General features: G+C 48.6%; 4 protein-coding genes and 1 long non-coding RNA gene across 7 annotated transcripts; 3 read left to right on the top strand and 2 right to left on the bottom strand.

The window, feature by feature from the left end:
* Window positions 1-46,349: 46,349 nt before the first annotated feature.
* SKA1 (spindle and kinetochore associated complex subunit 1) lies at window positions 46,350-63,423 on the bottom strand. The gene is made up of 7 exons (XM_039733352.1): window positions 63,118-63,423; window positions 62,237-62,340; window positions 61,513-61,637; window positions 60,549-60,640; window positions 56,987-57,124; window positions 52,127-52,296; window positions 46,350-48,599 (listed from the first exon to the last, which is right to left on the bottom strand). Exons 2-7 carry the CDS (start codon window positions 62,334-62,336, stop codon window positions 48,451-48,453), a joined length of 774 nt encoding a protein of 257 aa, XP_039589286.1. The 5' UTR covers window positions 62,337-62,340; window positions 63,118-63,423; the 3' UTR covers window positions 46,350-48,450.
* Window positions 63,424-63,437: 14 nt separating this feature from the next.
* Window positions 63,438-69,672, top strand: LOC120513703. The gene is made up of 3 exons (XR_005630331.1): window positions 63,438-63,613; window positions 68,649-68,801; window positions 69,494-69,672. It is a non-coding gene; the product is annotated as an uncharacterized LOC120513703 (long non-coding RNA).
* Window positions 65,712-86,171, bottom strand: LOC120513702 (tetraspanin-36-like). Its single transcript, XM_039733353.1, has 7 exons — window positions 86,015-86,171; window positions 71,330-71,521; window positions 70,252-70,326; window positions 69,682-69,777; window positions 68,940-69,092; window positions 67,828-67,911; window positions 65,712-66,994 (listed from the first exon to the last, which is right to left on the bottom strand). Exons 1-7 carry the CDS (start codon window positions 86,072-86,074, stop codon window positions 66,908-66,910), a joined length of 747 nt encoding a protein of 248 aa, XP_039589287.1. The 5' UTR covers window positions 86,075-86,171; the 3' UTR covers window positions 65,712-66,907.
* Window positions 86,172-95,498: 9,327 nt separating this feature from the next.
* On the top strand, window positions 95,499-111,783 carry CFAP53 (cilia and flagella associated protein 53). Its single transcript, XM_039733351.1, has 8 exons — window positions 95,499-95,597; window positions 96,526-96,755; window positions 98,913-99,089; window positions 104,734-105,037; window positions 107,797-108,015; window positions 109,083-109,299; window positions 109,740-109,842; window positions 111,250-111,783. The coding sequence occupies exons 1-8, from the start codon at window positions 95,499-95,501 to the stop codon at window positions 111,470-111,472; spliced, it is 1,572 nt and encodes a 523-aa protein (XP_039589285.1). The 3' UTR covers window positions 111,473-111,783.
* A 5,099-nt stretch (window positions 111,784-116,882) lies between these two features.
* Window positions 116,883-266,041, top strand: MYO5B (myosin VB). Of its 3 annotated transcripts, XM_039733357.1 has the most exons (41): window positions 116,883-117,065; window positions 144,068-144,178; window positions 148,242-148,413; window positions 150,895-151,039; window positions 166,005-166,161; window positions 168,098-168,241; window positions 169,706-169,787; window positions 173,745-173,852; window positions 176,129-176,238; window positions 177,739-178,004; window positions 182,817-182,898; window positions 185,089-185,229; window positions 193,318-193,440; window positions 194,779-194,862; window positions 199,952-200,101; window positions 201,204-201,301; window positions 205,898-205,984; window positions 214,349-214,460; window positions 216,031-216,242; window positions 217,965-218,121; window positions 221,056-221,211; window positions 221,326-221,409; window positions 226,106-226,345; window positions 231,244-231,328; window positions 232,726-232,874; window positions 233,620-233,739; window positions 234,796-234,933; window positions 236,484-236,546; window positions 242,395-242,634; window positions 243,607-243,704; window positions 249,545-249,622; window positions 251,812-252,010; window positions 252,703-252,796; window positions 253,803-253,946; window positions 255,050-255,201; window positions 255,551-255,640; window positions 257,700-257,850; window positions 258,585-258,864; window positions 259,420-259,594; window positions 260,593-260,673; window positions 261,479-266,041. In XM_039733357.1, the coding sequence occupies exons 1-41, from the start codon at window positions 117,039-117,041 to the stop codon at window positions 261,629-261,631; spliced, it is 5,538 nt and encodes a 1,845-aa protein (XP_039589291.1). In that variant the 5' UTR covers window positions 116,883-117,038; the 3' UTR covers window positions 261,632-266,041. The 3 variants fall into 3 exon arrangements, with proteins under 3 accessions (XP_039589291.1, XP_039589293.1, XP_039589292.1); XM_039733359.1 differs by lacking the exon at window positions 249,545-249,622; XM_039733358.1 differs by lacking the exon at window positions 249,545-249,622 and having other exon boundaries at window positions 242,395-242,646.
* The last annotated feature ends 523 nt before the right edge of the window (window positions 266,042-266,564 follow it).

Here is a 266,564-nt window from a genome sequence, read left to right as displayed (position 1 = left end):
GCAGCCAGGGGGCTGCAGCAGCAGAGGGGCTTTCCCCTTTTCTCCAGGAGAGAGCCTGACGAGGAGAAGAAAACAAACAAAAGTAACCAAAACTCATAAAAGTAACCGAAATCTCCTGCTGGCCAAGGGAACTCTGTGCAATAGGGCTGGGATAGGCGTGCTTTAACATGATGCCATGGTGGCTGTGAGACGCATCTCAGCACCTCAGAGAGAGACAACCCCCATTCCCAGACTCCATCCCCATTCCCAGAATCCATCCCCAGCATCCAGCCCTAGTTCCAGCATGCTGCTCAGCCTCTGCCACTCATAGCTCTGGGACTGGATGGTCCCTGAGGACCCTCCACACCAAACTCTGCTGCTCAGCTCTCTGCCACTGTGGGTTTGTTGGGACTGGATGGTCCTTGAGGGCCTTTCCACCAAACCCTGCTGCTCAGCTCTCTGCCATTCCAGGATCTGGGACTGGATGGTCCCTGAGGGCCTTTCCACCAAACCCTGCTGCTCAGCTCTCTGCCACTCATGGCTCTGGGACTGGATGGTCCCTGAGGGCCTTTCCACCAAACCCTGCTGCTCAGCCTCTGCCATTCCAGGCTCTGGGACTGGATGGTCACTGAGGGCCTTTCCACCAAACCCTGCTGCTCAGCTCTCTGCCACTCATAGCTCTGGGACTGGATGGTCCCTGAGGGCCTTTCCACCAAACCCTGCTGCTCAGCTCTCACCACTCACGGCTCTGTGGGACTGGATGGTCCCTGAGGGCCCTCCACACCAAACCCTCTGCTCAGCCTCTGCCATTCCAGGCTCTGTGGGACTGGATGGTCCCTGAGGGCCTTTCCACCAAACCCTCTGCTCAGCTCTCACCACTCATGGCTCTGTGGGACTGGATGGTCCCTGAGGGCCATTTCCACCAAACCCTGCTGCTCAGCCTCTGCCATTCCAGGCTCTGTGGGACTGGATGGTCCCTGAGGGCCATTTCCACCAAACCCTGCTGCTCAGCTATCTGCCATTGTGGGCTCTGGGACTGGATGGTCCCTGAGGGCCCTCCACACCAAACCCTGCTGCTCAGCTCTCGGCCACTCATGGCTCTGGGACTGGATGGTTCTTGAGGGCCTTTCCACCAAACCCTGCTGCTCAGCCTCTGCCATTCCAGGCTCTGGGACTGGATGGTCCCTGAGGGCCTTTCCACCAAACCCTGCTGCTCAGCCTCTGCCATTCCAGGCTCTGGGACTGGATGGTCCCTGAGGGCCTTTCCACCAAACCCTGCTGCTCAGCCTCTGCCATTCCAGGCTCTGGGACTGGATGGTCCCTGAGGGCCTTTCCACCAAACCCTGCTGCTCAGCCTCTGCCATTCCAGGCTCTGTGGGACTGGATGGTCCCTGAGGGTCATTTCCCACCAAACCCTCTGCTCAGCCACTGTGGGTTCTGTTGGACTGGATGGTCCCTTAGGGTCCTCCATTCCAAACCCTGCTGCAGTTTTGGCAGCAGAACCCCAGGGGCTGCTGAGCCCAGGCAGCGCTGGCGGGACCCCGAGCGAGCTCCCACGCCGAGCTCCTTGGCTTACTCCAGACGCAGTGGAAAGAAACCAAGTTCTGCCTCGTCAGCCTAATTATTAATAATTAGTAGAGCTCTAGAAGCACTGAAAGGGAAAACGCAACATATGAGGGGAAAAAAGGGGAAGAAAGAGCCCTGTTTTTTCTGACAAAGAGGACGAGGGCCTTTGTGGTGTCTCACCCCCAGGCTGAGCCAGGGTCCTGCTGCAGCTTCTGCAACCAGAGGAACCCAGGCAGAATGGCTCTGAAGGATGGCCCTGGAGCCCAGCAAGTCACACCTCTGTCCTCTTGTGGAACACTGAACATCCAGGGAAAAGCTGAGCTGGAACTGCAGCCCAGAGCCCAGCAGTTTTCAGGCTGGTCGGGCCAGGCTCTGATATCCATCCTGGGAGCTTCAGGAGAGCTGCAGCAGGCACAGCCAGCAGTGAGGCAGCAGTAACAGAGTCTGTGGGAGCGCCAAAGCAGTGTGTAGGGAACAAACCCGACCTGCCCACACGCAGAGGCCCCAGCCTGCTCTCTGTGCCCGACAGAGGCCAGCAAAACAAAGGGACACCCGTTCCAAGTGGTCTCAGGGAGTGACAACTTCATTCCTTCCCCAGTTACTGTCAGTCCCAGCTCGAAGAGAGGAAAGTTCTGGGCACCCCCAGGAGGCACACAGCAACGGTGCAGACCACGGATCCCCTAATTTAATGAGTATCTGTCATGGCCATCACCCAATCCTGCCCCAGGGCCCGGGGGAGCAGGAGCCCTGTGGTGCCACCAGCCTGCCCTGCAGCCACTGGGCACAGATGGACACGGGGAGGGACCAGGAAAGGATGGGGGAGCTCATACAGAGAGCCAAACCACCCAGCTGAAAAACAAACCACTCTGCATTCAAGAATAATGCAGGAAACATAGAGATATCCCCCCCGCCAATGAGCACTGAGTGTATTTCTCAGACTCAATTCAGCTCTCACTCCCTTCATCACCAGGGGCAGCGCCAGCAGCTGCCTCTGCCCAGGTGCACAGATTTTATAATTTTTGAATTTTATAATGCCATAAAATGCAAAGATGGGGGAAGAATTTAGAGGTTTCCTTTCATTCTTCCATCCTTCCTTTCTCTCTCCCACTCTCCTCCGTGCAAGGGCAGCGTTTGCCCTGACGATGCTGCTGGGATTTGGGCTGACCTTTTTGCTGCCTTCCTCCTCTGAGGGCTTGGGGTGCCCTCACAAGCCTTGGGGGGACTCTGAGCGCCCTCGTGGTGGCTCTGGGCACCCTCACAGGGACTCTGGGTGCCCTCATGGGGGCTCTGAGTGCCCTCACAGGGCTCTGGGTGCCCTCAGAGTCACTCTGGGTGCCCTCACAGGACTCTGGGTGCCCTCATGGGGGCTCTGAGTGCCCTCACAGGGCTCTGGGTGCCCTCAGAGTCACTCTGGGTGCCCTCACAGGACTCTGGGTGCCCTCAGAGTCACTCTGGGTGCCCTCACAGGGCTTGGGGGCGTCTCTGGGTGTCCTCACAGTGGCTCTCTGCTGTCACACCCCAGTGAGCTCCCAGCTCAAGCCCAAGGGTGACACTTGAGAGAGCTTTTCCTTGTCCCCAGCCCCATCTGAGAGCAGTGTTCTCCCTAGCCGGGTGAATCCATCACAGCTGGAGCCTGAGCAGCCTGTCTGTCACTAGGAGGGCACCACAGGTGCTGATCAGGGCGGGGTGGCAGTGATCACTCCTGGGAAAGGGCTGGACCCCACAGGCCATCACACCTCGTGTGTATCTTGGGTGCCCCTGGCAGCAGCCCAAGGTTCATTTTCTCCTTACTTCTCTTCACCCCAGCATTCCTCCCCCCTCAGCCAAAGCCTTCCAGCCTTCCAGGGGACAAGGACAAGGCTCCTGCTGCTCTTTGCTCCCACGCCAGCGGCTGCTCCAAGGCTGAAATTCAATTATGGCAGCCCATCAATAAACAGGGCTGCTGGTGCTCTGCATGTGAAATACCAAGCTGTGCTTGGTGTCAGAGACACACAGGCAACGTGTGTGCCTGTGATTGTGGTATAAAGACAATTCTAATAAATAACTGAGGGAGTAAAGCATGGAAGGAGGCCTTGGAACCCATCCCCTGTAAGCCCCAACTATCGGCGTGCAGTTGGAGGGAAAACTTCCCCCACTGTACCCAGCGCTGTGTTGCTCATACTTTACCATATTAATTAATAAATTGAATATTGGCCTCGTCAAGCTTCTCGTTTATAACATGCAGAGCATCCCACAAGAGCCCCGGGCACGGTGGCTCCTTGGGGACGAGCGGAGGTGGGAACAAAGCCCTGCTCTCCTCCTCTCCTGCCCCCCTGCACACACCACAGCTCCTGGCTCCCTGCCTTGTGCCCTCCTGGTGCCCAGGAGCACCAGGGCTCTGCCACCGGGCTGGGGGGCCCTGTGCCCCTGTAATAAATGTATCCAATTCGTGCTCAAATAAATGTAGTAAATACATTCATACTTAGGAATATGTATATATATATCGAATCTCATTTTAGAATATATTACGAAAAGCACCCAGGTTTGTAGAAATCTCACACAAGGGTTGGGAAACGGGTTACCTCACTAGATTGTAGCACCCACAGGTGTTCTCAGAATAAGAGTCCACATTAGCAAGTGGAAGGAGTAGCTCCTATGGAAATTCTGAGCAAATCTCAGAGCATTCAAGCCATAATCGGCCTATAACAACTGAGGACAGCTCTGGACCAGCAAGTGAATGCCCGGTTCCCTAACTCGACTAGCAAGTGAATGCCAAGTTCCCTAACTTGTATTTTACATGTATCATTTCCCAAACATGGAATTGTTTGCCCCAAGGCAGCTTTGTCTGAGCAGGAGATGTGATTCCTCCAACCCCTGAAGGGGGACAGCGGACTACATGAATATTGGAATCCTTCCCCTGTTCTGTATACTCGAAGATAGAATTCTGCTAAGACCTGACAGGGGATGAGGACTGCATGAATATTCGGAGAAAGAGAAATAAACAAAGGAAACCTAGCTCTGGGCAATAAAAACAGTATATAGCTGCTGCTCACCAGACAGACTTTGTGAACTCCACAGGTCTGATGTGAGACAGGGTCAGACCTGTGTTCACCCAGTGTCAGTCCCAGGCTCGATGCTGTCCCTTTGATTGTGGCTGGCAGAGATTGTATTTCGATTAGCGAAATAAAATCTATTCCCTTTTTATTTTAGTCTGGCTCTCTCAAATTACTGGTTTGGCCCGGTCTGGTTGCTGCCTGTAACACCCCCTCCCCGTGACCCCAGCCCGACACCGAGGGGCTGTGCCGTGGGGAGCACGGCAGGACACCAGACATGGCACAGGACATCCCAGGGACAGCACAGGGAGAGAACCCGCCCAGCAAAACCAGCCTGGCCGCAGCAGCACACGCTGCTCAGAGAATCACCGAGGCCAGAAAAGGATCACCTGGTCCAATCACTACCCTAGTGCCACCACGCCACGGCCCCAAATGCCACATCCACAGCGCTGTTAGCACTTCCACGGTCCCCAAACCCCGTGGCAAACGCAGCCATGAGCCCTGAAGGATGCTGAGGAACAAGGGGTGCTCCTGAGCTGCGTGTCCCCTGTGCCGGGGTCCCCAGCAGGGACACCCCACCCTGGCCCCCAGGGAGCTCTGGGAGCTGTGTGAGAGCCAGCTGCAGTCACAGGGGGCTCTGAGTGAGTGAGTGAGGCTCTGGCTGGTCTCCCGTGGCACGAGGCCCCCCAGCAGAATCAGACCCTCTCAGCCAGAGCTGGTTACAGCAGAGGCAGAGACAGGCACTCGACCCAACACCCCTGGGTTTGTCAGGGTGGATCTCACCCTCGCAGCCTCACGGCACACACCAGGAGATCTGAGCAGCCTGCTCTCCCAAAATCTGCTCTCATGGGTGTCCTGCTCTCTCTGGCAGCCCAGCTGTGCCCAGCAACAGCCACGCAGGCTGCTCAGAGGGGTCATGCTCCTGTTCCCCTGAAAACACGGCTTTCCAAAATGTCTTTGGTACCAAGAGCCAGCAGGAACTCATCAGCAAGGTGAGCAGATGTGCTGCCAGCTAAAAGCAGCACTGCCACAGGAGGGTGTGCCACAGGAGGGTAAAACCCTCATGAGCCTGTGGGAGAAGCCAGGGGGAAAGGCAAACCAAAGGGAAACAGCACAAAACGACCCCAAATCCTGGCGTGACCAGCAGTAAAGCAGACAGTTTTGTTTTCCCATGCACTGTGAACAAGCAGAGCAGCATCACCCAGCTCTGCAGAGCCAGCTCTGCTGCCCAAACCTGACTCAGGGAAACAGGAATTCTCCTCCTTAACAGCTAGGGCAATTGTGGACAGGCCAAAATACACTGAGAGAAAAAAAAATAAAAGGAGAAAGAAAAATCAGACAACGCTCATTAGCTCGCAGAAAGAACAGAAAACAAAGAAGAACTTGCTGACACTCACAGGGGCTTTAGGCAGTGTGGGAAAGCCACCCATGTGTCCCTGAGCAGGCAGCGAGCCCTGGCCAGTCAGCCGTGGAGGGGCTGAGCAGAGCCCAGCATGGGGACAGGCCTCGTTCCCCGGTGGGACCAGCACGTGAAACAGCTCTGGGCTCGGCTGTCTCAGCCAGACAGCCACCAGACAGTGCCTGAGCAAACACGGCTGGGCCCGTGTGCATGGGGCTGCCTGCCACCTGCCCCTGCACGGCCCCGCGCCATGGGGACACCCCCCTGTGCCACCCACACACAGCTGCACGGCCCAGCAGCTGGCTGGCCCTGTGGATCAGCCCCTGGCCAGTCCCTGGTCAGTCCCAGTCCCTGTCCCTGGTCAGCCCCTGTGCCTGGTCAGTCCCAGTCCCAGTGTCTGGTAATTCCCTGTCCCTGGTCAGTCCATGTTCCTGGTCAGTCCCTGTCCCTGGTCAGTCCCAGTCCCTGTCCCTGTTCAGCCCCAGTCCCTGGTCAGTCCCAGTCCCTGTCTCTGGTCAGTCCCAATCCCTGGTCAGTCCAGCCCCAGCCCCTGGTCACTCCCTGTCCCTGGTCAGTCCCTGGTCAGTCCCAGACCCTGTCCCTGTTCAGCCCCTGTGCCTGGTCAATCCCAGTCCCAGTGGTCCCTGGTCAGTCCCAGTCCCTGTCTCTGGTCAGTCCCTGGTCAGCCCCTGTCCCTGGTCACTCCCTGTCCCTGGTCAGTCCCTGTTCAGCCCCAGTCCCTGTCCCTGTTCAGCCCCTGTCCCTGGTCAGTCCCTGTCCCTGTTCAGCCCCTGTCCCTGGTCAGCCCCTGTCCCTGTTCAGCCCCTGTCCCTGGTCAGCCCCTGTCCCTGTTCAGCCCCTGTCCCTGTTCAGCCCCTGTCCCTGGTCAGCCCCTGTCCCTGTTCAGCCCCAGCCGTGGTTCCCATCCCGCACTTTTGCTGACTGACAACACATTGATTTAAAACCAGCAGAATTATCTCCGTTACCAAAATAAAGCAGTTCCTGGAACGGATGACTCAGAAGCCTCTCCCCTCGCCATAAATCAGAGCAGAAACATGATACCTCATTGGGGCAAATCACTTTGCCCTTTTGGTTTGGCACCTACAGCCTTTTCTTCCAGAAAAAAAAAGAGATTAGAAATCCACAATCTGAGCCGGCACTTTGTCAGAGAGCTGAGCCTTTCCTCCCCGGGACGCCTTGGTCAGGGCTTTGCCTGTGTTATCACTGGAGGGGCTGGACGAAGATAAGCAAAAGCAGGATGGATATTAAAAAAATAACTTTTTGAAAAACATACAGAAACAGCCCCAGAGGGTTTTGTTACTGTCTCTGGGAAGCCTGCGCGAGGAATTTGCCCCAAAGGAGGTATGTGCAGCATGTGCCAGCAAGGCAGAGCCATGGCAGAGCAGCTCCTCCAACCCTCCATGGGCCCCAGAGATAGGTATCTCTGCAGAGAGAGCCCTGTCCTCTCCAAACGCTGCTCTGGGATCTCACAGAAGTGCCTGCACAGCCGGGCTGTGCCTCCCCTTTAATCCTTCTGCTCGCTGACAAATCTCACCAGCTCGCTCTGGGGCAGATCTGCAGGCTCAGCGTGGGCAAAGAGCGAGGACGGGCTTTATGGGGAGGGGAAAAACCCCCATCTGTCTGCACAAACCGTGGGGAAAAGGGCTCCACCCTGGCTGCTCACACTGCTGTGCCCCCCAGCAGCAGGGCCATGGAAAGGGAGCTGGGCGTCCTGCTGTGGCCAGCTGGATCTGAGCCAGCAGTGTCCCTGAGCCCGGGGGGACAGCCCTGGGCTGGGGACAGCAGGGACACGGTGCCACTGGGGCTGCCACAACGTGAGGAGGGTCTGAAGCTGTCAGAGAGTGTCCAAGGAGGGACCAGGGATGGGGAAGGGTCTGGAGGGGCCGCGTGAGGAGTGGCTGAGGGCACCTGGACAATTTGGGTGGAAGACAGTGAGGGGAGAGCTCGATGCAGTCACAGCTTCCTCTTGAGGGGAACAGCAGGGGCAGACACTGATCTTCTGCCAGGGGTGACAGGGACAGCACCCAGAGCATGGCTGGAGCTGTGCCAGGGAGGTTTAGGTTAGATAGCAGAGACTGGGGCTGCCACAACGTGAGGAGGGTCTGAAGCTGTCAGAGAGTGTCCAAGGAGGGACACAGGGATGGGGAAGGGTCTGGAGGGGCCGCGTGAGGAGTGGCTGAGGGCACCTGGACAATTTGGGTGGAAGACAGTGAGGGGAGAGCTCGATGCAGTCACAGCTTCCTCTTGAGGGGAACAGCAGGGGCAGACACTGATCTTCTGCCAGGGGTGACAGGGACAGCACCCAGAGCATGGCTGCGGCTGTGCCAGGGAGGTTTAGGTTAGCAGAGAAAGGTTCTTCCCCAGAGGGTGCTGGCACTGCCCAGGCTCCCCAGGGAATGGGCACAGCCCCGAGGCTGCCAGAGCTCCAGGAGCCTCTGGACACCCTGCCAGGGATGCCCAGGGTGGGATTGCTGGGGGGCTGTGCAGGGCAGGAGCTGGGCTGGGAGATCCTTGGGGTCACTGCCAGCTCAGGGTACTCTGTGATTTGATGACGATGGGACAGGGCCACTGAGCAGAGCCAGAACCCCGAGGCTGCGAACCAGCAGAGCCAGAACCCAGCATAGACAGAACCCAGCACAGCCAGAGCCCAGCACAGCCAGAGCCCAGCACTGCCAGAACCCAGCATAGACAGAGCCCAGCAGAGCCAGAACCCAGCACAGCCAGAGCCCAGCAGAGCCAGAGTCCAGCACGGCCAGCACCCAGCAGAGCCAGAACCCAGCACCGCCAGAACCCAGCAGGGCCAGAACCAGCACAGCCAGAACCAGCACAGCCAGAACCCAGCACAGCCAGAACCCAGCACTGCCAGAACCCAGCACTGCCAGAACCCAGCACAGACAGAACCAGCATAGCCAGAACCCAGCAGAGCCAGAACCCAGCAGAGCCAGAACCAGCAGAGCCAGAACCCAGCAGAGCCAGAACCCAGCAGAGCCAGAACCCAGCAGAGCCAGAGCCCAGCACTGCCAGAACCAGCACAGCCAGAACCCAGCACTGCCAGAACCAGCAGAGCCAGAGCCCAGCAGAGCCAGAACCAGCACAGCCAGAACCCAGCACTGCCAGAACCAGCAGAGCCAGAACCCAGCAGAGCCAGAACCCAGCACAGCCAGAGCCCAGCAGAGCCAGAGTCCAGCACGGCCAGCACCGAGCACACGCAGCCCCATACCCCACGCTGCCCAGCCAAGGCTGCCCAGCCCTTGGGCAGGACCAGCAAGACCCTCAGCAGAGTGTCCAGATGCAGTGGGGCACAGGAAGCACAGCAGCACCTGGCCGCTTCAGCCAGTCCTTGACCCAGCTCACGGGGGCTCACAGAGCCTCTCCTGGGACCTGCCTCTCCCAGGGCGGGCTGGAGCCCCCTTCCCAGCCCAAACTGCCCTGCTGCTCCTCTCTCAGCCAGCTTTCCGTGTGCCACACGTCCAGCCTGCCTGGTGAAGCTGGGCAGGTCCTCCCAGCGCGGGGAGGCATCACTCAGCACCCCAAAATCCGCCTTTTCCTTGGGCTGGCTCCCTAGAGAGAGGGGCTGTCCTACAGCAGGAATCCCACATGACATGTGGCAAAGCTCATCTGCTCTGCTGTATGAAACCATCTCTGCTGCTTTAATGCTGCCCGGTAATTTTGGGAGACCCTGCTGCACAGCCATGGGGTGCCAGCGGCCAGCAAAGCTGAGGGACAGGGGCAAAAACGCCCTGGCATCGTCACAAACAATGCAGGACATTTTTTCCTAGGGAATTAAAGCAAAAATATTGGAAGTCCTGCCCCTAAAATACACTGACCAAACCCAAAATGTGCTCCCAGCGACTTTTGGCCGCCCACATAACAGACAGGGAATAAAAGGCTTTGCTGGACCTCTGCTAGAGCTTGCTGTCAGTATAATCACCTACCACTATAATGAGATTACATGGATTAGCTGCATTTTAAGGAAACATCAATGAGCTGGACAGCCTTTCTAGGCAGGTTCTCAGGGCTGCACAGGATAACACCGGAAGAACCGGGAGGCTATTTTTAGAAATCATTTCCCCAAATAACCTGGGAAGGGGGGGATCGCAAGGCAGCAGAGGTGTGTTAATGCGGGCAGGAGCTGAATGGATGAACGCTGCAGAGGGAAACAGATCCACCCCTGGTCTCCCCTGCAGGAGAAATTACTGGAGCCAGACCCAGGCCTGCGTTCCTCCCGTGTGGGATGGGCTCGGGGGCTGCAGGGGAGCACAGTCCTGGTCGGTCCTTGCTCGCTGTGCTGAGCCAGGGAGGCTGAGGAGGCCGGGCTGACCCGGGATAAACACGCTGCTGTTTGTGCCAGGTCCCCCCAGGGCACTTGCACTCTCACAGGGCTGACAAGCCCCAAGCCCTCTCTCTGCCTGCACACAGGGGAGCTCACAGGAAAACGGCCCCAAAACCAGGAAAACGGCCCCAAAAGCAAGTCTGAAATTAGACTTCCCGGCCACCAGGGCACCATCGCCTGGTGGGACCTGCGGCTCCGTCCCACGCGTTCACCTGGAGGAACAGGGCTGCTTTGCAGGCATCACATTCCCACCCAGGAAATCCCACACCCTCGCACCCACCCTCACTCTCTCCCAGCAGCCCTCAGGATTTAAGAGGAACTCTCAGGCAATCTGGTTTTTTATTGCTTTTTGTCCTCGGAGCTTACCCCTACAAAACACCCTTCAACCATCCAAAACAAACCGTGCACTTCATTTCCAAAGCCCTTTACTCTTCCTCTCCAGGATGGATCCAGCCTGGAAGCCTTGAGGACCTGCAGCCTGGATATTCTGCACCCCATGTTCCATCCAGGCATAACCCTGCACCTTCTCCCTCTCGTTGGGACTCAGCCAGGGCTCGTGAATAAAACCCAATTAGGGATTAAACATCAGAGCAGCACAGCCAAGGGATGGCCGCTACCCCAGGCAGCTCACAGCCTGGGATCTTCAGCTCCCACCATGGTGAAGCGACAAAAATAACCCATTAAAAAGTCACTTTAATTGCCTTGCCAGCGGTTTGCACAAACTCCAGCTAAAGCTGGAGGTAAAAATGAATTAAAAGACTTAAACAGAAAATTCTCTTTCATTACTCCTACTTTTACCCTAAAATTTTAATGGGGAGGAAGCACATCTGGCCAGTCCAGCTCCCCTGCAACAAGGACGGGCTGGGGTCTGCTGGGATTGCTCCACCACGGGCTCCTGTGCAGGCACCCGGGCTGTCCCAGGACAGACACCCGGGCTGTGCTGGGACAGACACCCAGGCTGTGCTGGGACAGACAGCCAGGCTGTGCTGGGACAGACACCCAGGCTGCTCTGGGACAGACACCCAGGCTGTGCAGGGACAGACACCCAGGCTGTCCCAGGACAGACACCCAGGCTGTGCTGGGACAGACAGCCAGGCTGTGCTGGGACAGACACCCAGGCTGCTCTGGGACAGACACCCAGGCTGTGCAGGGACAGACACCCAGGCTGTCCCAGGACAGACACCCAGGCTGTGCTGGGACAGACAGCCAGGCTGTGCTGGGACAGACACCCAGGCTGCTCTGGGACAGACACCCAGGCTGTGCAGGGACAGACACCCAGGCTGTCCCAGGACAGACACCCAGGCTGTGCTGGGACAGACAGCCAGGCTGTGCTGGGACAGACACCCAGGCTGCTCTGGGACAGACACCCAGGCTGTGCAGGGACAGACACCCAGGCTGTCCCAGGACAGACACCCAGGCTGTGCTGGGACAGACAGCCAGGCTGTGCTGGGACAGACACCCAGGCTGCTCTGGGACAGACACCCAGGCTGTGCAGGGACAGACACCCAGGCTGTCCCAGGACAGACACCCAGGCTGTGCTGGGACAGACAGCCAGGCTGTGCTGGGACAGACACCCAGGCTGCTCTGGGACAGACACCCAGGCTGTGCAGGGACAGACACCCAGGCTGTCCCAGGACAGACACCCAGGCTGTGCTGGGACAGACAGCCAGGCTGTGCTGGGACAGACACCCAGGCTGCTCTGGGACAGACACCCAGGCTGTGCAGGGACAGACACCCAGGCTGTCCCAGGACAGACACCCAGGCTGTGCTGGGACAGACAGCCAGGCTGTGCTGGGACAGACACCCAGGCTGCTCTGGGACAGACACCCAGGCTGTGCAGGGACAGACACCCAGGCTGTCCCAGGACAGACACCCAGGCTGTGCTGGGACAGACAGCCAGGCTGTGCTGGGACAGACACCCAGGCTGCTCTGGGACAGACACCCAGGCTGTGCAGGGACAGACACCCAGGCTGTCCCAGGACAGACACCCAGGCTGTGCTGGGACAGACAGCCAGGCTGTGCTGGGACAGACACCCAGGCTGCTCTGGGACAGACACCCAGGCTGTGCAGGGACAGACACCCAGGCTGTCCCAGGACAGACACCCAGGCTGTGCTGGGACAGACAGCCAGGCTGTGCTGGGACAGACACCCAGGCTGCTCTGGGACAGACACCCAGGCTGTGCAGGGACAGACACCCAGGCTGTCCCAGGACAGACACCCAGGCTGTGCTGGGACAGACAGCCAGGCTGTGCTGGGACAGACACCCAGGCTGCTCTGGGACAGACACCCAGGCTGTGCAGGGACAGACACCCAGGCTGTCCCAGGACAGACACCCAGGCTGTGCTGGGACAGACAGCCAGGCTGTGCTGGGACAGACACCCAGGCTGCTCTGGGACAGACACCCAGGCTGTGCAGGGACAGACACCCAGGCTGTCCCAGGACAGACACCCAGGCTGTGCTGGGACAGACAGCCAGGCTGTGCTGGGACAGACACCCAGGCTGCTCTGGGACAGACACCCAGGCTGTGCAGGGACAGACACCCAGGCTGTCCCAGGACAGACACCCAGGCTGTGCTGGGACAGACAGCCAGGCTGTGCTGGGACAGACACCCAGGCTGCTCTGGGACAGACACCCAGGCTGTGCAGGGACAGACACCCAGGCTGTCCCAGGACAGACACCCAGGCTGTGCTGGGACAGACAGCCAGGCTGTGCTGGGACAGACACCCAGGCTGCTCTGGGACAGACACCCAGGCTGTGCAGGGACAGACACCCAGGCTGTCCCAGGACAGACACCCAGGCTGTGCTGGGACAGACAGCCAGGCTGTGCTGGGACAGACACCCAGGCTGCTCTGGGACAGACACCCAGGCTGTGCAGGGACAGACACCCAGGCTGTCCCAGGACAGACACCCAGGCTGTGCTGGGACAGACAGCCAGGCTGTGCTGGGACAGACACCCAGGCTGCTCTGGGACAGACACCCAGGCTGTGCAGGGACAGACACCCAGGCTGTCCCAGGACAGACACCCAGGCTGTGCTGGGACAGACAGCCAGGCTGTGCTGGGACAGACACCCAGGCTGCTCTGGGACAGACACCCAGGCTGTGCAGGGACAGACACCCAGGCTGTCCCACCAGGCTGTGCTGGACAGACACTCAGGGTGCTGCCAGGCACAGCTCAGGCAGCTCTCAGGCTCACATTCCTCAGGCCAAGGCAGCCTTAACCAGGACAACAAAATTTTGAGGGTGAACCCTGCTCCTGAGTCCCCCGGATCCCTGAAGTTCTGTCCCACATGTGGTTTGTGCTCCTCAGCCACTGCCCAGGCAGAATCCCAGAAGGTGAGGGGCTAATGTGCATGTCCCAAACACCAATAGCTGCATGGTGTGGAGCCAGCCGAGGGTTTTTGGGAATAACAAACAAGGACTGTCAGTAAAAAAACACCACAGAAAGACCAGGATGTGGCTGGAGAAGGGGCCACATGAGGCAGGGCAGCATTTCTGGGACAAACCTCCTGGCTGTGGCTCCTGCAGAAAAGCACAGCCCAGCCTGGTACAGGTGCAGGGATGGGGCTGAGAAGGGCCAGGCACTGCAGGGGAACACGAGCCCATCCAAGACCCCAAAGCCTCCAACCCATTTCCAGAAAGGTCTGAAGGAACCACTGGGAATGAGAACTGACTTGCACAAGAGGTGGGAAGCTTGTCCCAGGGAGTGGAATGTTTCAATGTGCCCCACAAAGCCCAGGCACCCAGGACACCCCTCCACCTGGATCCACACTGGAGCCAGGACTCGTGAGCTCTCTCTTCTCCTATCTCTCTTTTCTTCTTTAATCCATCTCTTTCTCTCTCTCCTCCCTTTCATCTTAGCCCTTCATCCAAACTCCTCTGCTGTGTGGAGGACCAAGCACTAACACACCAATTCCCATGCCGAGGGTGCAATCTACCAAAAATCTCTGCCAGCTTTCGTTGTCCCTTTCAGCCTGGCAGTCCTGGGTGTTCCCCCATCCCTCGGGGTGGGACATCACACGCAGCTCCTCGTGCCCAAGCTCAGGAGGAGAAGCGTTCCAGCAGCTCCCTTTTGGTGAAGAGAAGGCTCAGGCAGGAGGAGGGCAGAGGTCTCGGAGCCCAGAGATCCCTCAGGGGATCAGAGCCCAGCGCTGCCTGGCTCACCTGAGCTGGTGTGACCCCGCTCCCCACCCAGGCTGGAGCCCAGAAGGGAGCAGGGAGCGGGGCAGCAGCTCACAGCACAGCTGGGAGCTGGGTTTGGGGTGGTCTGCTCTGCTCCCAAACCTGCTGGTTTAAATGCAGGCTTAGGGCACGGCCTGGCTGAGAGCAACACAATCAAACTCAGGCTCCAGACCCCCAGTGCCCAGCATTTATTTAGCTAAATATTGCTCTGAAACGTCCCCTCTGCTCTGCCCAGGACTGTGAAAGAGCCATCAGGATGGAACAGTTTCAGCTTTGATCCCTTCCTTCACCTTTGGCTCCAGTGGGCAGCAGCAAGACCATTTTGCAGCAGGAATCGTGCCAAGGAAACCTGGCTGAGGGGCTTGGTTTCTAACTCCCAGAGACTCACTTTTCCCCCTCCCCTTTCAATCTCTGTTGCTCAAAAATTCTCCTGTTTCCGAAGCATTTTGCAGCTCTTACAGCACTTTGCTGGGATGAGGAAGAGCTGACACACATATCACGGCGGCAAAGATTATTTTTGCTGCCTGAGTAGTAGCAGGCACGTGAGATTTACTCAGATAAAGGAGGTCAGAGTGGGAAATGAGCTTGGATTCCAGGCTGTGAGCCCAAACCGTTGGAGATTTGGGTCTCCAGGCGGCCAGGCACTGGCCTGGCAGGGAGTGTCCTGTGTCACCCCGCAGCCTCCCCAGGGCTGCAGGGTGAGGGAAAGGTGAGGTGAGCACAAGCACCAACCCGGGCTGCTCCACAGGGAGAAATGAGCTTCCCAAACTTTGCTGAGGCGTTCTCCTCCCTGTCTGCTCAGCCACGACACGAATCCTGCCATGGATGTGCAGGAACAGACAGCATTCCCATGCCCTGAAAAGATCCTGCGAGTGTTATTACAGTCAGGATTTCCTCCCAGCTGCTTCCCTTCTTCCACAACACACCCTGTGCTTGAGGCAGACAGCAATTAATTTCCAGCTCAGAGATATGTGGGGTTTTTTAGCCTTAGACCCATCTTCAACAGAAGAGATTGAGGGGCGCTCTGAATGACTCAAAGCATGGATTTTGGGAGCACATTTGGCCAGCAGGGATTTGGGAGCACATTTGGCCAGCAGGGATTTTGGGAGCAGGTGAGGCCAGCAGGGATTTTGGGAGCACATTTGGCCAGCAGGGATTTTTGGATCGCGTTTGTCCAGCAGGGATTTTGGGAGCAGGGATGTTACCACCTCTTCACCCTCAGCAGTTTTGTGTTCTTTCAAACAGGCGGGACAAGTCCCTGCCTAACGAGGCTCGGAATGTGAGGCAAGCCCTCAGTCAGGAATATCAGAAATGGCATTTTCTGGCAAGTATGAAGCCTGTCAAGATGCCCTTTGTGACTTCCCTGCCCCTTGCTCAAGCAGAAGGGGATGACCCAGAGATGGCACCGTGCACATCCCAGTCCCTTCACAGCCACCACCGACCACTCCAACTTCACTTTCCTAAAGGAATCTCACCAAACTTCACATTTCCTTGACTCTCCTGCCAAAGCACCCAAAGCTGACATCAGCTGTAGAGTGAGCCTGGGGGGAAAAAGGAGAAACGACAATTTTGCACTGAAATGTAGCTCACTGAAGGATTTGGTGGCACAGTCTGAGGGAGAGAGGAACACACACCCAACCCCAGAGCTGCAGCGTCCCTTTCAGCCCAGCAGTGACTCCAGGAGCTACAAGCCCCTCTTCATCCCACAGGCATTCCTGCTTCCCAAGAGTTCCCTTTCTGGCTCCCCCGGGAGCAGCTCCCTGGCTCCCAGCCCTCCCGAGCACGAGGACAGCCCTTGCCTGCTCACTGCCTCACTGAGAACGAGTCATTATTTCTAATTTACGGCGTTTCTGCACTTGGCCATGCTCAGCCTGGAGGTCGTGTGGAAGGGAACTAAGCCTGGCCTGCTCTTGGCAAGCTCTGCATAAAGCCTTTCTCAACTTGATGCAACCTCATATTGCAAAAAAAATTTAAAACAAACAAACAAAAAGCCACGGAGGAAGGAGAATTCCCAGAGAGCAAAGGAACTGCAGTTCTTAAATAATCTGAAATAGTCTCCTGGGTACAGGTGCCTGAACACAGGCCAGATCCTCTGCTTGTAAGAGAAACACAAACCAGTGACAGAATTCCAGAATGGCTTAGGGTGGAATAGACCTCATCCAGTGCCACCCCCTGCCATGGCAGGGACATCTCCCACTGTCCCAGGCTGCTCCAAACCCTGGCCTTGGGCACTGCCAGGGATGCAGGGGCAGCCACAGCTGCTCTGGGCACCCTGGGCCAGGGCCTGCCCACCCTCCCAGCCACCAATTCCTGCCCAACATCCCAAAATGTGTGCCTGCCCTGTGGCAGTGCAGCCATGGCCTGTGTGCTGTCCCTGCAGGCCTTGTCCCCAGTCCCTGGGCAGCTCTCCTGGAGCCCCTGCAGGCCCTGGCAGGGGCTCTCAGGTGTCCCTGCAGCCTTCTCTTGTGCAGGGGAGCAGCCCCAGCTCTCCAGCCATCCTCTGACCAGGATTTCCCCTGGTTCAAGCCTGAGGAGCTCCAGCAGATCCGTGACCTGGTGAATTTCCCTGGCCCGGGGGCCCGGCTCTGGTCCAGGAGCACAGCTCTGACCCCCAGAGGGTGCAGCCCCTTCCTCACCCACCCATCCCAGCACCTCTCCTGGTATGCAGAGTGGGAATTACAGCCACAGCCACAAAACCAGAAGCAAACCAACCTTCCTGGGCACCCCTGGCGAGTGGGGAGAGGAGCCCAGCACCGAACCCAGCCCAAGGCTGCACGCTGCAGCCCTGACAGAAATGCACAGATAACTGCCTCTTTTTTCCCTCGTCCCATTCTCCTTGATCTCATTTCAACTGGAAGCGGTCCCAGATGGATCCGATGCCGAGAAGCCCAGCACCTACCCGCTGTCCTTGAAGTCACTGTTAGCCAGGAGCTATTTCCACACCGGCGTTCCCAGCCCTGCCCCTGGCAGAGGGTTTAATTTGCCTTTCGCCAAGGGCTCTTTGCGATGGTCAGACCTGGTGTCCAGAGCTTTCCTGGACACAGTGTGGGGCAGGGCACTCGATGGAGCTGGACAGGGGGGTTTCCAGCCTGGCTGCAATCCTGGCACTGCCTCCAGAGCTGCCGGAGCACCCCGTTCCTGGGGCTGGGAACACCCGTGGCTCCTGCCAGGATCAGAGAGCCAGAGGTGGGCAAGGGCAGCAGCCTTGCTCCCAAAGCTCAGCCTCCCTGCTCAGCCCCACCTCATTTCACAGAGGAACGAGCCTCGCTGGGGGCTGGAGATGACCTGCAGAGCTTCCTCTGGGGAGGGATTTCAGAAGGGCTTTGGAAGCCTCCAGCTGGAAGCAGCCTGCGCTCCAAGCCATGAAATTTGATTGGCCTTTTATCTTGGTTTACACAGCTAATTGTTGCAGGTGTATCAGTTGCCATGAAATTAATCCTGTTGTAAAACCAGGTGTAGCCAAGAATTAAATTGTGCAAACAATGCAGACGGCTGGGACAGATGGACACCAACAGCACTCAGCTGGGAGGGCTGTTTGCTGCTCCCCAGATTCTGAGGGGCTGTAACGTGACCCTGAGACATGGCTAGACCACTTCCCAGGAGACCACAGGGACCCGAGCCAGGCTGGGGGCTCACAGGGGGATGCTCACCCTGCAGGTGAGGCTGGGGGCTCACAGGGGCAGGGTGAGGGTGGCCGGTGTCCCGGGAGGGGACAGCCCTGCCCGGGGAGCGGGGGGCACACACCCAGCGCCCCGCAGAGCCCCGTGCCCAGCCCCTGCTCCTTGCCTGCCCGCCGGGAATGCCCCGAGGGGCCGGGAAGAGCCGGCGGCTCCGGGCTGCGGCAGCGGCGTGGGCTGGCCGGCTTCCCAGGGAGACGAGCGCCGTGTGTGATATAGAAACCGAGCCGCCTGTTCCAAGCACGACCACGCCGGCTGCTTTTTAAAGACAGGCTCGGCTCGCGTGGAAAGCGCTGCAGGAGCGAGCGGCGTTAATTCCCCCGCAGCCCCCCAGCTCCAGGGGGAGCTTTCAGTGGGGAGATTTGGGAGCTGGTCCCGCTCCTGACCCAGCCCCGGGGACAGGGAGCGATGGCAAGGTCACCCTGGCACCTTTCAGCCGGGCTGAAATCGGCTCCTGTAAATCCTGCAGCCGGGCAATCCTGCCTGGACGGCGCTGGAAGCAGCTCAGTGTTTAATCTCGGCTGGGCAGGGGCAGCGCTCGCTGTCCTCCCGCAGCCCAGCCCGGCTGCACCCGGCCCGGGAGAGCAGCAGGAGGACACCGAGGCACAGACGAAGAGCTCAGAGCGCCAAAATAATTCCACCGCGCGGCGTCCGCGATTTCCCTCCTCGGCGGTGTCACACGGCCAAACACGAATGTCACTCCTCTCTACCTGCCCGGGGACATCTTGCCGCCCTCCATCACATCCGCACACCCAGGGGGGCACATAAAAATGCACTCGTGGGTGTCCGCCACCAGACCCAGGGAGCTCACAGATCTTTGGGAAGAGGAGTCGCTGCTGGCACAGGGAGCGGGTCACGTTCCAGCGTTAATCGTCCGTGCAGCGGCAGCAGGTCTGCCTGAACTGCCATGTCTAATGCAAGTCTTCTTCTGTTATAGTTTCTCTCTGCTTCTCTGCTGCTCACAGGCACGGCGAGCCCAAAATAACGGCAGCAGCGTATGACTTTAAAAGGGCAAATTTTAAAAAAGCCCAGAGCAGTCGCTGGCATCAGTGAAAGCAAGGAACCCGCTTAAAGCTTCTACCAAAGACCCCAAAAGTCACAAACCTGGGAAAGCAGCGGGATTTAAATAATGAGAAAGCCATTCTGGCAAAAAATGAGACGTGGGAAATGCATGGGAACGTGATCTTTCCAGGCACAGGAAAGGAGAGGGAAACGGCGCTGGAAAAGAAATGCCCAGTGCCGGTGACTGATGGGGACCTCTAAAGGAATCCATTAAATCTGTACAGCTAACAGAATTAATTGAAAAATAAGGCACTTTTAAAGCATGCCAGGAATGGAGAATTAGAAATCTGCCAGATTCACTGTTAGGTACCATCAGTAAAACTGATGAAACAGCTGCCAAAGAGGATGAGGGGAGCCCTCAGACCAACCACCCTGTGCACCCCAGCGTGCCAAAGCAGGGCTTGTCCCACCCAGCCCCTGTGCAACCTGCTCCAAAGCCCCTTAATCACCCCTTGAGGCCCCTTGGCGACAGAAATGTCAGTACTGCCAGACATCTGCCAAAATAAAGCATTTCCAGACCAGCCGGTGGAACTCGGGAACTTTGAGTATTTGGGTAAAAGGCAGGAGCAGCAGGCAACCCGGGGCCAGCTCCAGCTAGAGCAGCAGGACTGAAATTTCAGGTAAATACACGAACTGGAGACTAAAAATACAATTCCAACCAGCCAGCTGAGTTTCCTGGAATTAGATCTATTTAGGAGACTTATTGTCTATCCAAAGACGCTATTGCTGCCTCGACACAGCGTTTGCCCACATTCCCCCAGAGCACAGAGGGTGGATCTCAGGCAGGTGTGGCCAACAGGTGCGGCTGTGCCTGTGCAGAAACAGCATCCGAGCACCTTCCTCGGGGACTGCCCGGCCCCATCCCTGACTCCTTCCCTGGATTACACCAAATCTCGAACACGAACAGCCGCGGCGGCTCACGGAGGGTCGGTCGGTGGCCCAAATCGCCCCGAAGAGGCCACAGTTTGTGGTGCAGGGAGATGCTCGGGGCCGGGGCAGAGCCAGGGCCAGGGGAGGTTTGGGATGAGCACGGAGCACCTCCCGCCTGAGGCATCAGCGCAAAGCGGGAGCGGGGGGCCCTGGGGGGGCAGCGGGAGCACGTCCGCAGGGAGTCAAAAACGCCAAAAAAGCCAGCTCACACCCTGGCTGCGCCCAGACGGGCCCCTGGGCAGCACGGCCACGTCCCGAGGGTGCCCCAAAAAGCAGGCGGGGAGCAGCAGTGAGGGGGACAGCACTGGAGGTGACCCCGGCACTGCGGGCACGGAGCGGGGAGTGACCTCCGCGACAAGGACACGGCCACATCCTCCCCCCGCCGCAAGTCAAAACTAGATAAGTCCAACCTTGAAATGAGATAGCATCTCTCCAGAGTGAGAGCAATTAAATGTTGGCACACGGTAGGGAGGGAGGGGGTGGAGGCGGGGGGCTCGCCATTGCTCAGAGCCATTAACACAAAATTAAAAAAAAATAAAAATTGCTGCCTGTTTAACCCGGGCTTTGCGTCGGCAAGGGGGATGAGCTGCAAGCGCTTCCCTGCAGTTGCATTTCTGCAACACCTCCCACCTGGGGGGGGGTGGAAAGTTTCAGAAGCATTTTCTGTGCTTGGGAAGAGTCCTGAGTGGTAGGAGAACAGCAGGGTCATGCTAAAAAAAGGAAAGATCAAGGCGGAAAGTCTGAAAACCAAGGTTTGCAAGCACTCGCTTAAATTTAGACCTCTCAAGCTCAGCTATCCAAATCAGAACCAGCAACCCTGAGAGGCGTTTGCCTGGCCTGCAAATGAGGCTTTCCCAAGAGGGAAACAAGCCTCACTTGGAGGTGCCTGTCCCCCTTGTTTGGTGGGGGGCAGCTCGGAACAGACCCTTTTAGGGCTCTGAGGGAGGGGGAACAAACAGCATCCCCTAAGGCAGCTCCAGCTGCCATCGAGCTGGCTCACACAGGCTGCAAATCTGAGGGGTAATTCCAGCTTTTTCCTGGCAGCCCAGCACCCAGGGGGCAGGAGCAGGGCGAGGAGCTAACCCAGCTCCCTCACCACTCTGTCCTAGGCGCGCAGAAGAGACAAACACGACCTTCTGCGTGGAGGACTCGAGGCTGGCCGAGATGTTCCCAGACCAATGCCGTTCTTTCCAAACACGCAGCATTTGACTGGGGTTTTTCAGGTTTTATCAGTCCCTGCTAACGGGCTGTGCACAGGCGCAGGAGGGAAAGGACTGCGATGAAGCACAGACTCGTTTAGGTTGGAGAAGCCCTCCAAGATCACCAACCATTAACCCTGAAGTGATAAACCCACCCCCGGCTCACATCCCATATAAGTGAGTCTGACTCTGCTCTGCTTTGGCTCCAAGGCCAGGGATGGCTCTCCCACTGATGGCTCTCCCAAGCACAAGGGCATCAGTGGAACAGGGATTATCGTGTCCCTTTCCCCCCTCCTCTTTTGTAGGGATGGGGAATGCTGATGCTCACCTGCTGGCTGTGAGGTTTATCCTCACAAGTCCAGCTCTGGCCCTCATTCCTGCAATATCCCTTACCTTCCCTGCAATCCTTCACCCACAAACCTGCACGGGGCTCGTCACCTTCCACCTGTCCAGCCTCGGCAAGGTCAGTGCACTGCAGGTCTGAGGTGCCACCCCAGCCACATCCAAGGGGCCCAAAAAGACGTCCCTGTCCCCAGGCCTCCTTCTGCAGGAGGCTGGGATCCCGCTCACACCGGGAGAGGGAAAAGCACTCTGGTTTGCTGGGAAGTTCCCAGCGCCAGATAGGATTAGTCGTGTCTGATTAGCTGCGAGGAGCCAGCAACACAGAGCTGACACTGAGACCCCCTCCTCGGCAGCAGCCAGGCTCTGTGTGTCCACTGCCCAGGACAAGAGAAACCCTGGACACTGCACACCCCTCCTGGGGCCACCGTGTGCCCGGGCAGGCACAGGCACCCCAACTCCCCTGACACCCTGCAAAGCTGAGCTCTGGGCGCACACCGCAGCCTGGGGACCCTCTGGGGACCTCGGGGTGCAGGGCAGCCCAGCAGAGCCACTGCCACGCCAGGGCAGCCCAGCAGAGCCACTGCCACGCCAGGTTTTGCCTCCCCCTTCCTGGTCCTCACACCACAGCAGCCCGGGATGGATTTGCCCAGCCAAACCCACCTTCCCCACATGCCAGGCGTGTCCGATGCCATTGAAGCCTGAACTGTCACCTCCTGCCACCGCCCCCGAGGGTCTGGCTCAGGGGAGAGGAAATAAAGAATTTTCTCTCTCAGGGCACAGGGAAGAGCTCCAGGGACCTGCCAGGCTCTGGGTTTGCCTGAGTGAACCCACGAGTCTGCACGGAGGGACACAGATGGCACCTGTGGGACACACACAGCAGCTGCACGGCCATGGGGCACGGGTGGCACACAGGAACAGCCATGGGGCACGGGTGGCACACAGGGACAGCCATGGGGCACGAGTGGGGCACAGGGACAGCCATGGGGCACGGGTGGCACACACAGGGACAGCCATGGGGCACGGGTGGAGCACAGGGACAGCCATGGGGCACGGGTGGCACACAGCCCCCCTTCCAGGGGACGTGTGGGCACACAGGGCGGGTCCAGCCCATCGCGGCAGCTCTGCATAGATGGGTGCAGCTCTTGCAGACACCCCGGGGCACGATCGGGCTCGCAGGGCGGGTACAGAGCCACGGGGACCATGGGCACACACGGCACCGAGGGACCACGAGGGCAAACGGGGCACGTACAGACACACACCGCCCGGACAGACAGACAGGGCACATACAGGCACACACTGCCCAGACAGACAGATAGACAGGGCACACACTGCCCGGACAGACAGACAGGACACACACAGACACACACAGCCCGGACAGACAGACAGACAAGGCACACACAGACACTCGGGCACGGACAGGCAGACAGACAGGGCACACACAGACGCTTGGGCACGGACAGACAGGGCACACGCAGCCCGGACAGACAGATGGAAAGGACACACACAGACACTCGGGCACGGACAGACAGACAGACAGGGCACACACATCCCGGACAGACAGACAGGGCATACACAGGGCACACACAGACGCTCAAGGGGCCGCCGCCAGCCCCCCGGCACCGGCAGGCACCGCCGGGGCTCCGGGCAGCCCTGCCGTGCCCGCCGGAAGGGGTCCGAGCCCCCCGCGCCATCCGCGGCAGGAGCCGCACCGGGGTCCCCTCCTCGCTCGCCGCCCCCGGGAAAAGCCGCCCCCGGCATCGCCTCCCCCCTGCCCGTTCCCGGGGGTCCGGTCACCCCTCGCCAGTCTCAGGGAAAGCCGCCCGGAGGGGTGCGAGCCCCTCTCGCCATCCTCCGGGAGGAACGACAGACAGACACACACAGCACCCACACACACACACACACACACACACACACACACACACACGCCCGAAGGAGCCCCCCGGGCACACAAAGACGCGCCGAGCCCGTGCGGAACGCCATCCTCCGGGAGGAACCAGCGAGGGGTCCGTCCTGTCACCCCTCGCCATCCCCGGGAAAAGCCTCCCCGGGGGTCGGGACCCTCTGCTCCTCCCTCGGCATTCCCGGGAAAAGCCTCCCCAGGGGTCCCGACCCCCCTCGCCATCCCCGGGAAAAGCAGCCCCAGGGGTCGGGACCCCCCGCTCCCCCCCGGCCATTCCCGGGAAAAGCAGCCCCAGGGGTCGAGGCCCCCCTCGGTATTCCCGGGGCGGGGGAGGCACGGAGAGGTCCGGTCCCCCTCGCCAGCTCCGGGAGGAGCCCGGTGAGCCCGGCCATCCCTCGCCATTCCCTGGAGGAGCCCCCCTCTGCTCCTCCCTCGGCATTCCCGGGAAAAGCCTCCCCAGGGGTCCCGACCCCCCTCGCCATCCCCGGGAAAAGCAGCCCCAGGGGTCGGGACCCCCCGCTCCCCCCCGGCCATTCCCGGGAAAAGCAGCCCCAGGGGTCGGGACCCCCCGCTCCCCCCCGGCCATTCCCGGGAAAAGCAGCCCCAGGGGTCGGGACCCCCCGCTCCCCCCCGGCCATTCCCGGGAAAAGCAGCCCCAGGGGTCGGGACCCCCCGCTCCCCCCCGGCCATTCCCGGGAAAAGCAGCCCCAGGGGTCGGGACCCCCCGCTCCCCCCCGGCCATTCCCGGGAAAAGCAGCCCCAGGGGTCGGGACCCCCCGCTCCCCCCCGGCCATTCCCGGGAAAAGCAGCCCCAGGGGTCGAGGCCCCCCTCGGTATTCCCGGGGCGGGGGAGGCACGGAGAGGTCCGGTCCCCCTCGCCAGCTCCGGGAGGAGCCCGGTGAGCCCGGCCATCCCTCGCCATTCCCTGGAGGAGCCCGGTGAGCCCGGCCATCCCTCGCCATTCCCGGCAGGAGCCGCCCAGGGGATCCGCTCCCCGCTCCCTGGAGGTGCCGGATCTGGTTCCCCCCTCCTGCCCCAGCCCCTGCGAGGAGCCGAGGGAGGGGGATCCCGCCTGGCCCCCACCTCGGGGCACCCCTCGCAGAGGGTGCTGAGCAGCCAGACCCTCCCGGCTGGGCTTCCTGCCCTTTCCCCGGCCAGCACTCGCCGATCAGCTTTGACCTGCGGGTTTGCGGGTCGGCACCGAGCCGTCCTCCCCCGGCACCGTGCTGGGGCCCGCCTTGGCCCCCGGGGCGCGGCAGCCTCCTCGTGTCCCCGCTCCCAGCAGATGGGTCACAGGTGAGGCAGCTGGCTCTTCCTGCCCGCGGGTGCCTTCACCCACGGAGCAGCCTCAAAGGAAAAAAAATTTTTAAAAAATCACGGTACGCTGTATTTACAGTGTGAAAGAGCAATTAAAGGAAGCTGCTTCAACAGTCTAAGTGGAGGAAGCGTGATAGCTCAATAGTTATTGATCCCTCCAGACAGGCATGCTGCTTTGTTGGAGCTGAAGGAACCCTGCCTGATGCGAGGGAAGTGGTGAGAAAAAATAAAAAATGGTCCCGTAAATTAAAACTCCCAGGGAATTACATGGGAGGAAACGAAGGTGTATAAGCAATTTCTGGTGGCATAGTAATCTGTAACTCTACTGTTTTGCTGTCTAGGATTAAAATGGATGTTCCCATCTGGTTACTTCGTGAGCAGGAAGGTATTTGATAGAAGCTTGTGCCTGTGGAAGGGTGGAAGCAGCAGAAAGAGGAATAGGAGCATGAGCAGTAATTGCTAAAACCTCACAGGGAAACTGCCCCCGTGTGCTCTCTGTGCAGAGAGGGGGGGTTTTCCCCATGGCTCTTTGTCCCCAGGTGACAAACACGCAGCCAGGGACATTGAGGGCACCCTGGGCAAAGCCCAGTGCTGAAATTCGGGGCTGTTAGGGCAAAAGTGTTCTCAGACGGGGCCGTGGTGTGGCTCCAAGATGTCACTGCAGCCAAACACGCGGTGACATGCCCGGCTCCTGTGTGACCCTCAGCACAGGGGCTCCTGGAGTGGCCAGCAAAGGGCAAAGTGGACACAGAGCTCAGCTGTCCGTGCCAGCCCCAGGCTGAGGCCCAAGTGCACAAACCCCAGCTCCTGCCCTGCCCTGCCTGGGAATGAGGCAGGATCTGAGGCTGCCCCTCCACTGCTCCTGCTGCTGGCACGGCCACGGGCCCGTCTCTCGGGTCACCTGGGCCAGTGAGCTCCAGAGCCAGGCCACCAAGATAGTCAGAGGGCTGGAGCACTCCTGCCACGAGGAAAGGCTGAGACAGCTGGGAATGCTCAGCCCGGAGAGGAGAAGATTTGGGGTGGCCTGATTGTGGCCCTGCAGGACCCAAAGGGGCTGGCAAGGAAGATGGAGAGAGACCATTTACAAAGGATGGAGCGACAGGACAAGGGCAATGGGAGCAAACTGAAAGTGGGCAGGGACAGATGGGATATTGGGAAGGCATTCCTGTCTGTGAGGACGGGCAGGCCCTGGCACAGGGTGCCCAGATCCAGTCCCTGGATCCTTGGAATCTCCAAGGCTGGGCTGGACGGAGCAGCCTGGGACAGTGGAAGGCGTCCCTGGCCATGGCAAGAGCTGGAAGCAGATGGTTTTCAAGGTGCATTCCCTCTTGCACTCAGCAGTAATAACAGTGAAACACATAAATATTTTCTTTTCGGGGATAAAACCACATAAATATTTTCTCTTCAGGGGTAGGCATTGGTCTGGTTGGTAGGAGCTTGCTTTGGGTGAAGAGACGGGATATTTGGGTGTTAGTCACCAGCGCCGCAGGAAACCAGGGCAGCACCTCGCAGGGCCTTGGCAGCTGTCCCCAGCACGGCGACAACAAGCCCTGGCAGCGCCCCGGGCTCTCACAGCGCCCTGGCAGCAGCGAGGCTCGGCGGGGCCGGCGCCGGCACAAAGGGGCTCTGTGCGAGCGGGATTAACCCGCATCCCCGCCGAGCACCCCGGTGTGCCCGCTGCTCTGGGGCAGGCGGCAGCGCTGCTCCCGGCCCGCCGAGGCTGCCAGGGCGCGTTCCCAGCCGGGATGGAGAGCGCCAGCACCGCAGCACGGTGAACAGCTTAATTAAACACCGCGCAGCCTGACGAGGTAATCACGGCGTCCTCAAGCACGAGGGGCTGTGTCTCTTCTCGAGCCGGGGAAGGGAAGCTCTCAGAGAGCTGCCGGAGTGTTTACATGGATTTCCTGGCCATTGGCGAGGGAGGACCCGGCTCGATCCAGCGCCTGGGATGCGTGCCGGCGGCGGGAGCTCCACCACCTCTTTTTGGCACCCCGGCGCTGTGGTTTTCAGCCCAGGCTCTCTCTCTCCCCGCGGTGTGAGACAGGTAAGGCGTGGCTTTAGTCCTGCCTGTCGGAGGCTGCCTTCAGGGAGAGGGTGCTTGTCTCCGCCACCTCCATTTCCAGCACAGGGAGCATTTTTGTCACCCAGTCGCACCCCCTGCAGCCTGAGATTCACCCCGCTCACAGGTGGAGAGGCCACAAGGCACAGGGGGACGCTCAGGATGTTCTGGGGGGGTTTGTGCCCTGTCCAGGGCTGGATTTCACCCTGCGTGTCTAAAAAGGCTGCCACGCTCACGGCAAAATTGCCCTGCGCAATATCCCATCGCAGGATGCATTCAGCCTCCTTCGGGGGTTAAACCGCTGGCTGCTAAAATAAAAGGGACTCGAGTGTCTCGTCGGGAGCGAGTTTCAGACATGCCCTGCCGGATCCGGGCGTGCTGGCCGCGCTGAAGTGACACCAGTCAGGCTGGCACTGTCGCTCAGCGCATCCCCCGCGGCGCCGCCTTTTCCAGACGCATCCCTGGTGCTCCACCGGCCCTTGGAACACCGGGCAGAGCTGGTCCAGCCTGCACCAGCACACCCGGGGATGAATCTTCAGCGCCTTCACAGGCCCAGACACAGCAGGCAGAGAGCAAAGACTGTTTTTTTCATAACAAATACCCAAAAAATGAAGAACTGGTGTAAAACTGGCCGCGTTTCCCGAGGTGCTAAAGCCTGAATGCTGGACAGCATCTCAGTGCTCTTGGGGATAAAAACACATTAAAAATCAACACTGAGTGGGCTCCTTCTCTCTTCGTGGATGGGGAATCCTCAGGAATTGCTCTCCCCTATCAGTTTCCTCCCAGGCTTCTCCAGTGGAGTGCTGACCATCTCCAGGCAGGGAAATCGTAGGGCAGGGTAGGGGGAAGGGGATGTAAGAGCCAGGATTTGTGTGCGAGGCAGCTAAAAAAGCAAACAGTGTTTCTGGCCTCGGCAGCCTCCTCTGCCAGCTGCAGGCTGCCTACCCCACATCCACACACTAGGTTTTAGCTTTGCTCAGCACTTCCAGCTCGCAGCCCAATTTCGTTCTGTCAGCTGTATTATTAATCAGCAGGCTGCAAATTATGTTGCTGTAACCCACGTACTTTTTATGTTTTAAACTGAAAATGAAATGAATTGGTGCATAGTAAACAAATCCCAGCTTTCTGGGAAGCAGCAGGCGGCTGGGCAAGGGGAGCTGTGGGGAATCTGGGGCCAGGACGGATGGGAGCCCATGGAGAGCCACCCCATCCAGGCTGGAGCGTGTCCAGGGCAGGGAACGGGGCTGGGAAGGGGCTGGAGCCCCAGGAGAGGCTGAGGGAGCTGGGAAGGGGCTGAGCCTGGAGCAAAGGAGGCTCAGGGGGGACCTTGTGGCTCTGCACAGCTCCTGCCAGGAGGGGACAGCCGGGGGGTCGGGCTGTGCTCCAGGGAACAGGGACAGGAGGAGAGGGAACGGCCTCAGGCTGGGCCAGGGCAGGTTTAGATTAAATATTGGGAGAAATTCCTTCATGGAAAGGGCTGTCCATACCTGGCACAGCTCCCCTGGGCACTGGTGGAGTCCCCATCCCTGGAGGGATTTAAAAGCAGTGTGGATGTGGCACTTGAGGACATGGGTCATGGTGGCCTTGGCAGTGCTGGATGGGACCCCATGGTCTTGGAGGGATTTTCCACCCTAAAGATTTCTGTGATCCTTTGATTTCAGCCCAGCTGCCACACAGAGAGCTGGGTTCAGCGCTTGCCTGAGTCACTGCCTCAAACTGCTCTGGCTGAACACTCTCTAAACAGGGAAAAAAGGACAATATGAAACATTTAAAAAGCTCTTTTGACTTCCTAACCTTCCGTGCAGAAAAAGGACGTGCAGGAGTACCGAAGGAGAGGCTGATTGATGGTCGGACCAGAGCGAGCCTCCCTGCCCGTGTTTCACATTCAAGCCCTCATAAAGGTCAGTTTATATTTCCAGCACACAGAACAAAAATGCCATTTAATAATGCATGTGCCTTTTTTGCCCTACTGCTACTCAGAGGTGCCTGGCACACTCGGTGGTGGTTTGCACGTTGGTGTAAAGCTCCGCTTGAGTGGTCCTGCTGCCCTAGCCCTGGGGTGGTCACACCTCTGGAACTGCTCTGCCTTTGCACTGCTGCCACCAGGAGAAGACAAATCCTCCAGGGAAATGCGTGACAGCAACGTGCGATCAGCTGCCCCAGAGTGGTATTAACATAGAAGAATAAAGTGGAAATTAAAAACAGCAGGACAGAAAAATGCTGTGAGTGTCAATCTGGGGAAATAAAACTGCTGCCACTCGCCGTGTGCTCTGTTCAACCCTTCTACGCACTCTGATTTCTCCCCTGAGTGTTATAAATCAGATTGATATTAAATATCGCTGCCTAGGAAGCAGCTGCAGGTGGGGAGATGTGCATGGAGCAAAGCAGCCCCACCCTGCACCCATCGGGTCACGGTGCTGCAGCTGGGAAAGGGAAAGGGAAAAGGAAAAGGAAAAGGAAAAGGAAAAGGAAAAGGAAAAGGAAAAGGAAAAGGAAAAGGAAAAGGAAAAGGGAAAATGGAACAGAAGGAAAAGGAAAAGGAAAAGGAAAAGGAAAAGGAAAAGGAAAAGGAAAAGGAAAAGGAAAAGGAAAAGGAAAAGGAAAAAAGGGAAAAGGACACTTTCAAGGAAGTTGATGCTGATTTGCTGGGAAATCAACAGCTTGGCTCTTGACGTGTTTAGTGAGGTGGAAGGAGCAGGCTGGGAGGGGTCTGGGGTCCCACTGGGACTGGGGACACCACCACGAGCACCAGCCTTGGGGCAGCACGCCCTGCTCTGTGTCCTTGCCTTTGGGGCAGCTCGGGGTGGGTCTGTGCCTCCCAGGGGGAGCAGGCCTGGCTGGCTGGGTGCTGGGGGAGCACAGCTGGCAGCGTGAGGGCCCCTGTGCCCGCAGCTCTGGGCTCAGAGCTCTGCTGGACAGAGCCAAGGCACTCCCGGGGTGTCCTCTGGGCACAGCTCCCAGCAAAGCCTGCCTCTTGGAAAGGGGAGTGCTTCCGAGGAGGAAACGTCAGCACAGGGAGCAGGGCTGGAGATGCCCCGGAGCAGCCCTGGATCCAGCTGGTGCTGTGCCAGAGGAGGGCACAGGGCAGCGGCGTGAGGAGTGGTGGAGTGTGAGCAGAGCTGGGTCTGTGTGGAGAAGGCGATGTCACAGCACAACCACCAACCCATCTGCTCCTTGCTTATTGCAGGTCCTTGTTCACACTCTGTGCTGCACAGCCTGTCCCTGCTGCCCTCCTCCCTGCCCCACAGCTGCACCCAGGCCCCCTGGCACCCCAAAATAACAGTTTATTCACTTTTCCCCCCATTTTCTCACGTCACATTTGATTTACTGCTGGTATGGGGGCACCCACCCACCACCAAGGCAGCGCTGCCACTCACCAGCTGCCAGGCACCCAGCCTGCTCCTTCCACCTCACTGGCAGCAGGACTAGTCAAGAGCCAAGCTTTTCATTTCCCAAACTGCCATCAGTTTAGCATCAGCTTCCTTGAAGGTTTCCTTTTCCTCCTGTTCCATTAAACTGACCTAAAACTGCCAAGGCGATGAAAAAAAATGAAATTTTTCTCTCGTCGTAGGCAGCCACCTTTGTAAATCCTTGGGAACGGGCTTGTCACAACTTCCTGGCACTGGGGGATGCTGCTGGAGCAGCTCTGCTCTGCCCACCCACACCCAGCACCTCTCACCTCCTGCTGTTATTTTTTGGGAGCTCTGTGAGCAGGTTTTACTCACCCAGAGCACGCTGGAGCGGAGGCAGGACACCCCTGAGGTGACAGCTCCAGTGCTGGGGCTCCAGGGATGGCCACAGCCCCTGTCCCAGCCCAGACAGTGCCAGGAACATTCTGAGCTGAGCAGGAGCAGCTCCCTCACACCACAGCTCCCCCTGCCTCGCCCGGCATCCTCCCCCCTTGCCACACAAGCCATTAATCCTGGCACTTTGCTCGTTAATGAAGGCTCTGACTGAGAGCACTGAGCTGAGCAGGAGCAGCTCCCTCACACCACAGCTCCCCCTGCCTCGCCCGGCATCCTTCCCCCTTGCCACACAAGCCATTAATCCCGGCACTTTGCTCGTTAATGAAGGCTCTAATTGAGAGCGCAGCCTCTGCCTGCTCGCAGCCCCCACAGCCCCTGGGTTAGCCCTGGAAGCCACAGCGGGCTGGGAGAGCCCAGGCACAGCAGGAAGGCCCCGCAGAGACTGTGGGGTGCAGGTTTGCAGTTCTGGGTGCCTGACATGTCAGGAATGCCTGGGTACAGGCATTCCTGACCGTACCCACAGCAGGAACCCAGCCTCAAGAGGGAAAATGGATGGCATTGTTTCAGAAGGTGTTTTTTTCTCTCTGGAAGCAGAAAGAAGCCTTTCTTGTGCCATGGCTGTCCCCAGCGTGTCAGAGGCAGATGATGCCCAGGTCAGACAGCACCACCTCAAATCTCCTACTCCCCCACCCTTTGGAGTGAATCCCTTCCAATCCCTGGATGCCAGCTGAGCTTTAACAAAGGAGCTGTCCCAGGAGCACCTCACCTGCTCACCTGGGTGCTCACGTGCTCTGCCAGCTCCCAGCTCTTGCATTCCTGGTGGTGTGCAGGACTGAGCCTGCAGGGAACCAGCAGCCAGGCTGTCCACTGCATGGGCTTTCACCAGGCATTGCTCCAAATTGTCTGGGAGAAGCATGGGAAGCAGAAGAGAAATAAAAATGGGAGTTAGTCATGGTCTTCCTATTTATCCACGGATTATTTTACCAGTTAATTAAAACAGAGCCTGCTTCAGAGGGGGAGCTGCCTCCCTGAGGTGCCAATTAGGCAGGATGGCTGTGCAGCAGCCCTGCTGGCTGTCTGAGGGCTGGGCTGGGCACAGGGGCTGGCGATGGCACTGCTGAGGGAGCTGTCTGAAGCGTGTGGGCCAGCAGGGCTCTCCAGTGGCCTCCAGCAGCCCCTCCTGTGTGCCAGGAGCTGCTGTCTCCTGCAGGAGCAGCCCAGAAGAGGCATCCTGCAGCCCTTTGTGCCCTGGGGGTGCTCCAGCCTCAGAAACCACCACGCCAGGTGCACAGCAAGATAACTTTTTATTTTAAACTCCCCCAAGACTGGCTGTTTTCCTGCACTGCTGTTCTCACTGCAGGCAGTGGTCTGAAGTCCTTTCCCTTTCAAGAACCTGTTTTGGAGGCGATGAAGCTGCCCAGCCTCTCTGATCCCCAGACACACTAAACCTGAGCAGTGCCCACCTGCACTGGCCTTTCGAGAGGGGGGAATTCACAGCTGAGCCCCAAACACTCCAGAGCTGGGAGAGCAAAGGGCTCCAGGAGCTGGCACCGACCTCCCTGCAGAGAAACCTCCCAGCCCAGCACTGCCAGCAGCATCTGGGAGTCTCATGGGGAGAACGCTTGAGATAATGCCCAAGGCAGATTTTAATTAGCACTGCTGTGCCTTTTCCAGAGGTTCTTAGCTGAGGGTTCACAAGGGCAAGGCAGAGCTGCTCTCTTCCACCCCAAGCTGAGCACATGGGAATTCCCTACACCCAGCCCTATCCCTTTATCCAGGCCACACTGCTGTGTGCTCGCTCTGGGACTAGCAACAATTCCCATGCCAAGTGTGTGATTTACTAATAAAACTTCAGGAGTTCTTGTGGGCTTCCTGATTTTGCAATTCCTCTCAACCACGAGCATTCGCAAACCTTGGGCGCTCCCTTGCAGCAGCTCGCCCCTCCAGGAGCTCCAGCAGCCCGAGGATGGGGTGCAGGCAGCAGGGATGTGGATTGCTGGCACCTGTGGCAGCCAGCAGCACAGGAAAGTTTGGCTGCTGCTGAGATGCTAGTGATGGCAGAGCTGAGAGCCTGCCCTTCCCCACCAGCCAGGCCTGGCACGCCCTGGCCATCACTGGGGGGCTCCAGCCCCAAAATCAGGCATGGCACAGGGGGCAGGGCTGGGCTGGGGGTCCCCAGCTGTCCCAGCCACCTCCTCAGAGCCCCCTGGAGCCGGGCTGTGCTGGAGGAGTTGTCCAAAAGGCAGGTGGAGGCAACTGCTCACACCCCCTGGCTGTCTCCTCCTGGTGCCTCCAGGCACTGCTTTGGTGCCTGGAGCAAGCCAGAAAGCCTCGTGTGTCCCTGCTGGTCCTGGCAGGGGTGCTCCTGCTGCGTGGGACAGGAGGGCTGCTCCTCCCAGCTCTGCTTTCCTGGGTGTCTGCAGGGAAAGTGTCACTGTCCTGGGGCTGGGCTGGCGTGGGGCTGTGTCCCCATCCTGGGGCAGCTCACGTGGGGCTGTGTCCCCAGCCTTGGCTCCCACATCCTGGGGCTCAGCTGATGCTGCTCCCCTCATCCTGCGTCTCCCCAGGCCGTGCTTTCCCTCTCAGTGCCCCCCAGGAACAGGCAAGCACTGCCCAGTTTCCCCAGGACGTGGTTCATCCCCGGGAAAGGCTGGACCGGCTGCTTTTGTGGGAGCTGAGGGCAGCACCAGCCCCGGCTCACACGGGCTCACAGAGCCCTGCACGCTTTTGCAGCGCTGGTTTCACCTCCCTGGTCCTCCCAGGCTTCCGAGACACTGAAGAACAAACCAGAATTTCCAGCTGGGTGGAAATTCCACGGGGCCAGGCAGAGCCTTTGGTGTGGAGGAGGCTCCAGGTGCCAGAGCCACCCTTGGACAGCCAGGGCAGCCGATGGAAGAGGCAGCACAGCCTGAGGAGACCCCGAGCCCCTCAGCGTGGCTCCCACTGGAGATCACAGTGACAAGGCTGAGGAGCAGGAAGGCACTCCAGGGTTTTTTCACGTGTGACAGATTGATCTGCAACTTGATGTTTTCAGTTCTTCCTCATCTGGGGAGCTCTATTTGTGTATTCTCTGTGTGCTTGCGGGCTGCTGCTTCCCCAGCTGAGGCTGAAGCTTGGCTTCAGCAGAGGGGAATAAGAGGCTGGAAACGCTGCCATGAAAAGCACGAGCAGGCTGAGGAGCTTTGTGTCTGGGTGCTGCCATTAATCAAGCTAATTCACATAAGTGAGCCATTCAAGTGATATTAGGCCCAGCAAGAGCAGACAGAGAAAATTAATTAAGGCTTTGGGAGAATAAAGAAGACTCCTGAAAACACAGATCAGATTGCTGATGGTTTCTGAGGGCGCATGAAGGAAAACCAGGGGGACTGAGGGCCCAGAAGCCCAGGGTGCACCTGGGGGTCAGAGCACAGGGGATTTGGGGTCCACACCAAGCAGGAAGGACCCTCCAGTGGCTGGATCTGGGTGCAGTTTGGTGCATTTTTTGAATGGAGTGGTTCAGCTGGAGACTTCTAAGCACCCTTTTGGGGTCAGAGGTAGGAATAAATTAGAATTCACCATCTTTGCAAGAACCCTTCCTGCAGCCACCACTGCCCAGCTCCCCTCCCAGGCATCATCCCCCAGATGTGGGCACAGAGAGGAGCCAGAGATTCAATCCCTTTCCTCGCTGCTTTTGGGGTGAGAAGACGTTTGGTAGACTTTCTGCATCACCCCACACCAGGGTTAGGTGGTAGGGAATCAAACCAGGGGAAGGCAAAGGATGAAAGGTGAAGATAAAGGATGGCTGCTCGGCCATCTCATCATCCCTTTGTCACCTCCCTCTGTGCTCTTTGTGCCTTGCAGTGTCATTCTGTGAGGTGTAAAGAACAGGAATTGTCTTCCCCAGCCAGCAAGGCAAGAATTCCCTGCCTGGGCTCCCCATCCTTCACGGGAGGCAGCCCGGCTTCTTCCCATGCTGCAAAAAAGGCAGGACCTCAGCTCTGACTGGGTGAAAACATCCCTGCTGAAGGCAGATGAGTGGAAACACCAAATCCAGCATCAAAACAGCTCACAGCAGCGGGCTGAGCTGAGCAAAGCCCTCCAAAGCTTGTGCCTTAAGCCTGATCTGCTCCAAGAGCTGGCTCTACAAAGCTCTGCAGGACTGCCTCCCATCCCCACCTCTGCACTGCTGCTCCCTGCTCTCAGAAGAAAGGTTTGCTGTTTTCTGATGCTTCTGATAACGTTCTGTGCAGCTCTGTCCCAAGGCTTGCAAAAATCCAACCATGGGGCTGGAAAGCAGCATCCAAGGGCGCAGATCTGGAGCTCAGGTGGGAGCGGCAGAGAGGCACAGGGCTGCACATGGGGAGCAGCTCCTGCAGCAGCTCCTGCGTGGGACTTGGAGGCAAGGAGACCCAGAGATGGTGGAATTTCCCATTTTTCATTTCTTCCCCACTTCTGGGCACAGACACCTGAAAGCCACAATCAAGAAGAGCAAGAGGAACTGTGCAAACACAGAGAAAACCCCCAAATCACAGAAGATGCACGTCCTGCGCGCTCAGACCCAAACTAAAAGTTGCAAACCGTTAGTGATGGAACGATGCTGGTGGAAAATTCACCCCTTTCAGCTTGTGTAGATGTGTGTCCCCTGTCACAGAGTGACAAAACTGTCCTTTGTCCCCCTAAAAAGGAAAGAAGCCCAGAAGCTTCTCTCACCAATTAGGTGAAAAGCCACCTCACAGGACCCAGGGGACTTCTCCTCAGACTTAAGGATAGCTAAGTGGACAGAAGCCAAAAAAGTCCCACCTGGACAATTTAAAAAGAAGAGAACAAAGAAACGAATTGCTTTTGTGAGGTGTTTTACCAGGAGCAAGGTCTCTTGCACCTGGCTCGGTTTTTCTGTTTGTTACTTTGCCTTTTATTAAACCTTTTTCTTTCCTACACTGCAGCAGAAGCCATCCTGCTGATTTTTATGCCTCCAAGTGTAGCTGAGCTGTCTTGGGTGTGTTATGGACCCCCGAGAGCTTATTAGACCTGGCTGGAGGAAGATATTACAACAAGCCTGGTGCCTGTGGCCCCACGAGTGGGGTTTGCAGTGCCTGGCCCCACAAATGGTGGCACCGAATTCCACCCAGTTCCAGATTCCTGCCAATTCCTGCCTGGGGAGACACCAGGACAAGGAGGGAGAGGAGGTCTGGCTTAGAGGAGAGGGAGAGGTGCAGGGTCAGAGCTCGCACAAAGCAGCTGCTAACTCCAGGCACAAGGATGAGAGGTTTTCCTCAGCCGTGGCTGGATTTAAGCTGAATATTGGGAGAGGTTTTTTCCTGTTAAGGCAGAAGCATCAGGGCTTCCCGAGCTGAAGGGGCAAAGGTGCAGTCGAGTGGTTTCAACGTGGAGCGTGTCAAGTTCGTGAGGAAAAATCACCGCTCCTCAGGCAGGGATTTGCAAGGCTGGAGCTCGGGGGAACGTGGGGAGGTGGCAGCCAGGGACAAAAGACTGCGTGCAGCCTTGACCACCCGCTCGTGGTGTGGCCTTGGGAACCACTTAAATGCCTTAACAACCCATCTTCTTTTGTACAACAGGGATAGCACGTCCAATCCCCGCCTAGAAATCACCTGGGACATCGAGGCATGGTCACAGGAGACAGAGCCACTCGGACCGAGACAAATAATTTGCGGGAGTTTGGGGCCGGGACCTGCTGAGCGTCTGGCAGAGGCGCTGGAAGAGAGCTCAGCTCGCACCCAGCCAGCAGAATCCCCCGAGCCCATCCCGGCAGGCGATGGAGCCGCCGGGAGCAGCTCCAGCAGGGAGGGAGGAGCGGCCGCGGGGCAGCCCGGACAGCCCTTCAGCCCTCCTCAGTGTCCCCCGTGTGAAAAATGGGTATTTGTGATTGGCTTTTCGCAAGCATTAAAGTGAATATTGCATGTGTGTGTTGGAAAGTTGTGCTGTATTAATTTTCGTAAATGTAGTTTTAGGTTATAACGTAACGTTAAAATAGAAAGGATGCTATGCAAGATATTTGTTTAAGAAAGGACTCGCACCAGATAGGAGCCACAGGACACCTGAATCTTTCAGAGAAAGGGAATTTATTGCTCCCTTATCAGCAGAAAACTAACTTCTTCCCACCTCGCTCAGACAGGAAGACGGCATGAGGATTCAGAGGAAGAATTTGACAGTGACCAGACAGAATCCTGTGTTTGAATGGAATTTATGCATCATGTATGAGGTGTATGAATATGCAACAGGCGATTGTTTTTAAGGGTTAATCCTCTGTTAACACGTGTCCTTTTTCGGGCTTGTGTTGCCTTGAAAAAGGTACCCGGACGTCCGTACCTCTTTGTTTTTATTGTCTCATATTGTCCTAACCTCAAATGTTCAAATTTTATTATTTTAATTACATTACTATTTTTATAACCATTTTATTACTATTAAATTTTTAAAATTTCAAAACCAAGTGATTGGCGTTTTTCACACCCCACAAACTGGGCTCCCGCCCCGCGGGCTGGCTCCTGGCATCCGAGGCTGCTTAAATTTTAATTTTCGTGCGCGTCAGTCGGGTACCCGAGCATCTCCCGCCCGCGGTGTTGCCATGGCACCTGCGGGCTCTGCGGGGTAACCCGGGCTCGCAGCGCTCGTGGAGCCTCCTCTCTAATTGCCCTCCTCATTACCAGCAGGGCAAAGCCAGGCTGGAACCCCAGCGCTCCCAAATTTCCCGGCTGGCCGGGCTGGCCGGCCGGAGAGCGCCGGCGCTGCGCTGGGATGGATCCACGGCAGGACCCGCCGGGAATTCACCCAGGGACAGCACCGGCCCAGCTGCTCAAATGAGCATTTCCATCTCCCACCCTCGGCCAGCGGGCAGCTCCCGGGGCTGTTTCCCAGCGGGAAGAAATTCCCGAGCCTCTCCCTCCTCAAGCGACAAGCAGAAGGAAACGCTGCTGCGAAGAATAAACACAAAACCCCAAGTACTTCCAGCTTGTAACAGTCGGCATGTTATTTAATTAAAAACCTCTCTTAAGATCAGTGTGATTTCCCAGAGGGAAAGCACATCTAAGTTATTTCAGCAGCTGGTGCTGGCTGCTGTTACTGTGAGGCAGGGAGGCAGCTCTGCCCCAGACACCTCTGCACCAAGGAGTGATGAGAGGAGGAATATTTTTGATGCCATTTCTTTGTGCAGTCAGGTTACAGAGCCACCTGCGTGCTCGTGAGTCTTCCCAAGCGGCAGCACAGGCTGAGAATTCACAGCCCATTTATTCAGACATGCTTAAACAAGTAACCTCAACCCAAGGGGTTTTTTTGGGCTTAGAAGGATATTGCAGGAATACATTACTGAGCATTGCTAAAGAGCTAGAAAATGTAATTTTGATTTAAGCTCATCTGAAGGCAGGCAGCTGCAGCACCTAGAAGAGCAGTTTTCCTTACAAGCCTTCCTGAAGCTCTGACCAGGCAGGACACACCATCCCAAATTATTTTAATTAAACAAACCTGCTTTATCCACCATAAAAGATGTGGGTCTTGAGCAAGGTCTTACACAGAAACGAGAAACTCTTATGGCAGTGGGAGGGAATCGAAGGGTCCCATTAATCCATTAATTTCATTTATTTCCTTCCTCTTTAGCAGGGGTGCAGAAGGGGCTCGTTAGACCTTCGATCCAGGCTGCCAAGACAACCACGCTCTTCCCAGATGGAAGCAGACAAGAGACTAGCAACAAACCTGCTCTTAATTAAACATTTGTCTTGCAATTACATACTTCTGTGTAATTATCGCCATCAAGACAAACACCAACTGGATTGCAGCAAGAAAAGACAGACAGTAAAGGTTAATGGGCCTTTTTCTCCCTCTGCAATTATTCCCCAGGTCTGGCAGAGGGAAGGGCAGGACGTCCGGAATGCCGCTGCCACTGCAAGGGAGGAACAAGCCCGTTCCAGGAACAATTAGCCTGAACTAGCAGACTCTGAAATTACATGTCTGAGAGGATGGATGATGAATTCTTTGAGGTCTTGCTGGTGTAGCTCAGAGCGTGGCCAGCTGCAGAGCTCCTGCATCACTCCTCTGCACTCCCACCCTCCCGTGTTCCATTACCCTCCAGCACCCACCACGGAGGGTTCTGCACCTTCTCTGCACTGAGGAAACCCAATTCCTTGCTTTTCACTTTCATCCCTTCCTAGCCATCACTTCCATCTCTCAGCTTCTCCTGAATTTCTCCTGCCAGGAGCCGGGAGCTCACAGAGAGAGTCCAAGCCCAGTCCTCACTGTAATTAGGAGGCTGACTGACTGCTTTCCCTTTCTAGCAGTTTGGTAGATCAGATCCTATCTGTATTTACTGACTGTATTTACTGACTGTATTTACTGTATTTACTGACTGTGTTTACTGTATTTACTGACTGTATTTTCTGTATTTACTGACTGTGTTTACTGTATTTACTGACTGTATTTTCTGTATTTACTGACTGTATTTTCTGTATTTACTGGCTCACTCTGCCATAGCCACACTGATGGAGTCCAGCTTTAATCTGTGGTCTGCTGTGGCCACCAGGTCTCCTCTGACCTACCCTGCTGGCCAGCTCATTCCCAGCCTCTGAAGTGACTCATTCCCAGCCTGCAAAGCTTCTCTTTCCCACGGGTTTCTCTGCCTGCCATCATCCCAGGACGTGGCACCAGGAGAAGCGGAGGCAGCATCAGATGCATGAGGTAGGGAAGCAGGAATTTCTGGGTACTTGATTTTAACAAATTTCACCTTGAACACACCTTGAACTGTATTTACTGACTGTGTTTACTGTATTTACTGACTGTATTTTCTGTATTTACTGACTGTATTTTCTGTATTTACTGGCTCACTCTGCCATAGCCACACTGATGGAGTCCAGCTTTAATCTGTGGTCTGCTGTGGCCACCAGGTCTCCTCTGACCTACCCTGCTGGCCAGCTCATTCCCAGCCTCTGAAGTGACTCATTCCCAGCCTGCAAAGCTTCTCTTTCCCACGGGTTTCTCTGCCTGCCATCATCCCAGGACGTGGCACCAGGAGAAGCGGAGGCAGCATCAGATGCATGAGGTAGGGAAGCAGGAATTTCTGGGTACTTGATTTTAACAAATTTCACCAACACAGCACCTTGAACATCTGGATAATTCATTGCACCTGTAACTGAGGACAAGAGGATGCCCAGATAAAGCCCATGAGTAGCTAGATTGGGATTTAGCACTCTGATGCTCCCACAGCAACTCCTGTAGCAACTCTCAGCCTTCCTGACATCCCTGAGCACCTGTGACACAGCTGAAAGCACCACAGAAAACCAAACTACTAAAACAACTAGCACAACGTGGGTGATTAAACCAGACATCTGAATGGTCTGGATAAATCTCAGACTTGCACAACAACTGAGTCTCATTTAGTTGGGGCTGTTGCTGTGAGATGAACCCCCAGATGGACGGTGCAGGTCTCTCCCTGCTCAGAAAGAAGGATTTTGCTGCTGTAAAAACGTAGCAGCAGCAGCCCTGGTGTGTTCCCAAAGGTTAACCCGAGGTGCTGAGCCACGGCTGAATTATTTATGGGCAGGGGGGCAGTTCCTGCTGAGGAAGGAGCACACAGGCAGCGACCACCAGGCAGCAAATCCTGCTCACATCTACCAGGCAGCTCGTCCAGCTCCTGCTCGGGCCACAGGGAAATTTAATTATTTAGGTTTCTCAGCTGCTGCATAAATATCAAACATAAGGCATGAGCTCATAGCTGAAGTGCTGCTGCTCAGCACAGGGCAGGAGCAGCTGCATCAGCAGGGATGAGCGAGCTGAGGCTGGCCAGCACAAAAGAGGAGCTGGGAACAGGAGCTGGGCTTCTCTCGGGAAGGAATTTCCCTGAAATCTGGGAAAAAGGGAAATAAAAAGGGGAGGGAGAGCGCAAACCTTGGAACTGGATCAATCCACAAGGCTTTTACCAAGAATGAAACAACCTTAAAGTAATGCCAGGAGAGTCCAAGCAGCCTTGGTTGAGGAAGTGATGAAAAGGCCTGGACTCCTCATCACTCACCAGTCTCACATCAATTAAACAAGACACACTGCTCAGCTGAAACAGACAAAAATTGTGCTGCTGTTCAGCACTATGACACTACACCGATTTTTCTGCATTCAGTAAATTAATGAAGAGTAGAGGAAGTGGGAAAACCAATTTTCCTAGTGCAATTCTCCATCGGTGGAAACCAAGACTACCACCTGATACACCAAAATACAAATGCACGTAATTGGTTTCGATCCCAGCTTTTATTCAGCTTTGAAAGCAACACATACAGAAATAAACTTCTTACATGTTTCTGTCTGTACTGTTTTTGTTTGTCAGAGTAACTCTGCCTGTACATAAGCCCCAGTGTGTTTAAAAATGTTTTGTTTAAACAAGTTTGCCTGCATTTTAACTGCATCCCAATTCCCAGGAAATTCTGTGTGACACAAAAGTTAGATTAAAAAAAAAAAAGAAAGAAAAAGAAAAAGAAGCCACTTAATAAGGAAGCACCATTTTAACGTGGAAAATAATTAGCCTAATTATGAGATATTGAGCTTTGAAAGTGATTAACTGTATATTATCCTGGTTGTGGCACACATAGATCCAAAATTCGTCATGCAGAGGAAGGCAAACAGATCTTTGATGGCAATCACTGTGGTTTGTCTGGATTATTCAGTCCCACGAGGCACAGCATGCACCATGCTGGACAAAAGGTTTCATACTTCTTAATTTATTGTATTTTTTTTTAATTAAGAGAAAAAATTGATAAAACCTTGCATGGGGGAGATACCTTTTCCAGCTCAGAGACTGCTCTGTGATATTCCAGCATCCACCAGCTTCTTTACCCAGTTTTCTCTTGCCAGCTCTGTTCAGTCTCAGCTCCCTACAAGCAGAGATCCATGAGTGACATGAAATGCTCCTTTTCTCTTCCTCCTCACGGGCTCAGTGAAAGGGAACATGTGCTCTCACAGATGGAAATCACTGCCTCCTGAAACAACACGCAGCACTAAATACTCAGGGGTACGAGCTGCTCCCACCATTGATTTCTACAGATAATTATTTCCATTAGTGCCTCCTCAGAAGAGGAGTTAGAGGAGAACAAAAAGATTATTTTTTTTTTAAACCGACAAAACAACAAAGCAGCAGGAGCAAAGAGCATTTTAAAAGCCAGCCTGGTTTTGTCTCAACTTTTTGGAGGCGCGCATGGGGGGAAAAGCCAATCTTAACCCATGGAGCCAATTACCAACTTTATATGAAGAATCCCAAGTCACAGAAAGCAAAGTAGAGTAATAATGAATTAATCACTGGCTGAAAAGTGGAGTTTTAGGGGTTTTATTACAGGGGGTCTAGGAGGCATGATGGAGGGACATGGGCATTGTCCCATGCTTCTTCCTTCCCAGCCTCCATCTTCTTGGTGATGGTGGCACATTTAGACTGGCCTAAAGTAGAAATAGACAGTCTAACATAGGTGATAGGTATTGGAAAATAATGATAAATAAAGTACATGTAACTTGTTGTATAAAATGAAGACAACAGCCCGAGGGCGGGCAGTGTGCCCTTGACAGACCTGATGGACAGAGCTCTGTGGGTCTGAGAGGAAGTATTTTAGATAATAGATAATAAAAAACCTTGCGAGCTGAAGAATCCCAAATCTTTCTTCGGCTGGGAAAAAGGGACTCTGGGGTCATCCCAAAAGCAGAAAACCCGTGCGGGGGAGTCCAGCAGACACTCCTTTCATCTCTGCCCAGACACCCACCCCATCAGGCGGCCACCAGCACTGCCCTGCTTGTCCAGGAGGGCACTTCGCTCCCCAGATACCTGTTCATCACCCCCTCTGCTCTGCACAGCTCCTGCTGGCCGGGGCACAGAGCCACGGGGTGAAATCAGGAGCTGAGGAGCAGAGGCTGAGGCTGTGGGAAGGTTACAGCTCCCTCCCCATTTGTGCACCAGGCAATTAAATCCGTGTTGCCTCTGCTCTGTTCCCTCGTTTTCGGCAGCTGTGAGTGAGCGCCGGGGGGCTGCACACGGGCTGTGTTTTCAGGGGTTTTAAATTAAACCATCTGGCGGGGCTGGGAGCCAGGGCTGCGGCCTCCCTGTGAAAAATGAGTGTTTTATGATTGGCTTTTCGCAAATATTAAAATGAATATTATATGTGTTGTGTTAGAAAGTTGTGCTGTATTAATTTTCTTAAGTAGTGTGTTAAATATAGTATTAGGTTACAACGTAATGTTAAAATAGAAACTATATTATTTAGGATACTTTTTTTAAAAGGAAAGGACTCACACTGAGATAGCAGCCACAGAACACCTAAATCTTTCAGAGAAAGAGAATGTATTGCCCCATTATCAGAAGAAACTAACTTCTTCTTGCCTCCATCAGCCCTGAAGATGCAGTTAGGATTAAGAAGTTGTTGATGATGGCCAGACAGAATCCTTTGTTTGGATGGAATTTATGCATCACGTATGAGGTGTATGAATATGCAACAGGATATTGTTTTTAAGGGTTAATCATCTGTTAACGTGGGTCCTTTTTTGGGCTTATTTTGCCCAGAAAAAGGTCCTCAGACTGTCCATAACATTTTGTTTTTATTATCTCGTATTGTCCTAATCCTAATTGTCCAAATTATATTGCTATTTTTATAATATTTTTGTAGCTATTAAACTTTAAATATTTAATAAAAACAAGTGATTGGCATTTTTCACCCTCTGTCTGCTGGTGAGTGATTCAGGGAGCACTGGACAGTCAGAAATCAGTGCACACCCTGCATAAAATCGCCGTTTTTTGAGGCAGCAACCGGAGGCGAATATTTTGTCCCCAAAATGCCTTGGACACACCAAAAAGCTCATCCAAGACAGGAGACAGGTGCTCACTGAGCCCCTGGGACACCAGGGAATTGCTCTTCTCCAGCTCCCTGGCCAGCGTGAGCTTTTGGAGGAGGAAAAGCGGAATGGATGAGTAGGTGAAAACACTCCACGGGCAGAGCTCCTTGGGAGAAAGAAAACAAAGCAGAGATCCATGAGTGACATGAAATGCTCCTTTTCTCTTCCTCCTCACGGGCTCAGTGAAAGGGAACATGTGCTCTCACAGATGGAAATCACTGCCTCCTGAAACAACACGCAGCACTAAATACTCAGGGGTACGAGCTGCTCCCACCATTGATTTCTACAGATAATTATTTCCATTAGTGCCTCCTCAGAAGAGGAGTTAGAGGAGAACAAAAAAATTATTTTTTTTTTTTAAACCGACAAAACAACAAAGCAGCAGGAACAAAGAGCATTTTAAAAGCCAGCTTGGTTTTGTCTCAACTTTTTGGAGGCGTGCATGGGGGGAAAAGCCAATCTTAACCCATGGAGCCAATTACCAACTTTATATGAAGAATCACAAGTCACAGAAAGCTAAGTAGAGTAATAATGAATTAATCACTGGCTGAAAAGGGGAGTTTTGGGGGTTTTATTACAGGGGGTCTAGGAGGCATGATGGAGGGACATGGGCATTGTCCCATGCTTCTTCCTTCCCAGCCTCCATCTTCTTGGTGATGGTGGCACATTTAGACTGGCCTAAAGTAGAAATAGACAGTCTAACATAGGTGATAGGTATTGGAAAATAATGATAAATAAAGTACATGTAACTTGTTGTATAAAATGAAGACAACAGCCCGAGGGCGGGCAGTGTGCCCTTGACAGACCTGATGGACAGAGCTCTGTGGGTCTGAGAGGAAGTATTTTAGATAATAGATAATAAAAAACCTTGCGAGCTGAAGAATCCCAAATCTTTCTTCGGCTGGGAAAAAGGGACTCTGGGGTCATCCCAAAAGCAGAAAACCCGTGCGGGGGAGTCCAGCAGACACTCCTTTCATCTCTGCCCAGACACCCACCCCATCAGGCGGCCACCAGCACTGCCCTGCTTGTCCAGGAGGGCACTTCGCTCCCCAGATACCTGTTCATCACCCCCTCTGCTCTGCACAGCTCCTGCTGGCCGGGGCACAGAGCCACGGGGTGAAATCAGGAGCTGAGGAGCAGAGGCTGTGGGAAGGTTACAGCTCCCTCCCCATTTGTGCACCAGGCAATTAAATCCGTGTTGCCTCTGCTCTGTTCCCTCGTTTTCGGCAGCTGTGAGTGAGCGCCGGGGGGCTGCACACGGGCTGTGTTTTCAGGGGTTTTAAATTAAACCATCTGGCGGGGCTGGGAGCCAGGGCTGCGGCCTCCCTGTGAAAAATGAGTGTTTTATGATTGGCTTTTCACAAATATTAAAATGAATATTATATGTGTTGTGTTAGAAAGTTGTGCTGTATTAATTTTCTTAAGTAGTGTGTTAAATATAGTATTAGGTTACAACGTAATGTTAAAATAGAAACTGTATTATTTAGGATACTTTTTTTTTAAAGGAAAGGACTCACACTGAGATAGCAGCCACAGGACACCTAAATCTTTCAGAGAAAGAGAATGTATTGCCCCATTATCAGAAGAAACAAACTTCTTCTTGCCTCCATCAGCCCTGAAGATGCAGTTAGGATTAAGAAGTTGTTGATGATGGCCAGACAGAATCCTTTGTTTGGATGGAATTTATGCATCACGTATGAGGTGTATGAATATGCAACAGGATATTGTTTTTAAGGGTTAATCATCTGTTAACGTGGGTCCTTTTTTGGGCTTATTTTGCCCAGAAAAAGGTCCTCAGACTGTCCATAACATTTTGTTTTTATTATCTCGTATTGTCCTAATCCTAATTGTCCAAATTATATTGCTATTTTTATAATATTTTTGTAGCTATTAAACTTTAAATATTTAATAAAAACAAGTGATTGGCATTTTTCACCCTCTGTCTGCTGGTGAGTGATTCAGGGAGCACTGGACAGTCAGAAATCAGTGCACACCCTGCATAAAATCGCCGTTTTTTGAGGCAGCAACCGGAGGCGAATATTTTGTCCCCAAAATGCCTTGGACACACCAAAAAGCTCATCCAAGACAGGAGACAGGTGCTCACTGAGCCCCTGGGACACCAGGGAATTGCTCTTCTCCAGCTCCCTGGCCAGCGTGAGCTTTTGGAGGAGGAAAAGTGGAATGGCACAGTAGGTGACCACAATCCACGGGCAGAGCTCCTTGGGAGAAAGAAAACAGTGTTAGGACAGGGAATTAAAATAATGAGCACATTTGTGAGAATCTGCCCTAGGGAAAATAGTTTAGAAAATTAAAAACTCCATAGTAACAGACCGAAAGCTGTTAACCAACGTCTAATTAAGCAAAAACTGCAATCCCCTCAACAAAACAAGAAAAGAAGGGGGAAAAAAATTCATGCAGCAACCAAGCTTGCCCAGACCAAAACAAATACTAAGAAAATAAAAATAAAAAAACCTGTTCAGTGACATCTGAAGAGAAAAAACCTGACAGGACTTTACAGTGAGTAGGCAAAACCAGAATAATGTTGTAAACTATCAGGTCTTGCTTTTTGATACCCATCAGAAGCCAAGGACAATGTCTAGGGTCCTCAAATATATTCCAGTAAAATGCAGAGTAGAGACCCCACCACACACACACACACACACACACACAGAGAGAGAGGAACACACACAGAGGGAATCTGGAAACTCAGCAGAACCTCTTTATTGACAAAGTTCAAAGATCATTTGGGGTATTTTGCACATTAAATTTCATGTTAATGATGATAGAGTACAAGAGGAGGCGTTTCAGATGAGATGTTAGGATAACAGCAGATATAGGCTCATTAAAGAAAAAGAATACAGCTTTTCTTACCAAAACAGTGTTTATTACTTGCAGAGTTTATATTTATCACAATAGATCTACTCTGAACCTTACTATGCTAATACATAATTTGAAAACAACCTTCTATAACAAAAGCTGTAATAAAGACTTTTGCAATAAAAGCAGGACAAGTTTGACCTGAATTTTCATTATTAATGTGAATATTTTCACTTCAAACCCCTACTGTTTCAGGCCAGTCTGAGTATCTGAGGGAAGAATTTGGAGGAAAAGCACAGGACTAGCAGAATTACCAGTCCAGAAGTCTTTGGACCACCTCAGATCTTCCTGGTCAACTGATGTAGAAAACTCCAAAATGTACAATTAGTATAAGAAGAAAGATTAAGAAAAGGAAATCTGGAAATTGGTTTGAGGCATTGGGGGGAAAAAAAAAAAGAATCAGAGGTTTCCTTTGAGTAGCTATGGAATCTTAAACAAAGACTCCAACTCATTGTATTGGTTTAAGAGACAGGTGTTGATGCCTTGAGAGGCTGCCTGGAACAGAGGCTAGACAATGTTAAAAGAATAAAGTAGGAATTTATTAAAGGGCCTTCAAAGGATACACCTCTGTATCCTGTACAAGAGCCTGGCTGAGGCTACGCCCAAGATGGATGGCATGTCATGAATTTTCACTTTTATAAGCTTTGGTTCATTTCCAAATTGCGGTTAATTGTCCAATTACAGCTCCAGGTGATGCAGTCCCACCCTCCCAGATTGCTCTCCTCACTTTGCTGTTGTTTGCAACTTTTGGGCCCAAAGCTGCAACGGTGTCCTTGGTTCTGGGGCTGGAAAAGGATTGTTTTGTCTGACTGAACCGTGAGAACTTGAGAAGGCTTTATGTGAAGTTCATAGTTACATACTAATGCAGTATGAATCTGGAAAATGTGAAAAGTAAAACTTAAGGCATCAGTGTCTGCCAAGGAAGTTGGGAAATATGACCCCCTTCCCTCCAAAATATTACAATTTTGGAATTATGGGGCTTTGAGGCAAAGAAATGGCTGGAAGAACATACATATAAACATAAATCTGTGTTTTCTAGAAGGTGTACAGGCAGGCAAACCAGCAGCAAGGACACAATCAGCAGAGATGGCACCCAGGGATGGTGAACAGAGTGCAGCAGTGACCCCAGAGCCTGCCAGGAGCCACAGGGTCCAGGCACTCGCTGGGTATCAGGTCAGGTTGAAGCAGAGCAAAAAGCCAGAAGCAGCAGCGGAGAGCAGTGGGGTTTGGCAGCGCCAGCCGGGCTCCTGTGAGCAGCCAGCAGACACATCTCTCCCTTCAGAGGGGGTCAGGATCCTGGGTTTCCCCTGTGGCACTGGAGCAGATGGGAAGGGTCTCTGCTGGTGAGGCTGGGTGTTGGGAAGGTGCCAGCTCAATGGCTGCTCTCACAAGCAAAGGCTCACGCGCGCTAAGGAGAAGCAGTTCAGAACAGAACTCCACAGCAGCAGCAGCCCGGCCCCAAAACCTCCCCTGTCTCCCCTCCAGTCCTGAGAGCACGTGAGGGCCAAGCCCAGCCCCTGGCCTCCAGCCCAGGCTCATGGTGTCTCTGCATTTACCAAAAGAAAAACCCCCAGCTAAGGGACAGTAGCAAACTGCACCCCTTTTCCCCCCCATCCCATAGTCACCCCCTCTCCTGCCACATCTTGTCTCACTTAAATATCCATTATTCCCATCTCTTAAGCAACAAATGGGAGAAAAATTCTCTGAGAGAAAGATTAAAACAGGAAAAAAAAAACCCACTCAGAAACACAATAGGACCAAAGGAGCATGGTGAGAATACAGAAAACTTTGTATTTTTTTATCTTACTGACCAGAAAATGTGCCCAGCTGACTTTCTGGTTTGGGTTTGTAGTGCCCCATGACTTTGTAAAGCAAAATTAAAATGCTTATAAACCACTCTTTTTTTGGGGTAGATGCTTCAAAACGCCTCCCTGTCCCTCCTTGCTGCTGCCTGGAGCCCAGGCAGGGCTGGCAGGCTCTGGGCACGGGGAGCTGTCAGCACAGGACGTAGCGGATGAGCCCCGAGCCGCGAATCTCTCTCACTCTCTGGCAGTGCCTCAGGATGCTGAGGATGCTGTGGAAGCGCTTATCCAATTTCAGCTGAGTGAACGCCTTGATGTCCTCCTCCACAATGAAAAATGCTCCTGGAAAACAAGTAACGGTTTTGTTACAGAAATGACTCTGCTGCAGGATGCACTCAGCATTCCGCAAGCGATGGCGCAGCCTCTTCTCCGTAATCCCACAATCTACAATTCACAGTTCTACAGTCAGTAGGATGGCTTCACACTGAATTGGGAGCCTTGCTCTACTTTTAAAACCTGTCACCAGAAAGAGAACTGCCAGCCTTCCCCTGAAGTTCAGACACTGCATCATCCAAAAGCCCCGCTCCATCAGCTCTGTCTCCCAGCAGGCACTCAGGTTCTGGAATTAGATCTTTTGCCATTCTGCATGCATCAGAGCTATGTAGCCCACTGTTCCCTTGACTTATATCAGATTTGGAAAAGAAAAAACTATCATTACTTAAGAAAATTACAGGAAAAGACTAATTACTTGCAATAGTATCGTCCCTATGTCTCCAAGAACATGGCACAGGGAAGTCCTGCATCAAAGCTGAGAGCTCCCCCCTTCTTGTAGTTGATTAACTACTTCTATAAGCAAATTGTCATTAAAATTCAGGCTGCCAGGGCAGTGGTGGAGTTACCATCCCTGGAATTGTTCAAAAAACTGTGTGAATGTGCACCTGGATGACATGGTATAGTGGTGAACATGGTGCTCGGTTGACAGTTGGAATTTTTGATCTTAGAGGTGTTTTCCAACCTAAATGATTCCTGAATTATGTGTATTATCACTCTTCCAAGTCTGATGGGAAGGAGGACACAATGGTAGGGGTGTTTCAGCTTAGAAAAAGAAGATAGCATTCTCCCTCCTTGTTTTATCCTTAACACTGAGGCAGTGACATCTTAGAAAAAATGGAACATCTCTTCCTTCTATTAAGTCCTTCCAGTTTCACTGGGATATAGCTGATCCAAGCTGGAAAGCCAAAGCTGCCAGAGAAGAGCTAAAGTCCAAGAATTATGTTTCTAAGTGCGGTGTCCCCCAAAATCTTGCTTAGACAGAGCTGAGAAATAACAGCTCATGTTTTCTCGCAGCCTGGGTCTCTCAGGAGAGTTGGTGACACACGTGTCTCACAGGGAGTAGAATCTTCCAGAGACAATAACTGTCAAAATCTAGAGATATTTCCCCAGAGGAACTCTGCTGGAATCTCAGAGCTTGTAATGCCTCCAAATCCACATACAGATGAGAAGTAGGAAGTTTGTTTACTAGGAAAAGAAAGAAAAACTGCATTACTGCTCAAAATAGAAAATGTCTCAAATAGAGACCATTTACAACTTCCAGGGACACCAACACACCCAAAGAGTGCTGGGAAGCCAGGCATAACCTGCCTGCTGCCTTCACAGTCTGTTACATCTGGGGGGGCATCAGAACGCCCTGAATTTTGATAAAACAAGATTCCTTCTTATATTTGCTCGCAATCCAGAGTGGCAATATTCAGCAGAACAGGATTTTTTTTTGGTGAAGAAATCAGAGGTGGGAGAAGGGCAGTAGTTTGGTCCACGTGCTAAGCAACCAGCTAAATTCACTGAACCACCTGAGTAGGCTGGAAGTGACCCTGATAAACCAGGCAGCATCTTCTCTCATCTTGAAATCAGAGAAGAGGTCAGCTGGCAGTCGGCCCAGGCTGAGACCCAGTGGGAATCCTAAGCAGAGAGACACTCACAGGAGAGATTTAAACAAACAAATCAATGAATGCGGAACGTCATCCTGAAAAATGCAATGGATAAAGACATTTAATCATTTTGTGCTGGCCAGATAAGAACCATCTGACAGCCTGCCAGGACTTTTCTCTAGACTTTCTAAATGATTAATCACAAAAAAACCTAAACAAAACTATCTACCACACAACAACACACGCTCTATCAGATGCTGAATGTCCTAGTTTCCTAGCTGAACTTCCCAAGATAAGCAAGAAATACAAACCATCTCTCAGGTGGTTAAAGAAATTAAGCACTTCAGTTTTTCAGACTTAAGCCCCCCAGCTGACAGAAAATTCTCTGACTAGCTGCAGCTTTCCCAAGTTGCTAGAATGGCTTCTTCACTGCAGCCAAGATTACTGTGGATCACAGTGCAGACTGAGCATCACCCCAGGCCCAGGAGGGCCCTTCCAATGCTCAGCCTCTCTTCTACAGCTGTGGGCTCAAACTCTTTACTACTGCCCTAAGGATAGGAACAGTGACACCAAAAATGTGCTGTCAATTAAACTGATGAAGCCAGTACTTTAAGAAATCCAGATTAATATACGCTGCTGTTCAACTGAGGCACAACATGCTTAGAAAGAACCCAAACCATCACAGCCCAAACCAGAAGGCAAGTCACATGAATTTATCCAGCTGCACTTGCTTGCAGTGCTTTTAATAAAGCCCTTTACAACAATGACCTTTGTATGGCAACTGAGACCTCATCTGGAGTCCTGTGTCCAACCCTGTGGCTGTCCCTGCATCCCTGGCAGTGCCCAAGGCCAGGCTGGACAGGGCTTGGATCAGCCTGGGACAGTGGAAGGTGTCCCTGTCCATGGCAGGGGATGGAAGTCGCTAATATTGAAGGCCACTTCCAACCCAAACCATTCTGTGATTCTGTGTTTATCTTACAGGTCTCAAAATAAAGTGCCAGCATGTCCATCAGATCAGAATTCCCTCCCTACAGAAAAGCTGCATTTAGAACCCAGAAGTCACTGATGTTATCGTCATACTATAATATCCAGCGTCTTGAAGAGCAACAAAATGGAAGGAAGGAAGGAAGGGAGGAAGGGAGGAAGAAAAGTTGCAGTTTATGTTCAGGGCACTCCTGAGTACCCAGTGAATGCCCGGGGCAGAAGTTCTAGCATTCTGTACAGGGGTAAACAGAAGGTGGGTGCCATGGTGTTGTCAGAGACAGCTCTTTTTATGTGAGACAGAAGACAATTTGCTCCACTCTTTATGCCTGAACTTGGAAACATGAGGGCATTCTAAGGACATCACCAGGCTTGACATGTGCAGTATGCCCCTCCAGTAATAATTACATACGTGTTCTCAGGAGGAGAGGCGTGCCAAAAAGGAGATTTTAATATCAGAGTTTTACTGTGCCACATGTTTTTGGAAAAACTAGCCTGTTATTACAACTTATTTGTCAATTGAAAGAAAGGTATTTTGGTTTTCACTCCTTCTATGCTTTTAAGAGGAGAAAACTTCTTAAGATTATCAGATGGACTTACCTCTTCCACAAAGCCACTGCAGCACAATTATTTAGCCAGATTTCCCAACTTCAGAACAAATTTTTAATAGTGTGTGTCCAACCAAGTTTAAGACCTGAGAACACATTTCTATGGTTTGGTTATCAAACTAAGTTGCCAGACCTTGTAGTAATTCCAAACTAAATCTTTGTGTATCACAGTTTCTGCCATGACACACCATCGAAGGGACATATTTTTCAAGGAAAACATTCAAAAAGTGAGCCAATCACTAGGGGAAACTCTTCAGTCAGAAATACTGAAAAAAGACCAGTATTTTTATACTTCTGCTGCAACATCCAAGTGTTACGAGTTTGGTACTAACAAGGGAAAAAAAAAACCCCAAACCTTTTGTATCCATGGTTTCTTCTTCGATGAATCTGTGGTAGAGGTTTCTGACTGGTGCACTCATAGACTTCAAAGGCTGATACAAGATCTTGTACTTGCCCACCACAGCCTTGTTAATCTCTTGAACAACTGTATTAATCTGGTCGTATGTTATACGGCCTTTCAAATACCTACAAATAAGAATAAGAATCAGTAACCAGAAAGTCACAAAGTTCTGTGTTTATTCTTCTCTTTCATCTGCTTTAACTGAAGAAGCCATTCCTAGTTAGAGGCGGTTTCTCCTGTTTTGTATTAATGAAAACATGTAGTAGTTAATTCTGTTCATTTCCTTGATTGCTTAACAATCCTGAAGGTAAAATGCCATGACAGAACCTAAACCAGAAATATAAAATATTAGAAAGCTCAATTAAGCAGAATGCATTCAGTGCTTAAGCTGTAAAAAGCTTTTTAAAATGGAATAAAGGTTGCTTTTATAGCATACCACCTAAACACAGAGAAATAAAGTAGAAAACAGCATGAAATGAAATGTTTGCCTAGGAGCACAACTTGGCTCATATTATCACCACAAATAAGCTGTGTTTGATGTTACAGCCATTTATTGTTTGGCCAGGGCACTGAACGTTCTGGCAGTGGGCGTGGAGTGGAGCTGGAGTGCAGCAGCCCCATGCCCACCATGGGTACTTTTTAAAATTTGTTTGTTAATGTTTGTTTGGTTGGTTTTTGTTTTGTTTATGGTTTTTTGTGTGTGGCACCTGGTGCCATGGTTTAGTTGGGGTGTTAGGGCATGGGTTGAACTTGATTATCTTTAAGGTCTCCTCCAAACTAGTGATTCTGTGATTTTTTGGGGTTTTTGGAAGAGCTACTAGTTTTGTGTTGCCTTCTGTATTTGACTGTGCAGCCTACTGAGCTATGAATATAAGGTTGTGCACCACCAGCATCCATTTCTGAACTCTCAGAACATTTCATAATACTAGTACTAGAAGAATAAGGTCTGTTGATAACAGCCTAGAGGTACAGGAAGCACAGAAGATAAAGAACAAAGTGATGTGGAAATACTAGAACACTGGAAGATTTGCAAGTAAGGCTATTCAGTATTTATGGATGTAAAGCCATGCCTTCAAGGAAAAGGAACAGTGCTGCGCACTGAGAAGCCATTATACAGAAATGAAATCTGAAACTCAAATGACAAGCAGTACGCTAAATACAACACAACATCCCTCCCCCAAAATGGCAGTAAAGGCTGGGCCAGCATTGTCCTGTGGCCTTCATTCATTGCTACAACAAACCAAACCTGGCTGTTTGTGTTTCGCTCAGTATTGGTTTGCAGATGTGAGGAATTACACAAGTGTTTCAATTCATTTTAAGAATGAATGCTCCGGGTCAGTACAGCAGGTGGCTAAAAGCTGTGGGACAGCAAGACTGAAAAGATCAATGAACAGCAAGTTCCTCCCTTGTTTTAATCTGAACAGACAGGCTCAATCTTTGGAGAACACACAAAGAATTCAAAGCAGAAGTAGGTAATAAATTACAAGTTCCATATTCCAAACCACAATTCAGACAGGCATTCTGCAATTGCCAACTCAAAATAAGTGCTGTAGATTTCAACAGCAGCCAGTCCCTGCCAGGCAGAGAGGCCTGCGAGGTGTGTAAAACTGAATTCAAAGCAGTTACTCTGCCTCCAAACCGAGTTTGAAACTCACTAGCCCTAAGTTACTTGCAACCAGCTTTCAACTTTGTTGATACCTCGATTAATTCAGCGTTGGAGGTGCAGCCATCCCGTAGCTATAAAAACTATAAAAATGCTCTATTTTGCACAGTAATAAAAGCAGCACTACCCCCCCTGAAATGCAGCCACAGCATGAACACAGCCTGTAACCACAGCAGGGCTTCGCCTGTGTGCATTAACTGCTGTTTATTGCTCTCTCTGTGCCACAGGGGAGCGTGCAGAGCGAGGCAGGCTCTGCCCAGAGGTATAAAATACCTTTATTTAAGTTCCTGTGCTCCCACTGTCAACACACAGACAGAGAAAACACTTAATAAAGCCAAGGGAGCACCTCAGCTCATCCTGAAGCTGAAACTGGACTGGGTCACCTAAACCTAAAAACAAACGTTCTTTGAGAAGCCCTCAGGCATCCAAGATGCTTTAATCTGAAATTAAACCCTGTCAAAACCAAATGGAATTTTTATTCTGTGCATAACTAAGGATCATAAAAACTCCAGCTGTCCCACAGCTCTCTCCTGTTTCTACCCAACCATGGCTGGCAAACCCGTTAATGCTGACATTTATTTCAGCCCATACGCACACCAATATAAAAATACAAAGTTGACAAGTTCCAAATTCAGCAATTTAATTTAGATTTAAAATAACTTTAAAATCTGCTTCACTATTCCAAATGCAATAAAAATGAAAACTCTTCTAAAAAAGATCCAGGCAGTTTCTTTTTTTAATCCACAGAAGCTCTTTTTCAAAGCATTTTTTCTCTTGGTATGAAAACCACACCACAGTGCTGTGTTCCTCAGAGGAAAGAATAACATCATTATATCATATATATACCACTCTAAAAGAGATAAAGCTTGTAATGGCCACCCCCTGCCCTCTCAAAAATGGTTGGGCTAAAATAGCCATGTATTCTCCCAAGTCACCATCTTTTGAGACTTGAGAATTATAATGAATGCACAGAACCTAAAATGCTTTCAGCAGAAAGATTTTTAGAAAAGAGTAAGAATTCTAGACACAGAATAAAGCAAACATTTTCCTTTGCCTCAAAGTCAAAAGTTAACAAAAACAGGTACTGTGAAATGTCCTTTATCTTCCTCCAAAAAGAACCTTCCTGCAACAGATTTGAAGGGTAAGATAATTTGCAGGTTTTTTATTGTGCAAAGTGTTCTGTTTGATCAGGGTGCTCCGTGTCTGCCCCTTAACACAGCGTGTACCTTTGCTAAATGCCAGCTGCCCACTCCTAGGACTCTGAAGTCACTGAAGCCTGTGTGTCCCTTTCAGTGGCCTGATGGTGTTAGGAATAGATTTTCCTTCATGTTCAGCACAAAGTAAGTGAAAACAGCCTCAATTTTTCAGTGACCACCCCCCACCTCCAGTGCTCACCTGAAGAAATGGGCCCTGAAACAAATTCTCATTCTTCCAAGAGAATACATTCAGTGTAAGAGAATTTGTATTACAAGTATTTGTTGCTTAGATTTGGTCAATCAGTATGTGAAATTGCAGGTACTCCCTCAATCTTGTACTACAACATTGCCAGGCAACAGAAATACGGGTGGATTAATAGATCTATGTAAATTCATGTAAATTTTCCTCCACAGAACAAACATGCTTCTCCCATCTGAATAAAATTAAATTATTTCTAGAGCTCTACCAGCACAGTCTAAGCTGCAACCTTTCCATAATGGGTACCTTCCAACACAGCTGCAACATTTCCACAAGAGGTACCTTCCAACTCTGCTTATTCTGTGGTTTTGTGAATCTGTAATGCATAGGAAGAGGACCTGTCTGGCCTCTGCCCCCATCCTCCACGCCCGTGAACAGCAGAGGAAAACCTTCCACTTTCAAAGGTTATGATAAACTCCTTTATGTGGGAAAGGCCCTCTGAGAGCAGAGTCCAACCTTTCCCCCAGCATGGCCAAGGCCACACTAAACCATGCCCCCAGGTGTCCTTCCACCTGTCTTGTGATGTGGAAGATCATAGCCTTAACTGAAAGTTAAAACAATATTTGTCTGGAATGGTCTGTGTCTATTTTTTCTTGCCACAGCAGAGATAAAGACAAAAAATTCCCAGGCTCCAGCTTTATCCTCCCATAATTTTTTCAGGAAAGAACTACCTCAGGGAGTAAATCCACAAAGTACCTAAGGTGTTCTGCAGAATAAAAATACCAGGTGCCTGCTCTTCTAAGAAGTCCTTTATCATTAGCTCAACATTCAGGATAAGGAAGAAGATGGGCATTACTCATCTGAAAATTTTGAAGGCTATAGAAAAAAAATTATTGGAAAGCCTTAAGTAAAGTAGACTCAAAACTATATTTCTTACTGAAACAGGTATTGTCAGGGAACACAGTAAATCTACAGTCTCAATAACAATTTAGCCTTAGGCATCAAGAGAAATTTCTTCTTGCAGCAACATTTACCCATGCCACCCAAATGCCACTTAAGAAGTTATTTCTATATGTCAGACTCCAGAGAAGGATATCCATTAATCAGGTCCTGATGTTAGGGGAAAACACCCACAGCTTTCTATTCCAGAAATTTGGGAATTTCAGTGCAAAGTGGGGTTTTTTTTTTTTTTTTTTTTTTTTTTTTTTTTTAATTGTTGTTGTTGTTTTTAACAAGTCTCATTGCTTTTCCTGTCTCAAAACAGATTGGTAAGTCAAGACTTGAAGCTTCCAGAAACCAATATTTGTGTCAAACAAAAACAGCATTTATCACTGTTTTTCTTTCTACATATATAAAAATACTCCATGTTATGTGATGATGATTCTTTTTTTTTAATGTCAGTTCTCAAAACAAGATGAGGATTCTCCTGTTAGCTAATAAATCTCTGTTCATACAGTTAGAGTGAGGTAAAGGGTTTGGGTTTTAACTGATCAGTTTTCATCTTCTCAATACCAGCATAAAGAGGAGCCCAAGTAACCAATTAATTTGATTTTCACGTTTGCTAATGGTTTTAAACCATTTAAACCATTGCTAAATGGTTTAAAATGCATTTAAACCATTTGAAGCTATTGTCATGTTTCACCCCATGAAATATTTAATCTCTGTCAGTCCCAGCTCTGCAAGAGGTCACTCTCCCAAACCTATGTGTGTCACCCAAACTGATATGCCAGGGTACAAGGGAAGCCACTCTTACTTACGCAGGAACACTTTCAAACTCCTCTGTGGTTATTAAGGCTACTTCTTTAATGGCTTTTTTCTGTTTTGCAGGTTTCTTCTCATTTTTGAGTTCTACAGCCTTTGTTTCTCCTTTGTGATTCACAGTTGGCACCGTGTTGCTGTAAAATGAAGGAATATTCAGTGCATAAACAGCAGGTAAGTAGGAAGGAGAATTCCACTACACTGCTTAGTCCCAGACTAAATTCCAGCCTATCTGTTAGGCTGGATGAACACAGTTAATGATACTTCACAAAAGAAACACCAGTAAAGCAAGCCTACTCTGTTTCAAATTGTATCCTTCAGCTGACTTCAGCACAGCTCTTGGTTTCTCTGCTACAGAGGCTGCTAGCAGGTGAGCTGGAAGCAGTCCAAGTGCAGCATGGCACAGCTCAGAATTCAATGTACCATTACATTTCACACAATGCAAGCCTGGCTTTTTATCAGATGAAACACAGCCCAGAGCTGCAGCCTTAACGGGCAGATTTGAAATACTTCATAGCTTTTTAAAACAGGTTCAAATCTTGGGAAGCCTGACTCATCCATTAAACTTCTGAAGCAAAGAAATTCTACATCACCTAGCAGACACTTTTAAAAATCTTTTAGGCAAGATTCAAAAGGTGAAAGAATTTTTTTTTCCTGATTATTAGATCATTATTTTTATAAATTCACCCTTCCTCTAAACCCTCAGCTTACAGCCTCGAACCCCAAGGGATTTGCCAGCCACCCACCCAGCTTCTCCTCAGCAGGAGAGCAAAGGTGGTGCATATGGGCAAACCCACTGTCATCAGAACACATGGGCATTACTGGGGTGAGCAGCAGAATTACGTAAAGCAGTACAGAGCTGACCTGGACAAGGAAATAATCCTGTGCTTGGATGTGACCGTCCCACAAGAGATCACTGCTGCACGCGGGGTCCCACGGCAGCGAAGGGCACAGCAGTGCCCCATCTGCCCAGCCCAGGGCCAGGACTTCAGGCGTCACTTGATGTGCTCCCGAGGAAGAGCAGTGCCATGGAGAGGACAGTGAGTGCCACCTGCTGGGCTCGCACACTGCCTGCTCGCTGACACAGGCACGGCAGCAGCTCTGTGACACAGCACAGAGCCCTTCGGAAACCCAGGACATCTGCAGCCAAACTTACGCAGATGTCATCATCTGGAGAGCATCTGTTTGCATCTGAACAGCAACAAAATCCTGGGAGGGTGAATCCTGGCACCCAGCAGCTAGCAGGGAATGTCAGCAAACAGGAGGGGAAGGGGAGGGGGGTGCATTTCGGGTGGTGGTGGAGGAGGGGTTTGGAATGAAAGGATAAACACAAGAACCAAGGGAAGCAAGTTCACATCTTGAAACTTCATTCCTCCCACGCTCCAGTCTCCTGCTGTCTATCCCACTGCAACAAACCTTTTCTAGATGATTCCCCTTATCATACAGCCTTCCTTTGTGTTTCCACCCAGGAAAAAACTTATGCTTTTTTTAAAATCTGGCTCTGGTGGAAAGAGAAACTGAATCTCAGCAAACACAGGGGATACAAAGAGCTTGAGAGATAGTGAATTTGCTTTTTATTTCAGTGAGATTCCTCTGGTAAACAAGATTAAAAAACCCAAGGATGCAGGAGAGAAACAATAGCTAAAGCCATGAATCGCTGAGTTTCTCTGTGTGGGTGTTTTCATTTACCCAGGGACTTCAAGGCTTGTCTCACCAGCATTCAAGTGCTCCTCTGCTTTCTGCATGATCTCACAAAAATCACTTCACATTAATATTCACAGCCCCACACATCTGGGAACAGAAAGGGAGGAGGTCAGGAAAGGAAGGTTTGGGGAAGAGGCTTGAAAACATATTTACACTGATACAGTGGGTTTTGAACAATTATGTCCCCTCTTACACTTCCTTGACCCTCCACTGCACAACACAGTGAATACCAAGAACTGACAAAATGGGGAAAAAAGAAGAAAGTGTGTTTTGACAAATGGCATCATCACACAATGTATTATTACTCAAGAAAAACCAGCAACAAACTGACACTGACAGAACAGCAGCTGTGAGCTGGCTGAGCACAATGTGTAGAAAATTGTCAGAAAAGCTTGGCTGGTTTTACATATTGTGGTTCTCTCTAGAAAGGGAAGAACTGGCTAAAGTCATATCACAATTAACTTCCTAATCACAAGCAGGATAAGATTGTAAGGGAAACCAACATCCTAAAGAATCTTTTGCCATCGGAAGTGGCACAATCACTGAACAAGCCTCATTAAAATCTAAGCAATTTCCAGGATCTAACACAAAGTTAAGACAAAGGATTTCCTACAACAAGAAAGGAAGTTATGTTGGAAAGGCAGAACCAAAGCAGCAATTTCTGAAAAACTTCAATTCTTACACACATCTAAATTGAAAAGGAACACATCATCCCTAGAGACATTTTGAAAGGCTGTTTCCTAAACGGAGGGGTTCATCTCTAAAGGGTGAGAATAAGTAAAAAGCTTCTGCACAAGTCATCCCTTCACCAGCTAAGAACAGTTTCAATAAAATACCTACACCAATGATCACATTGCTACACACCAACAAAAATTACCACTCATTTTTCTCTTCTAGAACCCTCTTTCCACACATTTAACCTTTCACTTTGCTGGAACATGTCTGTCATGTTTTGAGACTGAGGCTTCTCTGGCATGAGGAACCAGACCAAGTAAAGCTGGTTGATTCAGGCACATACTGGAAGCACTGAGTTCACACTAATGCATTGCCTTCTGACAAGCTACGAGGAGGGAAAGAAACTCTGGGATCTCCAAGATTTAAGGGTTACTCTGCAAATGACCCCACCTGCACAAGACACACTAACAACACTCCATTAAAAAAAAGCAGCTCCAACAGGATGGAGAAAGAGATGAGAAACTCGGAGCTGAAATGTCTTAGAAGCTTTCCAAGTAACAGCTCTTGATTCACATACTTGTCATTTCCACACACTTGAGCTACTTGATTCTGAAAAGCTTCTTACCACAGCCCTCACCAAGGCAAGGGGGTGTCATAGCTAGCTGAAATAAATGCAGGATTGCTGTAGGGAATAGAGAACAAGACTACCACAAACACAGTTCAAAGTCACACAGAAAGACAACTGAGTTGGAGGATTTTTGGTTTTTAATTGTATTTGGAAGGGCAGTGGTGAACTCCAGTTCTAATGACCCAGCATTCTGGTCACTAACCCTTTAATGAGTAGGCACTGCAGTTACAAACCCTTTAATTATTGGGCAATGCAGTATGTTTGTGATTCTAAAGGAAGGGATGCTCAGACTCAGAAAAGCACTTGCTTTCTACTACCTCACACCTACCCCTGGAAGCTCCCATGGGAACAACTTGGGATTTTATAGACTTGACCTGACAGATTTGTTGGGGTGCTGGCATAAGCCTGGACAAGAGAAAACTCCAGAATCAACAGACACAACTTTGGCTCCCAGTTTCCTGGTGAGTGTGGAGTGAAAGGAGCATAGCTGTACAGTGCCAGGAGCTGGACAGTGCCAGGAGCAGCCCAATCCTCTGGGCTCAGGTAGCACATACCAGCTCTGGGGTGGCTTGGGCAGATAGCGTGGAATGTGTTCCAGGAGGTGCTGTGCTTCCTTCTGATCTCTCTCAGCAGCCTTCTGCATCTCCTGAAATTAATATCAGACTGTATCAGAAATCTCATCCTACTAACATCAAGCAAGTGAAATTGGGGCAATACTAAATTAATTTTCAGCTTTTTTTAAGAGGTGTCTGTTTTCTCCCCATCATCTCACCTCCTTATCTCATAATTTCCCCAGGAAAACTAATAAAGAGACAAAGAAAAGAGTATCTGTCCTTGCCCTCAGAATGTCAGAGAAATTTGAGCAGGCAAAAGGAACTTTAGCAATGTACCCTGAGCAAGGTCTGGTTGGGGAATGGTGGTGGTGGAGATGAGATACTATGGTAAACTCACCTCTATTCCCCAGAAAACATTTCCACAAAAAGCATAACAAAGGCACTGAAAACACACCGTAGAGTAACAGACAAATATTCTAATTGAACACTTTGTGCAGCTATTGCAAAGATGTGTAAGTAGAACTGCTCTTTAGATCACTGTATCTATTATGATAACGACATTTTTTTGAGGCCAGTGACAAAGACATGATTTTAATGTCCTTAGGATAAAGGAAGATAGACTTAGATTAGATATTAAGAATGAATTCTTCCCTGGGAGGGTGGGCAGGCCCTGGCCCAGGGTGCCCAGAGCAGCTGTGGCTGCCCCTGGATCCCTGGGAATATCCCAGGCCAGGCTGGATGGGGCTTGGAGCAGCCTGGGACAGTGGAAGGTGTCCCTGCCCATGGCAGGGGGTGGGACTGGATGAGTTTTAAGGTCCCTTCCAATTCAAACCATTCTACAATTCTATGATTCTATGTACAATCCTTGAAAAATACAATTTTTAATGTTCATTGTTTGTTGAAATCAAAGATTGCTTTGACTCTTTCAGTATTTTATGAACAGGAAAAAAAAAACCAACATTACTTTGAGCGAATCTTTCAGTTTTTCTTGCTGTTTAACTTCATTTTCCATTTCATTCAGGAGATCATGTACAAGGATCACCTCCTTCTGTATTTTACGGAGCACAGGCTTGCGGGAATTATCCTCACCTGTAAAAGAGAGAACATGAAGCTACAAAGTCTCCCAAGAACAAAAACAAAATCCAATATTCCTGCCCTTCACAAGCAGTGATTATCTAACTCCCTGCTCCTCAGCCACCACATCCCTCCAGGAGAAGCAGCAAGCCAAACTGTCAGCCCTGTACTCCACACAGCCAACGGAGTTCATGGAATCACTTAAAAGTTTGGAAAAGCCCTCTAAGAGCAGGTCCAGCTATTTCTCCAGAGCACTGTCAAGGCCACCACTAACCTGTGTCCCAAGTGTCACAGCCACATGGCTTCTAAATCCCTTCAGGGATGGGGACTCCACCACCTCCCTGGGCAGTTCCAGTTCCTGAGCACCCTTTCCAGGGAGAAATTCCTCCTGGTGTCCAACCTGAGCCTGCCCTGAGGCCGTTCCCTCTGCTCCTGTCCCTGTTCCCTGGAGCACAGCCCGACCCCCCGGCTGTCCCCTCCTGGCAGGAGCTGTGCAGAGCCACAAGGCCCCCCCTGAGCCTCCTTTGCTCCAGGCTCAGCCCCTTCCCAGCTCCAGCCCCCCAGTCTTTCCTCGAGTGAAGTGCAAACCAAACCTCACTGTTGCTCTTGTTTACCTATGTTTCTCAATAGGAGACACATCTTAATATTTGAAATCTTCATATTGATGTGGAGGCATAAATCTTCCAGGCTTGAGGATGCCATATCCTTCATCATCACACTGAGGGGGGAACAAAAATGAAGGCAGGAATTTAACAAAGACCCGAGTTGCAAACATTGCCTACAAAAGCAAAATTTTTAGAAGGACCTTGATCTATCAAAGAAGCAAAAGGAACATAAATGAAACAGTAAATGGAGTGATTCTCTTTTATCATACTAAACCAAAGGCAGGAAGGGATGCATAAAGTGGCACTAGACAAGGCAATAAGTTTCCCAGAACTTTGGAGATAAATGCAGTGTGATATCAGTGCAACGAGACTGGGAGCATCCTTACTACACTGAAGTGCGCAGTAAAAAAGGAGTTGGAATTTTCTGCAAAAGCCAAGAAATACCTAGCTTATATAAGGCAGTTTTAGAAGACTTAGCAAGACTACATCAGATGACTGATTGATGTTTAAAGAGATGTATTTTTTTTAATGTAATTAAGAAAAAAAAATTGTTAGCGATTATTAGTGAAGTCTGGAGGCAGCAAAAAGAGCATTATATATCAGTTACCATATAATAATATATGTATATATTATATGTGTATAATAATACACAATATGCGTATAATAATAGAGTTATTAACCCTATTATAGACAGGAATTGATTAAAATAAAAAGTTATACCATGTGACTGACACTGTGGCCCGGCACTGAGCGCTCACACAGCTCCCTCCGGCGGCTCACACTTAGAAACTCCTAAAAAGCCTTTATTTCGCTTTTGGCTTAAAATACTACCAACTACCGCGCTTATTAAACCGTTCTTAGACACCTGCGGCCTTGCCCACCCTCCGTACCTGCCTGGAACCAGGACACCCTGAGGGGGATCGAGGCCACCCCAGCGCCCGGCGGCAGCGCCCGCTTCTCCTCACGTTTCACCAGGCCCAGCGCCGCTGCTTCCCGGCCTTCGTCACGGTCCCACTCTCTCAGGAGGAGGAAGATGTTCGGCTGGGGGAGGAGGGGGCTCGGGCGCGGCTGCCCCGGCCCGGTTTCAGCCCGGTTCCAGCCCGGGTTCCCGGCCCGGTTCCAGCCCCGGTTTGAATCCGCCGCGCTCGGGCGGGCGTTGTGAGGGCGGGGAGGGCGCATGCGCGCTGAGGGGAGCGCCCGGGGCGGGCGGAAAGGGCGGAGCGGGCGCGGCGCTGAGGGAGGAGGCGGCGGCGCTGAGGGGAGCGAGGGGCGGAATGCCGGGCACGAAAAGGAGGTTGTGGGACAGCTGAGGGTCGGTATCTGCTGCCAGGCAGCCAGTGATAGGAGAACGGGGTATGGTCTCAAGCTGCGCCATGGGAGGCTCAGGTTGGCTTCGGGAGGAATTGATTCGTGGAAAGGGTGTTGTGGCATTAGAAGGAGCTGCCCAGGGAGGTTTGGAGTTCTCATCCCTGTAGGTGTTAAGGCACTCAGTGCTGTGGTCTGGGTGACAAAAGGTTGGGCACGATCTCGGAGTTACCTTTGACTGTAATTCTGTGGGTCTGGAAGGGACTAGGAGGAACGGCGTGAGGCGGCAGCTCTGAGGGGAGCGGCAGCGTGTTGTTGATTTTAGGAGCTCTGTGAACAGAGTTCACCTTAGAAACAAGGCATTGTTTACACAGCGCAGCGTGCGAGGAGGAGATTCCCGCAAATCAGCTTGCCAAGGGGTAAAAAGTTACATCTGTTATAGAGTAAAATTCACATGAACACGCCCTCTTACTGCATATCCTCCGCCCACCTAAGACACATTTATTTGGGTGATGTAATCTTAACGTACGATTTGAAATAGATTCTTTCCTTCACTAGGCAAATTCCTCTCGTACAAGTAATTTCACATTAGTTACGTTTACAAAAGGCGAGAAGAAACCTGGAAGTCATACAGGACAGCGGGAGGGGGACGAGAGGGAAGGCGGGAATGCTGACAGGGAAGGGAAGGGAAGGGAAGGGAAGGGAAGGGAAGGGAAGGGAAGGGAAGGGAAGGGAAGGGAAGGTGGGGGATTCTGAGGGAAGCAGGGTAGGAAAGCCAGGAGCGGGGATGGGAGGCGGCATCACTGAGTGGAGCTGCAAGGAAGGCGGGATTGCTGAGGAGAACGGGAAGGAGGGGCGGGAGGCGGGATTGCTGAGAATGGGAAGGACGGTGAAAGGTGGGATTGCTGAGGGGAGCGGGGAGGAAGGTGGAAGGCGGGATTGCTGAGGAGAACGGGAAGGAAGGGCGGGAGGCGGGATTGCTGAGGAGAACGGGAAGGAAGGGCGGGAGGCGGGATTGCTGAGGAGAACGGGAAGGAAGGGCGGGAGGCGGGATTGCTGAGGAGAACGGGAAGGAAGGGCGGGAGGCGGGATTGCTGAGGAGAACGGGAAGGAAGGGCGGGAGGCGGGATTGCTGAGGAGAACGGGAAGGAAGGGCGGGAGGCGGGATTGCTGAGGAGAACGGGAAGGAAGGGCGGGAGGCGGGATTGCTGAGGAGAACGGGAAGGAAGGGCGGGAGGCGGGATTGCTGAGGGGAACGGGAAGGAAGGACGGTGGAAGGCGGGATTGCTGAGGGGAACGAGAAGAGGGGAAGGGGAAGGGAGGTGGAAGGCGGGATTGCTGAGGGGAAGGGGAAGGAAGGGCGGAAGGTGGGATTGCTGAGAGGAGCGGGGAGGAAGGTGGAAGACGGGATTGCTGAGGGGAACGGGAAGGAAGGTGGAAGGTGGGATTGCTGAGAGGAACGGGAAGGGAGGGCGGGAGGCGGGATTGCTGAGGGGAGCGGGAAGGAAGGTGGAAGGCGGGATTGCTGAGGGGAACGGGAAGGACGGTGGAAGGCGGGATTGCTGAGGGGAACGAGAAAGAAAGGGCGGGAGGCGGGATTGCTGAGGAGAACGGGAAGGGAGGGCGGGAGGCGGGATTGCTGAGGGGAGCGGGAAGGAAGGTGGAAGGCGGGATTGCTGAGGGGAACGGGAAGGAAGGACGGTGGAAGGCGGGATTGCTGAGGGGAACGAGAAAGAAAGGGCGGGAGGCGGGATTGCTGAGGAGAACGGGAAGGAAGGGCGGGAGGCGGGATTGCTGAGGGGAAGGGGAAGGAAGGCGGGATTGCTGAGCGGATGGGTCAGGGAACCGGCGGGAAGGGAATTGCGGGATCCCTGAGGGATCGCAGCGCCCGGGTCGCTGAGGAGAGCCGGGCGCCAAGGGAGGCGGGATCGCTGAGGGGAACGGGAGGAAAGGGGGAATTGCTGAGTGGAGCCGGCTGAGAAGGAGCCGGGATCGCTGAACGCAGCGGGAAGGGAAGGCAGGACCGCTGAGGGGAGCGGGAAGGAAAGGCGGAAGGTGGAATTGCGGGATCGCTCTGAGGCAGCGCCCTCAGTACCCCCCGGCTCCGGTTCCGCCCCTGAGGACTTTACTCCCTCCAGGGAATTGTGATAGCATCGACCAACAACCGCCTCACTATTTATTACTTGGTTGTATAAATTCAGTTTATTTCAACATTTAACAGAAAACAAAGCCCTCAATAAAAACTCAGTTTTCGACATGCTCACGCTGGTGTGTCTCCTATAGACATTGTCACCCATCACTTTTTTTCTCTTGGGGTCGGGATGGAGATAATTAAACAGTTTACACTGATCCCAAGCTATTTTTTTTTCTTATTAGCTACACATATAAAGGTTTATTTTATTAAGGACAGGCTGCTTATCTCTCCAAGGAAGGAATCAGCAGAATCTCTGTTGCTTTTCCGCAATTCCCTGATACATAAAAGCTCACAGTTCCCTCTGTTCTCTATCCCCAAAATCCTGAAGAGCTTATAAACAGATTAACATACAAACTATGAAGAAGGACTGTATAAAAGCAGGAAGGCAATCCAATCTGTGTCCAGCAGGATCGAGGAGAACAGAGAATGTGCAAAAGCAGTGCTACAGCATATTACTGAAATTGCTTAGTACAGGAATGTATCTTTTTAATATTTTAGCAGAGTAGCATGGTCAGGGCGGAAACGTGGCACTAATTCCCCCAGGCAAACCATAGAAAAAGGAGGAAGAAAATGTTCAAAAGCCCTGCTTCATAAGGAATTTTTAATGTCAATAATTAAGTGATTAAAAACAAACCAAAGAGAGTTCTGAGCCCAAAAGCTCAAAACCTGTTGTTTTTTTTTTTTCATGTTTGCTAGCTGCTCCAAACAACCACACAAATACTTGTTCTAGACTTTAAGCGTGGGGTTGTCTTGCACTAACAACCTCTGCAGTAAACAGAATTACAACATGTGACATAAGAAAGGGGGGAAATCCTGAAACTGCACAATCAGATACAGAAAAAAACATACTACAGATCCCCGTGCCTACGAAGAGCATTTAAACCTGGCATTCAGAATTTCTTTTGTTGTTCAAACCACGTCATGGGAACGATTTGAGCTTTGTGCAGGCAACTGAAACCCGTCCTGTGGTCTCCACCAGTTTATTGATTAAAATATAAAGTTTCTGCTGCATGTTGTCGGGGCAGAGGAAGGAAGGCCAGGAGAAAGTTTCTTTCTGGAGCCTACTACACCACCCAGTGCTAGCTGTGGCCACAGGTCCAAACTTAGCGTAAGGTTTCAGAAAGCTGTGGTATGATCACACGTCAGTTTCATCATCAGGAAGCAAGACTCTTCTCAGTTTATTAAGCAAACACCCCTGAGTAAAGAGGCTGATACCCACTTTCTTCTTTCTTGCAGGTAAGCACGCAGATGCTCAGCATGGCGAAGAACTGGAAAAGAGGGAGTGCACAAGGGACTTAGTCCTGCTGTGCTTCTGTTTCAGTTGTCAGACTGAACACTACACAGCGGATGACTTCATCATATGAAAAAAAAACTCGTTTAAAAATACGTCTGCACAAAGCATTATTTTTGCATACCAATTCCCAGCAACCGTTCTGGCTGGAGTGTTTCCTCTCTGGTTTGTAACATGCATTAATACATTCACATTAATTCCTAGTTATCTTTCCATGGGGAAAATTTCAGTGAAAGGCTGGGATTGTTGGGGGATAAAATGAGTTATCCAAGTTATTTAAACACACCTTTGGACAAGGAGTGACTGGAATGGCTTCCCACCAGGAAGAGCAGGGATGGATGGGATCTTGGGCAGGAATTGCTGGCTGGAAGGGTGGGCAGGCTGTGGCATGGGGTGCCCAGAGCAGCTGTGGCTGCCCCTGGATCCCTGGCAGTGCCCAAGGCCAGGCTGGACGGGGCTTGGAGCAGCCTGGAACAGTGGAAGGTGTCCCTGCCATGGTAGGCAGTGGAAGGAGATGGGATTTATAAGGTCCCTTAACACCCAAACCATCCTGGGATTCTGTGACTGTGATAAAATGGATTCCACACTGAATTTCCATCCCAAATCCCCTACTATCTTTTGAATCCCTCTCATCATTGTGAGGCAGATGAAACAGAGACAATTGGAAAAACGCAAGTGAGGAACAGAGGACTGAGTCTACTCCAGAGGCAGAAGAAAGCTGTAGGCTGTTAGGACAGTGAAGATGAAGCAGACCCAAGATCCAAGGGCAAACAGTATATTTTCCATGAGGGAAGAGAGAGGAGTGTTTACCTTTACAATAGCAAACCCCAGGATTACAAGCATGGCATAGCTGATAACGCTCTGCAGCCCAGACTCCAGCTCCTGTGCACAGCCCTGCCATGAAAGAGAGAGGTAAAAACATGTTAAAATGATCATCCAGCTGGAAGTTTTCATTATTTCCCCCCCAGCCCTCCCAAGGAAGCAGGGCCTGCTAAGGCCTGTCTTTTCAGTGCTGCAGGTTTAAGGAAATTGGACAAGAAATGCCTTCTTATTTTCCAGACCTGATGGCTTATTTCTTCCTGCATGAGGAGAGGCACTGACAAACTGCAATTTACTGACACTTGCTGCATCTGAATTTCCTCTAGCACGGGTCATTTAAACAATAGCCCAAAACTCAGAGCCAGAATGGCCATCAATAGCATCTATGAAAGTCAGCTCAGGGGCTTATGCCCCAGGCTGGAGAACCTGGTGTGGAGTTAATGGAATCATAGAATGGTTTGGGTTGGAAGAGACCTTAAAGTTCATGTCAGGATTCCACCCCCTGCCATGGGCAGGGACACCTTCCACTGTCCCAGGCTGCTCCAAGCCCCGTCCAGCCTGGCCTTGGGCACTGCCAGGGATCCAGGGGCAGCCACAGCTGCTCTGGGCAACCTGGGCCAGGGCCTGCCCACCCTCATATCTCGGGCACTGCCAGGGATCCAGGGGCAGCCACAGCTGCTCTGGGCACCCTGGGCCAGGCCCTGCCCACCCTCATATCTGATCTACACTGATCCTCTTCTAGCTCAAACCCATTACCCCTTGTCCTGTTGCAACAAGCCCAGTTAAAATGTTTGACCTCATCTTCCTTACAGGCAACCTTTGGGCCCTGGCAGGGGCTCTCAGGTGTCCCTGCAGCCTTCTCTTGTGCAGGGGAGCAGCCCCAGCTGTGCCAGGCTGGCTCCAGAGCAGAGGGCTCCAGCCCCTAGAGCATCATCATCCTCCAGATTCAGTGTGATCAGTCCCAGGTGAGTCTGTTCCCCTGCCCCAGATCTGTTTAAACAACTACACCTACATCCCTAAACTCTGCCTGGAGTGCTTCCCTCCACGGTTCCACCTAGCTGAAAATGGACATGGCCCAGCTGTGAACAGCCCCTGATCCTCACCCGGGTGTTGAGTTCCTGAGGCTGGTCCAGGTGCCCGGTGCAGTTCTTGGCCTCTTGCTGGCAGCAGCTCTGAGGAACACTGTTGTTCCCAGTGGAATTAAACCACTGGGTGGTCGTCCAGTCGCTGTAGTTCTTAACCCCACAGCATTGAAGCTACCAAACACAGGACAGTGACACAGCAGTTATACATGACGTTATACATATGCATTACTAGTTACATTATATATATATATATAAAAGATATGTTCATACATATCAATGCTTGTGGTGAGTTAAACCCCTCTTAGGCATAGCCAGAGATGCCAGTAGTTCGCAGCAGATTTACAAGCAGCAGTGCTTCAGGAAAACAAACAGATGTAATAAATCAATCTCCTTCACACATTATTACATCCCTCTTGGTTTATTCTTTGTGAGAGCTCCAACAGGAAGGTGACAGGGTAGAGTCCTCCATCATGTGGCTATTTCATGGTGTGGTGTTCTCAGCAGCAGTTATTCATTGCACTCATTTGCTGTGATGCAAAGGTCACTCACATCAACCACATCCCTCCCTACAGGAGCATCACGCCTGCAGCCTGGACACACCAGCTCTGCAAGTGAGGAGCACCCTCAGCTGCCTTGGAGAGTTGGATGCTAAACACAGAGCCAAGCTCCAGGACACTGCCCCACTCATCCTTTCCCAGCCTAAATTCCTTGTTTAGGACCCAGCTGTTCTTTTCCAAACAATGCTTAAATATTTTCTTACCTTTTCTTGCAAGTAATCCACAACTGCAGACTCTGAGTTTTTGCCATCGTACTTCTCAAAGACGGAGCGCATTGTACCTTGCACATCAGTTTTTACCTGTTTAGACAGAGAAAAACAATGCAGATGTGAGAGCTGAGAGAGAGGTTTTAATGTGAGAGCGGAAAATTTTATCTGGTGGAAACTGCAAAATATCTGTATCCCAAATAAGTTGGGGGGAAAATTAGAAGTAAGAAAACTCAAGCAGTGTTTTAGACAAAATTCAGGTGGCACTTAGCCGGAATCATGTGCTTGGGTAGAAGCTTGTCACCCTTGATGGCAGAGCCCTCCTTTGGGAGCCTCAACAACTGTTCAATCCAACTCAGAGATTGTTGTGATATCTTCCAGGTACTTTATATATTCACTGTGTTCCCAGCAAAGACATCCCCATTCCCGTTTGCTCTGCAGGTTGCAGGACAGGGGATGAAGTAAAAAAAAACAAAACCAACACAGATAAATTGGAATGATCAAACAATGTGAGATCTATTCTTTACTTTTATGTTGGGACAGAGGTGCTAAAAATACTTAACTTACCTTTTCCCTGTAAACAAATCCCAAGACAAAAGCGGACACTTCTGCAATGAAGATAACCAGGATAATGGCCAAGAACTGAAAATAAAAAAGAGAGACAGTAAGAGAAAATCCCACAACACTTGAATTCAACTGCCCAACACACTTCACATTAATTTACAGCAGTAGGTGATCATTACCTCTTATTGCCTCTCCTCACGAAATAGTTCCCAAAAGATAATCTAGAATAGAAGAAGCTGTGGCTGCCTCACCCCTGGGATTGTTCAAGGCCAGGTTGGACAGGGTTTGGAGCAACCTGATTGTATTGGTTGATCTAGTGTAAGCTGTCCCTGCCCATGGAAAAGGGGCTGGAACTGGATGAGCTTTAAGGTCCCAAACGTTTCAGGGATTGTTGTGCGTGGCTGGGACAATGACTGTGGCTCCACGGGCTCGGTGCCTGATCCTGAGCACTGCCATGGCTGAAGAGCCTGTGGAACACTGCACAGGGTGGGTGTCAAAGGGGAGAGTGCACAGATAAACCAGCAGCTGGGTCAGGTACGTTGTGCACTGCTTGTTGGGCTCACATTGCCTCCAGGGCACGACCTCTAAGCGAACCTTTCTGGATTACTTTTTAAAAGTAATTCTGTGAGCAGCCGAGGCATGAGGACTAAAGTCAGCAGAAAAACTGATACACATCTGGTTTGCTTGCTTAGAAACTTGTATTTCCTCCTGCTCCTTCACCACCTCTCTCCTCAAAACTTGCTGCTCCCACACTCATCTTCCCTGAGCCCGCTGAGGCGGATCGGAGCATCCCAGCTGCAGGTGACTGGCACAAACAAGCAGCGCTTCAGCAGTGCTGTGACCACGACCTTTCCCTTTGTCCACCTCCCGAGGTCCAGGCGAGCGCCTGAATAAACTCAACTGAAGACCAAAAGCAAGAGTCCAGACTCCTTCTTCGAGAGCGCAGCCAGACTCCTTCTTCGAGAACCACCTTTTCCCGTGCTGGGGCAGAGACAAGTGACAGCCGAGCCCGGCACCTGCCCTGCCAGCGGGAGGCAGGTGACACCCAGGAATGTGGCAGCGACCCCGCGGTGACACTCACCAGCCCCAGGCCGACGCGGGACTCGCGGAAGGTGGCGCAGCAGCCGATCAGCCCGATGATGAACATCACCACGGCCACGCAAATTATGATCACGGCTGGCAGCAGGGCGTACTTGTCCTGCAGAAAGTTGTCGTAGCTCTTGTAGGTGTTGATGACGTACGCCCCAACATAGCTGAGGCCCGCAGCTGCCGCCTGAAATGCAGGAAGGAAAAGTGATCAGCAGCTGTTTATTAAGCCTCTGACCTGGAAGCTGATCATGGATTGTTTTCTAACAGTGATTATAGAAATAATGGCTACAGTGTGCAAAGAACTGGATGGAAAAAACACTGAATCTGAAACTACTACCTAATCTAGGCATTCAAACTTGAACACAGAGAAGACAAAATTCACCATATTGCTCCCTTGCTAATAAGGCACCATGGGAGCTGAGCTGAAAGGCTGGTGTCTGTAGACCTGCATCAGTGTCTTTGCAGAATGCCAAGCTCACACTACATCCCACTCAAAGATGCATTAGGAGGAATCAGATCACCACAGGGTTGTTTGTTTGTTGTTTTTTTGGGTTTTTTCCCTGAGAAAAAACTCATCCTTTGCATTCTCATTAACCACCAAGGCAGGCACGAATGTACCTAGTCTCAGCAAAACAGTCCCTCCTTTTCCTGGAGGAAGCAGATTTCTGCAACCTCTAAAATAGTTGCTCTCCCAGAAGGATGTTTTGCTGATTGAGGCCAAGGTAGAGTGCACCAGTGGCAGCTGCCCTGGTGACCAAAGACTTTTACCCACTGCACTGGGTACAGCCCTGGAAACAGCACCAAAAGACTCAGCCATGCCCTTACTGATGGCACACAAAAATTCTCTCAAGAGTCAGGATGGCTCATCCACCCTCTGTAATCCTGCAGCACAAGGAGAAGGAAGCACCCCCTGTATTCACATTCTGGAAACTTGAGGGAAACCAGCTGGTCTGTTTTCTACAGGTCACAGCAGTTTTTCATCACGCAGCCTTGGAGCAGTTTGTTACCTCCCCAGCACTGTACGTTTTAATTAATCAAACACTCCTCGTGCTGGAGCTAGGACTTGCTAATTCCTTGTCCTTGTTTGGCTCTTTTCCCTCCAGCCAGGTCTGCTGCCTGCCCTTCAATTACAGGAAGATCCTTTGTTTCAGACAGCTCCCATCCCATAATCTCACATTCCTGGATGCTGTCCGTACCCCAGAATTACTGGGATCAGATGCACCAAGTGGTGAAGCCAGACATTTAGCACAGGACCTGCAAGATCCTGCTGCACTGGGGCTCAGGTACAGCAGGTCCTCTGCAAAGTGGAATATCAGGAAAAGGAACAGGATCACCAATTCTCAACATGTTGTTTGTTTTTCTTCTCCACATGCACTGTGTTTTCAGATACGCTAATGACTGAAGTGGTTGCTAAAGCTTCCTTTCATTTTTCCTCTCTTTGAGGGAAATCTCTTTCCTATATCCCAGTCTACAGGTGTATGGTGACCATGGCTTTTTCTTGTGACCCCTTTTTAGGGATGCAGGGAAAGGATGAGACCACTTTATCTCAAAAGGCACCACTGCCCTCTCACTTCACCACAGGAATGAGGAGTTGAGGAGGAGCAACAACACTCTGTTCCTGAACTGAAAGTGGGACAGGAATGGCAGCAGCAGTAAAGTGTCACAGCAATGGGCCCCTCGCCAGGTAATAATCAACACAGACTCCATGTATTCACAGAAAGCTGATAATTTAACTTATTAAGAAACCCATTGCTTTTTTATACCCTAGTTTGCTACAGGTGCAATTGATTGGTCCTCCAATCCAAACACCGTGACCATTGGCTAATTAAGAAGCCACCCTTTGGTAAACAAATCTCCATAACACATTCCACATGTTCACAACACCAGGTGCAGCAACTGAAGATAAGAATTGTTTCTCATTCTTTTCTCTGATCTTCTCACAGCCTTTCCCAGGCATCATTCTGGGAAAGTTGTCTTTTCTCTCTGTGGCCACAGAGCTGCTGCCACAGAAAAGGTGGAGGTGGGGACTCCTCACCTCCATCCTCCTCTGCCTTCGGCTGCACAAAAAGGATGAAGGTGCATGACTCAAAAAGTGTATCCTGTATTTCTGGCCTGGAAGGCTGGATGCACGTGTCTGTCCACCTACTCTCTGCTCTGAAACAGCATCATCTGGGCAAGGACAGTCACAGGGGGGCAAGCAAAGTTGTGCCAGGGCCTCACCACCACAGGGAATGATTCCTTCTCAATATCCCATCTCACCCTGCCCTCTGGCAGTGGGAAACCATTTCCCTTGTCCTGTCAATCCACTCTCTTTTCCAAAGCCCCTCTCCACCACGGTGGAGAAACATTCTTCATTTTTCATCCATACTTCATTTTCCATCCATTTCCAGTGTGCTCAACAGGCAATACAAAGGAAGCAGCACAGGACATGCTAAAGAACAACCACCTGTGGGGAGCTAAGAAAGACCTTGCTGCAAGTAAAAGGCTGCCACAAATTAAGAAAACAAATAAATAAATTATGAAGCCAGTTCACAAAAGACCCCTAAATCCAGGACCAGCAAAGCTCTGTGACTGCAAGACAAAACCAGAAGGTCTAGTGTTAAGTTCAAGGGCCTCAGATGTAAAGCACTTTTACAGTGGGTTTTATTGCAATACTCAGGCTTGTTTCTGGTCAGAGACAAAGCACAACCAGCAAGAAGTTTACTGAAATTTCCAAACTTCTGCTTCCAAGTAGAAGAAGGAAGTGTAATGAGGCAAAACCAGAAGTCTTTGGGAAAAGACTTAAAGGATGATGACCACAGATACTGCCACAACTTCACCCAACTTTTCACCCATGCTTTTTAATTCAGTGGGAAGAATCCTGAAGCCTTGAAGAGCAGGGTCACTTAGGAATGGAAGGCATCACAGCTAACAACCTCTTACCTGATTTTTGCAGGTGAGTCCCAGAGACAGTTTTGAAAGCAAAGATGAAAAATACTTCAGAGCTTAAATCAGAACTCTTCCCTTAAGCCTTTCCAGAATTTAAGGCAAATCCAAAATCCGGTGGAGGGATTTTTTTTCACCTCAACATCACAAAGCCTACAGCCCATTCCTAGATCTAAGATGAAGAATACTAAGTCATGTATATGTTGAGTATATGGTTTAGTACAAGGACAAGCCTTTTGCATTGCAAAAGATGGATCTCAAAGTATCTGATTAGGTTTCTGTTGGATCTCAAGAAATAAACAATCCCCCAAACACAAAAGCCAGTCTGAGCAATTACTTTTGAGGAGGAATAGATCAAATATCTCCTTTTCCATGATTAGTCAACCACCTGCTCAAACCATCTAAAATGACACACAAGGATGCAAGGATAATGACAAGAAATACACCTTTTGTCACACTTTTTTTTGCTCTCCTGCTTGCCAGCGTGCTTGCATCCAGGCCCAGTGCCCAGAAGGCTCCCACAATGTGGGCACAAACCCCTGGGCAGCCCAGGGTGGCTGGAGGTGGATGTGGGAGAAGCACCTCCCTGGGCCACCCTCAGCCAGCACAACACCCACCGCTGGCCCTGCCCTGCCCACGCAGCCCCTGCTGACTCACCAGCCTCCAGGAAGCTGCTGCTCTTCCTTTACAGTGCTGGGGACTTCCTTAAGACAAGATGACGAGATGAGGCAAAAGGAAATTTTGCAAGAAAACCCCCTTTCACAGCTGGGCAACAGAGCTGCAGCCTCTGCTGCCTCACCCCCATGGCTTGCACCCTTCAAGGACCTAGCACCATTCAATTTTTCATACCCCACGCCCTTGACAGAAAGTTTCACAGCTGGGCAACAGAGCTGCAGCCTCTGCTGCCTCACCCCCATGGCTTGCACCCTTCAAGGACCTAGCACCAGAATCATTCAATTTTTCATACCCCACGACCTTGACAGAAAACAGAAAAACTATTTGAGCGTGAAAAAGTGAACTCCTTGGGGCTGAGTGAGAAGAAAGCCAAGCTGTGACAGTCAGCAGATTTTCCCTGAGGTTTGGGCAGGCCCTGGGCTCACCAAGCCCTTCCACGCTTAGCTGAGGCAGGGGAGCAGGTGCACAGAGGACAAACACAACATGGGGGGACTCTCAGTCACACAATCACACAGAACACCGTGAAGATTCACTCCTCAGTCACACGCACACAGAGCACTGTGAATGTTCACTCCTCAGTCACACGCACACAGAGCACTGTGAATGTTCACTCCTCAGTCACACGCACACAGAGCACTGTGAATGTTCACTCCTCAGTCACACGCACACAGAGCACTGTGAATGTTCACTCCTCAGTCACACGCACACAGAGCACTGTGAATGTTCACTCCTCAGTCACACGCACACAGAGCACTGTGAATGTTCACTCCTCAGTCACACGCACACAGAGCACTGTGAATGTTCACTCCTCAGTCACACGCACACAGAGCACTGTGAATGTTCACTCCTCAGTCACACGCACACAGAGCACTGTGAATGTTCACTCCTCAGTCACACGCACACAGAGCACTGTGAATGTTCACTCCTCAGTCACACGCACACAGAGCACTGTGAATGTTCACTCCTCAGTCACACGCACACAGAGCACTGTGAATGTTCACTCCTCAGTCACACGCACACAGAGCACTGTGAATGTTCACTCCTCAGTCACACGCACACAGAGCACTGTGAATGTTCACTCCTCAGTCACACGCACACAGAGCACTGTGAATGTTCACTCCTCAGTCACACGCACACAGAGCACTGTGAATGTTCACTCCTCAGTCACACGCACACAGAGCACTGTGAATGTTCACTCCTCAGTCACACGCACACAGAGCACTGTGAATGTTCACTCCTCAGTCACACGCACACAGAGCACTGTGAATGTTCACTCCTCAGTCACACGCACACAGAGCACTGTGAATGTTCACTCCTCAGTCACACGCACACAGAGCACTGTGAATGTTCACTCCTCAGTCACACGCACACAGAGCACTGTGAATGTTCACTCCTCAGTCACACGCACACAGAGCACTGTGAATGTTCACTCCTCAGTCACACGCACACAGAGCACTGTGAATGTTCACTCCTCAGTCACACGCACACAGAGCACTGTGAATGTTCACTCCTCAGTCACACGCACACAGAGCACTGTGAATGTTCACTCCTCAGTCACACGCACACAGAGCACTGTGAATGTTCACTCCTCAGTCACACGCACACAGAGCACTGTGAATGTTCACTCCTCAGTCACACGCACACAGAGCACTGTGAATGTTCACTCCTCAGTCACACGCACACAGAGCACTGTGAATGTTCACTCCTCAGTCACACGCACACAGAGCACTGTGAATGTTCACTCCTCAGTCACACGCACACAGAGCACTGTGAATGTTCACTCCTCAGTCACATAACACACACAGCATGGTGAATATTCATTCCTCACTGACATAACACACACAGAACACCGTGAATATTCACTCCTCAGTCACACACACACAGAGCACCGGGAATATTCACTCCTCAGTCACACACACACAGAGCACGGTGAATATTCACTCCTCAATCACACACACACAGAGCACCGTGAATATTCACTCCTTAGTCACACACACACAGAGCACCGGGAATATTCACTCCTCAGTCACACACACACAGAGCACGGTGAATATTCACTCCTCAATCACACACACACAGAGCACCGTGAATATTCACTCCTTAGTCACACACACACAGAGCACCGGGAATATTCACTCCTCAGTCACACACACACAGAGCACGGTGAATATTCACTCCTCAATCACACACACACAGAGCACCGTGAATATTCACTCCTTAGTCACACACACACAGAGCACCGGGAATATTCACTCCTCAGTCACACACACACAGAGCACGGTGAATATTCACTCCTCAATCACACACACACAGAGCACCGTGAATATTCACTCCTTAGTCACACACACACAGAGCACCGGGAATATTCACTCCTCAGTCACACACACACAGAGCACGGTGAATATTCACTCCTCAATCACACACACACAGAGCACCGTGAATATTCACTCCTTAGTCACACACACACAGAGCACCGGGAATATTCACTCCTCAGTCACACACACACAGAGCACGGTGAATATTCACTCCTCAATCACACACACACAGAGCACCGTGAATATTCACTCCTTAGTCACACACACACAGAGCACCGGGAATATTCACTCCTCAGTCACACACACACAGAGCACGGTGAATATTCACTCCTCAATCACACACACACAGAGCACCGTGAATATTCACTCCTTAGTCACACACACACAGAGCACCGGGAATATTCACTCCTCAGTCACACACACACAGAGCACGGTGAATATTCACTCCTCAATCACACACACACAGAGCACCGTGAATATTCACTCCTTAGTCACACACACACAGAGCACCGGGAATATTCACTCCTCAGTCACACACACACAGAGCACGGTGAATATTCACTCCTCAATCACACACACACAGAGCACCGTGAATATTCACTCCTTAGTCACACACACACAGAGCACCGGGAATATTCACTCCTCAGTCACACACACACAGAGCACGGTGAATATTCACTCCTCAATCACACACACACAGAGCACCGTGAATATTCACTCCTTAGTCACACACACACAGAGCACCGGGAATATTCACTCCTCAGTCACACACACACAGAGCACGGTGAATATTCACTCCTCAATCACACACACACAGAGCACCGTGAATATTCACTCCTTAGTCACACACACACAGAGCACCGGGAATATTCACTCCTCAGTCACACACACACAGAGCACGGTGAATATTCACTCCTCAATCACACACACACAGAGCACCGTGAATATTCACTCCTTAGTCACACACACACAGAGCACCGGGAATATTCACTCCTCAGTCACACACACACAGAGCACGGTGAATATTCACTCCTCAATCACACACACACAGAGCACCGTGAATATTCACTCCTTAGTCACACACACACAGAGCACCGGGAATATTCACTCCTCAGTCACACACACACAGAGCACGGTGAATATTCACTCCTCAATCACACACACACAGAGCACCGTGAATATTCACTCCTTCCCATGAAACAGAACCCTGGACTGTTTCACTGATGCAGAACAGGGCAGCTGATGGAAATAACTAATTTTATGTATTTTTAAAATGCCACAAGCCTCTTTGTGTTCCTCTGTTTTTATATGCTGATGACCAAGAGCCCCTACCCTTTTCAGGAGGCTTGTAGCCATGCAAATACTTCATGCCACTTAATCACAGAAATAGAAGGGGCTGCTTAAAGCTTCCTCTATACCACTGCTCTGAAATACATGCAAATATTTTATATATATATATCTTTCTTCTTCTATCAGTGAGGCAGAACAGGTGCTTTTCCACCTTTACTTCTCTGTTTTCATAAGCCAACCTTCCGTGATGGCTGAGAACAGAGGTTAGTGTTCGTTCACAGTTATCAGCACAGGCTTCTTTGTCCCCTGCCAAGCCCAGATAAGGTACAGCAAAGGAGCCAAACTACCAACAGGATGTTAAAAGGCAGTGTCTGCTGCTTGGAGGATTTGGGGTACTTTTTAAAAAGTTTTCTCCCACCATCCTCCCATTTCAGACTGTTGATTCTATGACTCGATCTGCTACTGCAAACTGGTATAAGACTTTATTTTGAAAAGGCTGGAAAATTAAGAATACAGAGTAACAAAGCTGTAGTGTTAAAAGGAGAAGCTGAAGAACAGGGTGAATTCTGCATTCACCCCATGTGTCCAGCAAGATGCAGCCTCTATACAGGAAAAAATGGAGGCTGTGAGACATACAGACATTTCTCCTTTGTCCTATGGGACATTCCCAGGGCCAGGACTAACATCCACCACATCATAAAACTCAGGCTGGCTGGATTTCCCCTGTATCATAAACTTTCTATGGTCAAAGACAGATAAGAGAAATAATACCATTTTTCATGACACAGTAAGAGCAGCTGTCTTCTACAGCAAACTACTGCAAATACAAACTGGAAGAACTATGAATATCCACACAAACCCTTTCCGAACCACTGCCACCTAACTCATCATTAGATAGTCAGCTCACAGAGCTGCCTGAGTTAATTTTAAGGCTCAAATCCCACTTTTTTCACCAGTATCTTTGCATAATCAGGTGGAAATTATGATGTCAATTATTCTTCAATTATTACTTTGCCAATTACAGTTATTACTGCTGTGCTGACCCCATGTCTCTCAAATCTAGCATCAGCCCCCAGCAACAGTGGTCTCAGTTACAACTGCCCATCCTCTCCTTAACACAGAAGGCACTCCATGTCTTTGTTTTTTGGCTTTTTTTCTGTGTACAAGAAGTGGTTTTGATTTACCTTGACAGATAAATCTTCTGCTCGAAAGATTTTGCACATTTCCTCCATAAATAATGTATTTTATTACCCAACAGCCAGCTTGCATGACAAAGGGAATCACTATCCGGCTCCCTTGCTGATTTATTGTACTACAAGATTTATTCTTCCACTGCCACAGTTTCAAGTCCTCCCTGCCCGCTGCACTACTCCATTTTCAGGGAGGCAACAGGTTTTTTAAGGACTTAGGGGAAAAGAAAGGCATTGAGCACTTTTGAGAAAGCTTTCTTCACTTTATCCTCATTTTAACCAGTTTAAAACTCCCCTCAGTCCACATGGACCAGGCGCTTCCCAGAACTGAGAGTCTCGGTTGGCCTGAGGCAAAGCACAGAGAGTGACCCCAGCTCAGCACCTCCAATCTCACAGGCACACCTTTCTCTCCCTTTTCCATCCTGGATTTAGAACTCTGCCAGCTGGAAGGGACCTCCTGGCTCCAGTACTCTTTCCTACCCTGCTTACGGTGTTCATTTCTCTAAGTGACAAATCAGGTACTGCCACATTTGTGTTCTGTGGCTTCACCCAGGACAGTGTGTGAGTGCTTGGTCGCTGTGAAAAAGGTTTCTGATGTTCAGAGGGACCAGGCTGTGCTTCAGCTTGTGCTCACTGGGTACTGACAGCATCATCTGAGCAAGGACAGGCACAGAGGAGCAGAGCTGCTGCTCTGGGCACTGTGTGCCAGGGTCAGGAATTCCTGCCCAACATCCCAAAATGTGTGCCTGCCCTGTGGCAGTGCAGCCATGGCCTGTGTGCTGTCCCTGCAGGCCTTGTCCCCAGTGCCTGGGCAGCTCTCCTGGAGCCCCTGCAGGCCCTGGCAGGGGCTCTCAGGTGTCCCTGCAGCCTTCTCTTGTGCAGGGGAGCAGCCCCAGCTGTGCCAGGCTGGCTCCAGAGCAGAGGGGCTCCAGCCCTGGCAGCATCTCCGTGCCTCCTCTGCACTGGCTGCAGCAGCTCCACGTCCTTGTGCTGCTGGAGCCAGGGCTGGGGCAGATGGGGTCTCCTGTTGGTACACAAACTTGCTCTTCCCTCAGATCCTCACGTTGTGAAAACACCGATTTGCAAAATAATAAAAAACACTGAACTCAGCATGTTGGCTTTGGATTGGAGCAAAAAGCACCAAAGCTGTGAGCTCCTACCAGGCTGCCCTCAATTCCAGCAGCACCAGCAGCCTCAGGAGAGAATTCCTGCCAATCTCATGCCAGTCATTACCCTCAAACTAAAACCTTCAAATCAGTTTCCTCACATGTAGCTTACAGAGGTGGGGCAGAGCCCAGACAACTGCTCTGAGCCAGCTTACACCAAGCCACAGCAGACTCACCAAGGTCTGTTACACCTAAATATTCAGCTGGGATGTGCAACTGGGGACACGTTTCAGCCTGCCTTCAAAACACACCTCAGGGCTGCTTGCTGGGTATGGTGGGAAGCACTTGCTTTTTCCTTTTCTTGCTCAAATGAAAACAATGAGCAGCTGCCAAAAGACTCTGAGAATCTATGTCTCTCTTTCAGGAGAAAAAATCCCCAAACCTAAACCAACATTTTCTTGCAGTTTACATGCTGCAAAACCACACACTCAGAGGGGATTCTGGGTGTAGTGGGCTTGTTTTCAAGCTATATTAAGTGAATATCCACCTTAAGAGTTGCTTCAGTATGCTGCTTTCTGTTCCCCAAGCCTAATTCCGAGGTTATTTTCCCATCCCTAAAAGCCAGCACATACCTACAAAGCACAAATGGTGGGATGTCCTCAGAGACATTGTACAGCAGTGCAAAGCAAGGAATCCTGCCCCAATTCCTACGACTTCTAATGCTTAAACCCCTGCCTTGGGGTGAAGATGCTGCTGTTAATCACAGTCACAGAGGCAACAGGACCCGGAGGAGGAGAAACCCATTTTCACTTGTCAGAACCCCAATTTCCACTTGCCAGAACCCCCATTTCCACTTGTTTTCTCCCCAAATGCACAGACTGCAGGGCATGAGCTTGCAGGGAGTGTAACTTCAGCTGAGCACGGATTGATTTATCAGCCAGTGCCAGGCTGTTTTGGATCTGAGCAGCCTGTTTGGACACAAAAACACCCTGTAGTTCAATATTTGCCTTCAGAACCACCCCAATTTCTCAATCAGCTGTTCCAGGCTCAGGCACCAGACGCTGCAACTAAACCAAGGTGCACCTAAATCACAGCAGAGCTAATCCTAAATCTTGTTAAGAGGTATACCAAAACGGGACCTCTTGAGCTCTTGTAATTACCACATGCACTTCCACAACATGGAACCACGGAATCCCAGAAGGGTTTGGGTTGGAAGGACCTGTAAAGCTCATCCAGCTCCACCTCCTGCCATGGGCAGGGACACCTTCCACTGTCCCAGGCTGCTCCAAACCCTGTCCAGCCTGTCAGGAACACTTCGGCTTCTCTGGGCAACCTATGCCAGTGCCTCACCACCCTCACAGGAGCAATTCCTTCCAAACACCTTCCCTGAATTTCCCCTCTTTTCAGCGTGAAGCCATTCTCCCATCACTACAGCTCCTGATGAAGAATCCCTCTTTGGTTTCCTGCAGCCCCTGTCAGACACTGGAAGGGTGATTTCCACATGGTCTCCACACAACTTCCTCATCTCCAGGCTGACCACCCCCACCTTCTCAGCCTGTCACACTCTGGTTTTGGTGACCTGCAGACTGGGAGACCTTTGAAGAGGTCTTTAGGGATGGACACACAGCCTGGCCATCCCCTCCACAGCCACAGGGCTCCTCCAGCTGGGGTTGTTCCTCCAAATCTGCATCACTGTCCCAACACCTCCCCTGTGCTGACCACACAGCACCAGCACCTTCATTTTAATTTACTCTGTGAGGCCCCTACACAATACAGCAAAGCCCATTTTCCTGAAGGCCAGTTCAGTTAGGCTTCCTGATTTTGGGCAGAACAATTTCAAACAAGGAGCAGCTTTACCCTTTCTAGGCATGCTCAAAAGGATCACACCAAAGTGCCCAGGCATCAGCCCCATCCTGTGACCACTCTGCATCATGTGGCTGCTCTGATCTCACCATTCAGAAATGAGCTAGAAATTGCAGAACGGCTGGGGTGAAAAGGGACCTTAAAAATCACCGTGGCTCCACCTGCCAAGGAAACCACCACCTTCCCCTTCCCTTCATCAATGTAACCTTGGCTATTCAATACATTGTTCATTAAAAGCATCCAAGACATTGTTCATTAAAAGTATCCAATACATTGTTCGTTAGAAGTATCCAGATTTCTCTCTGACTGAGGCTCTGGAGTGAGCATTCCCAAAGCACTCATTACTGGTATGAGAGATTTCAAGCCATTTACACATGCAGGAATTCTTCTTGTGGGTAAGTTTATACCTCCAAATCACTAAAAATTATTTAAAGTGAACCACAGCAATATAGTGATTCTTTGAGCAACCTGGTCTAGTGGAAGGTGTTCCTGCCCATGGCAGGGGGCTGCACTTTTTGCCAGCAGATCAAATGCTGCTCTCTCAAATCCCCTGGTCCTACTAAAGCCCCCTGGGCAGGAACTTGTGCCTCTCCCTGCAGTTGGACAAGTCAAGCAAGGAAGCTGGACAAGTGCCCACTTCTGCTCAAAAGCGAATGGGAAATCTGGGGAAGCAGGATTTTCACTGCAGGACCACCTAAGGCAGCCCTCTGGTGATGAATCAGAATATGCTGCATTGGAGGGGACCCACAAGGATGGTGGAAGTCCAGCTCCTGGTCCCCAGGACCACCAGTGGATGCCAAACCCCCTCTGAAGGCAAGACCTGCTTAGCAACTGCAGGTGAGCAGGGGCAAGGTGCTGCATGCTTTGAGGTTAAAAGTGACCTGGAAGGTGTTTACTGCATGTTATACAGACATACTGGAGCATGAAGCTTCCATTTAGTTTTAACAGTCTCAGTTTCTTCCCTCGGACCAGGAAGTGAATCCCAGCATTTCACCTCTCTCCTTTGAAAAGAGCACCGTCACATCCCACCCAGCCCAGCCCCCTCAAAAGACATTGCCAAGAACATCATGGTCTGCTCTGACCTTTCCTCTCCCTCCTTTAGGACCCAGGAGATAAAACCTGCATCCCCAGCCTTAACCTGGAGCAGGCCAGCACCCACTCACTTGCACGTAATTGGTAGGTGCTAAAGAGCAGAAGAGGAGGTGGGAAGGACTCCCACAGCCTGAAGCACCACCCGTGGTAACCTTGTAATTAAATCATCTTTAATCACTGAGTTTTTGGGGGAGTTATGCATGGATCCCTCACCCGCAGCATGGCCTGCACGTACAATGCTGAGCCTGGTGCTTAAGAGAAAAGCTGCTTTTTCACCTCATTTAGGAAGCCCGAGTTGTCATTGTGGAAGATCTGACTTCCTTCACTCTGCATGGTAACGATGAGAAATCCAAAAGAGGATTTTTGCCTTTTTAGGATATTCTTAAGTAATAACTTCTGTCAAAGAACCACATCTGCACCATCTGCTGACTACGCAGGTGGTGAATTATTTTCCATAATCACTTCTGAGCAGGGAAAGACCTGCAGCATGCAATGTCTGGACATGAATTACTCCTTGGAGAAGGGCTCTGATGTTCTTTGCAAATCCTGTTTTCACAATCATCTGGAGCCTTGTGCTTACAGAGCCCGGACTGTCAGAAACGTTCTGCAGGAACATAAGAGAATCAGTCCCTCCATCTCCACCCTCCTAAACCAGAATTCCAGGTTCTGCAGTTCTGCTGCTGGAATGTGATTACCACACATAATGGTGGCAGCAGCATCTAAATGCCGCAGGTACTGGGCTGCACTGCTCTTACTGGGATGAAAACAACCCAAAGGGCTGCTCTGGGTCACCCCAAATTCAGAGGCCAGAGATATGCACAAAGATCATTACTGACAGTCCATGGAAGCAGATGACCAATCGCAACTGGAGAGTGCTCCTACAGCAGAAGGAAAAGCACCAGAGACATTTCTAGGAGGATATAAGCCTGTTCCATTTTCAAAAAGCCAAGCAGTGATGCTAACCCGAGGTACACCTGTTCTGAGGCCCGGGGGCTTTCCACTTACAAACAGAGGGATGCTGCAATGTTTCTCTGTGGCACTTCAAAAACCAAAAACAAAAGGAAATCGCCACAAACCAAGCAGACACGGTGATCTCCTGTCAGCTGGTGTGCAGCAGTGACTCGGCCTGCAGCTCCATTTGTGCCAGTGGCTCAGGAGCTACACGGAGCACATGCGGCAATAAACTGTGCTGGGCCTCCACAAAGGAGGCACAGGATGGAGGGGACGAGCTCCCCACCACAGCCAGCAGCAAGCCATGTTTTTACAGAACGGAACCACACCCCACGGGGCCCCAGGGATTAATTCGAGCAGGATTCCTTCTTCTGCTTTATTTTTTTGTCTCCTCATGTAGCGTCTCCCTTTGGAAAACTCCGGTTGTTCTCTTCAGGAAGAGTCCCTGCTACACCCAGAGCAGCTCTAGGCCCTGGCTGCTGCCAGCAGGCTAAGACATCCCTGGAAAAGCCCCGTCTGGAAAAGACCCAGGTGCTACAGAGCAGCCGTGAACCCCCAGCCCACGGCCCCACACACCTGAGGTGTGACACAGCCCTTCCCTACAGCAGCACACAGGTCCCAGGGCGGTCCATGGTGATGGTTTTCCAAACATCCCCATCCAGGGGGAGTGCCCCAGCCGGGTTACCAGAACAATCCCCAGCTCTTCTGCACAGCCACGAGCCCCCAGCCCCACTGTCACTGCCACGAGGCAGCCGTGCCAGGACGACACCCCCAAACCAACGCGGGTCAGGCTCCAAAGTGTACAAACCACCCTCATTTTCTCACTTGCTTGTAAATAATTATCGCAGAAGCGATCTGGAAAGCCGTAACTGTGCCAAGGACATAGCTGGAACAAAGTTCTCAGCAGTTTTCCTCCCCAAAAGTCTCCTCGCCCCAAACATGGAGCAGAGCCCTTCTGCAACGCCCTCGCCATGCAGCTCCAAGCACAAAACGTGGCTGTAGACTGCTTTAACTAAAAACACTACTAAAAAACCGGGTACATTAAAAACACGCCACGAAGACAACAACGAGCAAAAAGAGCCACAAGTTCCGACTTTTTTTTTTTCCCCCCCTTAGAAACTTAAACCCCTAAATCTCCTTGTTCTTTAAAACCCCGTACTTCGGCGTTGCTACAGAAATGCAGCAGAGCTCAGTGCCCGCTGAGTGCGGGGTCGCGGGCGCGTCCCCCTGCCTGACCCCGTCCCCCCGGCCCGGGACAGCCCCGCGGTACCCAGAAGGCGAGGCTCAGCAGCAGCAGCACGGTCTTGGAGGTGATGACTCCGCAGTCCATGTCGGCGCAGCTCTGGGGCTCTGCCGCTGCCGCCGCTCCAGCCCCGGCTCCCCGCGGGGCCGCCCCCGGCCCGCCCCGGCACGGCACGGCCCGGCCCGGCCCGGCCCGGCCCTCCCACGGGACGCGTTCCCCGTGGCCGAGCCGGCAGATTTCCAAGCAGGGGGTGGGAAGTGCCGGGAACAAATGTCAAAGCGTATTACTTTTGACTTCAGCGTGGTTTGGGGGGGTTTTTTTTGGTGCGTTTTTTCTTTTTTTTCTTTTTTTTTTTTCCCAAAACTTCTGCAACTTTCCAGCGAAGTTACACTAAGCCCTGTGGAAAGCTCTCACTGCAGCACAAAGGATTACATCAGATTTGCCTTCCAGGGCTGCTAACCCACGGCTATCTCCCTTTCATCCAGCCTGTCTGGGTCTATCTGAAGCCAATCTTCTCCACCACGTGCTCCACGAACAGCAGGAATGTGTGGATCAGTGGTGGGAATAGGCAGATCCGTGCTGGGTTAACAACTGGACTCGGTGCCCTGGGCTGATCCCAGCGTGGGCAGGAGGGCAGGGGGGATCCTGCCCCTGTGCCCTGGGCTCAGGTGAGACCCCACCTGCAGAGCTGCCCCAGCCCTGGCTCCAGCAGCACAAGGACGTGGAGCTGCTGCAGCCAGTGCAGAGCAGGCACGGAGATGCTGCCAGGGCTGGAGCCCCTCTGCTCTGGAGCCAGCCTGGCAGAGCTGGGGCTGCTCCCCTGCACAAGAGAAGGCTGCAGGGACACCTGAGAGCCCCTGCCAGGGCCTGCAGGGGCTCCAGGAGAGCTGCCCAGGCACTGGGGACAAGGCCTGCAGGGACAGCACACAGGCCATGGCTGCACTGCCACAGGGCAGGCACACATTTTGGGATGTTGGGCAGGAATTGGTGGCTGGGAGGGTGGGCAGGCCCTGGCCCAGGGTGCCCAGAGCAGCTGTGGCTGCCCCTGGATCCCTGGCAGTGCCCAAGGCCAGGCTGGACAGGGCTTGGAGCAGCCTGGGACAGTGGAAGGTGTCCCTGCCCATGGCAGGGGGATAGAACCAGATAGTGTTTAAGATTGCTTTCAACCTAAACCATTCTGTGACTCCACAACACTCAGAATTGGACACTCAGAATACATTCCGAATGCTGGAATATGAGGCTGAGCAGGTATAAGGAGAGACATTGGAATTCAGTGGCTGCAGAGAGCTGTAAATGTCACTTTATTCCCATGATCCAAGCCTTGTGCGTTTACAAACCAGCTGGAGGTGCAGGACTGGCAGCCAGGGCTTTGTTTTTCAGGGCAGACCTTTGGCAGCCCGAGCTGAGCTGATCCCACCCCTCGGCAGGGCTGCAGGATGCAGCAGTATCGAGTTTCCTGCCATTGCCCCTTCCTGGCAAAAATCGCTGTGGTGCAGCGTCTTCTGGGGAGATGGATTTTGGAGGGGATGTGCTGAACCAGCTCTCCAGCAGGAAAGGGAGATTATGGACAGCCTCTGCTCACAGCCCATGAATTTAAGCTGCAGCTGCTTTGAAGGGCAGCAGACATTCTGTGCCGGCCGCTGAAAAGAGAAATCTCCCTGCAGAAAGTGGGGAGAAGCTGATATCCCAAATTAAATTCCTTGGAGAGCAAAGATCAGCACAGAGTCAGAACCTGAGGACTGCTCACAGAGGTCCTCCTACCAGCAAGGCTCTCTTTGCCATCATAGTTTCTATTACAGCACTAAATATTAACAAAGTGTGTTATTGTGGAGTATTTTTAAATTTAAAAAAATCAGCATTTTCACTTTTCCTTGTAGTGTGGCAGGCGGACAAAGAAAAAAAAAACCAAACCAAACCACACAAAAAAAAAACAAACCCAAAAACAAAACAAAACAAACAAAAAACCCACAAAAAACCCAAAACAAAACAAAATAAAAAAACCCCAAAAAACAAACAAACAAAAAGTCACCTGGAAATCATTTCTCCTACTTTTATAGGAATGACTGATAATCTGGGGGAAATAGTGTGAAGAAAAATGGAAGGGCAAAGTCTGGTGTGTGATTTAAAATGAAACATAAAGAATGAAAAAAACAAAACCAAAAGGAACCAAAATGCCAACCAAACCCCACCTTTCTTTAATATCCAGATTTTGTTACCAATTCTGTCACTTGTTAGCTCACTAAAACTTTTTAATTAGAAATATAAGAATAGTAGTTTCACAGTGAGGAGAAAATGGGACCCTTAACAAAAGTGTTACCACCTGTGTGCTGTTTGTTTCAGAACAAAGTGTTATTTAAAATCAACAGTGGCTAGTTTTTTATTAAAGGTGATCTAGAAAGTAGCTTGCCAGAAGAAAATGTGCCCTTAGAGATCTATCCCCAACATTACAAGAAGCCCTGGCTGTGATATTCTGCACCATTTCCTAACAAATTATTATTAAAATCAAGAGATTCCTGTTGAACATGAGATTTTAAAACAGCAGTAAGTTGGAATTTTCACAGCCAGCTTTGGAAGGGAGTTGGGGGAAAAAGGAAGTTAAAACTACCTAACCTGATAAAGCCCCAAAGGAGGCTGTGTTTCCAGAGCTGCTGCCTGCCATAGAGCTCTTGCCCTGGGTAAATTGTTTGGGTTTGCTGAATTTCAGTCTGAGTCAGTTTAGGAAACATAGTGGTAAAACAACAGGTTTCCCACTGGTTTGTTTGTTGCATGTTCATCAGCGTGGCTCAGTGGTTGGTACTGGAAGCTGTAACATGTGATAGGAAAAGGACCTTCTCATTTCCCCATATCCACCAGACAACCACAATGTAAAGATAAAATTCCTTTCTGCGCAATGAGAACATGTAGCTGAAGATATGTCTATTTTGTTTTCCTCCTGCTAGACTAAACTTCTCAGCTCTGATACTTTCCAGAACTCCTTCTCTCCCACTAACTTTGTTTCTCTTGAAATGCCTGGAAACCCAGCATGTTCCCCAAGGGTGGTAAAGAAGAGGTGACCAGAGCTCTCTGCCTTCTGCTGCAGCGCCCTGGCCTTGCTGACTCACTCCCAGCCTGTGATCATCTGTTTCTGCCCAAGGAACTGCTTCCAAGTCAGCTGCTCCCCATCCACTTCTCCTGACTGCTCTTGTCCAGGTGGGCGATCCTGCTGGTGTCACAGAATCCAAGAATCCCAGGATGGTTTGGCTGGGTCTTAAAGCCCATCCAGTGCCACCCCCTGCCATGGCAGGGACACCTTCCACTGTCCCAGGCTGCTCCAAGCCCCATCCAGCCTGGCCTTGGGCACTGCCAGGGATCCAGGGGCAGCCACCGCTGCTCTGGGAAACCTGGGCCAGGGCCTGCCCACCCTCCCAGCCACCAATTCCTGCCCAACATCCCAAAATGTGTGCCTGCCCTGTGGCAGTGCAGCCATGGCCTGTGTGCTGTCCTTCCATGCCTTGTCCCTCCTGTGCTACATCTGACTTTTCAGCCCTCTCCTCCAAATCCTCATTATCTCTTGGAACCTCTGTTTCTATTGCAGTCCTTGTCCTTAACACTTCCATGTGCTCCCCAGATAAAAAATACTCTGTTTCTTCTCTAGGTTATTACTGAGATTTAAACCCACAGGAGGTGGGACAGTAACCCAGGTGACACCAAGCCACAGGGGGGGACCCAGGGGCTGCTCCAGACAGACCACGGGGATGAAGGTGCTGTGGGGCACAGGGAGGTGTTAGAGCCTTATCATATTAAATATACTGCTTCTTTCCCCACAAGACCTGTTACCCATCAAATAAGGAAATGCAATTAGCATGAAACTGTTTGTCCTTCATATATCTATGTTGCCTGCCATTTGTCGCTCTATTTTCTTCTTGCCTGCAAATCATTTCCCAGTTACTTGTTCCATAGTCTCTTTGATGTTGTTAATCAGGAACTGAAGTTAACTGGCTTGTGATTTCCAAGTGGTTTTTTTTTCCCTCAGTCTGCCAGCACCTCACCTCTCTTCCAAAAGCCCCACTCCAAACAGTTCTTAAATGGCAGGACTCACTTTCCAAGTCTTCTGGGAAAAAGCCCATAGCAACAAATTCATTTGAGAGCCATCAGTTGATAAACCTCTGTGTAACCTGTCCTTTTCTCATTCTCCCACTGACTTTAGCCCTTTTCCCCTACTTTTGCTGTGCCAGCTGCTGATTGTGCTGGACATTTTGGTACTGTCACTGCAATGAGGACAGAAAATCAGTCTCTTCTGTGTAACCTGTCCTTTTCTCATTCTCCCACTGACTTTAGCCCTTTTCCCCTACTTTTGCTGTGCCAGCTGCTGATTGTGCTGGACATTTTGGGCCCCCACTGCAATGAGGAAAGAAAATCAGTCTCCCATGATTGGCATGTGAGGATGACGCAGAAACATCTTCATAGTACATGACCTTATTTCTTGGAATCATTTGGGTCTGTTGAAAAGACTCATGTAAAAATAACAGGAAGGGAAATTTACAGTCAGCAGAGATTGCTTTCTAGCTAAAAAGAATAAAATAATATTTTATTGACATCATAAAATTAGCAGGTAGCCAAGTTTGAAAAACTCAACTCAAATACTTTCACTTCCTCTTTAAACACTCCAGCTGGGTTACACAGTCAGTTCTTGTCTCAGGCGTGAAAAAAGTGTGATTCCCACACAAAATTCATGTTTTTGCAGTAGGGAAATTGTTCCTGCCTAGAGTTGGATTAGGAAGGGAAAGACTGTGCATGGCTGTCCATCCCATGCCAGCAGAGAGGTTAGCAGGGCAGCATTTCCCTGGAGTGTTCGTGTGCAGGGATCCATGTCACTAACTTGGAATTCTGATTTCTGCCACACCTCAGCACTGTGCCCCAGGCAGCACTGCCCCAGCCCCGAAGCTGTGCCTGCAGGGAGCTGCAGCCTGATGCTCTGCTCTGCTTCAGGGACTCTGATTTGCTGGGAGGGGAATTTTGACCTTGCTGCTGATCTCACCCACTTTGTGAGCTGTGACTGAGAGCAGCCAGGAAGGATGTAGGTGGTGAAACTCCAAACGATGCCTGGTGAGCTGCTCTGTGATATCCCTTCTAATTACAAACTACAGATAAAGCAACTTGGAGAGGTACAGTCTCCCTGGTGAAACCTGGAGCACACAGGGAGAGTAAGGAGATGTTTTCTGAGATGGATCAGCTCTTGGGGCAGGGAGGTAGGGAAGTACCACAGGCAGCTTTATAAAAATAAAACTGTAAATCCACTAGTAGGCTTTGGTCTGTCCTAATCATGCTGGAATTATTCACCCCCCTCTCACACCATGTTCCCTTTATGTAATTACCCTTTGCTCTTTCAAGGCTGAGAGAAAGGAAGGAGAAAAATATCTTTTCTGCTTGCCTGTGGCTGTGGAGAGAGGGAAGCAGCTGATCCTCCACCCTCCCACCCCCTTCCACCGTGGGGATTTGGGGTAAAAAGGAGCGTTTGTCAGATGGCGCCTGGCCCAGACGTGGTTGGGGAAGAACTCTGATCTTTGCACTTCCACATCGGCACCACAGTGACCAAACAGGACTCATGCACGCAGCTGACACCGCCCGCCATGGCCAAAGGCAGACCTGTCCCATCAGCTGCCTCCCTCATTCACTCAGAAAGATCACAGAGCTCTTTTCAGCCTCTGACTCAAAACTCTCAGTCCTCCCCTGAAGCTTGGAGTCAAAGAAATGTTAAGGACTACCTGAATTTTATTGCCAGTGCTGGAAACCTGCATCTTGCTGCTGTTAAATTCCATGGGGAGATACATGGATGCAAAGGAAACACGTGCTGTGTCACAGGTGAATGAGGAGTTAATGGTGCTTAAAGCTCCACCATGAAACATCTGTGGGACTCCCAGCCTGCAGCACTTAGAGCCAGCATGAGTTTAAATTAATCACAATGGTGAGAGAGGAGAGCCAAGACGTGAGGCTGCTGTCTCAGGGGAAACTGCACAAGAGACACAAAAAATGTCTGTGTATGCTGGGGGCTCCAGGCATGCCATGGCATGAGTGACACTGGATGGGCTTTAAGCTCCCTTCCAGCCCCAGCCATTCCAGGGTTCTGTGATTCCTGCCACAGCCAGGCCTGTGTGGCTCTGCACCATGACACGTGGTGCTGGCTGGCAGGTGCTGCCTGTGACAGCGACGTAAGGGAAAGATTTATATTTAACTTACATTTTTAAAATACATTATTAGAAGTTCTGAGCTCTGCTACTGATGCAAAGCGTGTCACTGTGACATGGTTTTATATTTATGTGACTCTCCTGTTCCTGACTCAGCCAGTCATGTGGATCTGAGCAAACAGGAAATCCCTCACCAAAAAAAAAAAAAAATCCCTCAGAAAAAATGCACCCAAAAGACACAAAAAGCCAAGAGTCATGGTTTCCCTAAGCAAGTACTTTGAGGACTGCCTGGAGGAAGAGTCACAAGAAAGCCTGGCTGGAGGAACCCGAGATGGTGAGGAGTGTGACCAGTGAGGAAACCCCAGGGGGATTCAGAACCAGAGAGGAACTGGCAGCTTCTGAAAGCCCCGTCCTGGGAAGCCAGGGGCATCTGCAGGAGAGGACATTTCATCCTGCAGAGGGAAGGGCTGGCGTGCCCAGGCACTGGCTCATGTAGCCACCACAACCCCAGACAAAGAGAACAGGCAGCCATTGTAGGGAAAATTGTCTTTTATGAGGGGCGGGGAGGACTTTGGTTCCCTTAAACAGAGTTAATTTTCTTTCTAGAGGAAGAAGCTGAAAGTTTCTTTTGTACAAAGAGGGAATTGTCCGTCAGTTGATACCAATCAGGTTCTCATGCTTCCTTGAAGGACAGAAAGGCCCCACTGTCCTTGCCAGATTTTCCCACTGCAGATTTTGCTCCTGAAAATGGGCTCTGCTTTGCTGAGTTGCTCCATCCATCAGCATGTGATGTCCTTCTTCCGTGCCTTCCCAGCCCTTCCCTCCTGCCAACGGGGCTTGGAGCACCCTGGGATAGTGCAAGGTGTCCCTGTCCTCGCCAGGGACAGGCTTTAAGGTCCTTTTGCACCCAAACCATCCTGGGATTCTGTGGTTCTGTGAATATATGAAATTTATGTGCCACTCCTTAGAGGTTTCAGGAAGGAGAATTCAATCCAGCCAATCCAGAGCAGACCATGTCCTAGGTATATCCTACATCCCATACACATTCCCAGCGAGGAAAGCCAGTGACCAGGGTCCTCTCAGGCATCTAAGTTAAGGAGAGTCTGTTTTTTCATCAAGCATTAAGGTAAAATAAAGTCACAAGCCATCTGCAATGTCTTTGGAACAAACCCAGTTTTCAGGAGGAAATGTTCTCAGAGGTGATGGAGGGACTTCACAGAAGAATGGGGGTTTTAGAGAATCCACACGTCCCTGTTTATTTTTGGATGTCAAGCAGATGGCAGTGCTGCACATTTGTACACTGTCTATTACACATAAAACGGATTGCTGATTTTTTGTGTAGCTTTTAAGACTGAGGCAACATTCCCCATTAAACACACCATAAAATACTAGGCAAAACTATAAAATACCGAGAACTCAAATGCAAGTTTTTCAGGGGGAAAGTGATGTGAAGTTGTTTCCCTTTCACAAACATCTCAAAGACTAAGTCAAGTAGTATGACAGCATTAAGTCTCTACTGAAATAAACTCAAAAGATTCCATTTAAGCACTACTGTGGTGGTATAACACATTCTCCAGTGTGCAAATCCTTTGTATCAAACTGCTGTGTTTGACTGTGCAAGGATCCCATGGTTGACACCAGAAGTAATTGCACTGGCTTTTAATTGGATGAGAACAAGCTTTATAGCCAGGTTAAACATTGACCTTTCCTCCCTGGCATAATTTTTTTCAACTTGTTATCAGCAAAGCTAATGTGATTATGTGCAAGAAAGCAAAGTTCTTGGCAGTGTATGTGTGTGTGTTCCAGAGCTTCAAAGCTTCAGCAACAGCTTTTTCCCATGACTCCTTTGAGGGCAATGAGCTTGAAGCAATCGCTGATGCACAGCCAATGTTTTACATCCCGTGTTCACTCAGCCCAGGCAGGTCTGGAGCCTGGCATCACCAGGATGTGCTGCAGGAGGTCTCTGTGACAGTCCTGACCTGGGAGCTGTGGGTTCAGGTGGGAACAGGAAACACATTTTTGTCATTAGCTCCATTTCACAGAGTCACAGAAGAATTTGGGTTGGGGGGACCTTAAAGCCCATCTTGTTCTACTCCCTGCCATGGGCAGGGACACCTTCCACTGTCCCAGGCTGCTCCAAGCCCCATCCAGCCTGGCCTTGGGCACTGCCAGGGATCCAGGGGCAGCCACAGCTGCTCTGGGCACCCTGGGCCAGGGCCTGCCCACCCTCCCAGCCACCAATTCCTGCCCAACATCCCAAAATGTGTGCCTGCCCTGTGGCAGTGCAGCCATGGCCTGTGTGCTGTCCCTGCAGGCCTTGTCCCCAGTCCCTGGGCAGCTCTCCTGGAGCCCCTGCAGGCCCTGGCAGGGGCTCTCAGGTGTCCCTGCAGCCTTCTCTTGTGCAGGGGAGCAGCCCCAGCTGTGCCAGGCTGGCTCCATAGGATAAGAATAATTAACCTAAATCCTTTCCATTCCTGTGCCAGCCTGTCCCCACAGACGTCCCAGCAGCGGCACCCGGGGCTGCATTTTGTGGTCGCCGTGTGCGGCGGGGCGGGCCCCCTTGTGGCTCCCTTCCAACTCAGGATATTTTATGATCCCATGATTAAAGAACACCCCTTCTTCAGAACCTTTTAGGTATTCCGCATTTTGCCACACGGGCGGGCAGGCAGGGGGCAGCCGCCGCGGATGGTGCTGAGGAGGCGCCGGGCTGCGGCTCGGGGTGCCGCGGTGTGGAGGGTTCGGAATTACAGCGGCAGTGCTGGATCACCATGAAGGTCTCTTCCAGCCCTGACCATGGGACACCCCTCAGTGCCCCAGCCATGCCGGACACCCCTCAGCGCTCCCGGTCTGCCAGGACACCCCTCAGTGTCCCTGCCATGCCAGGACACCCCTCAGTGTCCCCGCCATGCCAGGATATGCCTCAGCTCCCCTGCCATGCCAGGACAACCCTCAGCGTCCCCCGGCAGTGCTGGATCACCATGAAGGTCTCTTCCAGCCCTGACCATGGGACACCCTTCAGTGCCCCCGCTATGCCGGACACCCCTCAGTGCCCCAGCCATGCCGGACACCCCTCAGCGCTCCCGGTCTGCCAGGACACCCCTCAGCGCCCCTGCCATGCCAGGACACTCCTCAGTGTCCCTGCCATGCCGGACACCCCTCAGTGCTCCCGGTCTGCCAGGACATTCCTCAGTGCCCCTGCCATGCCAGGACACCCCTCAGTGCCCCAGCCATGCCGGACACCCCTCAGTGCTCCCGGTCTGCCAGGACACCCCTCAGCTCCCCCGCCGCCATGATGCCACTTCCGTCCCGCGCGCGTCCCCTCAGCAACGGCGGCGCCTCCATCCGCCATGGCGGCGCGGCCCCCGCCCCGTCCCCAGCCCCCTCACTGCTCTCACACCCTGAGACGCCGGGAGTTCACCGGCTGCGGGCCGCGCGAATTGGCGCTGGTGAGGGGCCACGCCGGGTCCGCCCTGCTCCGGGGAGCTGAGGGGACGTGGGGGCCGAGCCCCAGAGCGGGGCCGGCTGAGGCGGGACCCTCCGGGAGCGGCGCCGGGAGGGGTTCCGAGGAGCCCGGTGCTGTGTGAGGGGTCCCAGGGAGCCCGGTGCTGTGTTTGGGGGTTCTGAGGAGCACGGTGCTGTGTGAGGGGTCCCGGGGAGCCCAGTGTTGTGTTTGGGGGTCCTGAGTAGCACAGTGCTATGGGGGTGTAGACAGGGCTTGTCTAATTTAGGAGGAATTTCTTCACAGAAAAGGCTTTCAGGCCTCGGAAGGGGTTGCACAGGGAGGTGTTGAAGTCCCTGTCCGTGGAGGTGTGCAGGGGAGGACAGGATGTGGCACTCAGTGCTCTGGGCTGGGTGACAAGGTGGGGATCAGGCACAGCTGGGACTTGATGACCTTGGAGCTCTTTTCCAGCCTCACTGATTCTGTGATTACCCCATAATTACCATGAACTTGTCATTTGGTGTTAGCTATTTGCACAGTCATGAATTCAGCTGAAAAACACACAGATTAATAGTTTGTATTTTCAGCCATGAATGGTTTGCGTTGGAAGGGACCTTAAAGCTCATCCAGTGCCATCCCCTGCCATGGGCAGGGACACCTTCCACTGTCCCAGGCTGCTCCAAGCCCCGTCCAGCCTGGCCTTGGACACTGCCAGGGATCCAGGGGCAGCCACAGCTGCTCTGGGAAACCTGTGCAGGCGCTCCACCATCCACACAAAGAATTTCTTCCTACATCTAGCCTAAATTTTCCCTCTTTCACTCTGTGCCCATTTCCCTTGTCCTGCCACTACAGTTCCTGATAAAGAGTAGACCCCTTCCTATCCTGGAAGGGTGCTACGAGGTGTCCATGCTTTCCCCATTTCCCTTCTCTGGCAGGTAGCCAAGCCCACCAAGAGAGACCTCTTCGAGGAGACGATTTTGGCAGAGAGGGCGCTGGAGGAGGAGCAGCGCGAGCACGAACGCGTCCTGCGGGTGTTCCGCCACTACCGCAACGTCTGCGACTGGCACAAGGGCGGCGAGGACAAATGGACGCAGCGCGCTGCCGAGAGGAAGGTCCGGGCAACGCTGCAGCAGTACCTGCAGGAGATCGAAGTGAGGAGAGAGAGGTAGCGAACACACACGTAGCCAGCGCCGCGCCCCTGCTGTTTTCAGTGTGTGCTCAGAGGGCCGGGCACCAGCGACATTTGCTCTGACACAGTAACCATGTAGCCATGCTATTTGGAGCCTCCTGCCCGCCGCAGACAAGGCCAGAAGTAGTAACTTAGCACTTTCATTGCTTGATTTTTAAAGAGAATGAAGAGTACCTTGATACAATCATAAGGTGATGGAATGGTTTGGGTTGGAAGGGGGCCTTAAAGCTCATCGTGTTCCAAGCCCCTTGACAGGTACGCCTCCCACCAAACCAGGTTGCTCCAAGCCTTGTCCAACCTGGCCTGGAACATTTCCAGAGATGGGGCATGGAATCATAGAATTCCAGGGTGGTTTGGGCTCGGTGAGCTCATCCACCCACCCTGCTGTGGACATCCACAGCTTCCCTGGGTAGCAAAGTGTCAGAAATTCAGTTCAGTGTCGCTGAGGGTTTTGTTGCAAACTCTTCAAGCTGATGTTTAGCTCCTACAAATAACACTTTGCAGCACAGTCATCTGAAAAAATTAAAATTTTCCAGAAGTCTTTCAAAAATATTAAAGGTGAAGCACATTGCTGCAGTGTAAAGATCAGAATTATGCTGTACTGATCTTTGGAAAAAATAACGTGATTTAATTTCTCAGTTACTGTTTCACATCAAGTGACTTTGTAGCTGTGAAGGTCATTGGTTTGGTGTCCTGGTCTAATGTGCCTTCAGGGGAATGGGTTCCACAGAACCCCTGGGGTTAGAAGGAACCTCCTGAGATGATCTGGTCCAGCCCTGGAGTCACCTGGAGCAAGCTGTCCGGAGTGTGTGTCCATTTGGGTTTTGCTTGTCTCCACACATGGAGGCAGCCTGTCCAATATCTGACCACACTCTCAGTAAAAAGAAAACAAACTGTTTTCTTCTGTTCATTTGGAATTTCACGTGGTTTAATCTGTGGCTCCTTGTCCTGCCACTGAGCACGAATGAGGAGTAACTGTTTTCCTGCATCCCTCCCTTCAGGAGTTTATGCACATTGGTAAGATTCCTCTGTGCCTTCTCTTCTCCAGGCTGGACCGTCCCAGCTCTCTTAGGAAGGAAGTGTAGGAGGGATCCTCCCGTTGGGAAAGGCGCTCCAGTCCCTCAGTGTCCCTCCACTGGCTGCTGTGCTCGGGCCGTGTCCTTGCGGTGCTGCAGAGCCCGGAGCTGCAGCAGCGCTGGGGTCGGGTCTCAGCAGTGCCGAGAGGAGGCATGCCCTGCCTGGGCCTGCTCGCAGCGCTGCTCCTCCCGCAGCCAGTGGCTCTCTTTGCCACAAGGGTGCATCACTGGCCTGTGCTCAGCCTGTCTGCCGGGACCCCGGGTCCCTTTCTGCTGAGACACTGCGGCATTTGGGCTGAAATCGCTGATTTCTGGACTCGGTAGCCCCAGGTGTCTCACTGCTGGGATTAACAGAGAAGTAAATGATGATGTGTTTAAAAACTGCCTATTTGACATAATTTTCTCATCAAAGATATTTCAGGATGAAGTGTTTTGTGGAGTGATGCTAAAATAGCAAGAGGTCGTTGAGGAAAGATACAATTATAGATGCATAGAGGAGGGAGGGCATCAGGAAAGGTTCTTCCTCCAGAGAGCTGTGGGGCACTGACCAGGATCCCCGAGCTGCCGGAGCTCCAGGAGCGTTTGGACACTGATCCCAGTGATGCCCAGGGAGGGATTGTTGGGGTGTCTGTAAGGCCAGGAGCTGGACTGGGTGATCCTGGTGGGTTCCTTCCAGCTCAGAGTGTTCTGTGGGTCTATGCTGAAAGATAACCATAGTACAAAATCTAATTGTCATCAGCTGGTGTCAAATGTAGTCTGAGAAACAGAATAGTTTGATGAATGGGGAACTGAAGTCATAAAGCAGCTTTGAAAGTGGGTTTGCAAGATTAGGAGTTTACTGTGCTTGGACAGAATCACTCATGTTGTCCTGTCAGATTCCCTTGATGGACACAACACGGCTGATCCCTGAGTTAAAATTTGATGTTCACTTCTCTGACATTTGCAAGAGGTGTTGAAAGGAGCCCAGTGCCCACTTTGTGTTTATAACAGATAAACAAAAACTTTGTCCTTCGGCAGAAGGATTGATTTAGCCTTTATTCAAATGTTTTCATTACAGGCTCCGTGACTTGCTGGAGGCAGAGGAGAGCAGGCACCTTGCTGAGGTGAGAGCACTTGAGGAGGAAAAGGCACAGCAGAAAGAAGTAAAGATGAAGGAACAAGCAAAATTACTGAGGGAGAAGAAGGAGCAAGAAAGACTACAAGTGGTGGCTGAAAAACGAGAGCAACAGTTCAGGTATTGCCATAAAAATATCTTACAAAAGAGAATTTGCCCAAAGTAAATATACAGGGAGAACTTAAAAAGAAGGTGGCAATAATAAACTGAGGAAGGAAAGATGAAAGTGATTGAAACAGTAAGACAGAAAAAAATCAAAGTAGTTAATTCTTGCAAATGTAGTGTGTCCTCCTTGTCCCATGAGCATCCCTGCATTTCCACCTGCCAAGTCAGCCCTTTTTGTAATTCCTGCTCCAGGTTTATACTGTTGGAGTGAACAGGCTGCAGGGAAGGTTAATTTGGCTTAAATCAAGCTTACTAAGACAACATGTCAGTAAAGATTCTTGAAACGTTGAGACTGTCTAAAAAGACAGTGGGTTTTTTTTTTTATTTATTGCATATATTTCAACAGTAGCAGCTGCAGCTAAGGGTTTAATGCAGCCTGAAGTTCTGTGCCAAATCTTCCTGACTGAAAGCATTAACTTGCAGGTACTTACTAGGACCTGAGGCCTTGGCATGAAATCTGCCTTCTCCCTTTCTTGTAAATCTGGTTTTCCGAGGGAGGGATGAAAGAAATAATATTGTTATTTAATTGTGATTATTTGAAGTGTCTTTCCCGGTCTCCCACGGTACTGTGGAATCTACAACACCTGCTTCTCAGTGTGCACAGGCTGGGGATAAAAATCAACATTGGCTCTTACTTGTGCATAAACACTAATTAACTAATTCCACAGGTAAATGTTTGTTAAAATGTTAAATGTTTGTTAAACCTGTTTCTTGACTTAGACAGGTGTTAGAAGTGCATATACTGCCTGACTTCACATGGTGGTTTGAAAATGTGGCCCTTGCCTTTTACAGCTTCTGATTTGTTCTCTATCTATCACACAAAGAGGTTGAAACTCACTTTTAAAGTTTGGAGGGAGTGCTGCTGGAGTGCCATATTTATTTTTGTACTTGTATCTTGTTTTACACACCAGGGAGATGTTACGTAAAGGTAGGTGTCTGAGTGTTGGTATCTTTATATTCACTGGGAATCTGCATTCCTGTTCTATTCAAAATTTCACCAAAATCAGTTACAGGAACCTAAAGTCAGTCCCAAACAGGCTTAACCTGCCCTGTCAGCTGAATTGCACCCCAGCCTCTACTGACTTTAATTACGTTCTCATTGATCAGAGTGGGAACTTAGCACATATGCAGATTCCTGTTCAGATGTCTAATTTTAGATATTTTAATTGCAAAATGAATCACACCACTGAACTGCATCATCTGGTGACACATACTTGAACTTTCATGCTGTAGTTGCCCGTCCTAATGTCTCAGGTCCTTTGTCTTACTAGTGTAGCCCTGTTGATCTATGGGTCACTCAGTCTCATGGGATTATTTCATCCTACCATTATCCTTTTGCCTTTCCCACTCTGCTCTGGGATCTAAGCCATATTCACAGCACACAGCATCCTGTTAAAAAGTGTTGCTGAACCTTTGCTGTTGGTGTTCTGCTGGCTGCCTGTTTTCAGAGGGCTTGGAGGCAGTGAAGCCATCTCTCCTCACAGCTGTTGCGAGTGGCAGTCTTGGGGTACCTGCATGTATTTGTCTTGTTTAAGTAGCCCCACATCTGCTTTTCTCTGGCTGTTAGATGTTATTCTTCCTCCTAAGCCATCCTGGTCCAGGCAGAGATCTGGGAGCAGGATTTGCTGCTCAGGAGACTAACACTTCCTGAAAATCCACAAGCAGGAGTCTGTAATTGTGTCACAGCTTGTTCTCTGGGGCAATGGTCTCCAATCCTCTGACTGCAAGCTCTAGCTGTAAAAACTTTAAACATTCACCCCAATATGTTTATTTCTCAACTATATAAATATATAATAATATACTGTGCTGGTATATTGTGTACATTATAAAACATTTGCACAAATAGAAATTAAAAAGGATGAGGTAAAGATGAAATAAATGCTATTTTTTACTTTGCAATGTTATTTATCAATGATACAAAACATATTCTCTTCCTGCACACCTGCCCCCTTTGGAGATGATTACTCCAGGGCACACCTAGGAGCCCTGGCAAGTCAATCCAGTAGCAGGTGGATACAGACATGATCTTCTGTTTCTCTTTGCCTGTGGATTTTCAACTCTTTTGAATATCTTTCTGAAACCTGATACAGACTTGTTTGTATTTCCTTTAACTCCAAGCAAGGTGCTCTGCCCTTTTTCAGGCATGCATTCTCAAACCTTGAGGTATAGGAACACCTACACTACCAGACATTATTCCAGAGCACTAAAAGGCAGCATTTTTTATTTTTTGTGGCTGGTTGCCATGGCCTGAGGGTACAGATGTAACAGCTTCTCAGTAGCAATGTTAACCAGGAGAGTCCTTTGTCACAAGGTGACAGAGGGGACAAGGCTTGGACCATGGGAGTCCTGCTGGAATTCATTTTCAGGGAGGGCTACACCTTGTCTGAGAAGAGACTCAGCCAGTACTAGCCTGAGGACATGTTCATCATTGGTAACTTTAAAGAAAACTGCAATGGCTTAAAATTTGCATAAAACACGGATCACATCCTCTTTCTTGTGGTAACATCAGAAGCATCCATATGGGGAATGATGTTATCCCAGCCACATCGTGCTGCAGCCATAAAATGAATAAATAACTGAGGAGGTTCTGTCTTTGGGAAGTAGCCACATCCAGGCACAGTTTTAATGTTAAGAAGCTTAAGATAGCAAAGTGAGGAAGAAAACCTGCCATCTGGGGGAGCAGATGTTTATGGGTTGGTGTAAAAGCTGCTTTGAGGGAATTATTTTGATGAAATCAAGCAATTAAAGGGTTATTTTATATTAAAATTCTAACAATGCTGAACATAATTCACTCCTACTCCCCTGTGGGAATTCAATAAATATCAGGTTAGTTTATAATCACAGAAAAGAATAACTAGTTCTTTATTTCTTCAATCCCAAGAGAACTTTGAACCCATTGTGTTAAGGTAATACAATGATTGCTAATTGTAAGATGTCGAATCTTAATAATATCAAGATTTAGAATCTTAATAATAGCATGTTTCCCTCACAACATTTGAGAAATATGTTTTTCATGAACACTAATTAGTGCTGTGGTCTTTCATCATCAGTAACTCCCACCCAGGAGAAGAAAGGCTAGACTCCAGTGGTGAAATGTAAGAAAACCATCAATGACTTAGTTCGTTTGATGACCTGCTGGGAGCAGGGTGCTCCTTGGAACGTGCCATGGCTCATGGCAGGCACATCCCTGGGCTGCTCTCTGCTTTTATTGCTGGGTTCAACAGTGGTCAGGAGGTTCCTGTCTTGTCCAAGAGGTAAAACAACCATCCCTTTTCACCAGCCTGCACTGTCACTGAACTACAGCATCTCATCATGGAATTTTGGGTTGGAAGAGGACTTCAAAGTCATCTTTATCATGGGCAGGGATACCTTCCACTGTCCCAGGCTGCTCCAAGCCCTGTCCAGCCTGGCCTTGGGCACTGCCAGGGATCCAGGAGCAGCCACAGCTGCTCTGGGCACCCTGGGCCAGGGCCTGCCCACCCTCCCAGCCACCAATTCCTGCCCAACATCCCAAAATGTGTGCCTGCCCTGTGGCAGTGCAGCCATGGCCTGTGTGCTGTCCCTGCAGGCCTTGTCCCCAGTGCCTGGGCAGCTCTCCTGGAGCCCCTGCAGGCCCTGGCAGGGGCTCTCAGGTGTCCCTGCAGCCTTCTCTTGTGCAGGGGAGCAGCCCCAGCTGTGCCAGGCTGGCTCCAGAGCAGAGGGGCTCCAGCCCTGGCAGCATCTCCGTGCCTGCTCTGCACTGGCTGCAGCAGCTCCACGTCCTTGTGCTGCTGGAGCCAGGGCTGGGGCAGCTCTGCAGGTGGGGTCTCACCTGAGCCCAGGGCACAGGGGCAGGATCCCCCTGCTCTGCTGCCCACGCTGGGATCAGCCCAGGGCAGGGGGCTCAGGCTGGGGCAGGTTCAACAAATAGCAAGCAGAATGGAAATGTTTTCACAGCAGTGCTGTCCCTTTCTCTGTTTGTGTCAGTGCCCTTCACCTTTCAGCACAGGCTCCCCAGCACTGGGTGCTTTAGCCAGGAGGATGAACAGAGAGATGTCCTTGTTCCCAAGGAAATGTGGGGCAGCAACTGTTGAATGCCAGCAGAGAGAAAACCTCTCTCTGCTGACCTCTGCTCTGAAAATTAAATAACTACCCTGATATGAAGATTGGTAATATCTTTGAGGTAGTTGCCTGATGAATATTTAATTATTTTTGTTACACAGGATAGTCAACTAAAGCTTGTGCAGTGTCATAGTATTTCACATTGTTCAGGTAAGTACTGCTGCCATAAAGCTGTTAATGATTCAGGCTGTGATATCTTCTGTGAATTTCTAAACACCTTTGCAATGATCTGCATAGATTCATTCAGCATGAAATTGTGAGATATCTTTTCGCTTCACAGCATTCACATGTGTCTGTCACATATTCTCAGACCGTACACATCCTTCACACTTGCAGGTCTTTGCCTTTGTCTGCCAGTTTCACATTCTGACTTAATGAAAATCTATATCGTGTTTATAGAACAGAATTAAAATGCTTGCAGATTGTTCAAATTAAATAATGTTTGATGGCATGTGTTGATCTCAATAGTGCTTTGTTTGCAAAAGTAAAAGCAGAATCTGCAATTAGAACAGTGTTCTTCACCTGAAGATAAATTACCTCTTTATATGCAACTCAGTTGCAGAGAGTGAATGAAAATTGAAAGCTGCATTACTTATTTGACTTCCTACCTTCTCCAGGATTTTATTGTGACTTGTCTGAATTATCCCACAGAATTTCACTTTAAAAATTAATAAATTTCTAGTGGATCCTGCTCAACCGTGTAACCCACATTTCCACAGTTACAGTACTTTTCTGAATATGAATGATCTTTCAGGTGACTTACCAACCTATTCTAAGTCTTAATTTGAATAGGGACCAACCTACATGTTTGGATAAGTGTAGCATGAATGTGTTTTATATGTTAATACAAGATATATATGCACACAACCCCCCCATGTTCCAGCTACATGTAGAGTACACATTGTATATAGAATGTGTGGATGTATTGTGTGTTCATTTAAACTCACAGAATATCCCAAACTGGAAGGGACCCACCAGGATCACCCAGCCCAGCTCCTGCCCTGCACAGCCCCCCAGCAACCCCACCCTGGGCATCCCTGGCAGGGTGTCCAGAGGCTCCTGGAGCTCTGGCAGCCTCGGGGCTGTGCCCATTCCCTGGGGAGCCTGGGCAGTGCCAGCACCCTCTGGGGAAGAGCCTTGCCCTGATATCCAACCTAAACCTCCCTGGCACAGCTCCAGCCGTGCCCTGGGTCCTGTCCCTGTCATAGGGAGCAGAGTTCACTGCTGCCTCTTCACTTCCCCTTGTGAGGAAGTTGATTGTGACTTTTTTTTACAAATTCAAATCCTTTAGCTCATTACATCAAAACTTCCATCACATCAGGCTCTCTGTGGTTCCTTAGGTTCCACAAGGAATGAACGTCAGACCAGGGGTATAACTGGTGTCCTGGGTTGCTGTGTTTTGAGCAGTGAAGAGCTGAGAACCTTCATTCACCACACACCTCCAGACCTGCTTATTGTTTTGAGACTTTTTAAAAAAAACTTTCACCTTGCCTTCCAGAAACCAATGTCACGAGTATCGCGAACACTGTAAAAAACTGAGTGAGAAGGATCTGGGTGACTGCCAGCTGGCCCAGCAGACTCTGAAGGAGTTACTGAAAAAGGAAGAGAAGATGCAGGAGAGGAAGTTGGAAGAGATTTGTGAGAAGGAGCTGTTGGCTAAGGACCAGGAAGAGGAGCTGAAGGCGCAGGAGGTGGCAGCGCGGATCCGGGAAATGGTGGATGTGCGCGACGCCCAGGTGGCCGTGCACGCCGCTCGCAGAGAGGAGAAGAAGCAGGAGATCAGACAGGATGCTGAAAGGCTGGTAATTTCCATAGTGTTCCCCATTCAGGCTTGGGCAGAAGGCCCTTTAATGATAGGCTTACTAGACGTTTAGACTAATCCACACCTTATTTGTATCTTCACTGATTCCATTAGTATCTGAGCCTGTGCTGTTAAGCTAAGCCTCTTTTCCAGAGCTGTGGCAAAGGCATTCCCGTTTACAGGGGCAGATACATCTTTTGAAACTCGGCACTCTAAAGGGTTTTGGCACTCATTCTCTCAGAGGTGTTGTGGGAAATGGAAATATTTTAAAGCTTTTGCCAAATACCTTTGTTTTTTTTTATTTCCAGTTTCCTGCAGGATAGCAGCGGAGTCTTGTTTCCCAGCTGAAATATTTATTTTATAAATATTTTTAAAGCAAATTAGCAAGCAGCACTTAAGGTCTCTTGCCTGTTAGACCTGGCTGCTGTTGAGCTCACATCAGATTTGGCTACCTTGGCCCAACTGCTCAGCCACTACCTTCTTTTTTCATCATCCTTTTCCATCTCTCCTGGTCTAGTTTTGCTGGCTTTAGTCTGGCTTGCTAGTTCAGTGTTGTGTGTTGACTTTGAATTATGGGAGGCTATTTAGCTCAGACTCAATCTTCATTTTGCAGCTATTTACATGTAGAGGCTGAATGATCACTCAGGATACTCTGTTAGACACTGGAATCTGGTGCTGGCATCATATACACTTCCCCATTTTATAAAAATGAGACAATAATGAATCTAAAGCTCTGAAAATGCTGGCTGTGAAAATATTCCAAGCTAGACTAATGTTTTGCTTATTTAAAAACATGTAGAATAGAATTTTATTTTTTTTTTTGTAACAGCTTCTAAGGCACTGCCATACCTCCCAGGCAAAAAATGCTGGTCCTTAACTGGCCTTTTCAGAAAAGCACTATTAGAATAGAGACTCTGCATCTTCCCCTGGAGACAGCAGCCTGGGGCTCTGTCAAGGAGATACATTCCTGGTGAAGTGGTTGAGCCTCTGAAAAAAAAAAATCTTCCTTTGAAGGAGAGTTTCTGTATGGAAAATGCAATGTAATCCATTCTTAGCAGAAGAGGGATGTGGCAGATGGTCTCATTACAAGTTTTTCATTGCAGGCTGGTAGCCCCTAATGACCAGGAGTTTCATCTGGGTGAATGGACAGCTAAGTGTGCATAAAGGTTTCTCCTGGTTGTTGCAATGAAAATAGAATATTTAGTGAAGGAGAACTCGCACCTTTGGCAAGGTAGACCACATGTGTGCACCAGGATATCTCAGAGGTGGATGACAAAGCAGAGACAGCAATTTTTGCTTTAGCTACATTAGCTACATTAGCTGCCTTCCTCCTTTGTCTTATTTGTCCCTTAAAGAATTGTGATTTCTTGGAAAGAGATTGACTTCAGGTTATCTTGACTGTAGTGTCAAGAGTTTGTGCCATAGCACTTTGGTCCTGGCATGCAGAAGGGTGCTTGGTAACCACTTGTTTGCACATTTGTTGTGTTACCCCAGTGAACAAACCTTCATGGATCCCATCCTTGGCTGCTCTCACACAGCTTCACTGATGTCAGAATTCATCCAAAGACACGTGCCAACTTGCACAGCAGACTGCTAACTATTTCTGCCTTCTTTCCACCTTTGCTGTTCAAAGCTTTTTGGATTTCTAATGCTATTCCTCAAATTATATATAAATTGAGTTTCAAAGCTGTTTCACCAGCTTCTGAAAGTGAATTTGACAGTTCAGGCAGATACAAAGTCAGCTTTGGCTCTGAAATACTGCAAGAACCCGTGGGTGCTTTATGTCCAGCATAAAAAGGGGTGTTCATCAGGGAGTGCAGCTTCTGCTTCCCTATGGAAAGATTAGACACGCTGTTTATGACAAACCTGCTAAGGCATTTTTAAAGACTCATTCACATTATAAAAGAGACATTTAATTTAAAAACAGGTTAGCAAAAAACTGTGTGCCTTAGAGACAGCTGAAACATGATTTCTGAGATAATACAATGCTAATGATGGTCACACACTGTGTTATGACTATGTTTCAGTGCAGTTGTGCTTGTACACTTATTCAATTGCAAGATGTCCAGAAATTATACTTATTAATTACTTAATGATGCTACTTTTGAATGTTTTTGTGGATAAATAATCTTGAATATACAAATACCTATTTGATCACAAATATGCATTTCCGAGTTGTCGTTGTTTCTTTCTTAAGAACTCAGTTTCACTGTACATTTTTCCAATATGAAGTGGAATATGAAGTGGGATGATTTAAAACCATGGAGATTCAGTAACTGTCCATCAGAACACAAAGATAGAATCACTGACTTATAGCAGCTTTATGACTGGTAGAGATGCAGTGCTCTGATCACCCAACACAGGCAGAGGACAGATAATATCTACAGAAATGTCAGGAACACATGGCCCTGAACGTTGTCAGTGCTTGTGGCTGTGTATGAACCCTTGGATATAGATCAAAAGTACTGCAGTGACACTGATTTCCCTAAAGAGATTACTCTATCTGCCTGAAACATTTGGAAAACACCCAGCACAATACCATTTTTGTACTGAAGTGCATGTGATAATTACAGATAAAAATCCTGAATTCTAGTGAATGATATGCTGAAATGTTCAGGCCTTACCCTGTTTAGTGGATGACACTATTTCTGGGTTGCCAGCAAGGTTTTCCTCTTCAATGTTGCAATAAACTAACTCTAGCCATCACTTAGTTTGAAGTTACATAGTAATTTTACAAGCTGGCTACTTTTGTCCATGTAGGAAAAAGAGCTGCACCAGTTAAGGAAAGAAAATGAGGACCTGGAGAGGAAGAAGCTATATCAGCAGAAGGAATGCAGGGAGATGTGGCTCAAGGCAGTGCAGGACAGGCAGAAGCATCTTGATGCAGAAAAACAAATTCAACTTGCCGAAGAGAAGATGATCTTGGAGAATGATTTTGAGGACACCGACAAAGAGTATGAGAAAATAAGAAATAAAAAAGTAAGGTGTTTCATTGTGAACTTGGGGGGCAATACCTCGTGTAGAGCAGTTCTGTGGCCCTGCACAGGGTAGCAGAGAACAGACACAAGCCCTTCTCCCTGAACGAGATAATTCTTTTGTTGAACAGCCTGCTGCCTCTCCTCCTGCCAGCACCCTGCAGCTCTGCAGGAGCCCATTAGCTGTTAAAACCACAGCTCTTTAAAGCCTGCTTTGCCATCAGCAAGGCTACCAGGCTGGATAAATGAGGTGGGGGCTCTCAGGAAATCCTGGAATTTTGTCCCTCCATGCTGATTTCATTGTGTATAAATCACCTGAGCTTTATCATCCTATCGTCCTTTTTTGTGGACATAATGGAGGCTGGACAACTATTTTTTGTTTCATGGATCTGATGTAGTAATTATTTGTAGCTGCGGAAGAAAGGAAATATTTATTATAATAATATTAATATTATTATATTACTTATTGTAATAAATGAATACTAAAAAAATTAAATTATTTAAAAACAATATATAGATAGATGCAAGCTCTCATGTTTTATTTCTTGGAGATGCCATGAATCAGTGGATGTGTCTGTAATTTCCTGAAGCTAAAACAAGTAGATTGTCCGACTTCAGTGTGCAAATGAGTCTCAGGGTATTTAGGACACAGGAGAGAGGTGGTTAGAAGCTCCTGTAGGTTAGGAAAGTTGTATCAGCTCAATGTTACACCTTGCTGCAGAATTACAGGAGGTGATATATATTATATTACATATTATATTGCATATATATTTACATATTACATATTATATTTAATGCAGGTGACACTGGAGCTGCTGTGGAAAGCAGCTGTAGCTGTGGAAAGTCTGTGCTGTAGGCAGCTGAGCTGCTGTGGGTAAAGGGATCACTTTGTATTTGTTCTGTGGTCTGGCCAGGTAGAGGATTCTGAGCAGTTCTTTCCCATGGCAGGTTTTGGAATGGTCTCTGGGCTCCCAGATCCCACACTGGCTGTGAATCACCACTTTTCTTCAGGGTTTGAAAGGCTGTTTTGAACTCATTTACCCAGATCTGCAAATGTCTGTGTGTTTGCAGCAAGCACTGTTGAAGGAGCAAGTTAATTACCTGGATCATCTGGCTGAGCAGCTGAGGAAGGAGAAGGAGCAAGAAAGAGAAGATGAGAAGGTCTTCAAGGAAGAGAGGGACAAGGTTTGGGCTGAGAGGGTTGAGAAACAGAAGCAAGAGCGGGAGGCTCGATTTCAGCTGCTGAGAGATGTCGTGAACACAAGGCAGTCGCAGATGATGGAGAAGTGTAAGTGGTTGAGCACACGTCTGGGCAGGGGCAGTGCAGCACCCTGCTGCTGGGAACAGACCATGTGACAGAGTGGACAGCAATGTGACCCTCCCTGAACCTGTTCCCAAAATGCACTCCTACAGGCATTCCTTATGCTAATTCCCTGTTGCCATCACCAGGGCAAAGCCTGGTAAAGTAAGGATTGCATGGGCAAACAGTCGTTGTTATTAATTATATTATTGTGAAGCCTTGAATGTGAAATTTTTCCAGATCTGAGTGGATGAAAAATAATTAAGCTGAGAATACACTTGCTGTTGTTTGTGTGCCACTTCAGAAACAACAAAATTCAAACCTGTTATTTAGGCTACTTAGCCCAAATGCAGTCTTACAAGCTTGCAGTCCTTTCAAGCTCAGCAGAGCTGTTGCCTTCTAAAAGGAATTTTGGTTTTGCTTTCCAGTGCAGAAAAAAGAAGAGAGGAAAATAGAGATTGCTAAAGAGAAGAAGGCAATGGCTGAAGCAGTGAGAAAATTTGAATATGAAGAAGAAGAAGAACGTATAAGGTATTTTTCTTCTATGCCATTGGGCCATTTCTTTGCAGATCAATCTTTTAAACTTGCCACAGAGCTGTTTGTTTTGGGTTTTTTTTTCTGATAACTCTAGAGCACTGGGTGGACTTCCTTTTATTTAGAGAAGCTTTCCCACCACGTACCTTATCAGTTCCAAACTGCCCAAGAGCAGACTTGTGATACTGCAGCTGGTATTAAGTCATTAATTCTGACCTCAGAAAATAGTGGTACCTATGCTTGTGTTGGTTTTCTTGATCTTCATGTGACTTACATCAATCATATTTCCTAAGCACATCCCCTCACACTCTGAGCTGTTGTTACGAGTGGCAGAAGCCTGGGGAGGAGGGATAATGAAAGGTTTGCTTGCTCCTGCCCCAGGAGAGCAAGTGTGTCCGGGCTTATTGCTGAACTCCACCCACAGACATCCCTTGAACAATCCTGTGTCAGCCACCAAAGCACCACTAACCCGGGCTGCACGGGGCTCTCCTAGTGCCTCTGGAGGAGCAGATCCTTACACGCAGTAGCTGGAATGTTCCTCTGGGTGTCATGCAAAGCCTTGGGCAAAGGGCCTTATCTCACTTACTCCCCTTTATACTCCTGCCATTTCTCCACTCTTGTCCGTGGGACACAAGTAGCTCCTTCCCGAGCCGGGATCTGTTGTGTTCTCTGAGGGCTTTATTGGGAACAATCTCCTGGCTGTGGCAGAAGTGTCACCCTTGTGAAGGAAGCACGCTGGGCTCCAGCTGGGATATGCTCCACTTAGCAGAGATGGCACTCAGCAGTGTCAGGAAGGGTTTGTGGCTCAGCTCTGTTGAGGTAGTGCACAAGTTCTGACTACTCTGCTGGCATTCAAGTGTCTGTGTAACTCCTGCTCCAGAAGGGCCTGAGCACATAAGACTTCCTCTGCTTCTCCAGAGGGGACTGAAAGCAGTACACGAGTCCTGAGGTGCAGGGGAAGATTGATTTCTTCTGACAGCCACTTCCAGGAATATCAGTGCAGCAGGGAGTTGTTCTCAGCAGGAGGGTGAGGATGGGTGTCAGCAGCAGCACTGAGCCTGAGCCAGGGATGGACTGAGACCCAGCACCCCATCCTCTGTCCTCTCACCATGGCCGAGGAGCAGGGAGGGCATGCTGGTTACAGGGAGTTATTCTTTCCATCTTTATTGTCGAGCAGCAGTTTTACAGTCTGCTTTATAGGACACAACAGAGTGCAGTTAACTCTGGAGAACATAGCATGCAGCATTTGGGTAATAGTGGCAGTTATTCTTAACTGCTAAAAGGAGCTTTGAATGGTTCTTTAGTCTATGCTCGAATGCCAACAGATTACATAATAATAATAATAATAAAGTTTATTCTTTTTACTCACACTGCTTAAGTAACCTATCCATTTGGCATTTCCAGAAAAGCACGGAAAGCCAAAGAATACAGAGACCAGCTCGCATCTCAAATTGCCTATCAACAATGGCTCCAAAAAGCTGAGGAAGAGAAGAGGAAGAAAGAACACGAAGCAAACATGGAAGCAGAGAGAGAGTACCAAGAAAAGATACAGCTAATTCTGGCAAAGTCCAGCAAGTCTGAAGTAAAGAGCCCCACTGCAAAAAAAGCACTAATGCCTGACTCTTAAGGGCATCACTCACTCTGGTATTTAGCTCACTCAGTTGCCTTTAAAAATGTTTTCTTATGATGCTTACATCTGACTTGAAAGAACTCTCTCCACTGTGATATTCAAAACATTTAATTGGAAATGACAAGAAACATAGTATTTTAAAGTTTATTTTTCCCCCATGGATTTTTTTTACAAATCTAATCCAATCCAAAGTGCTTGACATTTTAATTCAAGAATACTGTCTACCCTCTACAATAGAATAGTGTATTATTGTGACATGCATAATGCACAGGTATTCTTTTTAATCTGCACAAAGAAAAATTGTAGAAAACTTCTAGTAAGCCTTTATTAAAGTGCCTTTCAAATGGAAAATGTTTGCAAGATTATTTTCCTTGTATTTAGATACCAAGTATAAAACTCTGAATGTATTTTACTGTGGGGTGAACATTAGAAAGCTGATATTCTTTTGCAAGATTCTGGTTTCTGTTGAATGATCTGTGGAATACTGGAGTCCCAAGTCTGTGCATCCTCTGCTTGGGCAGAATTAAGTCTGCAGGGCTGAAGTTAGAGATGTCTTGTTAAAAAGATTTGTTCCCTCTAATTTTCATGGCACCCCTGCCTCTCTGGGCTTCCTTGGATCACTACACTGGACACATGGAATGGGGGCTGGAGCACACATAATTTAAGGCAGCAGCACAGAAGATGGCTGGATGTCCCCAGGAGGGGCTGGTGGTTGTGGCAGTGGGGAGCAGGGACACCTCGCTGGCCTCTCTGTCCCCACACCACCTGCAGGAGGAGCAGGGGTGACCCAGCTGCTCCCCACGGTGCTGGCCAGCTCCTTGCTAGGTGTTTCTTCAGTTTTTCCTCTGTCCTGCTCAGGAGGGAAGTGAAGAACCCATGTAAAACCCCTCGTCCTTTTTTGCTCACAGGCTTTGTGGCATTTGGAAATGTTTTATGTTCTTTTTTCATTTTTCCGTATGAGTCTCTGCTGCTGCTTGTCTGCACCTGTTTATCTCTCCTTCAGCCTTTCAGTTTCTGCCATCTTTCCTCCCACTCCAGCTTTTTCACCCTTTTTTTCCAAAAGTTCCATCTTTCACTAGCCACTTGCTCTGCCATTTTTGTCCTCTCACCCTCCTTTTCAGCATGTGGCTCCCTGTTGGCAAACCAAATTGTGTTTTTATTCTGTGAGAACACAAATGGATGCGCAGAGGAGCTGATAAATTGCTGGGATCAGAGCTCAGGAGCCCCAGATCCCAGACATCTTGGAACAAATGGGAAATAAACACCCTGCAAAGTTGTGACCTCTTGGTTTAAAGCAGACACCAAGTTGAGAAACGCCTTTTTGTTCCCTGTGGAGAAAAAGGCCAGGTGGAGATGTGTCAATCTGAAACAGTAGCAGTGGCCTTTCAGCAACCCAGCTGATTCTGGGTGTGAGTGGTGGGAAACCTGGCCCTGATGAGGGCAAAAGGAGTGTGGTGGGATTTTATTGTTGCTTACAGACAAAACTTCCTGAGCCACCAGGTGGGAGAGAGACAAGTCTGCTGGAACTCTTTCCATCCCAGCAGGGAGCCAGACAGACCAGAGCAGTGCTTCTCGAGGATTCTTCCTTGGATTCCTTGGATCCAAACAGGTACTGAGGAAGGAAGCTTCCAGGAAAGTGAAGCCTCAGGCTGGTAGCCAGGGTGTCGTGCCCTTGCACGGTGCTGTTGAGCAGCCATCTCCAAAGCTGCACAGAGGACATCAGAGCTGCTCCTGCTTTGCAGGTGGGAAAGGCCATCCCAGATAAAGCAAATAGTTTCCTCAGAGCAGAGAGCTGAGGTAGTCACAGGTCTGTGCTCCCACCACTGAGTCAAATTGGCAGAATGATTAAGAGATTAATTTCCTGGTCTGCTGCAGACTCCTGAAGTAGCCCGTGCAAGCAATGTAGATTTTCCTCTACTATTGTGACCTCCCTTTGAAAAATGAAGATAATAGCACATCCAGAATTCCAGGATTAATTAAAGCATGTTATTAAAGGCTGTGACATTTGTTGGGTACACCCGATATGAGAGATAAAAAAAATACCACGCTGGTGAGCTTTGTGAATTCAAGTCATCCAGAACCATAATAAATCTCCCTTTTTAATAAAATAATAACTCAGAAGAGGTGGTCAGAGCTATCAAACATTTATAGAGTGTCTGAGCTCCTGCTCCTGGAGGCAAATTTCCTCTGCAACGAACATGAGGTCTGCACAAGATTAAAAGATCAGACTGGAAGAAGTTTGCCTTCAGCAGGAGTGAATTCCCATGGGATAACGGGCAACTAAACTCTTCTGAGACAGAGCTGTGGGTGGGTGAGCGTGCTCTGGGGCTGAGCCTTTGCTGCCAAGGGCTTTTCAGGATTCAGGTTGGTCCAGAAGAGCTGGTGAGGCTGGCTGGGCCAGAACCTCCTTGAGAGGCACCTTCTTGCTGCCCCAACAGACAAGCAACACAGTAAGAAAGATTTTCTCTCTCTGGACTGAAGGGTTTCCTTAATCCTGCAGATTTCCATCTCCTTCCAGCTCCTTGGATCCCCCTGCAGTAAACTGGGTAAATAGGGCACCGAGCAGAACGTGCTGCAGAGCTTGGTGGTGCCTGTGCCTGCCTCGGGCCAGCGCTCACGTTACACCTCTGACTTGCAGGTCACTGCAATTCCAGCAGAGCCAAGCACAGCTGGAATTGTGGCTTGCAGGTGCCAGGAACCTCCAGAGCGTTAGCTGCTGCTCCTGCAATCCTGTGGCATTTCCTGCCCCAGTGAGCAATCCTGCAGGGAAACCAGCTATTAAACCTGGAGCACAGGGACACCACGGGTGAGGGAAGCAGCCTGGCCCAGGCTTGAGCCTGCCCTGCACCAGGGCTCTGAGCCACGCAGAGACAGAACCACTGGCATTTAGAATCCTGGCAGTCACAGCCTCTTTGCTTAGACACGTACCAGGGCTCTGCAAAATATTCTTCCCAGTACTTTTAATTAAATCTGTCATGGTGACAGAGGACGAGCAGAGGTGTGGAGCGTGTGGGTGGCTTGCCTGTGGCAGGGCTGGGAATGCCAGTCCCTGATCACATCATCCCAGACTCACTCCAGAATTTGAATCCTCAGCATCTCCCAAGGCTTTAAGACTTCTCTGCATGTACCCATCTGCTTGCAAGGGCTTTTATACCGACCCCAGGGCTTTCCATGGGGTGTTTTTGGCCACACACGGGATGATGAGCTCTGGAGTGGTTCCCCATGCCCTGTGGCATGGTGCTGGCTTGGTCCCTGCTCCCTGGGGCTGGGCTGCAGGGCTCTGGACAGAATCAGTTCTATTTGCAGGAGTGTTAATTATTCATTGCTTTATCACCTGGAATAATTTATCATTACTTTAACCCAGGCAGGAACCCTTGCTGCAGAAACAGCCAGTTTGACCCCAGCCAGGGTGCTGTGACTCTGCCAGGCTCCAGACTGTGCCCAGATGTGGCACGTGGTGACTTCTGTGTGGCTCAGGAGGAGTGAAATCCAGATCTGAGGTCTTTGGGACATCTTTGCATGCAAAAATTCAGGACTTGGGGTTGTACTTAGCAACAGCCAGCCCTGTCCTGATGACATTTAGAGCTGTCAGAATTGTTGCTCCTCACTGGCCTGTGCCATCACCTGTCCATCCATCCATCTGTTCCTGGGGTCTCCATGTGTCACTACAATACAGAACAAGGCCAGGACCTTAAAATGAACTCCTGTACTTGTAAAGAATCCACTGGCCGTGCTTAAAGGGGAAAAGCCCCTGGTATTTAGTTAATTTTTACCTCAAGGTGCCTTCCATATGAATGCAAGAGGGGTACCATAAACTGCTATTTAAGAGCCTGTGCCTGTTAAATTCGATCAACAGAAGTTCTGATTCCCAAATGGAAAGAAGTTTCTCTCTCCTGGAGGAGACAATTTCCAGCAACTCAGCAGTCGGGATGTACTTCAGGGATTCTGTATGTATTTTGGGGTTTTCATTTTCTGAGTTTAATTAAAGTTTTAGATTAATGGAGAATCGCATGTGACACCAGCTGGTATTTCACGGGAATGTCTGTGCTTTGCCTCTGGGCTATCACTGAAAGCTTTGCTTCTAATTCCACCAGTGCTCCACGTTTTGTTTCTGCAGCTGATTTAATGAAATGAGAGGAGCAAGTTTTGTTTGCCTGACTAAGCTCTCTTGGAGGCTTTGCAGGGATTATGCTGTCAAATTTTCCCAGGGCAATTTCTAGACGTGGTGCAGTTTTTTCTCCCCTTCCCAGACTCCCCCCAGAGCCACCTGCAATATTTTTTTTGTTTTGGATTCATCAAGGATATCAGAGCTGGAAAAGACAGGTATCTGCAGTGCTGGCTGTCCTTCCACCACATCAGCACTGCTCCCTGCCAGGCTGTGGGGTGGAAGAGGGAAAACATGACAGAGGGGAAGAGTTTTGTCCTGCAGGGGACAAGGAGCGGGGTGTGAGATGCCACCAGCGATCACTCTGAGGAAAGGCACAGCCCGAAACCACGGGAGGAGGGATCCCAGTGGCCGAGCAAACAGCGGTGGCAGGGAGCAGGACCCGCGAGCGTGGCTTCTGCTGCCCTGTTAATATGCAAAACACCTCGGATGACAAGGAATAGCAGCAGTGGTTAATTAGGAGCACTTCGCATTTCGTTCTCCTTCCCCGGCTCTGAAAGTGCCGTATAAGCATGAATTGCAGAACAGGGTGCTCCCGCGGGATGGAGGGAAGCAGCGCGGCCACGGATTGACGGGCCGGGATCAATTTTTGGCTGTTGCTGTGGAAGTTGCAATTCCTGCCGTCGGTGTAGGAGTGGCACACAAGCAGCGCACAGGACCAGGGTGCTGGTGGGACCCCAAGCCCACCTGCAGGCAGAAGACAGAGAAAAACCTATCCCTGGCACAATTCCCGAGCTGATTTCCAGGAGGGCAATGCTCGTGTCCCGGGAACAGGGGTGTCCTGGCAAAGGACACCCCGGTGATGCCGTCCCTCACTCCTCAAAGTGCGGGGGTTCCCCAGAGCCCGGTGGGCGATGGAAGACCCGAAACCCACCAAGGGGCACCTGCCTGGGGGTTAATTACTCTTCTTCTGTGAGAAAGGAAGATGGATAAAAGGCAAAAAACCTCCCAAACGCAGCACACCAACCTGCGCTGCCGAGGGGACCTGCCCGGGGGGCGCCGGAGCTGGGCGGGATGCCGAGGACCGCGGGGGAGGCGGCCGGGAGGAAAAAATATGTATTAAAAAGAGTGGGTTTTTTTTAAAAATATTTTTTTTTAAAGAAAAAGAAAGAATAATGATAAAAGCCGAGCCGAAGGGAGCCGAGCCGAGCCTCCCCATACCTGAGCGGGGCGCGGCGGAGGCGGAGCGGCGCTGCCTCCTCCTCCTCCTCCTCCTCCTTCTTCTCCTCCTCCTCCTGCCGCTGCCGCTCCCTTCGCTTCCCCTGCCCGCGCCCGGCCGGCCGCGGCGGGTGTAAAGGTCGGCGCGCCGGTGTGTCGGAGTGTCCGTGTGTCCGTGCGGCCGTCGGTCCGGCCGCCCGCCGCCCCCATGCCCCGCGCCTAGCGCCGCCCGCCCCGGCCATGTCCGCCGCGCAGCTCTACACCAAGGTAGGGAGCGGGGAGGGGCGCGGGGCTCGGGGCTCCTCTCCGTGCTCCGTCCGCCCCCGGGGGGGGCCGCTGCCCAGCCCCCCGCAACTTCCCCGCACCCGCCGGGACGGCGGCCGCAGGTGCGCGGGATGCGGGGCGGGCATCCCCGCGGGTCCCGGGCCTCTCCCGGGCCTCTCCCGGGCCTCTCCCGGCTCCCCGGGGTTCCACTCGCCGGGCTCTCCGCGCTGCAGGGCGGACTTCGCCCGTGGGTCGCGGCGCTGGCCTCGCCCTCCGTGCGCTCCGTCACCTGCGCGGCCGAAACTCCCCGAGCCTGCCCGGATCCCCCTGGAATTCCTCTGCCCGGCTGTGTTCCTGACCCGCGGGGAGGAGCGGGGCAAGGCGCAGCCCCCCGAATCACAGAGCCGCAGAGCAGGTGCCGTAAGCGGCCGGAACGCTTCCGCGGTGTCCGGTTTCCAGAGCCCTCCTTGTTCCACAAGTCCTGCAGGAGATCCCTTGGCAGGGGTGCGAGGGGACGCGCCCGCTCCCTCCTGGCAGCCAGGGAAGGTGACACGGCTGGTGGCCCGGCTGGCACCGCGCCCCGACGGGCCCCGCAGGGTTTGCTCCCAAAAAGTGATCGCGGGGCTAACTGCAGGCTCAGGCGCTCTTTCTTAAAGCAGAGCCCGAGGTCCGGACTAGAAAAACGCCGTTCCCACTCTGGTTTAAAATTTTCTTGTGTTGTTTTGTGTCTGTGGGACACTTGGGTAACCCCAGCCCTCGGCCAGCCCCGGCTGCGGGTGCCTCCCACACCGCCCGGGGCTCTCCGCTCCTTTTCCCGGGGAGAGGCTTGTGTCCAGCGGGATCTGTGCCGATTGAGCTGTCCCCGTGAAAGAGCTCGTCGCAGGCAGAGCGAGCTCCGCCTGGCTCGGGGCTCTCTGCTGTGGCGAGAGCGCTCTGGCTGCGCTCTGCATCCTCCGGGGCTGCTGGGGAGCAGCGCCCCGGGAATGTGCTCTGCCCGAGCCGGGCAGGGGCTCACCGGGAGCAGCGCTCGGCTTCGGAAAGGGCTCTGCCGTGTAACAGTGTCAGCATCAGCTGTTGTCATAATGAGGATTTTAGCAGCTTGGGCTCTCCCTGTGGCCGCGGCCAGCTCGTGGGGGTGCTGCCAGATTGGCACCAGGGTCACTTTCCGTCCCCCGGGCGTAACTTCGCTGCAGGTTTCTGCTTCTGTAACTCATTCTGCCGACAGCTTTTTATGTAACGCCGGGGGTTGCCACGTATCCTTTCTTTGGCTGTCGCTGCCAGGGGGATGCAGGATGAATGGAGGCTCCAGTGATCTCCTCTGGAGCTGTGGGGATTGCAGGAGCCCTGCTGGACTGAGCTGGGCTGTCTGTGAGCAGGATGACCTCCATCCTCCTCGGGAGCACTTCAAAAGCCAAGTTTGGAACATCTTTTCCCCTTGGAAGATCCGGAGAGGGGCAGGAGTAAAGCTGTGGCTAAACAGCTCTGATGTGCCGAGCATCCCTCAGGACGAGAGCATGGATGTGATGGGAAGCATCCCTGGGGAGGAGGGAGGCTGGCTCCCAGGGCTGTGCTCTCCCTGCTGATTGAAGCAACCTGGTTAATTGTTTTTTGACCTGATGAGCAGCGGTTAACCTGCGTTGTCTGCTCTGTGCTGCCTTGGTTTACATTCCTGCTGGACTGTTGTAAGCTGCCTCCTGGGGCGTTGCTTGGGACCTTGTTGCTGTCCAGGGACTTTCTGATGAGGAAGTGGTGGAGATTTGGAGGCAACCTGCGTGTGTTGTTAACCTTAGATTTATTTTTAACAACAACAAAGTTTGTTGTTGCGAGCAGGTGTTTGAGCACTGGCCCTTCTGCTGTTGCCTGTAGTTTTGCAGGAACATTCTAGGGATGCAGCTGGTTTTTTAGGTGGTGGGGCCAGGGGCTGGAGCCCACATGGGCTGTCTGTGCAGCTGAGTCACAGTGAAATTTGGGACTGTCCTGCTGGGCAGTCTGCTGCATGGGGCCTCTGTGCCAGCTCTGGCCTTTGAAGCAGCAGGAAAAATGTTTCCTGTGACTTTGAGAGTACAAGAAAAAGATCAAAGGAGGCTTAAAACCCACAACAAACACAACAGCCTGGAGGCGCTGAGCCTGGTGGTGCTGGTGGCTGACAGGTGAAGGGGGTGTGCTGGTCTGGGGTGCTGAGGAAGGTCTTGGTGCTCGCCTGCAGTCAGCTCCATGCAGGGGTGATGCCCAGGGACAGAGGTGACAGCCCAGGACAGGGGTGATGCCCAGGGGCAGAGGTGATGCCCAGGGCAGAGGTGGCTGCTCAGGGCAGGAGTGACCGTCCAGGGACAGGAGTGATGTCCAGGGACACGGTGACAGTCCAGGGTAGAGGTGACATGCCAGGGGAAGAGCTGATGCCCAGGTACAGGAGTGATGCTCAGGGGCAGAGATGGCTGCTCAGGGTAGAGGTGACAGCCCAGGTGAAGGGGTGACAGTACAGGGACAGAGGTGATGCCCAGGGACAGGGCTGACAGCTCAGGGGCAGAGGTGATGCCCAGGGGCAGAGGTGACAGCCCAGGTGAAGGGGTGACAGTCCAGGGACAGAGGAGATGCCCAGAGACAGGGCTGACAGCTCAGAGGCAGAGGTGATGCCCAGGCTAACGGGGGATGCCCAGGGTCAGGGGGGACAGCCCAGGGCAGAGGGGATGCCCAGGGGCAGAGGTGACAGCCCAGGAACAGGAGTGACAGCCCAGGGGCAGGGGTGATGCCCAGGGCAGAAGTGATGCCCAGGGCACAGGTGACAGTCCAGGGACAGAGGTGATGCCCAGAGACAGGGCTGACAGCTCAGGGGCAGAGGTGATGCCCAGGCTAAGGGGTGATGCCCAGGGTCAGGGGTGACAGCCCAGGGCAGAGGTGATGCCCAGGGGCAGAGGTGACAGCCCAGGAACAGCAGTGACAGCCCAGGGGCAGGGGTGATGCCCAGGGGCAGGGGTGACATTCCACGGGCAGGGATGATGACCAGGGAAGAGGTGATGTCCAGGGGCAGGGGTGCTGTCCAGGGGCAGGGGTGACAGCCCAGGAACAGCAGTGACAGCCCAGGGGCAGGGGTGATGCCCAGGGCAGAAGTGATGCCCAGGGCACAGGTGACAGGCCAGGGGCAGAGGTGATGCCCAGGACAGGGCTGGTGCCCAGCCCAGGGACAGAGGGGGCTGCTCAGGGGCAGGGGTGATGCCCAGGGTAGAGGTGGTGCCCAGGGGAAGGAGTGATGGCCCAGGGTGATGTCCAGGGGAAGGGGTGAGGCCTGCTGGGTCTGTGCTGGCAGGTGAGGCTGTGTGGGGGGAGCAGAGGAGGGTGAGGCGGGTGATCTGGGGTTAGTACAGCTCACCGAGAGCCTATTGATCCCACAGGTGCTGCTGTGCTAGCACAGCCACAACTGCACCTTCCTCTGAGTCATTCCTCCTCCTGCTGGAGCCAGGACGAGAGAAACTGCTGAGGAGCCACTTTGGAGCCTCCAGGTGGGAATTGTCAGGTCTCCTTCCTGCTGAACTGCAGTGGGAGCTGGTATGTGTTCTGTGGAGAGCCCTTAACTCCCATGTGGTGCCTGCAGATGGTTTTCTGGGACCTTGTGGGGACATGGAGTAGTTTTCTTGGCGTGTAAATTTGTCACCATGCTGATGAATTTGGTGTGTTGGATTGGCCTGGGGAGAACTTAGGCAGGAGAAGGATATCCTGGGAACACCAGCAGCTCTGAGTTCTGCTGCAGGCCTTCTCCACGGGATGCAGGATGCTGTGCCCCTTCAGGATCAGGAATGGCTGGTGTTTAATACCCCCATCAAGCAGGACAATCAATAACTCTGCTTAATTATGAGCGTGAGAGTAGTCCCAAAACTGCCTCAACCTTCAAGCGTGTATGACTCCACTTTGGAAAATAGTCATGGAGAGACCAGTCTGGGATTATCTGGCTGGGGATTTTATTTTGTGGCAGAATCAAACAGCAGTTGAGCAGCAGAAAAGTTCTGTGGCAGAGGATGTGACCTGGAACCAGCCTGTGCCAGGAACAGGGCAGGTGGTGGTACAGAGGATTCCAGCCTGAAAAAACCTGCCCAGGATGGTGACTCTGAGTTCTGCTGCAGGCCTTCTCCACGGGATGCAGGATGCTGTGCCCCTTCAGGATCAGGAATGGCTGGTGTTTAATACCCCCATCAAGCAGGATAATCAATAACTCTGCTTAATTATGAGCGTGAGAGTAGTCCCAAAACTGCCTCAACCTTCAAGCGTGTACGACTCCACTTTGGAAAATAGTCATGGGGAGACCAGTCTGGGATTATCTGGCTGGGGATTTTATTTTGTGGCAGAATCAAACAGCAGTTGAGCAGCAGAAAAGTTCTGTGGCAGAGGATGCGACCTGGAACCAGCCTGTGCCAGGAACAGGGCAGGTGCCTGAAAAAACCTGCCCAGGATGGTGGGCAACCAGAATTTCACCTAATGTGAGCATTGAAAAGAAACATCTTTCTAAGGCTGCTTGTGCTGGCCCGGCCACGTCCCAGATGTGCCCAGCTGCAGCGTGCCCAGGCAAAATGCTGCTGGGCAGAGGAGATTCTCAAACCCCATTTAACTGCAGGAGGGGGAAAAGGCAGATCACGAGTCTAGTGGGATCACATTTTGCTCTGTGCCCTGCCACTGGGCAGGGGGGATGGTCCAGGATACCCTATGGATGTCGCCATCGTTGTCATCACGTTTGATTTGCAGCAGTAAACCAGAAATTACAGTTGTTTGTATTCCTGATGTTTGCTATGTTGTAGGTTGAATCGCTTCCTATGACAACAACAACTGTAATTGCTGTGGCTTCTGAAGTTGTGCTCTCTTAAAGGTTCTTCTTAAAATATGTTAATTGTCCTTGTAAGTATAGCCTCTGAACCTGATGCAAAACAGTGCCTGTGCCAGGCTATGGAATAAGCTGTGTCTTTCTGCTCCTGGGCTGCTGTGCAGCTCAAGATATGCTCTTGAGAACGTCTGCAAGCTCTGGGTAAATAAGAATCCAGGGTATTTATTTTCATATTATTTTTTTCCTCTCGTTGTGCAAAGCGGCTGCTGCTTGCCAAGTGTTTTCTTATAGATTTGATGCCTTAAAAGAATCCTCTTCTAATGGCTGGTGTTGGGTACGGAAGTCGCTGGTTTTCGTTTAAAGTTGTAATAAATGAAATAGCTGGAATGAATTGGTGGTTTCTGACCCTGGGGAGAAACTTCTGAGAAGTGTGTAGATGCTGCCAGTGTGATCACTCACAGACTGAGTCAATGAATTGGCACAAACCTTCTGGCATAAAACCTTCTGAAGATTATTTATCCTGCAAGGCTCGGGGAGGATTCATCCTTAGCCTGTGCCTGTGGGCTGGTTTGGGGCTGAGGAGCAGCTGGAGAGGGGAGAGAAGATTTTCTGTGGGTTGTGTAGAACAAATTTCTGGGAATAAGGCCGGGGACAGGGAGTGTTTGGGGTTCAGTCCCAGGACATCCACAGCATGCTGCAGAGCTCCTGAACTCCTGCTGCTGCCATTGCAGCTCCTGTGAGGAAAAGCAGGTTATAGCTGAAGGTTTTTGGCTTTTTTCTTCTTTATTTTCGATGATGAGGACGTGCCTGGGTTGTACACAAAGGGCAGGGCAGCTCGGAGGCCACGCTGGGTTTTTATTTAAGGATGGGGCCGTGTCTGAGGGAGCCGGGTCCATCAGCATCCCCGGGCTCCTCCTGGTCCTGCCTCATTATGAGCTGCAGTGGCAGGGAGAAAACCACTGAAACGTAAACTCTGACTGCTCCAGCCAGCTCTCTGCAGCTTGGGATGGTGCCAAGGGCGCCGCAGCCGCCGGGGCCCCGGGCTTCCCCGCGGTGCCCCCGGAGAGAGGCGCAGCCAAGCTTTGCCAATTCACATGGCACAGAGTCATCACTGGTGCCAATTTAAGCCACTTTGTCGTGGGACTGAAATATCCTTCAGCCCACTGGGTCTGGGCCTCGTGTGGCCCCCAGGGAGGTGGGAGATTGTGGCCTGGGGGGCACTTCCCTGCCCCGACGGGCACCGAGGTCACCCCGCCTCTCCTGGCACTGAGTGGGTGCAGGGCACGCTGCTCCAGGGGCTCTGTGCTGCAAAAATAACCCCATTTTGGTCTCTGTCTGTGCAATTTTCATCTCAGTTGTGCTTTTAATAATCCCTGGGCTTGGGTCAGGCGAGCCAAGGAGCTGTGTGCAGGTGCTGGGGCACAGCCCCAGGAATGGCTCCAGCAGGGTTAATTCACTAAGTCCCAGCTCTGTGCCCTCTTGCTGGCTGGGATTGATCAGTTTTCTCGTTTAAAAAACTGTTTTTGAGAATTCCTGCCCTGATTCTGCTGCAGGGGTGTGAAACTGTGGTGTGGAAATCACAGTGCGTGCAAGCCCACGTTGCAGTGGTTTGCCAGCCCCAGGGTCAGGGGTGGGACAGCAGTGGGTGCTGTGCTGGTGCTCGTGGGATTGGGTGGGATGAGTCCTTCCTGCCCTTTCCTGCCCTGAGGAAGGAGTTTATCCGAGGTTATTTGTTGAGGAATGTATTTACAGGGGAGGATTTTTGCTTTGTTGTTCTTTCTTGCTGCCAATTACCAGGCAGAGAAGATAATGACCCTGAACGTGAACTCATGCGTCTCTTCTGGTGACCAAGAAAGAAGGCTGTGTATGTTTGTGACTGTGTTTTTACATACACATGGTTAAACTTCCCAGTATGCTGTAAAGCAGTGCAGTTCTAGGTGTGTTGGACTTTTAATTTACACACCAATTAATTTGAAGCCCTGTCCATAGAGGGAGTAATGTGCTCTCACCATGAAGGCTGTTCTTCAGGGAATCCACAGGAGTAGCCCCACTTGAGCATGAGGGTGGACTTTGGGCTTTCTGGATTAGCCACGGGTGTAATAAATGTCAGGTAACGAGGTGAAGCTCTGAGCTGGGTGTTTTTGTGTGGTGCTGTTCTGGATCTTTGACCCCTCCTGCACACAGAGGTGTTTGGTGGTGGTTAAAGGAACATCAGAGCCAGCTGCAATCCAGGCCAGGAAAGTGACTGCTGTTATTGAACCTCGAGCTGTGGCAGACGCCTGAAATGTCTGCAGAACACTTGAGGGAAGAATTTGCTGCTTATCAAAACTGAAAAAAATTCCCTGGGAGCTTTCTGTGTCTCGAGCTGGCTGTAAAGCTTTGCCCTCATACGCCTCTGGCCTGCTCTAAGACATGTCCTGTGGGGTTGGGTTGGGTTTTGGCTTTAGCCTGAACCTTCAGATATGAGCAGGGACCTGTCTAGGGATGGTGGCAGGGCTGGGAAGGGCCAGGCCTGGTGGGTGGTGGGCTTCACGTGGCTTTCCTCAGGGAACACTCTTTAATGTGTTGTCTGGGTCATGGTGGACTCACCAGTTGTACTAGTGAAGCTTTGGAGGGTTTGGCATTTCTGCCCTTTGCCTTTCCTGTGGAATCCAGCGGGTTTGGAGAAGAGCATCCCTACAGGGAAGAGCCTGCAGCCTGGCAATGTGAGACTCTCTCCAGCCGTGCTCTCCTTTTGTCCTTGGTTTGTCCATGTCTGAAGCCCTCTCTGGCTGACCAAAACCTGGGAATGCCTTAAACCTGTCCAGGCAGGGACTGTGGGACTGCAGGAGCAGCACAGGTCTGCAGTTGAAGAAGACAGTCTAAAAAGAACACAGTCTGTTGTTCTTTTTCAGGTTTCATTATTAGTTTCCCCCTCCCTGGGGAGTTTTCAGTGGCAGTGGCTTGGAGCGCCCTGTGTTTGTGCCCAGGAAATTCAGCAGACTCAGCAGAGCTGTAACCCCCTGGCTGCCCTCCCTCCCTCTCTCTGTCACTGTTGTGACCCTGCTCACCTCCTCCTCAGCCCACAGCCCTCAGCTCCCTCTCTCCACGTTCCCACACGGGCACTGTGGTGGCACCACTGGGGTGGCTTTGCCTCCTCTGGCTGCTCCAGGGGCTCGGTGCTTCCATGGATCCTCAGCGGGAGATGTGTGCTGTGCATGGAATCCCAGGAAGGTTTGGGCTGGCAGGGACTTCAAGGATCACCCAGTGTCACCCCCTGCCATGGCAGGGACACCTTCCCCTGTCCCAGGTCCAACGTGGCCTGGGACACTTCCAGGGATCCAGGGGCAGCCTACACCTCTGGGAAACCCGCGTCCATTCTGACTTTTGGGTATTTCTCTTACAAAAGCCCTTACACCCAGCCGATGCAGAGCCTCCCCTTCCCGTGAGTCACTGCCCAGGCTCCCTGCTGGAAATGTCACAGCGTGAGAGGTGCTGCCAGGGTGTGCTAACCACCACTCACAGCCTGCTGGGAGCAGGATGGCTTGCGGGTGAATCACGGCCACTACCCGCCACAACAGCATGTTGCACCTCAGGGATGTGGCCCAGCCAGCCGCTGCTCTTCAAAGGGGAAAAAAAGACCCTTCAAGTATTCAAAGACGGCTTTTTAAACATCATGGGCATGTCTGGATTTTGCTGGAAGCCCCACGGGGTGGTTTCAGGTGGCACAGGCAAACCTACAGCTGCCAAAGCAGGCTGGGTGTGAGCAAGCACCTGGGGCTGCTGACACGTGTGCTAGAAGTGAGCATTGAAAAGGGCTTTAAAAGAAAATAGGAGTAAAAAAATGTCTGATCCCCGTGCCTGCTGAGGAGCTGCACCCCAGGCCAGCACGGTTGGTGTGAGCACATCTCAAGGCAGCCAGTGGATGCCAAGATGCTGAGATGATAGGAGGTGTAATTTCCAATCTAATTAAGCTGAGTAACTCCTTGTGGATTGATGCTGCTCAATTGCTGTGAGCTCTGGGAAGGTGGGTGCTGTGGGTATGGCTGCTCCTTGCCCTGGGCAGGGCGTGGGGCTCGTTCAGGGACACTCAGTCTCCTGTTGTGGGGAGCTGGAGGTGGGTTTCACAGAAGGTTCTGCTCCAGAGCAGGAGGTGGGTGTGGGAATACTGCTGTGGCTCTTGCCAGCCCTTCCCACAGCTGTGGGCTGCCTGCTTGTTGCCCATCTGATTCCCCTTTCACCCCATGTTCAGTGGTAGGGAACAAAATAATGAAAGAAATTGGAGAAAAAGAGCTGCCTACCCAGAGCTTGGTCAGTGTCTCTTGTGCTGTCTCTTTGGTTCCTTCCAAGGCCAGGTGAGGCAGGAAAGTGATTCTCTGCTGGGTTAGACTGTGGACTCCTGCACTGTCCTCTTGCAGGTGATGGTACCAAGGCTCGTTCTAGCTGAAGCAAGACCTGCAGCAGCACAGGAGAGCTCTCAGGGAAGGCAGGGTGAGCTGTGAGCATCTCACCTGTGGGCTGTGCAGAGCTGCCCCAGGGCTGTCTGCAGGGCCTCCCTGCCCCTCGGAGCTGGGGTTTTCCCCCGTGTCCTTCGGGGAGCAGAGGTCCCCGGGTGACAGCCCTGCCCTTGGCCCTCCTGCAGCACACACCTCGTGGCCCTGCCCGGAGAGAAGCAGCTCCTGGAAGCACCAGGTCTGAAATCTGTTGCTCCCCCTTCCTTCAGCTTGTTTTCTCTCTCCTTCTGCTTTCCAAAGCCTTTGTTTTTGTTCGGAGCCTGCCCCAGCAAGGAGATGAGCTGCTCCTCCCTGTGCAGAGTGAAGGAAGCTCTGGTGCTTTGCCTGCCCTGTCGCAGGGGATGGAGGCAGAACTGCTAAATAAAACACCTCATTTAAAAACAGGCAAGAGGGAAGGAGGAAACCCGGGGTGTCCTGAGCGTGCAGGTCTCCACTGCGCAGCTCTGAGGGTTAGAGGGCTGCTGCTGCTGCGGGTGCAGCCGCTGCCAGGCAGGGCTGTGGAATTCAGCCCCGGGGCAGCTGCTGCTGCCCGGCCCCGCTCCTCAGAGCTGCTCTGAAGCCTCGTGTGCTCCTGCCGTGCCAAAATAAACTCGGAGTCGAGGCTGTCAGAGCTAATCTTCATCTCGCTGCACTTTGCCCCGGCCGCTGCTGCTGCGGTGAGGGATGGCAGTGCTGGCACACTCCCTGGCATTTGGGGAGTCCTGGGGACTGTCCCCATGGTCCCCGCTGGTCACCAGGAGTGCTGCCCAGCTTGGAGCAACCTGCACTGCCTGCTTGGCCACCAGGGTGGGCCTGACCCAGCCTTGGAAACAAAACCTGACTGAATTTCCCCTCCAGCCCTCCGCGCTGGAGAAGGTGGGCATGGCTGAGGCTGCTCCAGGCTGGGACTTGGCAGTCCCCAAACACCAGCTGCAGGCGGGCTTTTCCTCCCCAGGCACTGCTCTACCCAAAATACGGGGTTGCATCCCAAAGTCCACCACCTGGCACTTGAAACAGTGTTCTCACCCAAGTGGAATCTCCCTGGGGCCCCTCTTTTTTCTTTTTTAATACGGATTTCTGCACCACGCACCTTTTATCTTCGGATAAAAAGCCAGTTCTCAGAAACAGAATATTCTGTTTTTCAATGCCAAAAGGTCTGTAGGCTCTGTCCCTCTCTCTCTTTTTAAAATATTATTTTAATTTATTACTCTTTTTTTTTTTTTGGACTGAAAAAAGTGCTGTCTCCTGCCAGCCTTTGCTCTGGTGCAAAGTTTCAGCACTGGGGGGTCACGTGAGGTAAATCAGCAGAATACAACCCCTGCTGTTATTGACTAAACTTTGCCCAGATCTCACCTAATCACCAGCCTGGCACGCATTTAAGAGCTCCAGCTCTTTTCCTGTGAGGAGAGAGCTCAGCCCCACACCAGCACTGGAGCAGCCCTTGGATCCTTCCAGGGTCCTGGCATCCTTCTGCTTCAAAGGGTGATTTATTTTTTTTTAACCCTTTGGATATAACTCATGCCTGAGCGATTTCTTGCTGTTACATCCCAGTTATTAAACGGTATTTTCTTTTTCTGGGGTAGCAGGTTTACTGCTTTTTTGCTTTTTTTTCCCCCTCCTTATTTTTCAGTCATTTGAGAGGCATTGCCCAAATTTAGGCTGTTATTAACTCCCAGCAGGATGGCTTTTGGTGTCCCTGTGTGAAGAGCAGGCTGGATGTTGTGGCTGATAGAAAATCTCCTGTGTGCACAAGTGTTTTAACTATGGGACCACTCAGCTCACAATTAGTGAGGTTTCATCCTCCTAGCAGCTCTGAAGGCCATTTCTTGTCTCTCCACTTTCAATCCTAAGGGCTGAATGTTTCCAAAGGAGAAACCTTCCAACAAAACGATTTAATTTCCCTGGGTAACATTTTGGGCACAATCTGCTGGCGACTCTTTTATCTGGCGTGCCATCTCTAGGCTTATAACCCTCTTTGATGTGGCTCATTCAGGGGAAAAATGGCATTACACACTACCTCAATCATTCAGATGTCAGAGAGGAGATTGCATTTGACTAATCGGGGGAAATTTGGGAAGATTTAGTAATGCCAGGAGACATGACCCACTTCCAGTTAAACGCTTTTCAGACAATAGGGGTTGTGCTAGCTGGTGGGGGAGGGAGAAACACTCACAGAGTAGAAAAAATTAATGGTTACTTATAATTTTAAATTTTGTTGTGCTGACCCTTTCCTAGGTTCAGGATGTGCTTGCTTTCTTTTTCTGTTTACTTTTTTTTTTTTTTTTTCCCCTGAGGAAAATATAACACAGACACTGGCTGGTTTTCAACTGATGTGTTCTCTGGAGGTGGCCATGGGTTCCTGTCACCTTTGGTGTGGCTGGGGGTGTTGGGAGCTGTGGTCCAGCGTGGTGTGGCTCTGCTCCAGCTGCGGGTGACCGGCAGCGCCTGGGTCTGTGGGATGTGGTGTGGGAATGGATTTTGGCTGCCCCAGCTCAGGAGGGATGCTCACCTTGAGTGCATAAAGAATATGAGTCCACCAAGCGAGATTCCAGTGTTTTTCTCGTGCTCCAAACCTTCAGAGCTGCTCATTCCTCATCCTACGAGTGTCTGGCCAAAACCAAACAGAAACTGCAGAGGTGCAGCTCTGTGATGTTGTAAAGCTGCGAGACAGCCAAACCTGAGTTTGTAGTGTATAAACTTTTACTTCAAAGGCAACAAAGGAGAACATTCTTTTAAGAGGTAACTCCATAAATTTTGGCGCTGCAAGTTCTGTCAAGCAGCTTGTGGCTGTTGCTTTGTGCAAGGTTTTATCTTTGCAGCCATGTGAGCTGAGCAAAAGCAACCTACTCTGCTTAAAGCTTATTAAACCCCTTATTAAAAATAGTTCTGTAATCCTTCTGGAGTATGGCAACCACACTCCAACGTGGCCTCAGTTCCACGCTGCTGCTAAATTCAGGTTGTGGCAATGTGCAAGGTGCTGCTGAGATGCAGACACACAATATTGGAGTGAATGTCCAACATGATGGAGAGCCCACCTGGAAAGGGGAAGAGGAGCTGTGCTTCATGGGCAGCGTTTTGGGGCAAAAAATCCACTCTGGGGATGTGCTGGAACTGCTGCTGGTTTCTGGAAGGGGGTCCAAGTCTTGAATCTCAAACAACAATTGTTGTTGTTTTCACTTTTGTGTGATCATTCAGGTGTAGGTGTTTTCTAATCCTCTGCTTTTGCCTGCAGCCAGCATTCCACTGCTCTCCATCCACAGGATACAATCCACTCTGGTTTTCTGAGCTGGTCCCCAAAAGCTGCTCTTTGAAGGGCCACATTATACTATAACTCGAAGCTTAGAAATAAACTTCAAGTATCTTCACTGAGCAAGTTATCACCTTCCTCTGGTTAAAATCTTGTTTCTTCTGCCTTCAAGCCTCAGAGCCAGTAGACTGGCATGTTTGGGATGCATCCTTGTTGATAAATGCTGCTTTCACGTGCAGTTACAGAGATGGCTGGAAGAGACATAGCCCTGACGCTTGTCTAGATAAATTAATTTCCTCTGCGCACACCTCTGGGTGCCTGAGTTGGTCACTGGGGGCTCTGGACTCCGAGTTGCCCCTGTGGTCCATGGTGGCTCAGGAGGAATTTCTGCAGCTTTAGCAGCGGGTGCTGGATGCCCAGAGCTGCTGTGAGGTGTGGGGGGCTCTGGAGCCATGGCCAGGCTCGGGCTGGGCAGCAGGGTTGCCTCCCTTAACCCTCCCTGCTCACTCTCACCTGCCTGGGAGGCGGCTGGAAAGCTGGGAACAGCTGGAATGTACCTGGGATCTGGGCAAACCTGTCCTGGCGTGAGGCTGAACTTCAATACAGTTAATTTGTCTGGGAAGGGAAAAGGCCAGTTTGGAAGGACTTGGCTTCTCTCCTCCTGCTCACACAAAACAAATGTAATTTTTCAAGTCAGGGCAGAGCACATCAGTGCAGAGCTGAACCAGAGCTCATGTTTTGAAAGCTGAAGAGCTTTTGAAACACCCCAGCAGATGGAAGAGGCCCTGGCTGCATCTGCCTTACCTGCTTTAACCCCATAAACAGCGCTGACCCTTGTCTCTTACAGGCTTTGTGCATAATTTACGTCTGGTTTGAAAGTTGTCTGCTCTGTTAACACACTTGTCCATGACTGGTGCTGGGAGGAGTCTCCTGGCAGCTGCAGTGCCCCTGCCCAGGGCCTGTGCTCGATGGCCGAGGTGCATTAAGGAGGTTTGAGCTGTGGGATGGAAGCAGGCAGGGTAAAAACAGAGACATGGCTTTTCCCACCCTTGGTTTGAGAGCTTAGGGGAAGCTGAGGCCACTGTGTGAGTTCTGTGCTCTGGCAATAACCCAGCAAGTGCTGTGTCCTTGGTGCCACAAACCCAGGCTGGGCTGAGTGTGGGTGTGCAAATGCAGCATCCCTGAGTGTCTGCAGGCTTGCAGTGACACCTGGACATGCTGGTGGCCCTCTGCAGGGGCTGTGTGTCCTGTCAACAGCCAAACACTGCTGGGGTGATGTCGTGTGTCCCTCCCAGCTGGGGCCTGGGTGCTCTGTGAGGATGCTCTGAGCCCCCCGAGCTGCCTGCGTGGGGTCAGCAGCTGCTGAACCCTCTGCTTGTGTCCAACATCCCTTCCACATGCTCACAAAACCCCCCCACTCTGGGGGATTTAAACAGTTTTTGGGGATGTCTCCTGCATTTTATTCCTGCAGACTGTGTGTAAGACACTGGGGATAAATTTGCTGCAGCAATAAAACACAGGTTAGGAGTGACAATGATATTAACTGTGGCAGTCTGTCTCACTACCAGAGCAGCCCCTAGCCTCTTCAGTCTTGTGATGAGGGGAGATTTGTGGCTTATTTTTCCCTGTGTCAGTGCAAAATGAGATGTGGGCTTTCTCCTGCACATGAAAATCCTGAAAGAAGTGTTGGAGGAGCAGGGAAATTCCAGCTTTCCCAGACAGTGTTCCTGGCTGGAAACAGGCTGTGGGGATGCTGAGGTTTGCTGGCTTCCTTTGAAACAAAGCCCAGGTCTTTGTCAGTGCTTTGCTGGTAGATGGACAGAGGGGAAACCTCCTCTCTGAACGGGCTGAAATGCCTTTTGAGCAGGTTAAACTGCTTTCCTGTGAAAAGAGCTTTTGTGGAAACCAGTCCCTTGGGATTCCTCCCTGGGACATCAGTGCTGGCATCGGGAGCCGGCTTTGTGGATGTGCTGGTGGCAGCCAGGCTGTGCCCAGATCCTGCACTGCTGGGCCATCAGTGCTGTCCTTGCAGACCTGGCAAGGACCGGGGACCTGTCGTGTCCTGAACGAGGTGGCTTCACTGAAATGCGTCAGTCTGGAGCTCAGATCCACAATCCTACAGCTGGAAGTGCCAGCAACTGAAGGAGCATGGGAATCTGGGGCTCCTGCAGACCCTCTGTGGGGAAATCCCACAGAAGTATCCCACAGAATCACAGAAGGGTTTGGGTGGGAAAGACCTTTCAGATCATCCAGATCCATGGGAAGGGACACCTCCCACTGCCCTAGGCTGCTCCCAGCCCCGTCCAGCCTGGCCTTGGGCACTGCCAGGGATCCAGGGGCAGCCACAGCTGCTCTGGGCACCCTGGGCCAGGGCCTGCCCACCCTCCCAGCCACCAATTCCTGCCCAACATCCCAAAATCTGCCTCTGCAGTGATTGAAGTCAGTGACTGAAGCTCCAGGGAAATTCCGGAGGGAGGGAGGTGAGCCCTGGGCTGAGCTGGGCTGCTCTGCAGGGCTGCTGGGTGTGTGGCTCTGCTCTGCTTGGCAGGTGGCTTTCCAGCCTGATGCAGGGGACATCCTGCCGCTGGAAGTGACCCCGATTTGCAAATACAACACAGGGAGGATGGGGAGAGGAGGGGAAAGCAAATATTTGCCTTTCTGTGGCTGAATCCATCTCGCTGATGCTCTGATAGCTCCCGCTCCTCTCACACTCCAGTCTCTGCTCTTACTAGAGTATTTTTGTTTATGCAAAGTGGGTCTTACCTCCACTGTAGCTGGGCATTGGAGGCTGTGCTGTGGCAGTGCCTTTGGTAATGCCCTGATAAGGGCTCGCTGCCCCTGGCGGGGAGCAGGAAAGCCAGCCTTGCTGCCTGAGCAGGGAGCAGAAGGTGAGAGGTGCCACAGGGAGGAGGGACACTGAAACACTGGCAGAGGCTGGTTTGGTGTCTGGGGTGAAGAGGGCTTGGATGGCAGCTCTGCATGACAACAGCACCATGCCAAACCAGGAATTTTATTTTTTTCTTAATTAAGTGTCTGAGAGAACTTGTTGGAAAGTTTGCAGCAGCCTCCAGTTTTCCCCCAGTGTGGGATGGAAGGTGGAGCAGCTGTGAGGGGACACGAGCTGCTCCACATCTCTGCTTTTCCAGATCACATCCCCTTTGGACAGGGTCCCACATCCCTGGGGCATCCATCCACGAGTGTGCATGGCCTCTTCTGATGCCTTTGGATGCTGGGGAAAATTCCTTTGTGGAAAGGGCTGGCCCAGCTGCCCAGGGCACTGGTGCAGCACCCATCCCTGCAGGGATTTAGGAGGTGTGTGGATGTGGCACTTGGGGACATGGGGCAGTGGTGGCCTGGGCAGTGCTGGGAACCACTGGAATTGGTGGTCTGAGGGCTTTTCCAGCCCAGAGATTCCGGGCTGTGTGGTCTGGTGCCCTGTGGGACAGGGTGGTGCTGTGGGATGCCATGAGGGCAGTGACTGGGGCCAGTGAGTTCAGCTGTGCCTGCCCAACCACTGACCCCTGCAGCCTGAAGGGACTCAGCTGCTGGGACTGAGTGTTTTGTCAGAAAAGGCAGAAACCTTTGGTCTTGCACATTCCGAACTGGGAACTCAGCATGGTTGGCAAAAGCTTCACTTTTACAATTAAATAAACTTGAATAATGTAAAGTTTATCCAATTTAGTTTCTTCTTCTTAATTTTATTCATCTACCTGACAAAGCACGAGGTCATCCTTTAGAGGAGAGAGAAAAGTGGCAGAGCAGTGTTTGGTAGAGGTGGATTTGAGTTACTCTTTAGCCCTAATTTGAGTGAGCTCATGACTTGTCTCCATGTACTCTGAAACTGCTGTAACTTCAAGATGTATTGTTATTTCTTTTGCTGCTTCTCTAGTTAATAACAAATTATTATATAAAATTATATATATATATTTACATATTTATAATATATAAAAAGAAAATTATAAAATATAAAAATATAAATAGATAAATAAAGTATAAAATACATCTTTAAAAATTATATGTTTTTATATATATATAAAATATATATAAATATATAAAATTATATATAAAAACAAACTCACAGCTGGGGCAGCCACCCTTCCAGAGGGAAGAGACAACCTTGGATTTGCCTGACTCTTCTGGGGACATGGCTAGATCAGGGAAAAAAAAAAAAATCAAAATTCAAACCAGAAGGTGAAGGCTAGAAAGGATACATTTTGTGGTGGTGATTTTTGTTTTGGTTGGTTTGTTATTTTTTTGTTTGGTTGGGGTTTTTTCCGTTTTGTTTTTGGTTATTGTTGTTGCTTGGTTTTCTTTTTCTTTTTTTTTTTTTTTTTTTTAAAGTAGGTTCAGGTGCCCCTCTTGTCACCATTTTCCCACTTGGGCAGGCTTCTGCATGTTGTTCCCCTTCCCTGAGCCCTTCCTGCAGACCACAAATGCTGCTTTGCCAAAGGCACCACCTCCCAAATCACCTTCTGAGGTTCAAAATTCAGGGGTTGATGGAGATTTTCCTTCCTGCATCCTTCCTCATTCAAGCTTTTATCTCCCCTACCCTTGTGGGAGGAGGTTGGATGTGGGATTTAGGGGATGCTTTTCCATGGAGTTGCTGTGTGGTGTAAGAGGAGGCTGCAGGATACGAGTGCAGGAACATCTGGAGAGCCAAAATCTCAGAATTTCGGCTGGACAGCTAAAACTGTGAGGGAACGAGAAGGAAAACAGCTGACTGTCCAGCCACGCTGTGCCTTGCATTTCATGTATTAAAAAGAAAACAGTGTTAGCTCAGCAATTCCTAAATCTTGCTGATTTATTTAACAGGAGGAAGAGACAGAGCCTGTGCCTGAACATGGAGTAGCTCATGACACAAGTGCTCCTCCCAGATCTTGTGTAGGAACAGCTTGGGAGCAGCAGAGCCAGTGCAAATCACATCCCCAAATACCTGGAAACCGCTGCAAGAAAGAAATTTAGGAAGAAGTTCTTCCCTGGGAGGGTGGGCAGGCCCTGGCCCAGGGTGCCCAGAGCAGCTGTGGCTGCCCCTGGATCCCTGGCAGTGCCCAAGGACAGGGCTTGGAGCAGCCTGGGACAGTGGAAGGTGTCCCTGCCATGGCAGGGGGTGGCACTGTGTCCCTCCCCACCCAAACCATTCTCCCATTTTATGGAAATACAGAAGAAGTGGTTTCCTCCTTTCCTCTGCCCTCCCATTCCTCAGCAGCTGGGAGTGTCTGAGTGTTCACTGCTCCAGTTACTTTAATTGAACATATTTATTCCAGCTTTGTGTCCTGATCACTGGGGCTGTTCTCCAGGTGTCTAATGTCTCCTTTCTAACAGACCTTGTTGCTGGAATTTTTTAATTACCTCTGGTAAAACGCTGCTTGTTGAAATCCCTGGTGATCAATTTGTTTTCCTTCAGTTGCTCAGCAATGAAAAGGATGCAGAGGTAGCCCCAGGGGTCTTCCCAGCATAACCCTCTTGCTGGAAAATGCTGAAAAATGTCCTGTAACTTTAAGTCAAACCCCTTTGAATTGGCCACGCCTGAGTGATGTTCCAAGAGGGCGAGTTCTGGAGATGTGAGGGGTTACTGTGCAGGTTGATTAATCCAATTACTTCTTTTGAATAAGGTCAACAGTCCAGCCTGGTGGAGAGGCTGCACTGCAGTTAATGGTGGATTTTGGTGCTGTTTGGGTACAGTGGTGCCCAGTGGGGAGGATGGCTGAGCTCTGCAGGGTGGGGGACGTGGGGTACCCTGGATTTTGGGAGAAGCCGGTGACAATCCCAAATGCCTCTGGTGCCACCGCAGCTACAGCCAAGCAGCAGACACTGTTTAAACATCTCCAGCCCTGCAGTCCCCTGGCTGCATCCCTGCACCCCAGAGGCAGGCTCCTCCCAGGACCATTTTCATCTAAAATCATCTAACCTGGGGGTGGTCACTGCCCTGGGAAGTGAATGTACTTGTAAATTTCCCTACAGCATCACAGGGCTGCATAACAGAGAGAGGACTCTGAAAACCCAAGGGGAAAAGGCCATTTTTGGCTATTTAATTAAACCCAAGGCTGTTAATTTTAACTGTTCATTACCAGTCAGCTGTAAATGGTGTATATTGAGCATGTTTTGGATCCACCTTATGCTCACCAAGGAATGGTGAACTGACATGGATTTCGGATGTAAAAAGGGACAGTGAAGGCAAGGTTACATCACATCACTCATAAACATCACTGCTAAAGGTTTTGATTAATTGAGAATTGCAGGGGAGAAGGGTAATTAATGCCAATCAAGAGGGATTTGCAGAAAGTAGCCTGGAAGGATTTCACTCTTGCAGTATGACAAGCTGTTTGCTGAAAGTCATGCTATGGGGACACTTGGCCCCTGCATGGGGTTTTTGGTTAAAAGGGGCAAAACCCAAGTCTGTAAAACCCCAATAACCCTTATTCTAACTAAAAATGTTGTCTGCATGGCTGAGCTGTGTGTGAAAGGCTCATCCTGCATCAAGGATTTTTTCATGATCCTGTGCAATGTGGGAATTTTTAATCAGTCACTTGCAAGGAGAGGTGAGGAGTCCAGAGGAGCTGATGTGGCTGGGTGGTGCTGGGGTGTGGCCAGGAGCACCCCTGGGTGCTGGAGCAGGCAGAGAAAGGGGTGCTGAGCTCCCTGCTCCAGGATGCTGATGCCCACTCTCATTTGAGATCTCTCTTCCAGGGAGATCTCAAATGAAGTCGAGTTACCTGTGTTGGCTTTATTGCCAGATTTTTGTACTGCCCGGGGACTCTGCAGAGATTTTGGGGGCTTGCAGAGCATCCCTCTTTCTGGCAGGGGCTGGACAGTGGTGGTGAGCAGATGGGAAGCGTTTGCAGGGCTGAGCCAGGCCTGACAGAAGAGAAGCTTGGTGCTTTTGTGGGGCAGCATGGATGGACCCTGGGAGCTGGGGAGGGGGCTCGCAGCAGCTCTCTGGCTGCTGGCACCTGAAATAAATTGGGCAGGAGACCTTTCTTCTTTTTTAATGCCTTTATTAAAAATCAGCTCAGATGGGGAGAACCGATGGTCACTCCCATGCTGCTGCTGCTCCCAGGAATGGCACAGAGGAGGAGGATGATGATGATGATGATGCAGCTGTGTCTGCTGGTATGCAGGCAGAGCTGGGGCTTCCATCCTCAGCAGAGCACCAGGAGATTCCAGTTTTTCAGTTTGACATTCGAGGTCCTCTTTCTAGCCAACATCCTTGAGGTCAGGGTGAGAGGTAAAAAGGATCTTGGCAGACACTGGATTCAGTTCCTCACCTTTAGACATCACTTAGATCTCTTAATTCCGTGGTGGCACATTGTTTTAGGGGTTTTTCTTGCTACTAGCTTTGATGTCACCCCCCCTTCACAGTCCCAGGTGTCATTTTCCACAAAGCAGCAGGGGGTTACCCGAGGAAGAGGGATTTCTAACCATCAACAACAGGCAATTAAAGAAAAACTATTAACAACAGGTGATTACATGAAGTTATTAACAACAAATTGTTAAAACTCCAACTTAGCAGCAATTAGTTTAACTTGCTAACTCTGCAACTTAAAAAAAATGGACAACTTTTCTACTCATAACAGCATCTCTTGGAGCTGCTCTAATCCTGGTGAACACCAAGTTCTGGAGGGCTTTGCAGGGTTAGCACACGCTGTAACTCCGGGCTCAGCCCTGCAGAGGGAAGAGCCCTGCCTTGCACGCCGTGTCTCACCAGGCTGCTCCCAGCCCTGGCAGTGCTGCTTTGGAGCCTCCCAGGGCAAAGGGCTGCTGACCCTGCCTTTGGTTTTGTTCCATTTTAAAGGGTAGAGAAGCAAAGTGAAACCAGAAGTTGCTGCACTGCCAGGAGCAAATTGTGGTGTCACAGCCCACGAGGCAGTGGCTCCCCACCCAGGGATGAACACCAGATTTTTTGCCCCAGGTGAACACCAGATTGTTTGTTTGCACTGTCCCAAAGCACCTGGGGCTTTACCTGCTTCTGCAGCATCTGATGACTTACTGGAAGAGGAATTTTGCAGCCAGAGCAGGGCTGTGTGTGCACTCAAGACCTTGACGCTGAACTTGTCACTCTTAATTAAACCCGCAGTAACGAGCGACGCGGAGATGCCACAGAAGGAGTGGCAGGGGAGATGTTGGGAACACACGAGTTGTTGGCTGTTAGTTACATGTAAGACTATTGATTAGTCTTGGAAATCGTCCTGAAAACCACAGCTAATTAAAGAAAAGCCTTCAAGGGTGCCCCCAGTATTTCTGTCCTGGTGTCAGGGCTCGCCTGCAGCTCCCCTGTGCTCGTGCCAGTTTTCTGTCTGCCTTTGGTGACATGGGGTTGGTGCAATGATGAACTGAAGCCTTTTAAATGCCCCTTCATTAGAAATGCTTCTGACGAGCCAGTGGATAAATGCTGCAGATGCTGCTTGTCCAAGCACTGCTCAGCTGCTGTGACACTTTATGCAAATCATCGTTGGAGTTAATTTGGGCAGGGGAATAAAATTCCCCAAGGAGAAACAGAGCATATTTAGTGCTGGTGGGAGACTTGGAGACATCCATCAGCATGGCAGCTCTTCAAGGGGAGAGGAGAACATCCCTGTGCCTTGAAGGCATCAGTGAAGCACATGGTTTGCTCAAATTCATGGGTCCCTGCAGCGTTTGGGGATGGAGGGGTGCTCCCCAAAGTTTAGGAGCCCTACCTTAAAGGGGGCATTGTCTGGGTGTGCATTTGTGTGTTTGTCCAGGGTCCCTCTCCACTAGCATGAGGATGACAGGGAATATGAGGGGTGGTGCAGATAGTGCCCACCCTCCTTGGCTCTGCTGTTTGTTTTTGTACATTTTTATCAGCCCTGGGAAACACTCAATTTGCTCGTTCTCATGTTGAGGAATTAGAGATGCTCCTGCAGAGTGCCACTGTCTTTCCTTTTACATTTAACACCCTCAGCTGGTTAGCACTTTCATTCTGTAGCTCAGAATGATGTTTTTTGTGCTTTTTAAGAAGTAAAACACTATTTTTCCCCCTGTCCCTAGAGCATGATGCTGTTTTAATATGTGTTCCCCACTTGGACTGAGCCAGCACAGGTGGTTTGGGCTCTGCCATTGAGCCCAAGGCAGGAGGGTCCCACAGCTGATTTGCCAGCTCTTTTGGTGTTTGTGGAGATTTAGGGTGAGGAAGAAGTTGGTCTTTTGCTACTAGAGCTCCCTGTTTTGAGTGGATCCCCTCTGGGCTCATGCTGGAGACGCTGGATGTGTGTTATTCCCCCCGAGCATCGGGCATCGGGCAGGGGAGAGATGCACAACCCTGGGACACCCCTGCCCGCCCTGCAGCAGGCAGGGACAGCCTCTGCCACCCCCTCCTGTGCCCTGTGAGGGTGTGCCAGCTGGGGGTACCCGGCAGCAGGCAGAGGAGCCAGCCCAGGCTGAGACACCGGGGTCAGCAGGTCCCGCTGCCACGGCACAGCTGAGGCAGCCCTGACCTAAATCTGAGCTCGGCTCGTCTGTGGGGCAGGGGAGAAACTGCTGCTGGGATGAAAGCCTCATTCAGAGGATGGGAAAGGGAGGATTATGGTTTGCCATCTGCCTCGGTTTTCAGTAATGTAAATAATAATAAAAAAGGTAATGATCCACAAGTCCCGTAATGGAGATATTTTGCTGCGTCACGGGCGAAGCAGATTTTTCTCCTGAGTCACTGCCAAGCGGGGCAGAAGGGAACTTTAAGGCTGCAGGGCACCCAGGAGAGGCCCCTTTCCATGTCCCCTTCCTACCTGCATCCAGTGGCTCTTCCCAGCACCCACGGGTGCTGCTGGTTTGCAAACACAAACACATTGACCACAGCAGAGCCACTCCTTCCACAAGCACCTGTGGGACCCTCCTGCCTTGGGCTCAATGGCAGAGCATGGCCCAAACCACCTGTGCTGGCTCAGCCCAGGTCTGTATCAACGAAATTTAACAAAGAGAAATTTGTTTGGTTTAGGACAGAGGCTGAGAGAGAATCTGTGGACATCCAGATCGCAAGTAAAGTCCTCTGTTTATTTATTTTATTTCTGGAAGAGCCTCTTCAAATTATCTCTGGGGAGTGATCTTCAATACCAGTTTAAAAAGGAAAATAGGGAACAGAAAAATGACCCCCTGAGTGCGTGATATGGCCACTTTTAATTCCACATACAGCTTGTACTTTCCTCTTACTTGAGAAGGGCACAGTTTGGGAAAACCTCAGTTTTAGTAATAGATTGCTTGTGAGTCAGAGCTGGAAGGTGGTTATTGGTCTGTTTGAGTGTAAGCTGCTTAACCATTCACATGCTGTGTGTGTAAATATAAATATTCTCAGGAAGCCAGGGCTGACATTCGTCCTGATTTTTCTTTTGTGTGTATTTTTTGTCCTTTTTGAAAGCATCCAGCAATACTGGACACAGAACGATATAGAATGAGGTTAGAAATAAGCCCACTGCAGAGGGAGAAAAGTAGAAGTGTGCTTTCTTTACAGAGAAAAATATACAGAGATTTATCCTGATTTCCACCTTGTTCTAGTCAACATTTGTGTATTCACCTTTGATTTAAAAAAAAAATAAAAAATCACTGTTTCTGTTTTCAGCTGAAGTCCTTTCATAGGATTTTCTTAACCTGTGTGGAAGAACCTGTGTCATGACATACCACGTCCTCACCTCTCTTACTGAGTTCCCAGTGGTGAGGTGGTTGCTCCTATTTCATTGCCAGTATTTTTGCTGCTGTGCCCTCCCTCTATCTGCAGTTTGTTGGAAGGATGCCCCTGGAAAAATGCCCTTGACCCAGGAGCAATGAAAACTTCCCGCGGTCAGCTGTGAGTGTTGGCATTCCTGAAATAACTCAGGGGATTAAAACCCAGCAATAATAAAGATGGATTTGCTGATGTCCAGCTCGCCATGAAGACTTGCAACAGCCAAACGAAGCTGAAATTGCTAGTTTTTAATATTTTTTACGTAATGGAAGATCATACAATTTTCTTAATGTAATGAAAATGATGCTCTGTCCATGGAGTTGTAACTCCTTGCCTGCAGACCTGCATCCCCCCTTGCTCAGATGGAGCACATTGCCCAGAGCTTGCTGGGCGTGCCTTTGGCCAGCACGGAGAGCTTTGAAACAGTAAAACAAGACCTGCCTCTTCTAATTTAATGTTGGTTTTAATCTGCATCCTCAGCGGCAGCCTGCTAAAATCTAAATCAAATCAGGAGGTGGGGATTGAATTTATTAAGCTCCTGCTTAAGCTGTGTGGAATAATGCAAGAGGCAGTGAGAGCACTGAATGACTTTAGTTTTATTGGGGATATGGTTAAAAAAAATCACAAAGTAAACCAGATTTTAAAAAAAAATATTTTTTTAAGAGGCCGAGCATGCAGAGCTATTTCTAGTGAATTTTAGCATTTTGTTTAAAGACATCCTGGAGGACTGAAGGAATCTTTTTCTTAAAAAACAAATTTAAAAAAGAGAAAATGTATGGAAAGCCTGGAGTGCCTGGAGGTTGAGTGGCTTGCCCGGGGTTCTGTCTCCTGAGCCCAAAGTCGAGTTAATCCTTCATTCCCTCCAGTGCTTTGAGATGGGCCCCTGTGCCCTCTCCCTTAGAACAAGCTCCTCCAGCAGATCAAGAGGCTGTTAAAGCTCTCAGGAAGCCCGGACAAGGCTTGTGGAGTGGTAAAATGATGCTGGAAATGTGATTATTGGAAGCAGCAGCTCGCAGGGATGCTCTCCCCACCCCCCTGCCCTGGTTTTGGTGACACTGTGACTCTCACCCCAGTGGGTTGGTTTGTCAGAAGGAGGGGCTGTGAGGCAGTGTTGGGGAGCAGGTTGCAGAGGTCAGAGGCAGGGAATGTAGGGGAGGTGAGGGTGGTCAGCCCAGCCTGACCCCACCGAGGGCTGCCAAGCCTCCCCAGGTTCTAACTAAAGCTGGCTTTGTGAAGATGTACCCGTGACAAAGTGCTTGTGGTTGATAAACCACATATCTGGGATTTATGGCTGCAAGGGAGGGCTGCGATGGGGGTTTGTGTACCAGCCTGCCCTGCTGGGAGGGCAGCAGGGAGGGGAGGACGGTGGAGGAGCACATCAGGATGAGTGGTGCTCCCCTCTCTGGATGTGTGCGTGTGCACGCACCAGAGGACAGCATTAGCGATGCCCGGGGAGCTGCATTCACAGCAGCCTGTGCTGACAGCCCCTGGCTCTGCAGCAGGGTGGGCAGCACTCGATGGGGGGTGTCCCTGACCACATCTGGGATCTGCCAGCCGGGGTTGTCCCCGGGGCTCCTGGAGCCTTGCAAATACATCTGTACTGCATGGTGCATTCTGTCCTGCACGGTGCATTCTGTCCTGCATGGTGCATTCTGTCCTGCATGGTGCATTTTGTCCTGCATGGTGTGTTCTGTCCTGCTTGGTGCATTCTGTCCTGCATGGCACATTTTGTCCTGTGGTGTGTTCTGTCCTGCATGGTACATTTTGTCCTGCTTGGTGCATTTTGTCCTGCATGGTATGTTCTGTCCTGCATGGTGCATTTTGACCTGCATTGTGTGCTCTGTCCTGGCTTGGTGCATTCTGTCCTGCTTGGTGCATTCTGTCCTGTGGTGTGTTCTGTCCCACATGGTCCTTGCACGCGGGTGTGTGTGCACAAAGCCTGGGAAAATCGGATGATGATGACGATGATGATGATGATGATGATGATGATTGTTATCATTATTACTCTGTAGTGCTGTGGTCAGGGTGGCTGGCGAGGTGTGCAGGCAGTGGGTGCTGAGAGCTGTCACCCTCCTGTGATGATGATTGTTATCATTATTACTCTGTAGTGCTGTGGTCAGGGTGGCTGGCGGGGTGTGCAGCCTCCCACCACCCGGCTGTGGGCGGTGGGTGCTGAGAGCTGTCACCCTCCTTTCACACCGGGGTGGCTCCTGGCCGTGGCTGGTGACAAATTGCTGAGGGTGGTGGCCCCTGGGACCTCCTGCTGCTGCTGGAGCTGTACCCAGGTGTCACCCTCAAACTGTTCACAGCCACCCCATTTCAGGCTGCTCTGGGGTCAGAGTGTCCTGTCTGCAGCCACCAGGCCAGGCAGCTCTGGGGCTCAGCCCAGCCCCTTGTACAGGTGGAACATTTGCAGGGTTGCCAAGACCAGCAACACCCTGTGTTTGAAGCTGCCCTCAGCTGGGTACATCCTGATCCTTGGCTATTTTGGGCACATCTGGAGCATCTCTGAATCTCACTTTTTGCCAGCAGAGAGCTGGCACTGGATGAATCCCCAGTGGTGGGGCTGGTAGGGGTCCCAACCAGCCCCTTCCCCACTGCAGCCTCCCTTCTTCGTGGCAGGGAGAGCACTGAAGGCTCATGAGGTGCTAGAGCTGGTGTGCTGAGAAAATTCCAGTTTTCACATCTTTTCCCCCACTCCCTGCTAAAACTGTTGTTCTGGGAATACGATTGTGTGGCTCCATTAACATCTAAAGGTTCCTGCTGCTGTAGCTATTGAGCAGCTCTAAAAATAATTATGTGTGATAACATATAAAAATCTATTGCTTTTCAGCTGCAAAATGGCCTGTCAGGTGCTGGCTGCTGCTGTGTTAACTCGTTGGCTGCCACAAAGTGTTACTTGGACATTGTGTGCTGGGGTTTGGTTTCAAATGAAGGCCAAAACCACTTTTGGGGCTCTGGTGCTGCTGTCACTTGGGCTGGCTGGGATTTCCTGGTGCTTTGAGTGGGAGTAAATTTCTGTAGCTCTCATTTCATCCAGCAGGAGGAAGAGGGGAGAGCAGCCCCAAAGGGCCAGAAAATCCCTGGGTTTTGGAGGGTTCCTGTGGGCTCTGTGGGCTGGAGGAATCCAGCACCAGCCTGGAGTCCAACAGCCAAAACCCTCATGGGCACCTGGGCTGGGCTGCACAGGTCTGCCCTGGGCCTTCCCCCTTGGTGGCCCCAGATTTGTAGGTGCAAACAAAAAAAAGGTTAAATTTAACCAAATTAATTTAAATCCAAGCGTCCAAGCCTGTTCCTGGAGTGTGTTCAGTGTTCACCTCCAGCTGAAGGAGCTGGCTTTGGTGTCCTCATTTGCCTGCCTCTGCCTGTGGCTGTGGGTCAGGACTTGCTCTGTGGGGACCAAACTACCTTGTTTTGAGCAAAATAAACACACTTCGGTGTAGGGACTGCAGGGGATGAATTGTGTTATTTCGTAAAAGCCTTCTGGAAGGCTTTTTTTTTTTTTCCCAGGGAAATTAAATTCCACATTTACCTTGAGATTTTACCCTGCTTTGTTAGATTGGTAACAAGCCAGTGTACACTTTGTCCAGGAGAAAATTAGACTGAAAAGTTAGACTTCTGGTCTGTAATTTACTCCAAGAACTAAAACTGGATCTATTTTTTCTTTTACTCAAATAAATGGTTTAGCTGCATTGACTTTACAATGAGTGTGAGACTGTACTAACGGAGAATTAATTTATTTCTCATTTAATTTCCTGAGGTTTTATCATGTTTAAACTTTTTTCTTTCTTTTCTTTTTCACCTCTCCAGTACACTAGGGTTTGGATTCCTGACCCTGATGAAGTTTGGAGATCAGCAGAAATTATCAAGGATTACAAAGAGGGAGATAAAAGCCTCCAGCTGAAACTTGAAGATGAAACTGTAAGCTTTTGAATGTCATTATTCTTTTTAGCAATTTAAAGCTTCGAATTAATGTGTGAAGAAGGATGATCCATTTCATAGTTTCTGTGAAGTGGTTTAAAATGTGTTTTATTGCCTCAACACTTCCAGCTTTTCCCTGCCTGCTCCCTCCCTAGACACTTGTGTTACAGTAGGTTGTGAGAAAAGCCCTTGACCTCCATCATCTCTTTTCATCTCCTGGCAAACTGGTAATAGCCTGTGATACCAGGATGTATTTTTTTTTAATAGCAGCAGTGTGTCAGAAATGCCAGTTTGTGCTTTTTGCTGCCGAACAAATTGTGGAGAGCACGGCTGGTGGCATCCACTCAGCCTCGGGTGCTGGTGGAAAACCCACACACGGCTCGGAGGTGACTGCTGTGCAACAGCTTTCTCCACGCCTTAGCTTTTCTCTCTGAGCACACCCTTACGTAAACCCCTTTTTTCTCTGCTCCGTTTTTAAATAAGAGAAGCTTTTAAAAGGGAAAAACACAAAACTCATTTAGATGTAGATGTTTTCTAGCCGGCGCTGGTTCCAAATGCGCAAAGAGCCCGGGCTGCAGCGTGTGAGCAGCCAGCAATTAATCACCCCCAGAGCAGGACACAGGCTGGGGAGGAGCAGCTGCTCTCCGTTCCACACAAAACCTCGTGGGGTGGGACGTTGGGTGACAGCAGGGAATTGCAGATGAAGTTAACCACGGCATTTGCATCAGCTGCAAATTCACTTTATGGACTGGAGCAGTGGTGCTGCGTGCCCACCACGAGCTGCCTGCTGTAGCAGGAAGAATAAATACACTTTTCATGAAGAATTGCACCTAAACCATCTTTCTTCATTGAGCAGGTGGGGTTTCCTGAGCTGTCTAGAGTGTGATCTGCTCTGCTGCCTGTAAGAGTTAGCAGAGACCACCCAGTACAGATTCCCACGTGCCCAGCAGGGTGGGTAATTCCCATCCCCTCCAAGCCAGACCTTTCCCACTGTGGGGAGCATTTTCACCATATTGCCTTATGGAAGACGGAGAACAGGAATGAGCTGTGGTTGATCAGGGAGTTTGTCAAAGCAGTTTTTCTTTCAGAGCAGCTCAGGCTCAGGCTGTTGGCAGTGTGAGTGTGCCAGGTTTGCAGAGAACGTTGTTGATGTTGGGGTCTGCACCCAGTGCTTGGTGCTGCTGCTTCTTCTTGGCTTGTCCTCAGCTGCTTTTGTTGTCCTGCTCTTCCAGCACAGGGCAGCTTTCTGGGGAGGATAAAGGATGGAGGATGCTTGATGCCTTTTTACCTTCCACAGTGATAAATCTGGCTGAGGAGATGCACAGATGCCAGCTTGCAGTCCCCTGGAAGCACCAGGCACAGAATCATCATTTTATTGTGGAATGGTTTGGGTTGGAAGAACCTTAAAGTTCATCCCATTCCACCCCTTGCCATGGGCAGGGACACCTCCCACTGTCCCAGGCTGCTCCAAGCCCCATCCAGCCTGGCCTTGGGCACTGCCAGGGATCCAGGGGCAGCCACAGCTGCTCTGGGCACCCTGGGCCAGGGCATCACTACCATTACAGCAAAGAATTTACTCCTTATATCTTAACTAAGCCTACTGTCCTTCAGCTTAAGATAATTCCCCATTGTCCTGTCCCTGCAGGCCTTGTCCCCAGTGCCTGGGCAGCTCTCCTGGAGCCCCTGCAGGCCCTGGCAGGGGCTCTCAGGTGTCCCTGCAGCCTTCTCTTGTGCAGGGGAGCAGCCCCAGCTGTGCCAGGCTGGCTCCAGAGCAGAGGGGCTCCAGCCCTGGCAGCATCTCCGTGCCTGCTCTGCACTGGCTGCAGCAGCTCCACGTCCTTGTGCTGCTGGAGCCAGGGCTGGGGCAGATGGGTGCCTGGGTGCCCATCTCACCCACAGGAGCTCCTTTCTTCCCCTTGTGCTCAGGCTGCCAAAGTACATCTGTTTCTGTTGCTGTGATGCCCCCAAAGTTTTAGAAAGTATTTTTTTTCCAGTGCCATAACTGAAGAAGTTGAGATTTGTTGGTTCTGCTTTTCAAGGTTGTTTATTTTTCCTTATCTCTTTCACTCTTTTTCTGACCTGCTGAGGTCTGTCCAGCAGGTTGTGTTGTGGCACAGCGCCTGCCCTTGGAGTGGTGTTAATTTTTATACTAAGAACTACGTGTACTTTATTTACAACAATTTTCCACTAGCTGTCACCTATGTTAGACAGTCTGTCTCTACTCTAAACCAATCCAAAAGTGCCACCATCCCAGCAGAAGATGGAGGACAAGCAGAAGGAGAAGAAGGACAGGGCACACCCAGATTCCTCCACCTTGCCTCTTGAACTCCCATTCTAAAACCCCAAAATTCTACTTTTTCAGCCTGTGACAAATTGACTATCATTCTCCTCAATCTCTTGTGGTTTCTAAATCCTCACACAAAGTTAGTAATTTTTTCCATGGACTAAAATCAAAGGCACAGGTGTTTTTTACTTCATGCCAAGGTTTCTGAGCTCCTTGCCAGGTCCTGAATCACCCAGGGCAGACAGAGGAATGTCCTGGGTCCTGTAGCTGAGTGCTACAACCCCCATCCTCCCTTCCTGGCTGAGATCTCCTGCAGTTTTAGTACTTGGGCAGGAATTATTTTTTTCCTCTTTAATCTGGATATTTCCCTGGAAACTAAAGGCACTGAGGAGCCCTGCAAGGTCAAATGGTTTAGTGCATCTGAGTTCAGGATCAGCAACATTAAAGTACAAGGTGATGAAAGCATTTCCAGGTGTTGTAGGTAGTAGCTTAATAAGCATTTCACAGTCATGGTGAAACATGGAACGTCTCATTTTGGGGTTGTGCAAGAGACCCGAGGTCTCTGGGAGTGCCCTGCTTGATGCTTTGCTGTATGAAGTCCTGCCTGGATCTGTGTCATGTAGGTCTGAAATGCCCTAGCAAAAGGGAGCAGCACTTGTGTGCATCAGTTTGGAGACACCCAGCACACATACCTTCAGGGCATTCAAAGCTGCAGAAAGCCTTTTGCTCCTGACAGCCAACATGCATTACCCAGCTGCTCAGTGCTTCCTTTTGTCCTTGTGCTTTAAGTGGGTCTTCACGGGTTTTGTGCTTTCTGGCCCTGCTCTGTATGCAGGAGTGCTCCCTCACAATGAAGAGCTGACTGTTAAATATCACAGGGCATCCCTGGTGTGTTTGCCATCAAGATGTGAGACCGAGTGCAAACTCTTGAAAATTGGCATTGACAACGTGGAGCTGGAGGATCAAACCAGCCCGAGGTTGTCAGACATGCTGAGGGAGCCTGTGCACTTGGGTCAGCCCTCCTTGTGTTGTTTGCACGGGCAGGGATCCAGTGCAGTGACAGGAGTTTTGCCTGGAAGCTGGGATTCCTCCCTTCTGATGGGAGCTGATCACAAGGCCTCCTTTCTGAGGCAGTATTACTGGCAGTTTTGTTTTCTTTCCTCTGTAAAGAAAAAAAAAAAATGCAGTTTTTCTTTAGTTGATGGCCCTGTTGCTCATTGGGGAACAAGTCAGAAATATCACAAGGCTGCCCATATGCCAACTTCAGCAGTGTAACCTGGCTCCTCAGACACTTCAGCAGCAGAGACTTCTCCCTGTCCTCTCTGCCTCAAGGGGTGCCAGATTTCAGGTATAAAAGTTACCTGAATTAAAAACGAGCTGAGAAATGGCTCTGATGGTAAGAGCATGATCTAGTTTGGAATGAGGCCGCTTTTCCAAGAGCGGGAAGATGCTTAGATCAGGTGAAGCTGTGGGTTTCTGCAGCTGCCTTTCGGAGGTGGCTGAAGGCTGTTTGTCCCAAGGCTGGCCTGAGGATGACTCAGGCATGGCCAGTTTGGTGCTTGTGGACCATCAGTGTCCACCAGGACCATGTGGTGGTCAGCTCAAAGCCGTCACCCGAGGGGTGACCTGGCAACCCTACAGCATTTATCACCAAGAGGCTTTTAATTTGATTTAGAGCGGGGCGTGTAAGCGTTTAACACTAGCAGGAGTTATGCCTGGAAAAGCTACAAACCATTAAAGGGGATGTTGTTTTTTTGTGCTCCTCGTGTGCCTCCTCAGCTCTACGAGTACCCTCTCGACCTGCCAGGGAGCGAGCTGCCCTTCCTACGGAACCCAGACATCCTGGTGGGGCAGAATGACCTGACAGCCCTCAGCTACCTGCACGAGCCCGCCGTCCTGCACAACCTCAAAGTCAGGTTCCTCGAGTCCAACCACATCTACACCTACTGTGGTGAGTGTCCAGAGCACACCTCCAGCTCCTGGGAGGTTGTGGGGCCACAGAGGAGCCCCTTGAGACCATCAACCCGAGGCTGCAGCGTGAGGAAAGCCTGGGGAGGGGGGTTTAGGGTGGGAGGCACGAGTGTGTGTAAAAGAGGTGGGTTTTGAGGGCTGGTGAGCACTGTGGCCTTGCTGAGCTCATGGTACCTCTGCTCTTGGTGGGAACATCTTGTCAGATGAGTTTGAGGCCAGCCTTGCATGTGCTTGGCAGCCCCCATGGGGTGGGGTAGGACTTAAAGTAGGGGTAGGACTCAAGTAGGACTTAAAGTAGGGGTAGGACTTAAAGTAGGGGTAGGACTTCAGTAGTAGGACTAAAAAAAACAGTGAACAGCAGCATGCCAGACAGAGAGAGGAATGTCCATTGCACATTTTCCTCCAGAAAAAATGCAAAAATCCTTCCATCTCTGCCATTTCCTTCCTTTTCTTCATGGCTTTGGGAATTGTCTAACTCCCAAATTCAGAGCAGGAGAAGGGCAGATGTGAACTTGGGTTTGTGATTTTTGGGGAGGGTGCCTTGCCAAAGCTATTCAGGACAGCAGTTACCTGTGGATGGACACCAACAAGTTGCAGCTTGAAAAGTTAAGAAGAAAGTAAAGAAGGCAATTCATAGAATCCCAGACTTGTTTGGGTTGGCAGGGGTTTTAAGAATCATCTTTTTCCAAGCCCCTGCCATGGGCAGGGACACCTTCCACTATCCCAGGCTGCTCCAAGCCCTCTCCAACCTGGTCTTGGACACTCCCAGGGATCCAGGGACAGCCACAGCTGCACTGGACAATGTGTGCCATGGCCTCACCACCCTCACAGCCAGGAATTCCTGCCCAACATCCCATTTAGCCCTGCCCTCTGTCAATGGGAAGCCATTCCCTGTGTCCTTTTAAAGCTGGTGTGTACAGCTGTGACTGTGTTGCAGTTTGGTTTCTGCAGATAACTGGCAGAAGGAGATGGCTTTTTAAAACAGTGGCCTATAAGTATCTAGCTACTGTGGCTCTTAGTAATGTTAACTTTCAGCATTTAATGCTGTGTAGTGTTGGATTACTGGCATAACTTGCAGCCTTTTGCAGCTGCACATGTGCCTTCAGTCACCCACAGGCCTGCTGTCACCCAAAATCAGTGAGGTTTTGTGAGGGCAGCTTCTCATGAAGGCTCATGATGGTCTGGAGTGCAGCATTAATGGAGATGCGGGCGTCTGGGCTGTGTAGGTCTAGTTGCAAAGCTCTGCCTGGCTGCAGCATGCCTCGTGCTTTGGTTATAAAGCGCTGAGAGGGGCAGGAAGGTGCTTGTCTGAAGTGAGCACAGCCCTTCAGCTTGGTTTGCTTCGCGGTTTTGGTGAGTCAGGGAAAATTGGCGTGTGACCTGAGCAGAACCGGGAAGCAAGCAGGCAGGAGCGGGGCTCGGGGAGGTGAAGCAGCTGGGCCAGTGTCCTGCAGGGGCAGGAGCTGGGACAGCCACTGACCTTTGCCTTTCCTGGTGTTTGCTGCAAGCTGAGAGTTCCTGCGCTCCTGTAGCGGGAGCGTGCCCGAGTCCTGGGGTGGGAGCACAGGACTGGCCCCAGAGCCAGGAGTGTGACACTGCCCCAGAGCCAGGAGTGTGACACTGCCCCACAGCCAGGAGTGTGACACTGCCCCACAGCCAGGAGTGTGACACTGCCCCACAGCCAGGAGTGTGACACTGGCCCACAGCCAGGAGTGTGACACTGCCCCAGAGCCAGGAGTGTGGCACTGGCCCACAGCCAGGTGTACACCAATGGCCCCACAGCCAGGTGTACAATGCTGATTCCCCAGCCAGGTGCTCCTGGATCTCCTTGCAGGGACAGCTGAGGCCTGCCCAACCCAAAACTCCTCCGAGGTGGATCTTGGGCACAGAGCAGCTCTCTGGAGCCCTCGGGGAGCTCCACGTGTGGCAGGGCCTCTCATTAGCTCCCAGCTCCGTGCCCAGAGCAGGAGAGGAGGCAGACATGAAAGCCTCAGAGCAGGCTCTGGCATTCCTTCCCTGTGATTTATGTACTTCAGTTTGATTTGGGCACAGTCTTTGTTTGGAGTTTTTACTCACAGCCCAGGCCAGGGGAAAACCCGGCGTGTTTGTTTGGGCCTAGCAGAGCTTTGGTTGCACGGGAATTGCTTTTCTGTAGTGCTGGCTCAGGCTGTGTTGATCTCTCCTCACCCCTCCTGCAAAGCCTGTCTTCACACAATGGAGATTATTGCATATTTTTGCTCTTCTCACCAGCTTTGTGCATCTCCTTTGTAACTGTACAGGGGCTTACTGCATTGCTGTTGAAGGGGATGCTGAGATAAGAATTATGAGCCCTTCCCTATTCACTCCCTTTGTTAACTCTCAATCACTGCATTTTAAAAACCTTACTGAAGGAACTAAGACGAGCCCTGAAAACCCTGAAATACCGTGGTGTGTGACTTCCCTGCTGTCTGTCTGCCCTCAGGTATCGTGCTGGTGGCCATCAACCCCTACGAGCAGCTGCCAATCTACGAGCAGGATGTCATCTACGCCTACAGCGGCCAGAACATGGGGGACATGGACCCCCACATCTTCGCCGTGGCCGAGGAAGCCTACAAGCAGATGGCCAGGTCAGGGGGGGCCCGACACAGGTGGTTGGGTCAGAAGTGAGCAAAGGTGCCATTAAATGCTCCAGATGCTCAGTGAAAGCAAAGTGGTGAAAGAGAGCGTGCTGGAGGTCAGGTATTTTAATTAATTCTGCCTAATGACTTGATCCCATGCACCCGGGCTGCTGGGCTGATGGGGATCCCTGCTTGGAACTCAGGGGGATCTCTCACTTGTTGCCTCTTGGACGAGTTTCCTGGAAGAAATTCAAACCGCTCTGCAAATGTCATGTTTAATAGCTTAGAGGAAACCACATTTCAGATAATTCGGTGAGATAATCAAACTAAATCCAGAAGCTAATGTTAGTTGTTGCTTTATGGAGATATTGTGATTATGAGTTAGGTGGTAACTGGCAGATACTTGGAGATATTTATGGGTCCCTCAAATCCCTCCCTTCACCAGATGGATATGGTGAGAGTTTTACTTTATTTATTTCTTGCTTCTTGTGTTGCTGAGGACAAATGTAGCATTTTGTTCCTAAGAAATAAGTCATAATCCAAAAGAGAATTGGGGAGGAAACTAAAAATTGTTGTACCAGGGATCATTTTATTATAGCTGTCAGGACTCACACAGTGTGTTTTTGTTTGCTTGTGAATTAGCTGAGATTTTTGTACAGCCTTGGCTTTTAATAGCAAGAGTAAGCACTGAACCATTTTCCAAGGTTCTTTCTTTCTGCTGTGTCTGAGTTTTAGTGGTGAGTTAGGATGCATTTCTAATAAAAATGAGCTGGATTTCAATGCAGAAATGCATCTGGAGGAGCACTGCCACTGCCAGAGATCGAATGGACTGCACCCAAGCTGAACCCAGCCTGCAGTTCACTCCTGCAAGTGCTGTGCTCTGGGCAAAGCCGCTTTGAGAAGAGTTCAGGGATTTGGGGAGCTGCCTGCAGAAAGAGGAAGGCTTAGGATTTTGTCCTTGTGTGATTCCAGACTGAGCAGCAAGCTGCAGGGCTCTTTTTAGAAGATACCAGGGTTTTGCTGACCCATGTGGACAGGACCTGTGGGTTTTCCAGGGCAAGTGTCTAAAACACAAAGCAGCAACTCGCTTTTCTGCTGAAGTTTTTTTAGGGACAAACTTCAGGTGATGAAGTTTGCTAGGTGCTGTTCTCCTACATCGAATCTTGCAGGCAGTGGGCTAACAGATCTAGCCAGCAATGCTTGTCTCTGCTTCCCTCCTTATCAGAATAAAGCTGCTTTTGACAGCAACTTATAAAGGATAACTGCTGTCTCTGGGTGGTTCAGACTGCTCTGTTTTCAAGGGGACAGGAAAATAACCACCTTCAGAGCTCTCAGGCAAGGTGCTCACTGCTCAGTGCTCCCCTAGTGCCTTCTGTTTTGGGCTGTTATTATGGTAATTGCAGGCTTGGGTACAAAAGAGGGTTTCAGACAGGGCTGAGAGGAGATTGGGACACGGATTATAGGAATTTACCTGGTTATTTGAAATGTGCCTGAAAATGTGGCACACTGAGTTTTTAGTCTGAGTGCTCCTGGGTGGGTGTTGTGCTCTCTGCAGCTTGATCCTCCATGGTGCTCCAAGGAGAGTGGAGGAGCTGCTGGGGCAAGGGGTGTGGATGGCATAGCTCCTGGGTGATGGATAAAGGGCATTGAAAAGGACTCCTTTTTGCCCTTTTTCAGCTGAAATGCTGACTCTGTGGGATGCCTCGTGTCTTCAGTCAGCTTTACTGCTTTGGGGTGAGGTGGGATGTAGCTTGTTAAACCTAAACTGGTGCAAAGATATCACTTGTTTTGCAGTTCAGCTTTTAAACAATTGGATTATGTCTGGTGCATCCTTATAGATCAGGAATAAAGCTCAAGGCTGCCGCCTCAGAAGGTCAAACTTGCAGGAAAACAGTCTGGCCAGTCCTGGAGGTTTTTGAATATTTTATGACCATTAGTGGCCCAGTGTGCACAAGGAAAGCACAGTGAAAGTGATTGAATGGGATTGAGTGGATGGCAGGGGAAAAGGGCACAAAACTTAAGACTCTGTGTTAAATGAGAAAAATTGGAGGTAATTAGATTTTATTTCTGAGCTTTCCATGCAGAGACAAGGTGCCAGGGCAGAGTGTAAGGCAGTCAGTGGGTACTAGTGTTAGTGACTTGTTCCTGTGCTTTCCCACTGCCTCATCCTCAGCGCCCAAGAGATGGGACAGGAAGCACCCTCACAGGTGACTGTGTGGCATTCTGTGTTTGCTTTTGTCCTGTCATCAGAAAATACCAATTTAAAAGGAAAAAACGAAAAAAAAAAAAGGAAAAGGAAAAAAAAGGGAAAAAAAAGAAAAAAAAAAAGCCATTGGTGGGCTGTACAATGGGGCTGCAGAGGTTGTGAAAAAACACCTGACCCCTTTTTTGAGTAGAACTTTTCATAAAGGACCTGAACACCTACAGTGTATTCAGTGTGTATTAAAACTCCCCTTTAAGTATGAGCTTTTCTCAAAAACGATGTTTTTGCAGCACTTGCATGTGAAACAACTTAAAAAACCAACAACAACAACAAACAAGGCAAGTGATTAAAATTCATATGTGACATCCTCTAATTTTAACAGTGACCAGCTCTTTAGAAACTCCCCAGATACCCAGTGTGGGACTAAACACACTCAGTTCACTAGAACAGTGCTGTTTTAAACAAAATGAGCAGCATGGAGCCAGTTTGCTCCAAGTGCTGCTGCTGGAGGCAGGAGAATCAAATGTTGGGATGGTGGAAGGAGGGATCAATTAGTTATTGTTAGTGATAGTGATAGTTAGTGGTGTTGGGAGGGTGGAAGGATGGATCATTTAGTGGTTGTTAGTGGTGCTGGTGTTTAGTGGGTTTGGGAAGCTGGAGGGATGGATGATTTAATGATTCTTAGTGGTGGTGATGGTTAGTGGTGTTGGGATGGTGGAGAGATGGATCATTTAATGATTCTTAGTGGTGGTGATGGTTAGTGGTGTTGGTATGGTGGAGAGATGGATGATTTAATGTTTCTTAGTGGTGGTGATGGTTAGTGGTGTTGGGATGGTGGAGAGATGGATCATTTAATGATTCTTAGTGGTGCTGGTGGTTAGTGGGTTTGGGAAGGTGGAGGGATGGATCATTTAGTGATTATTAGTGGTGTTGGTGGTTAGTGGGTTTGGGAAGGTGGAGGGATGGATCATTTAGTGATTCTTAGTGGTGTTGGTGGTTAGTGGGTTTGGGAAGGTGGAGGGATGGATCATTTAGTGATTATTAGTGGTGTTGGTGGTTAGTGGTGTTGGTATGGTGGAGGGATGGATCATTTAATGATTCTTAGTGGTGGTGATGGTTAGTGGGTTTGGGAAGGTGGAGGGATGGATCATTTAATGATTCTTAGTGGTGCTGGTGGTTAGTGGGTTTGGGAAGGTGGAGGGATGGATCATTTAGTGATTCTTAGTGGTGTTGGTGGTTAGTGGGTTTGGGAAGGTGGAGGGATGGATCATTTCGTGGTTGTTAGTTGTGGTGGTGGTTAGTGGTGTTGGTATGGTGGAGGCATGGATCATTTAGTGATCGTTAGTGGCCCTGGGTTGGAAGGAGTGAGCACCTTGGGATGTGGATTGCCTGCAGGGCAGTGCAGGCACCTGCTCTGGTCAGGGTCCTCTCCTGGAGAGGTGCAGTGGGGCTAGGGGGCCACAGAAAGTGTTTTACCTCCTGGGAGCAGCCTGAAAGCTGTGCCATGGTCACACAGAGGGACAGCACAGCCACTGATGGCCTGGCTGATTCTGGCTTTTCTCGCAGAAGAACAAAAGATGCCTTGTGTGTCCACATCCTCGCTCTCATTTCCCTGTGTGTCATCCCTCTGGGCAGGAGCCTGGAGTCTGGCAAAAATTCCCTCTTGAAAATCTGTATTTCTGCTGCAGTCAGCCTGACCTGAGCAGCACATGTTTCACACTGCTCTGTGCCAGCACTGCTGAGGTCAAGCTGGGGACAGCTCTGACCCCTCATGGCAAGAAGGACATGAGGGGCTGGAGCGTGTCCAGGGCAGGGAATGGAGATGGGGAAGGGCTGGAGGCCTAGGAGAGGATGAGGGAGCTGGGAAGGGGCTGAGCCTGGAGCAAAGGAGGCTCAGGGGGGACCTTGTGGCTCTGCACAGCTCCTGCCAGGAGGGGACAGCCGGGGGGTCGGGCTGTGCTCCAGGGAACAGGGACAGGAGGAGAGGGAACGGCCTCAGGCTGGGCCAGGGCAGGCTCAGGTTGGACACCAGCAGGAATTTCCCCATGGAAAGGGTGCTCAGGAATTAGAAGGGGCTGCCCAGGGAGGTGTTGGAATCCTCATCCCTGGAGGTGTCCAAGGAAGGACTGGATGTGGCACGGAGTGCTCTGGACTGGTGACAAGGTGGGGATGGGGCACAGCTGGGACTCCATGGTCTTGGGAGGGCTTTTTGAACTTTAGAGAGTCCACGATTCATGCTCTGACCCTTGAATGTGACCCACTAGTTGTTGCCAGCTTCATGGAGGAAGTTTGGATGGTGACAGTGCAACACCAGCTCGCCCCTCCCAGCCTTTGGGGGCTTTAGTTCTATTTTTAGTTAGATATTCCCTGTTTTGTCTGCAGCTCCATTTTAATTCTTGCCAGCTTTACTTGTCAGTGTGCTCATCATGTTTTCACGTGATGCTGGGCTGAGTCTATTAGGAAAATCACCACAGTGGATATATTTGTGTGACTTCTGTGTCTTTGGCCCTTGTCTCTCCCTTTTGTACCAATTGGGGTTGTTCTGGGCACAAGCTAGGAGTTGCTAGTCCCAGTAAGGTTTCCTAATGCTTTTGGGTTTGGTGAGGTTCTATTTCTTGGTGTTTTTTGTTTTGTGTTGGTTTTGTTGCTGTTGTTTTTTTGGTGTTTTTTTGGGGGGTATTTGTGTATGCCATGGGACAGAGAGAAACATCAAGCGTTTCTCACAGCGGCTTGTGAGAACTTTCAGGGAGTTGTAAGGATGTGATAACTTGTTAGTATAAACAATCTGCAGGTGGTGTTTTTCTGCTTTGTCTTTCTGCTCTTCTCAAGGACGGTGTGTGAGGAAGGTGTTTTTGTTAGCTAGCCAATCAAACAGAATGTATCGTATCACTCTATATAAACCGCGCGGTTCTTTGGAACAAAGTCTTCTTTGCGCTTCCTACAATCCTGCTTCTCGCCCGTTCCTGTGCCATTCTCGGAGCAAGAGTGACAGGTATTCATTTATTTATCTATTTATTTATCTATCTATTTATTTATTTAAATAAACCCCAGGCATTATACTTAACAGCATACAGAATTGAACAGCACTAGGTGAGAGAGGCATGTGCTGTGGGCAGCGGAGCAGAGGAATGGACCCTCCCAAGGCTGCCAAACATGTCTCAAAAGCAGGGAGCAGGCAGCAGGCAGAGGTGATCTTTGCCCAAGTCATAAATCAAATACTGAAGGTATGGTTAGCCCCCTCTGTGTTTTTTCCATGGGGCAGCTCTGGGTCTTGCTGTGGCTGGAACTTTGTCTCCCTTGTGTGGGCCCCTGGATGGTGTGACACGGCAGCAGCCCATGCCAGGTGATGGACACAAAAGGGAGTCCAGTGTCCAGCTCTCACTGTGGCAGAGATCTGGGGTAGTAAATTTTATCTTCTTTTTTTTCTGGGCTTTATTTTCTGGTGCCTCTTCTCTCACTGTGGCAGAGATCTGGGGTAGTAAAGGGCTTGTGAAAGCCTCCTGAGAAGTGCAAGGACTGGGTCAAGTGCCGTGGGCTTTATTTTCTGGTGCCTCTGTCTGGCTGATGCTTTCTCAGGTGCATCCCTGCAAAGCTGTTCCATGAGGCCAGGCAAAAATATCTTGGGTCTGTTTCACATGAAACTGCTAAATCTGAATTGCAGAACAGTGTGATGTTCTGCCAGGAGCACAGAAGGGTTCTGCAGGCCTTACCTGACCCCTGCAATGTCAGTGGGAAGGCAATTGTCCTGCTGACCTGTTGGTTGGACTGGAGTTTCCTGGTTCCCCGCTTGAGGATCTGCTCGCAGTGTTGTCAATAGTCCTTGCAGAAGAAATAAAATAAGAAATGCAGGAGTGATTTGATGGATGAATCCAACTTCTGCATATCTTGTCTGAACTGCAGTGGGTACCAGATAAACCCTGCCTGGTGTCTGCAGCTCCAACCGGGCTCAGCATCTGTTGTATAATTCCTGAATTGTAAATTGTGTGGAAAAAGGGTGTCTCCTCACTTCAGCCCCAAGGCCCACATGCTGCTTCTGTCACCAAGTGCTCAAACACTTGGACTGCAGGCAGGTAACTCTTCGTAGCTGTGGCTTTCCATTTTTATTGGAAGTTAGTGCTCCCAGGCTTTGCACTGCACCGTCAAAATCCCTGCTCCCTGCAGCCACAGGGGAAATGTCTGTGTCCTGCAGAGGGGCAGGTGCCACTGGGGCTGCCTGAGGTGACCACGGCTCTCTTTTCTGCTCTGGAGGGCAAGGCTGGAGCTGGAAAAGAGCAGAAATTGCAGCTACAGCCCTGCACACAGGCAAATAGACTCAGGGAGGGGTATGGGCACGGTGGGGGATGCCCTTTCACAGCACTTCAGATTTCAAGCTTTTAGAGGAGGATTTAAAGCCATACAAAGACAGAGCAGATAGGAGTTAAAAGAGAGATTAACCCCCAACAGAGATGTGAGGGGAATCAGACTGGCACGGTAAATAAGGCTGAATCCTGTGTTATATTAAAGGCAGGGAAGGGTTTTTTTCTCCAAGGGAATGAGGCTGGGTAGGGGCTTGCAGGGAGCTGTGGGGCTGAGCTGTGCTGCACCTCACCAGGGCTGCGCAGCAGGGATCATCCCAAAAATAAAGCTATGGTCTAAAAAGGGGACCCGAAGAAAAATAACTCAAGAGCCTTGAATTTAGGAAGCTGCAAAACTGAGGGGCTTCTCTTCTGCTTAGAGTTAAAAGTGGGATGGGGATGAGGGGAGGAGGTTTTGCAAGAGCTATCCCATGAACATGCTGGTGCTGGTGTAACACCTCAGGGATTGATTTTCTTCTCTTGAGGTGATACGTATTAAAAAAATAAATTGGGAGACACTCCAGAAAATGTTTCCCAAGAACTGGAGGAGAAACCCTCTGGTCTTACTTGCTGTGGGAGAGGACAGAGGTGCTCTGAGAAGCGGCCAACTAATGAACTTTTTTAAAATGTATTTTTTTTCCCTTTTTTGGCAATTTGGAATAAAGACCGTGCTATTTGCTAGCAGATTTAATAATAAATGAAACATTCCTTATAGAAAAAGCATAAATACTCGTAAATGGGACAGAACTGGGAAAGCTTAAGGCAGAGAAAGGCCTGAAAGTAATGAGTGTGTGTGTGTGCGTGTGTGTGAAGTATCACTGACCAGAAAGGAGGGATAATAGCCTACATCAAACATGTAACTACTGCTGTGATGCAGGAAAACTGCTGGAGCTCTGAGGGGAGACAGCTGTAGCACCAAGTATAATTAAACATTCAAAACAGCACTTATGAGCAGCATAATTACATCAGAGCCCAAAAAATTGTGACTGGCCTTGCCCACCTCCCAGTCACTGCTGGCCACCCCACACCCTCAGTGAACTTCTGGAGGTCTTGGGATGGGGAACCCAGAGCGTGGTTTCTGAAAACCCCTTTCTGGGGTTTTAATTGATTAATTAGTCAGATGCTAGTGTGGGAGTTTTCCAAGCAGCAGTTGCTTAGGATGGTGGTCAGTCAGAAGGACCTTCTTTCTGGGACCAGCATGGGGTGGAGGAACAACTGACTTTTCCTTCTGGTATTCCGAAGCTGATCTGCTGGCACAGCATCCCAGGTTCCTTCCTCTGTGGTGCTTTTTGGGAGGATGCAGCCCCAAGCCTCCTGCCTCTGCAGCGCTCCAGCAGCTTGCAGGTGGCCTGGGCTGGAGCCAGGGATGCTCTGTGGTGTGATCCCGGCACAGAATAGAACATCAGGGTGCCAGAGAGCTGGGGAAGCTGGCCGGGTGCGTGTTTTTCTCTCCTTGGGAACGGCACACAAAGGAATTGCTGACCTCGTTTCCGTGAGGCCGCGGAGCTTGTGTTCCTCCCTCATGGGGTGTGCAAGGCATCAGTCCTGTCAGAAGGTCATCCAGACTGGGCACAGCTCAGCATTTCACAGAAATTCAGAGCTGTGAGGGTTTTCTGTGCTGTTGGAGGGGCGTTTCCAGCCGGCTGTGTGAAGTGTTTGGGGCATTAACAGGCCGGGGCCTGTGGGAGTCCCAATTCTCCTCTGGGGAAACTGCCTGGAGTGCTGGAACAATTAATGAAAGCACTCTGACCTCTGCAGAGACGCCGTGGTCTGCTCCGTGGGGTTTGGTCCTGGCGTTGGGAATGTGGGATGGATGGGTGTTAAAGGGAGGAAACAGCCCTGCCCTGCCGAGCTGGCGGAGCACGCCGCGCAGGAGATCAGTGCTGCACCTTGCCTGCTCTCCATGTGCCTGCTCACCCTTGCCCATTCCAGACCAAACTGCTGCTTTTAGGCTTCTTCCCAGCAGCTCAGACATTGGAGGCCACGTTTTCTGTCTGGCTCCTTGCTGAAGCCCAGTGGGGTGTGAGCAGATGGGCTCCAAAGCTGCGCAGGGTGGATCCCAGGGACAGCATCACCCCCAGTGCATCTCAGAATCATAGAACATGCTGAGCTGGAAGGGACCCATCAGGATAATCAAGTTCAAATCAAGTCCACCTCTTTGGAATCCAACTCTTTCTTTTGTATTTTGAATGAATTTTGAATGTATTTTGAAGCTCTGATATGGGTGTAGGTTGTTGGTGAAAACAATGCTATTTTCCCCCATGGGTATGTGCCACTGTATCAAAAGTTATCCCTACAAAAAGAAAATTATCTATGTTAAATACAGTTTTCTGTATATAAAAAAAGGACCAAAAAAACGTTGTGTAGAGTAATCCATGCCATTTATAAGAAATGACCCAAATGAATGTGTAGCTCCTGAAAACCTGTCCTTGTAGTGCTGCTGGCTTCAGCAGCTGCACCATAAAACATGCATTTGCAGCTGATATTTGAAAATGCAAACAGAAGACAAGTCCTTAAGCATTCTTTTTCACCTGGATGAAAAACATCTTGGGTTTCTCTGAGGGAAAAGGGTAACTGCCCCTAAATTGTGGTTTTCTGTTTGCCTTAAGTAAAAATGACAGGGATTCTAAAAACTCAAATTAGACCCAACAAGAAAAAGAATCTGCTGCCGCTCTCAATAGTCATGCTGCTCCAAATTCCAGTTATCCCACAGAAATGGGAACAACTTCTGGCTTCAGAGACCACTTCAGAGAAGGTTTTTCTCTATGTTATGATGCTGGAACACACTGATTTTCACCTCCAGAGTGCAACTTCTGTTTGCTAATTTGAAAGCAGAGTTGTGCTGTCTCAGTTTTGCATCACTGTCATTAGCACTTGAGGGATGCAACCCAGTGGTAGTTAAGTTACTGCATTTTGTATATTTCTAACAACACAGTGCAGTAGCTATGCTCATTCTCAGCCTTGCAGCACTGTCAATGGAGAAATTCATTGGGGCTTTTGTGGGTGTTCTCATTGTGGTCAGGCTCAATTCAAACCACAGTACTTAAAGGATTGTTAATCTTCAGATTGCTTTATGAACTCTAATCCTCCAAGCAACCTGAAAGAAGTAGGTTAAATATGATTTCCATGGTGGAGAGACTTATTGACTCGTTCCACGACGCAGAGAATTAGTGTCAGATCTGGGATTAAAGCTGGAGTGACCCCTGACAATTATTCACAGGGTCTGGCTCTGCCTTAGTTTATTCCAGATCCTTTCCCTCTTGGAAAAACTGTGTTTTTAGTGCATCTGGTTTTGCTCCTGATGCAGAGTCCAGGATAAAGTTGTGCAGTTAAGCTGCTTGTGCCAGTGGTGTTTTTCTGAAGGGATGACTATGAAAACAAATCCTAGATGTTCCAGGTCCCTCCTCATGGGTTTGGATTACTGCTTTAAAGAAAGCTGACTTTGGAAAAATTCTGACTGGTGATATATATGTCTGAAGAACATTTTGGCTATATTTGTCTTCAAATACTGTTTTTAAGCAGTGTTGCTGAAGGCTGAGGGTGTACATATCTGCACTGAGGTGTTCCCTGTCTCCTCTGTCTCTGGCAGAGCAGTGGTGGGAACCATCCCTGGATTCAAATCCTTTTTTATTGCAGTAGCTCGACCATGTCCTTTTCTGGAGTGAGGATTTTCCAGGGATGTTCTGCCCTGGATTAATTAGCTAAAGTGGTGAGGGCTGCACACGGAAGCACTGAGCAGTGCCACACCTCTGACTGCTCTGATGCAGATTGCTCTGTGTCCAGCTGGGCAGCTTGGGGTGTGGATGCTTCTCCACACCTTTCCCAGGCTGTCTGGGGGCTCCTCTCAGGGCAGCAGTGCTCTCTGTGTTGCTGCAGGTGAAGGACTGACTGCTTTGACAGGCAGGGAAATATGTTCCCTGGATGTAAAGGCTGGTAATTAGCAGCCTGTGCTGATCAGCAAAGGCCCTTTCTCTTCACAGCCAACTGACTTTTGTTTGCCTTGGGCAGCACCTTTAGATGTTGCCTTTCAAAAATGGTATCTGTTAGACTTTTAGAGTAGATATAAAGAAGGAATTTCTGCAGGTTGCCCAGAGCAGCTTTGGCTGCCTCATATTTGGAACTGTCCAAGGATAAGCTGGATGGGGTTTGGAGCAGCCTGGGGGAGTGGAAGGTGTCCCCATTCATGGCCTTTACTAGATGGCCTTTAAATGTCCTTCCCAACCCTAGGATTTCTATGATTCCATGCTGTTTTTCATGTGTTGTAAAAGCACCCTCTAAGTTCTGCTGGCTGGAGACATCACCCATCTCTTACTGTGTGTGGTCTTGAGGGGCACTCATCTTAAGCTGGCAAACACCTGCAGAAAGATGTGTAACCCACCTCCAAAGCACCTCTGGAGCTGCTGCTGCCTCTTGCATTGAAGAAAGAATTCTGGATCTTGTTCTGGCTGGACTTCTGCTCCCTTGGAGTTTTGTTTGCCTCTTTGATGGGTGGGAGCTGTAGCCCAGATCGTGGTGTTTGTTTTCCAGCCTGAGCATCATGTGAGCTGTGAGCCATGGGTTGAGGGGCTCTGATGCACTTTGTGGCAGCATAAAAAGTTGTGGTGGCAGCCCTGAGGTGCTCAAGAGCCCACCCAGCCCCAGGAGGAGATGGGGCAGTGCTGCCATGCTGCAACAGAGGCAGTATTCACCCACAGACACTTCATTTTATCCAAGTTCTTTTCAATAATAATTTTCTCCTGCGCTGGCCCTGCCAAAATTGAATGTACTTTAAGCAGCCGTGTTGCACACTGTGCCTGCACGGTGGCCAAACATTTCAGTGTCTTTTATTCCACACTGAACACAAACAACTCCTGCCTGGCTTTAACCATTTCTGCTGCCTGAGCATCCTGTGTGCTGCCGTCTGCTCCGCGGGGTTCATCAATCTTCCCCTGCTGGCACCAGCAGTTGGTTAACTTGTACACTGGAAAGACTCTGCAGCCTTTATTCCTGAAAGCTTTTATTCCTGAAGTTGGAAAATAAATGTCTGAACATGAACTATCCACCAAAAAACCCCAGAGGAGATACATTACTGCAAATGCAGGAGGTTGAGTGGCCTGCTAAGAGCAGCTTTCTTTTCATTTTATGTTATTGATATAATCCATAAGATTTTTGTGCCATGGAGAGCTCACCTGGCCCATTTCATATTGCAGCACATCAGCCATTGGGGCAAACTCTTGGGAAACTCTGCAAAAATGGAACCTGGCTGCAGTAGCAGTAAATTGTGCTGGCCATAGTTTTGTCACTAGGCTCAGTGTCTTTAGGCAAATGTCTGTTTAAAAGGAGGCAAGCCAGAGGGAGGCATGAAGCACTCAGAATGCCACTTAAAGGCATTTTTGTAATGGGATCTGGAGCCCAGGGGAACTGTTGGTCCTTAGCTGGGGTCTCAGGTGGGTGGGTCTCTGCCTTCCCAGCCTGGCCCACCCCAGTAGCTGGTAATAGAGATATAATGAGTCAGGTCAAAATTGGTGACAAGAATTGATAATTGTGAATCTTAAAGAGAAAAAAAATGGGCTACCAAATACTACCTTGCAGCAATGCTGTCTGGATGCCAGGTAATGCATCTTTTGAGATTTTGGCCTCATTTAGCTGAAGATTGGCAGGAAAATGTTATCTGAAATGTGCCACTTGGGCCATGCCTGTCATGCAGAGAAGGGTGGGAAACAATAATTCTGAAGTAATTTTGAGGCAAGTGTACACTAAGCCATGGCAGCTTTGCATTTGCAAAGCTCCTTTTGCAGGGATTTTGGTTGTCACCTCTCCCTGCTGCTTCTCCCTCACCTCTGAGCAAGGACAGTCTGTTCACCCACCCTTGCAGCCCATGCCAAAGCCTCTGTCTGCCCCTTTCTTGGCAGCTGACAGGAATTCTGTCTGTTGGGTCCTGCTGGTGGCCAGTGTGGGATTTCACTGATGGAGATCAGCACAGTCCACGAGTCACAGAAACCATGGATCCACTAAGGCTGGAAAAGGCCTCTGAGATCAGGTCCAGCTGTCAGCCAGCACCACCAGCATGTCCTCAAGTGCCACATCCACACTTGGTTTGAGCACTCCCAGGCAGGGGGACTCCATCACTTCCCAGCAGCCTGTGCTGGGGCTTGGCAGCCCCTTCCATGAAGAGATTCTTCCAGATATCCAGTCTAAGCCTTCCTCTTTTCACTTGTTCCCTGGAAGGAGAGACTGACTTCCCAGCTCCCTGAAGGTGATCAAAGCATCAATCAGAGCTCAGTCAGAGGTAAACCAGGACAGCCACCAGCTGTCCCAGCAGCTGCTGCTGTGGGTTCACCCAGCTCCCTTCTGGGGCTGTGGAGCTGGCAGTGCTTTTCCTCTGCTGGCTGCCCACTCCTGCTGGCAGGTGCTGCCCGGAGAGGCTTGCTGCACACCTGTGGGAGTCCAAAGGTGTGAGAGTGGCACGTTGGCAGCCCCGTGCCTGGATCCTGCCAGCTGGCTGTGGGAGAGCCTCGGGGGCTTTGCCAAGGCCTGCTGAGGTCACCACGCCGTGACTTAGCAAGAGCAGGCTGTCCCCACCCAGGGTGAGTCACCGGGAGCGTGGCTCGTGGATGCTGGCTCCTGGCTCACTGTAATTTCTAATTGCTGAGGGTGTGCCCCACTCACAGCCCGTGTTCCTGCACTGCTGCCTGGCTCCTGGGCTCCTCTTGCCTTCCCATTGGTACCCAGGAAAGCCAGCTGGCTAGGGGATGGATTAAGATGCACTTTGAGAATTGGTGTATGAAAAATTGAGAGAGCTGGGAATTATCTTGTCAGTCTGCTGCTGCTGAAGGCGTCTCAAAGTCATGGCTACACCAAAATGTTACATGTGACTTGGCTGAGGCTTTTTTCTCAAACCAATTACCTTGAGCCTAGAAGGAATTAAGATGTTTGTGCCTGACAGTGGAGGGAAGTAATGGTGTGGTGTGTCTTTGTTGGAAGTACAAAAGTGGGGTAGGGCAATCATTTAGCCTCTGTCCTCAACTGGTATAAACTTGAACTGAGTATCTTAAATTGAAATGTGTTTTGATGGTGTTTCCTGATGTCAAGACAACTGCAAGATATAAATTTATTGTTGTACTTGTGTATGGGATTTTCTGTGCCCGCTTTCAGCTGTGATTCATGGAAGCCAGGGCAGAGTCTGGGAAGCTTAAGTTGATCTTACTTAAAAACACACTCAATTATGTCCTTACAGCTTACCCAAGAGCTCAGGCATTTTGGGAGCTTATAGCAAATCCTGCAGTGAAAACTCTGCCCTTCCCAAAGTCTGCAGCTGAATTGCTGGGTTTGCTGTGTGCTGATGATGCCCTGGGGAGAAAATCCCACTGCAGCAGAGGCGCTTGGCCCTGGAGCCAGAAAACCTTTCCTTGGAAAGATGTGGGTCTGAAAATGAGCTCCTCTCACTGGCTTGGCCCTTTCTTTGCCTTGCAGTTCAAGCATGTTAAACAGATTAATTATTGGGACGTATCTGGTGGGTGCCATGCTGGGAAGGACTGGCTGTTTCATGGTGACTTCTGCAATGGCTTTTGTGTGAATGATTAATTTTGCAAGTGGAAAAGGGCATTTGGAAGAGCCTGTGCTCTGTGCAAGGCTCAAGAGCTGCATGAGATGGTTCACCCCCAGCTTCTCCGTGCAAAGTCTGGGTCCCTGGAGCTATCTGGTAAAGTACCTCTGCACTTCAGCCTCACAGTGTCACAGGATTTAGGGATGAGTCTTTGGTGTGTGTCTGATGCCAGACATGCTTTGTATTGTGGTTGTCAGAGTTTTAACCAGATGCTGGGAGTTGTGTGAAAATACTGATAATCATATAATTGCCCAGGGAATCAGGTGACTTCTTCTATGTCCCAACTTTAGGATGCTTGATTTTACAACTTCAGTGTTTTTAATGCATTTTGAGTCTAGAGGAATCTTTCTGAGTAACTGTGTTTCAAAAGCAATTTTCACGAGTTGGCTGTGTTTTAATGAGCAAAGTCTCAAAAGTGAGTGAAGGAGCTTCTTTGAGTGAAGGAGCTGGGAGGGAAAATTAAAAATACAGTATTAGGAGCTGACACTCAACCAGTGCCTGCTAACATTTCTCCAGACAGGTGTCCAGCAGCAGAGGTTGGGTGTTGTGGAAGAAATGGGATTCCCAGAGTCTCGGGATGAAGGAGGCAGCAGTGCTTTGTGCAGGGGCTCAGTTCCCACTGTCTCTGCAGGCCTCTGGCGATGTTCTGGAGATGTCCAGTGTCCTTCATGTGCTCTCAGCTGTGTATCACTGACTATTACTTTCCTAGTCCAGAAGAAATTCAGTCTCTGTAACATAGCTGGCCACAGGGCGAGGGACCAGCGACAGGAAGAGGGTGCAAGCAGCTGGCAAGGAAATGGATTAACAGAGAAGCTTATCTTTTATTGACTCTGCTGCTGTGGCTCCCCCCAGGGATGAAAAGAACCAGTCCATCATCGTGAGCGGGGAGTCGGGGGCGGGCAAGACGGTCTCTGCCAAATACGCCATGCGCTTCTTCGCCACCGTCGGGGGCTCTGCCAGCGAGACCAACATCGAGGCCAAGGTCCTGGCCTCCAGCCCCATCATGGAGGTAAAACTGCTCCCTCTCCTCTGTCCTGATCACTCTGTCTCGCCCTAAGTCACAAGGGCAGTGAGAGCCCCCAGGGGTTTGAGAGACAGGTCTGACTGGCAGCGTAACAGCGTCCTGGAGCTGGACTGACAGGCAGAGATGCACCAACAGCCTCCACCTAGGAGGTAGATCACCCCAATTTCATCTGCATTTGGTGGTCTTAAAGCTGAGCCTGAGTATCTCCAGCACATCTCCAGGAGCTGGGCTTTGATGGGGCTCTCCAGGGTGGAGAGCCCAAGCAGTGCAGCTGGCACTGTTAGTGTTTTATCATCTCCTTTCTCCTTTGTCACTGCATGGTGCCCCCTAATCTCCTTCTTTTGTTGTACAAACATGGAATTGAGAAGGAGGGATTAATCTGAGATATTTAATTTATGCATTATGAGATATGAATTTCAATTCATTTTAATTTTTGTTAGTTTTCTGTTGCTATCAATCACATACCAGCCTCTTCCCCAGGCAACAGCAATGGGACAAAAGGACATGGTCTTAAGCTGTGCCACGGGAGGTTTAGGCTGGACATTAGCAGGAATTTCTTCATGGAAAGGGTGGTTAGGCATTGGAAGGGGCTACCCAGGGAGGTGTTGGAGTTGCCATCCCTGGGAGTGTCCAGGGAAAGCCTGGACATGGCACTGAGTGCTCTGGGCTGGTGACAAGGGGGGCATCAAGCCCAAGTTGGACTCGATGGGCTGGGAGGGCTTCTCCAACCCAAATGATCTGTGATAGGGCAATAATGAGTCTCATTATAGGGAAATCCCTCTCTGAAAGAAAAGAATTCTTCTTATAAATACTAAAGAAAGGGGAAAAGCAGCTTTGTTTTCCTTTCACTGAAGCCAGATGCTGAAAATAAATGCTTGAGTGCCTAAATCCCATTTCCCAAACAGACTTTGGAGCCATGAAGTACCTTCAGTTGATTTGGGCTTTTCCAAAGTCCATGAAGCTCTTTAGGGTCGTGTGACTTTCTTTTCAAGGCAGGAGCCAGCATTGCAGCTTTGGTGTTGTCCTGTGCTTCACCTTAGGCTTGCTTCAGCCTTTAGGGAGGTTTCCCATCACGGTGCCTTGTATCAGATTATTTGACAGACAGAGAGAGGGTGGCTGATCCGGGGTGAGACACAGCCTGACCTGTGGTCTGACACCCTGCTGCCCATAGGGGTGAGCTGCAGTGTCCAGGCCAGTGGTGCTGCAGGTGAGCAGTAAGAAAAACCAGCAGGTGTGTGGCTGACGGGGAAATCTGGCTGGTTTTCTGCAGATTTACTCCTGGTAAACCTGCCTAAAGTTTACTCCTTTCCTCACCCATCTCCCCTGCCTCTGTGAAATGTAGCTGCAATACCAGGGGGGCACTTAAAACCATCCAAGAAAAAAAAATTCATGGTGCACACTATTCTTCCATATGACCCCAGAGTTTTATTGCTGTAATTTTCCTGCCTGTGTTCAGTTCTGGCTGTAATTTCTAAGTGCTGAGGCCAGGCAACCTGCCTGTCTTTATTGGAAATTGATGAGAACATTGCCTATGCAGAAAAAAACATAAAAGAAAACTGCCTGGTTTGCAGAAAAACCCTGAAGTAAATGGGTTTGTGGGGGAAGGAGACCCATACAGGCTGAACAAAGGTGGGGGCATCCTCTAGGGTGGGACGCAAATGTTGAGGCTTCTGGGACGTGGATGGTTTAATTACTGTACAAATATTTGTTGCTGTTTGTATGCATTTTTCTTCCATAAAAACCCTTTTCAGTGGAGTCCTCCCCAAAGTCACATTGCTCCTCTGCCTTCTGCATCTGGAATGGGGTTTTCCTCAAAACCTCCTGTGGCTTATTTGTATAACACTGATTGCAAAGCAAAGTGTTTAAAAATATTCAAACATTCAATTTAAATTTAATGTTTAATTTTGTTTGTTTTATGCAGGCCATTGGAAATGCTAAAACAACAAGGAATGACAACAGCAGCCGCTTTGGGAAATACATTCAGATTGGCTTTGATAAAAGATACCACATCATTGGTGCCAACATGAGGACGTATCTGCTGGAAAAATCTCGGGTTGTGTTTCAGGTGAGGAGTGGTGGGGCTTTGTCCTTTTTTTCTTTTGGGTGCTGTATTCCAGGAATTCAATAGTCTGGGTCTTTTCTGTGGATAAGAAAAAAAAAATCTCTTTACAAATGGAACCACAGAATCATTTAGGTTGAAGTGACTTCTAATACCACCTGATCCAACTGTCTCCCCAGCACTGCCATACCCATCCCAGAATCATCATCATGGAATGGTTTGGGTTGGAAGGGATTTTAAAGATCACCTCATTCCACCCCTGCCATGGGCAGGGACACCTTCCACTGTCCCAGGCTGCTCCCAGCCCCATCCAGCCTGGCCTTGGGCACTGCCAGGGATGCAGGGGCAGCCACAGCTGCTCTGGGCACCCTGGGCCAGGGCCTGCCCACCCTCCCAGCCACCAATTCCTTCCCAATATCCTTCCCAAAATCCAACCTAAACCTACTCTCTGTCCATGGGAAGCCATTGCTCCTTGTCCCACATGCTCCTGTACAAAGTCTCTCTTCATCATCCTTGTGATCACATCCCCAAGTGCCACCTCCACACGGCTTTTAAACCCCTCCAGGGGTGGGGACTCCACTACTGCCAGGCCTGGACAGCCCTTTCCATGGAGAAATTGTTCCTGATAGCCAGCCTAAACCTCCCCTGCACAACTTGAGGCTGTTTCCCCTTGTCCTGTCACTTTCTTGGTAGACACAGCTTCCAGATGTGTCTTTTGGACTCAGTCTTGGAGTTCTTTATGATTCCAGCCTGATGCCTCTTGTTCTGGGCTAAGGTGTACCTGGGAGACTTGTTGGATAAGGAGCCAGGGAGAACAAATGGTAGGCAGCAGTCTTCAGTTTTGAAGATAAAGAAGGGCAGGAAAGGGGCTCAGAAGACTGATATGTGCCACAGCACATCCCTTGGGGTTCTTGTGCAGGCTCAGGAGAGCCTTTCTTGGGATGTAGATCAGAAGCTACTGCAAAAATTTTGCCCCTACACAAGAAAAAGAATGCCCCAACTACAAAAATCTTAAAAACCTGACAACTTTGAGAAACCATGAAGAATAAACCACCTTCTTTTATATTACTCTGGGTTTGCAACTCAGTGCCTGCTGCTTCATTCAGCCTGGTTACTCCAGAGAGGGATAGGATGCAGAGGGTAATACAGAATTATTTGCTTTCTTTGGCAGGTGGGCAGTGTGTGTTGGTCAGGTTTGTCACCTCCTCTCTCCAGGTGGCAAGGAAAACATCCTTGTGTTGGTGTCACTGACAGGTGTCGGTGGTGGGAAGAGGGGATGGGACCAGGGTGTTCCTGGGCTCGGGGGGCAGCAGTGTGAGGGTGGGAGCACTGCTGTGACTGCTCCATGCCTCTGGTGGGATGTGAGGGTGGGAGCACTGCTGTGACTGCTCCGTGCCTCTGGTGGGATGTGAGGGTGGGAGCACTGCTGTGACTGCTCTGTGCCTCTGGTAACTCAGCATTTCCCCGCAGGCAGAGGACGAGCGCAACTACCACATCTTCTACCAGCTCTGTGCCTCCTCAAGCCTCCCAGAATTCAAAGACCTTGGACTCAGTAAGTGCTGGCACATCCCCGTGCCCTGCTGGCTGCTGCCTGGGTGTGAGGGCAGCAGGAGAAGGTGGTGGGGCCAGAAATGTGGGTCCCTGGGGAGGCCTGTGTGCCCTGGGAGGAGGGCAGGGGCATGAGACTGAAGGGCTCTGCTGTGGGGTGTAGCACAGGTTTGCTCACCCCATCACCAGGGATGGAAACTTGGGTGAGGGTGGGCAGGCCCTGGCACAGGGTGCCCAGAGCAGCTGTGGCTGCCCCTGGATCCCTGGCAGTGCCTGGGGCTGGGTTGGATGGGGTTTGGAGCAGCCTGGGACAGTGGGAGGTGTCTCTCTAAGGTCCCTTCCAACCCAAATCATTCTGTGATTCCGTGATTTTGTAAAAATTGGCAGTGAAACTGCAGTGGTTTCAGTTTCAGTGAAACCACATTGCTGTGGTGTATGCCAGCTGATGCAGGGAGATCATGTGTTAATATTGTACCAACCTTGCATAGGGTGTGGGTTTTAAATCAAATGTGAGCATGGACTGATCTGGCCAGTGTCTTGGCAGGAGTGGTTGTGTCCTTTGAATTAGTTATGTTTATTTCTTTTTAATGGCTAACTCCTGGAGTTGGGCTTGTTCTGCCAGGATTTGCAGCAAAACCTCTGTAGAACACCTGATTCAGAGGATTTGCAGTCGTAGCAGGTGGTGGAGGGATGAATTTTAATTATTTTAAAATCTTGAATATTTGCTGTTGCTTAGAGAGAAAAGCAAGGTTTAAACCAGGCTTTTTACCTATTTTGAATAGGGAGCAAGGCAGGTTCTGATCCCATCACAGGGTCTTGCAGAAGTTGCCATCCACACTACAGCGGAATGGCAGATGGAGAGAGGGGATCTCAGTTTCTGGGTAGTTCTGAGCTTGTCTTAATGACCTTTCGGGTCACTGTAGGCACATTGCCCACACAGAGCACACCACGTGAACCGTTTTCATGAGTTTATGCCAGACTTAGGTGCTTCATTTTTAAAAACATACCCTGGGTAACGATGATGTTTGCTGGCATCTTAAAATTCAGACACAACCTATTTCATCTCCGCCTGGGAGATGAGTTGACGTGTGAGAGCTCCAGCTGTGAAACCACTGCTCTCTTCTTGAGAACATGTGGATCAGGGGAAATACCAGTCTTACTCATCACAGCTCTCTAAAAGCATTTTCTGTGTTTGTGGTGAGTGGCAGGAGTGCAGGCTGAGAGGCCTTTGCTGTCCTGGTGCATCACCCAGGACACGTTTGTGCGGTTGTGACTGGGCTCTCAGCTTCAGCCTCTCAGGGATGAATGTGTAATGGCAGCAGCTGGCAGTGCAGGAGGAGTGGGTGCCAGGGCCATTAGCTGCAAGGAAGCCTTCTTGGGTCACTTTCAATCAAAATTTGGTGCCAGTGCCTGTCAGTCTCCAGCTGCTCTCTGTGGCACTTTGCATTTGCTATGTCACAGCATGTGCAGGTGTCCAGTGGGTGTTGGAGAAGAGGCAGCTCTTTCCAAAGGTGGAGGGGTGTTTCGTGCCCTCTCACCTTGCAATAGCTGGGAAAAGCTTCCCCAAAGTGTTTTGGGGGCTGTGAGATGTGGCGCTGCTGACGGGCTCGGTGGGGACAGGGGTGTGAGTCTGTGAGCTGCCCCTGTTGGTGTGACACAGGCTCTGCCCTTGCCTGGGGGACTGCTGGTGCTGGGCAGGGGGTGCAGAGGTGCACAATTCACTTGTTTGTCTTTCTTTTGAGTGATGTTTTTCATTTCCAGCTTTGCCTTGGATTTACTGGCCTGCTTGAAGATGACTAGTCAGAACTTAGATTTATTTCCTTGTGTGAGCTGTACTTACCTGTCAATCTTGTCTTCCCAAGGCTTATACAAAATAAGAGGTGTCTTGATGTGAAAATCCACTTTTTATTTATTACTCATGGAGGAGGATGTATATTTTTCCATCTAAAAACCAGGAGCTATTGATTCTCCTTTGAGTCTTACAAATACAGAGAATTGTTATTACTTCCTTTTATGTTGCAAGATGCTGGAAAACAAAAAGAGTCTCTAAACATACATAAGCCCAGCAAAGCAAACCAGTGCTGGCTTCAGTCAGAGTGATCCTAACGGGTTTAATTTTAAACTAGAAAGTAAATATTTGACTTTAAATGGTGATGTGCAATGCAAGTGCCTTTTGAAGTGTGGTGTCTAGCTTAATGATGCCTGGGCAGTGGTGCAAGGCAGAAATGTGCTTTATTTGTTTGCAGTGAATCAGAGGGTTTGTGTGGTTAAAATAATTACGGAGATCTTGAAATACAGAGACTGGAGTCAGTTATACCAGGGATGACTTGAGGCAGGAGCAGGTGCCAGTGTGAATGTTGAAAATTGAAAGCTGACATCCTGGTCCCACACCAGCCCTGGCTGCATCTTGCAGGGCGATGTGCAGCAGCACCAGGCTGTGAGTGTTGATGTGCTCCACCATGGGCTGGGTGAGTTCCCGTTGTGCTGGGGGACCAGGAGGGACATTGTCTGCCTGACCCCAATCAGCATGGTCTGCCCCTCGCTCCTGATGCTCCAGCAATGCGTGGAATTACCGAAATCTCTGGGTCGCAGGGCTTCGTGTGCCAAAAGCAATTAAATGTTTTTCTTTACAGCCTGAAAGTACAGCTAATGCAGAAGCCTGTGGGAGGCCTGGGAAGGGAGGGGGAGCTTCTGGTGGCAATTTGAGTCAAGAAAAGTGCAGATTGCAATGATTTTAAAGGTTACCACTAGGTAACACTGGTGTGGAGCACAGTAGGCTTCCTTCTCTCTATTCACCATGTTTGGGAAATGTGTTTGTGCGTGTTAATGAGTGGGTTTTGGCTAATGACTCCTACTCAGTTCAAAACAGGCTGAGGCTGGTGCTGAGAACTGATTCTGGGTGGGGTGGGGAGGCTGTCCAGGGGCTGTGCTCCCCCAGCCCTTGAAGGGAAAAGCTCTGGCTCTGCCAGGGCTCAGCCAGCAGCCGTGGGCACACATCTCACTGCTCTGGGCCTCCTGGGGGGCTTGTTTAAAGGAGGAGGATTACACGTGCAGCTTTCTTAAGTGGACACAAATACTGCAATCTCTTCTTGTTGTATTTGCATTGGAAATGCCTCTCAAGCCTCCACAGGGTTTATTGGCGTCATCCTGGAGTAACTTTGCTAAAGCACAGATGTTCAGGTGGTGTAATGCAGGCACCCTGAGCCATTCTCCATTCCCTTTGCTCCCAAGGATTAAGGCTTTGTGTAGAAAAGGTGTTAAAATACCTGAATCAGTAACGGATGTGTAAAGCAGGATGAGGATTTACTGAAAGGAGCCACCTCAGTGTCTGAAGTGGTCTTCCCCCATGTGATGGAGCTGTTACTAGAATCCCAAATACACCACAGGCTGCACTTGCTGTGCATGGAGAAGAGATTTCACCACTGCAAGAAGCAGCTGCAGCCACTTGCCAAGGTTCTGCTTCATCCACCCCCGAGCAAACTGTGGTTCAAAGGACTCAGGTGTCCTTCAGGGATGGGCACAGGGAGCATCCCAGTGCCCGTTCGGGGGAGTGGATACCACAGTCTGGTCAGAGAGAGGGAAGCCTAGATAAGCTTTCCCATGGACTGGTCTGGGGAGAAAGCTAGATAAGATTTCCCATGAATTGGTCTGGGAAGTTTTAGGGAGGTGGAGAGAAAGAATGGTAAACTATCTGCAGGTGGTGTTTCGAACAAGTTGTTTTTCTCATAAGATGTTTACCAAGGGGCGTCTTCTTAATTAGCCAGTCATGTGAAATGTGTTGATTAAATGAGTAATCAGGTCCCCCTGTACTGGAACAGTGCATCAAAGAAGGGGTTCCAATAAACTCAGGGTTTCTAGCCTTTGACCTAGGGTTTGTGTCACTTATTATCTGTTCCTGACTCAATGGTGACAGTAGGAAGGACTGCTTGCTGACCTGTTTCTCCTCTTTCTTCTCTCCTAGCATGTGCTGAAGACTTTTTCTACACTTCTCAGGGAGGTGACACGTCCATCGATGGCGTGGACGATGCTGTTGACTTTGAGAAGACCAGACATGCCTTCACCCTGCTTGGTAAGGAGTTGCTCTGCTTGAGGCCTGCCCAGCAGAAGTCTGGCAATTGTTTTCAGTGTTTTGCCTGAATTATGACATTCCTGTTGACCTAGTTGGCTTTACTTTGCTCTTTAGTAGGAGCTGCAGGAGTGTTTCTAGCAGCTGTCTGTGGAGCAGCAGTGAAATGGAGAGGGATGCAGAATTTAAGAGAAACCATTCTGAAGTCAAAGCAGGGCTGCAGTATTGATTTGCTATTTTTTACCCTGTTTACGAGCAGGAAAAGAGCTATTACTGTGCAGTTCAGTCTGTGTTGTGGTTGAGGGTGATGTCACTTGCTGGATCACAGTGCTGTGCTGGGTAGCTGATTCCTGGAAATAATGAGCTGAGTACATCCCTGCTGTGCAGAGTCCACATCCACATGGCAGCTGCAGGAGCTGTGGCTGTGTCCAGCCCCCGTGCTGGCAGCAGGGGAGCAGAGCTGTGCCCTGCCTGCAGCAGGGCTCTTTGAAAGGAAAAACTATCTGCAAGGGAAAACTCGCCCAGAGTATTTGTACTTATCTGAAGCCATGTTTATAAATCCTGGTGAGTCTTGGTACCTCTTGGTTCCTTTTCACGGGTTGTAATTTGTAATAATTATTATTACACATGATATTTAGAGTTGCCTGTGAAATACCCTGACCAGCTGCGCCTGCAGTGAGTGTGGAGACTCACTGCAAGCTCTAGAATTGCACTTGTTTCCCCAAAATTTGTCCTCTTAGTGTTTTAGATGGGCCTCGTCTCTTTCTCTTTGGGGTCTTGTCTTTACCCTCCTCTTGTTCAGCTTGTGTGGGTTCTGTTAACTACTCAAGTAATGTGACTCCTGTTTGCTCCAAACTTGCCCACAGGACTGCAATCCTGGGAGAACTCCCTCCCCATCCCCCTGTAATGTGTAATCTCTCTTTGCTCCTCTCTGGCTCCCCAAGACCAGCTGTGCCTGCAGTGAGTGTGGGGACTCACTGCAAGCTCTAGAATTGCACTTGTTTCCCCAAAATTTGTCCTCTTAGTGTTTTAGATGGGCCTCGTCTCTTTCTCTTTGGGGTCTTGTCTTTACCCTCCTCTTGTTCAGCTTGTGTGGGTTCTGTTAACTACTCAAGTAATGTGACTCCTGTTTGCTCCAAACTTGCCCACAGGACTGCAATCCTGGGAGAACTCTCTCCCCATCCCCCTGGCATGTGTAATCTCTCTTTGCTCCTCTCTTGCAGCTCCCCTGTCTCCTTGCTGGTCCCTGGGAAACCCTGTGAGAGGATCTTCCTCTGGGGCCAGTCTGATGATGATTTTCAGTTCTTCACGTGCTCCTCTGTCTCTGCTTTTCCTCATTTTCCTTCAGTGTTTCCCAGCTCTGCTTCTGTTCATGGCCTGGTGAAATTGCTACTGCAGTTTCCAGTCTTGCCTTTTTGTGTGTCTGCAAATCCCCAATCCTAGCCAGGCTTAACTCCAGCTAAGAGTTCCAAGTGAGAGCAGAGCATTGCTCCTTTCAGTAACCTTGAAACATTTCTCACTGTGCTGATAACAGAAAAGTCCCGAGAGAGAGAAAGGGAGGCTCTGGATAATTCAGAAACCAGCAGGTGATGTCTCAGACCTTGGGTGGATAATTAGGACACCGGCCCTGAGCACAAAAGGGACACAGAAACCCAGCTGGGATATTTAAAAAATGCAAGATACGGCAAGAAGGCCACGTGTGGGCTGCTGCTGAGCAAAGCCCCTGCTGGGAATGCCTGTAAAGAAAAATAGATAAAGCAATATATAAATAAAACACACAAAGCAATAACATCTTACACCCCCAGTAAAGACCCACAAGTGTCTCTTGTGGAGACACTGGGGATGGTAAGGCAGAGCTTCCCATCACCTCCCTGGTGACTTGCTGCATCCAGCTGTGCCACCAGTGTGGAGGCGTGGTGCAGGGCTTTAATTTTCCCTTCTTTTTGTGGGATGTTGGAGTAAGTGTAATTTGTAGTTTGTGTGCTTTGGTTGCCAGCAGACTGTGATGACAGACGAGCAATTCCTTGCTCTGTGAAAGCTGCAGAGCCCCTGTAACTCTCCTCCTGTTTGATCACTGTGGAGCAGCATCCTTGGGTTTGTGTGTATTAAACCCATCCGTGTTAAAATTGAGAGTTTAAGGTGTATTTGCTGGAAGAAGCCTCATGATTCTGAAAACCAATTGCCTCGGGAGGAAATAGAGCACTGCAAGCACCTTCAAATAAACTGAAAATCATGTTTCATTTTCCTTTGTGACAATCAGCCATCAATTGTTCCTGCAGGAGTGAAGGAGTCTCATCAGATGACCATTTTTAGGATAATTGCTGCCATTCTGCACCTGGGGAACTTGAAAATCCAAGGGGAACGAGATGGGGAGGTCTGCAGTGTGTCGGTAGGTCACCCTCAGGAGTGGGGAGCTTGGTGTGCTCAGGAGTCAGGCTGGGCTCATGTCCTTGGCTGGAAAGCCCTTTTCCTCCTGGTTTTCTTGCCTTTTTTGAAAACACATCAAAAGTTCCTAGTTGCTTTGTTTGTCCTGGGAAATAACTCATTTTTCCTCCTCTCTAGCCAGCCTGCAAGCAAGGTTGTTAAAAAATTACTTACATTTCTGACATCCCAGCCCACCTTAGCTCTTCCTCCTTCCTTAGAAAGCCCAGTTCAGGGTCCTGGGGACTTGTGACACTGATGGTGACACCAGCACTGATGGTGATGCCTTACAACCACTTTCCTCCAGGCAAAGCCACAGAGCTGCTGCTTGCAGCGAGGCCTAAGGAGCGCTGCATGGTTAATTAGCAAAAATAAGTAACATTAAAGATGCCTTAGAGGCAGTTCCGTGTTTGCTCAGAGGTGGGGAAAAGCAAAGCAATTATATGGAAAATACTGTCCTGTAAATTACCATTGCATCCCAGGCTGGGTCGTTTGTTCCTAATTAAAGTATTAAAAGGGTTCTGCACACATTTCAGTGTTACCCTAGAGATAATGTGGTGTTCAGTGTGAGATGCTAGATGTAATTTATTTGCTATTTGGCAACATGGATATGTGAAGGCTGCCTGCTTCAATGATGTTGAGTTCTGTTAATGAAGCTCACGTTGTTTAATTACCTTCAAATATAATTGCAAGGTATTAAATCAATTAAATCAAGGTACAACCTTGACTCTGGTCAAAAAGGTATCATAGCAATAAAACATCCAAGAATTCTTGTAAAATGCCCTTTTTTTCTGCATCCCCAACCCCATCCAGCATTTCCAAGTACACTTAACCTAACTGGAAAAAATTTACTTCCTATAGATATGTATTATTACACGGGGAGGGGGAAATTGTTCTATCATTTTCCAAAAGGCAGTGCCTGCTATCTGACCATAATAGAGACTCGGAACTGCTTTGTCTTAATTTCAGAGTGGGGAGAATATATTGCACTAAAGAAAATGAAGTTCACATTTCATTTTATTAATTGTGTAAAGCCTAAGCCCTTCTGGTAATGCATGATTTATAGCTTTGTTATTCAGGAGGGAGCTATTTTGTAAAAGACATGGTGTTCTAGCATACTCTGAGCTTTAGTGTGAGGCATAACCAGGGCTGCTCTGGGGCAGGGTGTAGCTTGAGGAGGAGAATTCTTTTTGCTGTGGGAACGTTCTTTTGTGAAAGCTGAGAGCTCAAGGATAACCAGAGCCTTGGTACCACCATCCAGAGCTCCGTGTGAGCTGTTCCACCTTGTCCAGGAGGACTCCCACAGCTGGATGGATGGGTGTCACTGCATTCCCACTCCTGTCCCCCACAGAGACACAGCTTTCCCTAGACAGTTACAAAAACCCACCATTCCTTGCGCAGAGCTGTGAACTTGGGGTGTTAAAATGCCACTTTGGGGTGTCACCAACCTGCTGACTTTACTTCCCAGAGCGAGGACGAGCACCTGAGCAACTTCTGCAGCCTGCTGGGCGTGGAGCACAGCCAGATGCAGCACTGGCTGTGCCACCGCAAGCTCGTCACCACGGCCGAGACCTACGTGAAGAGCATGTCCCTGCACCAGGTGGTGAACGCCAGGAACGCCCTGGCCAAGCACATCTATGCCCAGCTCTTCAACTGGATCGTGCAGCACGTCAACAAGGCCCTGCACACCACTGTGAAGCAGCACTCCTTCATCGGCGTGCTCGACATCTACGGGTAGGCCCCTCCTCAGCTCCCCGGGCTGCTCAGCGACTCCTTTGTAGCTTGTCTTCGCCTTCTTGCAGAGCACACGCTGCTTTGTCTGGTGGCAGGTGATGGGAATGGTAGAAAGGAGCACAGGAAAGTAGTGTGCAGTTTGCAGTTTTGATCCTCCTTCAGAGTGTGCGGCCCTCAGCACAAAATGGTGCGCACACATCTGTGTGAGCGCTGCGTTCTGGGATTTACCTCCCGTGCCTTTCCCATCTGGTATTCCTGTCTCCTGTGCTGTTTAAACAGCTTCAAAGATGAGCTGGGGTAAAGGTGCTGCTGTGGAGAGCAAAGACTGCCTCATGTTGCTGTGGGGTTTGAGGACACTCCTTCACTTCATCTGTGAAGCCGCTGCTGCAGGGCCCTGGTGCAGTGAGAGCTTTCAGAGGAGCTTGGGAACCTCTGGTGGGGCTGTCAGGTGCAAAAAGCTCTTGCAAGGCTTGCAGCCTGTGCCCTCAGGGGCAATGAGCTGCTTTAAAGTTGTTCTGGGTACCTGTTACTGCCCGGTTTGTCATCCTGAGTGGTGGTAGGAGAGGGATGTGAGAGTTGTCTGAGTTTATTTTAGCTGAACTGCTGCAAAGAAGCAGAAGATGGAAGAGAAGGGAAGGGGTTCTGTCAGCTGTGGGGTGCAAAACAAAAGAGGACTTGTGGGTTTGGGTTTTACCCTCCATTTTTTCAACACCCTTTTTTTTTTTTGTTTGTGTGTGTGTCTCTGGGCAGCAAGGGCAAGAGAGCAGTCCCGGGTGGCCCAGACAGCAGGTCCATGCAAGGCCACGTTAGATGGCACTTGGAGCAACCTGGAACAGTGGAAGGTGTCCCTGCATGTGGGGACTGGATGACCCTAAAAAGTCCCTTGCAACCCAGAACCCTTCTGGGATTCTGTGGTTCTCAGTGGGACAGCAGTGGTCTCCTGTTCTCCCTTACTAATTCAGGTGCTGAATTGCTCCTGTTTGGGAGGGGAAGGTGGAGTGCAAAAGTTGCAGCTGCTCCAGGAGCCAGTCCCTAACCCAGGGCAGTCACTGTGCTTGCTCAGTCCCCAGTCCTGTGTCCTCTGAAGACCTGTCAGCTCTAGCAGAACCTCAACTTCAGAATGAAATCCTGCCAAAGCAGCTCTTGATCAGAATAAAAAAGCAGTGTGATTTTAGGGCTATGACACCTACACAATTGCTGGAACTGGGTCTTGTGTATAAACCCTCCCACAAAGTTTCTATACTGCTGGTGTTTGGGATGATAGTTTTGACATCTGGACAGCCACAGCAGCAGAAAGGATGCCAGAAAGTGCTGGAGCAGCAGTGCAGCCCCACTGGTTGCTGTCTCCATCTATAACTGCTGTCATGTGGCAAGGTTTGCAGGAGCACTGCTGTCAAGGGTGATAACCACACAGCTCTGTTTGGTTTGGGATTTCAGTGGGATGGCTTGAGGTCATGAGGTTGCTCTCTCTGGTTTTAAGTTTCTGGGCTCACTTGGGAAGATGTTAAATATGGCACAGTCTTGTTCAAAGGCTGTATGAGATAGAGAAGCTGTTTCCCATCTCTTTTCTATGAGTTAGAGAAGCTGTTTTCCCCCACAAAAATTTCTGAAGGCTGGAGCATGATAAATAAAGTTTTGAGATGGAGCCCTGTGGGTGATGGTGAGTCCATACAGAAAATTGGATGCCTGAGTTAGAGGATCAGACTTTAAGAAATCTGAATGAAAGGAGGCTTGAGGATAAGGCTCATGAAAGATTAAGCTGGGCTTGGAAATCTGTTAGTGTGGAAGAAAAACCTCCTTCAGCTGCCTGTCCAGTGTGGGGGCCAGCAGGTGCTGTCAGCCCTGGTGACACCAGCAGGGATTTTCCACAAGGACCTGCAGGTCCTACTAAAGAGGCAGATTTGCAGGGGAAGGTGTCCATGTTCTTGGCTGAAATGCCTGTGGGAGTCTGGTGTCCTAAAATGACCCTGAATCCCTTTTGTAAATGGGTGTTGCTGTCTAAATGCTGAGTAATTTACAATGCAGGGAATGTGAGTGATGGTAGCCTGACTCTGCTGAACTTTAGAGTGGTTTGGTTCCTAAATCGTGTTTTTGGAGTTTTTAATGCATTTTTCTAATGATCTGATTTTTCCCCCCCAAATGGATTTTGTGTTTTCCTTTCCTTTGGGAGAGGCATTGAGCTGGAAAGGCAGGGAGCCTGCAGCCAGTTTCACAGCCCATCCTTTACATCCTCAGAGCTTCTGTCCCAGTGCTCTGGGTGGAATTTCTAGGGATGGGATCCAAACAGAGGGTGCAGAAGCTGTAGGGCTTTTCTTCCAACTTTCTAGTGCTTGACTTTGCATCCTTAGTTCTCTATTAACACTGAGGTGAGAGGGTGCAGCACTGAAAGCCTTTCTGTGTTTATTGAAATGGTGTTATTTGCTGTAGCACCAATACTGAAGTCAGTCAGAAGAGTGGGTTCATGTGGCACTCCTGGACTTGGTGTTGACGACTTGTTCCCCCTCTTTTTTGCCACGTGAAGTGTGAACACCCAGGCAACCAGCTGTGTGCTGGACTTATTAATGAACTTTAAATATTTTAATACAAACCTTGGTGCTTCAGAGGGCTTAGGAGAAGCCAGCAGAATGGGGAGCAGCAGAAAAAACCAAAATGCAGTATTTGCCCCTTGAAAATCTACTTACAAGAGCTGCTCCCAAGCTGGATGTGCCTTCTAGGGAGCCACAGCGATGGGCTGGAGTGGTGAATATGCTTGTTTTTTCCACCAAATTACAGTGCACTAAGATGAATAGAGACCCAATAGGCACTGTTTTGCTTTCCCCATCAGGATGTTGCCCTCAGTGCAGTCACTCTGAGCAGGTAGGGCCTCCTGGCATGCACACATGTAGGGCTGGTGACTAATCTGCTTTGTCAATTAGCAGATTGTGCTAGTAGATTCCCTTAATTAGCAACTTTGTGAGATCTCCCTTGGAGCTGGAGTTGTACAGCAGCTCTGCCCCTGGCTAGCACTCACTGGGAGGGTTCATAAATCACATCTGGTGTCTTGGAAAGGGACAAGTTTCCACTCCGATTTCTTCTCCTCATACACTGCTGCCCTCATTGCCTTTTCCCACCTAGCTGGCTGTGCCTCTCCATCTACGTTTTAATTAAATCCTTCCTTGCCCTGTTGCTGTGATCATGCCTGCAGCAGCTGGTATTTCCAGAGTCCTGGGATGCCACATTCCTTGAGTGGCAAGGGCTGGAGGCGCAGATTGGCTCAGCCACGCCACGGAGATCGAGCACAGAGGGGGCTCTCCAGGCATACATCCATCACTGAGGCCCAAGACATGTCCTTAATGTAATTATTTGTTGTCCCAGGCACCAGATTCTGTTGCATTAAAGACTGTAAAGCCCAGTTTTTGGGAAGGGGATGGTACCAGCCACACACACACACACAGATGGCACAGGTGGCTCCAGCTGTGGGGACAGTGCTGGGCATGCAGAGGGAAAGCAGTCCCAGCTTTCTTCAAGGACTGTGGGGGTGATAAAAGCACAAAACCAGCTCATTTCTCCCATTCCCCCTTTTCTTTTGCCGTTTGGCATTGCATTTCCCTAGGGACTCTGGCATTTTGTGTGGTGGTGGCATTGTCACCTGGAAGTACCTGGGGAACAACTGCATCACCTGGGTAACAGCAGCGTGGTCCTCAGGAAGTGGCAGAAGTACTGATTATTTTGAGGAAGAGAGGCTGGAAAGAAAGGGTTTCATTTACTCAGTGTTTAAAGACTGTTCTTCCAGCTCCTACAGTGCCTATTACCCCAACAATTATTTAGTCACATATTTATCATTACAGCAGCTTACTCATTCAACACAGGAAGCCTTCCCACTTCTCCCCTTGGTTTAATCCTTATAGTCATGTGTCAAAGACTTCTTTTTTTCCCTTCCCCCTTCCAACTGTGCCTTAAAATTAGAAATATAAAACACGTAATTCCCAGAGGTAGCTCAAAATACCCTCTTTGGGTTTTAAGAGCAGGCCTGGCTCCCTGTGCCTGTCCCTGGGTGTTGTGTGCTTCAGCCTCAGGGGCTCTGCTGGCTCCCTGCTCCTTACCTGTAGTCTGTCTCACTAAAACTGCATATTTTTTCCTTTCTAATTGTGACTAAGAAGCTATTTTTGGGCCTGTTTTGGAGCTGATCTGTGACAGATTAGGATACTGTGGAAGTCTGGGTGAAGAGGTGGATCACTGAGTCCAGCACCAAGGACTCTCTAAGGGTCCTCTAAGGAATGTGGAATTGGAGCTGAAATCACCATTTTTCCCCTTCTCCCTTCCAGAAGTTGCTTACTCACGTGTGTCTAATTTTTGTGCTAACAGGGATGCAGTACAGAAGCTATAATTACAAATTTAATACCTCCTCTTTCTGCTCTATTAAATTCCATTAAAAGTGGCATGCTGGGTCTTTTAAGACAGCAGCTACTGTTTCTTCATCACCTTTGCAGTGAATGTATTTGGAACTTAATATTTCATAATATTTTTCCCCAGGAGAAGCAGTTACATTTCTTTTCTCAGACAGAGCTGATGGGCAGGAAGCTGCAGTCGAGCCAAATGTCTCATTCGTGTGTACCAGGAGGGACCTCTTGAATCCCTCGAGTTGTGCCAAGGAAAGAAAGATGTTTTGAGGAAAAAAGTGTCCATCTGGGACAAGGGAAATGGAAGGGACGGTTGAGTGTTCCCCCTCACACGGATGGCACCTTTGCAGGAAAAATTAAAAAAAAAAAGGAAAAAAAGAGAAGATTTTGAGACAAAGCAACGCCTAATGCTGATTTATTCATTGCTTTGCAGGTTTGAAACTTTTGAAGTGAATAGCTTTGAACAGTTCTGTATCAACTATGCCAACGAAAAGCTCCAGCAGCAGTTCAACTCGGTAAGGTCAGCTTGGAAATGTTCCATAAAACCATGCAGAAAATGTAACTAGGCAGGATTGTGATGTGTCTGGCTGCTGCTTTACAGCATTTACCTGCAGCCTGGACGGATCATGGGCATCCTTAGGATGCCTCTCTCCCAGACATTTCACTGCAGTGGTTCTAGATATTCCTATCAAGTTGGAAAATGTTGCTTAGTTGATGTATAAACTTCATTCTGGAAATGGATTTGCATGTGGTTTGTGCAAAGGCTCACATATTGCTCTGAATAAGTATGTAATCTGCCTTCTTCTTTGTGCTGTTTCAATCCTAAAACAAAACATGGATGGTCTCATGCTGATTTCCAGCATGAATTAAAATAAGTTACGGGTGTGGAAACCTTCCCATTAAGCATGGCTTAAACCTGTGAGATGAAAACTCTGTATTAAATAACAGAATTAGAAACACTCCCCACTGTTCACTTGGTCATGCCGCACAAAACCCAGAAGTTTTCCAGTTTTATTTGAAATAAGCATTTACCTTCACTGGTAATGGAACCAGTAAGGAGTTGTCTTCTGTGTCAGTTGTAAGTAGGGAAAAAATACTGTTAATTTCAGGATACAGGGGAAAACTTGTTAAATTTGAGCATTTAAGTACTGCAGATTAGTTTGGCCTTTTGAAGCCATATCTTATGCATGGACACGAACATTTGCAGTCTATCTAATGCATCAGATAGATCACTGCTGCTAAAATGAAAAGTAAATTATGGATTGTATTTGCACTATTCATATCTTACTTGGTGTGTCTGACTATCACTTCTGAAGCTTATAAATTCAAGCTCCAAGATGACATGTTTGAAGAGATTTTAAAAAGCTATCTTTGAAGGGGGAAAAAAAGTGCATTTGAAAAATCATTTTTTAATATGCTTTAGAGTGTCTCAGAAATAGCCAGAGACAATTTATCTGCTTGGGCAGAGGTCTGAGATACGTAAGCCATGCAAAGATTTTTTTTATTATAGGTTCTTTTAAACAAGAATTTTCGATAGAAGCGTCCCTGAGTCGGTCAGATGCTGCTGCTGATGTCCCTTGTGGGATGGTGGGTGCTCTTTGTGGAGCCCTGCTCGCAGATGGGGACACGGGCTCCCAGCCCTGGCTGGGCTCCCAGCTTGTGAACCTGCTTCAGGTCACAGTCAGCAGAGCAATAAAGCAGAGGAGGGTTTTTGTCAGCCTGGGAGATGTATGTGTCACTGCCACATCAGTGTATGGCTCCCACCTCGCCGCAGTGACAGCTTCACTCATTCTGCAGTGAAAGTCATTTCAAGCCTTGTTTTAACCTGTGCCGTGGTTTTCCAGTGTGGTGGTTTTGTTTTCCTGGCCAGAAAAATGGGCTGTTTTGTTTTCCTGGCCAGGAAAATGGGCCACAGAGGGAGATGTATGTGTCACTGCCACATCAGTGTATGGCTCCCACCTCGCCGCAGTGACAGCTTCACTCATTCTGCAGTGAAAGTCATTTCAAGCCCTGTTTTAACCTGTGCCGTGGTTTTCCAGTGTGGTGGTTTTGTTTTCCTGGCCAGAAAAATGGGCCACGGGCTCTAGGTGCCCTTACATACAGCCTGCTCGTGTCAACATGCAGGCTGTATGTGAGGGCATCAGAGCCTCTGTGGCCTCTGGATGTGCCCATGGAATGCTGGACTCCAGTGTAGGAGTGTGCTTTTTGATGACAGAGTGACAAAACTATTTTTTTGTCTTTCAAAAAAGGAAAGAAGCTTAGAAGTTTTTCTCAATGATTAGGTGGAAAGCTACTTTGTAGGACTTCAGGGACTTCTCCAAAAACGTAAGGGCATTTAATTGGATAGAAGCTAAAAAGTTTTGCTTGAACAATTAGGTAGAAAAAGAGGAAAACAAATGAGCTAGGGGTTTTTGTGAGGTGTTTTTACTAGGAGCAAACTTCTGCATTTGGCTTGGGTTTTTCTGTTTGTTATTTTGCCTTCTATTAAACCTTTTTGTTTCTAACACTGCAGCAGAAGTTATCTTGCTCATTTTATACTTTCAAGAACAGCTCTAGCTGTCTTTGGGTGTATTAATTTCTTTGAGAGCTTATTAGACCTGGCTCTAAAAAAGAAAATATAAAACTCTAGCAGGGACAAGGGGAAGGGGCTGTGCTCTGCTGGCTGGGCTCTCACACTCTGTGGCTCTGCTTTCTCCCACTCCCAGCACGTGTTTAAGCTGGAACAAGAAGAGTACATGAAGGAGGGAATCCCTTGGACTCTCATAGACTTCTACGACAACCAGCCCTGCATAGATCTGATAGAGGCCAAGCTTGGGATCCTGGACCTGCTGGATGAAGAGTGCAAGGTAAGGAAGACCTCCCGCCTTTTCATCTGTGCCTCTGTCTCTGTAAAAGATCCAAGAATGGGCTTTAATCTCTGTGGGTAAACATCTTCTTTCACGTGTGTTGCTGCTGTGCTCATGGCAAGAGTAGGCTTGAGCTGGGATTTGCTTTGGTTTGGGACATTCAGAGCCTCCTGGGCAGGTGTTTGCTCCAAAGCTGGTACCTGCTCTCAGTGTGCAGCCAGTGCTCGTGTGTCTGGCCTGGCTGCACTGAGGGACAGCCATTGACTGAGACCTGGTGTCCTGGGCATTGCCCAAAAGGAGCTGGAGCTCCCCTCGAGCCTTATTTTGTCTCAGGGGAAACCTGAGTCCTCTTGCAACAGCTCTTTAAGGTAAAATTCACTGCATTTCGCATGCAAACTTCAGAGAGTTGTAATGTTGGAGAGCAGTTTGCTGTCTTTTGCCTTCTCTCTCTCTCATACTGGCCAAAGTGAAATCTTGTTTGAAATTTGAGAAGAAAAGCCAGACTGGCAAACCTTGATGCCAATCCAGGAGAAAGGTTGGGCTCCTTGTTCACACATTGCTCAGTCATGAATAATCAAATGTGCACAGGAAGGAGGAATGTCAGAGGGCAGATTTCCTTGGGAGGCTGTGATGCTTGTTTTGAAGCTCTTTGATGCTGGAGATGTCCTGTTGGAAGGGGATGGGGACTCCCTTCCTGCTGGGTGTGGCTGCCTTGAGGAGTCTCATCCTGGTCTTGCTGTGGGGTGACCCACATTGTCCTCAGGAAGGGTTTCTGTGGAGGCTTGGATGTGTTCTGTGCCAGGAAATGTCTTTCCGACTGTGGGAGGGCCCCGAACACTTCTGAACAAAGGCAGGGAAGAGTGAGAAAAAATGCTGGGAGAGCTGGGGTGGATAAAGGGCCCACCTCACCAGCATGGCCAAGGTGGTAAGGAGGACCCAAGGAATTCTTGTGGTGTCTGTGGGATTCACGAGCACAGGACAGATCTGGTGGCTCAAGAACACAAGTCTCGTGTTGTGTCAGAGGGAAAGGGTTGGGATCCATTGCTCAGACTGGTTTCCCTGGACGAGGATGTAGCACCTGTCTTTGTCTGGAAGGGGGGTGATGTTTGAAGTTTTGCTGCCCTCCAGGTACCAGGGCTGCCTTCCCAGCCTGCACATCCCACGAGCTCAGCCCTGCTCTAGGCTACAGACACTGGCTTTGTCTTTGGGGTGAGCCTAAGGTGGGGCTTTGCCCTTTTCAAGTCTGCTCTCAGGAAATCTCCTTAAAAATGAGAAAAAAATTAGATTTAATTTGATGTCCTTAAAAATAGTATCTCATCCAGTGCTGGTTTGGAAGGAGGTCAGATTATTTGCTTGATATTCAGCACCATTTCATCTGCTGTCTGTGCTATTAAGCCAGTTAAATTCTGCAGGCTCAAATTGTCTCCTGGGTGATATGAGGACCATAAAGGAAGTTTCCCTGGTGCTGGGAGTCACACCCTTGGCTCCTCTCTGGAGCACCTGGCACTGGTTGCTGCTGGTGGCATTGCTGGTGGTGACATTGCAGCTCCCATGTACCAGCAGTAGATTTACCTGGTACTACTTTTTTACCCCATACTTATTTTTTGACAAGAAACCAACCAAACAAAAATACAAAAAGAAAAAAAACCACCACCCCCAAATCCAAAAACAAACAAAAAACCCAATCCCCCCCCAAGAACCCCAAACCAAACCAAAACAACAGCAAAAAAACCCCCCAAAAACAATAAAAAGAAAAAACCCCAAACCCAAAACACTAACCCCAACTCCCCCACAGCAAGATCTATTCCTTCCCTCTTCTCATCAAATGCCAATTTTCTGGGTGTTTACCTGTCAGGGGGAATGCTGTCATTAGTCACAGGCTCTTATTACCAGCCCTGTAATCGCCTCTTTTATAACAACCTGCAAGTGTTCTCCAGATTTATGAAAATTTCAGCAAAACCTGTCAGCTGAAGGCAGCAGTTTATGGATGAAAGCCTTCACCCCCATGGCAGCATTTCAGCTCCTGGGGTGGGACCACAATAAGGTAATTACATGCCACCTTGTTAGAGCCTACAGCAGTGGATGAAAACACTCTGGGATGTGAAACGGCACCAGGGGAATATTTGGTACATAATGGAGCATTAGTGCAAATGCAGAGGGTTTGTCACTAATGTTCTCACTTCACAGTGTGGGTTTTTTTAAAATCCTTAATGTGTGGTTGGAGAGGAGGTGGCTGGGTATGTGCTGAAGCAACTCAGGAAGCGTAGGTCATGGGAAAGTCTTGTTGCTGTTTAGGGAAAAATTGATGTAAGAATTGGCAGTGAAAGAGAGGGCCCTTGAACTGGGATTGGAGTGTTAAGGACTACACCTGTCTCCTGAAAGCTAATGAGAAAAACCCTACTTCTCAAAACAGACTTTAGGATATAGAATCATGGAATCATAGAATCACGGAATTGTTTGGTGTAGACCTTAAAGATCATCCTGCTCCACCCCATGCCCATCCCTTCCACTGTCCCAGGCTGCTCCAAGCCCTGTCCAGCCTGGCCTTGGGCACTGCCAGGGATCCAGGGGCAGCCACAGCTGCTCTGAGAACCCTGTGGCAGGGTCTTACCATCCTCACAGGGGACAATTCCTTTCCAATACCCCATCACACCCTGCCCTCTGGCAGGTGGAGCCATTCCCTATGTGCTGTCACTCCACGTCTTTGTGAAAAATCCCTCTCCAGGAGGGAGATGTTCATGTTTGTGTTTTTTAAAACAGCTTTGTAATATAGGAGTTGGAAGCTGTTCTAGAATTGCTAAGGTTAGAGATGGCTTCTAGAGCTCATTTGGTCCTTTGTCCTGTCACATCCTTGGTCTGCCCAGGAACCCTTATAATCTCTCTGGGCTGTGACCTGTGTCCTCTGCTGAGGGACCCTGGAGTCCTTGAAGTCCTTTTCCCTGTTTTCTGCCCTGGAGTTTCACCTGCCTGGATCTGTAGCTTTTAGGACCTCTTGGTTTTGTTCTGATGCCAGAGGAGAAGTGAGAATTCATGTTCAAAAGAAGTCCTGGCCAAGGCCACCATGGTGGTGGTGGGATGCTGGTGTGCTGCAGCACAAACTGATGAGCCCAAAGAGGTGGGAAAGGGCAAAAGGGCATCCAGGAGAACCTCCCCTTGGTGAGCTGTGCAGGGTGGGTGCAGTCACCTCAGTGGGGCCAGGGGGAAATAATCTGGAAAAGGAGAAGAGCCTGTCAGGAGGAATGAAGGATGGGGGCTGTCTTGTCCAGATCCATTGTGGGAAGATTGGTTGGATATTGGAATAGATTTAGGGTATGGTTGCACTTGTGGAGGGAGTTACTTTGATGGAGGGGACAGCACACTTTGGAAGACTTTGAATTCTGAAGAGACACTTGCACTTGCATTCTGGAATGACTTGCACTCTCTGAAGAGGAGCAGGTAGTTAGGGTTGGTTTTTCAAGAGATTTAATTTATCCCTAGAGGAAACAGAAAACCCTCAGAAATGCAGCTGGGCCTCTGTCAAAAGCTGTCCAGCTTTTCAGAATGAAGCTACATGCCATGTGGGCATGCTGCCTGCCTTCCAGACACTTCTGATGAGCCCAAAGAGGTGGGAAAGGGCAAAAGGGCATCCAGGAGAACCTCCCCTTGGTGAGCTGTGCAGGGTGGGTGCAGTCACCTCAGTGGGGCCAGGGGGAAATAATCTGGAAAAGGAGAAGAGCCTGTCAGGAGGAATGAAGGATGGGGGCTGTCTTGTCCAGATCCATTGTGGGAAGATTGGTTGGATATTGGAATAGATTTAGGGTATGGTTGCACTTGTGGAGGGAGTTACTTTGATGGAGGGGACAGCACACTTTGGAAGACTGAATTCTGAGGAGACATGTGGAATGATTTGCACTCTCTGAAGAGGAGCAGCCAGTTAGGGTTGGTTTTTCAAGAGATTTAAGTTATCCTTAGAGGAAACAGAAAACCCTCAGAAATGCAGCTGGGCCTCTGTCAAAAGCTGTCCAGCTTTTCAGAATGAAGCTACATGCCATGTGGGCATGCTGCCTGCCTTCCAGACACTTCCCAAGAGCCTTGGACAATGCTCTCTGGCACAGGGTGGCATTTTTGGGGCTGTCCTGTGCAGGGTCAGGAGTTGGACAATGCTGGTCCTTGTGGGTCCCTTCCAGCTCAGGATATTGAGTGGCTCTGTGGTTCTGTTTGGGAGTACAGTCAGAGGTTACCATGGAAGCTCAGGTTTCTCCTTCAGGTGTCCTGCTACCTCACTGTTTCCTTGATTTTGCATTGGCGTGGGAGTGAGAGTGAAAAAAATTAATGAAAAAACAAGTGTCCCTTTCCCTTAAGTACAACCAAAAGGGTTCAGTCAAGAGCAGGCTGATTGGGAAGTTTACTTGTCAGTGTTGTCATCGTTGTCCAAGATTTGTGAGGGATCTTTCTGCTGGTGGAGCAGCCTGACCCTGAGGCTGCCAAGGGGGATGTGTCTCACCAAAGCCCCTAACTCCTTCATGGTCTTGAGGGCTCCATTCTGTGTTCCATGGCACGTCGCCACTGTATTATGCTGCTAATGTGCCAAATGCATTTTCTAGTGCTGTTCAGAAGATGCTCTTTGACCCTTGCTGTGCCCTTCTGTCAAGTGCCAGGAACGCCGCACTCCTCTTCTGGCCGCCTGCTTTCCCACCCTGCCTGTCTCTGTGCATCGCTGAGGACTTGGGGATCTGAGCAAATGTGTTTTCCTTGTCTGGACTCGTTAGCTTTTTGGACATCAGGAATTAGCACATGGCCTTCCTGTCCGTGGGGGATTTCTGCTCCACGAGCAGGGGTTGGACCCCTGGGCTTTCCTCTGGGGCGGGCCGCCCGATGTGTGGCAGAACAGCCTCCCCTACGTCACGCTGTCAGCTCTGATGACTTTAAAGCCAGGCACATCACTTGCAGGGGAACGTGTTTCTGGAGTGCTACTGCAGAGGCAGCCCACACTCTTTTCAGGCTTTAACTTGTGTTGGAGTGCTAAGGAGTAAAGAAATAAAATGCGAGCAGCTCCCACTGTGTTTTCAGAGAGTTGACTTTCAGATCATTAGGTTGGAATTGCAGAAACCATTGAATGGTTTGGGTGGGAAGAAGCCTTGAAGCTCACCAAGTTCCAGCCCCCTACCATAGGCAAGGACACCTTCCACTATTCCAGGTTGTTCCAAGCCCCATCCAACCTGGCCATAGACACTTTCAGGGATGGAGCAGCCACAGCTTTGCTGGGTAACCTGTGCCAGACCCTCACAGGGAGGAATTTCTTCCTAATATCTAATCTAAATCTACCCTCCTTCACCTTAAACCTTTGATCTTTATTTCTTCAATCCACTTAATTGTCCTTCTGTTGGAGGTGGAGGGAGTCTCAGCCTTTAGTCACGGCAGTCCCAAGCATCTCCTCTCCTGGCTGGTGGGTTCTTGGTGCTGGGATGCAGGATGGATCCTGTGGGGCTGGCCCTGGCTGCAGTGGGTGGGTGTGATTGTGGCTGCAGGAGCTGCTGGCAGCACCAGGAACAGTGGATGCAGAGGGGAGGGACAGGGGAGGACAGAGGAGCAGGACAGGCAGTGACCTTGTGCAATTCCTGGTATCAGCTTTATCCTGTTTAAAGATTCTGTACAAAACTTGCAAGGCAGTCGTTTTTCCTCTTCCCCATCCCCTAAAAAAAAAAAAAGATGAGATAGCCCATAAATAACTTTCTCAGTTGCTCTAAGGGCCTCAAACTGCCAAGGTAATACCAAAAGCTGTTATAACAGTACAGATAGTGGCCTCCTTAATTTTTATCTTTGGAACTTGGTCCCTATCAGGTGCTTCCCAGGCAGCTAAAAATACCCAGGCTGCAGGATGGTGAGCAGGGTATGGCAAACCCTCTTTCTGGGAGGCAGGAGCAGTGCCTTTGAAGTTCAGCTTCGAGATAAGCAGGTTTTTCAGCAAAGTGGATGCCCTGGAAGAGAGCTGGTGCAGGATAAATCTGGCTCAGGGTGGCTGCAGTGCTCCTGCTCTGCACCTGTGGCTTAGTCCTGCACAGGAGGCACCCAGTGATACCTCCAGAAAGGATGTTTTTGAATGCAAATATTAAATATAACCCATGAAAGGAAACACATCTACATTTATATAACCCCATCGTTTAAACATGCGAGTCTTACCTTGCATAAATAAAATATGTATATAATTGCACAGCTAAGTGCCTTTCAATATTTATATATAGCCTGTGTTATTTCTGTGTGTATCCATAATTAGCTAAACTTAAAAATTGTAAAGTATAAACAAATGTGGGAGAGCACAGTTTGCTCTTTATTTGAATGGCTGCTGCATTTAATTCACCCTCCTTACAGGGATTGGCAGGAGATGCTTCTCCCTGTGTTCAGAACCCTTCTGCTGTGTTTTGGTTTGCTGTCATGAAATCAAAGGCTGTTTCAGAGCAGCATAAAGAAACATTCCTCACCTGTCTCATGTTTTCCATCTTCCTGTTCTCTCTCCCTATTTCCTCTGTGATTTTTCATATAAAGGCCTACATAAAGCCCTGATGGATGATTGAGAGCTCTCTCTGCTGCTGCATGGTTGTTCTATGGTTTCTAGGCTTTGTCCATCTAAGTTTAAATATTGACTGAGACTTTTCTTCTGAAACATCTCTTTTCTGACCTAAATATACAATTATCCTTTTTTTTTTTTTTGCTAAAAAAATAAACCAGTATGTGTGTGTTTGTGCAGCTACTGCTGTGCTCAGCAGTGGTTAATGGGATGGGGGTGAACCCCACCAGAGGCGGCTCTCAGACCCCAGGAGGAACAACTTCACTGTTATATAAACCAGAACTTCATGCATGTGGTCTCACGTGGCAGTTTCTGGAAATTATTCTATCACCTAAAACAGCATTAAAAACCAATGTTGGTGCCTGAGTAGTTCATGTATCTTAAGTGTAAAAATACTTCCTCAATATTTCTGTTTTAATTACTGGGGGTTTCTTTGTTGTTGTTTGGGGGGTGTGTGTGTATGTGTGTAAATATTTGGAGTGTTGTTTCATTTTGGTTTTTTTTTCTTTTGTTCTGGGTTTATTTCTGTTGGGGTTTTTTGTTTGGTTTTTTTTGCAGGGGGAAGGTTTTGGGGTTTTTTCTAGGTTTTTTGTTTGATTTTGTTTGTTTTAGTTTTTGTTTGTTTCTGTTTGTGGTTTGGCTTTTTTTTCAGGGTTTATTTGTTTGGTTTTTTTTGCAGGGGGAAGGTTTTGGGGTTTTTTCTAGGTTTTTTGTTTGATTTTGTTTGTTTTAGTTTTTGTTTGTTTCTGTTTGTGGTTTGTGTGTTTCTGTTTTGGTTGTTTCTGTTTGTTTTAGTTTTTGTTTGTTTCTGTTTGTGGTTTTTTTCAGGGTTTGTGGGTGCTTTTTTGTTTCAGGATTTTTGTTTTGTTTCAGGATTTTTTGTTTGTTTTTTTTGGTGGGGAGGTTTTGGGGGTTTTTTTAGTTTTTGGTTTGGTTTAGTTTGTTTTGGTGGCTGTTTTGGTTTTTGTTTGGTTTTTGTGGTTTTTTGCTTTGTTTCTTTTTGTTTTGTTTCAGGGTTTGTGGGTGATTTTTTGTTTTGGGATATTTTTATTGTTTTTTGGGGAGAGGACGTTTTGGGTTTTGTTAGTTTTTTGTTTGGTTTTGTTTGTTTTGGTGGCTGTTTTGGTTTTTGTGGTTTTTTTCTTTGTTTCTTTTTGTTTTGTTTCAGGGTTTGTGGGTGCTTTTTTGTTTTGGGATATTTTTCTAGTTTTTATGTAGGGGGAGGTTTTGGGTTTTGTTCGTTTTTTGCTTGGTTTTGTTTGTTTTTGTTTGTTTGTGGGTTTTTGTTTGTTTTTGTTTTGTTTCAGGGTTTATGGGTATTTTTTGTTTTGTTTTGGGGTGGTTTTTTGTTTGTTTTTTTAAATTTGTCCAGCTCGTTTTGTTGGTTTGCTTTGCCGTTTTTTTTTTTTCCTGCAAGAGCCGTTCCAGCTGCTGCAACAGAACCAAGATTGGGGTGTTTCCTGCTGGAAACGCAGTCTGGGTGCACTTGTCAGGACGGCAGGTGAGCCCAGAGCAGCAGCAGTGTCCCCTTTGTCCCCGTGCAGGTGCCCAAGGGCACGGACCAGAACTGGGCTCAGAAGCTCTACGACCGCCACGCCGCCAGCCAGCACTTCCAGAAGCCTCGCATGTCCAACACCTCCTTCATCGTCCTGCACTTCGCCGACAAGGTACCCAGCAGGCACGGGAGAGCTCCTGCAGCGCAAAAAACCCGTGGGCAGCCCCCTGAGCTGCTCCTGGCTGCCTGGAGGGTGGTGGTCCTGGCTCAGGGGCTCAAGTCTGGCTCAGCCCTGAGGGTTTCAGGGCTGTGGCTCTGAGCTGCAGGTTGTGGATTGTCCAGGAGAGAAAAATCCTCTTTCCCAAAGCTGTGGTGAAGTGGGCTCCTCCTGTAAGGGCAGTTTGGCAGAAAATGTAGTTTTGTTTGAAGAGCAGGAGCTGTGAGTGTCAGCAAGGCACGGTGCAGGGAGGAGGTGAGGGGTGATCTCAGGCAGATCCCAGCATTTTGAGGGAGAAGATACCAACTGTGGCACTAAACTAAACCAAATCCCAGTGCCTGGTGCTCAGGGGTCTTGTCCATGGCCTCCAGCTTCACTGAAGCCCTGATGTGACAGGTGTTGCAGCAAACAGAAATGTCAAAAGCTTGAGGTTACCCCAAACACATATTTGTTAGTGAAAAATTAAAAAGATCAACCTAGGAATGTGTCTGAGGAGCTGGACAACATCCAGGTGCTGTGATGCCCTACAGGTGCTCTCCTAACCAGGTTTGTCCTGGATGCCAGAGGTACTCACCATGGCAAAGACTGGTACTCACCTTTCCTTAGGCAGCTGGTTTTGCATATGGATCCTTCATAAGCAATAATTCTTAACAAATTGTTTGTTGCTTTTTTTTTTCAGGTGCTGTGATGCCCTACAGGTGCTCTCCTAACCAGGTTTGTCCTGGATGCCAGAGGTACTCACCATGGCAAAGACTGGTACTCACCTTTCCTTAGGCAGCTGGTTTTGCATATGGATCCTTCATAAGCAATATTTCTTAACAAGTTGTTTGTTGTTTTTTTTTTTAAATGTGAAAAAAAGATAAATTTTCTTTTGTTGTCTCTAAATAATTTTTTAAATTTTTCTTTTTAAAAATACCTTTGTGTCCCAACCCTCTGCAGTTTCAAAACCCAAGAGACCTACAAGAGGCTTAGGCAGGGCATATTTTGAGGTTTATTGATTAGCTTAGAGGGAGTTGAGGAGTGAACAAAAGAGCGTATAGCGTTACTGATGATCCTTGCATTTTTTACCCTTGACTTCCATACACAGCAGTTTAATGACTAGGAAACAATCTGATGTTGCAGTAAGGATTTTGCTTTCACCCAGATTCACTCTGATAAAAAGTGACCTTTAAATTCCAGTTGTTCCTTTCTCCTTTCGGGGGTGAGCTCCTGACAGCAGGGGAGAGGTGGGAGCAGCTTGTCCCTGTGTGTTGGACTTGTCCCTCTGAGCTTCTTCCCTTTGTGTCCTGGCAGGTGGAGTACCAGAGCGAGGGGTTTCTGGAGAAGAACAGGGACACCGTGTACGAGGAGCAGATCAACATCCTGAAAGCCAGCAAGGTAAAACAGGGCAGCTGTCCAGGCTGGAGCTGGGCTGCGCGTCCCTGTGCCACGCCTGGCTCAGGGTGTCAACGTGCAGCTGCCTCCAGCCACTGACAGCCACCAAAGAGACAAATAAATGGGGTATGGAGCAGGGAAAAAGGGGGGAGAGGAGCTGTTTGGGGTTACAGTCACAGCCATGCATGGGTGTGGGTGGCTGTCTGGCTTCCTTCACCCTGGTGTTGGTGTCACGGAGTTAGTTTTCAAACCTGCTGATCCTCTTCTTTTTTTGGTCACCAAAAGTCAAAATTAGGCACAGGTAGTTTTTGGGCACTGTAAATCCCACTTAGCTCTTGCTTGGAGCTCCCCACCCATCACCCATAGAATCACAGGATGATTTGTGCTGGAAGAAAATTTAGGAATCATCTTGTTCCAGCCCCCTGGCATGGAACACCTCCCACTAGACCAGGTTGCTCAAAAGCAGAGGGATCTGGCATTAAAAGTCACTGTCACCAGTGCAGTTTGTACATTGTGGGTAGCCTTGCTGGTCCTATCCCCCTCCTGTGTGAAAATAGCTGTTCCTCTTAGCTGTAATCCAATCCAGCATACTTGTCCCTGTGACTTCTAATTACTTCAGTAATTACTGTGCAAAAACCAGGGTTAATACATAATGCTGTAATTGTAACATGAACTCTGAGACACTCCAGCTGCTGTGGAGCTGTTTTACACTGCTACCAATATGTAACTTTAACAAATTAACAGCTACTAATGATCACTCTTGGTGTCACTTGTCTTTTACAAGGTTTTGTGCCTGTACCTTCCCTCTCCCGAGTGTTGCACAAACAACTTGTCAACATCTCATTGCACCAAGTGCCAGCAGGGATGTATTGACTGGCTTTGAATGCCAGGTCTCCTGGAAAAGGCTGTTGTGGCTCTTGCTGTTTAAAATTTCCTGTGGGCTGTGGATTTGGTGGGATGTTGGAAGCAGAAGAGCTGTGGGGCTCTGAAGGCTTTGGAGTGGGTCATGCCTGCAGCTTGGAGCATTTGACAGTGGCTCCAAGCTGGAGATTTTACAGTTTTCTATCTAAATTGAGTAGATTTTACACTGGCTTCCAGTACCATACTCCTGCTCTGTATGGGCATTTGGGTAGGCTGGGTTAAAAGTGTCAATAGCACAGACAGCTAAGGAATTTCAGATCCTTGTTGTTCTAAAAACAGACCAAAAGTTCTTCCCTGCACCTTGAGTCTTTCATTGTCAATTAACGAGCTGAAACTTTAAACAACATCATCTCTCCCAGGGGCAGTTTTATTAAGCAGTTAATGTGAAAATGCAGCCCTGCAAAGCCCAGCTCACCATCCAGCAGCCAAAATACAGGCTGTGTGACTCTGGAACACCATTGCTGCTCCAAACCTGGTGTGTGATTTAAGGAAGGAGTGCATTTGTTTTCCTCCAAACCATTTCAAAGCCTTCCACAGCACGGGCCAGCATGTTAAGTTGTTTGTTTGTTGTTTTGGGATTTTTTTAAAATTTGTTTTGTTTTGTTTTTGGGTTTTTTTACATTACAAATTTTGAAGGCCCCCTGCACATTGCAAGCAAATGTGTGTCATATTCAGACTTCTTTTTTTGACACCCTTGGGTGTGCTGCTGGCTGTGACCTTCTAAATGCCACCCTGAATAAGGAGTGGGATGAAGGGAGGTGGAGGAAACATTATTTTTAGGTGGAGTTTGTTCCTGTCAAAGTTGGAAGAGATGAGAATGGGAAATTATTTAAGTGTTATCAGTGGCTTGGTCTGTTTCACAGAAAGGATTTCATGTGAAGATGGCAAGATGGGCAATTTTCTCATCCATGGGAGTAGTTGTGAAACTAATAACTATGAAGCTGGGCTTTAATAATGCCCAAATCAAGAGCTCTGCATGTTCAGGAAGCTTCCCAGGGAAAAACTGGGCATGATTAGAGCTCATTAGAAATGCCAGGTAACCTCCAGGAATAGTTGATGCTGTATGATTAATTATTTAGCCAGGGCTGAACTTGCTGTTGGAGTCAGTGCTGCAGAACTGGCAATAAAGATAAAGTGTCTGATAAAGATTTCTGTTTGAGTGTTTGGTGTAGAGGGGAAATTATAACTCATTGGAGTAATGTGGTGTAGAGCGGTGGAGAACCTGGAAATCTTTCCCTAAAAACACAGATATAAAATAAAGGCTGTCTGGTCACATATTGGAACCACAATATAATATAGTATCAGAGCAGGCTGGACTTGTCTTTAATAGCTGGGTTATAGGGGATCTTAAATCCCATCCAGTGCCACCCCTGCCCCTTCCACTATCCCTGGTTGCTCCAAGCCCTGTCCAATGTGGCCTTGGATATTTCCAGGGATGGGGCAGCCACAGCTGCCCTGACCCAGCCCAAAACACTCTGAAATGCACTTGGGTCTGAGAACCTTTGGGAGATAGTTTGTTGAATTTCTGCCTCTGCCTTTAAGCCATTCCCCTAACAACATGGGAGCAGTGGCTTTTATCAGCCTGTGCTGATCCCGTGCTGTTCTGAAAGAAGAGCAGCAGGAGCATTGTCACATTCCTCTCCCAAATCCTTCAACACCTGATGGTCTGCTCTTGCTGCCCCTAACCCGTTTGCCAGCAGATTGTTTCCCTGGTATTTTTGCTTCTTGCCTGCCATTTGCCCTCCAGGGCTATAAACAATTAGAAACAATTTTGTTTTGCTGTAAAAGGCAACCTGTTCTCTCTGAACCAGCAAAAGCAGCGGTGGCAGTGCTGAGTCTGCTACCCAGATGTGTAAATTTAACTAGAGCTCAGATTTGTGCTGCACAGGGCTGTGCTGTGAGGACTTTGTCCTGTCCTCAGGATCAGGCTGGCACACAGCATTGCCTGAACTCTTCTTTGCATTGCCACTAAAGCAGCACAGGGGGCAAGGGGGAACACTGAATTTGACACAGCAAGGACCTGGGCACCTCCCTGTCAGCAAGCCATCACTAATGAAGCACTCCCACCAAGGCAGAACTGCCTTCTGCTAATTAGAATGCAATTACTGCCATCAACAGGGTGGTGAAAGAGACTTTATAAAGCACTTAATTAGTTCTGTAAGCACTGGTCAGCTAAAACAGTTGAGAGCTGATCTTTGAATTAAGGGCTGATGGAAATGCTGATGGAAATGCTGATTTGAATGCTGATGGAAAGCATACAGGCACGCTGTGAAGGTATTATTTTCCAGTTCTCTGTAATTACAAATAATGCACCAATGGTTTTGACTCTTCCAGCTGGGGAGGAGGGATCTGTCCCTCTTTCTTATCCCTCTGCCTCAGAACCTGTGGTGTGGTTCCTGCTAGAGATGGTCCCAGTTCCACCAGGTTTGCATCATGCAAGCTGAGAGCTTGGCTCTGAGATCCTTCTCCAGCTCTCATTCAGGAACAAGCACTGCTGTTATTAATACCAAGTGGATGGAGGGATTGGTGGCCCTCCCAGCTGAGTTGAGAAGACATTTTGAAACCCGAGATTACATCCAGGGACTTTACCACATTGTCAGGTGTGAGGCAGTAATGCAGAGCCTGTGTTGGATATCTTCATCAGTACATGTGCTGTCCATACCTCCCATGCCTGCAGGAGTCAGAGCATCCCAGATGGTGTTGTGTCATCCACAACAACTGTCAGGATGTCTTTTTTAGGGATAGAGGGCCAGGTGAAGATGGAGAGAGCCTTTATTGTGGTAGGAGTTGAGTGAGCTGCAGAGATAGCAATGAAAGCTGAGTGTGAAGCAGATCCTTAGCTGGTGCTGTCGTGGAGCCAGCAAGAAATTTGCTCATGTAATGCAAATAATTTCCTTCCCATAGTGGCATTGAGGCTGCTGCCCTAACAAGCTGTGAGAACATCCCACAGGACAGGGCTGGAAGTGTTCCTGTGTCAGCCCAGGGATGTGGCAGAGAGCCAGGCAGCCCTTCACAGCACAGGGCTGTCTGTTTATGTCTAAAAAGTGGTAAACCACAGCACTCTTCCTAGGATCTTAATGGAAATACAACCAGGCTGGGCTTTTGGAGGAGCCTGAGGTGGGGGCAAGAGTGCTAGGCAGCTGCCAGTGCCTTGTGCTGGTGGTTTTGGGGTGGATGTGTTGGGCATGGTGAGCCATGGATGTGGGGAATGTGGTTCTCCCCCTCAGATGCTCCAGCATCCGTGCTAGTGGGAGGATTGTGGGTGCTTTGGCAGTGTCACTGGGCAGGAGCACAGCTCACTTGGTGATACATGACATCCACCTGCTGACAGAGAGGGTGTTTTTTACATTTAAGGACTTCCCCTTTGAATGTAAGTGCAGCTGTGGCAGTAGCCAGTGTGGGTGTGTGGATGGATTCAAGATGTGAAAATTCAACAGCCTTGCTAGCCAGACAAGATTTATGGTGGGTTACTTAATATTCAGGTTCCCCAGCCTAACGTAAATCTGAATATCCGGCTCCTAAATAATAATAGCAAAAAAGGCATTAACTGCCTTTTCCAGCTCACCTGTTGTTTATGAAGCAGAAATTTTGCTGCTGGCTTGCAAGAAATCCCAGGTTTAGGGATCTGTCGATCTAGATGTGGTGCTTCCAGGGCTGTGGGATGGTAGTGCTGCCCTGAAAGGTGGCTAATTAGGGAGGAAGTGTTTGTGTCCCTTAATTTTTTGGAAAGCAAGGGTGCCTCTGGGGCTGTGGTGGGGCCTGGCTGCTGCCTGTCCTCACAGGAGATCCTGTTCCTGGGGTATGTGTTTGTAGGCAGCATCCTTGTTGGGGCAGGGCTGGATAAACACCCAAAAACAAAGCCTTGGGAGCAAGAGTCACCTCCTGTTCAGGCAATTTTGTGCCTTGGCAAGACCTCACCAATCCAGCCTCTTTTTCTTTTGAGGCTAATTTGATTTAATGTGCACGTTTTAAGGTTTCATGACCTGCAGCACAGAATGGTCAGCTGTCCTGCTGATGTGGTTTATGTAGACAACTCTTGCTTTCACTTTCTCGCCCTTTTTTCCCTTCCAGGTTTAGGACGGGTGCAAGATGACCTGAGCAGTGGGAGCTGGGTGGGTTCATTCCCCAGCAAGCAGGGCCAGAGGTGCTCAAGTGCTGCCTTTTGTTTCAGTATCAGATGGTAGCAGACCTGTTCCAGGAGGACAAGGACGCCGTGCCCGCCGCGGCCGTGGCAAAGAGAACACCGCGGATAAACGTGCGCTCTGCCAAGCCAGCCTTCAAAGCTGCCAACAAGGAGCACAGGAAAACAGTGGGACACCAGGTAATGTGGGGTCTGAGTGAGTCACTGGCGACAGAGCAATCCAGTTAACATCTTGTTGCTTCAGTTTGAAGCAGAGGTAAATTAAAAGCTCTTGGGGGTGGAAAGAGGCTTTTCCATGATCTCTGTTTGGCTGTTGTGTTTTGGATGACTTCTAGTGGTGTCTCTGGAATAGCGGGATTGAGAAGTCTTGGCTGAAAGCAGTTGAGACATGGTCTGGGGAGGGTGGAGGCCACTCTGGAATTCACTGGACAGTGTCCCAATATACTGTGGAGCCTTTAAGCTAAAACAGTTGCAGAAAAGGAGCATTTCTCCCCCTGTGGGCAGTCAAAAAGTTCAACAGGGGCACAGAGTGGCTGTGCCATCTCCATCCTTGGAGATGTTTCCAAGACCCAACTGGGCAGAGTCACAAGCTTTGTTGCTCATGACTCTTTGAGCTGGAAGCCCTCAACCTGGGGCCCTCAGTTTAGGAAGAATATTGAGATGCTTGAACGTGTACAGAGGAGGGCAACAAGGTGAGGGGCTTGGAACACAAGCCCTGTGAGGAAGGTTTGAAGGAACTGGGGTTGTTTAGCCTGGAGAAGAGGAGGCTCAGAGGTGACCTTATTGCTCTCCACAGCTTCCTGAAGGGAGGTTGTAGTCAAGTGGGGTCGGTCTCTTCCACCGGGCAGCACTGACAGAGCCCAAGGACACAGCCTCAGCTACATCAGGGAAGGTATAGGTTGGATATTAGGAAAAAAAAATTACTGAAAGAATAATAAAGTCCTGGGATGCTCTTCCCAGGGAGGTGGTGGAATCACCATCTCTGGATGTGTTTAAAAAAAGACTGGGCATGGCACTTGATGCTATAGTCTAGATTCTGTTGAGGTGTTAGGACATGGGCTCGACTCAATGATCTTAGAGGTCACTTCCAACCTCCTTATTCTGTGATTCTGTGATTCTGAACCCCCCAGTGTCTCCTCTGAACCCCCCCTGCCTGTGCTGGGTCCATGGGGAGGCTCACGCAGTGTCACACCCGCGGGTGGCTTGTGGCACCCCTGCTGGCTGGGGCTGCAGGGTCACAGCTCCCTCCTCCCTCCTCCAGACGAGTGGTTTTGTCTTTCAGTTCCGCAACTCCCTGCAGCTGCTGATGGAGACCCTGAACGCCACCACCCCGCACTACGTGCGCTGCATCAAGCCCAACGACGAGAAGCTCCCCTTCAAGTAAGTGGCCCTGCAGATGGGCAGATGTGCTCAGCTTTTTGGCAGCAGGGCATGCTTTGGGCTCTTCCTCCTGCTCAAGAGCTTTCCCCCTCCTTTTAATGTTGTTCCTGTAACTGGAAGGGCTGGGTGGGTTGCTGGAGTCACCTTTTTGGGTTTCAGCATGGGGGGTTTGTGCCTCTGAAATGAAGACTAATTCTGGTTCTGATAATTGATAGACATGCTCTGAATTATGCTCTGCTAATACTGAGGAGCCTTGCTTTGCAGTAATAGGGTCTTCCTGCAGTTTTCATCTTAGACTTGCTTTGGTTTAAATGATTATAGTTCCAAACAGTGAAAAGAGAAAGACATGAAAAAAAAAGAGATAAGTAGTGGGCTTGTAAGAGGAACAGAAATATATTGGTGCTTCCAAAATAAATGTAGGGTCTTCCTGCAGTTTTCATCTTAGACTTGCTTTGGTTTAAATGATTATAGTTCCAAACAGTGAAAAGAGGAAGACATGAAAAAAAAAAAAGAGGTAAGTAGTGGGCTTGTAAAAGGAACAGAAATATCTTGCTGCTTCCAAAATAAATGTAGAAAAAGTTAAGAGGTGGCTTGTATCACCTTCAGGCAGGTGAGCAGCTGAAGCAAAAGGCCAGTCCTCATCTTCATCCATAGTTCAGAGATGTATCAGAGGCAGCAGCTGTGAGCAGGTAGTTGTTAGCCCTGTTTGACATCCTGGTCATGGAATTGTGCCCAGTTTTCTTCCCTGTAATTCCAGGAAAGCTTGGCCATTAGTATGCAAGGACCTTACAGATGTGATGTCCTCAAAAGGCATCAAGTGCAGGTGGTGACCTTTAAGGAAGAAGGTTGTAAATGTAATCCAGCAGCAGGGAGGCATTCCCTCCAGCTGATCTGATGCAGGCTGAGTGCTCCCAGTGAGCACATAGCAATTCAGGAGTGCAAAGACTGCTCCAATAGTGTCCTGAAAGGAAGGCAAAGCTTCTCTAAAGAGACTCAGCCTTGGTCGTGATGTGCTGGGGGAGATGTATCCACTAGGAAGCTTCCTGGCTTGACTCTTCTGCCCCTGCAAACAGCAAAGTGAGGGGTATTAATCATTGCAAGACATTCAGAAACTGGTTTCTATTTACCTGATTCCTTAAATGAGTAGTTAGCAGCCCTGGAGAAGACTGGCTGTGTTTCTGTGCTCTGCTGATCTGTTTCACACACCATCCTGTAGGTACTGGACATGCTCTGGCTTGGTCTCCTCTTGCCTTTTGCAGGGGGTGTTCATTAAATGAAATTCAGGATTACACTGTGTGATTTACTGTTTTCTTTAGATGAAGCACAAAATCCTGCTCTGACTTGCTGTAGTGAGAGTGTGGTAGATGCTCTGAGTGATGAAGTGGCTTCATCTTGCCAATGGGTCCTTCCAAGACTCAATGTCCTTGCTTGGCTCTCCTTTCAGCTCATCCCTCTTCACTTCTCTGCCTTTGAACTTTTGGATTCAGTTTTTCACGTGATGCTCAAGATATAGCTAATGTAATTCCATGGATGTGCAAGCTTCTGGTTTTCAGGGGTCAGTAGTTGAATGAACTCAGTTGTATCCCTAAGATATTATACCAAGCACCAGGAGGATAGTTCTGCCAGTGCCGGCTCCTAGTCCAAGTGATGGCTCTGCCCAATGTGATGCTAATATTGGAGAATGTCCATGCTCAGGATTTTGGGAACAAATGACAGATCAAAGAGACACAACGATGGTTCTGGAGGAGGTTGCTTTAGATTGTGGTGATGGGGTTGCATCCTCATCCACAGGGGGTTTAGGTGTCTCCTGGGGGTGGTCCTGCAAAAGACTCTCCCCCCTCTCCCCTCATGGATTGCTTGATTGGCATTGTCACCTGGGGATTGTGGTCAAGGTTGGTCTTGCTGCCACCATCTTGAGGAATTTGTATCCTTAGCCTGGCTCAAATAAAGTCACAGAATTCCAGGAGCACTGAGGCTGGAAAAGTGCTCCGGGATCATGGAGTCCAAGCTGTGCCTGATCCCCACTGTGTCACCAGCCCAAAGCACTGAGTACCTTGTCCAGGCCTTCCTTGGACACCTCCAGGGATGGGCACTCCAACACCTCCCTGGGCAGCCCCTGCCAAGGCCTGAGCACCCTTTCCATGGGAAAATTCCTCCTGGTGTCCACCCTGAGCCTGCCCTGGCCCAGCCTGAGGCCGTTCCCTCTGCTCCTGTCCCTGTTCCCTGGAGCACAGCCTGACCCCCCGGCTGTCCCCTCCTGGCAGGAGCTGTGCAGAGCCACAAGGTCCCCCCTGAGCCTCCTTTGCTCCAGGCTCAGCCCCCTCCCAGCTCCCTCAGCTGCTCCTCGTAGGACTTGCTCTCTTTTTTTTAATATGTAAAAGTGGGATCTAGAGACACATGCTGGAAAATGCACAGTGCTGGGAAGTATTTGTGAGGTGATCATCAGCATTGCTCCATTTCAGCACCCAGGTGTCTGTAGCATGTGGAATGCTTGGTGTTATGTTTGTTGTTCAGGGAGAAAATAAGCTTTCTCTTTCTAAAACATAACATTTTTCAGCTCACAAGAGCACTATGTTTTTGCTAAAATGAGATGCTTACCCTGGAGAACAGGAAGGAGTAGATGGCAGCCCTTCAGTATTTTAGAGGGGCTACCATGAGGAGAAAACCGTGCTCTCAGCAGTGGTGTGTGGTGGGAGGAAGGAGTCAATGGTCCCAAACTGACATGGGAGGTTCAGACTGGAGATGAGTAAACCTGGTTTTCTTCTCCCTGAGAACAGTCTGTCAATGGAGCAGTCTGCCCGGAGAGATTGTTCAGCCTCCATCTGTGGAGGTTTCTATCAGTTTTCATGGCTAAACCCCTGGGCTGTGGCTTTGTCCCCATAGCTGTCCCAGCTTTTCAACACAGTGGATTGGACTGGAGAGTTCCTCAGGTCTCTCACAGCCTGCATTCCTGCTTCACAACTTGCAGAGAAGATAATATCTGTAATGGGGCTGGAGGGTGTCAGGCTCCCATCCTGGGACACCTTGGCTCCACACAGGGATGGCTGCTGCATCTGACTGGGTCTGAGGTTAATTCCTGTTGGAGAAGACTTCCAAAGAGAGATGTGCAAGGGGAATGCCTGACCTCAGGTTGTTCCTCTATCAGTTTTCCTTTTAGATTCTGTTTCAGGCAGGGTTTGGGATCTTTGACTTGCGTTTCCAAGCCAAAAGCAACCTGCCAGGTGCTTCTACCTGCCATGGCAAGGAAAAGGAGTTTGTAATAAGGTGTATTGTCTCACTTTTAAGGTCATAATTTCAGCATTAGCCCATAGCTGGAGCTGTTGCTGACAGGTGACTGCAGCCTCTCTGGTGACTGCATTTCACCCCCACTGAGCAGGGCTTTGCTGCTTTGCAGAGTTTCCCTTGGATACCAGAGAGATTGCCCTGGGATCTTCCAGGACTGACACTTGCCTGTCGATCTGCCACTCCTGTTTATTATTTATTGTTATGGAAATTGCACCCTTGTGGGTTCTTCCTTGAAGTGAGTGACAGCACAGACTGATTTTTCACCCTGCACAGTGTTGGTGGTGTTGCAGTGAATAACTTGCTTGTAGACTTGACAGGTCCAGGGAATTAAAAAAAGCACAGAGAGGTTATTTTTCATGCTGCTTTTGTACAGCAGAGAGCAGGCAGAATTATTCATGTAATCTTGGCTTGCAGGTGTAAGTATTTTGGGCTTTCAGAAAGGGAAAAAACTGGCATTGTATGAGATGCTTTGTTCTGGAAACCTCACCCAGCTATGGACATTGCATCATGTGAGCCTGAGCTTGGTGCAGGGACCTTTTCCAGTCACTTCCAGAGCTGGAAGCTGGAACCTCCTTGTGCATTCAGAGTCAGGGTGGAAGGAGGGAACAACCATGGGAGATGCTGGTACCTGGACTCAAGTGCAAGGGTGGTCTGATCTGGCAGTGAGTTTTGCTAGGAACCAGAGGAAGCACTGTCTGAGTGTTCAGCTGGAAGTTGCCATAAGGTTTTTTGCCACAAATTCCTGATGGAAATGAGATGCCAGTGGTAAGGGATGATGCAAACTTGAAAGAGGAGGGTAGAAACACCATGAATTTCTACATAGTGCCTACCAAAGTCATTAGTCTGGAACACGACCACCACTGTTCTTGGAAAACTTAGCCTAGAAACTTGTGGGACTTGTTAATTACACCAGGTAATTGGGTATGGAATTGAATATATCAGACTTATTTTGCTGTTGAATTAGATTTCTGTAAATATGTTGTTGCTCTGCTAGCTGGTTCACCAGGCAGCTTGTGGTGGGGTAGCCTGTTCCCTTCTTTATTGTGATTGTATTGCTTTACAAAGCCAGGCAGATTCTGGCTAAGGTGGTCATCAGGTGGTCATCCTATCCCAAGAACACACCTGTCATTGATAGCAGGGTGGTAGCAAGGTTTCAAGCAACTTGAAAACCAGACCTTAGTGACATGCAGAGAAAAGGTGTGACATCTGTGCAGCCTGTTCCCAAAGCCTGGGTTACACTGAGGATTGAGAGGCAGTGGCTGTGGGCTCCCTTTCACTGTGTGCTAATGTCTGTCCTCAATCTAATTGCAGGTTTGATCCGAAGAGAGCAGTGCAGCAGCTGAGAGCCTGCGGGGTGCTGGAGACCATCCGGATCAGTGCAGCTGGCTTCCCCTCCAGGTGCTGGGCTGGGAATTCCCTGGGGTTGTGCTGCTCCTGTCGTTTACCCAGCAGGTTCATTGTACCCAAGGCCAGCTTGGACAGGGCTTGGAGCAGCCTGGGACAGTGGAAGGTGTCCCTGCTCATGGCAGGGGTGGGATTGGGTGAGCTTTACAGACCCTTCCAGACCAAACCCTTCTGGGATTATCTGAGGTGAGGGAGGAAGAAGAAACACTTGTGTTCTCAGGACAATGTTTATTTAGGTTTGTTTATATCCAGGATAGATTTTCTGCTTTTTATATATATTTTTTGTTTCATTTTGCCAAACTCCTACTATGCCTTGGGTTCCTCAAGTCTAAGAGATTCATTCTCAAGCAAAGAGCTGCAAAGTGGGCATGGCAGAGAGTGTGTTGTGCTGTGTCCAGTGTTCCAGCTGGTGCTTTCAGTTTGGTCCTGAGAGGTAATTTGCTCTCATAAAACCTCTGAAAAAGCTGATGCCTGGCAGACAAAGGAATCCAGCTGGGATGCTGTACCTAGGTGAACATCAAGTAACAAAACAACAGCTCTGCAAGCAAGCACTGCCCTAAAGCACTTCTTCACTCTTTGCCTGAAGCCTCTTCCACTGCTCAATTTGCTTTTCTTTGTGTTTGTTTTTTTTCCCTGTCTTCAGAAATCTGCTGCAATCCTCATTTCAGCCAAAAAGAACTTTTGATTCTACTTGCAGAGAAAGAAAATAAGGATTGTAAATTATTGTCGTAGACTTCCACATGGCACATCCAGAGCATCCTAGGCTTCAAACTCTTGCATTATAAAAAGGAGGGTTATGGGTGGTGTGCTCCTGCTGATTGAGATATAAAATTCAAAAGAGGTTTTTAAGGCCTAATAAATCAGAAAACATAGACTATACATAAGTCCTGAAGGTGACAAGGGCAAATAATTCTAAAAATGCATCAATTGCATTTTAGTGCCAAGCAGCTTCGTGTTAATGTCAGCAAAGCCATCAGCCTTTTTATATGGAACAAAGAAGTTATAAATATGCTCAGTGAAGTGTTGGCTAAGCGTGATGTGGAGCACCATGAGGAGCTTCCTGTCCCGGATTTTGGGGAGGAGTGTGCTGCTCTCACCTCCTGGAAAGCTGCAAGGGGTTTCTGGCAGCCAAGAGCAGCAGCTGAGGTTGAGGTGGCTCTGCTGCCCTTCTCCTCTGCTGGCCAGTGACCTCTGTGGGCAGGCCACAACTGGCCATGGGCTCCTCCCTGACCAGCTGAGTCCAGCAGCTTAAGGAGGAAGAAGGGAAAACAGAAGAAAGAGAGGAAGAAAAATAATCTCATGGAAACCAGTTTCTCTCTGTCCTCTGCCAGTGTGGGAGGGTGGAGACCTAGGACCTCATGTTGGGAGTCTGACCCTCTTAGAAGACCCAACATCACCTTTGGCTCTCATCTCTGAAGTCTTGAGGGCTTCTCAGAATCAGCCAGTAAAAAGCTGCTTCTTCATGACATGATCCCTAAGCCATGGTAGGGAATCAAAAATTCCAGCCCATGGGTTGTCTTTCACGACCATCTTTGTTGCCAGACCAAATCTGTCAGTCCTCTTGTAGTACAAGCCCTGAAAGAATGAAAAAATCTGTTTTTTTTTTCATGTGGAAAAGGCCATAGAAATCCAGTTCTTTACTCTCCAAGCAAGCAGACACACTGCCCAGTGCACTTTGGGCCCTGGCTCTGCCGTGGTGGGTCCTGGAGAGTTTGGGGAGCTCTGACCTGAGCGTTGGGTGTTTCATGAGGTTTGTTACTGGTCTTATCATGGCTGCACAGATACCCTGTTCCTCTCCATTCGTAATTATCCTACAGATTTGTGGCATTTTTCCATTTCTGCTCACTTAACTGCAGTTAATACTCTACAGCACTAAAATCAATGTGAAATTAGTAACCGGGGAGGGGGAACAGAGGGGAAAAACCACTGCAGCACCTGGAGACCAGCCAGGATCTATTGACAGCAAAGAATTGACCAATGCAAGGTGGTCAATTCTCCACCCTGACAAACTAAAAAGTGATGCTCTCAGCTCTGCTTACATGCTTTTGGTTATGAGATCTTTTCTCAGAACACTAAGAATACGGAACTCTTCCACCACTGCAACTTGTCAGCTCTTGTTCTTCCTCCAGGGACAAAAAAAAAAAAAAAAAAAAAAAAGGTGCAAAAAGCAATTTCAGCCTTTCAGAGTGACCTTCTCCAAAGTTTATGATTCTTGAAGACACATCTTTGTGTATTGTAATATTTCTAGGGTATAATTGTGAGTAGGAGAAGCTCTGCACCAAATAGAATACTCACTTTGGAAGGCTCACCTTCCTTACTCAGAAAATCCCAGTCTTGAAAATCCAGATCCAGGAGCTGGATGATGTCATTGAAAGATTGTGAATAATCTGTGTATTTAAATTGGCTTTATAGACCATCTCAGGAGAAGATGCTTCCACAGAATCTTTTTTTGTAGGAAAAGTAACAGACTTTTAGTTCCTCCTGCAGTTTTACATGTGCTCTCTCTGAGTTTTCATCACAGTGAGCATTGATTATTCCTCTGTATTTCCTTATATTTTGAGACAAGTTGAGATTATATTGCTTGATTAAGGATAAAACTAAAAAGGAGAATGATTGCATTAAATTTAAACATCTAGTGAAGGCTCTAGATTTGGAATACTTTAAAATAATAACAGAAAACTTGATCTAGATTTGGAATAATTTAAAATAATAACAGAAAACTTGATCTTTGTGACTTTTGTTTCGCTTGGGTGTAAGCAATTTACCCGTAAAACAACAGAGAATTTCCAAGTTTACCTCAAGGTGAGTTTTATCCAGAAACAATAGAAAAACTCTTGTTTTCATCCTGTGATGTTTACCTCTGAATATATTCCAGCATTCTGTCACTAGAGTAACTTTCTGAGGGTGATGTGCCTTTGAGTCAGAGATCTCTGGATAAAACCACCTGCTGCTGAAGAGTTCAGTGTTTTGAGTCCTTAATAATTTTTTTTACCTCTAAAAAATGAAATATTTTTTAATACAAGTGTTAGTTGTTCAAGTTGTTCAAGCTGTGTAGTCGCAGAAATTTGGAGCCTGGGGCTTCCCATTTAGGGTGTTCCTGGGTTTATTTTACCATTTCCATGGTAGGCTGCACTCTGGCTGTGTCTGAAATAAATTGAAAATGTATAATTTGCTTTGAAATGTTACTCAGCAGTTAAGAAATCTGTATCTGTTAGCATGTACATAAATGACTGTGATGAATGGAGTGTCTGAGGTGTGTAGGTAGTAAATCTATCATCAGCTTCCCTGGGTGAAGCGTGGAAGATGTCTCTGTGCTGTAAAACCATTCATCTTCCTTACAGAAACTGGCTGCATAGAGATGAGTCTGTAGAGAACTAATTGGTGCAGATCTCCATGAATAGCAAAATAACTCTTTAAAAAGAGTTTTTAAATTTGTTCTATCAAAACTGTAAATTTTTTTTCCCCCCTGCTGGTTATGGTGGTTTCCAGTCAGTGGTTTTCCACAGCAGCAGTGGTCTCCCACCATGCCATCACTCTGAATAACCTCATCACTGCAGTTCTCTCTGAATTACCCTCTTTGTAGCTGTTATGTATTTATAGTTTAAGTATCCTTGGCATTTGGCTGCTTCCTCTGGTCGCTGGAGCTCACTGTCAGATTCAGCATTTTTGTATCAATTCAGTGTGAAATCCCAGCTGCTAAACTCTATAAATATTAAACATTTATAATTGAAAACTATCATGGACATCCTTGGATATATAATTTTTTTATAGAATGTGCCTTTAGCTGTCTGGCTGTCATTTCAGGATAACAAGACCTATAAATTGCTTTGGCTACCAACAGTTCTGTTTGCCCACACCCAACAAAGGTGTAATATGTAAATGGAGGGGCTTTCCTCCCCTTATTTTTCCCTTTGAATATATTCCAGCTAATTTCAAGCCAGGCCAGCCTGCATGGTTTAGAGCTAATTGAAAGGCAAATCTGTTCTGCTGCAGTAAACAAGGCAAGAGAAATTTTCTCCCTGAACTGCAGCTTCTAAAATAATTTCACGTCGAATCTTGGCTCAGAGATTGAACCTGCACCCTTCCAGACATATTCTGACTCCTCTGGAAAGATCAATATCATCCAGCTCCTTCCTGCTTCATATATTGACCCCTTCAGGGGAGGGTGCCTTGTGGTGCTGCCAGGATTTCCTACACAAAACTGAGTTTGCTCAGCACCTGGGATGGTCTTGGGTGAATTTGTTCACTCTGCGTGGAAACATTTCACCTTCAGTTATTTTAGGGTACCGAAAGAAACCATATTATGGTTAAGAGTTTGAAGCTTTTTTGACCTATTACACTGCTTTCAGCTGTTCACTCAGTGCAGCTGGCATAATACTGCTGAAACAATGGGTAGTGGATATTTTGGGCAGTTGTTGACTGCTTGGAAAGATGCTTTTTGGAAGCTCCCTTAGAATGTCAGCCCCAGTTTCCTACCCATGCTCTCCCTTCAATTGGACATTGTAATAAATGCAGCTGTCTCTGCTCAGGTTCATAACCCCTCAGATTTGGACAGGAGCAGCCCCTTTGCTTTGCACCTGGCTGCATTTTTGTGTAAAACACCCAAAACTGGCTGCTTAAACTACAGAAAAACGTTTACTTCATCTGTGGTGTGTGCTCCATCTTATTCCCTCTGTTTCCTGCAGGTGACAAAGACTTTGCTAGGAGGACCAAGTCTCAGGCTCTCAGCCAAGCATCCTCCTTGCTGCTTGAGCCCAAGGAGGGTTTTTTTCCACAGGCATAAGTTTTTTACCTGCATCCTTCCCTTCCCTTTATTGCCTTTTCCCCTTAGTGACCTGTGCTGCCATCAAAGCAAAATTCAGCTGTTTGAGGTTGGCTTGATCTCAGTTTGAGTAGCATCTGCCCAGTCTTTTGTGCCTCCTTCTTCCTGTTTCTCACTTGTGCAGGTATAAAAATCCCCTGGTTCTATCTCTTTTCTCTGCATCACTTATCTGGATCTTAAAACATGGTAATAATATGGAGCTGTATTTATTTAGTGTCCCTTGGTGGTTTCCAGCCCCTTGCACTCAGGCTTGCCCATGCTGTGTGTTGTGTGGCAGCATCCCAAGCACCTGAAATCTGCTTTTTTTTTTGATACCTGTCCTCAAGTTGAACTGAGCTGTACCCTTCCCATAGTCTTTCCTGACCTGCAAAGGTGTGGGATAACATAGCACATCCTTTGTCTCCTGCTGGGAGCCAGTGTGTGGCTTGGCGAGTACGAATAAAGTTTTATTTTTTTGTTTTAATTTTTTTTTAATTTTCCCCTTTTAAAATGAAGACATTGTACCAAGAGAAAAAAGATGTGTGCGCAGAAAAATAATTTTAAAAGTGTATGTACAGCAAAGCACTGAGCTTTAGTATTTCTGCACTGGAGAAATCTCCCTTGCAGGGCTGGGGGAATCATGTTTGTTTCTCTCCCAGCATATAGTTGTAAGGAAACTTTATACAGCTTTGAGCCTTGAGTGGTTCAATGAGGCATGTTACATTAAACCTGAGTGCTTTAATTGTTCCTTTCTCTGGGGAGGATTCTGTAGCAGCACCTATGAACCCCTGCAGCTTTCTTTTGCTGGTGAACTGGGATGGCAAATATCTCAGTGAAACTCCTGTTGTGGCACAGATTTCATCCTGATGCCCCACGGTCAATAATACAGGAGAGGTATCAGGGCTGTCATCCCCTGACAAATCAGAGAGTGGTGAGAGCATGAGTGAGGCAGTTCTGTGCCCTGGGCTCAGAGTGGGAGATGTGGCTGAGGAGCTGTGCATGCCACCAGTCCTGTAAACACCTCAGCAGAAACCGGGGGGTGTATTTCCTGACTCTTCCAGCATCTCACGTGAGACTTACTCCTGAAAAATGAGTCATTTTTATTAAGCATGGACATGGAAAATCTATTTTTGCCACCTTGGGAAATGAGAATGACAAGCTCTGGAGGAAGACCCACTGTGCAGTGACATATGATCTATTTTTAAGGAATCCTGCAGGTGTCTGACTCTTGTTTGTGAGCAGCTGTGGGATCTCCATCTCTGCCATGGTCCTGGAAGATGATGGATTTTGCTTTCTGCCCAGCTTGGACCTGTGCCCTGAGTTTCATATTCTGCCTCTTCACCATCTGCTCTTTGCTGGAAGAGCCTGGGTGGCACCTGCAGGGTGATTTTTTTTTTCTCCAGATATTAGCAGTTAATAATGCCAGTGCCTGAGCTGACTCTGGCAGGTTAATGGGAATACTCCCTCCTTCTCTCTTCCCCCCTCCCAAGCTTTCCTGGCTTTCCTGAGCAGCCTCGTGTGCTTGGCTGGGTGCCTCGGGCTCTGCATGCTCTGCTTCTCCTCTCAGGTTTGATTTGGAGCTGTGTAAACCCTGGGCGTGCTTAAAATGTTTTATTTGCACAATGCAAAACGGGAAATGTAATTATAAAACGGAGGCACGGGGGAAGCAAAGAGAAGGCAAGTTTAAGTTAAACCTTACAGGACACAAGCTTGTAGTCTTGCATAATCTTTGTGTTCAGTTTTCACCCCAGAGGGAAATCCCCATAGCTGATTTAGTTTTTTAGTGGTAATCCAGTATTTTTGGATATTTGAGGGTGGGTTGCTTTATCTGCCTGGCCTCAGGACTAGCCCATGTAGACAGAGATTGAATTAGCACTAAATCTGGCTGTTCCAGAGCCCATCTGAGCATTTGAGCATGGGAAATCCTTTCATCACAGTTGCCCTCATGCTTCTGCCCCCGCGAGCTCTCCATTTTACCTTTGGCTTCAGGTGCAATCCTAAGGGCATTCCAGTTTTTGCCAGTCCCATTATTCTTTACTAGTTGTGTGGGTGCTGTCTGTCCATGCAGGAGTTACATGCGGCTTACAAGTGCACCTTTTTCCCCCATTTGCTCTCTTCATTCCCTTTGTAAACATTTCCTTCTACTGTACTCTTTTCAATGAAAAAGAGCATTGTCTTTCCTCCCCTTTTCTGAAGTGACACAAAACTCTGTTGGTTGTGTGTTTTCAAATCAGCAATATGCCTGTCTTAGCAAATACCACAGCTTCTATCTTTCAAGGTGTTTCATGAGAGATATCAGAGCTGGAGTAGATGATTGTGCAGGTCCCTTCCAACTGAACTATTTTGTTTCACGATGTATTTTGTAGTGCTGGCAGCTGTGACAGCTCAGGTGGTCTCACTCAGCCTCACCACTGCAAACTGGCCATGACCTGTCACAAGCAATGCTCTGGCCCTTTGTAGTTTATTTTCCCTCCCACACTCTTAATCTCTGGAAGTGTAAAAATAGGAAGAATTTGGTGCAGTAATGCAAAAAGTTAAGGTATGCATGGGGCTTGTGGGTGAAGAGGATGTTTCTGTATGGCAGATCTTCACAGTTTGTTCTCATCCTGGTTGCCAGAGCACCCCTGCAGGTAAGGGTCAAGCTCACAGGTGGTTTTGTTGAGTGAGGGCAGAAATCAAATCCTCTGCGATTCTCTCCAGTCTCCATTTGATGTTTGTTATGTGTATTTTGTTGAAATATCAATGATCATTCTGGACATTGCTGGAAAAGTTTAGTGTTAATTAAAATCTCAGGTTTTGAGGGGTTTATAACTCACTGTGTTAATTTGGAGAAGGCTGAAACTTGGCAGATGCTGAAGCAATTTCAGGATGGCAGTCTGCAGGCTCTACATCTATCACCAGCAGCAGGAGATGATATTTCTAGCAGCAGGATACACTGCTCTAATTCCTTCAATTAGCGTTGTCTGTTTGGAGGCTTTGCTGCTGGAGACAGTGAGGCATCTTCCAAGGGGCTGCTTTGTCTTTCCAGAGCCAAAAGATTTTGTGTTTGTTTGAAAGGTGTCAGTCACAGGCCTCAAGATGGAGCAATTAGGGAGTCGATTGAAATTAGTATTCAGCAGAGTTTGGGAACACAAAAACCAAAGAATATCTATTTGATTAATTCTCTACAACTTTATCAAGGTTTCTGTTTAATTTTTATTTTTGGTCAATCCATGATTTCTCCAAAGTTAGCTTCTTCTTTCTGACGGGAATAGCATTGTCGCATTTGAGTGGTAAAGAGCAGCAGATTGGGAAGCACACTAAGGATGAAAACAGGGTGATCTGTGGCCTTTCTGTTCCAGCTGGAAAGGCCCTGAGATGGTCACTCAGTGTCTGAAATTGGGGCCAGGCTGAGATTGGGGGTGAGTAGCTCCTTTTGGAGTTGGTCCATGCTGAGGGTAGCGGTGAGAAATCCCTTGAAATATTTCATACTTTGGCTCATCTACAACTCCAAGCACTTTATTTTAGTGAAGCAGTGCCCAGCATGCAGACTAACCCAGCGTGTGCTTTGCTTTCAGGTGGTCCTACTCTGACTTTTTCAATAGATACCGTGTGCTTATGAACAAGAGAGACCTCTCTAAGAATGACAAGAAGCAGATCTGTCAGACCCTGTTGGAAGACCTCATTAAGGTGAGCTGGGACCAGATCTTTGTCATTGATGATAAAAGTGCAGAACTCATGGCTTTGATGTAGTCTGAAATTGCTCCAGCTTCACCTGCTGCTTGTGCAGGTGCTTCTCAACCCCAGGCAGCTGGGAGTTTTCCTGAAATTAGGGAGTCTTGTGAGGAGGTGGCAGGAGCACGTGGGACATGGGATTTCTTGGTTGTGGTCAAGAGGAATGAATAATTTCAGTGCTGGTGAAGTCCAGAGTTTTCTGTCACTGGCTGGGCATGAATGACTGGACACTTTAAAAACATGTGCCCCCCCTCCCCTCCTTCTGGTTTTGTCTAGCCACAGCCAGAGCACATTTCAGGAATCCACCCTGGGACAACGTCATGAATCTTAGTCAATCATTAAATGACTCTTTGCACAAATGAGTAAGGGGAAAGTGCAGTAAATGCCTTATCTTGATGTGTGGGAGACTTTCAGTGGCCCTATGTGGAAAAAACATCACATATATTGGGACATTTTTACCATAAATGAATCAGAAGGTTTTGCCGCCTCACCTTACCAAAACTTTACTGCTTGCTACTATGCATTTTTAAATTGCAAATGTGAATGCAGAGGTTTCTTGCTGTTGAGTGGCTCAGCATGTGCACAGCACCTTACACAGGTTTTAATATTTGGTCTATTGTTTTCCTCTGGGATTTTGAGGAATTTAGTCAATTGGGTTCCTCTTTTTGCACCCAGTGTTACCCTTGGCTGCAGAGCCTTTTGCAGCACATGTATGACTTTGTAGATCTAAACATTAATATTTAAAAAAAATAAATGTTTTTCTTGAGGTGCTCTGGTGTTGCAATCTAGTCTGGTGTAGTATAAGGCTCCCTGCCCATGGCAGGGGAGGTTGGATATACGTGAGGTTTAAGGTCCTGTCCAACCCAAACCATTTTCTGAGTCTATGATTTCTTTATTTGTATAAAAACCAACAAATAACAAAACCAAATCCAAACAAAAAAACCCGAAACCCCCAAAACAAATAAACAAACAAAACCCAAAAGAAAATAAACCCCAAATAAACTTCTGCACCACAAAAAACCAAAACCAAACAACAACAAAAAACAAGCAAACAAACAAACAAAAACAACAACAACAACAAAACCAACCAACCAACCAAACAAACAAAAAACCAACAACAACAACAAAAAACCCCAAAAAAACCCCACCAGACCAACCCAAACCAACTAAGGAAAAAAGCCCACAAAACACAAAAAACCCAACCCAAAACCCCTTCAAAATTTGTGTAAATATATGGAGTTTAAGACTGAGTCCTAGTGCTGCATTCTTTAATGGGTGTATAGATGCTCAAGTGTAGTAAATCTAATGATATCTAATAATGTCTAATAAGTCTAATAATCTAATTTATCTAATAATGGAGTCTAATAATATCTTCATTACCCAATTAAGAAGAGATGTCAGTTGATAAATTTGATTCAAAGTGTGTTTTTACTCTGTATCTACTGATCAACTTAGACTGAAAAGAAAAATTAAAAAAGCAATGTTCGCCTCAATTAAATATAATTTCCTTTATGCTTTTGAAAAGGATCCAGACAAGTTCCAGTTTGGCCGTACCAAGATCTTTTTCCGTGCAGGCCAGGTGGCATATCTGGAGAAGCTGCGGGCAGATAAGTTCAGAGCTGCCACCATCATGATCCAGAAGACGGTGCGGGGCTGGCTGCAGAGGGCCAGGTACCAGAGGCTGAGGCGAGCCACCCTCGCCCTGCAGCGCTACGCCCGCGGGCACCTGGCACGCAGGTGGGTCCTGGGGAGCCTCAGGGAGGGAGCCAAGTGTGGAAACACCTCTGGCCGCCTGGGTTTTCAATCCGTTGCATCTTCAAGAACTTGAACTTGGGGGTTTCGTATCAGGAGCTTTGGAAATGCTCTGCTTGCTTGAAAGCAAGACGTGTAATGTGTGTGTGGGTAACAGTGTGGTGAGAGTTTCTGGACTAAAGCTGGGACTTATTTCTGGCCCCTCTATCTGGCTTTATTTAGGGGCAAGACATCAAAATTCTTTGCCTCAAACTGGTTTCATATTTACGTTAGTTTAATTTCTAGGTGCTGGGCCAAGATCATAACATAGACAATCTGGTTATAAGGAGGTGGCTACAGTACTCTGAAGCATTTAGGTGAAAGTGTTTCACAGAACTAATATTTCCCCAGGACTGCCTTTGGTAAAGGGCATTTGGATCAGCCAGGGGAGGGCTGCCTAGTTGGCATGCATTCCTCCCCTGCAGAGACAAGGTTTGTGTCTCCTGATGTCCAGGGGGAGTTCTCAGGATTGATTGGCTCTATCCTTGGTAATGAGGAAAATCACTCCAAATCACTGGCATGGGGGCTGTGTACAGTAGATAGTAAAGGAGGCTAATGTTAACCCTTTCTGTGCAGGAACCCTTGTGTCACTGGCTTGCTGGGGTTTCTGCAGGTAGCACTCTGCTGGTGGCAGGTGTGGGGTGGATGTGAGGAGGGAGTGAAACAATGCAACAGCATCCTGACACATTGGCCACCTTCCTTCTTGTGGCCCTTCTTTAAGCCAGACAATCAGCAGAAGAACATCAGAGATACTAGCTGAACTTGTGTTATATGTGATTGTGAAAGGGGTTGGTGTCAGTGAGAACCAGCTGCTGCACAGTTTCTTCTACATAATTTTTCAGTTCCCCTCATTGTGCAGGGTTTGTAGAGTGGGATGGCATCTGAGTAACTACTGTCTCTTTTTGGAGACAGACCATCTCTTATCCTCTTCAGGAAGCCCTGAAACCATTTGCCTCAATCAGAGGAATATATAAGCTAATCTGATGTGGCTCTTAGTTTTGATAGGCTTTACACAAAATAAAAGAAGTGGATCAAATTTCTGTACAATGCTGCATGCTGAGAGCAATAAATGAATCATAAATCCAGCAAAACAAGCTAATTATCAAATTTAATGGAGGTTTTATGGGCATTTATTAACTGGTGTAACAGCAAATTGAACACGAGTTCAGCTGGAGAATGGGAGCAACATGGTGCAGAGTTGACCACATCCCTCATTATTTACTGTCTGTGAATGGCTCGAGGCTCTGCTCAGGAATGTTGCCAAAGCAGTGCACACCAGTTTAAATGTCAAATCAATTTGCTGCTGTTTTCACTGTGTCAGTAGTGTGCTTTTTATAGTCAGGGAGGTGTTGGAGCCAACCTGGGTGCTGGTTGGCACAAGGACGCAAGGCAGAGAGTTCAAACCAAGGAAAACCTGGGGAATACTTGGGTTTAATGCTGTTTGGGAAAAACGAGGTGTGCTGATCTGTGGTTCTAGTGCTCCTGGGTTCCATGGCTGCTCTCTGACAGCATGGAGGCTTTCTTAGCCCAGCTGTTGGGGTGGTCTTTCCTGAACACCATCAAACCACATTGGACAAAAGTTTTCCTCTCCCCCTGGTTTAAAACTTACCGCATCAGGAAAAAAGTTGAGTTTATTTTCCCTGCTTACCCTCCTCCTGTGCACTGCAGGCTTTTCCAGCACCTGAGGAGGACGAGGGCTGCCATCATCTTGCAGAAGCAGTACCGAATGCTGCGGATGCGCCGGGCCTTCCTCAGGGTCCGCAGCGCCACCCTCACCATCCAGGCTTTTGCTCGGGGCATGTTTGTCAGGAGGATTTACCACCAGGTACACCTCCAGGAGGGTCTTTGCATGAGGAAAGAACCTTTATGTTTACTTCTGTGGTGTGTTTGTTGTGGCTGTGTTGATGTTTGTGAAGCTGACAGCCCCCAGTGTTGCCAGAGAATGGACGGTGAGCTTTGCTATTTAAAGCTGTGCAAGCAAAAAACATTTTGGCAGCAGCACCTCAGCAGAGCAGCCAAATAGAGTTGGTCACTGTGGTGCCAGGAGGTGTTGTGAAGATGTGGAAACGTCATTTGGTCTAACCTATGCTCTGCTGAAACCTCCCCATCCCACTGAGTGTGTGTTGCAGCTGCATGCAGGGGCTGTTCCCGGTAGGGTACGAAGACAAGGAGGGTCTGTCATGGAAGGCAGAAAGTAATTTATTGATAGAAATATCTCTTTAATTAGGTCTCTCCTTTATCTTTCTTTGTTTAACCTGGAGCGGGACACAAAAGATTTAGAGTTTCATGACAGCAGTGATATAGTAATAAAAAATTGAATTCTGAGGTGGTTTGGGTGTAAGGAACCTTAAAGATCACTTCATTCTACCCCCTGCCATGGGCAGGGACACCTTCCACTGTCCCAGGTTGCTCCAAGCCCTGTCCAGTTTGGTCTTGAGAACTTCCAGAGATCCAGGGACAGCCACAGCTTCTCTAGGAAACCTGTGCCAAGGCATTGCCACCCTCCCAGCCAGCAATTCCTTCCCAATATCCCAATATCCCAATATCCCCTTCTGGCGGTGGGAAGTCATTGCCTTTTGTCCCATCCCCTCATCACTTGTCCATTTTCTCCAGCTACACTCTGTCGGGAAACTGAGAACAGCTTTGGAGAATCTTCTCTCTACTCCTCAGACCCAGAACTATGTTGGTAGTTACCTAAATTGGTGCCTAACTGGGTTGTGGGGCTACTCCAAGTGAGAGGCATCAAGAGAGAAAAGCCTGTTCCTGGAAATAATTGAAATTACCTGGACACCTGGTGACCTCCCAGAGAGACCAGGGCTGTCCTTGGAGACACAGCAGCTGGTGATAAGGAATTTGTGCTGCCACTGCTGTTTCAGCATCTATTTTTTGAAGTGGAAGCTTCTGCAGAGGAGGCAGCTGGTCCAGCAGTTAAACTCTCAAAGAATCAAGGCCACCCAAATCTTAACCAGGTGTAGAAGCTGGCTGAAGGCCAGGCCTCTCTAATCTAAGCATCCTTCATCTCTGGAGCACCTGGGTATAGGTTTTAGATATAAGTGTTGGTTCCAGTGCATGTTCAGTGACAGATGCAGGACTGTGGGTGATGATCTGTGGGTGAGGGCATGCCCAGTGCCCACCAAATTTCACTGTAAAGCTGAAATAAGTCCCCAGGGCAATACAATGGGATTTCTTCCACCTCTTTGGGCATCCCTAGCTTCCCCCATTTATGAATGCCGAGGCTGGAGACGTACAAACCTCATTTCACAGTCATTCTTGCTGCCTCCTAAATTCATACAATCCCTTTATTCTGAATTAAAATTTGCAACTGCAAAGAAAGCCTTAGGGTGAAACAAAGTATTTGTAAGAGAAGCTGAGAGGATAGCCTTTTCTGAGACAACTTAACCCAAACTAATAACAATAAAATGTCTGGTAATCTTCAAATTCTCCTATTTATTTTCTTAGCAGACTGAAGCATAAGGAAGTTATTAACAACATGCTGTTTGTATCTCTAAAATGTCAGCCTTCAATTTTAGAGAGCAAAATTGAACTGCCACTGACTGACAAGATAGCTGTAAATTTTGGGGAAGAAATTCAATGCAAACATGCCAGAAATTTCATGAAAACAGATAAAAATTACTACGAATTGAACTGTGCTAGAGAACTAGCTGCAGACTGTAGTGAAAGGACTCATGTTTTTATTTGAAGGTTATACACATGATATGAAATCCCATCAGGACACAATTTATCTGCAGTAAAAATTATCATAATGCAGAGGCAGAACACAGAAAAAAACCCTACAGATCAGTTCTGCTGTGGGTGATGTCTGATGCTGAGGGGACAGTAAGTTCATTGCTGCGTGTTGGTGTGTCTGTTAATGAGTTTTATTCTGGAGCTGTGGCTCTGGTGGGTCTCAGTACTTTTCTGGGTGGTCCCAAAAGTCACACTTGAGCCCAGATGCTCCCACCAAGTCCTCACAACTAGGATAATATCCTCTCATGCCACTGGCCAAGCAGGTTTTACTTTGAGATGAAGCAGGCTCCTAGGAGAGGTGTCCTGCCTGCATCCATTGAGAACAGTGCCTGTCCATGAAGGAGGGTGCAAAACCACAGCCTCTATTTCCAGCCATCAGCACCTGCTTCTACCAGGACATTTCTTGGAGGAGAAGCCCTTTCCAAGGTGGTTTGGGAAGAATTTAATGTTTGCTACAGCCAAACCAGAGATGCTGTACAGGTGACCTTCCAGGAATGACCTTAAGCTGAAGGAAAGTAGATTTAGAGAAGATATTGGGAAGGCTGTGAAGGCAGTTTGGGAAGGATTTAATGTTTGTTGCAGCCAAACCAGAGATGCTGTACAGGTGACTTTCCACGAATGGCCTTAAGCTGAAGGAAATTAGATTTAGAGAAGATATTGGGAAGGCTATGAAGGTGGTTTGGAAAGAGGTTAATGTTTGTTACAGCCAAACCAGAGATGCTGTACAGGTGACCTTCCAGGAATGGCCTTAAGCCGAAGGAAAGTAGATTTAGAGAAGACATTGGGAAGGCTGTGAGGGTGGAGAGGCCCTGGCGCAGGTTTCCCAGAGCAGCCGGATCTCTGCAAGTTTCCAAGGCCAGGTTGGACAAGGCTCGGAGCACCTTGATCTAGTGGCCGTGTCCCTGCCCATGGTGGATGATCTTTTGAGGTCCTTCCAATCCAAACCATTCTGTGCTTCCTCAATTCCACGCCTTGCCTCTCATAACTTCCCTTTGTGCCTGTGTTTTTGCAGATGCTGACGGAGCACAAGGCCACCATCCTGCAGAAGTACGCGCGGGGCTGGCTGGCCCGCGCGCGGTTCCGCCGGGCCCAGGCCGCCGCCGTGGTGCTGCAGTGCCACTGGCGGCGCCTCAGGGCCCGGCGCCAGCTCCAGGCGCTCCGCATCGAGGCACGCTCGGCGCAGCGCGCGCGGTTCCGCCGGGCCCGGGCCGCCGCCGTGGTGCTGCAGTGCCACTGGCGGCGCCTCAGGGCCCGGCGCCAGCTCCAGGCGCTCCGCATCGAGGCACGCTCGGCGCAGCACCTCAAGAAGCTCAACATCGGCATGGAGAACAAGGTGGTGCAGCTGCAGAGGAAGGTGGACGAGCAGGTACGCGCCGGGCTGTGCTGGGACAGGCCCAGCCTCCCTGTTGTGCCTTTCCGTGTCATGCGGGAAGGGTTGTGTTGGTGGCAGCTGAGCGTTTGTAAGGACACAGCCTGCTCCAAACTGCACTGGAATTGGTGTGGGGACCGCCCAGCAGGGCTCAGAGGGGTAAAACAGAGTGGCAGTTTTGGAAAGTGTTGCTTGAAAGCCCAAGCCAGCTCCATGTGTGGTGGTTTCTCTGGATTGAAGGCACTTGAGACGGCAATTAGTGTTCAGACTCAAGTGTTTATTATTTCTTATCAGTAAAACAATCTCATTACTGTGAGCTCAGCAGCTTTTCATTAGAAGGCACAAAATGGCTTACAGTCTCTTGTTATAAGGTCTTTTAAGACTAAACTATCCAATTAAGAACTGACACGTAGATTATTTTCCCTTTTAACCCAATAACTGATGCAAAGAGCCCACAATGTGGACTTTTCCGCCCAATTGCAAAATGCCACCCAAAACCAATAAAGAAGGAAGAAGAAGCATGAAGAAGAAACCCAGGGTTTCTTCATCACCCTGTGCCCTCCATCTTGCTTCCATCCGCAACATACTAAAAATCCCAAATCCTAAATTTCTCACCAGCGATGCACCTACACTACTCTCTATAATCTATTTCACACTTCTGTGGATTCTGGGCTATCTTGAAGTCTAGGAAACTTTCTCCATGAACGAGGGTCAGAGTCAGTGCTCCCCTGGGGGTCAGGGCAGCCCAGAGCAGGCAGGGAAATATTCCCAGTGCCCTGGGTTTCCGCACACATGGGATCCAATGTCACGGGTTTGGGGCTGAATTGCCCTGCTGTGCTTTTTGCTCTGTGGGCACTGAGTGTGCAGAGTGTGTGCCACCACTGGTGGTGTGAACTGTGTGTCTTGGGAGTCACATTCCCTGGAAGATAAACAGCTATTTAGGTAAATACTTTGTGTTACTAGACACAACAACTTTCCAGGAGTAAGGGGGGGGAGGGCGGGATGGTGTGATGTGACAGATCCCTGAGTTAATGACCTTACAGTGACTCTTTGATCACAGGGGTCTTTTCTTCAGTAGCCATTTGCCATTAATAAGCTGCAAAATAATGGTTTGATTTTACAGACATAGCAGAATAATTTTTTCACCTACTAATGTGCAAATTACTTAGTTAAATACTTTCTGTGTTGCTGTACAAGGAATTGAGGGGTGATCATAAGAAATTATGAATGGGACCACGTTGTATTGACTAATATCAACAGGGAGATTCACATCCACTTGTACCCTTAAACTGAATTTTTACAGGTAGGAGAACATTCTCTTCAGCTGGGATTACCCCTTATTTGTAGCACCAGTTTGTGATAATTCCAGTTTATCATTCTGAGATGTTGTCAGAGACCCTTGTCCGTTCCACACAGCTCCCTCACTAGCTGGAATCTCCCCACCCCAGTATGACAGGAGCAGCTCTGTGTTGGGGGTGATGACAGTGGCTCTGTGTTGGCTCAGTCAGTGCAGAGTCAGGACACACAGAGAGTTGTGGTCACCCTCACTGCAGTGTTAATTGGCTATACTGCATTAACTGCACTGCAACAGGGTCCAACTTCCAGGCCCTGGTGTTTAATTTCAAAATGCCTGTTTCCATTCTTAGATTTTGCTAGTGGTAGATTAGGAACTGGAAACTCAGAATAAGGTTTGAAAGGTATGACCTTTCATCCAGAAGGTATTTTGGTGGAATTGGAAGAGTCATTCCAGGTTGAGATAATTTGGGCTGAACTCACGCAATGAGTGTGAACATTAGTGTTGGAGCTGCTGAGCAGCTGGACTTGACACTGGAACATCATTAATATTTTATAGTTTGTATTTTTCCCTATTTTCTTGCTAGGAGAAGCGTGGCAGTGGAACAGTGAAGGAAAAAACCCAACATTTGGTTAACACTGGCTTTCCTGTCATGGGTTATGAAAGCAGCAGAAGGATGTGCTTTAGGGAAGGAGTCATGGAGAGCTTTAAACCAGGCAGAAATAATGGTCTCGAGCTCATTTTTCTCTCCCTCAGTCTCTCCACAGACCATTTTGTAGGAGTTTCTTTGATGCTTTCTGTGTAGCTTTTCCTGCTCTGGGTTACACGTGGTGGTCTGTCCAGTGAGCTGAATTTAACCATCCTTCCAGGGCTGCCAGGTTTCCCTGGGATGCTCTGGAAGTGCTAAGGAGCACTGTTCCAGTGGATTCTCTTTCCAGTGCACGGAATGTTTTTTTCTGGCACAGCACATTTGCAGTACTGTAGTTTCCCGAAGGATCTTGCTTTCAGTCCTTGCTAACCTATAAACACAACCTTTGAAAATACCAATTAACTTTACAAGAAAAAAAAAACCATATAGCAGGTAACCTGGAGAGCTGCAGTTGTATTGTTTTTTTTTGAGTAGCTGTGAAAGAAAATGTTTGTATTTCTGCTACTTTAGCTCATGCATGAGTAGAGATGCAGTCTTCTGTGTGCCCCTAAGGAAGAGATCTTTCTTTGAAAACATTAAAACCTATTATTGTATGTCAGCCTCAGCTCAGATGCTCTGGCAGATGTAACTGGAACCATTTAATTAGATTTTTTAATCTGTGAGTGATTTTTTGCACACAGAAGAAAGATTTTGATCTATTTTGCTGCAAAACATCCTCACTGGAGCACTTTCTTTTCTATTCACATTGGACCAATTCCTTCTCTTTTTTTTTTCCTGTTTGTTGTTTTTTTGGTTTTGGTTTTGTTTTTTTTTTTCCTTCAGGTAATTTTCTTTAAATCTGTTTGTTGGAATTGCCTGAGACACTTACAAGGCATGTGCCTAATTTAGTGTTGCATGTTCTTGCAGCCAATATTTAGACACACTGTGAGCTCTAGACACTCTCTCTACTGTGCAAGCACTACTATCTCTTTGAGCATTTTTGTGAATAAAACTGGTTTGGGTAACAAGCTGAGGAATTTGTTACATCTGCCTTTGGTAGCAAAATAAATTAAGTTTTTTCACAGAGCCTGGGTTGAAACCAGGACTGTCTCAGATCTGCAGGGCTGGATAATAAATTGAAGAAACAGTAAGTTTGAGTTTAACAGGGTTTGTTGAGCAATTTCTGATTGCAGTGGGGAGCAACCCAGTAAATGCTCTCTCGGGTCAGTAGTTTTTAATAAAAAACCCCAGAACCATTCCTGTGCATTTATCTTATACTTGCATGAAAATCTTGGTTGGGTGTTGTGTAAAACCATATACACATGGTTCTGAACATGCATTTATTTGGAAATATCTTCAGAGCCCCTGCTCTGGAGCCAGCCTGGCACAGCTGGGGCTGCTCCCCTGCACAAGAGAAGGCTGCAGGGACACCTGAGAGCCCCTGCCAGGGCCTGCAGGGGCTCCAGGAGAGCTGCCCAGGCACTGGGGACAAGGCCTGCAGGGACAGCACACAGGCCATGGCTGCACTGCCACAGGGCAGGCACACATTTTGGGATGTTGGGCAGGAATTGGTGGCTGGGAGGGTGGGCAGGCCCTGGCCCAGGGTGCCCAGAGCAGCTGTGGCTGCCCCCGGATCCCTGGCAGTGCCCAAGGCCAGGCTGGATGGGGCTTGGAGCAGCCTGGGATAGTGGAAGGTGTCCCTGCCCATGGCAGGGATCATGATGTCCCTTCCAGCTCAAATCATTCTAGGATTCTATGAAATGCCTTTGGTCATGCAGAAATTATAATTTTCTAATATGATACAAATGCTGAATTTTGATGTTCATTAATAATTCATTACTAGGGAGCAAAGGAAAACATGTTAATATGCCTCATTTACTTGTTTTTCTATTTGAGATGTGTCTTTATCTTGCTTCAGAGCACTGAGATGCAGTGAGAGGGGGTGCTTTGGGAGGTCACCTTAAGAAGGGCCAGAATGATGATCAGAGCAAACTTGAAAGAATGCAGAATGTATTTTAAGTTTCTGAATGCTTCTTGTGGTATCAAGATTGTCTACCCACAGTCAGCACAGCTTATTTAGTAGGCTTTTAATGAAGCTCTAGGTCTTTGGCCTGAGGATGCTTAATAATGATGATGTTTTATTAGTCACAATGTAGTGCCCATTGACTTTGATTTGAAGCCCAAAATTCAGCTAAGCCTGCTAAATTTTCAGTTCTTAAAACTGGGGAGAAAATCAGTGCTGAGTGCTAGAAATGAAAACCTGAGCAAATGAAAGGATGGCTGAGCTGGCGCATGACCTAACTGGAGTCTGGGGAGCTCCTTGTGCTTGAATCTGCAGTTCTGTATTGTCACTCCAGGTTTCTGCAGGCATGGGGTTCAGGAATAGAAGTGTAAACTACAAAAGGAATCCTACAAACCCCCCCAGAACTGCAAACCAACCACATTAAGCAATGCTGCTTGGAAGTAGAAGTGTAGTATTTTGGTTTGGTTGCCAGTGCTACCAAGAATTATTTGCCTTTGGTCTGAGTGATATCAGCTAGTACCAATTTGACAAATGCTTCTGTAATTGTTGCCAAAATATTATTGAGCTTTTGTCACAGTCTGGAAATAGCTTTTAGCTTTATGAGCATCATTAGCATGGAAAGGTTTGTTATTGTGGGTCTGTCACCCACCATGCTTGAGGATTTGAGTGATCACTTTTGTAGCGCCTCACTGCATGCATTGATGTCTCTTGTGCTCCTGTTTCCTTCTTTCTGGGATGCTGGCTGCAGAACAAGGAGAACAAGCTTCTGAATGAGCAGCTGTCCATGCTGACATCAGCCCACTCCTCCGAGGTGGAGAAGCTGAAGAAGGAGCTGCAGCAGTACCAGCAGAGCCAGCAGGGTGATGGCAAGCAGCTCCTCAGCCTGCAGGAGGAGACGGAGAAGCTGCGGATGGAGCTGGAGAGGGCTCACGGGGAGAGGGAGGTCCTGGAGGACAGCCACGGCAAGGAGAGGGACCTGCTGAGTAAGGTACCTCTGTCTGTCTGTCTGTCTGTCTGCCTCAGGTTGTCTCCTGCAGGTGTCCATGCTGGTGAGAGCTCGCCCTTCACAGCTCTGAAGGGAGTGCTGTTCTTTGAGTGTTATTTCTGCTGCTGAATGCCCCTAGGATTTACCCCAGCTCCTGGGGCAGGACAGGTGGACATCCCTGCAGGAGCAGTGGGTGCTCTGTGTCAGGACACCCCACCCTGCAGGAGCAGTGGCTGCCTTGTGTCAGGACACCTCACCCTGACGCCTTTTGTGCTGCCAAACACAAAGAAATGCCCCAAACCTAAACACATCTGGAAATCAGGATGTCTAATATAACCATGAACATCATGGAATCACAGAGTTGTAAATGTTGAAAAAGACCTGTAAAATCACCAAATCCAACCAGCAGCCCAGCACCACCCATTCAGCACTAAACCATGTCCTCAAGTGTTGTGTTCAGCACTAAACTGTGTCCTCTGTGTGGTTTTTGAACACTTTCAGGGCTGGTGACTCCACCACTGCCCCCAGCAGTCTGTTCCAATGCTTTACAAGCCTCTTAGTGCAAAAATTTTCCCTAATATCCAATTTAAACCTGCCCTGGCACTACTTGAAGCTGCTTTTCTTGTCCTGAGATTCATGTAAATGCCAGAGCTTCATGTGTATACAGTCATTCCTCATGGTGTGTAATGCAAATTACTGGGGAGGTCTGTCACAGCTGCTGCAAATATTAGGAAGATGTAAATATTCCTCATCCTAGCCTGAGATGGGACACAAGGCTCAGTTTCTGACATAGCTGGTGTGGTAGGTACACACAGAGTATGACCAATGTGTGGACCAGCTTCCCTCCCTGAGGAGAGGCACTGCTCCACCACCAGCTTCTGTTTGTTACAGGTTTTTATAGCATTTGGAGCTGGGATACATACTAAATAGATTTTTTTTTCTTATTCTTCCTTCATGCAGACCCACAGAATATCCTGGTTTGGAAGGGAACCGCAAGGACAATCATGTGCAGCTCCTGTGCTTTATCTCTTGGTGTGGGAGTGGTCCAACACTGCCACCATTGCACAAGAAGGCATTCTAGTGGGAGAAAGAGATTTCAGAGTGTAGAGTTTGTTCTGCAAATAGAAAAGATGGGCCTTTTGCCCTGAATTTCTTCACTGATCAGATTAATTCTGAGTAACACCCATTCTCTTAACCTCAAGTACTGACATGAGAGCTCAGTTTCCTTCTGCAAATGCTTGTGGCTGCTCAAGTTAAATCCATGATATCTCTTCTGTGCCAAAAATTGAATTGAATCTTTGATCTTGCTATTGGAAAGAATTTAGGGCTTTTCTACTCAATAAATTGCAAAGAAAAAGCTGTTTTGCAGCTGTTATTCTAGAACAGTAATTGGTATGTGACAACCTGAAGAGAAGTCACTTTTGGAAATTTGAAAAAAAAAAAAGAGCCTGGAATTAGCTCTGTTATTATTACAGTTACAGTGGAAGAATGTCCTTGTGAGGCTCTTCTAGTGCATTTTACACAGCACCATTGCTGTGGCCAACCTCCCCTTGAGGCCGAGTCCTCAGGTGGTGGGTTTGGCTGAGAAGCTGTGGTGAAGGACTGTGCTCAGGGTGATTGACCCTGAACCTCTGGCATGACTAAAACACACTTTTGGGTGTGCTTCTCAAAGAGATGAACAATCTGTACACTTGCTGTCCTTGGCTGGACCAAGAGAGCTGCCAGGTGATCCCTTGCTCCACTCCTGGCACTTGTGGTGCAGCACACAGGGACATGTGAAACCAGTGATTTCCTTTTAAAATGATTAGATTCTTTTTGGCGCAGGGCTCTGTTCATTAGCTGGGTGCAGCACAGGCTTTTTAGGGCCTGATTTTAAGGGTGATGAAGCTGGGGATAAACTATGTCTCTTTGTTCTTGATTGCAAATCGCCTTCAAGCACTTGGATGGAAGGTTGGATTAATCACTGAAGAAATGCTTTTAAAAAGCATGAAAACAAAGCAGAAGCTTTCTCTTATTGTAAAAAATGCCTACAGCAGAGCAAAGATTATGCATTTCACCATGAAAATAGACAGTTTAATTATAAAACATTTCTAATGGTGCAGGCTCCTATTTCTGGCATTAGCTTTACATTGCTCCCTTTGGTTCCTTGTAAGTGGGAAGATGGAGCAGACCTGTTTCCTTCCTGAAAATATTAATTTAGCCAGAACATTTCCCAAGAAAAATTCTGGGAAGAGATTTTTGAGTTGTTCTAATATCTTCTAGAAGCTGGGAAGCATAATGAAACTAAATGCAGGCGAGAAACAGTTTTTGCCTTCAATATCAAGTTGATACCATGGGCATGGTTGTAGGGGAACATATTCCCAAAGACATCTCACTTCTGACTGAGACTGAGATGAGCCTTTAATTTTTCTGAATCTCCTGCAAATCCATGTCAGTTATGATTTAGTTACTGACAAAAAATCCTTTAATCTCTTCATCATAGCTATTCTGCCCTTAGTTTTAGAATAGCTCTTATTATTTAATTTTATGATAAAGTTTGAAACATCTGGATAAGTACCAACTGCTCCTTCCAGGGCTTTTGGTAGCACCTATTCTTCTCGCTTGGTGAGCTAGGATAATTCACAACCTGGCCAGAAATTTAATTAGGAAAGTGCCAAATGCCATCATCCTCTCCTTACAAGACTGGGGGAGGGTGGGAGGGCAGGCCTTATGAGCAGGTTGTTCCAGGGAGACACTTAAATAAGAGCTGCAGCCATCACAGGTGCTCCCTGCTCAGCATCTTCCACAGAAATCTTTCAGAGCAGGTTCTCTTGCGTTTGAAGCACCTCCAAAGATCTGTTTCCTGTGGAAAGGGAAGCAGGAGGTACAAAAGTTGTCCATGTAGGTATCAGGGATGGAGTTGGTGCTACTTGGCCACTGTATGACCTGCTCCCTTTGCCTCTCCCTGTGTGCAGTGGACTGTTCATGTTCCCACTGGGCTTGGTTACACACAGGTTTTGATCTTTGAGCTTGTTCCTGTTACATGTAGAAACTTGAATGCAGAAAACAAATCCAGTGGCTTAAGAAAACATCTTAAAAATACCTCTACCCAACCTGGATTAGAAATTTTAAAATCTGAGACTGATTTTTGTGGATTCTGTTAAGTCTTGCTCTTCCAAATATTCTCTCAGCACAGCTGAGAATACTCAGGAATTTTGTCCAGTTTTGTTTTCCAGCCATTATAGCTTTGGGAAGAGAATTCCTTATCAGATCCCAATAAAAAGCATTAGTAAAATAACCCCACTGTCTTTAATATTTTCCTGATGGAATGAACAAGTAGAGCTCCTTGCTGTCCCATTTTAGCACAGGTTTTCCTCCATACTATCACTCCTGTATCTCTTCTCCAGTTTTTAAAGAATTCTTCCTACCTTAAAGACACTAGTGCTAATCTAATGGCAGATGTGATTTATGTTGAAGGAGTGCAGTTGGTTTTGGTATAGAATATTAAAATCTTGGCTCAGTTCACAGCATTTAAAACATGAGTAGCTCTGTACGCATAAATTGTGGGATTTTTCACTTTCTAGTTGTACATCTAGACTCCAGCCTTCAGTGAGAGGTGCAGACAGATGTTATGCAGACAGCTGGAGTAAATTAACAGGGAGATTAATGAGTGGGGAGGTTTCTCAGTTTGTGCATGGATCACGACTGATTCAGTTGTGACTTACAAGAAAATATTCACTGTGCTTTGTCCTCATCATTAGCATGTATCTGGCATAGCCAGTGTTTGATAAAAAGCCTTAATTTGAGCGTGCTTGTGTGGAAGACTGAAATCTGTGCTAGGAATTCACGCCAGCTGGGCTGCCTATAAATTTAATCTAGTGATGACAGCAAAATTATTACTCTTGGGCTCTGAAAACTCTTATTGTGGTGTTTACATTGTTGTTTATCGTTGGCGCCTTCAGATCCTTCTGCTGTTTCCTAGGCAGTGGCTACAGGAAGTGAAGGAGCAGACATAGGGGATGACACATGCTGGGATGATGTGTGTTCTCCCCCTGACAGTAGCAGAATCATCCTGCTTAGCTGTGGCAGCGAATTTCACTTGGCAATATGATGGTTGTGTGTTTTGAGATAACGCTGTTGAATGCACCAGAATTCAGGAAGCTGACTAATGTTCCAGGATTGGTTGCTGTCAGCATCAGTCCAGCTTTGCAGTTGTGACAAGTGAAAATAGCACTTTTCAGGATTTAGTTCCTGTTCTCATTATTTTTTATGAGGCAATTGTTGTTAATAGTTGCTAAATATGCTGCTGTTGTTTTGCCAAGGGCTCTGGTACATGTCATTCCTCGCTGTACCAGAGGTTCTGTAGTTGTGGGAAGCACTGAAGTGACTCATCGTGCTGCATGGATTGGGTACAATAAAGTTAAAAAAGCCTGATCTATTCACTCAGCTCACATTCACTGTGTCCATCTCAGCTCCTGAAGTGCTACATCTCTGGGAACAAGCAGTAGATTTATTTCCCCAGCAGCTGTGACTCGGTGCTGTGACTTGAAGACAAAGATGAAGCCCATTGAAATCTAAAAATAAACCTCTGATTTGATGACCTGATCACTTCTAAGAGCTTTGCCTCGGCAGGTCATGGCCACCAAGTCCAGCTGCTCAGTATTTTGTAAGATTCTGCTGAAAATGTTGATTTAAGGGACAAGTGCACCCAGGAAAGGGAAAGTTATTCTCTTTTGTAGCATTGCATTTCTCCTGTGTTTCTGCTACTGGTGTACAAAGGATAAGTGGCAAAGCACAGGGGAACAGATCTTTTAAAGAGCAAAGAGAGGCCGAACAAAGCCCCCTGTCTCCTGCCAGGTGAAATGAATCCCTGCAGGAGCTCTGCCCTGCAGCCAGCAGTAACTCTCTGCCTTGTTCCCTAGCGTATCTCCGACCTGGAAGAAGAAAATGCTCTCCTGAAGCAGGAAAAAGAGGAGCTGAACAACAGGATCCTCTGTCAGTCTGAAGGTAGGAAAAATTGCCTATGACATCGTCATGCCTCCATTAGACAAGGGCTTAATCTTCTCCCCTGAAGCTCATTTTCCCTGCCTTGAAAAGTGCTAATCTTCCCATGACCCTTTCCTGGTGGCTTTTGTCTCTATTTTGTTGTGCAGGTAATTCTGTTCATGCTGTCCTACTGCATGAACAGGGCTACCTGCACAACAGGTAAGCCAGAGGCCAGTTTAATTGGTGAAACACAGAATAATGTACCTAGCAAGGCTTTTTAGTTCAGTTATGTTAAAGCATTTCATGCAGACAGTGTGGGAGGCAGTGAAGCTGATGGAGTAGGGAATAGCTGTGTCCCAAGAATAATTAATAAGGGATCCAAGGGACAGCACAATTCACATTATTGAGCTGTGGCAAAGGATTTCTCTAGTGTGACAAGAGCCTGTAAGTATTTTTTAAAAGCAGAGACTTAGCTGACAAGTTATACATAGGGGAAGCAACCTGGGAAGATCCCATTTCACAAAAGGAACTCTCATGCATGTATTAAGCTTTTTTATTTTTTGTCATCCTTTTCAGCTTTGATTTTGCAGCAGGATTTACAAAGGTCATCATGCTGTGGATGTAACTACCACTGCTCTGTGGTACTTGTGAAGTGCCTTTTGCTCCTAGCCTAACACAAAATGAAGGAATGATGATAACATTCTAAGAAGGAACTTGCTGCAAATATTTATTCATCCCTTACAGGATGCTTTTGGAGCATCTAAGATGGAAGAAAGGAAGTGGAGGGAGTTGATTTGTTGTTCACCCATTTAAAACAACACACGGGCTACATTTGCCTGGTTCCTCAGGAAGAGGAGGGGGCAGGTTTGCTTCCAGAGGGGAGTTTTTAACAAATGACTGAATTTATTTGGATGAAAGCTTCTTTGAACCCCACAATCTTGCCATGGTAAATGGTCAATGATAACATGAGGAAGAGCTGTTGTTGATTTCCTCCTGTGCCAAAGCTGCTGGTGGGAAGCAGGCAGGGAAGTTTTTATATGCAGCACCACCTTTCAACCCAAATGTATTTTTGTACCATGCTGGTCTTTTCTTAAGTGGGTTTATGGCTGGTCCATGGGAGCTGGAGCTGCCACAGTTAAATGACAGTTTGTAGGCACTGGAGGCTTCTCTTTAACTCAAGGCAAAGGACTGCTCTGCAAGCAGAAGAGCTCAAGCTGTTTCAAATATTGAGGAGACAAATACAGATTATAATAGTCTCTAAATATTAGTGAATGCTTACATGTATTTTAAAGGCTCTTGGCAGAGAGTATTTTGTTCATTAGTTGTTGTTGTTGTTGTTGTTCCACATGTTTACAAGAAGCTGGTTTCTCAGCTAAAGTTGGTAATTTCTTTTTTTTTTCCCCCTTCCTATTTTAAAGATGAATTTGCACGAAACACAGTTGAGGAAAATATGCAGATGAAAAAAGAGCTGGAAGAAGAGAGATCTCGTTATCAGAACCTGGTAAAAGAGTATGCAAGTCTGGAGCAGAGATATGACAACTTGAGAGATGAAATGACTATTTTTAAGGTATTGAAACTGGAATTATCCCTGTTCCCTTGTGCCCTGGACCTGATGTTGGTGCCTAGATAACGTGGCTCACCCAAAACATTTAATAGAACTGCCATTAGTGGGCAGTTTGTGCTTGATATTTCTAAGGATACCTATCTGCACTGGAGCCAAAACTTTTGTGTGCCTTGCAAAAGGAGCTTGGTCTTGCATGCTTCTCTGTGAAATGCTTGGAGATGTCTGTGAACCTCAGCAGAAGCTGGGTCATGCTTAGTGCTCTTATGCTTTTGTGTCAGTGATGTTTGTGTGTAGGTGTTGGGTTAAAAAAGCAAACAAACAAAACCTCCAGCAATATGACTTCAGAATTTCAAAACCCAGAGTTTTTACAGCATTGCTAAAGTGTTAGAAAAACTGTTGAAAATCAGAGTGCTGCTGGAATTGATGGAAGGCTGAGTGTATAAAGAGGGTCCTGGAGGGTGCTGTCAGCAGCACAACCTTGAGCTCAGATTTGCATGTTCACACTTACCAGGCATTTGGTGTCATGAAGAGCCTTAAATTCATGCAGAATTTTTAAGCTGAGCTTCTATATCACTTCTGCACTTTGAAGTGTTAATATGAATTTTAAGGGTAGGGCATAAAAACTTAGAACATGTAATTCTCTGTAAGGTAACAAGTATACAGTCACATATTTGCTCTCAAGAAGCAACACTTGGAGAGGAATCCTTCAACACTGGGTGCTTTATGTGTCCGCCTCATTTCTTGGCAGCAAACACCAGGGCACAGGAGAAACCCATCCAACCAGAGCAGCTTGGAGTCTGATTCCAATAACCCATCCATCTGCACCTCTGAGATCGGGGACACCGAGGATGTGATACAGCAGGTGGAGGTACAGCAGATGAGGAGGGAGGGCACAGTGTGATGGGTGTGGGGTTTGCAGCACAGGGGGACGCTGCAGGCTGGGCAGTGAGGTGTGATGGATGAAATTGATTCCATGGTGTAGAAGTGCACCCTCAATTGTGTGAGAGGGACTGCAGGGTTGTGGTGCTCTGGCAAATTCTACTTGTTTGCAGCATCAGGGCTCTAAAAATAATACAGAGCTGTCTTTGGGCCATACCAGCTTGAAGACTGATGAAAATTCATCACAGCAGCTACACCCAGTGCTACACCATGTCTGTATCATGATCCCTCTCTGCAAGGACACCAGAATTCATTGGCCTCTTGCCCTGAGCATTTTCATTCCCATGCATCTTCACTGATGCTTTGTTGGCCAGCAGAGCCCTGAAATCAAATCAGCAGTCTCCTAATGCAGAAAAGAGCAGCACAAATTATTCCTTGGCTATCAAGAATCCTGTGCAAAAGAGAAATGCGTTTTTTACTTACATCTGACAGAATAGGCTGCTTTTTAAACTCCACTTTTCTGACTCTTGAGCACTTACAGGCGATCAGTATCCCTAGGGTCAGCCCTACCCTTTCAGGACCATATTTTGTACCCCAATACACACCTGCAGAAGCCCCTATTTCCCCCTGCTGACTGCTGCATTATATTGCTTTGGTGTTTTTGAACAGCTCTGAAAGCATTTTCTGAAGTCAAAATAATCAGTATTGACAATGCTTTGATATAAAATATTCTAGGTGCTAGTTAAAAAAACCCAACAAATAAACTCTTGACTAAAAGGGGAATTTTTGAGGTTCTTAACCTCCATCACCTACTTATCTGTTGGGCTGTTAAGCATTCAGTGATGTAACAAAGCAAGTCAGGCATTTTACTAAAAACAGTTGCTTAAAATGCGGATTTGCTCTTTGGAAGGACACGTGTTTCTTAGGATGCTCTTGTTCCTGGCTGTGGCTGATGCACAGACAGGGTGCATCCAGCACTGTGCATGGGTTTAGAGCTTGACACTGAGGTCTTCTCTTTTTCCCCCTCCCTCCTGTCCTTCTCCAGGAGATTGGGATGGAGAAAGCAGCCATGGACATGACCCTCTTCCTGAAGCTACAGAAGCGAGTGAGGGAGCTTGAGCTGGAGAGGAAGAAGCTGCAAGCCCAGCTGGAGAAAAAGGAGCAAGACAGCAAGAAATCCCAGGCAAGAGACATCTTTTAATGGATACTAATATTTCATATTTGTAACTGGCTTTCCATGATTGCCTGAGGCCACATGATGTAGGAATTTAGCTTTGAGAGTGACAAGTTCAACATAAGAGGCAACAAATCCATCTGGAAAATGAAGATAAACTTTTTTTTTTGTCAGCTAAGGACAACTGGAATGGGGAACTACTTTATTTATTTGTTTAAACAAACTGGTTATAACATATTTAGGGCATTATCTTGAAAGCAATGAAACGTGGAATCAGTTTTGGCACACGTTATTCCACCAGCACTGGGCCTGTTTCTCACATGTGGCACCCTGCATGTTCAAAAAACCTCCCTTTTGGATGATTCCTGTTATTCAAGCATTTCTTTGCTGTCCTGTCCTGTCTTGCCCCCATCCAGCAGTGTGTGGCATGAGCTGAAAAGCACTTCACACACATGTCAGTCAGGCTGGTGTCCCCAGTTTGGTTTTATCACCATCTCTGTGTCTTGGTTAGGTTTTTTTCCTCAGTAATGATCACAGAGAGGAATACAGGCTAAAAGTAATGTAGTCATTCAGAAATATCAGGAAGCTGCTAGAAAAATGGGTTCCTAATTTCCTTTGCAAGGCAGGGATAGTCTTGTGCTGTATTCTTCCTTCCTTGTGAAAAAAACCACCAAAAAAACCCAAACAAAAACCAACCCCAAACTCCCTAAAATTCGAGTTGCTTGCCTGAAAGCAAATTAAAAGCACGTATATTAAAAAAAATTAAGATTACTGGCAGCCCAGTGGTAACTCGGGGGACAGGAATCTTTGAGTCTGAAAATACAGCTCTCTAGGTTGTGGTGAGCTGACTTCTGGGTTGGGGGTTTTAATAGCAGATCTCTTGTATGTGGTTTCCCTGCCATCTGTAGCCAAGGCTCTGTGGCTTGTCAGAGGCCAGAGTGTGCTATGAAAGAGCACTGCTGCTGTGTGCTTGGTGTCCTGAAGCACTGAAGATGGCTCTTTTACAAATTGCTGGGCAAATGCCATCCCTCTTGGATGCATATTTGGAATTTCTGGGGCTTCTGTTGCTTTGTTTGGGAATTATTTTCATTATTACTCTCCAGTGTGAGATCAGTGTACCTTTGAACAAATGCAGTAGGAGACTCAACAAAATCATCAGCAGTAATTATTGACTTGCTTCACTAGATACCCTTATTGATCACCCCTTGCAATTTGCAGGAAACACACGAAATGGGAGACTTCCCCAGCCTCTCATTCCTGCTGCAGAAGGATTAAAAACCTGTTTTCCAACTGCTGTGTTGGAGATTGCTCCCTTAATGACTGTCATTGTTTGAAAGCTGCAGCGAGGCACAGTTGGCAAGATATTAATGAGAGACTAAACCATTTTCTCTTGGAGTGTCCTCTGCCCCACTGGTGTTGCTGGGATGCTGTCTGATGGCAATTAATGACATTATTATGGTTGAGCATGCCAGCAGGACTGAATGCTGATGGAGATGTGCCCAGCTACTCTGTGCTATGTGCCAGTTCCTAAATACAAATTTACTCTTTAATCTGCACAGGTAATTGAAATAAAGACTGAAGTGACTTCAGAACATGAAGATTTTGCATACAACAGCCTGAAGGTGAGTGAGAGGCTTCTTCTTTGTACTGTAACCTGTTGCATGGCTCCAGCAGCCCAAACAAATGGTGTGAATGTGATAATAATCCCAAACCTGCTGTAATCAGATGTATTAGAGAGGGCAGTTGGAAAGCTGTTGCTTTCCTTCTGCTCCTGGGCATGGGATGGGCTCACATGTGTTTTCCTCTGGGGTGACATCTGTTTTCTGCTGATCTACCTGTCTGGAGTCATCCATGGAGGTTTGTTACCTCACAAACCCACTCATGGTGAAGGGGGCTTTTCCCATGGCAGGTATTCCCTCTGGGATTTTGTTGGGCTCCCTTTGACAGGCACTGCAGGTCTCAGCAGTCGGCTTTGCAGCAGGTGTAAATTCTTATGGGCTGTTTCTTGTTCCAGGCTCCACCTCTGCTTCTTAGCCACCTTCTGTGCTATCCCAAGGTGCCACTCAGGTCAAATCCAGATAAATCTGTGGAGTGATTTGAGCCTCCTTCTATGGCTCCATCTCCCAGCAGAGGTGCTAGCTGAGCACAGTCATCCTGTGTCTTCTCACTATTGCCCTACCCTAGAATTTGTCTTGCCCCCAAGCTCTAAATCCTGACAGTTTTGACAGTCCACATCACTTTCTCCCTGTGACAATCAGAGCAACTGAAACCTCCTGGCTCCTACTGCAGCTTCTGTGGGTTCTATCCTCCTGCTCTAAATGTATTCAAACACTTCTGGCCTTAACTGTCTTAGACCAATTTTTATGTTCTGCTTATCCTCAGAAAACCAGTTCCTAGGATAATGTTACTAAGGGAAATTTTTTTATGCTGTTGGTTTTTTCAGTGCAGAGCTACCTTTCTGGTGCTCCTTCTCTCCCTATCCCATTAACAAATATTGCAATGCAACTGAGAAGTCCAGAGGAACATATGTTTGCCAGAATAGCATGATGCTAAACCATCTGTCAGTAGTAATATCAATTTTTCCTTCTGCATCATCTCCTCCAAAGGATGAGGGGAAAAAAAAATTAAAAAAAAAAAGGATGTCTAACCCTCGGTAGATTTTTATGACAGTTAATAATCAAATTTTATTTTCCTAGCATGATATTGGTGTAGCTCTGGCCAAATGTGCTGTTTGTGGTGGGGGGAAACCCCCCTGAATTTCCTTAGTCCCTTGGAGAAGAAGCATGGCCAGGTCACTGCACAAGTGTCCTCCAGCTGGTTAAACATATTTGTGGAAGGTTTAACTCTCTTGACCTTGTAATTCAAAGTAGAGTTGCAGTTTAGAAGGGGGAAACACAGCAGATGAGAACTACCACCTCCTTAAATGCCTTCTGGAATTCCAACTTCTTTATGAGTTCACTAACTGTATTTTCTTCAAGGTTTAACCCTGGAAGTTCAGAGTGGAAATACTAATTTTGAATTTTCCTACTTTCTGCATACTAACATAACAGCATTCATAGTTTTACATTTCTAAAACATTTTAAAAAATTGTTAAATGTTAAATTTTTAACAAATTTACCAATTAATGTTAATACTATTTCATAAGAATACGTGGTATGTGTTGCTAAAAATGCAGGGTTCTTTAAACTTTAGTCTAAAAAAGATGGAAAATGAATGTGCAGGGAATTCACATTTCCTGTAGGAATGTTTTCCTTAGAAGGATCACTGAAAAAGAGAAACAAATACACCTCCCTGCTGTTCTCCCCACATCTGAACATAGGACATAGGCTGAAGTCTTTCTCTGCAACACAAGAGTGACTGACTGCTGATTTTGAGGGCTTCTTTTCTCTCCTTCCCCCTTGACAGCTGCTTCCATGGCTATGACAAAGCTGTTCTTCTCTTTCTCCCTCTAATTTATATCTCAGATGTTCGTACTATCTCTGGTTCCTTTAAGAGTTTATTGTGAATATGTTTATTTTCCATTTTTACCAGCTTAAAAAGACTTTATCTTGGGGAAGTAGCCTGAGGTGCCTGAAAGCTCACACACGACAGTCTTTCTGTGGATGCTCCTGAATGGCCTGTGAGGTATCAGTCAGTCAGCCATGGACAGGGACACCTTCCCCTGGACCAGGCTGCTCCCACCTGGCCTGGGACACTTCCAGGCATCCAGGGGCAGCCACAGCTGCTCTGGGCACCCTGGGCCAGGCAGGGCCTTACCACCCTCACAGACAGGATTTTTTTTCTCCTTTCTGATCCAAACCTTCTCTCTTTCAGTTTGGACAAGATGAGCTTTAACTTACAAACTATTTCCTTACTATTTTTCAGTATGATTCCATAATTCTATGTCCCATTTCAGACATTTTTTTGGCACTCACAGCCCCTCAAGCAGGACAATACAAGGTGTGGGTGCTACTGGATGCCTGTGCAGGTTTGGCTTCTGCAACCAGCCCATGGTCTGATACTTCAGAGGTGTCTGCTGTCCTCCAGCTTGGTGTCTTGGTGTAATTATTACCATAATTATTACTGTCATGACACACATGATGGCAAGGATTTGCCTTTGGATTTAGCATGTGGTGGGGAGCCTGTTCTTGATGCAGATTCCGATGGAGGGAACTGGATGAGGCACAGTGCTCTGTTAGAGAGGCTCATCTGTTTTTTTAGTTTCCTAAGACTGAAATGTGTGGAACTTGAGCTTACAATGATAAATTTACAGGCAGAAGTTACCTGTGCTTTTTAATGGAGAAATACATTTCTCAGAAGAGGCTGTCCCAAAATACACCCAGCCAGATGTTTGCTTAATCATTATCCAGGAATGCAAAACAGGGAGATACGTCCCTCAGACATGCCAGTGAAAAATGTATTCTCCTTGTTTTTTCAAGCTGGGAAAGTGGCAGTGGGAGTGAAAGCACCAAGGAGCCCTTGCTCTGCCTCCGTGTTTCTGAGCAACCTGCTCTAGTGGCAGCTGTCCCTGCAGGTGGACTAGATGGCCTTTAAAGGTGCTTCTGAACTCACACATTCCAGGATTCCAAGCAGGAGCACGATGCATAATTCAGTTTCTCACTCATTTCATCCCTTAGAATTGGAAGCCCATCATAAAATGAGCTGCATGGAGGATTTAATTTTCTTTTCCAGCACAGTACCAGAAAAGAAGAAAGGGGGCAAAATCCTGGCATGGCAGTGCTAACCTTAAGCACTTAGTTGTGACTTAGGCAGGCTCACACTTCCCCCAGCACTGCTCTGTGGGGTCTTTGCTAAAGAGTGAAGCTATTTCCATCAGCATTACTGCCTGGGTAACCCTGTCAGAGCTCTTTAACACTGCATATGTTGGGACCAGTGTGAGTTCAAGTTCAGTGCATTCTGACTGTAAAATATTTTGGTCAAATTTATTTGTCAGATATTTGTCAAATAAATCAACCTGACTGGATTATGCTGAAAAAAAGAGCATTTTTCACTTTGCCAGTAGAAATCTCTTTCCACATCCACAGCACTTTATTTTAGCTGCTGATCTTCCATGGCAAGTGCTGATGCAAAAAGGGTGTGTGAGCTGGGGACAGAAGGTGTTTTAACACTGCTCCATGAAATCCACAAAGAAAAGAGCAAGGAATATATTTAAATGTAAATTTTGGAAGGAGTGTATGGCAGGGGCTCTTGGAGAAGGGTTATTGGTATTTGCTTTCTTTTCTGGTCTTCCTGGCTTTGTTTCTAGCCAGAACTTGAAATGACCAGGCCTTGGAGTTGGCAGTGTGGCTGACCCATTGCAAAAATGAGAGGGAGAAAGGGACACAAAGAGGAGGAGGATGAAGGTTAAGAAAAAGGAAAGCAGATGTCTTACCCAGCAAATAACAAAACCCACAGAAGTGTTATTTTATTATTAAGAGAAGAGTAGAAAAGCAAGTAACTGCTTTCACCATCAGTGAGGCGTGATGTAGGAAGAGTTAAACCCAGTTTGATACCAATTCCCACCATGCACACGTTTCCAACTCCTGCTTTAAACACCAGTTACAGAAAAGCCCACATCTCATATACGTGGTTAATGTGGAATTAACCAGAATTGATGGATCTAAGGCATTTCCTATCCTTTTGGTATTTTTCATGACAGATGGTGTAAAGTACCTTAATATGCCCCATTACTGATGTTGTCTGTTCAGCTAGGAGCAAGCTGCCCAGATGCCAGATCAGCTATTCTGCTCACACCTCTGCTGTGATAAGCCACGCTATTTATAATTTGTAAGGATTTATAATTACAACACCCGTTTCCTATGGAAATGGGGTTTACACAGCTGTGCTAGCTACACACTGAGTAAATTGTGTAAATTGCCCCCATCCCCCCCCCAGCCATTTTTGGAGTCATTAGCTTGACTCAGCCCAAGCTGATAATGAAGCAGATATCCCAGAGATAGGAGGGGTTGTGAAAGGAAGCTGTGGAAAGGCTCAGTAAGCAGCAGGGAGATGAGGCACGTGGGTGACACTGGGGAATGATCTTGCGCTGTTGTAGACACTGGAGAATCCACATGGATGGGGGCTGGTCCCTAGGAAAGAGCTGACCCCTCATCAGACAGCAGACTGTCAGCTCACGTTCAGGGGTTTATTTGTGCTGTGTTGGACAAGGGTCCTGTTGGGGTCTGGCATTGCCTGAGAAGTCTGGGGACATGGGGACATGAGAGAGCACTCCTGGGTGACACCCTCCCACCCAGCCAGAGGTGCAGGATCATGCAAAGGGAGGTGGGCTGTTGTGAACAGCACTCCAAGGAGCCTGGCTCCCATCCAGTCTGTGACCCACAGCAAGGACTGATGGTTTTAAGCTTGAAGATGGTAGATTTAGATGGGATGTTGGGAAGAAGTTCTTGGCTGTGAGGGTGGTGAGGCTCTTGTGCAGGTTGCCCAGAAAATCTGCCCCTGGATCCCTGGAACCAAGGCCAGGTTGGGTTGGGCTTGGAGCAGCCTGGGACATTGTAAGGTGTCACTGCCCATGGTAGGAGGTGGGACTGGATGAGCTTTGAGGTCCCTTCCAACCCAAACCATCCCATGACTGTGTGATTGCACCATGTGCAGGAGCAAAGCTGCTCCTGACCCAGCAGGGATTCTCCAGGTGGGTTTTAGGATGTGGCAAGGGCCACAATGGTGGTGGCAAGGAGCTGCCCAACGTTATGCTGCCACCTGCAAACAAAGCTTTGTGGCGACAGACTAAAATAAAGGCTGTAAAAGCTGTCAGAGCTCTATCCTGCTCTGCTGGATATGGATCTAGAGCTCTGCTGGATATGGATATAGAGCTCTATCCATGTCTTCTGCTGCCATGCAGAAGTGAATAAGCCCTTCAGTTATCTCAGCTAAGATGTTGTTATTCAGGAGAATCAGTTGGCATCAAACTAACACAGTGTTGGCCCTGCCTGTCAAACACCAGTGGCTGAGGAGATATCAAGGTGAGGAAATCCTCCAGCTATAAACACAGCATTGGGGTGGGGGAATTACAAAGAGTATGAGAAAAGAAGAGGGAATTCACAGACCCTGGGCCACCTAAGGTATGCCTGCCATGATGATGGTTTGGGCAAACCAAGATCTTCCTGCTGATCTAATGAATATGAAAGGTGAGCTGAATGTTGTGGGGGTTGTGTGATTTATTGATCCAGAAGGAAAAAAGGTGGAAGAGAAAAGAGCATGCTTAGCTTCTTTAACAGCCTGGTTTTTGGTTTAGAAATAGTGTCAACAAATAAAAAATACCCCGCTAGGGTTGTTATTAAATAACAACAGGCTGCTGACTAAAGCAAAAGCCTTCCCTGAACCACAGATGGCTGGGCTGGCAGCAAAACCCAGCTTCTGGCTTGTATTGATCCATAACCATTGATAATTGAGTCAGCCTAGAGGCATCTCAGAGCAGGACGAGGCACCACGGGGCAGTTTATCTAAACTGCTTAATGGCTCGGTGTTTTCCAGAGGCAAGAGCTGGAGTCGGAGAACAAGAAGCTGAAAAATGAGCTCAATGAGCTGAGGAAGGCCATCGCAGACCACGCCACCCAGAACAACTCCTCCAACGACATGCAGGACGGCTACAACCTCCTTCTGAACCAGCTGAAATCGGCCAACGAGGAGCTGGAGGTGCGCAAGGAGGAGGTGCTCATCCTCAGGTCGCAGATCATGAAGGCAGCCCAGCAGAAAGAGACGGGGAAAAACATGGTAAAGGAGAGGGTAATGGATTTTCTTCTTTCCTTCTTCTCCTCTGTTGGTGGAGATTCACTGGCTGCCTGTGCAGTGCCATTTCTGCTCTGGTGGGCAGGATGGCAGAGGGAGGTTATGGGGGGTTGTGCAGGGACACAGGGTGTCCTGCCTGGGGATGAGATGCAGTCCCTGGTGTTTCAGACAGCGCAGGACTATCTGTGCCATGGTACTGCTGTAGAGTGCCTACCCCCACACCTGAAGAGGGTAAGCCAACCCACACCACAGGGAGGTTATGGGGGGTTGTGCAGGGACACAGGGTGTCCTGCCTGGGGATGAGATGCAGTCCCTGGTGTTTCAGACAGCCCAGGACTATCTGTGCCATGGTACTGCTGTAGAGTGCCTACCCCCACGCCTGAAGAGGGTAAGCCTGCACCAATGTGTGTGGTTCAGCATGTTCCTGGCGATGTTTTGAAGCAATAACTTTTTCTGCAAGGAAATGAGGTGAGGGAAAAGAATTTCTAGAATGTCTAGAATGTCTAGAATTTCTAGAATTTCTAGAATTTCAGATTCTGCTCACTTCAGGCTGGTGCAGCTGTAATGTGTTTCTTCTGACACACAGGCAAGAATAGAGCCTGTCTCTCAAACAGCTGGGATGGGATTTGTATTTAGAGCACATTCCAATGGACATTTTCCAGAAACTCAATCTTTATTGATTTGCTGTCTTATCATTCCTCAAGGTTTTGGTGTATTTTGTATTTCAGACCAAGCCAAGCACCCTGCTTATCCTCTTCCCAAGTTCACTGCACCTTTTTTCCATCCCTTATCTCTCCTGCTGCATGTGTGTGGATTCATAGAAACTCAGCAGTGTGGTGGATGCCCCAGGGGTGCTTTTGATAGAATAACTGGGAGTTGTTTGGTGTCAGGACCTTTCAGGGCTGGGCAGAGTTTTAAAGCAGGGAGTCACATTGCTGTTTTGCACGCCGACTTTAGGAGAGCATCTCCCCCAATGCCAGCTGGCCCAACAGTGACCGGCACGTCGACCAGGAGGACGCGATCGAAGCCTACCAGGGCATGTGCGAGACCAACCGGTAAGTGTGGCACAGACCCCCCCAGCACGGGGGGATGCTGTGGGACAGAGGGATCCACACCACAATCAACGTGCTCTTGAGGGCTGCCAGCCTCCGGGCTGTGCTGTGGATTCAAGGGTGGGCCATCAAGAGCACACATCTAACGGAATTGTGGAACGCCAGAACGGTTTGGGTCGAAAGAGACCTTTAAGATCATCTAGTTCCAGTCAGATACAAGTGGATAGGCAAGCATGGAAGTGAGCAAAGGGGTTTTGACTTTGCTTCCAGTATGGAAATAGCAGGAAGACTAAGATTTGGGACTGCATTTGTATTTATTTCACAGAATTCACAGAATGACTGGGTTGGAAGAGGCATTCAAGAACATCGAGTCCAACCCAGCCCCAACACCTCAACTAAACCATAGCACTGAGTGCCCTATCCAGTCTTTTTTTAAACCATCTCAAGGATGGTGACTCCACCACCTCCCTGGGCAGCCATAACAGAATTTTATCACTCTTTCCATGAAAAGCTTTTTCCTAATACCTAACCTAAATTTCCCTTGGTGCAGCTTGAAACTGTGTCCTCTGGTTCTGTCAGTGCTGCCTGGATAAAGAGACCAACCCCAGCTGAGCACAGCACCTTCCAGGAGCTGTACAGAGTGATAAGGTCACCCCTGAGTCTCCTTTTCCCCAGGTTGAACACCCCCGGCTCCCTCAGTTGCTCCTCAGGTATCTCATACCCTGTTGGGAAGATGCCACAGTTCTCTTCTGGTTTTCCCAGAGGCAAAAGCCCATCGTGGTAAACTGAGCTAACAAACACGCTGTATTCCCTGGAAACACTCATATTATTGATTTTCTTGCACCCAAACTGAGTGTCAGGAACAACTGTTTTATTGCCAGTTTACCTCAACGAGGATTAATACTTGGAACATGTGTCTGTCCTGACAGTAACAATGGGCTGATATTGCCAAGCATTAAATCAGTCCTTGCAGCTGCCCAGGAGGATATAAAATAATAAAGCAGTGTCTTGCAAGAAGAAAAAATTATATGGATTAAACAGCAAGATATTATGAAAAGTAAATTTTTATTTTACTTCAAGGAAATTGAATGTTTATCTTTTTTTTTCTCTTGACAAATGCAGATGTTTGAAGCTTTTTTCCCCCTAAATAATTCCCATTCAGCAAGGAAGAAGATCCAGCCATTGTGGATTAATGGCTTTTAATAACACAATATGGTTTGCTACTTTGTAGAGTGGTTGCAGAAGGTTAACATTCCAGGCTGGGACCTGACTTAATGAGGATTTTATTCACACCTGTATGAATATGAGGAAAGACCCATTTAAGTGGAGCTCAAAACCCTGATGGCTGGACTGGGGCTCTGCCCAGGCTGTTCTGCCAGCTTTCACCAGATCTGGAGGCCTGGAGCAGTGGGGATTGTTGGGGTCCAGGACTCTTGTGACACTGGTTTCCCACCTGGACATCATGTCTGGCTAGATCAGGACTAGTCTTTGTGTTTTTTTTCAATTTGCCGTTGAATATTTTGCTTTCCTGAAGTGAACTTGCTGATGAAATTTCTGCCCCTCCTGCAGCAGAGGTGATGAGATCAATTTGCACATCACATTCTTGGCTGTAAATCAGCGGAGCTCAGTGTGCTTCCTGCAGCAAGGAGTAGGTTTTGGTCACTTAATGAATTCTATGAACTTTCTCTTCTTTCCTTCTTCTCCCTTCTTTCCAACATTCTCCTGGAGCCGTGGGTGCTCATACAAGATGTGAAATGCCATTGTTGGGCACAATTTACTCCCAAAATTTACTGTTTAATTACTCCCTAAATTTTCCAGTGTGCAGGGAAGGTTAATTTGTGCTCAGAGGTTTGTGAAGGAGTCAAAATAAGGGTTGCTGCTTTCACAGGATGTGTGTCTGACCCCGGGGCGCCACTGGCCCCCAGTATAAATTGGTATCTGGCCATACTGGTGCACATTGCCTTCTGTAGCCTGCCAGGAGGCTCCAGTCCTCCTCCCAACATTCTGGTTTCCACACTTGACTTCTACAGAAAGAACTGAGTTGTAGAATCATTTAGGCTCAAAAAGATTTCTTGAGGTTCAGCTCTTCCCCCAGCACTGCAAAGGCCAGCAGGAAACCATGTACCACATCCACGTGGATTTTAAATCCCTCCAGGGCCTATAAGTTTCCAGGATCTAATTTTCCACAGGAGTACAAGTCTCTTTCCTTGCAATTTCATGGGTGAGCTGCAATTTTAAGAAGTTCATGTGATCTGGCCTTGGTGGTTTTTGGTCTCTTAAGTTTTGGGAGGGGAAATCTGCAGTCTCCAGGGTCAGTTCATTATTCTCTCTTTCGTGTGAAGCTTGACTGGAGCTTGGCTCTTGAAATACAGCAGCAGTAGCTCTATATGCTCTCACCCTGATTTTCTGCAGTGATTTATCCAGTGGCTCATTAAGCACCGCCAACCTCCCCATTACAAGGTTCCCTGTGCAGTTGTCTGTTTATTGGGTTGGTTTATAAGATGTAGGCAAGTGTTGATGGCAATAAAATGGATGAAGACAAATGCTTGGGGAGCCTGGATTATTGTGTTTGTGGACATAAATTAACATTCCCTCCCCCAGCAAAAATTTGCATTTGTATTTACACAGCTCTATGCCCAAGGGTGTCAGCATGAGAAAGGGAAATGCTTTGCCTTTCTCATCTTGATCAATACATATTTTAATGAGAACCTTTTCTGGTGGGGTTGCAGTTCTGAAGTGGGATTTATAAGCAAGAGCCAATTCTTCTCTCACCTTCTCTGCAAGAAGCACTCCTATTTCTTTTTCATAGAGTATGATCCCAGGGCTGCCCTGCTCGGAGCAGCTCCAGCACTTGGCCTTGTTAAACCTCATGAGGCTCCCTTGGGCCACTGCTTGGGCTTTTCCAGGTCCCTCTGGATGGCCCAGTCCTTCAGGGGTGTCAGCTGTCCTATACCCCCTAGTCTGGGGTGCTTTTTGACCAGGTGGAAGTTTTTCACCAGCCCAGGCTTATGGATGTGGTAAAACCTCGCTCTAATGAGGAGCTGTTCCTAGCTCTAAGCCACCATGTCTTAGTTATTTAGGCTGAGGACAGGGCATGGCTTTATTTTGGTGGGAGATCAACCTTTTATTCTCTCCATTTCTATGTCATGCAGCACTTCTAAATACAGCAGGAGGAAAACAGGAAGAACTCTGCCAGGTGCTGCTAACTCTGCTCATGTATCAATTCTCTCTCCACAAAGCTTCTAGAGGAAAGCCCTTTGATTCCAGGTCAAGGGCAAGTTTGGACTGAAATCAGCCTTTTCTTTATAAATGCTTTAAATTCAGCTTCTTTCTTTTTTCTTTCTTTCTCTTTCTTTCTTTCTTTCTTTCTTTCTTTCTTTCTTTCTTTCTTTCTTTCTTTCTCTCTTTCTTTCTCTCTTTCTTTCTTTCTTTTTTTTCTCTCTTTCTTTCTTTCCTGCTGAATTTCAGCTGGTAAGAGGAAAATCAAGTTAGCTCCTACCTCATTTTTCTCCTACAATGTCTGAATCTAAAGCTAAGTAGGCTTTTTTCCCTGTTTCAGTTCCTGGGATCATTCTTTCAAGCCTGTTTGATCTTGGTGGAAATGCAGAGCCAGTGAGAGATTGGGTGATGGTGTTAAGAGATAATAAATAACCTGGTAGCTCGAAGTAAATCAGGCTGTGTCTTTCAAATTAGCTTCCATGATTGCTTCTAAGTGATTTCTGTAGAGTACATGGATATTATTTTTCTTTCCTGTTGGGCCAGTCCCAGCTGCCGCTGCTGTGCAAAGGGAAGAGCTGATGCTGGCTTCACATGAGGGATGCTTTTGCAGCTGGGAGAGACCATCCTGTGGAGATTGTACCATATCTCTGCCTCCCACTCTCCCATGGATACCTTCCCACTCTGCCATAGATCTAGTCTGTGACGCACACTATTTTTCCTTTTACCTGAAACAAAAAGGTCCACCTGTGTCTGAAAGTGAAATGTCCCCTATTTTATGAAGAGAGGGTAATTTACTGAAGATGCTGAAATCAACATCTCTGGGTTTGGGGTACATACACCTCCTTTAAGCTGCTTTCACAGGGAAGGGGGGTGTTTGGGCAGGAATTCTTTGCTTTTGGTGAGGACAGTTTGCTGACTGCAGGTCCCAGCTGCTCCCCAGACCTGTGCCTCCAAGGACAGGATAAAGGGAAAACACAGCTTTGTTAATCAGCCCTTTTAACTCCTCTCCAGCCTTATTTGAGAGTAGGATTGACCCAGCATTCTAGGAAATTAGGTTTCGTATGCCAATTACTCTAACTACATTGAAAGGACCCCTTTTTACATCCTGGTCAATGTGACCTTCTGGGAGAAGGGGGAGTGCAGTGATTTCTGAGTCAGTGCTGTGTTGATAGAGATGGACTGAATGCTTTTTTCCCAGTGCAGGTTTACCTTAAAACAGCATTTTTATATATTTATCTTATAATGACATTTTCTTGAGTGCCTCTCCTCATTTACCTCAATGCCTATGATTAAAGAAGGAAGGAAAGCTATTTTTCCAAGGAAGCTATCTCTTAAAAATGCTGCTCATCACCTGATATTTCACAGGTTTTTGATGTGCAATAAATAGTGGGGACCCTTCCTGCTTTTTCCTTTGGTTTTCAGTGCCTGAGGACATGTCCTGATAAGATTATATGAACCAAAAAAAAAGACTTCACTAACAAATTCATGCAAATGAGACCAATAAACCTCCCTTTATCTGTCAGCCTGCAGACCCTTTTAGAAACCTGCTACGTATGGGATAGCAACAAGCTTTTAATTTAAATTCTTACATGTGGCTGTAACAGATGAACTTTGGAAGTGTCAGTGCCTGAAATGTTTGCCAGCTTTGGGAAGTGCTGTGCTCGAGCACTGGCACGGGAGGGGTGCACAAGCTGTCTGTGGTGGAGAGGCACCTCCAGAGCCCCTTCCAAGCAGGGCTGCAACACCACGTTTCTCACTGCTTCCCTCCTGTGAAAACTTGCTCATGAGTGTTTGCGTGTTGTGCTTTGCCGCTGAAATGTGCAGAGATTCTCTTGCCAGGGAGTGGGATCTGCAACAGCTCTTTTCAAAATGTGTGTTTGGCTTTCTTCTTTTTGTGTTTTGGTTTTGGGTTTTTTAAAAATATAATGATATATTAAGATTGATGGTTTCCTTGCTCACTTTTAAAATTGTTATTGCTTAAAACAAACACCTTTTTCTAACTGACATCAAAGCCATGTAAAATCTTGCTGTAACAAGTGTTTCTGATCAAGCTGACCAGCTTACCTCACTCATTTGTTATGTGTTCAGCCCCTCATTAAAGAAGATAAATCAGCTTCTTGCCTCATATAACTTGGAAAAAAACCCAAAAAACAAACAATCTGCTAAAAGGAGACTAAAAAAGCCAACTGCTAAAAGTATTAAAATGAGATGAGACTTTCCTGGCCATTATTCTGCCTGGATGTATACAGAGGAGATTGATCTTGTGTGGATGCATGTGGTGTTTGGACCAAAGGTTGCTCTGAGGAAAGACTGATGTGTTTGAGTCAAATGCTGAGGAAACCCTTGGCTGAAGTAGAAGGAGTAGGGTTTATTTCAGGCCAATGGGAGTTGCTGCTGTGAAAAAGAGATGGGAAAACTTGTTTTTAAAATGTCATACAGCGCACAACCAGGGCAGGGCTCTCCTTCCCTGTGGTGGAAAAAGAAATGCAATGCAATGAATGCGTGCTCTGAAAACGAATACTGAATTAAATGCATAAGGCTTCTGCACCTTTCCCCCTTCTCTTTCAATTGACCTTTTGTCTTTCTCTGTCCTCTTCTTTCCTTTTTCTGTCCTTTATTTCTAGCAAGACTGAGGACTGGGGCTATCTCAATGAAGATGGAGAGCTCGGCTTGGCTTATCAAGGTTTAAAGCAAGTTGCCAGGTCAAATACTTTCTGTTTTTCCCCACTGCTGCTTCTCCCTTCTCCTGCCTTTTCCTTGCCCTCTTGTTTCTTTCTCTTGCTCTGCTGGTGCCATGTGGTCCTGGGCAGGGCCCTGTCCTCCTGTCTGGGAGCAGCTGGAGGTAGGATTCCCAAACTGCAGGAACTGAGACCCTCCTGTAATTTTCAGAGGAGTCATGGTTCCAGTTGGTCATTGCTGGTGGTGGGTGTTGTCACTAATGCCTGACCTCTGATCCAGTAAGGATTAAGTGACAGTAATGGGAAATTGGGTGATGGGAAGCTGGGATATCCAAGAAGACATAAAAACCCTCCCATTTAATTTTTTTCTCCCAAATTGCACTAAGACATGGCACCTCTCAGAAGTGTTTTCTCCCAGTCCTTGACCTGTTGGAAGGGGAGGCTCTGTGCTTGTGTCCCAGTCCTGTCACATTCACATGATCCTGGGAATTTTGTGCTCCCATCCATGTGTTGTCTGTGGGTGAGAAAGACATGTGATGGACACAGGGTGCCCTCATTCCACAGCTCTCCCCAGGTCCTGCTCTGCTGGGCAAATATCCCTCCTGGATTCTTGTCCTGCATCACCCCCATGCTTGGTAGTTATGGGGCTCCAATAGATATGATTTTATTAAAGTTTTAAGGACATTAAAGAGATTAAAAATTTAAGTATTTTGTAGAGAGTGGTCTAAAGTGGTCACATCTAGAGGTATCAGGGTAAAACTAGACAGTAACAGGAAGAAATAACAGAGATTATTTCATGTGGTTTTCCAGGCAAAGTAGGGACCCAGGTTCATAGAAGGAACATGTTCTTCTGAGGGTGTCTCATAGATTATCCAGACTGAATGCCAGCTAATCCCAGTATGAAGAAATAAAATGAAAATTAAGTACTTAATACTTATTTCATGGTGGGTCTGTATTTTCCAAGCCTATTAAGAGTAATCCTGACAGGATTATAAGGCTGACTGCATTATTTCTCATGTTTCTATAGGTGGAAAACATGCTTTTCTGTCTTGTGCTGGGATGTGGGAGTAGAGACTGTGTTGCTAAATTTTCTAAAGGCAACAAAAACAACAACCACACAAAACAACCTGGGGTTGATTAGTACTTTTCATCCAGGAATCTTCCCTGAAAGCATGCACTCTTTATAAAAGTTATTACAGAAAAATGCCAAAACAACTGCAAGAAAATTCCATGCATAGTTGCTCCTGTAGGGGAACAGTTGACAGGTGTGGATCACAATCGATTTCCCAATGAACCAGAGCGAGTTGTGGCTCTGTGTCTGTGCATGTTCTGGGTCAGTGTGGGGCTGTCAACAGCAGAATCCTCCTCATCTTTGCAGATTGCTGTTTGCATCCCCTGTCAGGAGGCCCTGAGCTGGGTGTGAGGTGACCCACAGCTCTGACCAGGCTCATCTGTGAGCTGTGGCAGGGCAGGGGCTTAGTGATCTCCTTGGGTCATTCCTTCTCTTGGCCGCCATTGTCCTGTATAATCTGTGACTATACTTTGTAGTTTCTGGCTTGGTGGCCCTCTCTGAGAATCCTCAAACCTTCTGGAGTCACTTAAATCTTCTGGCAAGAGCTGGTGGGCTGAAGGGAGATTTCCATGTAGCAGAGGATAGGGGACACTTAAAATCAATTATCATGTCACCTGCCAGGCTGTCACCATCACCACCAGCACAGGTGTCTGCAGTTAACATCTCAGTGATTAATCATTTTTCCACTGGATTTAAGAAGGCATTCTGGCTTAGCAAACAGCACTTTTCAAGAGTGAGAATTTAATGTTTGACAGGAAAGGAGCACAGGAACAAATGTCCTTCAAGCTGAGCTTTTGAAAACAAAACCTGCAGGTGTTGATCTGTGTTGCTTTCTTGCCATTAAGTATTTGCTCTTTGCAAGTAAAGGAACCTGGATATTTGATGAAATTAAATAAAAAAGGGTGCTTTGAGATTTCACAATCACAACATTTGATTTAATATATCTTAATTTCAAAAGTATTTAATCTGCAGTATAGCAAATGACAGACTAGTGTGGCAATAATTGCTTCTTGTTAGTCAGCTTTATAGGGAGGCTGACAGAGTATTTCCCAAGTTGGCTGATTTTGCAGGATCTAAACTCAAGTGGTGGTTACTCCTGTCATGCTGACATCACAGACTGATCAGTGTGGTCCTGTTTCAGGTTGCTGGAAGCACAGCTCCAGGACCAGCGAAGGGAGCACGAGGAGGAGATGGAAGCTCTGAAAAACCAGGTGGATTTAATGCAAGAGGAGCTGGAGAAGCAGCAGCAGGCATTCCTGCAGACTCTGCAGCTCTCTCCAGAGGTCCAGGTGGAGTTTGGACTTCAGCAAGAAATTACACGTCTGACCAATGAAAACCTGGTAAGAGGCTGTGCTGAAAACACAGAAAGAGAGCAAAAAATGGTTTGAGAGAAGGAGATATGAACCATAACAAGGAGAGAAGGGTGCTGGGATCTCTTTCACCCTTCCCAAACTCTGCAAAATTCATCAGCATCTCCCACTGGTGCATTTGGGAGTGTTGGCTCTTGGCCTCGAGCTGATGTTCCATGGCTGTATGACTTTTGTGACTACATAGATGCTTTATTTTTAATTTTTTTAAAATGCTTTTTTAAGCCTGTCTACTTTGTGGCACTGCCTTCCAAATCAGATCACTGGGGACCCTTCTACTCTGTTAGGCACAGAGGCAGCACAGGTCTTTCATCTTATTTGCTTGTATTGGAAGTGTGGAAAGGCAGTTGCCACTCCAAAAAGTTGGCCTGGATAATCATAAATTTTCCCTTTCTCCCCTTCTGTATCTGTGCAAATTCTGGAGGGAATGTTGGTACCTCCTGAGTTTTTGCATTTTTTCAACAACCCCAGTATGTGAATAAAACTGTTTAAATGTGATTAACAGCCAGGATTAAATGCTGTGTGTGGTGCTCCTCCTCCAGTGAGATGACCATGCCATGTCTTGGTGATGCACAGACCAGACTCCAGACTTCCAACTCACCCCAAATGAGTTGTTCTTGGGTTTAGTGTTAGGAATTCTTTTAAATGTAACTCCTGTCTTTCAGGATCTTAAAGAATTGCTGGAAAAGTCAGAAAAGAATGAAAAGAAGCTGAAGAAGCAGCTGAAGATTTACATGAAGAAGGTCCAAGATTTTGAAGGTGATTTGTGCATTGGAGATACTAGGTTGGGGGAGCTGCACTTGGGTTTTACTTCTTTGGCCAGTCTTGGAGAGCTGCAGGGTCTGGGTTTCTTTTTTCTCTTTTTCTTTCTATGAAAGTAAGATTTTGCTTGTTCTGGTACTGAACTAGCAGCAGGCTGAGCTGACACTGACCCTGTACCAGGGTTTGTAGGATATTTAAGGAAACTTTTTTGCTGTCATTGCAGTCAATGCAGTGACCCAGGCAGAGATACAAAAAGGAGTCCAGTGACCAGCAGGAAAATGCTCTGATCTGTCAATTTTGAAGGGGGAATTATAACCCTTAAGTACCAAATTGTGTATGTATATTCTGCTTAATGAGAAATCACCTCAAATGTGGCATCTGTGTTGTATAGAAAGCACTTCCTCTTCTCCGGAGAAGCCGTGATTAATCAGAGAGCCCCATTCTCATGAGTTAATTTCTGTAAACCAGGCATTAAGTGAAATTAAGCTGAGTAACTGGAGGGTTTCCACGGCTCGCCCAGCTGCTCTCTGTCAATGTGATTTGCATGCTGCTTGCTGCAGTATTTGCATGCTGGTCTCTTCTGCTTTATTACACTTCAGCAGTGTGCCATCGTGGTTTGCAGCTTTGCAGGCAGACAGAAGATGCCATGCTTAGGGATTTTGCATTGCCTGCCTGCTTTTTGCCTGGCTCTGTGAAAATCATACACTAAGATTGCTACTTTCTAGCAATTTGTGATTTCTTGGAAAATAAAAAATGGCTTCATTTTTTCCTCTTCTGAGTTCAAGTTTTGTACTTTTTCTTTCATGCAGAGTCAGAACTCTGTGGACTGGTAATCCAGAACCTGATTGTTTATGTTTTTATAAGTCTGTCAAAGCTGATGACATTATTGGGAATTCAATATATGACTTTTTGACGTGGTGTCTGCACTAAGGCCAGTGGAGGGCCTAAATAGTTGTTGATTTCCAGGTGCCAGCCAGGTGCTGATAACCTTTTCTCTTCACAGCATCCCAGACAATGGTGCCAGTGGAGAGGAGGCCGCACGAGCGCAACATGCAGGTTGCTGTCCAGAGGAAGGAGAAGGATTTTCAGGGCATGCTGGAATATTACAAAGAAGATGAGCCACTCCTCATCCGAAACCTCATTACAGGTGGGGAACTTGCTCTGCTTCTCTACCTGGCTGCTCCTTCTCGTGCCTGGGGCAGTCTGTAAACTTGAGATTAGAAAATTAAGATAGACAAATAGATCTTCTCAATTAATCCCTTCTGGGGCTGCATGTTTGTGGTGATGGCAGTTTGGGTAGGTAAAGTGGTGCTGCACTAAGCAGATAGACCAGGATGGGTGCAATCCCTTGGGGATAGCAAAAAATGGGAAACACAAAGCAGGGCTACAGTTTCTAGAGCAAGGCAGTAACTTGCTGAGCTTCATATGAGGTGATAGATGGGGAGGGGGTGGCAGAAGGACAGACCCCTGGGATCTGGCACAGCAGTGGAACAAAGGTAGCTCGGTTTATGAGGTAAAAACAGATAATGAGCTTGTGAGCTCTTCTGCACTGCACAGGCTGGTCAGAGTTGCTGCAGCATCCCCTCACTCAGTGCTGTTTCAGAAGTCAGGCTTCCCTGGCAAGGTGTTGGTATTCACTACAACTCTAGCCCCAGCAGAGCCTAGTGAGGATGCAGAAAGTGTTCACAGAGCAGTGCTAGCCCATTGCTGTGGGCACTGAAGTTCCCCTAATCAGACAAGCTTGTTCTTTGGAGGCTCCAAATGCCCACAGCTGCCATTAGGATTCCGTATCTTGAGGGAAGGAGTGATTTAATGTGTCATCAACTCAGGCAGAGGATTTACTGTGCCAGGTATTCCTGAAAGCTTCAGGGAGCTGTTCTGATGTGGTTTGTGTGCTGCTGGGTAGGGTTTTACAGGGTAGAGGAGCTTTGGCTCCACTGTGCATCCATAAGGAGAAATGGGGTGTTGTCACAAACCTCAGTGCAGGCAGGGCTGCCCTCCCACACCTGAGTGCTGAGGGTCTGGGGCAGGTCCCTCTGTCCTGCAGCTAAACCTCTAGCTCTGTGTCCACACTGCAGGGAGGAATGCAAGTTGCAGAGCCAAAATTTCATTTTTCCCAAGGCTGAGCAGAGAGGGGTTTGCCTGGGTACAATCCAGCTCTGGTGTTCTCTGCTTCACTTGTCAGTTGGGGAAATTTAAGTTTGCTTTTTTTGTGAAATCCTTCATTTTTAAAATTGTGATATCTTCCAGATCTCAAGCCCCAGGCAGTGTCTGCTACTGTTCCCTGCCTTCCTGCTTACATCCTCTACATGTGCATCAGACATGCAGATTACATCAATGATGACCAGAAGGTGCACTCCTTGCTCACCTCCACCATCAATGGCGTTAAGAAAGTGCTGAAGGCAGGTGTCCATTTGCTCTTGTCTTGGGGCTGAGGGGCTGTCAGATGGTAATAACCATGTCCAAGAGCGTGGCACTCAGCTCTCACAGTGATTTTCAAGGCAATTTGCTCTTAGAGCCTTCCTTTTTAGAAGAGCGAGGAGAATTGTGATCTTAGCAATAAAATTGTTGGAATTTAGAAGTACAAAAAAAAGGTTTGCAGGGAAGAACAGCTAATATTGCCCAGCTGCAGAGGGGAAGCTGCCTGATAATGGGTGGGGAAACTCCAAATTGGATAGTTTTGTGATGCCATCACCCCCCACTGCAAGGGAGGGGGGGATCTCACTTTGTGTTCTCACTTTGTCTCTGCAGAAGCACCAGGATGACTTTGAGATGACGTCGTTCTGGCTGGCCAACACCTGCCGCCTGCTGCACTGCCTGAAGCAGTACAGCGGGGAGGAGGTGAGAGCTGGCCGGGCTGGCATCCCTGAGGGACAGCCCTGCGTCCCCCCGGCACCAGGGGCTTCCCTCTGGCTGTGGGATGGGGCTGCTCTCCTTGGTTAATGTGTGTGTAGCACAGCAGTGCTGTAATCTGTGTGTGCACAGCTAGCTTTTCCTGGGAAAACTCATAAAGGCACAAGGGTTTGGGTTGGAAAGGGATCTTAAATCCCATCTCATTCCACCCCCTGCCATGGGCAGGGACACCTTCCACTGTCCCAGGATGCTCCAAGCCCCATCCAGCCTGGCCTTGGGCACTGCCAGGGATCCAGGGGCAGCCACAGCTGCTCTGGGCACCCTGGGCCAGGGCCTGCCCACCCTCCCAGCCACCAATTCCTGCCCAACATCCCAAAATGTGTGCCTGCCCTGTGGCAGTGCAGCCATGGCCTGTGTGCTGTCCCTGCAGGCCTTGTCCCCAGTGCCTGGGCAGCTCTCCTGGAGCCCCTGCAGGCCCTGGCAGGGGCTCTCAGGTGTCCCTGCAGCCTTCTCTTGTGCAGGGGAGCAGCCCCAGCTGTGCCAGCCTTTCTATGCTCTTTCTGGTGGGCCATTTTGAAGGTTGTTCTGGTTTTAATTGGTCCCACAGCTTTTCATTAAACAATATTTCGTAGCTTGGAATAAGTTTTGTTAAAGATGATCCCTTTCAAAAGGGATTATCACAGTTCTCCTACAACATTGCACATTGCCATCCTTATAGCTGTGTATTCTGCATATTAAAATTTTTAACAGACCCAAATACTGTTATTTTTTTTGGTCTTTAGATATTTCTTTAGATATATTAAGCATTCAAACTGTAAAAAAAAATTACATAAAATTAAATGAACTAATCAGGTCATTCAAAAGATAATAGTTTGTGTGTAAAACCTCAGCACTGGATTTTGAAGATTTAAAATTAAAAGTTAAATAAAAAAAATTTTAGAGAATACTTACTAGCAGTTGTGCTCTTGTTTGCCCTCTTCTGTCTGGATAATAATACTGCATTTAAAGAAAATACTCTCCAGAAAACCAGCTAGGTTAAAACACAGTCTTAAATTTTATGTTGTTTGCCATGATTTACTGTGTTAAATGAACCAGCTGTTCGCAAATTCCATTGGCAATTCTTGCAAAATATGGAGTGGAGAAATACTTCAGAGCAGTTTGCAAGATACTGTTATCTTTAGTTTTAAATCTGGCCTATTTTTAAGGAAAGGCTTAAAAGAAAATCCCAACCCACATGCAGTCCTGTCAGGTAAAGAGCATGGTGCTCTATGATTAGTCAGAAAAATGGGGCAATTGTGAAATCAACTCAAATTGAAAATACTTGTTGTATTTTTGCATTTTGCCAGTCAGCAACCAACAAAAACAGTTTCATAGTTCTGATTTTCACACCAAGTAAGACCATATGAACAGGTAATTAAATGATCTGTGTTAATTAAAACATCTCATTGGCTTCTGTCACTAAAACTGGTATTAATATCTGACCCCAGAACTGAGGGCTTACAGCAGCCAAATGCAGGATTGTAGATCAGCTATATCAGCAAAAGACAGGCAACAAATTTAATTATTTCAGTAGATTTATGAATTTCAGAACAATTTAAAATATTGTCAAAGCAGCACATAACATGCAGTGGTAATTTTTTCTTCAATTTTCCAGAATCTTAATTTAAAAATATTTGGTTTCCTATAAACAGTTAGAACTCAAAGGGATAAACTAAAAAGGTGGTTTAGTTTCAGAGGGCCTAAGATGTAATTTTCTACTCCTGTATATGCTGCAGTTAATAAAAATGTGCAGATCCTTACTAAGGATGAAATGAAAAACTGGTAGTTTAATGATTTCCTTCAAAAGGTAGTTCTCTAGCAATAATTTACGAACAAATGCCTAGGTAATTGAAAGGTGATTTTTGAGTTTTGATCTTTTCTATAATGTACTTTGGTAACATGTTTTGGTATGCTGTACTGTAAGGGTGCAGGGGGGTTTAATGCAGCGGTTTTGATGGAGCGTCAGTGTGTGGGATAATGAGCCTGGGTGTTTCCCCCTCCTCTTCAGGGTTTCATGACCCAAAACACGGCGAAGCAGAATGAGCACTGCCTGAAGAACTTCGACCTGACCGAGTACCGCCAGGTGCTGGGCCACCTCTCCATCCAGATCTACCAGCAGCTCATCAACATTGCAGAGGGCATCCTGCAGCCCATGATCGGTGAGCCCACAGCTGCCCTTCAGAAGGGTGTTTCTTGGCCCAGATTATCTGTTTTTCAGACCTCTGCACAGTGACAGCATGACCCAGAGAGTTTTTATCTTACCCCAAGATAGGAGCTAATAGGGATGAGGGTTTTCCCTCCCACTCCAGAAGATATCTCTTTTATTTCTGTTGGGGAGGCAGTGGAAGAGGTGAGGGTGTGTTGGTGGGTCTGCTTTCTCCTCCAGACCAGGTTTGTGGTTAATCTTTTTATGGATGGAAATGTACATTATAAGAGAGGAGAGGATTGGGAAGAGGAAAAAGACTCATAAAGACCTTGTTTTTGAGGGTATGTGAGAAGGTGTGAGAGGAGTTATCTCTTCAGCTAAATCCCTGAGGATTCATCTGAGGAATGCCCCATCCCTGGAAGTGTCCAAGGTCCAGCTAGACAGGGCTTGGAGCAACCTGAGATGGTGGCAGGTGTCCCTGCCCATTTCAGGAGTGTTTGACCAAAATAGCCTTTAAGGTCTCTCCCAAACCAAACTCTTGCATAGTTCTGTGGTATTTGTGTGTTTTTTAACTATTTTGTACTATCAGAGTAAGCCAGCGTTCATGGATCTGTCCTGCTGTCGGTTCTCGCAGCATCCATGGTGCTGCATCACTGAGAACTGATATGTGTTCATTGCAGCCCTTGGAAGAAGGGATCAGTTCAGATGGATGCAGACTTTTTAGCCCATTTCCCCCCCTCTTTTCAGTGTCTGCTGTGTTGGAAAATGAGAGTATCCAAGGGCTTTCCAGTGTCAAACCGGTGGGCTACAGGAAATACGCCTCCAATGCGGGTGACAGCTCCTACAGCTTGGATGAAATGATTCGCCAGCTGAACACATTCCACAGCATCATGTGTGACCAGGGCCTGGACCCAGAGATCATCCAGCAGGTCTTCAAGCAGCTCTTCTACATGATCAACGCCATCGCCCTGAACAACCTCCTGCTGAGGAAGGATGTCTGCTCGTGGAGCACGGGCATGCAGCTGAGGTGGGGCTTGGGGCAGGGCTCTGCCTGCTTAGGGAAGCTTTGTTAATGTACTAAGTTGGTGGAAAATAGGAAAATAAAGTGCACTTTTCAATGCAAATTAGTTAAATCTTCCTTTTCCCCTTCCCACGCTGGATCTTTCTGTGTTCCCCTTGAGGCCAGTGGGCACAGCAAAAGCGTTTTCTGTGTAGATATTCTCAAAAGTATCTGGGTACCTTGCAGGATTTTGTTAGCATTTAAAACCTGGTAAAAAGCTTCATTTTAATTGTTGCAACTTGGAGTAATCTGAATGCTGTAACCCCAACAGAAAAGCACCTCCCTTTTGTTGTTTGGCTGTTACATGGTTCATCTATTTGTAAAGTACTTGGAGTATGTGTTTTACTCTGAGTTGTTGAGTACTAAGCTTTGGCCTGATTGTCTCTTGCTGCATGTATCACAAATATACATCACAAAAAGCCACATACACCAGCACTGCAACATACTTTGAGCCCCAAAGAGGAGTTTTGAAGATACTGCTTTTTTTTTTTACCTCTCAGCTTGTCTTGGTTGCTTATCCAGGTTTAACATCAGCCAGCTGGAGGAATGGCTGCGTGGGAAGAATCTTCAGCAGAGTGGAGCAGCACAAACTTTGGAGCCCTTGATTCAGGCAGCACAGCTCCTGCAGCTGAAGAAGAAAACCTCAGAGGATGCTGAGGCCATCTGCTCCTTGTGCACGTCGCTCACGACCCAGCAGGTAGGGAGCAGGGCAGGGGTTTACAGCACAGGGAATTGAGGAGTGGGAAAGGGTGGTCTCCTGCTGCCAGCTCTTCACTGTGCCATTCCTTCAGTGGGCACAGCCTGTGCTTTTCAGGACTGATGTCACATCTTGGCCCCTCCCAGACGTGGTCACAGTGGTGGCCCCTCTCTTACAGTGCCACTGATGGCACTGGAGCTCCAGAAATGTGCAAAGATGAAACCCAGCCCCGAGGAGTTTGTTGTGAAAGTCAGATCCTTGGCATTTTAAACCCACCTAGCTCTAATGGCAGTTCTGCTCTCTCTGAGGCCTGCCTTTTGCAGCTTTCCCAAAAACCACTGATTTTAAGGATTCCCACACCTATTGTCTTTTGCCAGCTCTTAAACTGGCTGTGTCTGCAGGATGCCCACCAAGGATTCCTCTTTGGGGCGGGAGGTTTAGAAGTACCAACCTAGGCTGCCTGGATATGACCTTGAACTTTGAGACTTCATTCCAGGAGGATATAAACTCACTTTTTTTTACTGCTGGATTGTCTGTCCTTAATTTGATAATATTGTAGAAATGGAGAAGTGGGAGGTGTGAGCTGATTTCCAGTGGTTCTCAGGGAGCCTTTCTAATATATCTGCATCACCCTGTCCTGAACATGCATTTTTGAGAAAAGCTGAGGGGAGGAGTGGGAGTGAGGGAGCGTCAAGAGAAGTATTGTAGAGGTAACATCAGAAGTCATCCATGTCACCATGTGCCAACCCTGTATAAATCTGCTGTCCAAGTCTGTTGCCAGTTGACAGATGTTCCCATAAGTGATTTTGACAGGTCTATAGATCTTGCAACACCTTACAGCAGGCAAAGAAAAACACCAGGGTGATATTTCTGCTGCTTCTTCCTCTGTTTTACCATGGCAGACTTGTTGTGGCCATATCATGACAACCTGCTGCTGGTGATTTGTGTTCTGGAGAAGCTGGCTTCTCACGACTATAACCACGTTTTCTTTTTCACAGATTGTAAAGATACTCAATCTCTACACTCCTGTGAACGAGTTTGAAGAACGTGTGACTGTGGCTTTCATACGAAACATACAGGTAAATTTAAAGGGCTGTCAACTGGAGGGCACAAATGACATCTCTGTAGTTCTAGTGACATCTGTATTACATCACTGCTAACTCGGGCATTTTATAAAAGGCTTGCTGCTGCAGGTTGTCCTGAATTCAGCACTCTGTGTGTGCACATACTTACAGCACACAGCTGCAGGGATAACCAGGCTGTTAACCACAGAGGGCAAGAAGCACCCAAATCCCAGGCTCAGCTAATTCAGCTCTTCAGTAGCAATATGACTGAGGATTAAGGTTGCAGGAGTCAACAAAGTGTTGTTGACTTTGAGTCAACAACACTTTGAGTGTTGAGTAACTTTGTTGAGTTACTTCTGAGAAAGGAGGTAGAAATTGGCAACTGAAGGAAAAATAAACAAATTAAAGCCAAACACCTTTTAATGTTCACAAGGAGCAGGGAGGAAAAGGAAGGGTATGTGTTCAGCTACCCCCAGAACATATCACCATGGCTGAGCAGCTGAATTAAAGGTGATTTGCTGATGTCATGTAGTCCTGGTTTTGCCAAGGGGATCATCCTGTTTTCAGGTCCTGTATCTTTGTAGTCATGTAGAAAATGTAACCACATTCTCCTGAAGCAGTGTTTCCTACAGTCTGTATAGAAGTTCCTGTAAATACTTGCACAGAATGAAAGGTGCTGCAGAGGAAAACAAAATAGTTCTCACCGTTTTATGCAGTATTTGTAAAATGATGCACATTCCCAAACCTTTGGTGGTGTAAAACACAACAAGAAAAGGCAACAAATGATGCTAAATTTGTTTTCTTCTCCCACACCCAACAGAAGCAGTTGCAAGAACGGAATGACCCTCCACAGCTGCTGTTAGACTTCAAGCACATGTTCCCAGTTCTGTTCCCCTTCAACCCATCTGCCATCACCATGGACTCCATTCATCTCCCTGCTTCTCTCAACTTGGATTTCCTCAATAAAGTCTGAAGAAAGTAGAATTAAACTCACCTCTCACCAGAGAGTCTCCCAGAGACTTCCAGCAACAAAAGAAAAAAAAATCATAAAAAGAGCTCTTTAAATATGGACCAAACAGGCTTATGGAAGAACCAGTAAACAGTAACAAATGGATGCTAAAATGTACACTGAAAAAGACACTGGTCTGTATGTGATTTTTTTTTTGTAATTTGCATCTAAGAAATAAGGATACTTGAAAAATAGATTTATTTTTTACTTCTTGATTTTATGTTGACATAGTTCAAAGCCCATAATCATCTCCAAAAGCCAGGAAGTGGGAGACAGCTTATTTTGATTTTCATAGGTGTCTATGACAAAAACAAAATTTGAGACACTTGTGCTGCCTTGAAGGATGTGTCATTTGTCTAGTAGCAGGTGGTCTTGAGTGTATGAATAGCAGAACATGCTGTTCTGCCTTCAGTTCTTGCTAGTAACTGCATTCATGATAGTGAATTCAAAAGGTAAATTGCAGAAGGTGTGTATTTATCACATCATAAAGGTAAAAGGGCTGGGATGCTGCTTGTTTTCACTGATATGGAATTTGTCACTAATTGTATGTTTGAGAAATACTATTGCTCCTCCTAAATACATTCAGTGCATCTGCTTAATGGAATTTAGATAAATTGGCAGGAATTTGTTCCATTGGACTTTCTTGCATTACCAAATTTACACTAGTAAAGGTTTTGTCCTGGTGAAATAATCATGATGCAAAGGACTGCCTTAAGCCTTCTGCTTCTAGTATAGCATCCTCCTGATCCCTACTGTTGGCTTTTCTTGTGCTTTTGAGTGTCAAACACTTTCATCCAGTGGCTGTCAAGGTTCTTGTACCTCTTACATGGCCAGTGTCAGAATCCCATGCACAGATCATGCTAAGGAACCCAGTTTAATCATCCAGCCCTACCTGTGTTCAGTGGGTTAATCCTAGCTGTAGCTGTCCATGGAAAAACTCCATTCAGTTCAGTCAACATCCAGAATGTTAAGAATCATGCAAATACACAGCTTGGATAAATGAAGAGTATTTTAAAAATTTTAAAATTTCTATAAGAGATTAAATGTTTTAACACAAAAAAAATAACCAAAACAAAACCAAACAACAAAACAAACAAATAAAAAACAACAACAAAACGAAACCAAACCAAAAAAAAAAAGCTGTCAGGTAGTATGTTAGAAACGTAAGCCATTTCTTTAAGAGTGAACCCAGGCTACAACAACCTTAAATGAATAATTGCTTTCAATTCAGATTCTGTTAGGTTTTTTTTTCAAATCAGACTTACAAACTAAGCCAAACCAACCCTCTGACCTCAGCACACAGACGTTGAAGGGGAGCAGCCATTGGTTTTTCTTTGGTCCTTGGCAGCACACGCTGAGCTCTCGGTGATGCTGGGCAGGGGAGGACGAGGGTGGGTTCCCCAGGGTCGGTGCTGCTCCACGACTGCTCAGCGTGGGGATGCTTCAGCCACAGCACAACGTGCCAAACTGCAGCCAGGATGTGTGGCTGCCAGCATTCTGCCCTTTCCACTCCCACAGTGGTCTTGTTTAAATCAATCTCAACTCGCCTGCTTTTGCGGCTCCTTCTGTGGTCTGCAGCTACATCACGACTAAAAGCTTTCTGAGAAAAATCCACTCTGTCCATCTGACTCTTTGTAGCTGGTGTAAATCCAAACAGCAAATTTATGACCAGGTAGGCTGTCTGCTCAGAGATTGAAAGCAGAATGTGAAGCTTCTTGGAGATACACTAACTCCAGTCTGCTGCAGTTTCCTTTCTAGGCAAGGAACGTGTTGTGATTTAGACATCATGTACATAATCGGTGTATATACAAACTGCAGTAGTCCTGTATGTACTATATATGTATATGACTATCCAAAAAAGCACATTTTAAAAGAAACTGTTGAGTGCTGTGCAGAGTTATACACTCTGTGCCAGTGGGTAAATACCTTGACTCAGACTGAGACTATAGTTCAGAGCAACTGTTACCACTGAAGGACAGACTTCAGGCTAAAAAGTAATTTTTTCCCCCTTAACTATCACCCATCAAATTACAGATATTTTGCTTGTAAAGAGCCAGGGCTGTCTCCAAACTGCAATCCTTGGGCACTCACCTCTGCTGTGTCTTCAGTAGTGCCTTCATCTCCCCTGGCTATACAGTGAGGGTAATGCCACCAGTCCAGCCCATGCCCAGCAAGCCCTGCCACCCACTCTCCTGCAATATCTTAATTTATTTTCACCTACCTCTCTTCACAATGAATGTCCTTGCAGTGCTCTGAGTTTTGTTAGTTGTCGCCTCTCCTTTCTTTCCACTCTCCAACAGTCATCATGGTTTAAGAATAAATAATTCAAAGCAGGATTCAGCCTTTCTGTAAGGTGGTTTAAAGAGAGAGCTGTTGCTCAGGATTCGTGTTAGGTCAGCAGTTTCAGGCAGTTCGGTCTCTACCTCTTTCTGATGTAAATTATTTGGAGTACAATTCCCAATGCATTGATTAAACCTATGCTTATCACTCAGACTACGTGACAGGTTGCTGCAGAATCCTCTTCTGCAGTGGCTTTGTTGCTGATTGCCACTGTAAAATGTGCTTAATGGTCTTCTAGGGGATAATGGTCCTTCACTGGCACTTTCAGGATTGTAATTTATATGTTCTTTCTTAAAAACTCTTAGTATGTGTAGATGGGAACTGGGATTTAACATCTTGATCTGTGATCACGTAGTTTATCCACTGAGATCCATCTGGAAGAGAACTCTGTATGAAATACCTTTAATATATGTTATCTTTTCTGTTAGCACTTTTAAAAATTTGTATTTAAATGTTAATTTAGTTAAATTGCTATGCTCAAGCATGCCTTCTTTCCTCAGATTTACACTTCTTTATTTAAAAAGCAAAGTGAACACAAAGCATGGCTTAGAGAAAGCTGGCTCTTCTCCAGATCTGTCTTTATTTTTAAATATTGATTATTATGTTTAGCATTTTCCCACTCTGTGCCTTCAGCTGTTTAACTCAACCACTCTTTCTCTGAAATAAGCATTAAAACAGTGGAATATTTTTATTATTCTGTCATAGAAAAAGTTGTCTATGGATATAAAAGCCTACTCATTAAATCTTACATTGAGGAGGTCTTCAAAAACACTTTTAAGTTCTTGGGGAAAAAAACCCCAAACAATAGTGACCCATGGTGATTTCTGCAAATATGATGGCTTATATCTCAGAAAAGCACTATTGGGAATAAAATAAAATAAATTAAACCATCAAAATGCCCAAATCACCAGCACTACAGAACCAACACTTCAAATATGAGCTGAGGCATTTGCTGGCTGACCTACAAGAAGCATCCAGGACAATGTCCATGTTTTATTTTCACCAGAAGGTTCCCTTTCTTCTTCATTTTTTTTAATTGGTATTTTGTAGCTGAGGTTGCTTATCTTATCTGATAAAGCTGCTGTAGGTGACTGTAGAAAAAGAACATTAGACCTCAAGACTGAATTTTTGCAATCCAACATTACAAACATGTTTTTGCTCATGCAGTTTATTCCACTGGATCTACAAGAATTTCTCAATGTTTGTGAAACAGTACCAAAGTGTGGGCATGTTTTAAGCACAGTGGCTGCTTTTCATCACCCTGCAACTTGAGCACTGAAGTCTTTGCAGGACATGATTCCTTGTTTGTGTGGTTTGTAAAAGGTACAAATGAAAAAGCTACAAAAAGGTACAAATGGTACAAAATTTGTACAAAAGGTACAAATGAAAAAGCTACACAATGGTTGTTTTCCTCTATTTTCAATAGTAAATGAATAAAATTGTGCAAACTTATTCTTTCAGACCATTAACTGAAAAATTAGCATTTTATCATTGCATATAAATAGAACGTAATTAAAATGAATTGCATGAACTTCCATAAAGCTTTTTCCTCAAACTTTATTGATTCACATATATATTACAGTCATAAATTGATCTCTTTTTTTTTTTCTGAAAGAAATTCTAGCAAGGTAGATGTTAAGTAAAACAATCCACAAGACATAACCCTGATGAGTATCCAAATTATTTCAAGGTGTGAATGCCAGTGGACAAAGACTTTAAGATTAATTTGAAATCAGAAGAAAAGAAGTATATTGAAAAAGTGCTACTATATTGAAATCTTTGGGGATATTTTTATTTTATTTTTTGTGGTGTAAAGTGTCATTACCTTAAGGAGCAGAAGGTATAGCTGCTGTCAAAGTTGAATGACATACATGAGTGAATACTGTAGATGAAATACTACTGCTTATAAAATATTTTTCCATTTTGAACAAATCTGTAAACTACACCTTTGTTTATAAGAAAATGCTTGTAATAGTCACTGTAATATTCAGCTGGGGATAAAAAAAATTTGTGAAATAAACACTTTTGAAGAAATTGTGGCTCTTGGTCAAAAATGGAAATGCAAAAAAATAACCCTTTTCAATATGTACTTCCATCCAATATAAACATTTCTAAGTGGTTTATAAACAGAAATTAGGATAATCATTTTTACTGATGACACTGGAGGTTTTAGAAGTTATAACATGATTTCAGAGATGCTGAAATATTGGCAGATAATTAGAAACTGAGTGTGGAGTGTTATGGCCCTGAAAGCCATTGTAAATGAGTGCAGAAAAGGAGAGGAAATGCAACCTGTTGTGCATGTGCGTAAATCACAGAAACCTGGAATGGTTTGAGTTGGAAGGGAGCTTAAAGTCCCTGAAAGCCATTGTAAATGAGTGCAGAAAAGGAGAGGAAATGCAACCTGTTGTGCATGTGCGTAAATCACAGAAACCCAGAATGGTTTGAGTTGGAAGGGAGCTTAAGGTCCATCTTGCTACAAACCCCTGCCATGGGCAGGGACACCTTCCACTGTCCCAGGCTGCTCCAAGCCCTGTCCAGCCTGGCCTTGGAGCTC

This window comes from Passer montanus, unplaced genomic scaffold (genome assembly GCF_014805655.1).
Source record: "Passer montanus isolate IOZ18808 unplaced genomic scaffold, ASM1480565v1 scaffold86, whole genome shotgun sequence".
NCBI classification, from domain to species: domain Eukaryota; kingdom Metazoa; phylum Chordata; class Aves; order Passeriformes; family Passeridae; genus Passer; species Passer montanus.
The sequence above is the reverse complement of the archived record's forward strand: the minus strand, read 5'-3'. Positions and strand labels throughout refer to the sequence as shown.

What these genes read in the sequence shown, in the direction of transcription:
- SKA1 (XM_039733352.1), bottom strand. Translation starts at nt 62,336, where the DNA reads ATGATGAAGGATATGGCATCCTCAAGCCTGGAAGATTTATGCCTCCAC. An exon ending in TCTCCTATTGAGAAACATAG is followed by an intron (nt 61,638 to 62,236) that starts GTAAACAAGAGC and finishes TCTCTTTTACAG; the next exon opens with GTGAGGATAATTCCCGCAAG. An exon ending in AGAAACCATGGATACAAAAG is followed by an intron (nt 48,600 to 52,126) that starts GTTTGGGGTTTT and finishes CTTGTTTTCCAG; the next exon opens with GAGCATTTTTCATTGTGGAG.
- LOC120513702 (XM_039733353.1), bottom strand. Translation starts at nt 86,074, where the DNA reads ATGGACTGCGGAGTCATCACCTCCAAGACCGTGCTGCTGCTGCTGAGC. An exon ending in TGCTGAGCCTCGCCTTCTGG is followed by an intron (nt 71,522 to 86,014) that starts GTACCGCGGGGC and finishes CCTGCATTTCAG; the next exon opens with GCGGCAGCTGCGGGCCTCAG. An exon ending in CCCGCGTCGGCCTGGGGCTG is followed by an intron (nt 70,327 to 71,329) that starts GTGAGTGTCACC and finishes TTTTATTTTCAG; the next exon opens with TTCTTGGCCATTATCCTGGT.
- CFAP53 (XM_039733351.1), top strand. Translation starts at nt 95,499, where the DNA reads ATGGCGGCGCGGCCCCCGCCCCGTCCCCAGCCCCCTCACTGCTCTCAC. An exon ending in AGAAAATAAGAAATAAAAAA is followed by an intron (nt 108,016 to 109,082) that starts GTAAGGTGTTTC and finishes GTGTGTTTGCAG; the next exon opens with CAAGCACTGTTGAAGGAGCA. An exon ending in GTCGCAGATGATGGAGAAGT is followed by an intron (nt 109,300 to 109,739) that starts GTAAGTGGTTGA and finishes TTTGCTTTCCAG; the next exon opens with TGCAGAAAAAAGAAGAGAGG.
- MYO5B (XM_039733357.1), top strand. Translation starts at nt 117,039, where the DNA reads ATGTCCGCCGCGCAGCTCTACACCAAG. An exon ending in GCCTACAAGCAGATGGCCAG is followed by an intron (nt 151,040 to 166,004) that starts GTCAGGGGGGGC and finishes GGCTCCCCCCAG; the next exon opens with GGATGAAAAGAACCAGTCCA. An exon ending in CATCCGAAACCTCATTACAG is followed by an intron (nt 253,947 to 255,049) that starts GTGGGGAACTTG and finishes GATATCTTCCAG; the next exon opens with ATCTCAAGCCCCAGGCAGTG.